Source organism: Mus caroli, unplaced genomic scaffold, assembly GCF_978045245.1.
Source record: "Mus caroli unplaced genomic scaffold, Mus_caroli_1 scaffold_2, whole genome shotgun sequence".
Classification (NCBI taxonomy): Eukaryota; Metazoa; Chordata; class Mammalia; order Rodentia; family Muridae; genus Mus; species Mus caroli.
This window is the reverse complement of record NW_028227257.1, coordinates 76,995,017-77,283,374: the sequence shown is the minus strand read 5'-3', so window position 1 is coordinate 77,283,374 and position 288,358 is coordinate 76,995,017. Positions and strand designations below refer to the sequence as shown.

General features: G+C 45.0%; 3 protein-coding genes and 1 long non-coding RNA gene across 6 annotated transcripts; 1 reads left to right on the top strand and 3 right to left on the bottom strand.

Annotated features, from left to right (window-relative positions):
• The first annotated feature begins 48,088 nt into the window (after positions 1 to 48,088).
• Abtb2 (ankyrin repeat and BTB domain containing 2) lies at positions 48,089 to 199,729 on the top strand. Its single transcript, XM_021179050.3, has 17 exons — positions 48,089 to 49,397; positions 160,283 to 160,429; positions 164,886 to 165,099; positions 182,158 to 182,310; positions 183,666 to 183,831; positions 186,429 to 186,518; positions 186,985 to 187,086; positions 188,903 to 188,999; positions 189,403 to 189,538; positions 190,593 to 190,819; positions 191,952 to 192,130; positions 192,424 to 192,529; positions 192,721 to 192,823; positions 193,664 to 193,751; positions 196,821 to 196,889; positions 197,339 to 197,452; positions 198,462 to 199,729. Exons 1-17 carry the CDS (start codon positions 48,515 to 48,517, stop codon positions 198,657 to 198,659), a joined length of 3,072 nt encoding a protein of 1,023 aa, XP_021034709.1. The 5' UTR covers positions 48,089 to 48,514; the 3' UTR covers positions 198,660 to 199,729.
• Positions 74,082 to 76,850, bottom strand: LOC115030061 (uncharacterized). Its single transcript, XR_003835649.1, has 3 exons — positions 76,791 to 76,850; positions 75,956 to 76,067; positions 74,082 to 74,126 (listed from the first exon to the last, which is right to left on the bottom strand). It is a non-coding gene; the product is annotated as an uncharacterized LOC115030061 (long non-coding RNA).
• A 2,535-nt stretch (positions 199,730 to 202,264) lies between the features above and the next one.
• Nat10 (N-acetyltransferase 10) lies at positions 202,265 to 242,601 on the bottom strand. 2 transcript variants are annotated; one of them, XM_021156192.3, is made up of 29 exons: positions 242,405 to 242,601; positions 239,210 to 239,332; positions 238,705 to 238,796; positions 235,539 to 235,710; positions 234,189 to 234,311; positions 231,749 to 231,810; positions 229,732 to 229,846; positions 229,544 to 229,651; positions 225,522 to 225,655; positions 224,289 to 224,382; positions 224,069 to 224,167; positions 220,811 to 220,947; positions 216,151 to 216,275; positions 215,678 to 215,828; positions 215,050 to 215,146; positions 214,216 to 214,332; positions 213,446 to 213,547; positions 213,293 to 213,367; positions 212,579 to 212,695; positions 211,783 to 211,916; positions 211,521 to 211,569; positions 209,270 to 209,366; positions 209,073 to 209,183; positions 207,974 to 208,146; positions 207,374 to 207,493; positions 206,884 to 206,982; positions 206,315 to 206,388; positions 205,419 to 205,502; positions 202,265 to 203,150 (listed from the first exon to the last, which is right to left on the bottom strand). In XM_021156192.3, the coding sequence occupies exons 2-29, from the start codon at positions 239,315 to 239,317 to the stop codon at positions 203,045 to 203,047; spliced, it is 3,075 nt and encodes a 1,024-aa protein (XP_021011851.1). In that variant the 5' UTR covers positions 239,318 to 239,332; positions 242,405 to 242,601; the 3' UTR covers positions 202,265 to 203,044. The 2 variants fall into 2 exon arrangements, with proteins under 2 accessions (XP_021011851.1, XP_029330046.1); XM_029474186.2 differs by lacking the exon at positions 242,405 to 242,601 and adding an exon at positions 242,146 to 242,392.
• Positions 242,602 to 246,384: 3,783 nt separating this feature from the next.
• Caprin1 (cell cycle associated protein 1) lies at positions 246,385 to 277,791 on the bottom strand. Of its 2 annotated transcripts, XM_021156477.2 has the most exons (19): positions 277,604 to 277,791; positions 276,880 to 277,089; positions 264,615 to 264,677; positions 264,428 to 264,514; positions 261,105 to 261,343; positions 260,936 to 261,018; positions 259,753 to 259,890; positions 257,779 to 257,831; positions 257,608 to 257,694; positions 257,264 to 257,419; positions 257,071 to 257,179; positions 255,611 to 255,672; positions 254,860 to 254,970; positions 254,555 to 254,704; positions 253,571 to 253,721; positions 250,960 to 251,154; positions 250,182 to 250,282; positions 249,790 to 249,853; positions 246,385 to 248,244 (listed from the first exon to the last, which is right to left on the bottom strand). In XM_021156477.2, exons 2-19 carry the CDS (start codon positions 277,087 to 277,089, stop codon positions 248,180 to 248,182), a joined length of 2,124 nt encoding a protein of 707 aa, XP_021012136.1. In that variant the 5' UTR covers positions 277,604 to 277,791; the 3' UTR covers positions 246,385 to 248,179. The 2 variants fall into 2 exon arrangements, with proteins under 2 accessions (XP_021012136.1, XP_021012137.1); XM_021156478.3 differs by lacking the exon at positions 277,604 to 277,791 and having other exon boundaries at positions 276,880 to 277,194.
• Positions 277,792 to 288,358: the final 10,567 nt, after the last annotated feature.

The window sequence follows — 288,358 nt, the reverse complement described above, 5'->3', positions numbered from 1 at the left end:
GGCACTGCATTTATTCAGTGATCTCAAGGCTAAGAATGTGTAAGAGCCACCAGTGTTACTCATTAAAAACTGCCAGTTCTAGAGCCCCACAGTGACAAGCTCCCCTTTTATAAATAACTACCACGGCTAGCTCTGCCATAGGTGTTCTGTGGGACATTCAAACACTGAACAAGTTTGGGGCTTCTCAAAATAAGCCTCATGGACACATATCAGTCATGAGCTCTTTACTACAGCTCTCTGCTGAGGTAAGGGACTTACTCGCTCCAAAACGCAAGTCAGCTAAAACTTGGAGCAGAGTAGTGCAGCTAATTATCTTTATGCAAGATGTTCTTGGTGAAAGGCATGGTGTACTGGTGGGTGGTGATGGGAATTTTGTTTTATGGTAGTTACCGAAGACAATTGTTTATCCCCAGAGACAACCAGTCACTAATGAGGATGGGATGGGTCACAGTGAGACAGGCAGGAATCTGACTGACAAGGGTCCACAAGTGTCTCAAATGTCCCTGGGAGTCTTTCACTCTGAAGATGCCATAGTTACCAAGCAAATAATAGGCCAACTTGCTCAAGGTGAAGCCCTGTGGTTAGGCAGCTATTTACAGTAGCATTGTATTCAGAAATGGCTCAGTGCCACTGCAGGCTGAGCAACAGGCAAGTTGATACCAAATCCTTGTTTTTGCTAGCTCCCTGCATTGACAACTTTTATGTAACAAACCATATTTCCTTCTACTTGTGTGTTCTCCTGGATTATGTCAAAGAACTAAAGCATTATTCAGGGATAATAATTCTGAAATTTTGTTGGCATAAAATAAAGGGATTTAAATAAAGGGAATAGAGTACTGATTTCAGTATTCTTGTATTTTAGAGTTGGATGACTAGAAAAGCAGGGTTGGGTAATAGAATGTACCCAGACGCTGGACATAAATAGATTTGGGTTCCAGGTCTTTCTGTCACCTGCGTTACTTGGGCATTATCTGACAAGCTTTGGTCATGTCCCACATACTGGGGGAGGGGGGGCTTTTATTAAAACTACAGAGTAGACCAATCACAGCGCTGACAACGTCTAGCATTTCACAAGTAAAATCTGCACAATAATACTGACCTGAGTCCAGGCACAGTGGCACACACCAACAATGCAAACATTGGTGAGGCTGAGACAGGAGGATTGCTGCGCATTTAGGAGCAGCCTGAGGTACATAGCAAGTTCAAGGCAAACCATACTACACTACACAGAAAGACCCTGGGGTGGGGGTGGGTGGGAGAAAGAGAGAGAGAGAGAGAGAGAGAGAGAGAGAAATCTGGTTACTTAAGAGTCAAGTTAGTGTAAGAAAGACAAACTTTATTTTCCTGCTGGAAACCAAACTTCAGTTTTTCTCTTAGCCTCCTACCCCTCCGCCACTCTCCACACAGGTACTCAGGATGAGTTAATGCTACTATCTCAGCTCAATAGTGGACACATGACTAAATTCTGTCCAAATAGAGCATGATATTTTCCTGATCCAGTACCAGCATTAAGAGTGGAAATATGGCTGAACATCAGGCATTAGATTGGAAGGACAGGTCTTCAGGGAACAATGATTTAAAAAGAAATCTAACTTTACACTGTTGAGTTTGATGCTTGAGCGCCGTGCCTGTGACTATGGGAAGTCATCTTGCCCCACATAAGACAACAGGGAGTCAGAGCACAGGGTTAAAGAGAAGTGGCCCCAGGGACACAATGTGATGCCTAAATTCACCGGCACTGCGTTACAGCTAAATGAGACAATGGGTCCCTTTTTTCATTATCAAAGCAGGCTAAACTGATATTACCGTGGTGTGTGCTTTTAAACCACTGACTCGGTAACAGTTCTGGAAACTCAACTCACATCTTAAGTCCATTTCTGTAGGTGCAAAACAGAGACTCTAAGTTGATATGCATTAATCTCTTTTTTAAAGAACTTTTTTTCCAAACTAGGAGCAGAAGAAACCCCAATCTGATAAGAGATATCTGGAAAAATAAAACCACAAAGAATCATTCATTTGGTAGTTGGCCATTGAGAGCTTTCCATTTCTGAGTGTAATAAGTTGAAAAGGACTAGGAAAACAACCTTTGCTTAATACTGCTATCTATGTGGGGGACAGTGTTTGATGTAAATAAATAAGTTAATTAAAAATATGCAAATTTTAAAATACATAATAAATATAATAAAAAGTGATATTTAAAATGTAAAAAAAGTGTTGTCTATAGTGGAAAAGTGTGTGTGTAAGCATTGAAAAAGCAGAAACAATGTTATTTCTAGATTATCTAATTATGAACATAGTAAATTTGAAAATCTGTCCATATATTATGGGAGTGAAAAGAGATCTTAGGAAAGTTGTTGGATATAAAAGCAATATACAGATATAAACAGCCTTGCCATAGCAAAAAAGCAATTATTAAATGAAGAATTTGAGCTGAAACTACAAACAATAACATTAAGTACCTAGAAATAAATTTCCCTAAGAGATTCAAGTCTAGCCATGCATGGTGGTGCACACCTTTGATCTCAGTGCTCAAGACACAGAGGCAGGTGGATCTCTCTGAGACACAGAGGCAGGTGGATCTCTCTGAGTTTGAGGCCAGTCTGGTTTACACAGAGAGTTATAGTATAGCCAGAACTACAGAGTGAGATGCTGTCTCAAAATAAATAAGTAATTTCCTACAAGTGGGATTGAAGTAATCTATAGGGAAATATCAGATAACTACGATTGTTTTAAAGTTGCTAAATGGGACAATATATAATATTAATTGACTAAAAGACTCAGTAGGATTAATATTCTATGTGATTTTGTCTTTTGTTTTAGAACTTATCCAACTGACAATGCAAAAGATTAAAAATAAAAGATTTATTTGTTTTTATTTATATGGGTACACTGTAGTTGTCTTCAGACACACACTAGAAGAGGACATCAGATCCCATTACAGACGGTTGTGAGCCACCATGTGGTTGCTGGGAATTGAACTCAGGACCTCTGGAAAAGCAGTCAGTGCTCTTAACCACTGAGCCATCTCTCCAGACCCAAGGCAACAACATTTTTAATAATGATGCTGAGACACTTGGTAATAGAAATTGGACTTGAAAAGGTAATAACTTCATTGGTAAATATTAAAGTACAATTTTAAAATTTACAATGAGATGCTACCACTCACTCCTTAGGATTATATTAGAATTATATCATAAACTTCTAAAATAATAAGTGTTATTAAAGCAACCAACAGACACTGTTAGAGTGACCTTGAATGTTGACAACAGTACAAATCAGTCCAATCACTTCAGAAAACTCCACTCCAGGTACATTACCACAAAAATGTCTGCCTGTGTGTGCAAGAATACACACAAGAGCAGAGACATGGCATATGAAATTAGACACAGTCCAAGCTTCTAACAGCAGTAGAGTTGATTTGTGTATGTGTGTGAGAGTTATCAGTAAGATACCACATCTGCAATGGAAATGGAAATTAATAAGCAATATATATGCAAATGTTTGAAGCAGCTGAGAAGCAAGACAATAATAAATATGTAGCATAGGATTGCAGTGTAGCCGATGCACACCTGTAACCTCAGCACCGGAGAGGCCCCGGGAAGGAGGAGGATGGCTATCGGTTGTGAATTCGGAACCAGCCTGCGGTAAATAATGTGGGATCCTGTCTCAACAAAACCAAACCACATTTTAGAGCTGGAAATGGGCAAAATTTAAGTTGCTTTAACTAGGATATTTACCCAAGTGATAAAATAATAAAGAATAAAAGCAAGGATGTCATCAGTTACTGTAAGAAAAACAGCTGGCATGGGAACTCCAGCTATGGGAAGCCAGGAAGATTGTGAGTTCAAGGCTAGCCTGCGGTATTTCCCAAAACCCCCATCTTGGCTTAGGAAAAGTAAGGGAGACAAAACACAAAGGAGACAGGTGACACGGTGGGTCTTGGGACTGTGTAATTCTAACTGCACTGTCCTGTGGGACTCGCTGTGCTGATGGAAACATCCTAGACCTAGGCTGTTAAGTCCTGAGGCCACTTAACCCTCATGACTATCGAGCACTTGAAATGTGATCAATGGGACTGAATTTTAATTGTATTTCATTTTAGTTCATTGAAGTATAAATTTAATACATGAGATAAAACACTTAAGTGGCCACATTGAACCAGTGGCAACTGTTTTTGCCCAGTGCAGTATCTATTATATCAACCAAGATTCCAATAGAAAGCATCTCACTCAGTAATTTGAGGAAGAATCATGGACACAGCAGCTAATCACTGAGCACTGAGGTAGTGGGTGGGGAGGCATGCTGGGAATAATATCAGACTCACTGTTGCCAGCCCCATACCTGAAGAGATGAGAGGAAAGCTGGAAAAATCGAGAAAGAAGGAGATTCTGCTGTGTCAACAGAAGTGTAGCTAGTCTAAGGTGACTGTTTTAGTGGCTGTTACTAGAAGGCACCTTAGACTAGCTACACTTCTGCTGACACAGCAGAATCTCCTTCTTTCTCACTGTTCTCGTCTTGGATCTCTGCAGTTATCATTTTAACTACACTGGCCATTTCTTTCTTGGCATAAAAATGTAGCTTATGGTTTCAAAACAGGAGACTGCTGGGAATATGGCTTAGTAGTAGAGCAGTTACCCAGCCCGTACAAGACTCTGGGTTGCACCTAGGCTGTAGTTGAACTCTAAAGTGGCCCCACAGGCTCGTGTGTTTGAATGTCTTGCTCCTAGCTGGTGGTGGTGTTAGTTGGGGAGGAAGCAGAACCTTTGGAATGTGGGGTACAAATGGATTACAGGGGTTTCCTTTGAAGGCTATAGCCCTGCTACTGGTCACCTGTGCTCTGCTTCCTGCCTGCCACAAACGGGAACAAGCCACTGCCATGCCACACTGCTGCTGCCAGGAACAGAGCTGTTTCCGCATCTTGCCTCCTCCTCCACCATGGGAAAAGGAGTTAAAGCAAACCTCTCCTCCTTCAAGTTATTCTGTCAGATGTCTTTTATCACAATGTTGAGAAAAGTAACTCACACACGTACCACACTCACACACACACATAGAAAGCATCTCAAATATAAATACACACAAATATAAACACAAACTCATATACACCACAACCACACCACACAAAAGGAGAGACTGAGAGGGAGAGAGAGTCCAAATTAAAAAAAAAAAAAAAAAGATTAAAAAGGGAGGGAGGGCCGGGTGTAGTGGTGCAGGCCTTTAATCCCAGCACTTGGGAGGCAGAGGCAGGTGGATTTCTGAGTTCGAGGCCAGCCTGGTCTACAAAGTGAACTCCAGGACAACCAGGGCTATACAGAGAAACCCTGTCTTGAAGAAAAAAAAAATGGAGGGAGGAAAAAGAAAAGGGAAAAAACATATACCAGACCAGGGTGGTTCTACATTACATACATACCGGTTAAAAAAATCTGATAAATTTATTAATATTATATAAGTCACCAAAAATCTGCCTATATAAATGTTCATACATGTTTTTGTCAAGTCAATAAAATGAAAATTTAAAAGTTCACACACACACACATAAGTATGGCATTTATTTACCTGGGTTAAGATTTGATGGCCCCTTTTCTTTTAATCTAATATTTTTCTTTTTAAAAGCAATCGAAAGTGAAGACACAGTGCTCAGAGATGAAGTAACTGAACACAGAAGTGTGGGATTTTGATTCTGTTTGCCTTCTTGTGGTGTTGGAACCACAATTCAGCCTTCTGAACAAATCCAGAGCCAGGACTATGAACTGTGGTTTGTTTTGAAAAGTGTGTGCATTGGTTAGGAATGCCTTAACTGAAAGTGTAAGATGATCTGGCTTAACACAGGGGTTATTCTTCAAGTGTTTTGTTTTGTTTTGTTTTGTTTTGTTTTGTTTTGTTTTGTTTTAATGTGGATGATAGAGATTGATCTTATTGACTTGGTGACTCCACAGTTTCCGGGTTGGCAACTCTGTGGTTCTTCTGGCCAAATCCTCCATCCACAAATGACCAAGACAGAACCAGATATCAAGTTGAAGTCACCTAGAGGCGGGAAGAGAAGAGATTACAGAACAAAAGCATCCGTGTTTTGCTTTTAGCAGAAAAGCAACGCTTTTCCCCTCACATCAACAGGCTTGGGCTGGAACTGTACCATGCAGCCACACTAGCTGCCAAGGGACTGTGTGTGTGTGTGTGTGTGTGTGTGTGTGTGTGTGTGTGTGTGTGTGTGTGTGTGTAGCTTTCTCAGCCTTCCTAGCTGTACTGGCTATTTTTGTGTCAACTTGACACAGCTGAGTTATCACAGAGAAAGGAGCTTCAGTTGAGGAAATGCCTCCATGAGATCCAACTGTAAGGCATTTTCTCAATTAGTGATCAAGGGGGAAAGGCCCCTTGTGGGTGGGACCATCCCTGGGCTGGTAGTCTTGGGTTCTATAAGAGAGTAGGCTGAGCAAGCCAGGGGAGGCAAGCCAGTAAAGAACATTCCTCCATGGCCTCTGCATCAGCTCCTGCTTTCTGACCTGCTTGAGTTCCAGTCCTGACTTCCTTTGGTGATGAACAGCAGTATGGAAGTGTAAGCCGAATAAACCCTTTCCTCCCCAACTTGCTTCTTGGTCATGATGTTTGTGCAGGAATAGAAACCCTGACTAAAACAAATTGATACCAGCAGAGTGGGGTATTCCTGTGACAACCTGACCATGTTTTGGGGAGGACTGTGGAAGGACTTTGGAACTTTGGGCTTGAAGATCCATTCGTTGTTAAGAGCTCTGTCAGATGTTGTGTAGGAGCTTGGAAGATAATGTTGAGAACAGTGCAGAAGATGGAGGTCTGGTTTGTGAAATTTCAGAGGGAAAATTAAAGACTCTTTTCAGGGCCGTTGCTGTTTTGATTGTGAAGATTTTGTAGTTCTGGTTAGCTGGGGCTGAAGAATCAGCTGTGATTAACAAGATACCAGAACTAGTAAAGCAAAAACTTTGCATTACTGGGACTATTGATGCTGGTTAGCTGGAGCTAAGAAATTAGCGGTGATTAAGAAGAGACCAGCATCGTTGAGGTGACATCTTCTGGGAAGTGTTTTCTGAAAGCACAAAGAGGCTGTGTTCCAGAGATAGGCAAGGTTGTACTCCTTCTGCAGCGGGACTTGGTAATGTGTAAGGGTCACCCAGGTGGTACTGGTTTTGAAGGCATGAAGGGATCATGCAGAGCAGCTGAGGCTCAGCACTGTGAGAGGCCATGGAAGGCCATTGGTGAAAGTGCAGCCTCAGTTGTAATTGAAGGCCCAGGACTGAAGGGGTCATGCAGTGTTTTGGAGATGCCAGTACCATGAGATGACCACCAAGAGCAGCAGCAGCAGTGGAGTACAGGCATCTGGAGCCCAGAGGACGATGTGTGTGCTACAAAGGGCATGGCTGGAGAAGTGACCCAAGCCCTTGGAGGAGCCCAGAAGATCGTGAGTTGGATCCCAGACGTTGGACAGTTGGAGATTGATTTTTGCTTTGATTGTGACTGTGCCCTGATATTTTCCCTCTTGAAGGAAGAAACTGTTTTAGTGGAGCCCACAGTTAAGAGACTTTTAATTATAAAAAAGACTTTGGATTTTAAAAGAGATGGATATTTTAAAGAGATTGAAATTTTAAGAATATGTAAAGACTGTGGGACTTTTAAAGTTATTTAGATCTTGGGGATGAATAAGAATGTAAGGGTTGAGGCTTACTAGTGATGTGTTTGTGTGTCAAGTTGACAAGGGGTCAATTGTACTGGCTATTTTTGTGTCAACTTGACACAGCTGAGTTATCACAGAGAAAGGAGCTTCAGTTGAGGAAATGCCTCCATGAGATCCAACTGTAAGGCATTTTCTCAATTAGTGATCAAGGGGGAAAGGCCCCTTGTGGGTGGGACCATCCCTGGGCTGGTAGTCTTGGGTTCTATAAGAGAGTAGGCTGAGCAAGCCAGGGGAGGCAAGCCAGTAAAGAACATTCCTCCATGGCCTCTGCATCAGCTCCTGCTTTCTGACCTGCTTGAGTTCCAGTCCTGACTTCCTTTGGTGATGAACAGCAGTATGGAAGTGTAAGCCGAATAAACCCTTTCCTCCCCAACTTGCTTCTTGGTCATGATGTTTGTGCAGGAATAGAAACCCTGACTAAAACACTAGCTCATCATCAGCATGGGATGAGAATATCTGACGCCACTGTGAGCTAAGCCAGCCGAGCTTTTATAATACATAACCACTTCCCTATAATGTCCAAGAGTGAATTCTGTGGCTTTAGGAATCGTTTTCTTTTTTTTTTTTTTCTTTTCTTTTAAAAGAATATTTTTATTGGTCACTCAGTGAGAATAAAATTATGTCCTGCCACTTGGTGCCTCCCTGCCCAACCCACCTAGGGAAGTTTGTGTTCCACTGTGGCTGTTGTCCTTCAAGGGGGTGTAGACACAGGGACTGTGCTGCCTGGCCACGGAGAGGCAATGGCAGTCCTCATCCTGGAAGTCAGTGATGAGCATGGGGCAGCCACGGGGCAGAGGCTTCCTGCCTTACCCAGATCAAGGCCCTTGAGTGTCCTGGTGTGTAGACCACAGGAGGTTCTGAGTCTTCCTCTTTTGGTTGGAGTGAGAGCTGTCTGGAAGAGGCTATGCTGGCCCATCAGTACTTCAGCATACCACCATTCACACTTCACTTTGGACCTTGGTTATTATCCTGAGTGAGGATAGAGTGTGTGCAGCCACAGACCCTCCCTTTGGCCTTGTTCACGTGCACACGCTGCACAGCAGGGCAACATAACAACACCCGTGTGTGTTGACGTGTTTGTGAACAGTTACCTGGAATAAAACCAAATGTTAAGAGAACATGTTTTACCATAGGAGAACTATGTCAGGGAAGCTCCAGACCCTGATGATAAACAGTGGACCTGAGGTAGGGAGTAGGCGGGGCAGAAGATGCTTGGAGCTAACTCTCACCCGGTGCCTTTGCAATTGATCGCAGGCAGATTGCAGGCATTTGCCTGTGATCAATTGCAAAGTCACAGATATTACAGATTTTCAATATGTAATATGTTAAAAACTGACCTAATTACCCCACCCCCAACACACCCAGAATTAAGAAGGCATGAACATCAGAGAGATGGTGACAGCCAGATGGAGCCTTAAAACCCTTGGGAGCTACTGATTCATTGGCCCAAATCAAGGCTCTACTAGCTTGTGCCCTGACACAATTTTGGAACTTCCCAGTGTTCCAGTTTCTTCCCAACAGGCAACATCTTTGAGATGCTAATGAGAACTGAGCACGTTAACACACACGGCTTACTTGAAAACATGCCTACTATGTACATATACAGAGTGAGTGCTGTATAAGAGCTGACTTCAAGGACAACAACATTTTTCTATGATTATATTGGTTTTACCTTTTATATGTGTATGGATTTTCTTTTAGAAACTCTTCCTTTTCTTTTTTTTTTTATTTTATTCTAATGAGAGAAAAATACTTAGTCAACTGTTTAGCTGAGCAAGGTTTAACATATAAAATACATATGCAATTAAACACATTTAACAAAAAAGCATTCCCAGGTTAGATGAATAACCTAGGCTTACCAGCTCTTGGCTACTGCATGGTGATATGGTTTATGTTGTTTTGGTTTTTTGGTTTGTTTTTAGCACTAGAGACAACACTGTGGTGAACGTTCTTGGGGAAAATTTCCTGTGCACTTCCATGGTTCCTTTAGTATAAATTCTCAACGTAAAATTGCTAGATCAAAAATCACACCCAAGAGGCTATAAAGTTGTCTCAACAGTTACGAGCACCTGCTGCTCTTTCAGAGGATCTGGGTTCGATTCCCAGCACCCACAGAGCAGCTCACATATCTATGATCTCTATGTAATGCAGTCCCAGGAGATACAATGCTATCATCTTGGCTTCCACAGGCACTCAGGAGGTGCACATATGTACATACCAGCAAAACATTTATACACAAAAGTAACAAGAAATAATCTTTTGAAAAATAATAAAGCATACATAAAAATGAAAAGCAAAAAAATGAACAAACAAACAAACAAAATCCCAAACTAACCAGCTGGCAGGAGGACACCAGAGTGTGTCAGGGGAAAGGGATGAGGGAGAAGAAAGTCCGATGTGGGTATGAAGATGTCATATAAAACACTTTTTAAAATCATCACACATAAGCACTTAGGAAGTGGAGGCAAAAGATCCTGAGTTTCAACTCAGCTAGGCTTCCATGTTCACCAGGGTTACATAGCAAGACCCTGTCTCAAAACTCAAAACAAAAATCCTGTATAAAGAGCTGTCAAGTGTGTTTCAATTAATCTCCCAAGGATTGGGGTATATTGAGGTACCCGCCTGGGAAGCACTGGCTCCCTGATGCTTACCAACCCCCGCAAAGATGATAGTCTCTGTTAACAGAACCTCCAGCATGTGTGTCTGTCATTCCTGTGAATTATTTGCGCACAATCTGTAGCGCCTGACCTTTTACCTCAATTTAGCCTCGAGGACGGTCTCTTACGTATTGGATTGTTGCCATGGTGTTTTTTATGGCTAGAGACTCTTTATCTCAGACTCTGATGTGGTTGTTTTGCAGTCGAGGTCACAGACAGTGTTGACCATGAGCTAGGTTTGAGAACTTTTGTTTTGTTTAATAGAAAGGGGTCTCTTGGTACCTTGGTTAAGGCACAATGGATCCTGATTGCCACCACATATCTTGAAGCAAAAACCTCTTTCAACTTTCCCCTGTGTGCTGTTTATTCAATACTTTACCATTTATCCATCTCCCACTGAACTGTGAACTGTATTCAGGAGATAAAGATGAATAATAACGATCTTTGAGGTGGGGGAGCTTGTGATTGAGTGGGGCCACACCTGTGCCAAAATGTTTACCATGTGTGCATGTGTACATGCATGCACAGAGAGAGAGAGAGAGAGAGAGAGAGAGAGAGAGAGAGACAGAGACAGAGACAGAGACAGAGTCATATATAGGGCTTGTGAGATGGCTTCACAGGTAAAAGTGTGCTTACTACACAAGCCTGAAAAACAGAGCTGAGCTCTCCAGAAAAAGGTGAGACTCATGGGAAGCTGTCCTCTGAGCTCCACATGTGCTCTCTCTCTCTCTCTCTCTCTCTCTCTCTCACACACACACACACACACACACACACACACGAGTAATAAATTAGTTCCTATACCAACACATACATACACACACACACACACATACACACACACACACACATACACACACACACACACACACACACAAGTAATAAATTAAAGAAAAACATTAAAGTTCCTACACCGACAGACAACAATGTGGTAGAGTAGGAGGCCTGTGTCCCCTCATTTAAAAAAGAAATCTGATAAAATCCATGGGTAAAAACTTCGTTCCAAAACCGATGATGGCTCAGCCGTTGAGAGTACTGACCGCCCAGAAGACCCGTATTTGATTCCCAGAACCCACAAGGAGGCTCTCAACTGTCTATAATTCTAGTCCCAGGGGATCTTGTGTCACCTTCTGGCTTCTGTGGGCACCGACACACACATGTGATGCACATATCTAACCTATACACAGGCAAAACCAGACATACTCTAAAGTTTACTTTTCAGACAAATAGGTCTGGAGTCTGAGTGAAAACAGAGCAACTGAATAAAGCACAAAGGGGAGGGTATCCTTGCAGGAAAGGCTAGGAAGCATTCTATCTGCATTTACCTCATCGCTGTGACCACCAAGGACTCACAACATCAACAGGACCCCAACTGCCAAGGCCACTGGAAGACCACACTGCTACCCATGCCATCCTAGAGCAAGGCTCACCCCAGACAGCTGGTTCTCTCACAGGGGCCTGCAGATAAGGTCTTTCCCTATAAAATGAAGCCTGTGCCTTTGGAAGAGGTGACTCCTTCCTCAAACACAGAGACATCAACACAAGACTACAAGAACATGAGACATGAGGGGACCATAACAAAGATGTAGACATTATGTCGGTTCTTCCTCCCAGTCTCATGCTCCCAGAAATAAGACTCAGACTCAAAATATATTTACAAATACCTTGGCCATATTGTTAGGCTTTTCTCTTATTGGATCATAACTTAAATGATCATTTATATCTGTTTTATATAACCTGCATTCTACCATGTGGCTGGTTACCTGTGCTCTGATATCATGTGCCAGTCTGGAAATACATCTTCCTGGCAAACCTCCCACCTGGCTCTATCCCAAAATTCTTTCTTACCCCCCCCCCATAGTCCACCTTCTAGTCTAACCTTTCCTATAGGCCATAGGTTTTTTAACTGACAGGTAATGTACCCATACAATACACAAGATATTCTCTCTACACAAAGAAACACAAATTTCCAGTAACCAAAGAAATGAAGATCTTTTCATTGTCCAATGAAGAATTCAAAATAAATGCTTCAGTACTGGATGTAGTTGGAACATCCTAAGGCAGGAGAAATGAGAGTTTTAAAACAATCTGGGTTACACAGTGAATTCTCAGTCACCCCAGGCTACATAGCAATATCTTGAACCAAAACCAATGAAACCAAACAAGTTCTTTTAAAGAGGTTTAGTAAGCTACTAGAAAACAGAGAACTGAGTGTGACCAGGAAAACAAGAGAATTTCATTCAGGGTCTGGGGAGATGGGTCCATGTGCTCATACACAGATGCATGCAGAGGCACACTGTGCGCATTCACCACACACATAAACACAACATAAATGTTTTAAAAAGAAGAACGTTCAACAAAGAGAAAAATAATTCATTAAAACATATACAAACAAATGTAGTACCTGGAGAATACCATGAATGAAATGAACTAAAGAAGAGACTGTTTAAAATAGTCCAGTCAGTGGAGAAAAGAAGAATGAAAAGCTCTGGAAAACCTTTAGTGTTTGTGGATAGACTGCGTCTCCTCCCTTAATCCTTCCCTACCTATAACCTCTAGCCCTTCCCAAAGACCCAAGGCCATATGTGTAATTAGGGCAGAATTGCGTACAACTGGTTAAGAGATGGCATTCGAGGATCCTCCCTGACTCCTCCTTCTAACAGTGAACAAGCCCAGCTGTCATGGCCTTTGTCGAGTAAACCCAGCTGAACTCCTGAAGATGTCAACCATTTGACTGGGAGAATAATCCTATAGAGTACTCACCAAAAACCGTGGGCCTGTTTCCTCCACAAAGGTGAGCCTGATCTTAGTCAGCTCCAAGCTGGCTGTTAACGAGTTCAAACAAGGAGGGGATTGATTCCTCTCAAACACCCAGAGTTCTCTCCAAAGAAAACGAGAAACAGTGAAATAAAATAGCAGATTCCTTCTGTGACCGCTGGCTGAATGGGAGTTCCTAACCAGAGCCTGCTACACATACTGGGGTAGCGATTCCAACACAATCTGTCTACTCCTGGTTTTCAGGGTTCCTGGGGGCATTACTGGATGTAATCCAATATCCCAGTTACCAACGTATAAAAAGATCCTGAAACCATGGTATCAGAGAACTAAAAGAATGCACTAAAAGAACTAAAAGAGTTACACTAGAGACTCCTACTGGGACCCTTTAGCCACCAGTTTACAGACCAAGTCTGAGCAAGGACCAATTTTATCTGTCTTTGGTAGTTTGAAAGGGTAGAAGAATGGGAAAAGAGTTGTTCAATTACTACTCAGTGGTCCCTCAGGAATGTCAAAAAGCAGACTCTAATGCCACAGGACTTCAGATAGATTGATGTATTTATTCTTGTCATTGAAATTCCAGATAATCACTGTGACGGCCACTGGCTGAGTCATCACTTTATAGACTATAACACTAGACATAAATAATAAGTACCAGAGACTCTGCTTTATGCTTCCTGAAAAATTCAGTCTCTATCCTGAGGTTACAAGGCTCATGGGAGGAGCTACTTTTTGGTTGTGGGGCAAATGTTTTAGGTTCCTTTGCCCTGTTGCTGGCCTAAGATAGCGTGCATTACAATTTTGTCTTGTAGGTTTTCTAGCTAATATACCCGATCTTGTTCCTTCATTTGTTTTGAAAAGAGAAAGACTATGCCAAATAGTAGAGAGATTTATATTTACAGATTTTTTTATCTTACAATTTTCATAAGCAAAAATAATAAAACCTACCCAAAACACCAGGTTTGACCTTCAGTCAATGAGTATTGCATAATTCATTTAATGGAACATAATTGGATCCAGGATTTTTGGGAATGCCTATTGGGTGCCTAGTTTTAATTGTCAGGTTGACACAACCTAAATCCTCTAAGGAGAGGGTCTCAGTAATGGACTGTCTAGATCATGTTAGTCTGTAATCGTGTCCTTAAAGGATTGTGTTAATTGTTGTGGGAAGATCAGGCCCACTGTATGTAGCATCATTCCCTAGGTTTGTGTCCTCAATAGTATAAAAGCGGAGAAATTATCCAAGGATGAGCAGTAAGCAAACATGTGTTCCTTTTCTCTCTGCTCTTGACTCTGGGTCTGACTAGTTTCTTCTTGCCTTGATGCCCCTGTAAGGATAGACTGCAATCGGGAATTTGGGACTAAAATAAACTCTTTCTCCCATAAGTTGCTTTTTATCATGCTTTTTATTATTGAAAATATATTTTTCCATATAAAATATATTCTGATTATAGTTTTTCCTCTCCCAACTCCTCCCAGATCTCTCCTACCTCTTTACCTACCCAAATTCACACTTTCTTTCTCTCTCTCTTTGTCTGTCTCCCTCTCTCTCATTGGAAAATAGGCATCTAAAATTAATAATAAAATAAAATAAAAAAAACCAAAATAGAACAAAACAAAAAATAATAAATAAATAAATAAATAAAGCCAGCAAGCCAAAGAAAAAGTTCAAAAAACACATATATAGACACAGAGACACACATATTCACACAGAGAAAAAACGCACAGAAACAAAATTGGAAACTATAGTATATAAACAAAAGATCCAAAAGACTTGAAAAAAATTCCCAAAGCATTATGAGACAATAAAGTTCTCCAAATATACCACTTTTTGTTCCTTTTTTGTTGGTCATCTACTGCTGGGCATGGGGCAAGATTTCACTGGAGAAAACTCATTCTCCCTTTGTGAGTGGTTATCAACAGGAAAGAGCTTCAGGGTGAGAGTCAGGGCCTTGTGGCCCCTCTTTCTCTGGGCACTGGGACCCTGGATTAGTTAGGATTAATATTGCTGTGATAAAACACAATTTATCACAATTTAAAGAGGAAAGGGTTTATTTTGTTCACAGGTGCATATAATTAAAAGCAGTGAGGACAGGAACTCACACAGGGCAGGAACCTGAAGTCAGGAGCTAATGCTGAAGCCGTGGAGGAATTCTGGCTTGCTTAGCCTGCCTTCTCATAGAACCTAGGACCACCAGCCCAGGTGCTGCCTCATCTACAATGGGATGAGTCCTCCCCATCAATCTATTTATAAAAATGCCCTACAGGCTTGCCTACAGCCCACTTTTTTCCCTTTTTAATCTGGTTTGTGTTTTTATTGGTGTTGTATCATGGGTAGGAGCTGTCACTTTAAGGGATGCCCCTCCCACCAAGTATGTTCATTCTACTGCCCATTCTTGCAGATGCATTTTCCTGGCTGAGGTTTCATCCTCTCAGATGACTTTAGATTGTTTCAATTTGACATAAATTTGGCCTTGAGACGAGGTCTGACTTGTGCAGACCCTGTGCATACTGCCACAGTCTCTGTGAGTTTATGTGTGTCGGTCCTGTTGTGTCTAGACAGCCTTGTTTCCTTGGTGTCCTCCATCCCCTCTGGATCTTATGATCTTTCTGCCTCCTCTTCCACTGAGTTCCCTAAGCCGAGGGGAGGGATTTGATAGAGACACCCCTTTTAGGACTGAATGTTTGAAGATCTTCATTTTTTTGTGCTTTGTGGGTTTCTGTATTTGTTCCCATCTACTTCAGGAGTCATTTTACTTTATTGCTATGTTCCTTTAGCAGAATAATAGTATTTGGGTTTCCCCTAGGTCCATGGTCCATCTAGTCTCAGGTTCTTGGCCACCTGAGCAATGTTAGGCAAACATTTCATCTCATCATCTCATGGAATGAGCCTTAAAGCCAGATACTGGTTGGTTACTCCTACAACTTTTGTGCCACTACTGCACCAGCATATCTGGCAGGCAAGACACCATTGTAGATTGAGGTATCTGGGTCAGTGTTTAGCTTTCTCCTTTGGTAATATGCAGAGTGCCTTCCAACACCGTGAACGCTAGTCAGTAGGAGTGAAGGCTATAGTTAGGCACCAGCTTGACTTCTCCATGTTTAGTGAGTCATGTGTTATGTTTGCATTTTACTACAGCAACAGGAGTGAAACTAGGACAGTGCCTACTCTAGATGCTAGACTCTGGAGAGACAAGAATGTGAAGTAAGGGCCTTGAGACGAGGTTCCTAGCTTCAAGGAATATGAGTGGGAGAGAGCAAACATCCATGAATGATTCGATTATTGGATATTCACGACAGTGTCATCTCTTCATTCAACAAAATATTAAATGTTTTAAACAAGTCAGGGCATATACTCGGTGGCTACTGTAGCTATGCAATTAGGTGATATCAAACCTCAGGCTTCACTGTGCCTACATCAAAGTGGGGTTAGACGTGTCATGAGCATTTGTATGGGAATGTGATGAGGGGTTATAGTAGCAGGAGAAGAGAGTGGGTGACACCTGAGAGGCAATAGAAAGCTCTAGAGAGGAATAACTCCCGGAGCCACCTAGGAATGAAATAGTTTAGGAACCCGAGCACCTTAATCCTGAGGTAGTAGTATTCAGATTCACTTCTGGAGCCCCCCATCTGCTACTCACCACCATAGAACCCCAGAAGTCAGAAGTGAAGCTTCAAGGAGCCACCTGTCACCCACAGCTGCATCCTTCCAGCATGGTTGACTAATACTTAAGAGGTCTTGAGAATACCAAGTTAGGTCCTCTATTTGTCCAGATTTCACTGTTTGGCTGCTTCTCACATTCCTGGTTATTGAAAGAGTTTCTTCCCTGGGTGTAGAAGTCAGGTGAGACATAAGCAATGCCTACATATAGCGTCTAAGGTCCCAATGATGAATCAAAGTTAGATTCCACCAGTTTTCCCAGGGGAACAATGGTTCATTAGGCTCACTTACAGTGCGCAGGTGATCTTAAAGGTCTGCCCCTGCATGGATGATGGCACCCTATGGCTTCGTAGACGGAGCCCCCTTCTCTTAGGATTCCCCAGGCTATAGAATATAATCCCTGCCTGAGACCCTGTGACCATATTCAATTAGGGCAGAATTGTTTTATAACTGATAGGAAAGTGAGCCCAAATACTCAGATAAGAATTCAAGACTGTCCCCACTGACTCCTTCAAAGGAAATGTCTACAGAGAACAAGCTCATCTGTGACGACGCTTTGCTGGTCTTAGGAGAATCCTCAGAGCAGTTTTTCCTGCTAGCCCATGGGTTGCAAAGCTAACTATAGCTAATGGAGGCTACAAGTATACAAAGAGAGCAAGCTACCAAAATGAAGAGAGCAAAGGCAGTGGACACTTGTCCAGTACGTACTCAACACTGTCATAAAACACAAGAAAGGCAAGATCCCCCATTTCAGCCACTTCCTCACTCCCAGGCAGTCACCTGCCTGGCTCTATTTTCTAAAGACCCCAAAAAGCTAGTCCCAGATTTTATCTTTTTTAATTTAAAAAAGCTCTTTTTTTCCACTTACTTTTCCGTTTGACTACACTTTTGGCAATATTGTTATTTATTTTGTGGCATTTCTAGAATTATGAGGGTTTTTTCATTCTTCATACACATGTGGTTTTGTTTTTGTTTTGTTTTGTTTTGAGACAGTGTTTATCTCCACAGCTCTGGCTGTCCTGGAATTCACCATATAGACCAGACTAGAGTTCCGAACTCAGAGTTCCATCTACCTCTGCCTCCAGAGGGCTGGGTTCAAAGGCATGCACCATCAAGCCTAGAATGTATCTAAGTTGTTTATACTTTTTATTAGACAATTTTTTCCTGTTTTTAAAAAAAATCTGTGTTTATGCCTTATTTTTCTACTATACTTTTATTTGTTTGTTTGTTTGTTTGGAGACAGGTCTTGCTAGGTAGCTCTGGCTAACCTTGAACTCTCCGTTTACTTTAGACTGGCCTTGAATTCATAGCAATCTGTCCATTTCTTGTCTCCTGGATGTTGCGATTAAGACTTGTGCTCAGCCATTCTTCTATATTTTTATACTATTTTGACTTAAAACTGTCGTTTGTATTTTTTTATTCCACTCTTTACATTTATTTTTGTGTTTTGTTTCTGAACTCAATTCTTAGAAGCCCTTCCCGTCACTTCTTTCTATTTGTCTCTAATTGCTTGCTCTTTTTTTTATCTACAATGCTCATCTCTTTCCTCTTCTTCCTCTTTTCCCCTCCCCATGCCTTCTTTTTTTGTTGTTGTTTGTTTGTCTGTCTGTTTGTTTGTTTGTTTGTTTGTTTGTTTGTTTGAAACAGGGTTTGTCTGTATAGCCCTAGCTGTCCTGGAACTCACTCTGTAGACCAGGCTGGCCTCAAACTCAGAGCCCATGCCTTCTTCTTTAGCTTGTTCAGTTCCTATCTCTATATTTGCTGAAATAGTGCTAACTTCCCAGCACATTCCACACTGAGTTTTTTGTTTTCTGTTTTATGGTGATTGGTGATGCATCAATAGGCCTTCATTACTTTTAACTGTATTTCTACATCTTGTAGATTTGATGATGTTGCTGTCCCAGTGTAGAAATAATATGCCTTCCTAATAAGGAGTCACATCATGTATTAGAGATGAAGCAAGAACTTCTTTATATGTTATCTAGTTCTTGGTTAATGCCCAGGAAAGAGCCAGTGTTCAAGAGGAGATTTTACTAACTTATATACTTTGGGCTTATGGATTTTATATACACTGCTATCTTTTTTTTAAAGATTTATTTATTTTATGTATGTGACTACACTGTAGCTGTACAGATGGTTGTGAGCCTTCATATGGTTGTTAGGAATTGAATTTTTAGGACTTCTGCTCACTCTGGTCAACCCCACTCGCTTTGGTCAGCTCCACTCGCTCTGGCCCAAAGATTTATTTATTATTATACATAAGTACACTGTAGCTGACTTCTGACGCACCAGAAGATAGTGTCAGATCTCATTACGGTGGTGTGAGCCACCATGTGGTTGCTGGGATTTGAACTTAAGACCTTTGGAAGAGTAGTCAGTGCTTTTACCTGCTGAGCCATCTCACCAGCCCCCTCTGCTAAATCTCTTTTGGGTTCTAGCCCCAGGTTACTGTGGTGGCTTGAATAGGTTTGGCCTCCAAAGACTCGTGGTTGAATGCTTAGCCCACAGGGAATGGCATTATTAGGAGGTATGGCCTTGTTCAAGTGAGGAAGTGTGTCGCTGTGGGGGTGGGTTTTGAGGTCTCCTATGTCTAAGCTCCACCCAGTGTGAAATCAGAGCCTCCTCCTTGCTGCCTGTGCATCAAGATATAGAACTCTTAGCTCCTCCAGCACCATGTCTGCCATGTTTCCCACCATGATGATAATGGACTAAACCTCTAAACTGTAAGTCAGCACCAATGAAATGTTTTCCTTTATAAGAGTTGCCTTGGTCATGGTGTCGCTTCATAGCAATAGAAACCCTAACTAAGACAATTAAACTTTGAATAATTTAAACAGAGACAGGAGACAGCAAGTCCAGCCATTTAGACAGATAGACATCTACACATCGAAGACATCACATTATTTCCAGAATTGTTTTTAAAACACCAGTATTGTTCTTTTTCTAATAGTTACTACCCAGGCTCACCTTGTCCACCAGGCAAAATTTGTTTTTCCTGATAAGAGCAAAGGGGACTTAATGGCAAACCTGGATTCAGTAATAACTGTGGCCCCATGCTGTCCCCCTGCCCTGAGCTGCCCAGTTAGAGGTATGTTTTCAGGTAAGAATAGGCCTGATGGCTGGGAGTCAGTCAGTTCTCTCTCCTTTGTCACAGGAATGGTGCCTGATGCCTGGCAAATCCTGGTGAATAACATTTATATCCTAGCATCCTAAATTTAGGTTATCTCTAACAGGCCTGGTCAGCATATTTCTTATCTTTGGAGAATTTTGGAGGCAGTGCTCGCTCCTTTAGCTAAATTCTACTAGTGTAGCCTAATGTCTCCTAAGCAGACCTATTAGTAAGTCATTTATAATATCAATTTTATTACTTTGAGTTTCTTCTATATCAGCAGCAGCTTGCTTTCTCTCTGTGAGTGGTACTGAGAATGAGCCTCCAAGCGAAGGCAGCTTAATATGGAGATCTACAAATAGTTAAGGTTTTAGATGGCCCATGTGTCTGAATATCTGTTTCTTTCTCTAGATTTGAGAGCTCTTCTGATATAATTTCCTTGACTAGATGGATATCCAAGCACAAGAGACATTTAGAATCCCAGTGCACTCTGAGGATAACCTCTTCATGGCATATCATAGTCATGATGTCAAAAGTACAAAGAAATGATGGAGGAGGGCAGGGAGTCTATGGGGATGATTCTAGTGGAGACTCCTAGCAGTGGGGGAGATGGATCCTGAAGTGGCCACTTCCTGTATCCAGGCAGGACTCCCAACAGAGAGATAAGGACAGCAACCCACCCACAAAACCATCAACCCCAAATGTGTCCTGCCTACAAGATGTGCAAAGACAAAGATAGAGCAGAGACAGAGGGAACAGCCAACCAATGACTGCCCCAAGTTGAGACCCATCCCATAGGTCTCAGCAAGAAGTAATTCCCCGACACTATTAATGATGTTCCACTATGCTTGCAGACAGGAACCTACCATAACTGTCCTCTGAGAAGCTCCATCCAACAGCCAATAGAAAGAGATGCAGAGACCCACACCCAAATATTAGTGGAGCTTGTGGAGTCTTATGGAAGAGTTGGGAGAAAGGTTGAGGGACCCAAAGATGGTTTTACAATCCCACTCTCATCTTTAGATAGCTCAATCAAACAACAAAATCAAAACAAAACAAACAAACAAAACACAAAGAAACTTCAGAGTTAAACTATCCTTAGATTCAGTCAATGGACCAAACAGATATATACAGAATATTCCATCCAACAGAAGTGGGATATACATTCTTCTCAGCATCTCATAGAACCCTTTCTAAAATAGATTATGTTCTACGTCACAAAACAATGCTTAACAAATAGAAAAGTGTTCGGACCGGAGGAAACCCTGAGTGAGTTAAGTCCTGAGCAAATGTGTACTGTGGATATAAGCTTGATGATGTCAAAAACCAATGCCTTGGTCCTGTGGGAGTATCAGGGCCTTCTCTGGGTAAGGTTTGCAGGGATGGAAAAGTCCAGAGTGAATGTCGATAGTGTGTGCAGAAAATATCCACCATAGCTTTCTCCACTGCTAAGTAAGCATAGCTTACTGCTCCCCTACACAGCCTGTGCCTACTGAGATTAGTCAAATTTGCATCCTTGTCCAGCTATATGCAATAACCCTTGCCTTTCTGGTCAGGTATAAATAAATACACCAAGCTTCCAGGGTGCTGGGCTTCTTCATCTGAAAGCCCAGTCCACTCATCCCAGCTTTTCTTTGTATTTGTGTCTGTCAGTTCCTTGTATTTCCTTGTCACACCAGTTAGCTCAGTCCCTGGAGCTGTCTTGAGTGCAGCATTAAAAAAAATGGGATAATTTTTCTGTCAAATCATAGCAAAGTGAAATTAGAAAGCAGTAGTAAAAGAAGTCACATGAATCCTTGAAGACTAAAAAATTCACTCGTGAATGAACAGTAATGCATTGAAGAAAATTGGGAGAACATTTTAAAATCCTAAAATCAAGCCAGGTGGGGTGGTGCATACCTACAATCCCAGCATTTAAGAGGTAGAAGCAGGAGGATTAGAAGCCGAAGTTCATCTTCAGCTTACACAGTTAGTTCAAGGTCAGCTACAGGAGACTTTGTCAAAAAAAAAAAAACCACAATACAAAACCCAATGGGCTGCCAAGATGGCTCAGTGGGTAAAAGTACTTTCTATAGAGCTGTACTTTATATATGAGCTGAGTTTGATGCCCAGAACACATGGGAAGGTAGAAGGAGAATACCGACCCTTCACACACCATGAAGCACACACCTACATGAACACATCACACACATACACTCACACAAACAACAATAAATAAATAAATAAATAAATAAATAAATAAATAAATTAAATAAAATAAAACAAAAGTCCTATAGTCAAGAGAAAATGAAAGTAGAACTTATCAGAACTTTTGGGATACAGCTAAGGCATTTCTGAGAGAGAGGAAAGTTTATGACTATATGTTTACATTTGAAAATCAAAGAGGCACGCATGTTGGTACATGCCTTTAGTCCTAGTACTTTAGAGGCAGAGTAGGCAGATCTCTGGATTTGAGGCCAACCTGCTTTATAGAGTGAGTCTTGGGTCAGCCAGGGCCACACAGAGAAACCCTGTCTCAAAAACAAAACAAAACAAAACAAAACAAAACAAAACAAAACAAAACAAAACAAAACAAAAGAAAGAGCAGAGCATCCTAGCTACCCCACCAACCCACCAACCTTCTGGACTAGACAACCTGAAGGGTTACCTTCTTTTCCATCATGCCAGCTGGTGTGCAGCACCGCCTGGTGGCTGAGATCATCAAGTGATTCTAACAGAAAGGGTTCCACCTGGTGGCCTGGACGTTCCTTCTGGCCAAGGAAGAACATCTGAAGCAGTATGAAACTTTGACCTAAGAGACTCCTTTCTTCAGTCCTGGTGAAGGGCATGAGCTCAGGGCCAGTGGAGCCATGGACTAAGACAGCCTCCATGTGGAGAAGCCAGGCTAAGGGATGCTGGGGACACCAGCCCAGTTTCTTCTAGGCAGTCTTCGCTTGAGGGGATCTCTGCATTCAAGCTGACTGGAGCAGCGTTCCCTGCAGTGATTTAGTACAAAGTGCCTAAGGTTTAAGACTCAAGGGCTCAGTGACTACATGTCTCATGCCCATGGCTGGATCAGTGGACAAAACAGGGTCCTTATCAGCAGTACCAGACGGCTCCCTTGGACACAGCTCTTCATCCACTGACCAGAAGTGATGAAATAGGCCATCTTTTCTTTTCCAAAGTATATTTACAAATGAAGCCTTCAGACTGAAAGGAAACAAAAACAAAAACAGAGTCCTCAAATAAATAACCTACTGATGGAACTCAAGGTCTTACAAAAGCAAGAACATGACAAATCTAAAAGCGGTGGGTAAGAAATACTAGTCATCGGGGGAAGAAATTAATATGAGAGAAATGAAAAGAACAATATAGACTCAATCAAAACAAGTTAGTTCTGATGGGGCTGATGAGGTGGCTCAATGAGTAAAGGTGCTGGCTTCCCAACTATGTGAACCTGATTAACCGAGTTTGATCCGTAGAGGCCATCTAAAACTGGTAAGAGAAAATCAAATACACACAGTTCTCTTCTGACCTCCACACGTACACCATGGCATGCTCTACTCTGATAGTAAATATTGTTGAAAATAAAAGTCAGTTCTTGGACTATGGAGATGGCTTGGTGGAATAAAGTACTTACTATACAAACATGAGGACCTGAGTTTCCACTTCTGGCACCCATATAAAAAACAGCCATAGTGGGGCTGGTGAGATGACTCAGCAGTTAAGAGCAATTATGGCTCTTCCAGAGGTCCTGAGGCCTCCACATGGAGGCTCACAACCATCTGTAATGGGATCTGATGCCCTCTTTTGGTGTGTCTGAAAACAGTAACAGTGTATTCAAATACACAAATAAATCTTAGAAAACAAACCAAACAAAAACAAAAACCAGCCATAGTGGTGTGCATCTGTAGCCCTAGCACCCTGGAGGTAGGGGTGAGGCATACTCTGAAGTCAGCTGGCCAGCCAAATTAGAGCCAAGACAGATGAGCTCCATAGTCAGTGAAAATCCCTGTCTCAAAAAGTAAAGTGGAAAGCAATAGAAGAAGACACCTCAAGAGGATCAGAGGTGAGGAGGACACAACATCTGTCCCCAACACCGAGAGTAACTGGGACCAGCAGGACTCAGGCACACAGGAACTCTGCCAGATCAGTGGCACAGGTTTCTTCCAGTCTGTCTGAGCAGACCTTGGGCACAAACTCCACAGCCAGCCCCGAAACACCCAGAGGCAGCTCCACTCCCAGGCACTCTAAAGTGCCCAGGATCCCAGGATCCCAGGATCCCAGGATCCCAGGATCCCAGGATCCCAGGATCCCAGGAGCTTGGTCACACCAGGATCTCAAGGTCCCAAAGTCAGCTTGACTCCCAGGAGCTCTGACACACCCAGGATCTCAGGATCACAGGATCACATAATCACAGGATCACAAAGACAGCTTGACACGGAGGAGTTCTGACACAACCAGGATCACAGGAAGAACAGGCTCCAGTCAGACATAGCCAGGGCAGGTAGCAATAGAGATAACCAGATGGTGGGAGGCAAGCATAAGAACATAGTCAACAGAGACCAAGGTTACTTGGCATCATCAGAACCCAATTCTCCCACCATAGCAAATCCTGGATACCCCAACACGCTGGAAAAGCAAGATTCAGATCTAAAATCACTTTTCATGATGATGATAGAGGACATTAAGAAGGATATAACTCCCTTAAAGAAATACAGGAGAACAACAGGTAAACAGCTAGAGGCCCTTAAAGAGGAAACACAAAAATCCCTTAAAGAGTTACAGGAAAACACAATCAAACAGGTGAAGGAAAGGAACAAAACCACCCAGGATCTAAAAATGGAACTAGAAACAATAAAGAAATCACAAAGGGAGACAACCCTGGAGTTAGAAAACCTAGGAAAGCGGCCAGGAGTCATAGATGCAAGCATCACCAATAGAATACAAGAGATAGAAGAGAGAATCTCAGGTGCAGAAGACTCCATAGAAAACACTGACACAACATTGAAAGAAAATGCAAAAAGCTAAAAGCTCCTAACCCAAAACATCCAGGAAATCCAGGACACAATGAAAAGACCAAACCTAAGGATAATAGGTATAGAAGAGAGCAAAGATTCCCATCTTAAAGGCCAGCAAATATCTTCAACAAAACTATAGAAGAAAACTTCCCTAACCTAAAGAAAGAGATGCCCATGAACATACAAGAAGCCTAAAGAACTCCAAATAGACTTCACCAGAAAAGAAATTCCTCCTGTCACATAATAATCAAATCTTTCATCAAACCCACACAAACATAATTCTACCTCTAACAAGAAAATTAACAGGAAGTAACAATCACTTTCCCTTAATATCTCTTAATATGAAAATTAATATTGGACCACAGGCCTCATCCGGCCGGATCAGCGCCGGGGTAGCGGGAGCGCAGGGTTGCCTGACACCCGCCAGCTACCCACGACCCCCGCCGCAGGATTTTGGGACTGCTGGTGAGTGGAACACAGCTTCTGCTCCAATCCAATTGCGCGGGACCTGAGACTGCATTAGTTAGGGAAGCAGAAACCGGCCTGAGTAGGGCCACAGGCCTCATCCAGCCGGATCAGCGCTGGGGTAGCTGGAGCGCAGGGTTGCCTGACACCCGCCAGCTACCCACGACCCCCCCGCCACAGGATTTTGGGACTGCTGGATCTTAAGACTTCTGGAGAGTGGAACACAGCTTCTGCTCCAATCCAATTGCACACGGGACCAGAGACTGCATTAGTTAGGGAAGCAGAAAACCAGCCTGAGTAGGACCACAGGCCTCTTCCGGCTGGACCAGCACCGGGGTACCGTCAGCTACCCACGACCCCCGCCGCAGGATTTAGAGACTGCTGGTGAGTGGAACACAGCTTCTGCTCCAATCTTTAAACAGTGACAACGATAACAACTAACCCCAGAGATTACCAGATGGCGAAAGGTAAACGTAATAATCTTACTAACAGAAACCAAGACCACTCACCATCATCAGAACCCAGCACCCCCACTTCGCCCAGTCCAGGGCACCCCAACACACCGGAAAAGCTAGACACGGATTTAAAAGCATATCTCCTGATGATGATAGAGGACTTCAAGAAGGACTTTAATAACACACTTAAAGAAATACAGGAGAACACTGCTAAACAGGCAGAAGACCATAAAGAGGAAGCACAAAAATCCCTTAAAGAATTGCAGGAGAACAATGCTAAAGAGTTACAAATCCTTAAAGAAAAACAGGATAACATAATCAAACAGGTAGAAGTCCTTACAGAAAAACAGGAAAACACATCCAAACAGATGATGGAAATGAACAAAACCATACTAGACCTAAAAAGGGAAGTAGACACAATAAAGAAAACCCAAAATGAGGCAACACTGGAGATAGAAACCCTAGGAAAGAAATCTGGAACCATAGATACGAGCATCAGCAACAGAATACAAGAGATGGAAGAGAGAATCTCAGGTGCAGAAGATTCCATAGAGAACATCGGCACAACAATCAAGGAAAATGTAAAATGCAAAAAGATCCTAACTCAAAACATCCAAGAAATACAGGACACAATGAGAAGACCAAACCTACGGATAATAGGAGTGGATGAGAATGAAGATTTTTCAACTCAAAGGACCAGCAAACATCTTCAACAAAATTATAGAAGAAAACTTCCCAAATCTAAAGAAAGAGATGCCCATGAACATACAAGAAGCCTACAGAACTCCAAATAGACTGGACCAGAAAAGAAATACCTCCAGACACATAATAATCAGAACAACAAATGCTCTAAATAAAGATAGAATACTAAAAGCAGTAAGAGAAAAAGGCCAAGTAACATATAAAGGCAAGCCTATCAGAATTACACCAGATTTTTCACCAGAGACTACGAAAGCCAGAAGATCCTGGACGAATGTTATACAGACACTAAAAGAACACAAATTCCAGCCCAGGCTACTATACCCATCCAAACTCTCAATTAACATAGATGGAGAAACCAAAGTATTCCACGACAAAACCAAATTCACACATTATCTCTCCACGAATCCAGCCCTTCAAAGGATAATAACAGAAAAAAACCAATACAAGGACAGGAACCACGCCCTAGAAACAACAAGAAGGTAATCCCTCAACAAACCTAAAAGAAGACAGCCACAAGAACAAAATGCCAAGTTTAACAACAAAAATAACAGGAAACAACAATTACTTTTCCTTAATATCTCTTAATATCAATGGACTCAACTCCCCGATAAAAAGACATAGACTAACAAACTGGCTACACAAACAAGACCCAACATTTTGCTGCTTACAGGAAACTCATCTCAGAGAAAAGGATAGACACTACCTCAGAATGAAAGGCTGGAAAACAATTTTCCAAGCAAATGGCATGAAGAAACAAGCTGGAGTAGCCATTCTAATATCTGATAAGATTGACTTCCAACCCAAAGTCATTAAAAAAGACAGGGAGGGACACTTCATACTCATCAAAGGTAAAATCCTCCAAGAGGAACTATCAATCCTGAATATCTATGCTCCAAATACAAAGGCAGCCACATTCATTAAAGAAACTTTAGTAAATCTCAAAGCACACATTGCACCTCATACAATAATAGTGGGAGACTTCAACACACCACTTTCACCAATGGACAGATCATGGAAACAGAAACTAAACAGGGACACAGTGAAACTAAGAGAAATTATGAATCAAATGGATCTGGCAGATATCTACAGAACATTCTATCCTAAAACAAAAGGATATACCTTCTTCTCAGCACCTCATGGTACCTTCTCCAAAATTGACCACATAATTGGTCACAAAGCAGGCCTCAACAGATATAAAAATATTGAAATTGTCCCATGCATCCTATCAGATCACCATGGACTAAGGCTGATCTTCAATAACAAAATAAATAATAGAAAGCCAACCTTCACGTGGAAACTGAACAACACTCTTCTCAATGATACCTTGGTCAAGGAAGGAATAAAGAAAGAAATTAAGGACTTTTTAGAGTTCAATGAAAATGAAGCCACAACATACCCAAACTTATGGGACGCAATGAAAGCATTTCTAAGAGGAAAACTCATAGCTCTGAGTGCCTCCAAAAGGAAACTAGAGAGAGCACACATTAGCAGCTTGACAACACACCTAAAAGCACTAGAACAAAAGGAAGCAAATTCACCCAAGAGGAGTAGACAGCAGGAAATAATCAAACTCAGGGGTGAAATCAACCAAGTGGAAACAAGAAAAACTATTCAAAGAATCAACCAATCAAGGAGCTGGTTCTTTGAGAAAATCAACAAGATAGATAAACCCTTAGCCAGACTCACTAGAGGGCACAGGGAAAGCATCCTAATTAACAAAATCAGAAATGAAAAAGGAGACATAACAACAGATCCTGAAGACATCCAAAACACCATCAGATCCTTCTACCAAAGGCTATACTCAACAAAACTGGAGAACCTGGATGAAATGGAGAAGTTCCTAGACAGATACCAGGTACCAAAGTTGAATCAAGATCAGGTTAATGATCTAAACAGCCCTATATCCCCCAAAGAAATAGAAGCAGTCATTAATAGTCTCCCAACTAAAAAAAGCCCAGGACCAGATGGGTTTAGTGCAGAGTTCTACCAGACCTTCAAAGAAGATCTAATCCCAGTTCTTCACAAACTATTCCACAAAATAGAAACAGAAGGTACTCTACCCAACTCATTCTATGAAGCCACAAATACTCTGATACCTAAACCACAAAAAGACCCAACAAAGATAGAAAACTTCAGACCAATATCCCTTATGAATATTGATGCAAAAATCCTCAATAAAGTTCTTGCTAACCGAATCCAAGAACACATCAAAACAATCATCCATCCTGACCAAGTAGGTTTCATCCCAGGGATGCAGGGATGGTTCAATATACGGAAATCCATCAACGTAATCCAGTATATAAACAAACTCAAAGACAAAAACCACATGGTCATCTCGTTAGATGCGGAAAAAGCATTTGACAAGATCCAACACCCATTCATGATAAAAGTCTTGGAAAGATCAGGAATTCAAGGCCCATACCTAAACATGATAAAAGCAATCTACAGCAAACCAGTAGCCAACATCAAAGTAAATGGTCAGAAGCTTGAAGCAATCCCTCTAAAATCAGGGACTAGACAAGGCTGTCCACTTTCTCCATACCTATTCAACATTGTACTTGAAGTCCTAGCCAGAGCAATTCGACAACAAAAGGAGATCAAAGGGATACAAATTGGAAAAGATGAAGTCAAAATATCACTTTTTGCAGATGATATGATAGTATATATAAGTGACCCTAAAAATTCCACCAGAGAACTCCTAAGCCTGATAAACAGCTTCGGTGAAGTAGCTGGATATAAAATTAACTCAAACAAATCAATGGCCTTTCTCTACACAAAGAATAAACAGGCTGAGAAAGAAATTAGGGAAACAACACCCTTCTCAATAGTCACAAATAATATAAAATATCTTGGCGTGACTCCAACTAAGGAAGTGAAAGATCTGTATAATAAAAACTTCAAGTCTCTGAAGAAAGAAATTATAGAAGATCTCAGAAGATGGAAAGATCTCCCATGCTCATGGATTGGCAGGATCAACATTGTAAAAATGGCTATCTTGCCAAAAGCAATCTACAGATTCAATGCAATCCCCATCAAAATTCCAACTCAATTCTTCAACGAATTAGAAAGTGCAATCTGCAAATTCATCTGGAATAACAAAAAACCTAGGATAGCAAAAACTCTTCTCAAGGATAAAAGAACCTCTGGTGGAATCACCATGCCGGACCTAAAGCTCTACTACAGAGCAATTGTGATAAAAACTGCATGGTACTGGTATAGTGACAGACAAATAGACCAATGGAATAGAATTGAAGACCCAGAAATGAACCCACACACCTATGGTCACTTGATCTTCGACAAGGGAGCTAAAACCATCCAGTGGAAGAAAGACAGCATTTTCAACAAATGGTGCTGGCACAACTGGTTGTTAACATGTAGAAGAATGCGAATCGATCCATTCCTATCTCCTTGTACTAAGGTCAAGTCTAAGTGGATCAAGGAACTTCACATAAAACCAGAGACACTGAAACTTATAGAGGAGAAAGTGGGGAAAAGCCTTGAAGATATGGGCACAGGGGAAAAATTCCTGAATAGAACAGTAATGGCTTGTGCTGTAAGATCGAGAATTGACAAGTGGGACCTCATGAAACTACAAAGCTTCTGCAAGGCTAAAGACACCATCAATAAGACAAAAAAAACACCAACAGATTGGGAAAGGATCTTCACCTATCCTAAATCAGATAAGGGACTAATATCCAATATATATAAAGAACTCAAGAAGGTGGACTCCAGAAAGTCAAATAACCCCATTAAAAAATGGGGCTCAGAACTGAACAAAGAATTCTCACCTGAGGAATACCGAATGGCAGAGAAACACCTGAAAAAATGTTCAACATCCTTAATCATCAGGGAAATGCAAATCAAAACAACCCTGAGATTCCACCTCACACCAGTCAGAATGGCTAAGATCAAAAATTCAGGTGACAGCAGATGCTGGCGAGGATGTGGAGAAAGAGGAACACTCCTCCATTCATTGTTGGTGGGATTGCAAGCTTGTACAACCACTCTGGAAATCAGTCTGGCGGTTCCTCAGAAAATTGGACATAGTACTACCGGAGGATCCAGCAATACCTCTCCTGGGCATATATCCAGAAGATGTCCCAACCGGTAAAAAGGACACATGCTCCACTATGTTCATAGCAGCCCTATTTATAATAGCCAGAAGCTGGAAAGAACCCAGATGTCCCTCAACAGAGGAATGGATACAGAAATTATGGTACATTTACACAATGGAGTACTACTCAGCTATTAAAAAGAATGAATTTATGAAATTCCTAGCCAAATGGATGGACCTGGAGGGCATCATCTTGAGTGAAGTAACACAATCACAAAAGAACTCATACAATATGTATTCATTGATAAGTGGATATTAGCCCAAAACTTAGGATACCCAAGATATAAGATACAATTTGATAAACGCATGAAACTCAAGAAGAATGAAGACCAAAGTGTGGACACTGTGCACCTTCATAGAATTGGGAACAAAACACCCAGGGAAGGAGTTACAGAGACAAAGTTCGTAGCTGTGATGAAAGGATGGACCATTTAGAGACTGCTGTATCCAGGGATACGTCCCATAATCAGCTTCTAAACGCTGACACCATTGCATACACTAGCAAGATTTTGCTGAAAGGACCCAAATATAGCTGTCTCTTGTGAGACGATGCCGGGGCCTAGCAAACACAGGAGTGGATGTTCACAGTCAGCTATTGGATGTATCACAGGGCTCCCAATGGAGAAGCTAGAGAAAGTACCCAAGGAGCTAAAGGGATCTGCAACCCTATTGTTGGAACAACATGATGTACTAACCAGAACCCCGGAGCTCTTGTCTCTAGCTGCATATGTATCGAAAGATGGCCTAGTCGGCCATCATTGGAAAGAGAGGCCCATTGGACTTGCAAACTTTATATGCCCCAATATAGGGGAATGCCAGGGCCAAAAGAATGGGAATGGGTGGGTAGGGAAGTGGGGGGCGCTATGGGGGACTTTTGGGATAGCATTGGAAATGTAATTGAGGAAAATATGTAATAAAAATATTAAAAATCAAAAAAAAAAGATTTAAAAAAAAAAAGAAAATTAATATTACCAACATATCCTAATTGATTGAAATTCAAAGACATGAGGAATTAGAAATTTGTCAGCTGTCATTCCATGTTCTCTCTAATTTGGTAATGGGAGAAATAGGTCCAATATTGTACAATCCATATACACTTTCTTTTTATTAGATATTTTCCTTATTTACATTTCAAATGTTATCCTATTTCCTAGTTTTCCCTCTTAAAATCTCCTATCCCCTCCCCTATCCACCTGCTCCCCAACCAATCCACTCCCATTCCTGGTCCTGGCATTCCCCTATACTGGGGCATAGAGCCTTCACAGGACCAACGGCCTCTCCTCCCAGTGATGACCGACTAGGCCATCCTCTATTACATATACAGCTAGAGCCACAAGTTCCACCATGTGTTTTCTTTGATTGGTGGTATAGTTCCAAGGAGCTCTGGGGGTACTGGTTAGTTCATATTGTTGCTCCTCCTATGGGGCTTCAGTCCCCTTCAGCTCCCTGGTTATTTCTCTAGCTCCTTCATTGGGGACCTTGTACTTCATCCAATGGATGACTGTGAACATCCATTTCAGTATTTGCCAGGCACTGGCAGAGCCTCACAAGAGACAGCTATATCAGGCTCCTGTCAGCAGGCTCTTGTTGGCATCTACCTAGTGTCTGGGATTGGTGGTTGTTTATGGGATGGATCCCCAAGTGAGGCAGTCTCTGGATAGTCTCTGTCGTTCCTTCAGTCCCATATACAGTTTCATACACAATCCATACACACTTGTTTGTACATGACAGGGTCTTGCTGTGTGCCACATAATGGTCTTGCAATCATGCTTCTCCTATCTCAGCCTCTCTATTACTAGGATTGTTTATTTGATGTTTTTACACTATACTATGGTTTTCAGAACAGCTTACATATTTCAAAATTATTTATACAGCCAAAAGAAATGTAGACAATTAATTTGGGAGGTGGCTTTTAAGAGAACAGCAAAGAGTGAGACTGAAGGCTTTGCTTGATATTTATAATTATTTTAATCAATTTTGAAGAAGAGGACTTTATAAGTTACTCTTATTCTGAGATGAATGCTTTTCAAAATCATCACAGCCAATGAACCAGAATCTTACCTTCACCTAATGTCTGTGCCACCCTCCAAGCAGAACCATTGTTCATTGAAACAGTTGATGAATGACTTCATGGATAGACCATCTTAATTCACACACCATTTCTTAAATGAATGTAACCTGTTCCCTGAGGGCTGAGAATGACGACAATCACTCAAGTCAAATAGCTTGGACTATAGCAGGAAATCTGCATCCAAAAATCGTGCCTACAATTCATTCCTTGGCACAGCAGAACTGTCAACTCTTAGTTTATCTACTATGGAGGTAAAATCCTTTGGTGATGTGCGGGACATTCAAGTACAGCCTTATTACAATGAACTCCAATGTCCAAAATCTTTTCTTATTTTGTGTTTGTACCATAGTAAGAGCCAAGATTTTAAGCTCTACTAAAAACAAAACAAACAAAAATACTTTATCTATTTATGTTCATTTAAAAAACAAATAATGATATATTATTTTAAAATATCATACAGTTAATATAATTGAAGTTATTTGAAATTTATATTGAGAAAAATGTATGTATTTTCAGTATTACTATAGACGAACATCTACATAAGACTGTTCAATTGATTGTTGTTTTATATCAAACAACTTTTATAATACTCATTTTTATTGTTACAATATTTTATAAATTTTAAAGAATATGATAAAACCAAAAGGTATTGAAGGTTTTGAAGTGGGGGGGCTCTCCGGGAGGAGTTGGGGTACAAAAGGGAAAGAAGAATGTGATGTAAGTCTATTTACTCAAAATATGTTTTTAAATGTTAACAAATTCAGATAAATTGAAATTATGTATCTTTTCTCATCATAATGCAATGAATCTTAAATTTAAAAAAAAAAGAAGAAGAAGAAGAAGAAGAAGAAGAAGAAGAAGACACCTAACATCAACCTCTAGCTTCCACACACACAGACAGGCACGCCTGAACACCCTGACTTATAAAAGAAAGCGTTCAGCTGGAAGCTTACTTATGGTTTCAGAGGGTTAATCCATATTTGGAAGCAGATGGATGTGGTGCTGGAGAAAAAGCTAAGAGCTTTACACACTGATCCACAGGTAATAGGCGACAATGGAGGGGGGGGCGAGGGGGGAGAGGAAAGGGAGAGACTGAGACTGGACCTGGTGTGGGAACCTCAAAGCCCACCATCAGTGACATACCTTCTCCAACAAGGTCACTCCTCCTAATCTTTCCCAAGCAGTTCCATTACCTGGGGACCAAGAATTCAAGCATGTGAGGGTATAGAGGCCATTCTCATTTGGAACACCCAAGGGGCTTTTACAGTAGACCTCAGTAAGATCCAGAGGAGCTAGGAAGACGTGGTATAAACAAGGAGGCTGTGAGCTAATAATTATGAAAGCTGACTGATGGAATTCACTATGGAATTCTGGTTTTAAATGTGTGACTTTTTCAGGAAGAAAAAGCTATAGGTTTTATGACTAAAATATTTGACTGGAAATCAACTCTGCTAATTAACCAGGTATCTGATCTTCCTTTGCTGATTAAATTTGTTTTACAACCCCAAACCAGAAGTCTCTTGTGTACCAGTATTCATTTGTGCATTAGGATGATCACTAAAGTCTTTTAATAGAGTCAATGGCCTCTTGATCCCTTACTTTAATTTGAAGTGTTTAAAAACAGACTGAAATGCGGTTAAAATTTTAACCTGTCACTGCTAAGTTAAAATACATCATCAAAATGTGTTCCTTATTCTCGAACCAATTCTACATTAGCAGTCTGAAAAGGCGGAAGTCTGAACTGACAGTCATTTCCTCTGATCCCATCTGCAATCCCTCCATCTCTGTGCCAAGACTGTGTATAATCATTCTAGACGCTGAACTTCCTTAATCAAGGTCAAAGTTATCCTCAAACATGGGGGAGAATTCATTCATAGGAAGAGTGATTTGGTCATAGATCCATCATCTGGGGTGATTGAAAATGGTTGTACTTTCAGATCATGTGCAAATAACTTGACTTTCTAGGTGAGAGTTTTTAGCACCACATGCTGGGGAGTACCTGATATACCCAAACATGTTTGTTAGAAATGACCTGGACCTGTTGTTAGCATTCCTTCTAGGCTCTGCCCAGCAGTTACCTGGCAACAGCTATGTAGGCCTGGCTTACTATAAAAGGAGCTGTTTGACCCCTCCTCGCTTACTCTCTTCTGTCCTTGAGTTCTTCTCCCCCTCTCCTTTCCCCTCCCCTCTTTCTCCACATGTTCTTGGCTGACCTCTCCCTCTCTATCCCTCTACTCCCTTCTCAGCTCCCTTTCCCATGCCCAAAATAAAGTCTATTTACACTATACAAGTCATTACCTCAGGGGAGGGGATGCCTCAGCATGGGCGGGCCATGGCACCCTCCCACCTCACCATACTGAAGTTCTACAAAACATCTCCTTGGCTCCTCTCTTTCTTTTTCTTTTTTCTTTTCTCTTATCTTCTATTTGTTTGTTTGTTTGTTTGTTTGTTTGTTTATAAAACACAACACCAGTGGTGTAAGCCTTGCTGGCTAAAAGGATTCGTAGGTCCTAGGAGAGCCGTTGATGGAAGCTCTGCAGGTAGGGCTTTAGGACTAGCATGTTAAGATTTTAGGTGCTCTGCAACTTGGGGTACAAATGCCTTTCTCAACTTATCTAATAAGAGTCAATGGGGAACTCTGTTCAAAACAGTTACGGGGTTCATATTACAGACTTATGGAAACAAGACCTCCAAGATGGGAAGCCCAGGACTCATGATCTGCAATAAGAGTGGAGTCACCAAAGATGAGCATCTGGCAAATCCTACAGAGCTGGAGTGAACACCATTCTTTACCCTGGAGACTGTCTAGATAGTGATGCATAATTGATGAACATTGGACACAATCAACAACTATTAATGAGACATCTACACATTGGAACGGGGCCACAGTATCACAACCAGGATATCCCAGGTACTTCTGACAGGTCTTGTCCTTTGGTACTGTGATCCAGTTTATTACCTAAACTTCAAGCTCCAGTGGACTGATGAAGCTATAATGTTAACTTCCTACTGGGTGGAATGTTTCTTTTCAGCAACCCAAGGTCCTCTTTGCTCTGTGAATCTTTAAATGCTTGCTGTAGCATTACCCACCCACTCCCCACATCCTTCTATCAACCTCCTGTCCTTCTAGGGGGTGGAAGTTGTTCCCTTGGAGTCCTAGGTTTGCCCTCTCCCCCACATGGAATTTGCCACCAGCAAATTCCATTCCTCTCTCTCCAATCCCGCCCACTCAGAAAACCTCCCAAACAGAAAAGGCACCAAAAAGTCCAGTCCTACATTCCTGACAGCTGCCCCAAACCTCCTCTCACATGAAGTCACCAGCCACCCAACTCCCCTCAGCTGCCCCCCTCACAAGCCCAGCATTCGGCAGACACATCATATTCCTTCACCAATCTCCAATGGCTGAGAGGCACTTAATGAAATGTTCAACATCTTTAGTCATAAGGGAAATGCAAATCAAAACAACCCTGAGATTTCACCTTAAACCAATTAGAATGGCTAAGATAAAAAATTCAGGTGACACCACATGCTGGCAAGAATGTGGAGAAAGAGGAACACTCCTCCACTGCTGGTGGGATTGCAAGCTTGTACAACCACTCTGGAAATCAGTCTGGTGGTTCCTCAGAAAACTGGAAATAGTTTTACCTTAAGACCCAGCTATACCACTCCTGGGCATATACCCAAAAGATGTTGCATCGTATCACAAGGACATATGCTCCATTATGTTCATAGCAGCCTTATTTATAATAGCCAGAAGTTGGAAGCAACCAACATGTCCCTCAACAGAGGAATGGATACAGAAAATGTGGTTCATTTACACAATGGAATACTACTCAGCTATTAAAAATGAGGGCATCATGAACTTTGCAGGCAAATGGATAGAACCAGAAAATATCATCCTGAGTGAGGTAACCCTCCTGAAAGAACACACATGGTATGCACTCACTGATAAGTGGATATTAGCTCAGAATACCCATGATACAATTCACAGACCATATGAAGCTGAACAAGAAGGAAGGCCCAAGTGCAGATCCCAATTCAATCCCACTTATAAGTGAGAGCAAAATAATCATGGAAGGCAGAGGGAGGGAGGGACCTGGGTGAGAGAGGGGAAGGTGAGGGAAATAAAGGGAGGCAGGATCAGGTATGAGGGGAGACAGGAGAGAAGTCCAGAGTGCCAGGAGAATGAATAGAAATATGCAGAACTGTGAGGTGGGGAATGGGGAGAACCTCTAAAAAGTCCCAGTCACCAGGGATGTGGGAGGCTCCCAGGACCTAACAGGGATGACATTAGTGGAAATACCCAACAGAGAGGAGATAGAACCTGAAGAGACCACTTCCAGTAGATAGACATGGCCACCAGTTGAGGGATGGGGCCACCTGCCCACCTTAAAATTTTTAACCTAGAATTGCTCCTGTCTAAAGAAAATGCAGGGGCAAAAAATGGAGCAGAGATTGAAGGGAAGGCCATACAGAGACCACCCCATCGTGGAATCTATCCCAGGCATAGACACCAACCCCCAACACTATTGCTGATGCCAAGATGTGCTTGCAGACAGGAGTCTGGCATGGCTGTCCTCTGAGAGGCTCTGCCAGCACCTGACTGAGACAGGTGCAGATACTCATAGCCAACCATTTTCTCTGAGCTCAGGGAACCCAACGGAAGTTAGGGGAAGGACTGAAGGAGCTGAAGGGGATTGCAACCCCATAGGAAGAACAATAGTTATCAACTAATTGGACCCCTCAGAGATCCTAGGGACTAAGCCACCAACCAAACTAAGCCACAACCATGGGCTGGTCTGTGGCTCCCACTACATATGTAGCAGAGGACTGCCTTGTCTGGCCTCAGTGGGAGGGGAGGTGCTTGGCCCTGTGGAGAGGTTTGATGACCCAGAGAAGGGGGATACTAGAGGCACCGGTGAGGTGGGAGTGGGGGAAGCACACTCTTAGAGGTGAAGGATAAGGGGATGGAGTCAGAGGGCTTGTAGGGGGGGACAAGAAAGGGGGACAACATTTGAAATGTAAATAAATAAAAGAATATTTTTGAAAAATGCAATCCCCCACAAAACCCCCAAAACTTCCATGCTATAATCTGCCTGTGGATTTTTCCAGTCTCATCCCCTTCAGCCCATTCCCAAATAAACCTGCTGGTGGCCTGGGTCCTTTCTGACCACGTGGAAACTGCTTCTCTCCCCTTATTTTTGGATCATCTTTGGACTGGGTGAGTGACCCATTCCCAGCTGCTGCCTAATCCTCTGGGTCCAGGACATCGGCATGGGCTCTCTGCCAAGTTACAGCCTCACCAGGGCTAGCCCATTCCAGAACAAAGGCTAGCTTTTTCTTCTGGGTAGCCGTCTGTGTAGTTTCTTTTGATACAGAGACACTGATCTGAGGCTAATCCCTAGAACCTTTTGACCCCAAGTTCTGGGAAAGGCTAGGAAGATAAGCACTGCCAAGTCTAAAATCGATCCCCAGACGCTCTTGGGATATCTGCTGCAAAATGTATCCAAATCGGGTTTGTTTTGGAACTTGTGTCCCAAGCGCCTGGTTCTACTTTGCTCTGTGGCCTGGCCTCAGAACACTCTAGGTAACCGATATAAATGGCCACCAGGAGGCACTCTAGACTTTAACATTCTCCATGACCTTCCGATTTTCTGCCGGTTTATAGGCAAGGTGACTGAGCTCCCTTAAGTTCAGGCTTTTTGGAAACTGCACTCCTGCCCCTCCTTCTGCAGTCAATACTCAACAGCCCAAGTCTTGTTGGCCATAGTTACAGCACCCCAAAATGGCCTTTTATTGGGGGAGACTTGGACACTGAGTCATCTGCCATGAGTGAGCTGCCTGAGTCACTGGCTCCCCGCCTTTTCCATTCCCACCTGCTCCTTCTGCTACACCACTGCGTGCTTCACCTAGTGGTCAGTCCTCTTTCCTTTACCCAGTCCTTCCTCCCCCAGCCCCGATTCCTTCCCCCTCCGATATAGGCCAAGGACCAGCCTCTTCCCCCTTACCCACCTCCTCCCTCCTCTGTCTCTTTTCTCACTGCCCCCCCCCTCCTCACCACCACAATCTCCATCTCCACTGGAAGCCAGAAAGCCCCATACGGGTTCGTCTTCTGCGCCCAGCCCGGAAGCCCAGCCCCACTAACACAGGCACCGCAGACCCTTCCAGCCTTTGAGCTTCTTGGCCTGACAGAGAACTGATGGCTCTCAGACTTTGGGACTTCCATCACCCTTCCAAGCCCAGGGTAATGCTGCAGGTAGCAGGTAAGTCCATTTCACTCCTGATGGATACAGGGGCTACATTCTTTTCACACTCCGTCCCACAGTCCCATCACCAATTTCTGTCACGGGGGTGGATGGAACTTCCTCCTTCCACCACTTAAGTCCCTGCCGCTCTCCTGCATTCTTGCAGGACAATTCTTCTCACGCTCTGTTCTAGTCATGCTGGTCCCGTGATATCCTCAGCCGCTTTAGAGCCACCGGCTCCCTGACCTCCATAACCTCCCCTGACTCCCATCTTCTTTCTCTAGTTGCCTCACAGATCCCTACCCTAGACTTCTCTGGCCATATCCTACAGAATCTACCCCCAACCCCAACCTCTACCCCTACCCCCACCCCCAAGTGTGGGCTATCTCCACACCGGAAATTGCTATCCACCACCAGCTGATCCTCATCCACCTTAAGGATCCCTCTTCCTTCCCCTCCAGACCTGTTTCCCATCTCTGAAACCCACTGCCGTAATAATTGAAAACCTATCGTTACCTGCCTCTTATCTCAGGGACTCCTAATTCTACTGACTCGCCTTGCAACGGTTCCATTCTCCGGGTGCCTAAGCGCTCTGGTGCTTACTGCTTAGTGCAGAACCTCCACCTCATTAATCCCACCCCACCTGTGGGTACCAAGCTTTACACACTTCTTTCTAACATTCCTCCCACAACTTCCCACCATACCATCCTGGACCTGAATGACACCTTTACTGTCCCCTACACCCTGACTTGTATTTTGTTTTTGCCTTCACTTGGGAGGACCCTGATACACGGACTTTGAGATAGTTCACATGGACAGGTCTTCCTCAGGGCTTCCAGATAGTCCTCACATTTTTGGACAAGCTTTGTCTTGGGACCTTTCGTTGTACACCTTAATCCTAACACACTCCTTTATAATGTAGATGGCACTTTACTGTGTATCCCTACCCTGTCTCCTTCCCAACAAAGCACTGCTTCACTCCTGAACTATCTTGGTTCCCTGGGTTACCAGCCTTTCCTTCTCCTCAGCTTGCTCTTCAGCTGTTGTGTACTTGGGTGTCAGACTCAGCCCAGGATCTAAGATCCTCACCTCTGACTGAGTTCAAGCCTTGTGAGACTTGCAGCCCCCATCACAGCAGAACAGTCCTTTGGAACTCTTATATGGGAGGCCATTCCTCCTCAGCCATCACCTCCTGGCCCAAACCCCTTGCAGGCCCAGTACCTGCTCTACCTCCTTCCTATGGTCTCTTCTCTGTATGATGACAGCTACCTGCCTGCTCCCAAGCCAGAGAACCCAGCTGCTCCTGAGTCTGCCCCACTCTCCCTGGGGGACCAAGTACTCCTCAGGCAGCTATCTCCTAAGTCTCTAGAGCACTAGTGGAAAGGACCCTTCACTGTGACAAACTCCTGGGACACCAGTGTTGGTACCACCTCTTCAAACTAAGAAGGTACCTACCCAAGATGAATGGTCTGTACAACAACTAGGATGTTCTAGCCTCCAGTTCTCCAGAAAGTCCCAATGAGGGGCCAGAAGGGCCAAACCATGCTCCTTCTTCCCGCAGTTGGTGGCAGTCCCCCCTTTCCAATAATAGTACCCCTTATTCTTATTTGCCTTTTTTTTCTCTTTTTACCCCCTGCCTCCTCTGCCTTCTCCAGAAAGAGTCTCAAGGTTTCTCAGGTAATGGTCAACGAGATGTTTCTTCACCCAAACTTCCTGCTGAGCACCAACCCATCAACTCTTGACTCCCTCACCCAGTGAGGTCCCTTTTTAGCAGGAAGTAGTCAGACGTGAACTGGCACCCATACATCCAAAGAGATAGGGATGTCCAGTTGGAGTTCCCCACTTGCACCCCTCCTCAACATGGTCCAGAAAATTCCATGCCTCCCTCTCTCTCCAGCCCCACCCGCTCAGAAACCTCCCAAACAGAAAAGGTGCCAAAATAGTCCATCCTGCATTGCTGACATTCCTGTCCCACCCCCCTTCACCTGAAGTCACCATCCCCTCCGAACACAGGACACACACAAGCCCAGTGTGTGGCAGACACATTTTCTTTCGCCTACAATCTATCAAAAACTTCCATACCAGAGTGCCTAGGATTTTTTCCTTCTGGTCCCCTGAGTCTGGTGAACTCTCCTGGAACCCATTTCCAGATAAACCAGCCTTTTTTTTATATTTAATTCGGCTAAATTCGCTTATTTCTTTGGTGGAGAAAACCTATTAGAAGTATCTTCAGAACCTTAGTTATATACAGCACATAATAAAACACCAGTGTTGTCAGTGATCAGATGGTGAGTGAGCCTAACCTGTTCTAATCCAGGTAGGTTATCTGAATTTCTGCCACAACTACCTAAGTAGACACATGGAAGAGGATGGGGCCTATCTTCTGTCCTTAAAATTAATTTGGAAGTATCCATTACTTTAGAGCATCCATAGAGGGCTTGAAAAGATAGGGTTCTTAGGCTGAGGAGGTGATGGTTCAGCTGATAAAGTGGTCACATGACATGCATGAGAGCTAAAAGTTGGACCTCCAAAACTTAACATAAAAAAGCTAGGTAGGCATGTTGGCTCACTTGTAATCCTGGCTTGGGGGAGGTGGTGATAAGGACATCTTGCCACCACTGGCTGACCAGACTAGCCAAAAAGCAAACCTTAATATATGTGATGGAAAGTCAAACAAACAAACAAACAAACAAAAACAGTAACAACAAATTTTAACCTCAGGATTCTGTTGTGAAACAGTTTCCTCCTAGATTGAAACATTTTATTCTGTAGGAAGCACCTTAAAGGAAAGGGTAAACAACTCAAAACAGATTCAGGAAGTTACTGAAATTGACCAGACTTACTAACCCCTCCCTGCCAGAGTAAGCAATAAAAGCTGAGAGTGCCGTTTAGCTGAGTGAAGGCAAGCCACAAAGAAGATTCTCAGAGAAGCACAGCTGTGAAGAAGACCCTGAACCAGACCATGTGCCTGGGAAGAGCAGAAACCAGCTGTGCTGCCTAGAATCAGCCTAGAAGAAGTTTAGACTAACAGAAGAGCCGGGAAAAGACACTCTCCAAACTGCTGCGGTGCCTGCAGGCTGTGTATTGTCTCCAGGTTCCCAGTTTTATGAACTGTGATCTATGCTGGATAGGCTTTGGTGATGTAGCTATTTGAATTATTTCTGCTCTTGTAAGCAACCCCTTACCCATATTCCTATAAATAACCCAAATAAAGCTCATGATTTACCAAGCTGGACTTTGGTGGCATCTGTACTTTGGTCTATTGTGGGCTCCTTACCTGGGGTGAGTAAACATGTATGGCATCTCCCTGTATTTTGTTATACAACAGCCTCTCTGCATATAGGCATACGTACAGTCAAGCAGGGTCCAGAGGTGGGGAATCTCTTTCCATTTAAACCTGGGCTAGAGTAAGTTAGATAAAAGTCTTAAATGAAATATTAGTTTGTCAAGAACATACTAGAAAGATAATACAAAATTTCCCAAACCTATTATTATTTTTGCATGGGATATCTCATGAGCATAAGCAGAACATGCATTGAGGAAAAGAATTTTTTTCCTTCCCCATAGTCACCTAGGAGGCTTTTTTAAAATTATAGTAATCATTACATATCTAAGGAACTGGTTCTAGAATACTTTTCCATACCCAAACATGTTAAAAACTCTTTTATAAAATGACAAGGTTAAAGGTCTGAAGGTGTTCAATACATGGCCAATTTTGGGTGTGTACGTGCACTTAACTGTTTGGTTGGAACCCCTGCTCACCCCTGCAAAAGCTGGGAAACCCTGTCTGCTCTCCTCTCAACTCTCAACACTTGCACAGAGAAAGTTTTGGGCTAACGAGTCATCACTCCTCAGCTCTGAGTTTCTGGCAGCCCACCCAAGAGTACCAGGGCCTCAGCTTTTGACCATATATGGTCATAATCCCACCTCCTAGGTGACACGTCATCATTCCTTGCCTCTGCTCTATAAAATCTCTTGCTTTAGCCCAGGTGCAAGACTCTACTGACCTCCTCCTATGAGATTGGTGAACCCTCCTGAGAGCCGACTCTCAGTAAACCTCTTTATATTCTTTAGATTCGGCTTGAGTTGGCTTATTACCTTGGCAGAGAAACCTATTATTAACTAAGTGGCATATTCATAAATACATGTTCATGTGTCTGTGCAGGTGTCTGTGCATATACATTTATGTGGGGGTGAGAGATCATGTATATTTCTCTTTAGCTTTTTTTTTTTTTTTTTTTTTTAAGACAAACTCTCGCTGAACTTGGATTTCACTGACCTAACTAAACACTGGCTGACCAGCAAGTACCAGAGCTCCTTCTGTCTCCATCCTTCCAGTGCTGGGATTATAAACAAGACCCACAATGCCTGCAGAGGACGGAAGACGGTATTGGATCCCCTAGAATTGGAGTTATAGACAGTTATGGGCTGCTATGTGATTCCTGGGAATCAAACCTAGGTCCTTTTGAAGAGCAGCCAGTGATTGTAACTGCTTTTTGGTAGTTTTATGTAGGTTGTGGGGATTGAACTCAGGTCTTCATGTATGTAAGTGCTTTACTGCCCAAGCTATCTTCCCAGACACAAAAATATTATTTTCTATATGCAATTCGTTGAACCCAAGATTCAGAACCTGCAAATACAGGGGACCATTTTTCTTTAACTGTGAAGGTCAGAAAAAAATGTCTGTGTCAAGACTAGGCATAAGATAAGAGCAGTTTACACACCACTGGTTCCCCTATCAACAACAAAACTTCTATGCTGATGTAGCCTGTCCACCTACTGCCCTTCCCAGCTCTCCTTGCTTCCGCACGAGATGTTTTTCTCTGTTCATCATCTCTCCCCTAGCTGTGCTAACCTGGGTGGTGAATCAGAGCAGAGATGGGGGCCCTCTGTTAATCATTTTTCTAGTTGTGGGCAAAGCTCCGACAAGGTTGCTCAAAGGCTGCCTAAAAGTGGAGTAGGCATGACTCTACATTTGCCCCTTTATCCCACCCCGACAGCAAACCTTCTATTTTCTGTTACTCATACCATGTTTTGTGTAAAACTGGAAAAAATAATTTCTCAGCTAAGCAGTTTGAGGAGCATGCATTTAAATGGCCATCCCTCTTCAGGCATGTAGTGGTAGGCAACCATGGTGGAATGAGGGCAGGACAAGCAAACCTTCCATGCTTCTAGGTTCCCTCTCACCGAGTCTCTGGCCTCACCAACTAACATCATAAGCCCCAGTTCATCTCATAGTCTAGGACCAAGCCTGCCACCGGTCAAAAGACAGGCAGGGAGATTCAGCTCCGCCCCTCGGAGATTTGAGGTCACATTGCTTGCTACTTTTTTCCTCACTCTCAAAACTGCTATCCAGCTCTGTCATGGATCCTCCAGTAACCATAACTAGAGCCCTGATTTGACTTTACAATGTCCTCCTCCTGTTCTTCCCCTCATCCCAGAGTTTTATGACCTGACATCATAACAGCCATTCTGAAAGTGACTTGTATCAGATGCCTGATCACAGCACTGTCAAGTCCTGTGTGTGTGATTTCTGGAATCCAAGCCGTTTCTGGCTTATACATTCACTGCCTCTTCTTTTCCTGAGCCTGTGTGTGTGTGTGTGTGTGTGTGTGTGTGTGTGTGTGTGTGTGTGCAGGAGCTGCTCCTCTGTCCTCAAGGTCTTACAGTGTCTTTAACTTTAATTGATTTAGTTTTAACCTTGAATTCAGCAATGAGTGCACAGGTCTATGGTCTTTGCCAAAATCTCTAAAAGGCAAACGGACCTAAGAGGTGAACTAAGTCAATTAAAGTTAAATTAATGTAGTTAGTGACTCTTGCATTGAACAGGGTGGACAGAACATTTTCATTATCACAGAAAGTTCTATCATACAGCACTACATCCACCCACTTTATTCAGAACAATTTCAACTGGTACCACATTAAAGTGTTTTAGGCAATTTTAGGTAGTTTGCAAACCCTCTCTCTGCTTCCCGATACCACCTATAACCCTCACGTCATTGGTTAGGAATCCCTTTCCAATGTAGGCAGGGAATATGTAGCCATCCTGAACTCTTCAGCAGAAAAGAGGGTCAGAGAAATCTCAGCTCAAATATCAGTTACACTTTCCTCGACACAAATTCTTAAGTACATGAGAGCACGCAAATTCAAAAAGTTTCCTGAAAACTTAAGCAGCCTGGCTTTGTGTTAAATTGTCCTATTCTGGGCTGGAGAGATGGTTCAGCAGTTACAATCACTGGCTGCTCTTCAAAAGGACCTAGGTTTGATTCCCAGGAATCACATAGCAGCCCATAACTGTCTATAACTCCAATTCTAGGGGATCCAATACCGTCTTCCGTCCTCTGCAGGCAACAGACACACATGGTGCACAGATAAAACACTTACAAAATTAAAATAAGTTTTAAAAAGGAGGTAGAGAGATGGCTCAGCAGTTTCTGAGTCCAGAGGTCCTGAGTTCAAATCCCATCAACCACATGGTGGCTCTCAACCATCAAAAATGGGATGCCCTCTTCTGGCATGCAGGCTCTATATGCAGAGAGAGCACTCATATACATAAACAAATAACTCATTAAATCGCGCCATGCAGCCTTATATATTCGCCCACTAGCCTAAAGTTTATCATACTCCAACTTTACCTTCAAAGTGACCTAGTCAAGAGGACACAGGAGCTAAGATAACTGCTAAATTTGTCAATGATGATCCACAAACTTACCTAAATCTTTGCCATTCTTCAATGCTCCGACTGTAATCTACCTTTCTCATAAACAGTTTGATTTATATTTAGATAGCTCAGATTATAAGCCCTCACTTTCAAGATAAATTTTAGGGCATTTTGTACTCTAATTTTCAGATTTTTTTTTTAATTTATGTTTTAAATAACAAAATAGGGGATTTCACCCAAGGTAAAATTTTCCAATTTTAACCGTAAAGCTACTTCCTTTGTATGATTATTGGCATGAACAATCCTAGATCTAGGTGGTGTGTGTGTGTGTGTGTGTGTGTGTGTGTGAGTGAAGGGGTTTATGAAGGCCAAAGGTGCTGGAGCTACAGACTATCCAATGTGGGTGTTAGAAGTTGAACTTGGGTCTTCTGCAAAGGCAGTATGGACTCTTAATCATGGACCTATTTTCTGGCCCAATGCTTTAAATTAACTTCTAAATTAAAAACCTAAGTATGTTCTATAGCTTGTGATTGGTTGATGTATCTTCTAAGTATCGTTTAATGTACAGAGCTGCTCTTTCTTCCCTTGATTTTCTTGCTATCTCTTAAAGAAATCCAGTTATTTGTCTAGGACCCTTGTGGGGCAGTTTAACATCCATGAAACTCCAGGATTTTATTCTTGGTGTGTTTCTCTTTTTATCCTCTTTTTGGGGTTTTGTCAAAACCCAGGCTGGCTTCAAGTCAGTCCTCCTGCTTATCTCCTCGGTCCTGGGGTTACAGATATGAATAACCACATTAATATCCAAATTGGGCATGTTTATCTTTACATTTTAAGTCATCATGTGATTTAAATACATCAATACAAACATCCCATATTTTGTGTAAGAAGCACTCCAAATCACCTTTTTAGTTAATGTACCTTCCCAGTCAAGCCTTTATTTTTGAAGAAAATGAACAAAGAAAAAAAAATTATTTCCTCTAGATATCCACTAGAGGACGGTATTTCCTTTATTATATTTCTCATAATGGGTATTAAATCCATCAAACGTTTTTTCGTGTTTTCTGACAAGTTGAACCTCTAATTTAACTTTTAATTTCGCCTCTATAAAATGTGACTCTGTTAATTTGATGGCTTATGCCTTGCACAGTACTTCCGTCCTTGACTCTGTTTCCAATTCTAACCATCAGGAGGCAACGTCTCATGTACCCCAGGAAAGGAAAAATTAAGTAAAACTGCCAAATAAAAAAATCGCTTTATGGGGAAAGGGATCATTAATTTAAGGAAAGAGACAAACCAGACTTTTCTAGTTCGTATCCAACTCACGGCCCAAGGTCAGAACTGTAAAGTACAGCACAAAGGAGCTATTCAGAAGCTGGCGAAGAGGACTTGGGACGAACGTTGTGCACAATCCGCGCTTTGATTTTGCAGTCCTGCTGGAGGGGGGCTGGTGCACGCTTGTGCACGTGCGTGTGAATAGTTATGGGGGAGCAGCTGGTCCTCCGAGAGCTGGGCGTGGATCTATGCAATCAGTAGCTCTCTAGCGAGCCGCTTGGGGTGCACCTGGGCGCTACTGGAAGGACAGCAATTCACTGTACACAGGAGGCACCGAGTCCCGAGTGGGGAAAAGACCTGCGGACCCGCACATCACGCCAGCAAGTCCTTAAAAGGGAACACCGGCATGCACGAGGTGTTCAGCGCAGGTCCTCGTTTTTCATCTGGTTCCTTTTCAGGCATCCCCTCCCACCTCGGACAAAAAGGATCCGCCTGAAAGTACACCGGTAAGAGGAAAGCCGTTCATTCTTTAGATTTGGACTCCCACCTTCTAGGTAATCCTTGGAAAACAGTGGACCTATACAGGGGTGTGATCACAGGCCTCTGAGTGCTGGGCCATTTTCAGGTCCCAGTTTAAGATAGTCTGTTCCGATTGGAGCCTAAAGTCAATATAAACAAAACTAGATAGATCTGAGAAGAGAAGCAGAGGTGCTCCCCTTCCCTCCAAACATAAATAGCTTTTCATTTCTCAAAAGAGAAGGAGGAGGGGCTTGGTAGAAAGTCGACAAGAAAGGTGAGTCGGGTCTCCTCCCAGTTTTCTTTTCCTACTTCCCTGGGCTGGGTGCTCACAGCTTTACAAGGAGCTGCCTGCCTAAGTCTAAAGCCTAGAAGGCGGGAAAGGGACAGCACATAGGGGCTTTTCCTTTTCGTTTATCTTTTAGTCCTCAGCGCTGGAGCCTGTTTTCTGGTTCCCCCAGCTTTCTGGGTCTCTGCGCCCCACCTCCTTGCCAGCTTGCTCGCTTGTTCTCTCCCCCCACCCTCCTCAGCCACACCCACCCGCTACACCCCATTCTCAGTGATTTGCATATTTCCCGCCCCTCTCGGAAACCATTGGCATAGCTCTTGCCCGGCGTGGCTGATGATTGGTGAACCGCCCGGGTGTATTTGCATGCGGGCCGCTCCAGAGGACCTATCTGTGTCTGTAACCCGCGCCCCGTAGAAGTTTGTGGAGCGCTTTCCCAGCGGCTGGTCCCGGACGGACCTCGGGCGCCTCGCTCTTCGGTGGCCGCCCCGTTTTCTCGGGATGCTTTCTGTGGTGACGGACTCTCCGGACGCTCTGTAAGGGAAGCTGAGAGCTGGCGGCCGGAGTTCAGAGGAGGAGGGCGGGGAAGCCCGCTCGCTGACAGCGGGGCGACTGGACGCGGACGGCGTCGGGCTCCGGCCGGCTGAGAGCTTCGCCTACCTTCCCGCGGCCTGTGCGCGGGCGATGCTGCGGCCCCGAGACGCGGCGCGGCGAGCACGGAGGGCGCCTCCGAGAGCCTAGAGCTGGTTTCCGCCCCCTTCCCCCGGGGCAAGTGGGCATGGAACAGTGAGAGCCCCTCGCTCGGCGAGGCCGCGCGCGGAGGCTCCCCATGGCCGGGACGTACAGCTCCACATTGAAGACTCTGGAGGACTTGACCTTGGACTCCGGGTATGGGGCCGGCGACTCCTGCCGCTCGCTCAGCCTTTCGTCTTCCAAGTCCAACTCGCAGGCGCTCAACTCTTCGGCGCAGCAGCACCGCGGGGCGGCCTGGTGGTGCTACTCCGGCTCCATGAACAGCCGCCACAACAGCTGGGACACGGTGAACACAGTGCTGCCCGAGGATCCCGAAGTGGCCGACCTCTTCTCCCGCTGCCCGCGGCTCCCGGAGCTGGAGGAGTTCCCTTGGACCGAGGGAGACGTGGCCCGGGTGCTCCGCAAAAGCGTCGGCGGCCGGAGGCTGCCCTCGTTCTCCGCCGAGGCTGTGAGGCGTTTGGCCGGACTCCTCCGCCGGGCGCTCATCCGCGTGGCCCGGGAGGCGCAGCGCCTTAGCGTGCTGCACGCTAAGTGCACCCGCTTCGAGGTGCAGAGTGCGGTGCGCCTGGTGCACAGCTGGGCGCTGGCCGAGAGCTGCGCACTGGCAGCGGTCAAGGCGTTGTCCCTCTACAGCATGAGCGCTGGGGATGGGCTGCGCCGCGGCAAGTCGGCGCGCTGCGGCCTCACTTTCTCCGTGGGCCGCTTCTTCCGTTGGATGGTGGACACTCGCATCTCCGTGCGCATCCATGAGTACGCGGCCATCTCGCTAACGGCTTGCATGGAGAACCTGGTGGAGGAGATCCGGGCCAGGGTGCTGGCGAGCCAGAGCCCAGATGGAGGAGGGGCAGGAGGTGGAGAGGTATCCGCTGAGGCCTTGGAGATGGTCATCAACAACGACGCCGAGCTCTGGGGAGTCCTGCAACCCTATGAGCATCTCATCTGTGGCAAGAACGCCAATGGTAAGCACGAGGGGGTGTGGGTGAAGGGAACTTTGACCTACAGGCTGGGTGGGCCACCCCAGGAGTGGATTTTCTTAGGAGCAAGCTGTGAAGTGAATCACGCACGTCTCTGAGAGAAATGGAATTCTGGGAGAATTCTTAAGTGGAAATCTTGTCAAAGGTTGTTTTAGGTGTCTAACTTTTGAGGATAAAGTCGTGGTTAGTGTTCTGTTGACTGTACACTAATTGAGTGAGAATGAGTGCGTGGACCAAACTACTCCTGAACCCTCTAAAGTGAGGCTTGCTGCCCTGCTACGGTTTGCCCTGTTAGTTGGATCTCTAGGAGTCTATTTTTCACCCCACCATAGGTAGATTACTGTGGTTCTTCTGGTGTTGTCTCAGCACGGTGGCAGCAAGCAGCCCAGGGGTCTGTACTCTCAACATCCGAGCCTTGGATAAATGGGATGGGTAGATTAGAATGGAGAGCCCAGGTTCTGGTGCTGCATGCACCCTGGGCTTAATGGTGCTCATAGTCAGGCCTCTTGACGGGAGGTGGAGGGAGAGCTCCCAGCTCTTAATACTATGTGCCCAGAGGTGAGGGAAACCAGAGACTCTTGAGTCTGCTTCCCAGAAAGAGCCACACGCTGGCTTCTGGGGCTGAATTTTCCAGCTGTCATTAGCCAAGTAAGCATTTGATTAAAACCTCATGTTAAATTAAATGCACAACCTTTTAGGCTTTCCTGAAAGGAAAGATGACAGGCTCAGTAAACCGCATTATGGGAATGGAGTGTGGGGGATGGGCAGCTGCACGGTGTGGAGTCTAGAAAACTAAGCACTGGGTAGCTGCACCCCAACTGAAGGCATTGCAAGGCTTCAGAGCCAAGGGTGAAAACAAACCACTTGCCGTTTGCTGTGGCAGTTTAGAGCACGACATGCATTCAACAGCAGACTGCTTATCTGACACCAGCTTCAGGGGTGGCCACCATGTATTATTTAAGATGGACCAACCTTATGGTCCAATTAGAAGGGTCACTTTGTGTGCAGCTTTCAGTGGTAAATACGCAGGTAATGGAGGAGACCAGGTGGATCCTGGAAAGGGAGAAAAGTCAAATTAGACGTGGCTTAACATACTCATGGTAGCTAAGCTTTAGAACAATGTGGCTTAACATACTCAGGATAGCAAAATTTAGAACGATAAAATGTAGAATACCAGTAATAGTCACTGTACTTAGCACTCTGTATATGATGACCACTTTTATAAACTAGCCAGTGTCTATTGGCAGTGTGAAACTGTGAACTGTATGTTTAGGTTTTTGTCCCCATTTTCTGCATACAACCCCTAAAATTCCTGGAAACTCCAAAATGAAAATATATTCTTGTATGGCAATGACTAAGTAAGAGCTTGCCACCTGTAGGTAGTTTCAGGGTGGGGATTAGTCACCAGAAAGAATAAAGCAGTCTTTAAAGGGTTAGTACCTTCTGACTTCTATCCCCAGCCTCCCACAAGAGGGGTGAGGCAAGACAGAAGGTTAAACTGATGATCAATCAGTGGCCAAGATTCTAATCAATCATGCATGTATAATAACGTCTTCATAAACAAACAAACAAACACAAATCTCAAGAGAAGGTTCCTGGTGCTTCTGGGTAGCTGAACACCGGAAGGACAAGGGACTCACCCTCCTCATGCTGTCCTATGGGGGTCTTCACCTGAGGCCTTGTAACCTTTATAAACAAGCCAGGAAATGGGTAAGTGCCTCCCTAAAGTCTGTGAGCCTCTCTAGCATACTAAATCAGAAGAGAGTATTTACAGCCAATTGGTCGGACTTGTGGCCGGACTGACCTTAAGAGTAAGACCTGGGGTTATCTCCTCATAGTGTCAGGGTTTAATTGAGTTGAACTAGAGGACACCCAGCTGTGTGTGCTTTGACATGTTTGCGTGTCCGTGGAGGAGTCTCCACACTTTGGGAGATAGAAAAAAAATACACGCTCTGTGTTGATTGTGGTGTGAGAACAGATAAATGCTTTGTCTTTTCAAGATATAAATTGCCTATAGTGTTATCCCCGTTATACAAAGGGGCTCAACCTTTTAGTCCCTTGCTTAGATTGCACAGATATTAAATAATAAAACTGGACTTTGAATCTGGCATGCTACACAGCGTTGTTTCGTCAGCCTTCAATGAGAGCAGCTGACCTGCTAGGCCCAGTGTGGAAGACACTGTATTTACTCGGTGTAGCTTATTTTGATATTCCTTGTCTTGGGTTTCATTTCTGGCACTACCACAGGACATTCTTGGAATGAGAATATTTGTCTTTCAGTGTTCCTGCTCTTAGGTCAGAGTTGAGGTCAATCCAAGAGTTGATGATGTCACCACTGATAATCATGCTTCATACTTTAAATTTGTGGCTTCAGCACTGGGAACACCAGTTCCAGGAGAGGAAGTGGAGGGCAAGGGGATTTCCATCCAGTTGTCATTGCCCAGGGGAAAGAGTTCTGTACTGAGGGAGGCCCTCAGTATAGTGGGGCCTGGACCAAACTTGGGGAATAAAGCCTCTTGGGGAAAGGCAGGTAAACCCTAACCCCATAAGCCAAATTATACTAATGATGGGCACAAAACAAAGCCCTGCATGTCCTCATGCTCAGCCAGAGCCCAGCATGCTGAATGCCTTTTTCTGACTGCAATCCAAGGCTTAGAAGAGTAGCTGCCTGTTGGAGTACCTGCAAGTTCGAAGTGGTCAGAGATCGGTTCTTCTAAGTTCCCGCTAGCAAAGAGCATTGCTTACAAAACCGCTTGGGACTTCTTTACTGGATAGTGAGGTTTTGCTGCCCCCATGACTTGACCTTTACCTCACACAGGCAGGAATACTTCCTTTCCCTAGGATGCTCAGCACCCAAGAGTCCTCCCTCTGAGTTTGCTGGTCTCTAAGGCGAGGCAACTGTTGTCGTCCCCTTCGTAACTTCGATGCCCACTTCTCGTACATAAAAACTAGGGGGTGGTCTCACTAACCAGCGACTAGGCTGATTTATTAAATCCCCTCAGACAGTGAAATGAATGTTTGCTAGAGAAGCAATGAATTGCATATGTTGGAAAGCTGTCTTCAGAGAGAAGCCTAAACCACTTAGCAAAGAAATGAAGAGTTCCAAACATTTTTTATATTAAAGTGGCCCCCAAGCCAGCAAGGTTACAGTTTATACAGCTGAAGACTGAGTGGGGAATGCCTACATATGGGAAGGGAGAGTGCTGGTTGGTATTCTTGTCCTGCTGGGTCTTCCCTTTAAATTATATATGTATTGTTGTTATGCTTGCTAATTACACAGCATGGGCACATGCATTTGACTCAGCTATAGAGAGCTCTTAAACCTTTAATGTCTTCCAACAAGGAGCTTAAGAGCTCTAGTCCATCTATTCTAGTCCATTACTCAGGATGCCAGACAAATATGGTTTTGTTCAGCCTGAGATGGATGATAAAAGTTCTGTAGTGTTTATAAAATAGGATCCCAGCTCCACGGAGCAGCAGGAGTTATACGTTGTTGATCATTTGGTATTGATGTCTTGGATCCCAGGGCGGAGTCATTAAACCCTGAGATCTTCATGACTTCCTTATGGGAAGCAGAGAAACCTCTTTAACAGAGTGGTATTCATAAACAGGGGACTGGCAGAAAATAGAATCATCTCTCTTCCACTCCCTCCCTCAGTCCTCTCTTTCTCAAGGAACTCTTATGTGCAGGTTTGATTCAGAACAGCCTTTCTAGGTTCCTTCCTGACCACTTTTCATACTAAGATTTCCTGAGTGATCGTGGTCTTTGAGAGAATTCAATTTCTTCTTTTTTTTTTTTCAGTTAAATGATGGGTTAGTGCTGAGAACACTCTTATTCCAGAGCAGTATGTGGAGTGTGTACATGCTCTGTCACGGTGGCAAATGTAAGAGTTTAAAGCCTACCTCTATGATGGACTTGGGGGCAAAATTCTTAATAGTTCAAGGCCTCTGTTTTGTAATCTGTAAAATGAAGGATAATAATACCTAGCTCATGAGATTGGCATGAGGATAGAAATCAAAAAGATCTTAGCATGCAGTAAAGGCTCAATAAATAGTAGCAATGCAATCAACAAACACGCACTCGTCACTGACGGCACCCCACTGCTACCACTGCGGTGGATTCAGTGCTGATGTACTGATCCTCAAAGTGTGTGATCCAGTGGAGGAACAAGAAAACGGAAACAAAGATTTACTCATAATAATGGTGGTGGTGGTGTTCAGGTCTACATTTTTTAAATTATATTTATTTATTGTGTTGAGGGGGCATTTGCGTTCAATGGCACATGTAGATGTCATAGGACATCTTGGAGTGAGTGCTTTCCACTGTGTAGGTTTGGGATTGACCTTGGCTTGGCGGTATTTGCCTTCACCTACTGAGCCGTTTTACTCTGTGTGTGTGTGTGTGGGGGGGTGTTCTTCTTCTTCTTCTTTTTGTTTTTCTTTTTCTTTTCTTTAACACATTTATAAAACCCAGGCTGGCTCTTTCTGCTCCTCCTACCAAGTGGCATTTTCAATTTTTTTTTTTTAATGGGATAGGTGGGGACAGTTTGAGTGGCAATTAAGGAAGGCCTCTCTGAAATTTCATTACTAGTAATTGATAATATGAACACTACTGTTTAAGGAGCATTTTGGTTGCAAACAATGACTAAGGAGTTTTCTGAATTATTCACTTATTTACCATCCGAGACAAGTGTCAACATCTCATTTTCAGCCAAGAAATAAAGAGGCTGTGTTTAAAGCAGGAATGGAAATTCTGGCTGTAGCCTTCATTTGTCAAAGAGATTGTAGGATGGATTTCCACTGGGATAATTAGCCAAAGGAGCAAGGGTTAATGGAGTTGTGAGTTGCTGTTTAATCAGTTTTAACACCTGGGTAGACTGAGCAAGGAGGGCTCCTCCCTTCTTTCTGACTGTTGTGTTATAGCCAAGGGAGCTTGTAGAACTAAAACAAAGCAAGCTTTGGAAATGAAAACTAATTTATCCTCCCCCCTCCCCCGGTTGCCCAGAAATACAGCCCCTGCCTTAGGTAGCATGAGTAACAAGCTGGGATTGTTAGGCCCCTTCTACAAAGCTTTACCTGACTTCCCCACTCTGAGCTGGAAGAGCCAAGTATCTTTGACATGTCTACAGCACTCAGGGTATGTTCTTGAATCCTTTCCTGCTCTTGCCTCTCCATCCGATTGTGACCTCAGAGGCTTCACTGTCTCCCCTGAACCTGCACAATATCTAACTTTCAGGTATTCTGCTAGTGTAGGGCTGCCTATAGGTTTTTGCCACACAGTGTGCGTCACTCCAAAATTTGCATTTAAATTCTTTTTACATGTTAGAAGAACCCTTCCCCATAAGTCCAAGCTCTTGATGAACAGAAGCATCATTTGACGGTGGGCAGGTCATGAGGAGGACATCATTCAGTTGGTGGCTATCCTAATTCCTAGGTGCTTCCCAAGCCCTGAGATAGGATGAGTGGGAAGTGAGTTGGAGGGCTTCAGGTTAGAGAGACGCCTTTCATGTGGGATACCCAGTGTGGTGGAGTTTTATAGCAGATATCCAGCAGGCAGCAGAGCAGTCAATGGGAGGACTGAGTTGAAAGTTCTTCTGATTAGTAATCTTGCTGCGTTCCCATCAACTCGATGTGCATAGGATGCTTTTCACAGAGAGATCCTCAACAGCTCATGTCTTGAAGCTCAGTGATGGTGGCAGGGCCAGGGCTAACCCCTATTTTGCTCAAACCCCAAGTCTGCACTTTTTCTATAAAGAATCATAGAATCCGAAGTAGCAAGGAACAGGTCAGTGTTTGACTCTTCAGATGTCAGGTTGGGTCAAACGCACAGCAACAATGTTACTTCTTATAGATCTTAATTGTAAATGGCCTACCATGGCTAGGCATCTTAAACTTCTCAGACCAGCCAATGCTTTCCAGGCTCAGAGAGTGAACAATGGAGATGCCATTAACTTGAAGGCACCATTATTCCTACTTTGAAGAGGCAGGGAGGGTGGCTGCCCCAGAGGGGAGTTCTTTACCAAGTTGCAGCTGCTAGACGATCAATATGTTCAGCTGTATGGAAAAGCTGAAGGGTTGCCAGAGTGATGCTCTTCGGTTAAGAGGGGTGAAGGAGCTTGGGATGCATGGACATGCAAGGGCGGGAAAGCTGCAAAAGCTACTTCAACAATAGGCCAATGGTCCTCCAATGGGGGAGAGGTGCAGAAGAATCAACCAATCCCGTCTCTTTCTTTCTGGGTGTGCATACATGAGTCTGTATATGTGGGTGGGTGTGCATGTGGAAGCCCGAAGTCTTAAACCTCTGGTGTTACTCTTCAGGTGCTGTCCACCTTGTCTGTTTTGAGACAGTCTCTCTGTGACCTGGCTAGAGCTTGTTGAATAGGCTGTACTGGCTTCAGTGAGCCCCAGTGACCCAGCCTGAGTGAGCCATCTTCCAGGCCCAGAAGAGCCTTTCTGAAGGGTACATTGATTCCCTTAGAGTGCAACAATGTGTCCAGCTGCCCACTGTATTTTGTATTCAGAGCATAGGACAAAAACTAATCAGCACAGCACTGTGCCAAGGTGATACGGCTTTTAGACCACAGGTTGCACCTCCCAAGCTGCTTTGCCTATCAGTGAACCCATGTCCTCGAGCAAATCACCCCAAGTTTCTTTTTTCTCCTACCCAAAGAGAGGCCCATTCGTCTGCTCAGGGTGCTTGCACCTGATGAGTATCAATGACCCAGGGATGTTAAGGATTCTGAGGGTTTAGAGAGAGCACAGCCTGGGGTGAGGCTGCTGAGTATGATTTCTCCTCGCCTCACCTGTGGGATGTAGGGCAAATTCTTTAACTTCTGTGACTTAGCTTCTTTCTCGGTAACAAAGTTGGCACTGTTGGCGTTTGGTACTGAATGATGTTTGTCATGAGGCTGTCCTGTGCATTGCAAGATGCTTCATAACACCCTCTTGCCACCAGTTGTTGGGACAACCCAAAGTATCTCCCAACATTTCCAGATGTTCCATGGGGAACAAATTCACCCTTGATTGGAAAGCACGGCTCTGCAAGGTAGGACTGTAATAGCCAACTCATGAGATGACTGTGAATATTTAATAAGCATCTCTATAAGAGACTTAAAAAAAATACAAACTCTAATTGAATGCATTAATTTTCTTCCCTTCTGCTAAAGACTCATGCTACTTGAGTTTCTCATGTAGGGTGGAGCATGACCCAGATCCCGGGTTGCAAGTGTTAGTCACAAGGCTCTCCTTGATGACTAATAATTGGTTTCCGGAGGTAGGAAGAAGTTATGGAGTCTGGAAAAATCACCTTCTTGCTCTGCTCAAGGTGGACTGTCCCTAGGACATGCAGTCTGGCAGTGAGGTTAGCTTTCTCCCACTGAGTACTTGCCCACCTCTGTCAAGATAACAAGAGCAATCCCTGTTTACTGCTCCAGACTCTGCGGGAGCAGTTTTGTTGTGGATATTGGATTTGGCTGATTGGACCCGATTTTCGAGCCATGCGAATGGCAGGTGATTCCTGTTTTACTCATCTGTGATACGAGCACCTTGTTGATTGTTCTTTTTTGTTTTCAGGCAGAGTCTTAGTAGACTGGACATGCCTAGAAACTACTGTGTGGCTGAAGATGACTTCAAGGTCCTGACCCTCCTTTTTTTTTTTTTTTACTCCCTGACTGAGGGGCTTACAGGCTTATAGCACCGTGCCTGGCTTTGCCTGTTTTTAAAAACAACCAAAATGGGTTTTCAGCTTTGTTTGTTTGGAGTTGCTTGTTGAGTTGGAAGGGAGGAGATGGAGAAACATAGCCCAAGTTTAGCCTGAGAAATGCCCCAGTACCCTCTGTGATCTACTTTGCGGACAGTGGCTGTGTGCAAGGCAAACAAGAAGGATTGGAGGACAAGCAGCGTTGTTTGAGGAGTTTGTGATCTAAGAGGGACAGCATAGCATGCATATGGTTAGCGGCAAAGAAGCTTGGCATCTTGTTTAAAGCAATATGGAAACAGTGCTGATAGCCCCCACTAATTGCACAATGTTACCCATCTTTGGACTTTTCATGGGCTAATTTCTTTCAGCTTCTCTGCAAGGGAGCTATAGTTTCCAGTCCATAGATGAAGGTTTTGAAGCTATACAAAGGTGGTAAGGTGGGCACCCTAGTGGTTGGAAGGGAGTGGGGCTCCTTGTAGGAGATGGAGCCTGTGAGCCAATGCAGACGTGGACAACAGAGCCTCGACCAAGAAAGAGAAAGAAGAGACTGTGTGGGAAAGACCTACAAGCCAATGCATGCATTTTTGAATGACAGCAAGTGAACCTGGTTGGCTGGGAGACTCAGCTACATAACAAGGGAGAGTAGAGGAGATAACACAGGAAAAAGTTAAAAAAAAAAAAAACACCAACAACTCACATCTTTTATCCAGATGTGAAGAAGGCTGCCAAAGTGTTGGATGAGAGTTTTCCAAAACTTATTTTTATAATTCAGAAATGGAGTGTGTCTGCTCTGCTGCTCAGCCTAACCACAACCCAGACCTCCTGTTACCCTTCTTGTTGATTGAAAGTTTGACCTCAAAAATGCACCCGTCTGCTGTTGTAGCTGTGAAAGTAATACAAGACTTTTAAATGAGCAAACTTGAACTAAAGGGAGAACCTCATTTCTCTTGTTGAACTTGACTTCCGACTTGATTAGTTCTCTGGGCTAAAGTGATCCCTGTACGTAATAAAGGTTGGGAGTGGTAAACTTTTTAAAGTAGACTACAGTGTTTATTTTTGCAGAATTCTACACTATGGAAGTAAGGAACAGCCTCAAACAAGATGAGCTAAAAGGGTCTTACTCCTCTTTGTTGACTTCAACTTTAGACAACTTGGTGTGCTCAATTTCCAGTATAGGCTTAGCAGCTGACAGCTCATTTTTGATGTGGAGTTGTTTTCTAGCTCTTGTTGATGTGTTTCTAGAATATTAGTAGAGATTTCTGTGTTACATGCTTGAGATCATAGAAGCATTTTATAATTCATCTTAATCAGGGTTGGACTCCCTAGAGTTCAGTAGAGCCCTGACAGCAAAATGCAGAGATCATACTGGGTTGGCTAATACCTTAGGTAGGTTGTGTGTGTGTGTGTGTGTCCTTTTCCTGACCCCAGTGTACTGAAGAAATTTTCTTGTCACTTGAAAACAATAAATTTCATGAGGATATTGCAGAACTACAGATAGACTCATATGTAGTAAATGATTTGAAAGTCTTTCTTTCTAAATGTTAGCTAAGAAGAGTTTCATGAGGACAAAATTTAAGTAGGGAGACTGAACTTGGAAGTCCTGGCAATAGAAACCTGAGTCCAGGGAGAGATGAAACTGAACCTCTGGGAGTGTGAGACAGGATAACCATCCCAACAAAAGCTTTTGTTGAAAGCTTGTTTTTCAAGCACTGGGTCCAGCCCAGGGCCTGTGCTCTTCCACCAAGCTACACCCTAGCCCTTTTTGTGGACAACTTTTTGGTATAACCCTTCTAAAGTATGAGATCAGTATTTTCTGATCTCATTATGAGGAAAGTTATAAGTTGACGTTTACATACTAAGCAAACTGTATACAACAGTGTCTAGAACAATCCAGCACAGAGAACTATAGACTTGGATCGAGAAAGTTCTGGGCAGGAACTTGCCTTCTCTGTGACTGGAGTGAATCACCCCAGTTTTTTTGGATCTCTGTGGTATGAGAAGGTTGGACTAGAGTCTCTGGGGGCCATTCTGTCTCTGGAAATTTTCTGGACCCCACAGGAACTCTGTGAAATCAGTTCCCTGGGATTGACCCCTGTAGTTAGTATCCTGAGGAAAGAAAAGGGCCTGGCTGAAGCAAGCTGTCCGCTGGTGAGACTAGACGCCATCTTTTTAACATTAGCATTTGCTATGATTGTTACACTTAGGTTTTGCTTTGCCTTCTCCCAGAAGGATGAGTTCTATGTACTTCTGGCTGACATAAACTGCTCGACAGCTGTGTCCAGGCCCTGGCAGGCCAGCACTGTGGTGAGGTCCAGCCCCGAGGTGACTTCATACAGCTGGTGTTTGAAGCCTGCCTACCCAGACTAGGGTATTTATAGTAGGGGAGAAGCTAGAAAAAAATACTCTACACCCTTCTCTGTCCTACTTGGGACACAGATAGGCATTGTGAGGAATGTAGAGGCAGTGCTGCCCAAGCCAGCACGATATTTTTAAATGCTGTTTGTTGGGGTTGGCATGCCTGGTTTTTCAAAAAGGAGGGGAAATGAGAGTCACTGAGGATGACAGGAGGCCAGGAGTTCTAAAAAGCCAAGATGCAGAGCTTGTTGTCCTGAGGTGTGCAGGCTTTAACTTCTCTCCTCAGTCCCAGAGTTTGAGCAGGACTTGGGAGGTTAGGATGAGAGGCGAGATTAAATAAGCTTGTGCCCTTCTCCTCCCTATCCACCTCTCAAATCCTAAGGAAAATCAATGAAGTGTTCCAGATAAGGCAGGGGTCCCTTTGTATGAACTGGGGACCTGGTGGTTTCTTCTTCATCTCAGAGCTGGGTAGATCAAGTTATACACGGAGACAAAATTGGAAAGCAAATTGCTCACAGCTGTTCTTTTGGACTTAATCCTCCCAGGGCAAGCAGGACAAGCCAGAACTGTGCTGGGATTCAATACAGGAGTGTAATACAAGGCCCCGGGGTAGAGCTGCCCTGAGAATCATCAGAATATCCCCCTCTCATGGGACCTTTGTAAAGTCTCACAGATGATATTGTCTATTTAGCTACTCTCTGGGGAGATTACAGTGCGTAGGGACTCTGGGTTAGGAGCTAGGAGGAAAGTTCAGTTTGCGGTGCATCATTTGTTCAGCAAATATTTACTGAAGACTTTTGGTGGACTGGGCAGTGTTCTGGGGAGCATGGCTGAAAGCGAGGACAGGAGGCACAATGGAGGAGCCACAGTAAGGGCCCTCATGGCTGGAGAAAGCAGCTCCCAGTAGAGGGAATAACAAGGAAGTGTTCCTGGTTGCTGTAGATGAGTGTGGTTGGGTTCCTCATGGAGCAGAAGGAGGGAGAAGAGGAAACAACACAGTGTTATTGCATAACAGTGCCATGTCTTTAAGGCTGAGTGTGCTGTGATGAACTTGAGCTGATTGACACAATTCGATTTGCAGTTTAAGAAGGTTATTCTCTCTGCCCTGTTGGGAATGGACTTTTAGTATCAAGTGTAGAAATGAGATGATCAGGGGAGAGGGGTTTGCAATCACTGAGGTAAAAGAGGGGCAAAGTGAGGGTGGGACTTGGACAGGTTGGTCATGGATGTGTGTATGGTCAGAGCCAATGGTATTTACCTACAGTCTGATATGTGAGTTAAGAGAGGAAAAACTGAGTGACAGTAAGGCTTATGGGCCAGGCTTCACTGAAGTATTGAAGGGGCAGGATTAAGCCAGAGACTAAGTGTAGATTTGGATGTTTGTCCCAGATGTAATCTACAGAGATAGTAAGTAAGAAGCTGGGGAGGAGGCAAGGCCACCTTATACTTTCTCAGTCGTGTAATAGATTGAATAGCTGTACTCAGAGCTATTTTTCCAGAGGCATAGCCCAACAAGACTGGTCAGGACTTGGGCAAGAGAGGGTTAATGTCTATTTAACATCTTCCATTGTTAGCCTAAAGAAGCCCCTTTGTAGATGGCCAATAGCCTACACCAAGGTGATCAGCTCTACTGTTTTCAGTCATTAACACGTGATCTGTTTAATTAGGTCCACTTGTCCTGTGAACTACTTGTAACTTTACGTACATGTTCTTCACTTCTGGAAAAACTAGAACCCATGTTCAGGCAGCTTTGGATTCTTGCAAATCAGTCATGAGTGAGTCAGGAATTGATATTGAAAGGGTGTTCATAGGATACTGTGTATATCCAAGGGCCTGCTCCTCAGAAGGTGGGGGCATAGGGTAGCTATGGATGGGATCTTATGGTTGCCACTGCCTGACCATCTGGTGTCTCAATTTTCCTCTGCTATTAATGGGGATATCACAGTTCTCATCAAGTAGCTCTTTCATTAATTCCCAGCAGTAGATTCATGTTATCATCACCTGGAGAGCTTAAAAATATGTGTGTCTGTGACTAATATAAGGGCCTTCCTTCAGAAACTCCGAAGGAAATGGTGTGGAAAAGGGCTCAGATGGTGTGGGGAGAGTGCTTGGGACCGTCTGGTACACGGCTAGCACTCAGACATTAGCTGTTATTAGTGGGCAGAGCATCACTGTTCTGGAGTGCTTGTTCCTGCCCCACCCAGGCTGATGGCTTTCCTTCACTCCTTAGCTATGATGCTTGGATCGCTCCTCATCCACAGAGCTCCCCGGAGAGCTCCAAGAGAAGCCTGGAGTGCTGGGCTTACCTGGGAAGGGCAAAGTTAGATCTGGAACGGCAGTGCTGCTGTGAGGTCATGATGCTTAATCAACTGGTAAAGCTGTTAATTTCATCTCTAGGATGCAGAAACTGTCTAAAGAGCTTAAGTAACCGGCTCAGGTCTCTCTCACAAGTCATATAATGAAACCGAGGCAGCCTTCCTTCAGATTCTTGAGTTCCCAACTACGCATGTGTCCTCCTTCACCAGAGAAGCCAGCAGACCATAGTGTCAACTCCCATGTCCAGCACTTAAACTACCAAGTGCTGAGCCTTACAGTGTGTACCTGGGCTGTGTGCTTCCCATGTCTTGGGCCATGTGGTTCTGCCATTGTGTGTATTCTGCATGTAGTCTTGCTGAAGAGCTTGAAGCTCAGAGAAACCCCCTGAATATCATTGATCAAAACAGGATGGCCTAGCTTGAGTCCTCCTTCACCGTGCTGCCTCCCTTCCCCTGTCCTCAGAAGTGTCTGGGTGGAGAGAAGCACAGGGTGATTTTATTAGCAAAGAAATGATGGGGTTGGTAAGGAGGGTGAGAGAGAAACTGCAGCAAGGCCCAGGTGCCCCTTATGCTTAGAACAGGGAGCCATTTAGGTGCCTTAAAATAGCCTGCTGTGGCGGGGTGCTGGCTGCCACAGGGCCTGTTCTGGAGGTGCTCCTCTGCCTATTTAAAGCCGGACCCTTCTCTCCGGTGAAGTGAATGAAATGACCTCTGAGAAACTGAGTGCTTGCCTAAAATAGTTCAAGAGGAAGAATGTTTGGAGGCGTCTGCCTCCTTGAGCCCATTTCCTCTGGATTTATGTCACCTCAGAGAACGCCTGGCCTCCTCTTGTTTACTCTTCTGGCTCGTCCCTTTCTACCTTACTTGAGTCCTGTGTCATCCTAAGCCAAAGCATCCATCCTCACAGAAGGTAGCAGCCTTTCCCGAGTAACTAAGTTGGGGCCTTTTCTGCATTTAATTTGTCTCTTATGGGGGTGGGGGTGGTGAGAGGCCATTTGTTTAGGACTTGGCCGTTTCTCTCCTCTGGCTGCAGAGTTTCCAAGATTAGAGCTCTGAAGTGAATTTTATTTTTCTTTTTTTCCCCCACTCACACAAGGGCTGCCCCAGGGAAGCCAGGGGTTTCTCACAACCTTCCTCTTGTGGTGCCTAGGAACATGTATGAAGAGCTTTAAAGTCACTCCTCAATAATGCGGCCATAGCCACATGTGGGCCATTAAGTTTTAAACATAATAAAATTCGATACTGTTAAACATCTCACACAAGCCTCCTTTCCAGTACTCCATCAGCACGCATGCCCAGTGGCTGCTGGACAAGGCAGATATAGAACACGTCCATCATCACAGACAGCTCTACGAGACAACATGCCATTAGACTGCAGGTCACCAGCTGGTCACTTGGGCCAGCTTTCTGGGTTTTCACGGATCTAAAATCTTAACTATTCCCCAGCTTCTCAGAGACCCCTCTGTTTGCAGAAGTAGGAAGATTCATGGGAGGAGAGATTAAGGGCATTGATTTTTGTGGCTCTAACCTTTGGACCCCTCGCACAAGGTTATATTTTATGGTTTCAAAGCTGTGTAGCCTAGGGCAAGTCACTTAACTTCTCTGAAAAAGTTCCCTTGTCAGTGAAATGGTTTTAGAAATACCTCATGGGGATTCCACCAGGGTTAAACAAAATGGTTAAATGTGCATAAAACAATGCCTGTTACACAGTGTTGACAAAGCTTGTGACACATTCCTTCAGTGGAGGCCAGGGTATCCGTGAAGGCACTTTATTCAGTCAAAGGTAGTCGTTTGTAAGTAACCCTTAAACACTCTAAATGGATGGAGTTGATACTATTGCTGCTGCCTTCACCAGGATGTGTGTCCTCAGGTTTAGACTCTGCTTCTTTCAGATTCTGGGCTATCCTCTCTGGTTTATTGAATGACTTCCTGGTCACGTCAGACAATGCAGAGCTCCCTTTCTCTGTGGAACTGTCTGCTCCTTTCATGCTCTGGGTGTGTTCCTTTTGAGGGCCTCTTGCCCAAAGCCAGCCTGGCAGCACTACCTGGGAAGCTACCACCAAGACAGCGGGTGATCATCAGAGACTCTTGAAACTACCCCAGAGTTGCAGGGTTTGAGTGTCTCTCATGCCCTGTGCATCTTCTGTATCCTGAGCTGTGAGAATTGAGACAAAAAGAGCCCTGGTTGGGCTCTTGGCTGAGGGGAAATTTGGAAGGAACATCTTTGGAATCAAGAGAGGTTTCTCTTGAGCTGTAGAGAGCAGAGTATCTGTTCACACTTGGGGCCTGGGTTCCACCCATGACCATTCACTCTTACCTAGATAACATAGCTGATGATTTAACTTTTCTGTACTTCAGTCCTCCCATCTGTAGAAAGGGAGTGATCCAGAGAAGCTACCTGGTCGTGTGCTTTTAAGGACTCAGTGAGATAGGACACAATAAAGTCTCCTAGTCCAGTCTCACCGTCCTCTGATGGAACTGACACAGTACTAACAGGAGTGAGCTGCAGTTCCCACCTTCCTCCTTTGTGTTCCCCAGAAACGACATTGGGGATTATTACTCTGCCATGGGCTGTTTGTACTTTCTATTTGCTGATCCAGTGTTTAAATCAGAGACGTGACCTGGAGGGGAGCTAGCACGCAAAGCCATGTGTAAATTACATGTGCATAACATGAGCTCCGTGTGCTCTTTTTCCTCTTCGTCCTTCTCTCCCTGGATGGCAGAGATAAAAAGTACACCACAGTTGTCATTCCAGACGCTCACAGGTGACCACCAGCCTGCTTTCTTCCTGCTGTGTTAGGCTGTGTGAGCAGCACTGCCCAGCAGTGCAGTGTAATCAGAGCTGGCTTCTTTCTATAGGATTCATTTGTGGTGTGGAACAGCCATGTGTTTATGCAGTTGCCACTCATTTGTCCACAGTTAGATGTGCCAAATCTGACACTTGGGGTAAACTCCAAATAACTTGGAACTATGTGCAGGCTATACAGGCGTCTTAGTCAAACTTATTACAAGGCATATATCTAAATTGGAGGAATCCAGCTGCCACTCCGCCTCTCCTCTCTTTCTATGCCTGGCTCTAGAGGGAGGAACCATTCACAAAGAGAACTTCTAAGAAAAGGAAGGACACAAGGCCAGGATATTGCATCACTGTGTTGTCACCGTTTGTGAAACATGACCAATGCTGACAAGCTGTTGTCCTATGTGGCTTCCCTGGAGACCTACAAATCACTCCTGGTTGGTTAAAGGACAACGCTGATTTCTTCTTGCCAGTTGTTTTGGCTGTGACCTGTGTTGAGGTCCACTGTCAGCACAGTCTCTATTCTTCATAGGAGGGAAGGAGGGAGGGAGGGAGGGAGGGAGGGAGGGAGGGAGGGAGGGAGGGAGAGAGAGAGAGAGAGAGAGAGAGAGAGAGAGAGAGAGAGAATGAATATGCGTGTGTGTTGATTTGAGCCCATACATATCTTCCTCTTTCCAAAAATACAAATACATATTGACCATCCATATGACTGGCTGATTGCTGGAACATCCTTGAGGCACTTAAAAATGGTACTTAACTGGCTATATTCATTTTAAACCTCCCAAATTGGGTCTGAGTTATCTGGGTGACAATTTTTACCTTCAAGACTAACTCTTTTTAATGCCTGGTAGTGACTGTATTTTCTGTTCACATTTTCTGTGTGTAGTAATTCTACAAAGCACTGTGTTTCGCCATGGCATTTTCACATATTTGTAGGGTACTTGCCATATATAACCATGTTTACCCCCTTACCATCTCTTGTTTCCTTCCCTGTCCCATTGGTACCTCCCATATCCCCCCTTCTAATTTCATGCATTTTAAGTTTAGACAGTATTCTTCAGTGTTCCTCAAGTGGTTGCGATGAGTAGGCAAATGGAAGACTGTCTGGCTTTACTGGTTATCAGTGGGGTTCTGTGCCAGGAACCTCTGAGTGTGTATCAGTCTGGCAAAGTCTAGGCTGAGAGAGACTGATTAGAGGTAGTATCTGAGGCTAGCCTGTGTCTTCTTCTCTCCTGAGTAATGAATGGAGGCTATGATCAGACCTACTCAAGGAGGAGCTTGGAGTGCCTTGGAAAAAAGAATAGAAGTCGGCAGTCTTGTGCGGTTCACTCAGCCACACCCAATGAGTGGATGGTCATATCTGTCCAGTGCCTTCTGGGAGATGAGAAAGATTCCAATGATTTTTGTTGATTGTCTCGTGGAATCCTCATTGTAGACTATGAGCTAAAGAGCCTGTTACTAATCGTGTTTCATAGATGAAAATATGAGGGCTAGGCACAGTTAAAGTGGGTAGTCCAAGGTCACTCACTCATAAGCAGGTGAAAGAACCGTTTGAGTTTTATTGCCACCAGACTTCACGCTCTACTTTCTATCCTGAAGGCTTGAATCAAAGTCAGTATACAGGGCGGCTGAGACAGCTCAGCATGTAAAGACATCTGCTAAGCCTGATGATCTGAATGCAATCCCTGAGAACCTGTGTGGTAAAAGGAGAAACCAACTCTTGTACGTTATTCCCTGACCTGCACTCATGTGCCTTGACACAGATGCATGCATACGTATACACACACATACTAAGTAAATAAAAATGAAAAAAAAAAAAAAAACCAAACCAGCAGGCTACTTAGAATAGGTCAAATAATTCCTGTCCTGTAAGAGAAATGTCAGAGTTTTCCACAAAGTATGTTTTGTGCTTTCTCTCCTCAAGGCATTGCTAATTCCCTTCTAGTCTCCTATTTCAATTGCCTCCAGACCCAGCTAAAACTGGTTTGCTCTTTTTCAGTGAGTTGTTCATGTTTTGATCTGCTGTCCTTCTTTCTTACCCCTGCTCCTTCCCCTACTCACCCCCTACACACAGATATACTTGCTAGATGGGCCTAGTGTATGTATGGGTCAGGTTCTGAGAATGCTACCATCACCTGGGGCATAAACACAGGCCCATTTTTAGTTGGTATGTGTCTTAGTCTGATAACTGACACACTCAGAGGAGCATCCTCTAAAGGGCTGAAGGGTGGGACTATGTACACTGATTGCCTGCATTCAGATTCTGGGTCTATTTCTTGCTTAATGAGTAACTGCTTAATTACACTACTACCCAGTCTACACTGTAAGACAGAGCTACTACTACTGACTTTGGAGGATAGTTACAGGAATTGAATAATACTTTCAAAAATATTTGATGTAATCTTAGCCTATAGGTAACCAGGATATTAGCCATTATGGTGGTAGAGTAGGCCCAGTGCTGATATATGCCCATGTATATCTCATATACACCATGAGCATTAAGGGAGAGGTCTGGGCTTTGCCAGTCCAGTTTAGGTTCCTTTCTTTGTGTAATTCTGGGCAGGTTTCTATGCTTTGTTTATTTTTTCTTCTGCCCCGAGGGCCAGAATCAGTGTCTTATGTATGGCTGACAAACACTTTACTATTGAACTATGATACCCTAGTCCCACTTGTATTTTAATTTGTAATATTAGACCAAAAGCTGTACCTACTGTCTGGTTTGTAAAGCTAAAATTTGGAGTTGGAGGTGCAGTTCAGCAGTCGATCCCTCACCTGACAAATGATGGGTCCATGATTCAAAGGGTGAAATTAAAAGTCAATGGCTTTATGACACGCTTCGGGTGGGTTCACTTGGCAGTGAATGGATAGATTAAAAAAAAAGAAGAAGAAGAAGAAATGGGATGAACCTTAGCAAAACTATAGTGAGAAATGTAAGCTCAGTCTTTATAAAGTTAAAAGAAAAAGGTCTTGAGGAATATATTACAGGTCAGATCAATCAAGACAGCAGAAAAGGGAAGATGAGGGCCAAACACAGATAACGGCTGTCTATATCTTATGGGGAGGGAAAAGGAGATGGGGAGGGAGACTCATGTGGTTTAGATGTCTGTGCTTGCCACAGCTCTAGCTTTGTCTTGGGGGGTGATTTCACATTATTATAGCTAATTAAAAGTGGTCATGGATGAAGGATTGTGGTAAATCAAATTAATGCACCTGAGGTTAAAAATGACTGGGTTCCCATTTGGTGGTGGCTACTTATTATTAGCATGCTATGGACCACCTGGGTTATGCTGGGAGCTTCCCTTGGTGCTCTCTGTGATTGCCTGTGATTTTGGGTAAAATACCTGAGTACCAAGGCTTTCCTCTTCCAGCCACAGTGGCCTTCTTTTATAGAGAGCCCAGAACAGTCTGGATATTCAGGTCGCCTTGCTTCTCAGGTTTGGGCCAACACGTGGGCATAAGTGCCTGTGTGAGTCTAAACTCACTGAACAAAGACAGGGTTGTTTTGTCCTTGCTGGGCCAGATGGAAGGCTTTCATTAGTCACTTTGGGAGCATTCATATTAGCTGGGAGATTTTCTTTCCAAGGGTTGGAGCTGACAGTGTTTGCCTTGGGATGGTCTTAGTCCTCTCTGCTTTCATTGCTACTGCCAAGTATCACAACCCTTGCCTACGGCTTTGCTCTACCCATGGTTCCTTTTCCTTAACACGGGGAAGCATGGAGGATATTTGAGATGGCCCAATCACATGCTCCCAGGTCAGTGGCATCTGGGTACAAGTAATTCTCAGGCCTAGCTCCTCTTCTCTGGCTGTGGTAAAGCGACAGAGACAAGAGCCCCGGTTTTGGAGCCAGGGAGACCTGAATTCCATTTCAGACTCAGCCATGTAATCTGAGGTAACAGTATTGTTTTTTCCTGTATGTTGAACTGGGACCAGTGAATTGTCACATAGGTACATGTGTGCAACTTACCTAGGTCATGATTAAACTCCAAGGAGGGGCTGGGGATGTAGCGCAGTTGTAGAGTGCCTACCTAGTATGCATAAACCCCTGGCTTCAGTGCCCAGCCCTACCCAAACTAGGGCTGAGAGTAGGAGGACAAGAAATCGAGCCCATCCTATACTATATCACAAGTTTGTGGTCAGGAGGCCTCAAAACCAAAACCACACGGTAACAACAAAAGGATCTTAGGCCCTCAATGGCCCTTCCTGTCAGCAACTCCCCACATACACCTCAAGTACCCAAAGAGGTCTGGTTTTTGTTGCTATCAACTGTTCTGAACTTTTAGGGCTGAGGCATTATTAAAACCCTTCTGAGCTTCAGTTTCTTTTGTGGAAAGTGAAAATGTAGGGCTGTGTTACTGCATTGATTTGGGAAAATCTAACAGGACAGGGTACATGAAGTCCACAATAAGAGAATTATCCAGCAGGTATCACTAGGTTAGGCAGAGCTGTGTTGTTTCTGATGGCAGTGTTGGCTCTAGAGAGTCAGGCTCCTGCTGACGTTATGGCATTTGTTTTCTGTGCCCTCTGTGTTCTACTACTGTCTTGAACCTGCTTCAGGTTGTTCACACAGTGGCTTGCAGGACTTCTGCTAGAAACCAATACTTGATGCTTCAGTTGATAGAAGAATGAGCAGTAAAGAAAGCATTCTGCAGCCTCCCTCTCCAAACCTGTGATTCAGAGTCGGTCTGTTTTCTGTATTAGCAAAATCGATAGCTATATCACAAAGCACAAGCTTGGGTCAGACCTGTTTCTCTAAACTGAGAGTTGGTGGTTAGTGTGCCCTGGGTGCCATGTTTGTTGACGTGCAAGGATGCTAAATTTTTTGTTTTAAAACTAAACAAAAACCACCCCATATGATGGCCCAAAATTTCTACAATGGTAAATATTTCCTTGAGTCAAAGAGAAGAAAAAACAGGATACCCATGTTGAGGGGTTTTTGTTTTTGTTTTTTCTGAGGTGGGGGGCACTTTGTGATGCTTGTTTTACATTAGGCCTTAATCTGTGTGGTATTTACGCTCTTTCCTGACTTTAGGCCTTCATGAAGAAGGCAGGACTGCAGGAGATAGGGCATCCAAGGAACTTATAAAGACAAATTCCCCGAGTCAGAGATGGAGTCTGAAGCTGGGATCTGTCCTTAGAACCTTCTCCCTACACTCACAGAACACTGACAATATGTCAAGGACAGTGTGAAGAGAGCAGTGACTGTGAGCAGCTTTGAGCCAAAGGCATGCATTCAGCAGATTGTTACAATGCAGACTGTGTACTACATGTGGAAGACCTTAGTTAGTAAGCCAGGTTGGGCCCAGGGGTTGACGTGGTCCTGGAAGCTGAAAAAACTACAAGAATAAATCTCAGACATCTCATGTCATATGTGACTCGTGTCAGAGTGTCCCTGAGACCCCTCATCTAAGGAGACATTTCCCAGGGTAACTTCTGCCCACCCCTAAATGAGGTTGTGCTTTTGCTAAACCTCTGGATGTGTCTGCAGCTGGCATTCCCTTGCTGTTTCTGATCGCTTTGCAGCGCCCCTGCTCCATGCTGCGATGTTTTAAAGACAGGGGCCTTCTCACTCTGGAAAAGGGTTTCACTTTCTTCCCAGGTAAGTAAGAGAGGTTAGGCAGGAGATCTGCATGGAAAAGAAGTACTTTATTAGCAAGAGTTTGTGAGAAAGAACACCGCTCTAGTATGGAGCTGGAAGAGAAACATGTTTGCTGAGAAGGAGATACCCACTTGGCATCCCCTGTGTGGCCAGCCATTGCATAGGGAGCCAGCACTCCAAATTTCTCCAGTTACCATGGGACCCAGACTTTGACAGGAAATCATGGTAGGGTGGGAAGGAATCCAAAATACACATGGCTGGCATACAGGATGCAGTTAGGAAAGAGAAGAGAACAGTCCATCTATTTTCCTGCGCCGAGTTCTCTAGCTTCAAATGGGGCTGTTCTCTAAGCCTCCCTCTGAAGTAGGTCCATTTTATGGACCTGATTTTCAGGCATGAACTTTTTCCATATTAAGCAATACTTCTGTGATTAAAGTGGCCCCTTTATATGTTTGTGGAGGGTATTTCTTAGCCGTGTGTGTGTGTGTGTGTGTGTGTGTGTGTGTGTGTGTGTGTGATTTGTGTGTTTTAAGTCTACAAACTAAAAAAGGAAAAAAATTCTCTTCAGTCAAGGAGACACTTTTCTGGTCTTTCGGATTTTTCCTGAGCTATCTCTCTGCTGAAGCAGCCTGCTGGAAGCCCAGCACCCTTCATTGACTGAGTTGTGCCAGTAGTAACAGGAGGACTTTTGTGGCTAAATTTTCTGGAAATTTCAGCCGCCATGTTAAGAAGGTGAAATGTCTCATCCACAAAGAAGCACATTTGCATCCTGTCAGTGAAGTCCGTTAAACTGGGAAGCTAGGAGAGGGATCTTGCTTGGGCCTTTTTGCAAACGGAACTCTGGAAAAGTTCAGCAGGACCTGACTGTGCATAGCCTGGGACCAGTTCCAGACCTCCAGAACATTTAACAGGTTGCTATTGATAGCATTTTCCATGAACCACGCAGTCTAGCAGTGTCTTTGAAACCCTCCCATATTTCTTGGGAAATGTCCTCGACTGTTGATGGAAACGGCAACTCTGCCACAGGGTTTTCATCACTGTGCCTCCTTAATACCCCTCTTTCTTCTTTCCTCTTCCTCTCTCTTTTCCCTCTCCCTTTCTTCTCCCTCTCTCCACCTCTTTCCTTCCAGACTGAGTGTAATTTGTCAGGCACCTTAACGTCACCAAGCTTCTTGCTCTTGTCCCTCATGATGACGCTAACTATAGTTGGTTTAGAAGAGGTGACTAGACCAGCCCTAATAGCAGTAGAGTACCTTATGGTTTTTGCAGATGTCTTTGATATTCTTTCTCCTCTGAGATAACAACCTCTGTAACTCACCATTTAACTGTGACTTTATTTAAAGTCCCTTGCTACACGTTGTGCAGACTACCTTATGTGAGCCTCAGAACCCACCCTGTGCTGTATTGCTATGATTTATTTCCAGTTTACGGATCAGCTATGACTCAGAAGAGCTGGTGCTAATTGAGGATGAGATAGACTGGTGATGTGCAGCTTCACCTGACTCAGAGACCATATTCCTGACCACCATGCAGTACTGCCTTCTCTATATGCTGTGCTGCTTTTCAAGAAAATAAAACCACAGAGTAACCCATCCAGGGCCAAAAGTACCTTGAGGAACTAGAGGGTTTTTTTCTTACCCAGAACTTTCTTCTCTGAGCAGTGGCCCCAACGGAGGTCCCTGACATCCAAGTTAGCAGCAGTGGGTCAGAGACAATCAGTCTTAGGTTCATATTCAAGGTAGGTGAGGTGTTCTGGGAGGCCAGTACACTGTCTTTATATTCCAGGTAATTTGCCTGAAGCTGAGAAGCTGTAAAGTTTCAGCTTTTTAAGTGCACTTCTGTTCAAATTTTATGTTTCAGGACTCTGCAGGTTGCAGATGCAGATCAAACCAATTTAAGCAAAGTGAATTTACTGCCTTAAGGTCCTGAGTAGGGCTGGCTTCCAATGTGCTTTGATTCAGAGGTTCGGAGACCCTGGATATCTCCTCTAAATTTTGCTCTAGGTATGCTTATAAACTGGCTGCAACAACCTTGCCTTTGAGGAAGAACAAGGGCCAAGCTGGCTTCCCTAATAGCTCAAACAAAAACTGTGTCTGTGAGGTTGCTTAGATGTGATAAGCCTAGTCAGAGTCATGTGTCTGTCATTGAACCAGTTACTTTAGTCTAGGGCCACATGCTTTTTCTCTTGATGCAGAGAGAGGGTAAGGGACCCGTGGGTCTGAGAATGGTAGGTGGGCTATGGAAAGAAGATGGAGAGATGGAGCTGCTGGTTGAACTAGATAGAAAAGTAGAATAGAAAAAGTAACCATAGGGAATGCAGCCAACACCCACAGTAGGCTAGACAAGAGTAGTTTTTTTTATTTTAAGGGTTTCAACTTGCCATTATTAATAAGTATCCCTTCTTGTTGTTGCAGTTTGGGCATTTATTTTGTGTGTATGTGTACAGAGCCTGTGTTCCTATGGGTATACATACACATGGATGTCCTTGTATGCGGAAGCCAGAGGACAACTTCAGATGTTGTTTCTTAGGAGCTGTTGATCTCATATTTGTAATCAAGGTCTTTGACCAGGATCCAGGGCTCAGTGGTTAAGCTAGGCTGGATGGCTCTCTGTTCAGAGATCTACCCTTCTCTGCCTCCCTAGCTCTGAGATTATTCGTGTGTGCCACCATGCCCAGCTTTGTATTAGTTGCTGAAGAATGAGCTCATGTCTTCATGCTTGGGCAGCAGGCACTTTACTAACTGAGCTGTCTCCTCATCCCCAAGTCAAAGAGCAATGTCATTTATTTATTTATTTATTTAGTCATTCTTTCTGGCTTCAGTGTCTATTTGTTCTAATGGAACTTTTCCCTCTGGAAGGAAAGCACTTCTTTAGATGAGTACCACTTAAATATTCAGATTGCAGGTTTTAGTGAGAGCCATTTAGACTGTCAATAGCTCAAAGACTGGTTTTATTTCTGACTTAATGGCATCTTAAATTATGTCAGATGAATTAAAGTGCCACTTCTTTCTTCCAGTCTAAGTCCAAGTCATTGCTATCTTGATACACTTGAAGTTTGAGTGAGACTGCTGCCCACTGTTACAGAAAAGTCCATCTCACTGATCCTCATGATTAATCAGTTGCAGATGCAAGTGGAAGGTGCGACCGTATTAGGGACCATGTGTTTTCAGGATCCTGATGGCTGTGTGGCTAATGTGCTTTCCATTGCAGAACTAAACCAGCCAAGGAAGGGTGTTATTAAATGTTCCTTTTGAAGTACCTACAGTTAAACAGATCCAGATAGAACGACTGTTGAGCCAACCAGGCTACCATGAGTGGTGCCCTGTACAGGGCCAGCATCATGTAGGACACAAAGCAGTGGTTTTTGCTGGGGATATGAATGATGCCTGCCTACTTGCAATATCCAAGGAAAGTCTGTTCAGCAGTTACTGTGTACACTGTGCTGCTAAAGACCCTGCTTACAGTCTCGTGTAATCCTCACACTAACAGCAGGAGGCAGCGACTAGTGTCCTCATTTTTGGCAGAGGAAGTAACAGAGGCTTAAAGACGAAATCTCCAGTCACCAGGGACAAGATCGTCACATCCAGCCTTGCACCAGTCTCCCTCCAGCTGCAGAAGCCCCTGTTGCTCAGTCCCTCACCACAGTGCTGAGGACGGAGACTGTCATTGCAGGATTTCTCACAGGCACAAAAGCACACTCTCACCTGATAACAGATTTCATCACTCTTGAAACTGGAAGCCTGGGAAGAAAGAAGATTGCTGACTGCTGGAGCCTGCCTTTCCAGAAGGAGGCTAGTTGCAGGGAGAGGAGGGACTGCCAGCCTCTTTGACTCACGTGATCTTACCATCTGTCTGGCTTCTGACTCTCAGCACCGACTCAGTCTGTCTGCAACCCGGACAGCAAGACCAGGCCAAGGACGAACCAAATCTTGACCCTGGAACTTCTTGACCCTGGAATTGGATAGATGGAAAGTTGCTTAGGGCTGCTGAGGCCACCTTGATCTCAGTATCTCTATACACGGTTAGCTGACTCATTTGAGAAGGCAGGCAGATGGAGCTGGAAGTGTGAAGCAGGCTGTGAGGAGTCTGATCTGGGTCTCCATGGCGAGACAGCGACAGTACATGCTAGCCATGTATGTGCCACTGCTGTGTGCACTTGTTAAACCAGACCCAACCACAATGGGAGAAGCAAAAACCTAATCCAGGACTTTGTCCTGGGCATGACTATTGGATTTTAGACAAAGGTTTTATTTTTCCCCACATAATTCTTCTTGGAAGAAATCTATACGGGTTAGGGGCAGAGTAACTGTATGGATATTTTCCTTCATACCTTTAGACATGAGACAGGAGACTCCCTATGAGCTCACAGGTAATCTAGACTAGGACACACAGCAGCAGACAGCAGAGAGGCCTGTCTCAGACAAGGTAGAAGATGAAGATAGACAGCCTCTGTTGTCCTCTGACCCCCACTTGTGTACTATGACACATGAGTGCCTATACACGAGAACACTCTCAGATACAATAATACACACAGAAAGATCTTTAATGTAGGTGTAGAGTCCTGTGTACAGCATGATATGGAGGAATTGGGAATTTATATATGCTGGGCTGATAGCTTTTCAGCAAGATCCTGACTCCTGTCACTTTGGGGGTTACTTTATAAGCTAATTAAAATTGGGGGGGGGTTGGGAGAAGATAACTAAAAATGCCAAAGGCCTGGGAATGTCCTCCAGGCCCTTGCCTGCCTGCCCCGCTAAGCAGCAGGGAACAGACTCGTGGAGTAGGATGGAGAGCAAGGGATCTTCTTGCATTGCTCTACCCATCTCACTGGAAACAGCACCTTAGAGGGTGTGATGCATGACACTTGACCGTGTGATAGCCTCTTTATCCTGTGTAATTTTCTCTGCTCTGAAGTGTGCTCTATCTAAGTATAGCCACTCCAGCTTTCTTATGCTTGCACAATGCATTTTTCCCTACATTTAATTTTAACTACTCCACATTGTATTTTGAGTGAGTTGCTTGTAGACAGCATATAGCCACATTTCGTTTATCTGATTTCACTCCATGATCTAGCTGTTGGAGAATGCTTGGGTTTAGCTTTCTTTCTGATTTGCTCAAAGCCAAATTCTACCAGTTTAGACGTATTCTCTTTTTCTCTTCTCTTTCCTCTTCCTTTCTTCTAGGTTATTTGAATATTTTAAAATTAATATTTATTTTTATTTTATCTGTCTGTCTAATGTGTGAGTGTTTTATCTGTACATATATCTATGTACCAGGTGCATGCTTGGTGACCTTGGAGACCAGAAAAGGACATTCGCTCTCTTGGAACTGAAGTTATAGATAGTTGTAAGCCACTACATGGTTCCTGGGATTCAAACCCATGTCCTTTGCAAGAGCAACAAGTACTTAATCAGTGAGACATCCACTCAGTCCCTATTTGAATACTTTAAATAGTCCACTTAATTTTATCTATTGTGTTTGGGTCCTATCTTTTGGAATTTTTTTTCAAATGGGTGCTGTAAGGATTAAACATGTACATGTGTACATAATACTTACACACATGCTTATTTCCTCAGCGAACTTAGATTTAATATGGTCCTACTAGAAGTAGAATGTATAAGAGTCTCACCACCTCTTACCCTCTGTATAAAATCTAACTTAGAAGGATGCTAGGCTAGCCTACCAATCAAAATGTATCAAGGGGAGATAGATTTTAGAAGGAATAAAAAGTTGGGTCTCCCTCATTCATTCACTTAGTAAGCATTTATCCAACATTTTACCTGGTAACATCCTGAGTTGTATGATCTCTAGGTCGGTGGTACTAATAGCTATCGCTGAGTACTCACGGCATGCATGCTGTCTTCTCAGTTCTTCGCAGTTCTGTTACTAATCCTGTAATTATTCACATTCAGTAAGTAAAGAACTGCAGGCACAGTGAGCTTAACTTACCAAGAGGACAAAGGTTAACTTAGCTAGCGAGCAGCAGATCTTTGGGTCTGTTGCTCACATCTCTGCATTGTCACAGGGTTACTGCTGTGGGGAGAAGCACACCAGAAGCTCATGGGGAGCTTGCACACCCCACAGAATCCAGTTTACCACCCCTAGAGCCACTGATGGTCCATTTAGGAGGCCCTTTCTTCTGTCTGATCCTTTTTCCTGTCTTCTGTAAACATTTGTAGGAGACCTTGTCTATGCCTGAGATTACGCCAAAGCTCTGAAAGGGGACCTTGAACCTGAGGTCAGAACAGGAAGGCCCTCAGAGGGCTGTCCGAGCACCTTTCAGATAGGGAGACTGAGGTGGGTAGGAGGGAAAACAACCTGTCCAGTGGTACACAGTAGGGCTAGGCTTGGACTAGGATCCTGATTCCTGTTTTGTGTCTATGTTGCTTAAGCTATCCCAGCAAAAGGGTGCAGGCAGCTGAGGAGTAACAGGCTGGAAATTCTGATCTGTGGTTGAATAGAGACAGCCAGAGGGCCCCTCAAGGGAGTCCCCTCACCCTTGCATGCCAAACCTCAGAAGATGCTGGCAACAGGCAGTGCTATTTAAGTAACCTTCAGGGGCTCGAGGCTTCAGTGGTCTGGCAATACTGTTTACCGTAGCCAAGGTTTGTTTACCATTAGGTTTTTCATTTCCTAAAGAGGCAGACGTAAGCCCTGGGAGTACTGATGCTTAACAGTTAAAACTGATACCTGTGAAGTAAGAATGTCAGCTAGCCAGCACAGACAGACCTAATCTAATCGAGTGATAGTTGTCTGGAGCACTGTGTTGAATATGGACTCAGGAGGAAGAGTTCAGGGATCCATTGGTTATGCCTGCCACGGGCCCAGGACTAGTGACTGGAACTGTGTCTGTGGGTTTATTTACCATTAGCAAAAGGTTACAATAAGCCTTGGATTTTAATTACAGTGCAGTAATAATACCTGTCGTCATAAGATTGTTGTGAGGATTAAATAAGAATGTAGTTACGTGCTCATTAAATGCTAGTCACTCTGCTTAGTGCTGGTAAGAGATTTTAAAAGGAGAAAAAACTCCAGTGCCTGATGCTGATGTTGGCACTGGAGAGATAAACTGACACACTCTCTGTGGAGGTTGGTTTAAGTGGAGGGAAATAGGCAGTCACTAGTAATATAGTAATGTAACTTCAGTTGTAATAAGAGTACTGAGCACATACAGAAGCAGTCTAATGAGATGAGGAAGAGTTGGGGAGAGGACAGCTTCTTCGAGAGGGTGAGGTTGGAGCAGAGGCAGGATACAAACATCTGGGAGACCGCTGAAGAAGGGAGGGTGAAAAGGCTCCAGGGCCTTGTGAGGAGCAGGCGTGTGGCACCATTAGCCTTTGGGAGGTACAGTAAAAGATAGCATGCTTTACTTTGTAAACACTTTTGGAAACTATGGTATAAATTTTTGAAATATTAAAAAATTAATAGAGCATCGCCCTTGCATGTGCAAGGCCCTGGATTTGGTCCCCAGAGCTATCTCCCCTCACTAAAAATCATCCTGATTGTACTTGGGGTGTGTTTTTCTGACTGGTGTTGCTTCTGCTTTTCCCGGTTGAGCCCCTGCTGCACATGGCACACTGCTATAATTCATCTGGAAGCATCTGGGGAGGCTTGGCTTCTGGGAAATGTGAAATTGTTCCTTCCCTTCCTGCAAGGACTCAGCTGAGGGTAAGACATCTCCAAACAGTAGTGCTCTGTGAAGTCCCATCCACTTTGGTGCCTGTGGCTGGAAGAAAGGTACAGGTGGTGCTAGGGAGTCTGGGGAGCTTGCATTTGAGGCTGGCGAGCAGGAGCGCTGTATTCCCAGGGTTAGGGTTGGGGAGAGCAAGCTGGGCTTGCTTAAAGGAGAAGGTCTTAAATATTTTGGAGAACTGCAAACTCCCCTTGTGTGGACCTACATTATCTGTCAGCATCCCTGAGGAGTTAGCATTCAGTGTTGTCTGAGTGAGAGAATACTTTTATCTTTTCAACCTACCCGATGGTCCCTTGAGCTTCGGATCCTTCTTTTCTTTGGAGGAAAAGAAATCTGCTATAATGAGTCATATCCATTAAAGTGACTTTCTGTAATTCTCTACATCTGTAGACCTGGGGTTGAAACAGCCTATAATATTTCAAACTGAGGATGGTCCAGGGACATGTGTTCACTACCAGTGGAACTTCTCCCGTCTAATGACCTTAAAGAAATATGCTCCTTCTCAAAAGCCACACTACTTCACAGAGCCAGAATGGAATTCCTATTTGGATCACCAATGCATATGGTGAGAGAGGCAGACATAAAACATGTCCGACTCCACTCATAGGGAACTCGGGGAGTGAGCGGTGTTGGTAGGAATGAAAATAAAATGAGATAACATGTATTGGGGATTAGTGTGCTCCTGGTACCAGGCTCTCTGTTTTATATCCTTCAGTTTGTGTCAGTGTCTCAGAAATGATACTGTCTAGCTTCCCAATGGAACACTGAGGTGTGATTTGTAGCTGTTCTGAACCTAGGCCCCCTTTCCCCTGCCAGCTGGAGACCAGCCAGCCCTAGCTGGTCATAGATGGACCTATGCTTCCATGACAAAGTCAGAGAAAAAGCCAGAATGACTTTGCTGAGGGCTCAGTGACCCCCAGCTGGTGGTATATGACACATACAGTGAATGAGAGATGGGAGAGGAGGTAAGAGCCAAGACTGCTTTGTAAGCCAGATCCATAGTAAAGCCCTGTGGTTCATGGCTTTGTCCCTGGCTCTTCTGAAGTTTAGGATAGTCTCCAATCTGGTGTTGCTGTTGTTACTTGGTGGGGGCTGATAAGATGCTGTCCCTTAACTGCAGGACCCTTTGCTGTGAGCCTTGCAAAGATAAGGCTGGACTCTGGCACCAACATTCCAGGCTAGGAAGAAGTGCCTTTGGCAATGCTGCTGGCTGAAGCTGCAGAATGAGCAATTCCTCAGAGGGTATATAAGCTATCTTCCTTAGCTGTGGGATGGTACTTAATACTTCTCTATCAAACATCTTTGTTTATCAAAGCAGTGGTATTTACAAGGTACCTTTGACTGCCAGTTAAGCTGCCCAATGAAGATCTGTGAGCAACAAGTTGTTTCTTATCATGTCATGGGTCACTGCTAACGCTGAACCCTGCATTCTGATTCCCCCTCTGGAACTGAATAGAAAATAATCCCCTGGGATTTTGGACTCTGTACTTAATGAGTGATTCACAACAGCAAAATCACCTTCTTTCAGACAGACCAGAAATCTATATTGAAATCTTGATGACTACAACATTGTGTATTTAGTACCTAAAATTTAGTATCATTTCCTGGCTCTGCCACAAGCTCACAGTGACTTCATGCTAGTCCCTTGGCTCTTCAGCCTCCAGTTTTTCCTCCTTGAGAAGATGTCAAGACATGCTTTTCTAGGATTACCTTTCAAATGAGTGATCTTAATCATGCTGACCAACAGGATCTTCTTCTTCTTTTTCTCTTAAATGCTGTGACCCTAAAGACTGGTTAATTTATAAAGCATAGAGGTTTATTTGGCTTTTGGTAGGCTAAAAAAAAAAAAAAGTCCAAGAGTATGGGCCTGGCATCTGTGCAACATCTGGTAAAGACCTTGTTTGTTGCTTCATGACTTGGTAGAAAGTATCACATGGCAAGGCAGAGCAAGCATGCCAGAGAGCTGGGTGAGAATCTGAAGAGAGGGTGGTGGTATCAGGGGGCAGGTATGGTACCTAAGCCAGGGTTTATCAAGCAAGCATGGAGTATACACTGGTGGCCTGAGTGACAGGTTGAATCCACTCAAGAAAAAGGCGGTATTTGTATTAACCACGTGGAGGTAGATGCTGGAAAGTACTGCATGAATTTCTGATCTTCATTGCTCTGGCCTTGTGCTCTGTGGCTGCGTGCTGATAGAGAAAACCAAACCACCTTTGGAGTCCCTTTCAACCTGAATCTCTCTTACATAGGAACTTGGAATTTGAGACCAGAGGGGCCCAAGTGTTTGCCAACCTTTTCATTCTTTCCTGTGTATGATTTAGGTTTCCCCATTAGCATGAAAGGACACGAACTGTACCCAAAATGCACCCTCAGTGTGCTGATGCCATGTGTGCACAGGTCCTTTGTAGATCTTAGATAAGTTAACTAGTGTACAGACCCAGGTGAGCTCTGTTTATTCTTAGGAGCTTGGTGGGCAGCCTTTTATCTATAGCTTTATCACAATTTGGGTTACGTGAAGATTTTTTAAATATATTTTTTGTACTTACAGGTTATCTGTAAAATTTGGGCTCCAGTAAGACCAATGGGAACAGTATCTTGGCATTGCTATTTTCACAGCTCAGCCTGAGACTTAGTGATGAAATATTTGGAGCAAACATGTTTGTACTCCACTTAGGGGTAGGTTGGGGGTAGGGTGGGAGAATAGAGAGAGAGGCAAATTCACAGCACTAGCTGCATGCTGGTAGGGAGAACGAAGCCACCTTTGGAGTCCCTTTCCACCTGAATCTCTCATACATACACAAGTGCTCCCACGTGGATCAGAAGACTCAAAGTGGATTCTAAAATGAAATTGTTGCTAGAAAGAGAGTCACTTTGCTGTGAGTTTTTGCCTATACCAAAAGGTCACAATTTGCTGATGATTTGAGACAAAAGGTGAAGAGGGAACAGTTTCTTTTCAAATACCGATGCCATGCATGCTAATATGGTGGCCCTGAGTGTGGTAAGATTACATGCTGCCTAGGGTTGGGTGCCCTCAGCTGAGAGCTGTTCTTCCTGCTGCCTGTCCCGTGGCTTCTCCCCCTCATCCAAGGAGCAACTGGAGGCTAGAGGTCAGGTTCCATAGTGCCACCTGGTTGAAGCAGAGGCCTCTTGAGTCTTTTGCCCTGGTCTAACTAGTCTGATCACTTGGTTCCAAAGTTAATTTCTGTCATGTCAGGTGTTGGGTCAAAGGGTAACTTTTTTTTTCTTACCTCTAAATTTTAATTACAGACATGTAATAAGCAGCTTGATGCTGGTTATTTGAAATTGCTGTGTAAGCTTGCTGAGATAAATTATTCTAAACCACTGTGGTCCTTCTCCTCGAAGGGAAGGCTCTTGCCAGCTTGATGGCTCTAGAGGCTATCGAGTTCTGCAGTACGTCAGACGCACTAGGAAGTGCCAAACACTAGGAAGTGCAAAACACAGAGGGTGGCAGCTTCCATCTTCCCTGATAGAAAAAAGGAAGTCAGGTTGGAGGGGACCTAGGCATAAGAGACATTGCAGAAAGAACCCTCAGGGCTGTGCCAGCCAGACTATATCCTTCCCTCTCTGCTGAGGTTGAAGGAAAGCTGTGAGTGCAGGAGGAAGAGGAATGAAAAATGGGAGCCCAGAGCATCTCCAGAGCCCTTCTAATTGTTTCCATTCCTCCTCCAAATGCCTGTATTCCCCTAGGTTTTTTGGGCTCCCAAACATGGCTTTGTATTGTCTCAGGGAGCTCCCAAAGATGACTCTTAAACCCCCAGAGAGCCAGACTCCAGTTCCCAGCCTCTCAGAGCTCAGGCCAGGAGGGCCCTGGACACAGGTGATTTCAGGGACTCATCTCTCCTCACTGGCAGCAACCAGTCAGCCTGAACTGGGCATGTAGCCAGTGAAACCCAGGAAGCTCAGCATGCTGGTTTTAATCAGGAGGCTTGCTCTGTGGTAATTGGGGCTCCTCAAGCACAGATCTGGTCTCACTTAGGTTTCCAAATGCCAGGCGTGCTTGTTTCCACAGATAGAGTGTCTGCAGCTCACGTGGCTGCATGCAAATGCAGACTATCCAGAAGGCAACCCCACTCGCTCCCTGGTGTGCAGGCTTTTCTTTAATGTGGAATTTTGAGCTCTTCTGGAAGGGATTTTTCCAGTCTTTGTATTTTGCAAGGAGCGTAAGATAATACGTGGCAGTCTTTCTGGAGAAGTCGTTTAGAGATGGACTGAACTTGCAAAATGAAAACTGTTGGAACCATCATGTGGCTGACTACACACCCTATAAGCTGGGTGTCTCCCTTGGCTTCTCAGAGCAGGGCGGGCCCTGTGGTCAGGCAACCTGTGCAGTCTCGTAGATCCTCAGAATGAGTGAGCTGCAGCTGCAGCCACAGCCTTGATATTCTCAATAGTTTCTGACCCTCATTACTCCCATGTTCATCTTGCCTAGGCATTGCCAATTCTACCTAAATAAATAAGTAAATGAATAAATGTGTGTGTGTGTGTGTGTGTGTGTGTGTGTATTTATTTATTTATTTCAGGCACTAATGGTAGATACGAGGGGTGGCAGTTAGATCTAACAACATATCAGCCATATATACTCTAGGTTGAAAGGGGCGCTCAAAGGAGACCTATCAGACCCAAAGCTGTGGTGCAGGAAAAGATCAGGCCCCCGAAGCACTGAGTGCAATGTATGCCCTGCAGCAGGCCCTTAAAGCACACCTCTGAGTGACCTTATAGTCACTTCTCCTTCATGCAACAAATACCACTGAATGCCTGCCACCACCAGCAGCCTTCTTCATTTCCCTGAGGGTTTGGGGACACTGGATATTAAAGAATGTGCCAAGTAGTATTTCTCTTTGCTGTTGCACAAGACCTTCCCCTTTGTTTTTGTAAATGGGACCTTGAACTCTCAGCCTCCAGAGCATGTTTACTTATTCACCCTACTTCAGATAATACCCAGTGCCAGGCACAAACCAGGTCATACCCTGGTGACCTGTCCCTAAGATCTGGGTATTACCATGTGCTAACTCATTCCTCCATAAAGTTTCAAAGGCCAGTTGTTGCTCTGTTTAACAGATGAAGGAACTGAGGTAGATGAACCCTCCCAGTGGCATCTCTCTTGCTCATATGGCCTGGCTGATATCATCTTTGTGAAGTGTGTACATGGTAACAACTCATTCATCTCCTGAGATGTTTTGAGTTGTTGTTCCCAAGTGGCCTGGAGGCAGACACAATTCATGCTATAAACTGCTGTTCCTCTGAGATTAGCCTCCCTTTTGAACCAGGTGGCTTTCAAGAAGCTACCAGCCACTTTAAAGAATGTGGTCAGACCATATCTTACCCTGGAGACCACTGAGGTGCATAGGAGCTAGCCAATAGGAGGGCCCATCTGCAAGCCAGCCCTGGAGCCAGCACCTCCAATTTGAAGGTATCTGATCACCCTCTTACTGTCTTCCCACTGCCAGCCACTCTCTAGCTGCTGGCCTCATTCTAGAGAAGGTTCCAGAACCCCTTGAGCAAGAAAATGTACACAAGCTCCTGTATTAATTGTTCCACCAACAATAAGTTATCATTAATCCTTTCAGTCTTTAAGCCATCCCCAAATCAAGAATCATGTGTCCATTTTAGTGTATATAGTTTCACATGTTGAGAAATGGCCTTAAGAATGTGGGTTTGGCAATGCTTAGGTCTGTATAAGATGCCCAGCTCTGGTAGCTTTAGAAACTACCACAAATTTCTCTTAGGCTGTTTCCCCCTGTAAAAATAATGGTAGAACCTATTATACATAGTTCATGGGAAGACTAAATATTGGGTTGCATGAAATAGTTCATAGTATCTTTTAAGTGCTCAATAAGCAGTAAGTTGCTGCTAGATATCCTCAGATAACAGAGTAGCCTTTGGGAGGGGAATTGTTTTTAAATGGGAATTGTGAGGACAGCAAACTCATTTGATGGTAGACTATTTGATTGTTTTAGATACAGTGTTGCCAGACTGCCCTTAGACTCCCAAGTGCTGGTATCACAGGTATCTGCCACTGCTCTAGGCTAGAGTGTGGTCCAACACAGAAGCAGTGACTACCAAACTCCCTCTTCCCCAGGGGAGAAAAGCAGCTCTTTGTGAACTCTTTTGATGTGTTCATAGAGTTCCTCTCAGTCCTCCAGGCAAACCCTGAAGCTGATCACCACCCTGACTGCCACACAGAAAATAGCCAGTTTTGCCAGTTCCAGCCCAGATCTTCTATCACAAAGCCTAGTGTCCCTTACTTTTTGAAGACATTTTAAAAGTGAGCAGACAAAAGGGTTTTCTCAGGGATTACAGTGTAAAGGAATCAAACGGTCTAGTGGCTCATGGACATTTGCAACCAATTTGGAATTCCCTTTACAGGCAAAGCCACTTGCCATTCACAGAATTCCTATGAGCCCCTTTTCTGAATGGAGGGACATAAAGGTCCCACCCAAACACAGTAGCTGTTTGATTGCTTTTTCTGTAATGCTTGCTCCCCACTTTATAGTATGACTCCTTCTCAGAAGAGAAATGTGTAATAATTACCCTCGTGTAGAATGTGAGAACCAGGGCTGCACCTAAATAATGTGCTTTTTGGTTTTGTTTGCTTTGTAGAACGCTGTCAGTTGCTGTTCCTGAAGCGTGTTCCTCCTCAGTTACTGAGAGGGTGGCAGCTCTAGCCTTCTACGCCTGGCCTTGGGGAGGCTGAGGGTTAGTTACAGCATCATTTGAATTCCAGGATAAGCCTTTCTTTTGGAGGAAATATGTTTGGATAAGTTTGGAGAGTCCTCTGAGGGAAACTATGACAGCTGAGGCCTTGTCCTGGCCACTGGGCTGACCTAGGGAGTAAACCCCACCTTCAGAGTTTTTAGACTTCTTGGCGGCAGATAAATTTAGAAGCACTTGCAATGTGCCTTTCTGGGTTTGTAGCACAGAAGTGCTGTGCTCCTGTCAGCTTTCCTCATGGGTCAGGTCCCTGCAGCCTTTCTGGTGCCTGACAAGCTTGGGTGTGTGTGAGACCTGCCAGGATAAGAACCAGAGGAAGCAAGAAGCCCAGTGAGGTGAAGGGGCTCAGGAGAGAGGCTAGCCCTTGGAGAGAGAGAAATGGCCACTGCCATGTTTTTCCCAAGCGAGTAAGACCAAGTGGTACCCTCCTTTGGGACCTTGGCCAAAGAGAGGCCACAGCCAATTGCCTCTCTCCTAGAAATATTATGCAGTGGGTGCTGCTCGTTCCAACACTGTTTCTGAGATAGGAAGAGACCTGTGTGGAGTCCGGTGAGTAGTCACGGGTGAGGCAAGACAAGCCTAGGGAAGGTCCCGACTATTGGAGAGAAACAGCGTGACGGATGTGGAAGTTGTCTTGAGATCGGAAGAGTCGGCTTAGGTTGTCATGCCTAAGCAAGAGGCATGTCAGCAGGCAAGAGGTTGGGAGGGAGGGAGGGAGAGGAGAAGGGAGGTGGGACCATGTTTGGAAGGAGAAACTGAGTGTAGGATAGCCAGTGAAGTAGTAGGTTAAAGGTTGGCTGGTGGATCTAAAAGAGAGGACTCACAAGTCATCAGTCCCCAAGTGCAAGAACAGTACTCAAAGGTGCTGCATCTCCAGCCCTTCCTGGCTGTCAGCCCTCTCCTGCCTTATCTCAGGGTCAAGCACAGAGGATGCCCTACTCTGTGTTTAGCCCCCTTTAGAAACAAGATACAGTCCCCATGGTTGCTTGTACCTGATAGGGTACTGCAGTAAGGCTCCTCCCCCATACTCTGTCTCAGTCTCAGGGGCAGCAGTCAGCTCACAGGATACCACAGTTAGGTTTGTTAAGTTCTGCCTCCATTCAAGAATAATCTAAAACTATGAATGCAAATTGAACAAAAGTGAATTTGTAAGTAAAGAGAAATACCACTAAAGACTTGACTCCAGACAGATCATTAACACACACACACAGAGCACACATTTTAACAATACTTCCTCTCTACATTCATTGACCCTGATGGCATAATCACGTTCCACTGGGCAGAGACCACGCCCCATGCATGAACATGCAGAGGATAGAGGATGATGTCAGGTGGCCTCTTTTACCAATTTCTGCATTATTGCCTTGACACAGAATCTCACCCAACTGAAAGCTCACTGCACTGGGCTAGGCAGCCAGCAGGCTCCTGAGATCCACCTGTCTCTGTCCCTACCATGCCCAGTTGTCTATGTGGGTCACAAGGATTTGAATGCAGATCCTTATGATGGCACAGGATACAGCCATTTAGACATCTCTCTAGTCCACTCTGTGATGCTGCTTAAAGGAGTAGTTTAATCTTCCTTTTATAAGAGGTAACCAAGAGTTCTTATTTTTCTTTTGTCACTGTTTAAAAAACTATATTTGATCTTCATAACTCATTATAGGTGATTTTTTTTAAAAAGCATTGTCAATTTTTGGGAAACCGTATCACCCTTTCACTGCTGAGCTGTCAAATTTGGTTCTACATATTAGCTTCTGACTCTGTGCACTCACATCTCCTCCATTCCTCATCTGTTTCTTAGGTTGAGCTCAAGTATATGTTATGATTTGAGCTCTGGCCCTGTATCCATGCATCATAACACATTTGGCAAGTGGGGTTATGGATGCCATTGATACATCCAGGTGTTGTGGATGAGGGTTGATGACATTAACTCTATTTGGAAGTGACCTTCTCCCAGCCAACCCAGCATGACTGTGACCTCAAGTTCAGTTTCCCTTCCCTCTCGGTCCCAGAACTGCTCACCTGACTCATGGGTTCAAGTAGTTGTGATAGGAACAGCAGTCTTCTCGGCCTGTAGTTAGTCTTACCCATATTCAGTGTGAACACACAGCTTGGTGTCTTCTGATGGTTTGGAAGGATCCTGTACAAGACAGAGTTACCTGAAGTTCAGGCTCCCTCAACTGCACGATAGCTTGGTCTCCACTACAATCTCAACCCCTCAGACCACAGGGGCTGTTTCCAGAGTCCTGTAAGTGCCCAAACTTTGTGTGTACAACAAAACTTTAACTCTTGAGGACAGAGGCTTTTGAAGTGTAATGCAGATTTCCCTGTTTTCATGTGAATGTGTCTCTGATAATTCAAGGTCATAGTGTGAATATTCCTATATTGCTGTGTGGTCCCCAGATGTTGACCCTGGTGCTAAATGGCCTACATTGTAGTCTTAAGTCTTAATGCCTATTTTCTATTTTTTGTGAAGTTTTAATCTTGAATGGTGGTAGTTCTCATTTTTTGCTGTTTAAAAAAAGCTGTGGTCAAGAAACAAAACCAGCCAGCTTTCTTCCTTCCACTAGTACACTCTTTTGAATAGTTGATAAGTGTAAAATGAGGGTCCAGGAGATGTACAAATAGTTATAATCTTGCTGTACATCTGGAGCTGTAAGATCATCACATGTGTCCACTCATGACTGTGCCAGTGACCTATAAGGTAGGCACCAATGTTATTATTCGCATCCTGAAGGTGAGAAGGCCAAGAAAGAGGCATTAAGTAACGTGCCCAAGGTCAAGAGATGACAGGGTTCTGTTGTAGGCTGGGTCTTACAGCGCCCTGGGTTTTTCAGTATGTAATCTCCTGTTTCACAATATCTTTGGAGGAAGTGTGAACAGAGCTGTATTTAACAACGAGGAAGTTAAGGCTCAGAGAGATGCTCTGCCTGAGACCTGATTCCAAAGCACTATAGCCTTAACTCCACCATATTGAGACTTAGAGACTCATCCAACTGTAGGACCAGGTCAAATTCATTACACAGTGAGAAGGGAGCCAGGCCAGTAGAGCACAGTCCCTGTCTCCAAGGAAAACAACCATCTTAAAGTGTATAGGAATTGTGTGCAAAGAGGGAACTGTGGTGTGAGATGAGGCACCCCCTCCCCCCGCAGAGTTGTGATTAGTGTCATGGCAATCCTGCTGACTGCTCACTCTTTTGTCATTTCCTGGTGAGTTCTGGACAATAGAAATTACTCAAGAGAAGGGTACTGGGATGTGGCATTGCATTCTTCACAATGATAGTCGTAACCCAGGCTGTGCACATAAGGAGATGGGAAGGACTGGACCCAGACTGTGCACATAAGAAGACAGAGATGGGAAAGGACTGGATAAATATGTATCTAGTTGAGAACATCACTGTTTCTCAATTATGATCATATGAGTTTTTTAAAAAGTGACCTAGTTCTTGGTGACTGGTTTCTGAGCCAGTGTGGTGTTGTCCATGAACAGTGGGTAATACTGAATGACTCTCCGTGTTAGAGGGAGGGCTGACAATAGAACAGTACACCCAGGAGACTCCACACATCTTTCTGAATTTCTTAGGACACCAAATTCTGAGGACTCCATCCAGTGACTCATGTAGGGAAGTCTGTTCCACACAACCCCACACAGACTCTTCTTGGAAATTCCTTTGTTTTTTCTCTTTCCTTTTCTCTTTTGGAAGCCCCCTCCTATGCTTCTGGCTGTTGATTGATTGCTGTGTGGCTGAAAAATAAAGTAACCAAGTATCAATTCAATCTATAAACACTTTAACTACTGGCTATATAGTGAACTCATCAGAACTCTCACTATAAAATTTTCCTTAAAATCTTTGAAAATTACAGAAAGCAATAACCCCTTATATAAAATAAAGAAATGACTACAAAGAAAATGGCTCAGCCTTCAGTCTTCATTTTCCCAAAGCAGAAATACCTTTATATGAAAAACAAAACAAAACAAGCCCGTAGCGTCTTGACTTCTCCAAGGCAACCTGTCAGATCACAGTGAGCTCTGCATGCTTTGAGCATCAGTGGTCCTGTTGAGTTGGCAGTGTTGTACACCCATGACAACACCCATGACATCAGGGTTTTTTTGTTTTTGTCCAAACAGCATTAAATTTAATTGTTACCTACAATTAACAATGGGTGAATCTGGGAACAAAATATTTGAAAATGCATGATTTACAGAATGCTGCCAATGCTTTGAGTAAATTAGCATTAATAGTGAAAAGTGGTATTCAGGGTCAAACATTTCGAAAGGGGACAATGGGGACTTGGTATCGGGTTGATTATCTTTAGAACTAAGTATCTAATGGAGTCAAGGCTCATAATAATTGGAAATGTGGTTAATTACTGCACTTTGGGGCAAGTGCCCTTCTTATTCTTCTTGAGGATACACTGCCAATTATAAATAATATAATCCCAGGAACTTTTTCACTCGGCAACTGGAAGGCTGGTTTGTAGCATCTACACATCAGCTGAGAAACAACACTGAGCAACAGTTCCTTCTTTCTTTTTTAAGGCAGATCTGTTCAGCATTGTGTTCTAACCGGGGTGGTGCAGAAGGTGATGATAAACTAACCACATCAACTGTAGTGATAACAACATACACTGTCGGGGACAGTCAGAAACAGAGTCTCTCTCGCTCTTCTGTCACCATTTAAATGACCTCAGTTTAAAGTCAAAGTTCAGACCCCTTGCAAATACTTCATTGTTGTATGAAACCTAGTTTCATTTGGAAACTCAGTTCTGTGTACTATTATTTTTCTTGTAACTTAGTTGAATCATCTCTTTTCATTGAGATTTGGCTGGCTCTTAATATTGTTGAAAATATAATGGTGTGAGTTGATATTAGATAACTTTGCTGTCAGTGACACTGCCATTACTCGTGAGAACTGGACATGCTGTAAGGCAAGGTCACCTTGTGCTTCAGGTGAGACCACATGCCTACAGCTTTCATATAGCACAGCAAAAGGAAAGGAGAATACACATGCGGCAACAAATGGATTTCTCATTTTGTGTTGTTTGTTTTTGAGGCAGGGTCTTGTGTTGCCTAAGGCTGACCTCAGATGCCCACCCTCTTGCCTTGGCCCTCCAGTTACGGATGCCAGCCACCACACCTGGCTCAGTGCGAGTAGTTTCAAAGGAAAACGGTAAGGGGAAGGAGGAAAACCTCTCCGTTCCTCTCTCCTCTGGCTCTGGAGATAGAAATCATCTTGATACGACAGACACATGGATCCAACGTCTTTTGTTTTCTCTCCTTATATTTCACATGTTTCTAGTCGAGGCCTGAGCCACCAGTGCAGGATTTTTACCAAATGAAAGATTATTTTCTGTCACAAAGGCAGGACTCGAATAACTGCTCCGTAGACTGGATTTTTGCTCGCAGGAAAGAGCTCCGTATGGAGTCACTGCCACCCTGCTGGTACCTCCACGACCATGGACCGTTTCCAACTGCAAGAGCTTCCTGTCGGGAGGAAGAGATGGAGTGTGACTGTGTGTACGTGTAGAAGCATGCCTGTCTGGTAAAGACTTCACCATGTGCACACTCGGGAAGACACTGCCAGAGTTACCGTGTGGCCCATGCACTACAGTCTCTTGGGCCTGTGCTGGCATATGCACTACAGAGACCCAGCTTAGTGTGTTGATTTCCTGCCAGAGCATTCGAGGGCCTCTTCAACTCAAGTGCACCTGCAGGCCACTCTTCCCCATCCTGAGCTGTACACACTGAGATGGAAGGCTGTTGTCTGAACCGTATACTCTTCTAAACTGACACTGTTCCAGATGCCTCTCCAAGTAGACGTGACTCAAGTGCAAGGCCCGGTGTCAGCATTTGTGGCAGAGATTGCACCTAGCCAGAATGCCTTCTGGAATCCTCTTAAAGGTCCTGAGAACTGAGGCTGGCCGAGCAAAGCAGAGCCACATTCCCTCCCTACCATGTAGGATCTTCTACCTTTGAGGGGCATGCTGGCTGAAATCACTGCACTGTAGCTCTCAGGCTGGGTGGTATTTAAGAGCCCTTTGCAGCCGGATTACCTGGGCTCAACTCCTGATCCATCACTTCTGCCTCTGTCCACCGACAGGTGCCTTGACCTCTCAGTGTCGGTTTTCTCACCCGTGGAAGGAGAGTGACACATTGTAAGTCACTAGTGTGCCCTCTGTAGTGCTTGCCCCTAGTTTCATGTGAATGTTGGTACTGCTTTATCCACCCAGGTTAAATGCAGCTAAACTGCTCCACTGCAGTGAAGTGTAGAGCGCACATTAGAGTTCACAGTTAACACAAATGCATTTGATCCTCCTCTGGGCCGGAAGCTTCCACATGGTGCCACTCATGGATTCTTTGCAATTGATTAAGATCACTTTGGATGTGAGGAAGCTGTCTCTGACGTTAATACCAGAGTGTAAAGTAGAACAAGCTTGACTGGTTAATAAAAGCAGAATGGAGTTAGAAAACATTGTGAGCTCTGTGATGGGGTTGCCTAGACCAGCAGTTAATGGTTGGCTAGCCAGTTGGGGGCTGCTGCTCCTTGGAAAGGAGGGTTTCTGGGCCTTCCTGTGACTGTCTGTCCTGACCAATGAGGTAAGATCACCATGGCTATCTGCCTTAGTTCTATAAATAGCACCAAGGAGAGAAGAAATGCTAATGGTTCCAACTTAAGAACGTGCCCTTTGGCTTCTGCTGGAGTTGACAGGAATGTAGAAAATGAAACACACCAGGAACAAATCTACCAAGGCCAGGAAGTTGATTTGAGATGTCTTATCAGGGGCTGATCTTAACTCTGCCCTGCCAGAGAGGCGCAAACAAGTGAGATGCAGATATGGCTGCTATTTAGGACCAGAACCTGAGTAGCCTATACCATAAAACAGGAATTTCCCTGCTGTCTTCCTGACTGGACCTTTGGGCATGTCACCAGAGTTTAATTCCCCACAAGAGTAAGGAGGCCATGGCTCTAAGGATGTAGGCTCCAAGTATCAGCTGGTCACCGGGACATCATGCTTTTCCTGCTGCTGATATATTTCCCTAAACCCAGAATCACTCAAGGGCCCCAGGCTCAACAGCCAACTCAAATTGCCAAGAGAAACAGCAGGCTCAGGCCAACTCTTGGCTGCCTTTCTGCCTGTGATCTGAACCCTTCTGGCTTCTTAGCCTAGGGATGAGCGAGCCTTCCCATGCCAGAGTCCTTCACAGCAGGAACGCCTGCTCTCAGGTTTCCTAAGGAAAGTATTCCTCGATGGATCTGCACCTGCTAATTCTGGGTTTCAGATAGGCAGGCAAGAGTTTAATTTTAGTAAAGAAGCCAGGGAAAGAATAAAATCCTGTCTCTATGTCATCTGAGAAGACTTAAATACATCATAAACCCTATTAAAAGCTATTTTTGAAGGGCACAAAATGGCACAGAAAATGAACACACACACGTTATACCCACACATACATGTACCTACACACACATGTGTATATAGTTTGGCTCTATAGAAACATATGCTAGTAAATGCAATTGCACCAGCTTACTTAGCCACATTGTTTATACGGCCTTTGTTAAGAAAGGCATCCACACATTCGCTGATTAGATTTTTTGACTGTTTGTTTTTTTGATGTTGATACCGTCAAGTGACCACTTGGAAAATCTAGTTCTGATTCCCAAATCTTTGTCTGTAATCACAGTTTCTGAAAACATAGTTTGTTCCTGCTCCCATTCTTCGTCAAGGACGTGCCCTTTGAGCAGCACTGAGTGCCAGGAAGAAGAGGTCTGTAGACGGGCACACAGGCTGCTCTCTGACCCAGGGAAGAAGCAGTCATGTCAGAGCCTTTCAGGGACGGGAGTCTGTTTTCAATACCAGCTTTGGAAAGGTTTGAAAACCCAGAAACACCACATGGGCATTTCTAGTCTCCTCCTCCCTGTACCCCTTTACTGGCAAGGACACAAGGGTTAAGTATAGTCTCCCACTCTGGGTCCCAGTAAATTGTGTGAGTGGATATTTCAAGTTCACCCAACTAGAATGGAGTTTATGATTCACACTCCTTAAAACAATCATACAAGAGACAGAACAAAAGAAGGAAGATAAAAAAGGTGGAGGTAGTTACTGTATTTAACAAGTTGCCCCAGCTTAGAACCTCTTAAATTTTCTTTTTCTTTTTTTATAGTGTTGGGGACCAAACCCAGGGCCTTGCTCCTGTCAGGCAAGTGCTTGGACACAGAACTACATCCCAGCCTACTAACACTCCTCTCACTGGTTGTCTTTATTGAGTATCAAGACTGTTAGTTCATCCCCATCCACCCCACCCCCAATTTTTTTCCATAAGCATAGAAGATGAAAAAGCTACAAGGAGATGTATGAGTTCTTATTATGCCCAATTACACTTGGCAAGCCCAGGACAAAAATTAATGAGACCAGATTATTCTTCTGTATGAGATGCTGTCTTGCCCAGCCTATTTTAGCTCTTGCCATGCTGTAGATCGTCAAACAAATTAATAGCACAGTAATGGGTGCCTTTCAGGCTTCTCGTTTGTATTAATGAATTCTACTTCATCCGATAACCAGTGATTTATAGCATTGGAACTCATGACTTGGCTGTAAAAATTATCTTTTGTCATTCTTTCTGGGGTGGAGCAGCCAGCCTAACAAGCTAAATGGTAGGGTTTCATAATTGAATTCTAAAATGTGAAGCGCCTGGTGTGAGAACATTTCATTCTGATCATGGCTTTGGAAATTGAAAGGCCTTCAGTGTGTCTCCCACTATCCAAGGCTGAATGCTGTCTGATTTGGGTTTTCACGACTTGCGAAGGAAGAGTGTGACATGATTCTTAATGGAGGGTATTCATGCTGAGCTGGCATGGCAGCCTGCATGCAGCAGGCTGTAAAATAGCTCCTCCAAAAGAAAACAGTGTTATTTTAAGAACCATACGAGATGTGTTCCTCACCTTGAGATATTCCTGCCCTTCACCCTGATTCCATCATGTGCAGAACTCTGATCATGTGTCATCAGCCATGCCACCTGCCTTATTTTATTCTTCATGGTGGCTCCATGAGATAGGGAGCCAACAGAATTCCCGTTATACAGGTACAGAACTGGAGCACAAAGAGGGTGCATATCTGATGGCCATTCCCAAAGCCAGGATGAACCCCATTCTCCTCATGTTGTCTCCCACGGCATCTACCTCTCCTGCGTTTGTAGCTTTCATATTTCAAGTTCAAGGGCAATGCAGAATGGGAACCCCAGATGAACAAGCTTCAAATGTCCTTTGATATGAGGGCTCTGAGTATAATTCTTGTCAGTTTGAAGCTAGAAAAAGGAAAGCTGGTTAACACATGGCAAGGTCCATTTGCTCAAAAGTTATCATTCAGAATTCATTTGCTGGGTTAAAATGCTCATTGGGAGTGGTAGAGTGGCCTGTCTCAGATGTAGCAAGATGGGCTGGATCGGCCTGCAAAGAAAAAGCCTTCACTGGATTTCCTAACAACTTCCTTCATTGTTGCCCATGAGAAGTAAGCATACTGCAGGAGTCCTGAAGCAGGCCCTCCAAACAAGGCAATCGGATACCCTTGGAGATCTTGGCTTGAACATCAGAGAAATGTCTTGTTTAAATGATTTTTTAAAAAAACAAAAAACAAAAAAACATTAATTTAGGTTCATTTTCTCTGGTCCATGACCACCATGCATAGCTGTATCCAAGAAACCATCCAAAGACAGCTTATTTTTCATAAGCGACAGTCTGGAAATTTAATTGTTATGCCATTCCAACCTCCAGTCTAACCCCTGCCCAATTCAGCCTTTTTTTTTTTTTTTTAAGGACTTTGACTTTGGTTCTTTTAGTCCTTCCTATTTTACAGTCAACAGCCATTCCAGAAAAACATCTGTTAGAAAGATCCATCCCCTGTAGTGGGAATTAAGTACATATTTTAACTTCAGACACTCTTGCTTAATGTTTTCTACATTGCATAAAGCAGAGGATTAATGCAGAAGTCCCTGAAAAGCTCCTATGAAACCTTAAGCTGTCTCTTCAATCACTCAAGCATTCACCAACCAGAATTTTGAAAGAGGCCAAGGAAGTACCAAGGACAAAATTAAAACAGGGATCTCTATTAATTTAAGCATTCGTGCAGTTGCACATAGGAAGGACTAACCTCGTTTGCTTTGCTTTTTTCCAAGCCAGACACAGCCCCTTTTATTTTTCCCCAAATGAAAAGGGAAAATGACTTTTAAAAATAATTGGTTTAGAAAAATAGAAAATAAATGATCCACCCCCCTCCCCCATCTCACAGCACATACCCAATTTCTTTTCTGTAATTCTTATGCTAATTTAAAGGTAAAAATTCAGGAGTGACTTTTTATGCTGAGTGAAGTTATATATGTGACTGAGTTTGGGTGGTGGTCTGTAATGACTTGTGGGCACACATTTTGTGGTATGGTATGTTCTGGAGAAATTGGAGCCAATGGCCCTGGGTTCTGGTTCTGTTTTATGCTCACCATGTGTAATGTTGAACATGAGTGTAATGACTGTCTTAGTCAGTTGGTACTGCTGTAATAGAACACTGGAAATTGGATAATTTATGACAAACAGATTGATTTTTCATAGTTAGGAGGCTAAGACATTCAAGATTTAAGGTGCCACAGATTCAGTTGTCTTCATAGGACAGAAGGCAAATGGGAGGCCTCTTAAATGGAGACCTTAACCACCTTGTGTGCTAGTCACCTCAAGACCACCCTCTCTTAATGCTGTCATATATGCAACACCTGAAGATGGATAAAACAGTGTAGAACATAGCATAGAGTGCAAGGGATGCCATGAAAATGAATATATTGTCCATTCACTCGCACCGTGAAGACTGCCTCACCTTGTATGCGTTCATTCTGATACTCTATTCTAAAGCACTTGAGAAAATGTTGGCTGGGGTTTGGTTGACATGCTTCAAGCTCTAACCACTCAGCAAGGCTAGGGACCTGTGAGGAAAAGCAGAATTGATTCATAAACTCATGTAACAAACAGCCATGCTCCAGGCAGGAGCCAGGAAGTGGGGATGTAAAATGAATGTGTGCATGAATGACCAAGATGAAATCCACATTCCTGAGTGAAGTGTGTTTTGAAGACGGTTTACAGGCTGTGGATGTCTGTCCATATGTGTTAGTGGATGTATGTGGTAATGTACCTGCCTCCTATGCACAAGGGCCTGTGCTCATCTCTAGTATGTAAGGAAGTAGGTAAATATTGATGGCAGGGCCTGGTGGCTAGTGAGGCTTAGTTCTTTAGAGTCTTTGAATTGGCCCTTTTATGTTTATTTACTCTGTTTTACCATACCTGAAACCTCCCTGTTTTCTCTGTAGGGTATTGGTGTTCTAAGGCATTCTCAAGTGCTATCTCTCCAGAGGCAGGTAGGGTCAGGACACTCCTTATTTCCATCTCCTCATCTTTCTCTATTTTACTATTTTTGGATATAAGCATTTCCTTTGAAGCAGACTGCTTCAGATTGTGCCACCTGCTGTCCTTCCTTGTTCCAGTCACACACAGATTTTAGTTTCTAATCCTTGCATCTTTTCATGAAGATACTGGTCCTCCCTCCTTGCCTGTCCCACCATCACAGCTCCTCCCTTGTTATTCAACATCAGGATCCATAGTATTCCCGAGCCTCGTGGCACCTGGGCCTGTGGCTGACATTGGCTCCCTGCTCTCATGTCTTCCCTGGACTGTGTCGTGACCGTCTGTGGAATAGCCTAAAGCTCCCCTCCCCCTAACCGCCACTCCACAGCTCTCCAGCTCACTTCTTTTGGTCCTGACACTTTTAAGTGTTTTGCCATTCAAGAAGCCCTCCTCATTTCCTTCTTGCTTCTCCCCTCACTTAAGAGATCTCAGCCCATCATTTGCCCTCACTTTCCACTACATTCCTTTCTTGAAAATCCTAAACTCAGTTTATCCCAATTCTGCTGGTCTTTTGCTGACACTTCCACACCGCAGCATGGCTGGAGAGGAGCATTCACACAGCCTGATTGGAATCACTTAGCATAAATGCCATAGATGGAATAGTTGTGGTCCCCTAAGAGTCGAAGGTTTGAATCTTGCTTTCATTCCAGTGTGAAGGTATTGAGAGGTGGGACTTTCAGACAGAAATTTGGCCATAAATATGGAGTCCTTAGGGCCATGATGCCCTTATAAAAGAGACTCCCTGGGAGTACAAGAGGGAGTTCTCACCAGACCCCAATCAATTGGCATTGTAATTCAAACCTCCAGCCTCCAGAACTGCTAGCCATAAATTTGTTATTTATAAACTACTCGGTCTTTATTATATGATGAGCCTTTTGATAGTAGCCTGGGATCACACATTGCCCCGTTCCTTGACGTAACTTTCTGTTTTGCTCAACAATTCTGCTCATTCCGTAGCTAGTTGGCTTGTTTTCCTTCACTTCCTTCTCTTTCTGAAGCCTTAACCACCTATCATGCCCTTTGTTTTCAACTTCTGACCTGTTTTATACATCACAGAGGAAAAAGTCATCCGAAGGATATCTCCTTGGGTTTCCTTAGTGAGTTGAAAGACCTTGCACTGCTTCCTTGTGTTCTGCGTCCCTCCAGAGGAGCACCTGTTCCAACCCCTATCTGTGGTCAGCCTCACTGGTGGGACTCCACCTCTAGCCTGTGGGAGGCCACTGTTCCTCTTTTCCTCTCATCTCCGACTGTTCTGCTGTCTGATGTAAGTAGCACCCAAAATTCTTCCCAATCAACCTCATGCCCACCCTGCCCTCACATCTCGGTGTGCCGGCTCACAGGGAAGCCCAGGGAAAGCATGGTTAGAAGTTAGTGGCATCATTGTCTCATTACCCTTCGTAGCTAAATCTAATCATCGAGACAGTGCCCTCCATATTACACTGACATCACCCTTGTGGAGGTGCAGGCTGAGAAGGTTTCTTTCTTGTCTGAGATGCTTGGGATCAGAAGTATGCAGAGTCCTTGCAAATTTTGGAATATGTTGTATATTCATAAGAACATATCTTAGAGAGGGATCTGTGATGGTTTGAAAGAAAATGTCCCCCATAGACTCATAGGGAATGACACTATTAGGAGGTGGCTTTGCTGGAGTAGGTGTGGCTTTGTTGGAAGATGTGTGTCTCAGTCTCTTCGTACTGCCTATGGATAAGTTGTAGAACTCTCATCTTCTCCAGCACCACATCTGCCTGTGTGCCACCATGTTTTTCTCCGTGATGATAGTGAACTAAACCTATACACTGTAAGCCAGCCCTAATTAGATGCTTTCCTTTATAAGAATTGCTATGGATATGCTGTCTCTTCACAGCAATAGAAACCCTAAAGGAGCCGAGCCTAAATATGAAACCCATTTATGTCTCTTAGACTCATAGCCTGAAGGCATTTCTGAACACATTTCTCAAGTCTGCACTTTGACTGCCATCCGTCTCATGACATTGCATGTGGGATTTTACATGTTGACACTCAAACTTGGATTTTGGAGGATCTCAGGTTTCTGTTTTGGGATTTAGGATGTTCAGTCTGCATCAGCAAATTCTGTGCTATCCAATTCTAGTCCTTTCATTTTACTTGACCCCCCCAAAAAAAAAACAACAACAAACAAACAGTATTTCCTTTTCTTTTGACATTTAGTTTTACATAATTTCAGATGTAGAGAAAGTTGCAAAAATAGAAAAAGGACAAGGAATTTCTATGTGTCCTTCCTATAGAGTCCCAAGTGTTAGTCTTACCCCCCTACCCTGCTTCTCCCGCTGCATGTGGGCCCACGCCTGTACATGCCTATCTGAACTTTGTGAGGTGTCTCCTCCCCCTCAGTCCTCTTTGTAAGGTCTTCCTTCTCTCCTAAGGGCTAGTGGGCCCCTCCTGGCAGGTTGACTCCCTGAGGGGCCTCCTCTTTGCCTAGGTCTAGCCCAGGGTGATTTTCTCAGTTCTGGGACTCCAGTGTCACAGGCCCAAGGTGCTCCCAATGCTGGGATTGCTTCCTTGCCCCTCTCTCAGTGTTCCTTCCCTCTGTCCCCATGTCTGTAAACAGCACATTTAACCTACACTGCCACACACCGAGCCCTTGCCCTCACCCTTCTCTCCTCCACCCACACCTGATTAAAGCCTGCCAGGAGACCCTGTCCTCAGAAACTCCACTGTCTCCCCTGCTGCGTGCTGGTCTGAGGCACTCACTGTCCTCGCTCCTCTGCTGCTTCCTAACCTGTATTCCTGCTCCAGCTCTGTGGTTCGCTGGACACTGGAACCAAGTGCTTTTTGTTTTGCTTTGGGCTGTAAGTTCTACCATGCTCCCCTAGCCAAAGAACTCCTGTCTCACTTAGCATAAAATTCCAACTCTTTGTGATCTGACCTCTGCTTTCCTAGGGATGCACTCTTACTGTAACTTCCCATCAACCCATGGCAGCCACCTCCTCTTAGTACAGGAGCACCTTTACCACCACCTCCACCTCCAAACCTGTTCTCTTTCCTTGTATTTCTTCCTTGCTCATTTTCCCCCTACTAACAACAACTACTTTATGGGGCACATGGATGTGTGACTCTCTCTCTCTCTCTCTCTCTCTCTCTCTCTCTCTCTCTCTCTCTCTCTCTCTCTCTGTGTGTGTGTGTGTGTGTGTGTGTGTGTGTGTGTTTCTATTTGCTTATAGTAAGACTCTTTTAGGGAGGACTTTTGTTTTGAATCATATGTCCCAGCATTATAAGAAGTACTCTTTAAGGACTTGTTGATTAGTAGACAGGCTAGTGAGGAAAGGCAAAATGACTGACTTCTGCCCAGAGTAAAAACCAGAGGTCCTGGGTGTGGGGAGTTTGGGTAATGTCTTCATAGACTCTACTCAAAGTTTCCAAGGGCTGTTTGGATGTTTAACCAATTTGCAAAGGAGAGGGGGGGGAGATTATCTTTGTGCCACAAAATGTATAGCTCTAAAGCTGTTCCAGTTTCCAAGTGAGTCCATGCTAAATGATTCTCAATCCTACCAACAGCACTGTGGCTTCTTTTCCCTCCTTTGTTAATGAGGAGGAAGGAATGTAGCCTGGGATGCAGCAGACTCGGGCCAGGGTCAAGAGCGGAATGAAGAGCAGAATGAAATATGTATCTCTTTAGGTTTGACCAATAGATCCAGATAGTATATTGAGTCAGCCTAGGGCTGGGCCAAAGTAGTATATGAGTATGCTTTAGACATGCAAATCAAGTGAGTTCTGATTCCTTATATACTCATTAAATGGCACTGTTGTGTCATTAGTGTAGGCTATTGTACAAGCTTTGAACAAGCAAGAACTCTATTAACCATAAACACAGACTCTGCTTTTGGGACTGCTTCGCTCAACTAAAAGCAGCCCATTTGTGTTAATAATAAAAAGACTTACAACAACAACAACAAAAAAAAACAAACAAACAAACCACACAAGTGCGATCAATTCCCGGAAGAACCAAGCCACATAAAGCCCCATCTCTGCCCATCTGTGTGATATTCCAGATTCGAGCTGTCCTGGCTGACCATGTAGGTGCTCTACTGACAGGGCCTCCAGGCTGGGAACATGTTTACCCCAGTGTGAGGCTGGCCAGGATGCAGAGCTGGTCCACATGGGATGAAGACATCAAAGCTGATTCTGAACCAATTAGAAGAAGATACCATTGTCCTCTAATTCCCAAAGTTCTTAGGCTGTTACAAACACTTATCATGTTTCCTGGGGGATGGCTGTGGCATTGCCTCAGATCTAAAGCTCATTGATATGCACACATAATGACTAGGCTCCAGTCTCTCATAACACTTAGAGCCAGGGAAGCTTGGAAACCACTGACTGCATCTCCACTCAGCAAAAGGGCTTTTCCAGGATTTGCACAGTGGCTGTAAATGCTATTTTTTTTCCTCAGTTGGTCTTAAATGACTGTTAGTCTCTTGTGTCTTAGAAAAAAGAATGTGAACACTTTATTGGGAAAAAAATTTATAACAGTTTCCATTTATAGTACTTCAGAGAGTGAACATGGGAAATAGCTTAAGATGGTAATTTTAGCTATTAGTCCTGGCTGAGGAATTCCCAGAGACACTTATCTGTCTGTGTTCAAGTCACATTATTCTGCCCTCCCCAGCACATACTTCTATCGTTCCATGATATTTCTTCATCCAATGCTGTTCCTAAAGTCCACCTGCCCTTGATGTGTGAAGACAGTTGTCACAGTTGCCATCTGAGGCTGATGAGATTTTCTTTATACTACCTCCCAGGCCTTACTTCTTCCCCTATCAGATAGAAGAATCTCATTTGTAAAATTTAAAAAGTCTTTTCCTGAAGTAAAGTGAACTGGCATAGTCTGAAGGAATTAGATGTCATCTTGGCAGCAGACATATTTGCCTTCACTGCTCTGTGGCAAGGGAAATGATAGCTCTGGCTGCCATCTTGAAAATGCAAATTATTCATGGAATTGTGAGAGGAAGGATCACCTACCTCTTGAGTGGGGATCCAGCCCCAGTCTAGAAGGACACGTGTCCTCACTCATTGTCTTCCTCTCCTCAAGCATTGGCTGACTGAAGTTTAAGTGTCACTAAGTTTTTCTTAATACTTATCTTTAATGGTTTTTAAACTCCATTCTTGTTCTTAGCAAGATCATCCCTAAAGTTATGAGCTTGTGGACTTGTTATATCTTTATTACTTAGATGTTAATCTAAATAATTCTAAGTTTCCAGCACTATACAGAGTCATATTTCTTCAGTAATTTCATGCAAGTGCTTTTACAAAAACAATAAATTTAAAATAACTTTGAAAGAATAAGGTCTTCATTTAGTATCATCACAGACTATAAACCCCATTCTGATTCCAGAAGTGCAGGAATATGCAGGAGTCTCTTGGGGTAATAGCACACTTAGAAGCACTTTTGAAGTTAGAACTAAATAAAGGCCAGAATGGAATTGTTAGAATACTTATACTGAGGCTGGAGAGCTGGCTCATTGACTAAGAGCACTAGCTGCTCTCAGAGGATTCAGATTCTATGTCCAGTGCTCACAGTCTGTAGCTCCAGTTCCAGGGGACCAGACACTGTCTTCTGGCCCCCGTGGTCTCTAGATGCATGTGGTGTGCATACACATACATGAAGACAAAACACCCACATACATAAAATAAACTTTAAGAAGAACATTCATATTACTTAAGCTGTTGGGATGAGATGGAAGGTTTGTTTTCTGGTAGTGCAGGAGGGGGAACCCAGAGCTGTGTGCATGCTAGACGGACACTCTGCCGCTGAGCTAGAGATTTGTTGAGTTCAGTAATCTGTCTTCCACTTCCACTGTTCTACTAAATGTGCTTGGCTCTCTCTTGTTCTCACCCTTTTTTAAAATGCAAGTAAATTTAATAGCCAACACTTTAGCCCAGATAGCTTTGATGGTACCTTTTATAACCTGCTACCTCAAGCAGAGACTAGAATCTCGCCTTGCCAATTGGTGTAAATGTATGAGCCTAATCCTATCTTTAGGGCTATATTAAACATGACTTCCTTATGTCTCTATTGATTTTTGTGATAATATTCTCACTATAAAACATCAAAACAACAATGGGAGAGAAAATATGAGCCTACTACCAGAGCGGCACCCAAATTTTAGCAGTATTTGACCTTCCTATCTTTAAAATAAAATTTTAAGATAATAATAATTAAAAAAATAAGCATGACCTAAAATTTAGCAGTGTGGACCAGTCAAGGAGGAACCTCAGTAATGTCCAGCATCCCTACACTGTAGTGAAGTAGCTATCCAGAACTCCACCTTACAGATCTCAACCTCTGACTATTAATGGATAATGACTCCCCTCCACCTTGTCCTGATAGCCATGGTTCTGCTCTTTGATACTTTGTGTTTTACTACTTTGGACACCTAATAGAAGTGGACTTATGTAGAACCTGTCTTCTATGCCTGGCTGATGTTACTTGGCATAATGACCTCAAGGTTCGTTATTATGTTGTGTTGTTATGTTCAAGTCATGTTGTAGCATGTGACAAGTGTTCCTTCCTTTCTGTAGCCGTGCCGTGTTGCGCTGAGTGTGCAGACTGTTCTGCTGTGCTTGCACTCATGAGTGTTTGGATCACTTCTACCTCTTGGCTATGGCAAATAATCCTATACACGGGTATCCAATACCCGTGCTTTCAGGTTTTGGATATGTACCCAGTGGGTTTGCTAAGTCCTAGGGTGTTTATATTTTGAATGTTTTAAGGATTTGCCATTCTGATTCTCAGGCAGTTGTTTCCAGTCCCAGTAAGTCACCAACGTTCCCACATCCCTTTCAACATTTTAGTTTCTCTTTTGTTTGCTTATAGTAGCCATCCTGATGGTTTGCTGTGATAGCTCATTGAATATCCTATAGAACCTTATATTGATGATTTTGACCTATGATGACTCATGTTTATTTTAAGTTGAAATATAATAAATTAACAAATACAAGGGTTACACCTAATCCACTGGTAATCCTGGCTTAGCATAGTGCACTAAGTGTCTCGTCGTTCAGCTTTGTGGTTGCCTGGCTGCCTGGGGAGCTATGGACAGCTGACACTGTATCGTATCATAAGACAGCTAGCCTGGGCCTGGGGAACACAAAAGAGGTATTTGTGAATATGTATTGCTTTGCTCTGCTGTGAACTCCAAGAACCGGTAAATGAGCTGTTGTAAGTCAAAGACCGCCTGAGTTAGCCGAGAAAGGTGAAGGTCACCCACATCCTTAGTTCTTAATCTTTCCCTCGTTCTAGGAAATTGACACAAGACAGACAAGAAAAATCATTTAAATGTTGTTTCATGTGACCCTGGGGACCTTCATAATGGAGTGAAAACTCAAAAGCAAAGTATAAAGCTTCCATACCACTTGGACGAGGAGCAATCAAACTTGGGTAGAAATGGTGAGCCCTCTGATTTGGGTGAGGGGCAGACAGGTGTAGGAAAGGAAGAGACTGGAAGGACATGAAGCTGGGAGGAGGAGGAGGAGGAGGTGGTGGTGGGGGCTATGTTAGAAGGGTTGTTTTATTTATATGGCCTCATTGCACACCAACTCACAGTCCCTGGTGGCAAGAATTGCTTTTTCTCACGGGTGCCAGAGAAGTAGCTTCCTCATGGACGTGTTTGCAGCTTGGGGCAGGAGAGCAAGGGCAGTTCTGAGTTCTTTCTACACCTGGCCTTTACAAGCTCCCTCAGCTCGCATTGCTCCACCTGCCACATTAAGCACATTTTAGGAGAGTGTCCTGATTCCTTCCTTCCCTGTATAGCACATGCTTTTAAAATACAGACACACCTTGTCCTGTGTGCCTTTGTTTTTTTTTTCTTTTTTAGTAGTAAAATGGCCTTTCTCCACGGTTTCATTTTACAAAAGGTCGATAGATATTGTAACTTTCACAGATATTGTAACTCTTAGAAGGAACAATAAGATAGGTTGTAGCAGAAGATTAGGTTGGTGGCTGGTTTTTGGTTTTTGGTTTTTGGTTTTTGGGTTTGTTTGGTTTTTTTTTTTTTTTTTTTTTGCTTACCGGGTTAAGACCTGGTACTTTTTAACCACTTGTATCTTGGCTCCATTTGGGATTATTTTTAAACTTTTCTTGTTTTAATAATGAGAAATTTGTATCACCTCAGTAATTTTTTTTCTAATTTCCTTTTTCTCTCTCTGACTTTACAAAGACAGAAACAACCATTAACATCCAGCTGCTCGTTTGATGGTCCTTTTTAGATATATTTAGTGTTAGCTTGTCTAGTAAGGAAAGGACATTCTAAGATGTTCATGGCAGCAGAGAGATCATCTGGGATACAGAATCAGCGTCCAGTGTATAGTTCGAAGGATTAATTCCCTGCCGTTGGGGAGTGTCTTCAGGGGTGGGCCATTTATCTCAGTTTATTGTGAGGAAGCTGTTCCATGTCAAATAATTGGGATTAGTGTAAGACTGGAAATAGTGGGGTCTATAGTCAACTCTAAGCACCACCTGGAAGCTCCTTGGATTTCAATTTAAAATGGGGCAGGAGAACTCTTCTGTTCTGTTGCAACCCATCTCCCCAACTCCTGCACTAAGGGAGTGGTTTCTGCCACCACGCAGGAGCCTGGATGTAATGAGAAGGGCTTTAGAAATGCGGCAGAGGGCCATTCTTCATTGTCATCTCCCTGTGGGCTTATGAGTGCCCCAACCACCTCCTCCCCCTCGCTGAAAACATGACCATGAAGACTAATGAGGCACTGGAAGAGCAGCATACTGACTGGGCTCTGTTTGTCCGTCTGATGCAGTGTTTTCAGGCCTGACTTAAAATATTCAGAAAACATGGGAGGAACACCACGATTGCAAATCTTCTATTATTCTTGCACTGAAGAAAATCTTGAAGAGTGTCTCTATCTCTGATTTATTTTCCTTAAGTAAAGGGGTCTCTTCAGGTATTGGAGTTGATACTGGTGGAGAGGCTGAAAAATAGATAATAAAACAGTACCAAAATGAAAGTGACTCTAGTCTAGATGATGACTAGACATGATAAAGTAAATGTTGTCGTTTGTTTGAAAATTGTAATAATATAATGTTAGGATAAATGAACTGAAGTATTTGCACGTAAAGTTTTTGGAAGTTAATAAAAGACTTCTAATGGACCTGGAGTTCCATACACCACCCTCGACTCCATTGCTTCTTCATTTTGTTCAAGCTCTGTCTTCTTTATGGCTTACTCATTCCATTTTGAGCACTTCTGCAGGACATATTTTAGGTGATAGCGATTTACTAATGAACAAGGAGGCCCCTCTGTAGAGTACAGATTTGTCTTCTCTTATAGGGAAACTGGGGACAAAGAAAGGATAGCAAGATGTTTCATAGAAGGGAAGGGATCATGGAAGGAAGGAAGAAATGATGTATAAAGACCTCTCTAAGGAAGGGACGTTTGAGCCAAGAGCTGCTGTAGAGGAAGCAGCCAAGCCAACATGGAAGGAGGGAGATTACAGGTGGAGCCAGCTGCTGTGTTTGAGGAAGGGAAGAAGACTGAAAGAGAGAGAGGGAGAAAATGGTTTGAAGAGAGGTGAGGGAGATAACCTGATGCTCGCATGGTGGGCTCTGGAAAGCTCCTGCAGTTGTAAGAGATTTCGTGGGGCAGATTTGTGAGTTCGCTCATATTGCAAGCGATGGAAAGGATCCCAATGTCAGGTAGTGCTTCGAAGCTCTGGCTTGCAAAGAGAAGCTGGGTAGATTGTATAGAAAGCTGTCTCCAGAAAATTTTAGGAAAGAACTCCACTGGTTGATGAGGATCCGTTGATCATTGCTAGTTAACAAATCTCCTCACCTCCATTGTATTGCTGCATACATTTTTAAAAATTGCCTTTTGTTAAAACCGGATGATATGAATACACACCACACTTATCAGAAGACAGATCAATGCCACCATCACTCCAAAAAGCTCTCTCTAAGCTTTCTAGTCATGCTCTCCCCAACCCCTGGTAATCATGGGTCTGTCTCCATCATGACAGATCTGCCTTTCAGAAATATCATATAAATGGAATTAAGCTACATTTAAGGTTTTGAGCTTTCTCTCAGAATAATGTCTTTGAATATAGTTTTTGGCCTCCAAGGGGACATGGAGAGAGTGATAGTTAAAAGGCTTCTGTTTTGCTGGAAGTGAGTAGAAAGGGATAAAAGTGTCCAAATGGTTAGGGATGGGGAGAACCAAGAACAGGCAGAGAGGCCCTAGAAGTGGGCCCTGGAAGGAGCATGTGTGTGTGAAGCAGGGTGAGGCCCTGATAGTACTTTCTGCCTTAAGTGTGCAGCATAAATCTCCTTTATTTTTCTCCCAAGAAACCTTCAGTGCAGTAGGTTGTGATGTTGAATTTATTTGGCAGGTGTGTTGATTTTGCTCCAAGGAGCATGGAGGATAGATACAGAAGCTACCAGTGGACCCAGGTACAAAAGCAAACTGCAGGGAGATAACTTTTAGCTTAGCAGCAGAAGAAACAATAGCATAAGAGGAGCCTAGATGCCTCCCAGGGCTGGAGCTTAGGACCCAGCCAAGCAACAAGAGGTACAGGACCCATGAGATAAAGTCCATCCCTGTGCCAAGATAAAGCAGAGAGCTCTGCCGAGCTCTCTGAAAGAAAGGGAGGAATTCCTGGAAGAAAGGGAGGAATCCCTGCAAGTCTGGCATCTTGTGCACGTGTGACAGCATCAAAGGGCAAGGCAGTAAGCCTTTATCTATCAATTGTCACCAGCTTCCCTGTGACCAAAAATGTGCAGAATAGCTCTGTAAGCTCAGAGCCTGGTGTGGTGTTTTCATAATGACTGCCCATTCCTGCATCTTCACTAGTAAAAGGCCTGCAGGATAATGGAAACGGGGAAAAGGAAGAGCCACCTTGCATTCCTGCCAGCAAGGCTACATGGCCATGTTGCACTGTCACAGAAGCAAAGCACACACTGGGTCCTGCTGCATAATGATGAATCCCCAGAGTCCCCAGATAGTGATCGATAGTGACGCCCAGCTCAGGATCTCGCATAATGAGCTACTCAGTCCTGCTAGAGTCACCAGCCAGCCTCTGGGAAAGCTCCCCTCCCCCACTGTCCACTCATACAACAGACACTCCCCTCCCCAACCTCCCCCTCAGTTGGATTTCACTTTGATTGGCAGAGGCCCTGTTATTTCCGCCTGGATTGCCTGACAACCCCCCTCCTCCTGGTCTAATTATTCTGGGTCTATTCTTGGTCCACTATGACCCCAGGAAGGCTTTATCAGATTGTCCAACTGACCGTGACCAGATCTCCAGCACCTGCCTCCTTTGCTGATTGAGAGTGGAAGGTGTTTATACACAGAGAACTGGTATCTGATTGACAGGCCTAGGTCCTGGGCTGAGGACTACCCGTCTGAGTGTCAGTGATGAAAAATGGAGTGTGCCTCTCTACCGAGCCTCATTAACACCCCTCTGGGTCCAGACAGTATCAAGTGGGGTGTGCGCAAACACAGAGCCTGCTGCCATTGTTCAGGACCTCTGGGGACAGGCTTTCAGCTGCAGCAGCGTGGCCTGGGTCCTTCACACCATTTCATTGTCCTCCCTCTGCTCTCTCCACCTTTGTTGTTTATTACCCATGACTCTTTCCAAGTTGCTTCTTTCTGAGTGGGACTTCTACCTGTTCTCCGCCCTCACATTTCCTCCCATTTGCTAGTTTACATGGAAGCAAATCAATAATTACTGTCTGGGTGTGGGTTACAAATATCCTTCCCATTCCGTTTCTGAATAGAATCTTTGGTACTGCCTACCTTTTCTGGGTACCTAATGGTGATTCTGGTTATCTATGCAAGTGTTCTATAAGGCAGCTCAGGTGCTGGAGCCGATCTCCTAGTCACTGTGTCAAATGGTTGATTTTGATAGGAGTATTAAATCGTCCATGCTCTTACAGGCTCTGTTTAGGTCCCTTATTAATTGATCACTAGTGTCCTGAGATGCTGAGTCTCTCAATGCTCTCCTAGAGAGTAGTGGCAGTGTCCCAGGTTTTGTTGTTTTGTGTTTGTTAGTTTAACCTCAGCATTGATGAGCTGAACCCAGATGTCCTTTCTGTCTAAGAAGTTGTAGCTTAGATCTGACATCTCAGAACATGGACTCTGTTCTGAAGCATCAGTGTTAGCTGGGAGTTTGTTGGAAGTACAGACCCTTAACCCTTGCCCGACTCCCCATAGCAGAACCTACACTGAGACAACAGCACATGGATTCAAGTGTGTGGTGCTGTTTGAGAGGGTCTGTCAGACTGTAAATCCAGGCAAGGAAGGTCCTTGTCGAATTACTAAGAAGTAGAACTTACCAGCTTATTTGAACAGACCTGGCCAGTGAAGGGTTCTCCCTCCTGGCTTCTGAAGGGACCTTAGAGACAAAGAAACTAGTTGGTAATATGGCTGAGCAGGAACCAAGTGTGTTCTCCAGCCTTTGGGGCTATCTTTCCCAACAGCTGCTCCTCATTTTTGAAGATTTTTTTTTCTGTTGAAAACTACCTGGCATGGAAAAAAGAAAAAGACTTTATTCTCAGTGGCCATCTTGTGGTGATGCCTTCTAGGTTAGCTGCCTCTGTTAAAATTTTTTGTCTTGACCTGTGTTCTAAATTACTGCTATATGCCTTTGAAGCTTTTATGAATGAGATGGTTTTTACACACACACACACACACCATTGGTTCTATATATGTTAAATGAGCATGTGCTCTGCTTTAACCAAATGAACAGTATGGGGGCTGTAGTGAGGTCTCAGTAGTTAAGAGCACTAGCTGCTGTTCCTGAGGATCTAGGTTCAAATCCCAGCACCCACAGGACTGCTCATAGCCATCTGTCATTTTGTCCCAGGGGATCTGACACCCTCTTCTACATGTGTTCCTCTTTCATGTCATTTCCTCTGTGCTCACTGCACACATGGTGCACAGACATACAGGCGAGCAAAACACCCACACACATAAAACAGAAGTAAAAATTTAAAAAAAATAGGAAAAATAGAAAAGTAACAGTGGTTAGAGGAATGGCACCTCCCACCTCCTACCCCAAAGGAAACGGTTTTATATATTTTTACTATCCAGCCAATCTTTCCAGTGCAGACAAACTTTAAAACTGGAGCACAGCAGAAATGTTAAGATTATCTGTAAGCTGGGCGTGGTGGCGCACGCCTTTAATCCCAGCACTTGGGAGGCAGAGGCAGGCGGATTTCTGAGTTCGAGGCCAGCCTGGTCTACAAAGTGAGTACCAGGACAGCCAGGGCTACACAGAGAAACCCTGTCTCGAAAGACCAAAAAAAAAAAAAAAAGATTATCTGTAATCCCCTTGCTTAGTGTTTGTGTCTTCAAGATGTGGAGATTGTCTTTACAAGAATGTCAAACTTTGAATGCTGTTTTCACTGAACACACCTTTTTAACTCAACAAATACAGGTTTCAAAGTCATTAAAATTTTCACATTTAAGTGTGCCTGTGCTTGTGTGTTTATGTGCACACATTTAAGTGTGCCTGTGCTTGTGTGTTTATGTGCACACATTTAAGTGTGCCTGTGCTTGTGTGTTTATGTGCACATGTGTGGAGGTCAGAGTTTGGTTTTTGCCTTTCACTGTGTGGATTCCAGGTCTTGAACTCACTGTCATCTTGGCAGCAAGCACACTTGCCTTCTGAACTATCTTGCCCACCACTCCATACTCACGTTTAATGTCTTGCAAGGTGTTTCATTATACAAGATGTCCTGTACTGCTGTGGACTTAATATGTCCTCCCAAATTCATATGCTGAAATGTTATCATGCCATGTGACTCCACTATAGTGGTTCATATCTGTAATCCAGTATATATGAAGCTGAGGATTATGTAATTACTGTGAATTTGGGGCAAGCCTGGCCTACCTAGTAATTAGTTTCAACTCAGCCCAGAATAAAGAGTGAGAATCTGACTCAAAAGCAAAAAAAAAAAAAAAAAAAAAAAAAAGAAAGAAAAACCTAAGTACCAGCCAGACATTGTAGAGCATACTTATAATCCCAGCACTTGGGAGAATGAGGCAAGAGCATCATAAGTTCAAGGCCAACCTGGGCTACATAGCAAGGTCCTGTTGCTACCTATTTCTCCCTACAAAAATAAGCAAACCACTAACTTTCTACTTGCTGCGATTAGAAATTACTAGTCTTAGGAACCCAGTCATCCGAGTATTAGCCTCAGACTGGGATACGAAGTAGAGTCCTAATACTAAGAGACTCCAGAGGGCTAGTTGGCACCACCTCTTTGGCCAAGCAAGGTCACAGCTACAAAGAGAGTGGGTCAAGAGAATAGGCCCACCCTGCATACCAAGTTTGCCTTGGTCTTGTACTTCCAGCCTTCAGAACAGTGACAAAGAATTTTCTATCAGCTTATAAGTCATGCAGTTTATGGTATTTTGCAATGGCAGCTCCAAGATACAAAGATAAACTTATGTAGCATCACTTTTCTTGGACACTGTGGTTTGCAGTCTTTTTCTCTTATCATTATTGCTATGGACTACAGCTGTACCCAAATATTGCACAGGGTCTTATGCATTTACTCAGGATACTCTTCCTCCACATAGTCTAAAAATGCACCATTTGGCAAGAAGGAAAGAAACGGTGTTGCTTTTTCTTTTTCTTTTCTTTTCTTTTCTTTTCTTTTCTTTTCTTTTCTTTTCTTTTCTTTTTCAGGCAGGAACAGTGTTTCAAGAGCTAGGAAGAGAGTTGGCTCGATCCTGGAGTGCAGTTCTATGTCCTCCCCATCAGCTTCTTCACATGAATAAGCTGTCAGCAACCTGGACTCATTGGTGCCACTTCATTGTAGCAAATAGCTCTTGTTACTCATTAGTTCTTTTGAAGAAAACAAACGATTTGGGCTTTGGAACTCACTGACCTATATGCCCACCAGGAGGGCACAAAAGGTTACGCAGAGAGAGTATTGATGGTTTCAGGTCCAGAGGCTTTGCAGTGGGTTGAAAGCATGGTGGTGTAAATTCTGTTAGGAGACACAGGTCTGAGGCTTGAGCCGGTGTGCTAGCCAGAGAAGTCAGAGAGTTTCTTGGCACTGCACAGGTTAGGAGCCATCATGATAGAGTAGAGCAGCCTCAACTCAGCTCAGCAGCAGCTGACTCGAGAGCCAGCCTGAGGGGAAGCAGAATGAACTGAGTAAGAGGGTTAGAGGATGTTCCAAGTGCTTGTGGAAAGCACCTGAACGTCTTCTAGAAGGAGGTACATTCTGAATTGGCAGAAAGAGAGAAAAAAAAAAGTGGCCTCAGGCAGTTCTCAAAGATGAGAAGATGGGTGATGACTGCAGACTACAGGAAAGGCTATGCTGAGTGGGCACAGGGAGAGCTGTGTGATATCCTCCCTAGTGTGCCTGTTGGAGCTCACCCAGCAGGCAGGGAGCAGAGCAGACAGGAGCATAGCTAGGGTGCTCAGCTCCCTAGTCGCCCTCCTTCCTTTTTGGTAATGTGAAGCCTACAGATCTGAAATCTCATCCCAACTAATTCCGTTCTTTCTGCCTATGATTCCTTGTGTCCTCTGTTCAAAGAGAACCTCTTGCATGGGAGTCTCCTGTTACACAAAGCATATGGAATACTGGCTGGCTTTAGCTTGCACCTTCCAGTGTTTAGATCCAAATGTTCCAAGCCCCGCATCTTAACATCTTACTTCTTCTTGAGAGCAGAACGCTTCTGATCCATTGATGCCCCCCGCCCCACTTCCTCACTACACATGGTGCAAGGTAAGGATCACAGATATTTGTTGGATGGAGAAAGGGGGAGGCCAGGCAGTGGTCACAGATTTGGCTGGCTCTGCCTCTTTCTCCAGGCCTCACTTCCCTCTCTGTGAAGGGAAATGAAGTCTTGACTTCTCATGGAGTTACAGGGGGAATGAAAGATTGTGTTGCAAAGTGTGGCAGTTGCCGACGCCCAGGAAACAGCAGTGCTGACTTTGGTGAAGAAAGCAGAATCAGTTCTCAATTACACTCATTCAGCCACACTAACCAGGGACTTCATGCACCCGTTCAGGTTTCATTTCACAGGAGGACAATGGTTTCTGGTTTCTGTTTAGCTTTCATTGGTGACAGTTAGGATGTGAAGGGGATAGCAGACGGCCTTTACATACACACTCTACCTCAGAGCTGTGTTCCTGTGAGCTTTTCACAAACCATTAGACATTAGACCACCTAGGGGTTAATCATGGTCTGCCGCCACTGTGCCTCTATAGAGGCGGGCATCTTTGGACATCTTCCCAGACTGCTTGATGGTCACCTGACTTGGGGAACCTCTCTCTGTGTTTCAACTGGGCATTTCATCTCCAGCTTGGAAATGCCAGCACACAGCAGCGCATGTACATTGACTTACCTTTCCCTCCTGCAGAACGGTGATTCCGACAAGCTCAGACCCTATTGAGCCTATAGGAAATCACTGTACTGGCTTTCATGCATCAAAGTAGAGCCTTATCAGTGGACTGGGAATGCTGATGGTTTACTAAGAACCTAAGCATCAATTAATCCCCAACGTGTTCTCAGAATGCACCTTGAGAGAGAAGGCTCCATAAAAGATTCCATAGCTAAATGTGTTTAGGAAATATATGATACTGTCTTTGTCTTTTTGTCATTTTATTGCACATTTGCATATCCAAGGGCCTGAGAAGTCAGGCAGTAGAGAAATAAATAACACTGTTTAGCCCAGTAATATTCAAGGCATGAACTATGGACATTATTTTCACATAACATTTATCAGCAACTCTAGGGGTTGCTAGGAAAAAAACACTGAAGAGAGTCTGTGCTACTTGGTGGTCTCCAATGTTTATAACAAGCATTACATGAATATTAACAAAAGACAATGTTTTTTGTTTGTTTTTGCTTTGTTTATGGTACAGGAAAATGAAATTCAGACAACCCTTTCTTTTTCACTTTTTGCAGCTACTTGCTTTTAGGTTTGATCACAAAGCACTCAGGGTACCCTTACAAATCCACTGCCCTCCTGAAACCCTCAGGGTCATGACACATTGTAAAGCTGGATCAACTGGTAAAGACATAAATGTGACTAATAAAAGTAAAATGTAAACCTTCAAAGATGTTCTTTGGACCATAGACTCACCAGGGTTATACCCAAGTAGATTAATTTTAACCTTTAAATGTATTCTTCTCAGCAGTGGGCATCTGCTGAGCTGGCTCCTCACCCAGTCATCCCAGCTTTTACATTGTATTTGGCAAGCAGCATAAAGCCCCAGGGTGATGGATTTACCCTAGAAACAATCTTTCATATTCTTTATGTCTTTGGGAGTGGCACTCATCCGAGAAGCTGCCTTGAAAGTGGAATTGCTTTGACGAGACACATTTAAGAATGCAGGCGTCTTTGCCTGACCGTGCAGTGGAAATCAGGAGGCATTAGCAGACCCCAGCCAGCCACACTGCTCACCTCCTCACACCATCTGGGAAGGGTGGAGATGTGAGCCTGCAGGTCAACGCTGTTTTGAACCTGAGAGTCCATTAGGTTACCTCTGAGCCTCTATGCAGTTGAACAAGAATGGCGGGGTCAGCTGCAAGCCCTTGTTTATTATTATAGTCTCCTTGCACATCCTCCCTACCCGTTCTCTTCTGTGACTGGTCAGAGTGATTTGATTTGACATCCCAGCATTTGAGACTTGTCAAGTACCGTAACCCTAAGCAGTACTAATATTGAAAACTATACTTGAGATTTATGCGATCCAGATGTGTATGCCAGTAAAGCCAAGATGAAATGGCAGGCTTGGGGCGTGGGAGGGGCTGAGTTGGGGAAGTGTGTATGGAAGGAGTCACGTGGTATGTATAGCCAAATAGAAGTTTGTGTATTAATATTTTCCCTTAAGAATAGTAACTGGATTATGAAGTGTAACTTCAAGTAAGCACCAGCATTGGTTTTATTTGCAGCCAAAAATAACTGATTAAATCCAGGGGAGAAGAAAGACAATCTATTTTAAACGTTTTTTGAAAACTTAAAATTGGTCAGGACCCTTCGACTGTGTGGTCTTGGGAATCATTAGTCACCTTCGGTCAGGGGTTTGACATGGCCCTGCAATGCTGCATTTCTCCTGTCTGAAAGTGGCATTTCTAGTTGGTATCATTCAGGAGCCTCCCATAAGAAATAAAATCCCACTTCCAGGTCACCAGGGCAAAGCCCTCCCACACTGGTGACACCTGGGTAACACCTGGGTGTTGTTTCTAGTTCTTAGAAGTTGGTGAGCTGATGAATTAAAGGGGCAAAGGTCTCTTCAGATACTAGGTGTTAGCATTGCGTGGAGGGGTGGGCACTGGCTCTGCTAGTGTCACTTCCAGCAAGATCATGACCTTCTTGAGCCAGGGCCTCCCCTAACTCAGATGTCAAGGCCATGCCCAGCTGTCCTGATGAGAGGAATGCAGGTGCCCTGTCTAACAGGGAGCCAGAGTTTAGAGATGTGCTTGGCATGAAAGGCAGGCAGTGTGTGATTATCCCTTAGCATACAGTGCGCAATTAACTCTGCCTAACGATTCCAGGGAAACTAGTCATACCACTGCAAACGCAGATGAAAGGGGATCCCAAAAGGGAGGTGTGGAGCTAGGGGCCACCTAAGTGGAGGTGACTTGGGGTAGACAGGGTGTTGATGGGAGCTGTGATTGTGGTTCATAGCTTTTCATCTATGACTGGTTCTAGGCAGGAAATCGAAGATCGGGTTGCTATGTCAGCCCCTCTTAGGGCAGGGTAAAAAGGAAATGACACTGTGTTCAAGGGAAGCCTGTGGTAGTTTTGTCCCCAGAGTTGTTTCTGGAGAAAATCTAGTGTGCTGTGTGTCATCTCCACAGAGAATGCGGTGTTGTGTGTCAGGGTGGGAGGGATTTTAGTAGCTTTTCTTCATCTTTATTTACAGCCCCAAGTCAATGAGGCGAGGGCATGCTGGTAACTCAGACTCTCCTCCATCCAGCTTTAGCCTGGGGCTTACAGCCCCGTTCTGAGTCAGGTCTTGAGTAAGAATGCTGTCTCGGACCCAAGCCAAATGTATTCCAAATGATGGAATCTGATTTTTCCTGTTGGGTTTTGAGTCAAGAGAATTGGAGTGATGTACAATTAGGCCCCCATGGTCTACCACACAGAAAACCAAGGTGCAATCAGGGAACGAGGGTTTGGCAGGGTTTGCCTTCAGCCCAGGTGAGTCATTACCACCTGGGAAGCATCCTGGCCCTCTGGGAGGCTGGGAGGGTCCCAGGTAGGAGTCAGCAGTCAGGGCGGCCAGTCCAGTTCTTCATTGCCGTCATCACCTTCCGTAAGCCGGAATGACTGGCAACCTGTGCCTAAGGAGTTGAGCTGGCTGGAAGCAGAGAAGCAGAAAACGTTTCCAGGTTGAGAGCTCATTGTGGATTTCCAAGGCACATTAGTGTTAGCATATTGTTATGCTGAGCCAAGTCTGTGTATCTCACTCTTACATCACATAGGGAGGGTCCCAGGACTGTGAGGATTTCTTCAGATCTGTTCTCTGACTTTGAACTTACTAAGATACAGTGAGAGCTGTCTGGCCAAAATTCATTCATTCATTCATACCTACCCCCCCCCTTGTGTGGTGCTATGAGTCAAATTCAGAACTTTTGTGCGCCATAGACAAGCCTCTACCACTGAGACACATGCCCAGATTTTTTCTCTTAATGTTATCCCGCAGAGGTTCTTTTCAAAAATAAAAATTATGTATATAGCCAGGTGGTGTTGGCATAGGACAATCAGGACTAAACACAGAAACCCTGTCTTTGGGGATGTGTGTGTGTGTGTGTGTGTGTGTGTATCCCATTGCAACCCACCATTTCATACATAAGGACTTACTGGAAACGCAATAAGCAGAATAAGCCAGCTAAATGACTGCAGCATTATTAATAAAAGGCAAAGCAAGAATCTGGGTGAGAGGCACGTGGGTATCGGGGAAGGAAGGCAGGCTGGTGGTTAAGAGTCTCATGTGGGTGTCTAACAGTCTGAGTTTGAATCCTAGCTCTGTGGCTTACCAACTGCGACCTTGGCTCTGACTTTCTCTTTTCTTACTGTAAGATGAGGTGATAGTACCACGCCATAAATTAGTCTGAGAACTGAGTGCCTTTCCCACAAAGTACTTAGCAAGTGAAGGCTGTTCGCATACCTATTATCCTTTCTCCCATAGCAACCGATTGAGTGATGTCCTCCATACCACTCAGAGTGTCAGATTGCCTTTCTCTTTCCTATATTGCTGTCCCAATGCTACTGCAGAAGAACATGTAAGTTCTTAGGAAGTTTGATCTTGAAGCTAGACCTGCAGCCAGTTCTCCTCTAGAGGACGCTTTGTCAGGAGGGGTCCTGCTTCTTCCATCTACTCTCACAGTGTTGCTCAGATGGGAAAACCATCAAGGGGCCCATCATTTGCATAGAGTGTGTATGAGAGAGAGACAGACAGACAGACAGAGACAGAGAGAGACAAAGAGAAAGAAACACACAGAGAGACAGAGTTATCTAGGGTGATGGAGAGGCCAGAAGAGCCATCTTGCGGTCTCCCTTCCATGTCCCTTGCTGGCTTAGTCTCCAAAGCAGTGAGCTAGAAGCAGCTGATTATCTAGCAGAGACCCCAAGCCTTCTAATGACAGACTCAGCCCTGGGTAGGCTCACTTTTCTTTCCAAGTTGAAATAAGGGCATATTCTAAGCAAAACAATTAAAGCAGACTCCTGGTGTCTCCTTGGCCAGTTTTCATAGAACATCACAGCCAGTAATGAAAGGAAAGTAAGCCCTGTGACAGAAGTCAGGCGGATACTTTCCCCACCCTTCCATTCCTGGGACCCAGGAATAATAACAATAGTAAGCATGAGAAAAGTTAAACGCGTGGAATGTTTACGTGTTACAGTATGACTTAAACACTATACATGTGAGTTACTTAGCCCCCCCCAACAATCTTTTGAAGGATATTCTATTATTATTCTTTTTACAGATACGGAAATTAGAGCAGAGGAATCAAGCAAGCTGCTAAAGGTCACACAGCTAGGGCTGGGTGGTCAGCTCAGTTTTAGAACCCAGACAGTCTGGAATTTAAGGCTGCATTCTTAACCACAACCTTGCACTGCCTCTCAGGGTAGTTATAAGTGAGAAAAATGGTATAAAAATAAGCCACACACATCTATGATAAAATACCACAGACCAATACCAATGCCATTGTTTTGCTATTATAATTAAGTAAACTAAGATGTAAATATCGGGGGAAACTGGGTAAAGGCACACAGAACATTTCACACTTTTTAAAGACCAATTTTCTATGAGTCTATATTTACTTAAAAATATATCTAAACAGAAACGCACTACAGCAACTGTTTGTTTGTCTGTTTGTTTGTTTGTTTTTAGCAGTCTTCTTCTGTTCTTTTCAGTCTTTATTATATTAAGGTCTCCTGGCAACCCAGTGGACAGATGTGAGTTCTAGGCTCTGCACAGTGAAGGCCGTTAACATCAACTAGAGGCAGTGAAGCCACTGGGTAGTACCCATCTCCTTGTTTCCTTATAAATACCAATTTTGAGAAGACCCAGTACACATTGCTCCAGTGGTACTGATTCCCATGTGAGTTTGTTCAGCAACAGTTAAGCTCCATGAGGGATGACATAGTTGTGAACTCTCTAGTCAAATCCTCTGCTGAAGTTTGGCTCATGGGATGTTGGTGATATGAAGACAAGTACAGTATGGTGCCCTCTCGAGGAGCAGGAGTGGAGGGAGGTATCTTCTGTGGGAGCAAGACATGTTATATGTACATTCACATATAAGTACCTGGTATAGGATCTGAGCAGTATGCCCTTTAGATTTTATCTATGACATATGAACACCAGAGCATACTTGCCAAAACTAAGATGCTGTGGTGTCACCAGGAAATGGTATCTTATGCACCATTGTTGTACATGTGGTTCATAGTTGACCACAAGGGTTGTTCATGGCTCATGGCTGGTATTCAGAATCTTAACACAGAGGAAGTAATTGCCTATCCTTGAGCTCCTTCCCCTGTAACCAGTCTGGATGCTTGGCCCGAAGCCAAGCACCTTACTGATATTCAAGGACACAGTCAAGGTTTGGGAGAAGGAACGTTATCAATCACCATGTTGGATGGCATCGGCAATTATCATCTTCATTTCCATCAAAGGTGTCTTGTGACAAGGTATTGTCAAGTTCAATTTAGTCAGAATCAGGACACAGCAAGGACTTATTTTCTATTTCTGCCCTGGGCTGAACCTGTCTTGAATAATTCAGTGTTCATCTACTTCCTAGCTCCATGCTTTATCCCCCACCTCTGTGGGTCTATTCAGGATCACATGGTTGCTTGTTACCACTTCATCAAAAACCCTCTCTTTTAATGAGAGTTTTTAAAAAAGAGCATCGACTTCATGTAGCTAACTACCAGGCACTGTCAGCTGCATACATCTAGAGACAAGCCTAAGGGCAGAGGCAACGCATGGTGCAGTGTGGACAACTTTTGACACAATACTCACTTAACCTCCTATTATTTAAAACTTGCGATAATTCCAGATCTGGTAACAGCTGCTGGAGGGAGCTGAGTTCCCAGTTTACTGTAGTTGACTCTGTTTCTAAACTTCTCTTGCTTTGCATACCTGGCCTCCACAGCATGTAGTTGTTACCCCTGATAGAGATGGAAGAACGCTACGTGCAAGGATGGGGACACAGTAGAGAGCTTATGAACTTGCCAGGCCTGGTGACCCAGAACCCCTGCTGTTTACTTAGAGTGAAATCTACAAAGCACCAGGGAGCTTCTCTCTAGCCAGAACTATGGCTGGTTGTCTTGATTGGGGGTCAGGAATTCTCTGGGGGGACAATTCTCAGTTCTGTACCTACACCCCAATTGCTTCAGAATTCCTGGGACAGTCACTGGGGTAGGGAATGACAAAAGATGTTGTGAAGGGGTGGGTGTTTGACTTTGTCTGTGGAGAAGTTAGTTTGGGCTGTATCTGGGCATTATGGCCTCTTATCTGGCTTACCAGATGTCTTAGTTAGTGTTTCTGTTGCTGTGAAAAGACACCACAGCCAAGGCAACTCTTATAAAGGACGACATTTAATTGGGGCTGCCTTAAAGGTTCTGAGGTTCAGTCCATTATCATCATGGCAGGAAGCATGGTAGTATCTAGGCAGGCATGGCACTGGAGTTGCTGAGAGTTCTACATCTTGTTCCAAAGGCAAACAGAGGAAGACTGCCCAGCATGCAGCTAGGAGGAGGGTCTCAAAGCCCATCCCCACAGCAACACACTTCCTCTAGAAAGGCCACAACCCCTAACAGTGCCACTCCCCGTGGGCCAAGCATATTCAAACCACCATACTAGATAAGGAGCAGAAAGATATATATTCCAGCCTGGCTAGACTATTTATTAAATAAGAAATTGGATTTTGATCTTAGTTTTCTAAATCTTAGTTTTCTCATCTGCAAAATAGAGGCAGCTTATCCTGTTGTGATTAGAAATGGGGTACAAGAGGACTGACACATACAAAAATGTGTTTCCAGCTGTGCAGTTGAGAGGGAGATTCGTTGCCATGACAGCAGTGCTGTGCTGTCAAAGAACAACTCTTGATGTTCAGTAGTGTGCTGTTAAGGGGGTCTAGAAGCTGAGAGCCCATGGGCTACATCCTGCTCACTAAGAGTGACCTTAACATTATGGCATAGTTGAAAAACAATCAAAAGACAGCTCATGACTCATGGCACATAGAATTCATATGATATTCACTTTCAGCACCCAAAAGTAGAGGTCCACAGAGCCATGCCCACTTGTTTCCCTGTGTCTCTGGCTACTTGTGAGCTACAACAGAGGTAGTGACAAGGACCTTAAGGTACACAAAGTATAAAGCACTACTTGAATCTTTGGAGAGAAACTCTTCTAGACCAATGCCCATGTTCTCTTCAGATAAATACACACGCACACACACACACGCACACGTGCACGCACGCATGCGCGAACTATGAGCTTGAGGAATATCTCCAGATCCATTATAGGCAAATGTGTCCTTTGCGGCAAAGCCAGCAATTCTCCATTTAGCTCTCATTGAACAGAGCTCTCACGCTTCGGGCTCTGGCTGGGGGCACTTCCTGAGGAAAACCACAGTACTTTTTGTAAAACCAATGTCCCTTTTAGCATTAACCACAAAAAGAGAAGAGCCTGTTCCTGTCACAGTGGGCATTTCTCCAGTGGATGAACCACCCAACAGACTTGGACTCTCCCAGCTGGAAATACATAGCGGCTTCTGTGATCGGCCTGGGTGAGGGGGACAGGAGACTCAGTTGTTTCTGAGTCCTGCGTACTTGAGAATGTGCTGTTATTTGGAGACAGGGTCCATGGAGATAGGGTTAGTTGGATGAGACTAGGTTATACTGGTGTACTGTGAGCCTTTCGTCTGACATGACTAGTATTAAAATCAAACCGAGGGCCAGTGAGATAAAGGCTCTTGCCATCAAGGTTAACAAGCTGAGTTCAATCCCAAGAAATGACGTAAAGATTGAAGTGGAGAACTGACTACACACAGTTGACCTCTGACCTACACACACACACACACACATGCATACACACACAAAATGAAGTTTAAGGAAAACATGAGGCTCAGCAGAAACTGACAAGAGGGAGCTGTCATCTTCTTAGCTACCTGCCACACATCTGAGGATTGCATCTGAGATCCCTGCACATGAAACCCATCATGGAAGGCGATTTGTAAGGACAGTCTCCAGGGGCTTCCTGGACAGCCTGAGTCACCGATGATTTCCTTCCCAGGTGCACTGTGCAAGCTCTTGTGCACAGAGAACACAGAGGTGCCACGCTCCTTCCTGCTAGGCTCTTAATCAGGCTCACCCCTTACCCTCTGGTTGGAGGTAGAATCTTACTACTGAGGAGTCTGAGTCTTCTTTTCAGATTGTCTTTTTCTATATCACAAATGTTTTCAAACATCCAGACAAGTGTAAGAACTGTCTGGAACACACCTGTGTAGTCACCACGCCAACTCGCCAACTGTCAGGAGCTTGTCTCACCTGTCACTTTGCTGTTGTAGCTCAACTATTCGTGTTTCCCATTTCATGTCATTGTCTTCATATTACATTACATATCTTTTTACCACGATGTCAGTACCAGTCTGAGTGAGGCTCAGAGTTGCCTAGCAAGAGCCAGAGCATCATTATCACACGGAAAAACACTGTAATTCTTAGCTGTCTGTCCACCCGAGCATGTTCAGGAACCAAGGTTATTTCTGCTGGGGTAGAAGTGTGAAAGAGAGTCAGGTAGTAATCAAAGTAGGATGGGAGAGTGGCTGGGGGCAGGGAGCAGAGGTCCAGCAAGAGAAGTTAAGGAAATTGTCTCTTGTTGTGAGGGGCTTTTGGAAAGTCAACAAGACTGAGTCCCAGTGGGGTGTTCCTGGATCGTTACATTGCCCACCTCTGACATAGTGATCTAGATTTCTCTGGGGAATTAGGTCAGAAATTGGGGGCTGCTGTTTCCCAGGAACTCATGAGCTAGAAATCCAGCTTTAGCCATGAAAGATGTTGCATTTGTGACATGGTTGACAGTGTCTGATAGTTGTCCATACAATAGTTTCTGTGCCCTCAACAATGTTAGCATCTATCTAAAAGACCCTGCCTCCTCTTGATATGTCCCTTATCACCCCTCCCCCACTCACCAAAATAGAGAAAATGGCTTTGGGGGAGTTTGGTTTTGGTGGGCTTGCTCAAAAGGGCTTTATGTTTATTTTCCGAGTAGCCCTCTGAATGTTGTGTCCATTTATCATGCCTGGCCACCAGCACCGTCCCCCTCCACCCTGAAAACCTAAACTTGATCAAACTGTTCCTAACGACTACCACATGTCCTTGCAGGGTGCAGGGATGGGGGTGGGGGCTGGGAAATGAAGGCGTCCTCCCAGGAGCACAGTAGCATATTAAAATTCAATGGCTTAGTCATCAGAGTGTTCAGCCCCAGCACCAAAGAAAAATAAATGAATGTTCTGTAACAGTCTTGTGGGTCTCAGAGGAAGGAGGAGTAGTGGGAGGGGAGGGGAGAAGAGAGGTTGTGGATTTTAGATAGAGGAGTTCAGGGCTGTTGAGAACAATTAGGGCCTTTGCTTAGAAATAACAAGACACACCACTGTTTTCCTGCAGGCTAAAGGAGTACACAGCACCAGTGCTAGAAGGGCTCAGTCTCATACGCCAACTCAGCTCACAGAAGAGGAAATGAAGGCCAGGAAGGAGAGGGCTACTCTGAAATCCCATGATGAATGAGTGGTAGAAAGGAGACCAGACTGCTCTATGCTCTTTCTTACCTGCCCCCACAGAGACTTTCTGTTTGCTAGAAAGTTCACCGAGGGTATCCAGGGGAAGGGACTCTGTGAGACACCTCTGAGAAAATCCATTTGTGGACTGAGAACTTTTCTTGGTATCTCCCAGTGGTTGAAAGCTTCACTGTGCTGCAGGTATCTGCTTTAGCATTCCCTCCCCTGGTGACTAGAAGGCCGTAGGGCCTGCTGCATTGTTGCCTCTCTCAGGAAGGTAAAGAGCCCAACCAGGATGCCTGGGAACCACTGCCCATGACTCCTTTTCTAAGGACAATTAAAAGCCTGCTTCTAAGAGTGTTCCAGGTGGTGGTGGTGGTCTCTTCTCCCAGCATCTTCCTTGGCAAGAATAGGCCAGGTACCCTTTCTTCTGTTTGCTTTTAGGTGAAGCCACTGAGTCATAAGAAAGTAAGGTCACTTGGAAAGCCCTGAGCTGGTTGTGGAAGAACCAGCTTTGTATACACATCTTCTCACTCCTCACCCTCTAGGCTGAATTAAATTCTTTGGTGGCCAAGGACTTTGAATAGGGGCATAAAAAATCTTTAGGCCAGAGCAGTCTTAGATGAAAAGGAAACCAGGCCCTCCACCCAGGATAAGGGGGCAGAGCCACAGTGGGGAGGGGTGTGACTGGGGCTGCAGGCAGTATTGCCCAGCTGCAGGAATGTCATATCCACCCTGGACCTACCTCGCACAGTTCAGTGCTCTAGAAATGACTGGTCCAGAACAAAGAGGGCCTTGTAGTTGACCAGTGTATTGGTTTTTGAGCTTCTCTGTGGGTTTCTTTGGTCAGATTAAGGAGAAAAGGCTAAAGATATATAGAGAGTAACCACCCAACCAGCCGGATGCTGACAGTCAGATTTTTCTAAGCAAGTTTGAAAGGTCTCCATAGAGCATCTGGGCAAATTCCTATGGATGTGGGCCTTAAGTATAACATGCAAAGGCATGGGCTCACTCCTACATGTTCTGCTTTGGAGCAGAAATGCTGACTGCACCGACCTGATGGCCTCTCTTCTTATCCAGAGCACAGGAAAGGACCCATGATCTCACTTCAGCATAGACCTGAGAGGCCATTTAATCATGGAGGTAGAGCAATTTACAGATCTCTTCTGAGAAGAAAGATCTAAGGCTGCGAGTGCTAGAGAGAGCCAGACCCATGGTAGACTCACAGCCTGAGCCCCATGCCCTGTGCTTCCTCATCCAGGTCCTCCTCCAAGCTGACTCTTGAAGATTGGGTGTGGGCGAACCCTGATGGCACCAGGACTCCCTCCACACTTTCTGGAGAAACCTGGTGAGGCCAGTGTCGCCTTCCTTAGAGAAGGTATGGGAGCCTTTCTCTTGCAGACTGATAGAGCAAAGCCAGTCAGGTGCCAGCCCCTGGGGAGGAAGTCATCATGGAGAACTGTCCTCAGCCTCCTAACAGAGATGGTGGCAAGAGACTGGGGGATAGACTGATGGTTTTAATAGGCATAAAGGCCAACTGCCCCTTGCTCTGAGGCAAGTCTAGCTCACCCAACTTTGTCTCCTTCTGCATCTAGACTTGAGCTGTGTTCTCAGAAGCAGAGACATGTCAGTCCTGTGGGGGGCAGGGGACCCTTAACTCATTCCTACAGCTGTCCAGCTGCCAACCCCCTCCCCCTTCTACTTAAAGAAACTTTGGCTAAGAGTAGCAGGTGATGGAAAAAGCAAAGCCTGCCCAGGTGAGTTGTTTATCAGTGTGGAGGGAAGGGAGACTCAGCCATTAAGATGAATTAACATAGACCTGAGAACCTAGAACATAAAATAGTCACATTCATCCATAGAGGACACTTTCTAAGACCCCAGTGGGTACCTCAGAATGCCATGGACGGACACACACACAGAGCCTTTTCCATTTTAAGTAAGCACTTATGCACTGTCACTTTAACTTTTACAGTTTGGGTGTGAGAGCAAAACCACACAAATTTCTTTTTCCTTCTTTACAAATTCACAGAGTATGTTTTTACAAACGACCTTCAGCTCAGCATGCTTGTTTTCTTTCCTTATTGAGAACTTCCACTTTTCTCCTTAAGGCCCCTTTACTGTTTGCCTCTGCTGTTTTCTCATTGCCAACATTACTAATCTTGTACTTCAGACCATTACTAAGTAAAATCAGGGTTATTCGAGCACAAGCCATCAATGCTGAGACAGTTAACCTGATGACTGAGACATTGCTTAGTGACTAGAGGCCAGGTGGCATTTACAGTGTGAACAAACTGCACAAAGGGGTGGCTCCCATCTGAGGTGGAGTGGGTTAGATTACTTAGAATAGGGCACAATTTAAAACTTGTGAATTGTTTTCAGAAATTTCCACTTACTATTTTCAGACTGCAGTTGACTGTGATATCAAACTGTGAAAAGAGAAATTCAAATGGGGACTAAGATATATTTAAAACCTACTTCATATCCATATTTGCCCTGCCCTATCACACTGATTGCTTTTCGTTTTTGTTTTATTTTAGACAGGATCTCACTATGTAGCCCAGGCTGAACTCCAGCTCACAATCCTCCTGCCTCAGGCACTAGGGTTCTATAGTATACTACCATGCTAAGCTATGCTGTCTTCTGCAATAAAAGGGGGAAAAAAAGAACAATTTTAGGGATTGAGGATGGAGTTTAGTTGGCACAGTGCTCACATTGCATGCACAAAGCCCTGGGTTTAATCTCTAGCATCACATAAAACTAGGCATTGTGGTGCACACCCTTAGTCCCACCACTCGGGGATAGAGGCAGGTAGAGCAGAAGTTCAAGTTCATTCTCAACTACACAGCGGGGCCAACCTGGGCTCTATGAGAAGCTGCCTTCCCCAAATTAGTTAAAGTTAAAATCAATTTTACTTTATCCACTGCTCCTTTCTTAATAGTTAGAACCCAGTTCATGGATATGAAGAATGAGTCTGGCTCTCCTATGAACAATGATACAAATGTGTGCCCCCTCCCACATGTGAGTCTAATCATGTTATAGCTCCCGTGTCCTCTCTGCCCACCACAAACAGCTCAGGACGTGATTCCTAACCTTCAAGGCACTCACAGCTTCAAAGACACTGCAACGTTCTGATGCTACAGCAGTCTTGCAAGGCATTTAGCATTCAGGCCTCAAACTGGGAGTATCCTCAGCTCTAAATATATCTGGAACCCATTGCCCTGGGCCTGGGGTGCCTCCTGTGTGGCCTGGTTAGTCCTTTCATGGCTCTCTGGCATGGTCTATTGGTTCCTCTCAGTCCGATTTTCAGGGCTGTAAAGGGCTATAGAGGTTGTAATAAAAGTGTCAATGACTGGATACAGAGGACAGGGTGCCATCCTCTGGACAGCTGGCTTTAGCAGATGAAAACTACCAGCAAGAGGCAGCAGCAAGTTGCCAGCGCTGACCTGGCAGGCCCTGGTGGAGGCCCTTGAGAAAACAGTATCGCATTATTGTCACCATTAATAATAGCCCTTTATTTGAGCCCTGCTGGGACAATGCTCCAAACAAAGCTGAGAGGAAGAAACAGTCCCTGCTGTGGGGCCATGTAATTTATCAAGGCTAATGGAGGAAGAAAAGTCCAACCAGAAAGGATGGTGGGGGTGGGCTAGGAGTGGGCTTATTGGTTGTTGGAGGTGTAATTGGAAGATGCCCGCAGCTTCACTCTGCATCCCTGTTAGCTTTGCTGTAGGAGGACCCTCCTTTGTCTTGTCTAGCCACTGACTCAAGGGCTCTGCTCTGCCAGGCAAATGGAGAAGTAATTCTTGGATCTGGCAGTGCAGTGTGACCTTGGGCACATTCTTTCCCTTGTAAAATTTTCCATCTTTAGAGGAGGTGCCCAGATTATAGACTCTGGGAGTAAAACACAGACAAGAGTGTTGATAATAGAGAACTTTCTGAAATCGTCTTTGTATCCCTTAGAGAACAGAATGCTATTCCTAACCAACAGATGGCCCTAACTAATGCTACCAGTGTATTAAAGAGCCTACTGTGCAAGCCTTGAACCTGCTGCATGTCTGGATAGCAGTTTTTCTTTTTTCTTTTTTCAACATAATGGGTGCAGTAATCCCTGATTTCACCATTCCATATACGAGGATGTGAGTTGGTGGGGACCAGGGGTCTGCTGGTGTTTGAGGGGCTGGAAGGACTCTGTAAAAATCAGCAGCCTTCCCTGCCAAGTAGGAAGTTGTTCTGGCCTCCCAAATGTTGGCAGCCGGGAACTGCAGCTGTGTCACAACAAGTCTTATTTAATTTGAGGGGTGGGACAGACAGCACTGTATGGTGCTTGTTAAAAGCCAGAAGAATATAGCTTATTCACCAAATCATGAAAATGGCTGTGCCTTGGATAGGGGGGAGCCAAAGGAGGATGTGTAGTAGCATTTCCAAAGAGAGAAAATGCAGACAATTACAAATTTATCCTAATACCCATTATCCACAAGTCTACCTGCATTAGCTCATCACAACATCAGGTGCTCTTGCAGCCCCTTCCCTCCTGGGCTTGTAATTCATGTGCTCTATATTAATCTACAGAACAGAAATCCAATTACTGTCCTTCTTAATAGTTTTCATTATCACTACCCTAGATCTGCAGAAATAAAAATAAAGTGAGAGTCGGGTGTGGTGGTACAAGCCAGTAATCCTGCGGTAGGAGGTAGAGGCAAGAGGATCCCATGTTCAAGGTTATCCTAGGGTACATAGTGAAGTCAGGGCCAGCCCAGGCTACATGAGACTTTGTATCAAATACATAAAGTACATGTTTTATATAATGCAATTATATAAATCCAAAAACTTGGAAGATGCAGGTTTTTATGAGCTAAGTCTTCCAAATGAGAGAGGAATGAAGGCCTTTACAGGAACCCCAAATAAAGAATATCGTAAAGTGGAGGCATTTATACAGCTCTATCTTCCATGCAAACCTTGATCTTGGTCCTAACTGTTGCTAGGTTACCTAAAATTGATACATGGACTGTTGAGCAGTTTTTGGTTTTGTTTGTTTTTTATTTTTACAATAACTTACACGCTTTGCAGAAAATCTTGTAGGTTACTCGACCTAACTGAGTGATAAAAACAGAAGATGAAAGTGTTTTGCAAAGTCTTATTTAGATAAAAGGATATACCAACCCACACAGGGTAGGAAAGGCTATTGGAGGAAGGGGAAGATGGGAGGGACTTGATGTGGAACTGAATCTCAGACCCCCTCCACACTGCCCTTACCCTTTCCTAGCTCTGGGCAGGATACTGGGTGTCTTTGGGTTTCCAGCTTTATATTTCCAAAATGTGGTCTCAAATAGATTGCTTGAAGTAAATCCACAAAATAAGTAACTGTTAGTAAATTCTTTCAAAGAAGCTGTTCTGAACCAAATGTCCATTTAAGCACAGCTGCAAATACCAATTACCAGTATAGACTGATCCCTGGAAGGAGGAAGGTGTGTGTTTCTAGAGTGTTGTAGAAGTAGCTCTCCCTGGGCAGTGTGCCGGGCATGTGCTAATGTGTACTCTTCAGGGACCCCTCATGGAATTACACCATAATCGGCAGTTGGGAGCTTGAGTATTTATTACTTAAGAGCTACTGCTCATTTCTGCAGAGTGCAGGTATGGGATCTGCCAGGACCACGAGTTATTGAATTCAGAAACCCTGTCTTTTACATTTAGCATGCTTTTCTCTTTACTCCACCACACTCATCAACTCTTCAGGCCTTTGGGTATTGGGAGCAGGAAGTATCTCAGCACAGGATGGTGCGTCTCATTCTGACCTTCTGGGAAGGTGGTACCTGGGAAGGAATACCAAAAGAAAGATGTCCCAAAGTTTACCTGACATGTAGTGGAGCCTCTTTTGTTTGCTTTCTTGTTTCATTTCCATTTGCTTGAGGGAAGGTCTCTGGAGATTTATTAGCCTCTAGAGTTGCCAACCTCTAAAGATGATCCCATAACCAGGCCAATTCTGAAAAGTACTGATAGCCTATGCATTCAGGTATCTATAAGGCTGCAGGGCAGACAAGGATGGAAGGATGGAAAAGAAGGTACCACATAGAACCAATACTGCCCAAGGTTTCCTAGGTGCTAGACACCGGTCTGTATACATTTGTACTCACAACAGTGCTCAGAGTCACGTATTTACTCCCATCATTCCATTTTATGACACTGAAGTACTAAGAGGTTGACACACAATCATCTTTAGGCTTCTGACATTTCTGTAAATCTTTGACAAATGTGTTTCCTATGTAAAACACAGAGGCAACACATAATAAAAGAGTGCCACCTTCTTTCTCTCTGTCATTAAAAGGAAAGTGGATGAAAATAACTAGGTGGGTTAAGAGTCTGCAAATTGCCCTAACACACTCCTGTGAGTTAGGCTCCACAACATTGGAGCTGGAATGAGTAAAATGAAGTTGAGAGCCAAAGCAGAGCTACAGTGAGTTTGACATGGGCCACAATCTTGATGGTTTTATAGTGAAAGCAGATGGGGCTCCTGAGAGGCTCCCACAGTAATCTCTAGAGCCATTTGGAGAACTCTGGAGGTTCCAGAAGAGCCAGCTGGCTGGGGACACTGAGGTAGCACTGAGACCAAGATCATTTGGAGCATGCATTGGCGGTGGTGCTCAGATGGTTGTGTGTGGTTATTAGAAATCCTTGGGAAACTTGGGGACTAGAATATAGCTGTTGACATTTTGGGGCTTTGTAGACTTTGTCACAGGGTATTCAGGTGTGTTCTTGGCTGAACGAGGCCAAAGACCTGGGATCCTAGCTACTCTAAAATAGAGGAAAAGGCAGGTCACAGTATCTCACACCAGTAATTTGAGCACTCTTGAAGCGGAGACAGAGAATGTTGTCGCAGATATTTAAAGGACTCAATAACCATTAGTGATTATCATGTTGAAGAAAGAGTAAGTTCCAAAGGCCACAGAGATGGCTCATCAGGTAGAAGCAGTTGACCACAAAGCCTGAGTGAGTGAGTTCAATCTCCAGAACCCACGGAAAGGTAGAAGGAGAAAACAGACGCCACACATGTGTCCTCTGAGCTCCACAGCATCATCAGCATCATCATAATAACAATAATAATAATAAATATAATAAATAATAATAGTAGTAGAAGCAGCAATAATTAATAATACTCACACTAGACATTATCAAGTTCTTCTGAGTGTATCACAGCAAGTTTGCCCTTTCCTGGACTGGGTTCTGAGACATCTTCTAGCCTAAATACTCCCTTTACCTCTTTGTGTCCCTCCCAGAAGACGCCTGGAGATTGAGTTGCTTTGATAAATATTTTGTCCATGATTTTTCTTCTCTGTTGTTCTATCCACAAAGAACTCTCCATGTGTGCTGAGAATGGACTTATTCATGTCCGAATAGACAAGTCAGGATTCAGAGGTCAGTCTTGAGACGCATCTCTGTAACAAGCCAACCTAGCAGGACCATGACAATTTCTCTTCATCCTGATTCATGGGACCATTTTATATGTGAGGAATAATGAGGTGGTTCTGTGTGTTTAAATCCTTTAAACTTACTAAACAAGTGTGCCTTTAGTGGCTAAACTGCTAAGAGGGCATTTTACTGCTATGAGGGGCTCTCTGTCTGGGTAAGCCATGATGTGGGAGTGACTCGGAGCCTCCCAGGCATCTTGCACCAAAACAGGGCAGCCTCTGTTTTGCTCCTGCAGCCGTACAGCTATGAGAGTCCATGAAACAGAGACCCCCACTAGTGAGCCGTCTCAGGATATAATTTCCCTACTACTCTCCCTGAAGAAAAAGAGAGAAAGAGGGCAGGGCTAAAATAAATTAGATTTCAGGAACCATTTCAAGAAAAAAGTTTTCAAGAACCATTTAACTTGAAATAGAAAAACATCATTGGCAGTTTTGCCTTGAGTGTTTAGAACCTGACACCAGCTCAGATTCCCCCCATCCCCATGATCCCTGAATGTCACACTGCACAGGTCGCTGACACTCAGTCTTATTCCTGGCTTGATTCTCCCACAACCCTGCCTCCTTTCCCCAGACAACCCGCTTTAGCTTGAAGGTCAAAACCCCGGACAGCTTTCTACACCACCACCATCTGGTGTTTGCTTTAGTGTAGATCCACAAATGATGTGTTATTATAGCAGAAGCTCAGAAAGTCATGACAAACCTGGGTTTGTTTCTCATTGGGAACCTGAATCTGAAATACAGCAGTATTCAGCTTGATGAAGGGGAACCTCTCCCAGAATCAGAGACCCTCACCCGGAGCCAGAGTTGGGAACAAAAAAAGTCAATAGCATTGCACTGGTCGCTAGTGGCTGGCAGTGATTTATTTCCTATCTGTGCTTTATTGAATTCGCGTTTTCTGGGTGTCTGTTCCTGGTGTGATTTATTTCTGTCTTGAGTTGTCCCTCCCTTCAGTAGATTATAAGCTGACCCTAGTGTAGGTATCCCAGCTGAAATCAGAAACTGGCAGTGGTTAGAGCCAGAGAGAGTGAGGCCTTAATACCTACCCTAACACTTCTACTCTGTTTTAGGGAGTAGTGCTATCCTGATGTTAGGCTGGAGTAGTTATGTCAGGAAAAAAATAACCAGGAATTAGGTTTCATTTAAGCAGGTTTCGGAATGTCCTCAGAGCCACTGTGGAATCATGGCTACTCCCTCTGGTTATGGTTCCTGGAATAGATGAGAGAATTAATGACTTTAACTTCTGCCCCATTCCCCTTATGTGTAGAACAGCAACTTGAGTTTGAGCTTTGTCTAAGGAGGAAGAAAGAAAGGATATTAGGCAGGCAGGCAGGGAGAGAAAGAGTCAGGCATGGTGGCATATACTGCAGCCAGTATAGGACTTACTCAGTACTTGCTCTAAGACTAGGTGCCATGTTAGGGTAAAGCTCTTCTAATGGGAATAGCTAGGGACTTTAGAGAGCAAAGTGTTTACTCCATTTCAACTTGAGCAAATCTCTGATCTCAATGTCTTGCATGTTAATGTTTTATTTGCCTCCGTTGCTCTGTTGTGGAAAGGGATAGGGAGTGGTTAGGAATATTCCATACTAACTATAGCTATAGCTCATATGATGGTCATATGTACTTATATAAATTTAAACAAATCACAATGGCAAGACAGACATGAAGGCACGTTCCTATAATCTCACATTGAGAAGCTGAAGCAGGAAAACTAAGGAGGCTAGGGAGCTGGAGATAGGTCTCAGTAGGTAAAGTGCTTGCCTTAAAAGCATGGAGATCTGAGTTTGTTCTCCATGCTCGTAATCCCACTGTGGGCTGGACCCTTGGCACTTTCAAATAGCCTAGCCTCCTTGGTGAGTTCCAAGCCACCAAAAGAATATCTAATGTTGTGTTCTGGCCTCACACCCATATATACACATGTGCCCAGAGATAAATATGCATAGGCATGCTATATCTAGTGGCCTTCATTTTGGCTCACTTCCATGACCCCTAGAGCTTGAGTTCAGAGCCACCATCTTGGGCTTTCCTCTGGCACTGAGTGTTGCATGCAAGTCCCCTCTTCCCAGCTGGACTATGAGCCTTTTGTGGCAGAAGATGCTTGAGACTTCCTGGATCCCTGAGCACCTTGCACACAGTGAGCACTCACAGTGGTAACAAGAGAGGATAATATTTCATCTCCAGGCTCCCACATCCTCACTAGCACAAACAGAATTACCCTAGCCTACAGTATGTTCATCTTCCAAATGTTTATTTTTCTTCAGTCTGCAATGTCTCACATCTTATTTTACTATAGAGATCTTTCTATTGTTACATAGTAGTTTCCTGAGAGACAATTGTGTTCCTGACTCCATTTCAACTTCCTTTGGCATAACGCCTTTTATCTGTGTGCTGCTGCAATCTAAAGAACACAATGACCTGTTTCCATCATTCTTACTCCCAGAAAAAGCATTAGGAAGTGACACCACTGTTTACATTTATGAGACAACATAAGTGCTTTGACCCCTTCCAAAAGACTGTGCTTTTTTTTATCACAGCATAGAGAGGGTATGAGAGGATGTAGCTTTTCCCAGTATACCTGATGCCTGTTGGTAAGAATTGGGCCCTAGTCAATAGTGACAAAGAGGGAAGTAGAGAATAGTATCCACGCAACAAAGCCACCCACTGATGTTCTCTTGCTTCATGGAGGAAGAGGGTTGTAGTTCTGGCCATGGTTCTCCATGCAGTCTCCCTCCCAACATAAGCCTTTCTTCTCCCACTGAGAGTGGCACATCAGAAAGCTAGCCATGCTGTCTGAGCAGGCCTCTCACCTGCATGGAGGCATGAGTCAGTGATGCCCTCTGAAGTTAAATTGCCACACCCAGGGCAGCCTCATTTTCTCTATTTTGGTTGTTATATTAATAGAAGAGAGAGGTGTTTTGCTTGCCTCTATGAAGAATCTCATACCTTCCCTCAACAGCTAGGCTCTCTGAAACCGGAATATAGAATGCTCATGTCTTAACCTACCTATCAACTCTATGGATATAGCCTCTGAGTTCAGAAGCATACAATACAGGCAAGTGCATGTTTGATTTATACTAAGCTGGGTCTAAGCTCTGCTCTGCCTTTAGCCCTGTGATCTTGCACAAGCTCCTTCGCCTCAGTGCTCTCATCTGAATACTGGGATGAGGACTTCTACCTCAGTGTTATCCTGAAGATAAAATGGACAAAACATCCCCCCTGTACATAGGAAAATCTTTACAACAGCAGCTGCAGATTACTAGGGGAGGCCCAGGATGTGTTGCACAAAGTGGCATACATAGTCTTAGAGCGCTCCCTCTCAGTCTCAGGCAAGGCTTCTTTCTGTGCCTGGCAATCTCTGCTTCCCATCTTCGCTCCTCCCTAGAATCTCTCCTTTGCTCTCTCTGCCTCAGATTTCCAGTTCTTCTTCTGGGAACTCCTTAAGTTGTCACTAAATTCCCAGGGAGGGCTTCATGGTCACTGAACACCATAGTCATGAATTCTGCCAGGACCATGAGAGGTCTCATGCTCATGGCTACATGTACAGGGATAGAAGCTATGGACACCTTGATTCTCATGTGGCCTTTTTTTGTTATTGTGTTGGGTGTGGGGTGTGTGTGTGTGTGTGTGTATGTGTGTGTGTGTGTGTGTGTGTAAGGCTAGAAGTTGACATCAAGTATCTTCCTCTTCTATTGCTCTCCACCTTATTTTTTGAAACAAGAGTCACAGAACTCAGAGCTCAGTATGTCAGCTAGACTGGCTAGCTAGCCAGTCTCCAGGAGCCACCTATCTCTGTCTTCCCTTCCCACCCATGCTTATGTTATAGACACATGCCATCATGACTGGCTTTTCTATGGGTACTGACAACCCAAGCTCAAGTCTTCATACATATGAAGCAAGCACTCTGCCTACTAAGCCATCACCACCAGCCTCACAAGTACTTTTATATTATGCAGCGTATTCCCAGACTCAATGTATCTCTCTTTCAAAAGTTGTATATTTACATTCACTTATGAAAACCACACTTGTGAGTTAATTTGCATGTGTGTGTGTTTACAGAATTGGGGAAGAGATTGAATTTAGGGCCTCTCACATGGTAGAAAAATTGTCTACACTAAGCTACACCCCCACCCCTTTTGTGGTTTTGAGACACATCTCAGACAGCTGAATTCTGCAAATTACAGGAGTGTGCCACCATGTTATCTCTTGTTTTTTATTCACAAAGGAAGTCGGGGGTGGGGTGGGAGAGAGTTTTGATCACATCAGAGGCTAAAACAAGGCCTTGATGTCCCCTCAGTAAATATAGCCATCTCTGAAATGGATCAGGCTACAGTTCTGCCCCCTGCCCACCCCTCTTTTAGATACAGCTTAGTATAGCCCAAGGTGGCCTCAACACACTGTGTAGCCTGATTTTCCTACCTTGGTCTCTTAAGTGTGAGTCCTAGGATTATAAGCACAATGGAGTCATAACCAATAGTAATGAGGGTGTTTCCATTTTATAGGAAACCTGCATTTAAATCTATAAGAAGTGATCCATTTGTCCTTGGGAGATGTGGGCTTCCACAGTGCATTCATGGTTGAGCAAGAGCTGCTGCTGCTTACGTTCAGCTGGTCTTCTCTGCTTGTGTCAGACTCAGCACATGCAGCGAGTCCTCCACATCTGTAGGCTCTGCATCTGTAGATGCAGCCAGTGACACATAGAAAACATTGTTTTAGATTAAAGATGTACCTGTGCTGAACATGGTCTTTCATTTTTCTTGTCATTAGTGTCTAAACAATATAGTGTAATAATTGTTTACAAAGCATTTACTGTGTCTCAGGTATTGTAAGTCATCTACAGATAACTAGTATGACACAGGAGAATGCAAGTAGATGACACACATCTGTTATAAAGGGGACTTGAGCATCCAGATACTAAAGGTGACTGTGTGTGCCTTCTGCCTAGCAGAAAATCCTGAAAACTCAACACATTTCTCTTGTGCTCCCCTGAACTCCTGACCTTTCTTCACACACAGAACAATGACAATAACAGCTTCACTCAAGTTTTGAGAGGCTTGTGTCAAGTGGTGTGCTAAATTCCTTAGTGTCCTGGTCTGTAGTTAAGTGCAGTCATCATAAGGAATTGTGTTGGTTTCCAGTGAGAGTTCCTAGTTGGCTGGAGTTTCAGGGCCTTTTTTGTTCACCTTCAGTAAAGTCTTGGGGAACAGAAGGGTGGTGTGAAAAGCAAGCCAGCCACCTTGGGACAGCAGGGACCAGAACCCCAAACTGAGTCACATTATTAAGAAATTGAACTGGCAAAAAGTAATTTGTTGCCAGTGTTGGGGTACACATCCAAGAATGAGATGGGAGGATTGTAATTTCAAGATCAGTCTAGGAGATATAAAGAGACCTTATCTGGGAATGGATGGGGGCTAGAGATATGGTTTGGGGGGTTCAGAGCACTTTTTGCTATCACAGAGGGCCTAGGTTCAGTTCTTGGCACCCACATGGTGGCTGACAACCATCAGCAATTCCAAATTCCAGAGGATCTAATACCTCTTCTGACCTCTACACATACATACATGCAGGCAAAACAGTCGTACACAGAAAATAAGTAAATCTAAAAGTGATTTTTTTTAAAAAAGTGATCTGTTGAGCATCCCAGGCTCATTTCAAAGAAACACATTTATATGTTAGAGATATGAGGCTTTTTGTTGTAATAGGACTCAAACAAGCGTCTTTTAAAGAAGTAACATTTGTCTCTTAAAAGCCAAACCACAAGGAGATGAGGGTGTAGTTCAGTAGGTAGAGTGCCTTACCTAGCTAGCACGAAGCCCAAGGATTGGTTGGGAGATCTCCATCACCACAAAAACCAGCTGTAGCGACATGCTTGTAGTCCTAACACTCAGAGAGACATAGACCAGAGGGTTGCCACAAACTGGAAACCAACAGGGCTACATTTCAAATAAGAAGCATGCATACAAAAAGGAAGAAAGGCATGAACGACCTTTATTGCAATTTAGATTTAAACCTCCGCACACTGGGCCCCTCTCCTGGAGCTTGCTTAAGGAGCCCACGGTTGCTTGTGTCTGCAGCTTTGTTGTCTTCTTTATCTGGGGTCTCCACTGAGTGGAAGAGTTATAAGGACTAAGGAGGACCTGGCAGCACCTGCAGTTGAGGCCCTAAAACTTTTAGCACTCCCCACAGACACCCCTCAAATCCTCACAGAGGTCTGTGTAGTCACTGAGCCTGCCCTTGAGATGGGCCCTGCATAGGCCCTGGCTTGTAGTCAGCCAGATGGAGAGTCTGACCCTCAGAGGCCTGTGTACCAAGTCCAAGCGTAATGCTGAGACCTGGGTCTGACCAAGGCAGCCATGTCTTCAAGAATCTGTGAAGCCTGTGAGGCATAGAGGCATTCTGGGAAGAAGGTAGTGTTCAATTCAGCATGTTAGGTAAGAGACGGCCTGGGTCCCTGTCAGCCTGCTGTCCTTACACTGCCATTTGTAGAGGTAGGCTGCTGGTTTATACGTATTGCAAGAGCCAGCAGCAAAGGCTGGCCCTAAGTTCTCCCAGCTGTAGAGTGCTGCCTTCTTCTGGGACCCATGTTTCTGTGACTACAGCATCAGGCTGGGCTATTCCCCAATTTACTATTCAGTCTATAATAGCTCTGGGGTACAGCTCTGAGGGGACTGGTAGGACATGGGCGTTAGTTTAACAGTGCTAAGGAGGAGAAGCAGCCCACATAAAAGCTTCCATTGCCTTCCATAATAAGACATTGCACTGCAGGAAGGAGCCCAGGTGTGTCCAAGTGTCTGAGGAGACACAGGCAGAAGCAGGTGTTTCTGGACACTAGTATACCTATGAGTCACCTGTCCCCTCCCTGTCTCCCATATGAGAGAGAGAAGGCAAGCAGACAGAATCATGACCACTGGAGACAAACAGCTGCTCCAGACTCAGGTGTCTCAGCACCTCAGTCAGCTTAGAGTCAGGCCTCCCGTCTTTCTGCCCAGGAATTTTGGTGGCTGGGTACCTGGCTCTGGACAGTTTGCTGCAGGGAAAGATCCCAGCATGGATGAGAGCAAATTCCACAGTACTCTGAGGAAGGAGAACTGGTCTAAAGGTGACTGTTGAGTCCCTCAGGTCCACCAGGAAGGCAGTGCAATGGATGGGCACCAGCCTAAGAGGAAACAGCCCAGGGCCAGCAGGTCATGACCTTAGGAAGTGTGTTTCAGCTTTAAGACAGATGAGATAGGTTGGGCTTAACAATACCTGGTATTTATTGAGGATCAGTCTCCATCTTTAACTGTGGTTTCATGCAGACTCACTTACCATGGACAACAGTTTTATGAGGTAGGCCCAAGCATTCCAGTTTTACAGATGACAAAGTCGAGCCTGAAGAGGTAAAGCCGAGGTCACGTAGCAGATAAACTGGAGGAAGTTATATAGAATAATCCTGGCTGAGAGTCTACAAGCCCAGCTCTCCTCTATCTGGTAAAGAGAAAATGATGATGATTATGTGAGAGAGATGATGCAGGGAAGGCTGCTGGTGGCCCAGGGTGCTGTGACACGGTCACCCCGCTTTTGTGCTGAGGTGCCGCTGTGGATTATTCTAGTCACATATTGAAAATGTGCAGGACTTTCAGTCTCTTTGTGCTGGTGAAACTGCTGCCTCTCTGCTTTTCCACTGCCCGCCCTGACCTGCTTCCCTTTTCACTGTGAGTTCTGAAAGGTCAGAGAAGCCTGACAAACTGTCCTGTGTCACGTAAAAACTGGAAGCAGCTTTAAAACTACAAGAGAAAAATCCCACTTCTTGTGGTGAGCTAGGGGCATCTCCAAAGGTTTGGTGTCCCTTTCCTGGAACACGTGTGGCCTACAGTCAGGATGGGACTCCATGGGATGACTGCTGACATGGGGGGTGAGCTTCCTTTCTGTGTACTCAGGACCAGTGCACTGGGTTGGGACTGGAAGAAACTCTTAGATTTCAGTGCTGGACTTGAGAGCCAAGTTATAGGTTGGGTCCTTTCTCTAGAAGCACTCTTGGTTGTCTAGGGAACAGGGAATGGCAAACACACAGACAAGGTGGGATTTTCCCTACACAGCCCTTTCTAGGCCCTGCTAATGCCCCCTGATGAGTCACTGTCCTGATACTTGAGACTGGGGCGTGTCTCAAGAAAACCCTGCTCTAGCCTTATCAGGGCTAGGTTTTGCTGTCTGCCCACAGGCTTCAAGTTTTCCCCTCCCAAATACCAAGTCTCTGCCAAGGACTTTCCATAACTGATTTCAGTAGCTATAGAAGGCCTATAAGAAAATCAATACTGCTCTTCCCTTTTCACAGATGGATAATAAATCAATAAACTAGTGACAAGATTGGGACATATTCCTTTGGGCTGATTCTGTAGGTTGATAGAAAATGGATTCTAGGAGGGTGTGAGAACTGTAAGAGCTCTTTGCTGGCGGTGATGGCCTCTGTTAGAGGAGAAGGGTTGCGGATGGGCAAGGTGAGCTTCAGAAGAGGTGTCCTGTCTTGGCTAAGGCAGAATCTAGAATGGGTTGAACTGCTCATTCCTCTCCTGTAAGCTGGTGATGGGAGGATGGTCACCCCAAATGTGATGGGCCAAAGGGACGACTGCCCTTCTCTGACATATTAGCAGTCACTGACTGCTTTGTTATAAAGTTGACTTGACAATTGGCATTTGAAAAGATTTTGTTTATATACATATGTCTAAGCATATGTATGTGTACCAAGTATGTACAAGTACCCATGGAAATGAAAATACTTCAGAGCCCCTGGAACTGCAGTTATAGGCAGTTTTGAGTGTGATAGGTCCTGGGATCTGAACCTGGGTCCCTTGCAAGAGCAGCAAGCACTCTTAACCATGGAGCCATCTCTCCAGCCCCAAGAGAGTCTCTTCCTTTCTCTCTTATTTTCATTGCAAACCTTACTACAGATTAGGCTGTCTATAAGAAACCAAGATGACAATGGATGTAATCTCTCTTAGAAAGGAGGAAGGTTCCACCCCATGTACTTCTGCCATTTCTGTATGGGGCTCCAGATGCAGGTAACCAGTGAGCTGGGACATGGGGCAGCACTGTAGCAGGGCAGAGGCTCCTGGCTTGAAGAGCAGCCCGACATCCTTATTACATGACCTCAGTCCTCCACTTTATGTCCAGGACCTCTGTGAGCTCTGGTTCTTCTTCTGGAAGACAAAGATACTGTGCCTCCCAAACCTTGAGGATTAGCAAGACAGTGCCCAGGTGAACCATTGACTGGGTGCAAGAGCTCAGTAGTCATCAGTTTGTGGTGACTAGATGTTACCATGACTTTATGTCAGGGAGAAGTCCTAAATGGTCATTACAACCATGTGTGTATGTGTGTGTGTTGCCCCTGTTTTCCCAGCACCTCAAAATCTCTGGTTACTAGAGAACTCACACAGTATCCCGCCCTTTCTTACCACCCCACTTCTCCAAAAAGAAACACTAGAGCCCAGAAATACTGCTACTCACTGAGCATCTATGGGCCAAATGATGAGAGTGATGCAAGTGTCTGTTGTCACTACTTCAGCCTCACTGTTACTACCACTCCTGTGTGTTATATATACACTATGTCCTGAGTACCCAACAGCTGGCCATGCACAGACTAGGATTCACAATTCCACAAATCACAAAGCAGTCTGATGTTCGCTGTGACAAAAACAAACAAAACCTATTCTCCTTGAAGCCAGCTCCAGGCCCCTCTTGTCCCTCTGCCCTCTAGATTCAGAACTCTAGCACTTTGGGTCAGGAGGGTGTGGTCAGCTGTGACTCAGGGTGACAAAGAGGTACTTCACAGAGCTACACTCATAACAAGAAAGCCGAAAGCATCACCCATGCAGCAACGAGTCCTGATCTCATTTATAAGGGGAGACTTTTTATAAGCCTAGCGACTCTCTAGAGTCATCCCCCAGCCTTAGGAGGAAGGTGACCCAGGGAGCACAGTTGCAGTACATAGTGACCAGGAGTTGAGATGCACAGCCACAGTGCCTCTTTGTACCAGATGTATGCTAAAGCAAGTGTGGGATGGGAAACAAGACATCCTGTGGACCTGTCACAAGCCACTTCTCAGTGCCCAGCCCTTCCCATACCCTTTTTAAGGCCATGACAGTTTCCAATTTTATAAACACAGCCATGGACTTTAAGACCCTGGCCTCATTCGGTGATGATAAATGGGACGATGTTTATATATTAGAGTAAGAGAAAACATGAGGAAACTAAAGCAAAGAAATGAAGTTTTTGCCCAAACCATACAGAGCCATCTGGTTCCCAAGTTGTTTTCACCAGTAGGCTGTAATACAGCCCTTCAAGAAAGGGAGCAGTCTGACTAAACTCCTCCTTGTGTGCATGAGCAGGATCCTGGGAGGAGCTGGGGACAGGCAGTAGAATATCTTTTAATTTCACGTTAGAAATCTCTGCTGATGTGTCTTTTGAGTGTGGGCAGAGAAGGTCTATGATGAAGGAAGCAAAGTTGTCACTCATGGGTTCCCTTCTAGTGGGTCGAGTCACATCCTACTCATGGATAGGACAGATATTAGAGATTCCTTATAACTATGACCCAGGCTTTGGAGCCACTCCTGCCAGCAAACCCTGCTCCATAGACAGAAAATGTGCTCAGTTTATCACATGGAAAAGTTAGTGAAGCTGTGGGACAGGAGGGTGTCATTTGTGGGTGTTGTTGTCATTTGTGGGTGTTGTCAGTTTTGAGCTTTAAAGAAAGAGCAGGGCTGAGTGTGATAGTACCTGTAATAGCAGTACTCAGAATGAGACAGAAGGGCACAGGAGGGTCACTGGGATTAGGGGGCCTGCCTAATCTACATAACAGGACTCCCCACCTATCCTGGCCTTGCCACAAAAAAAAAAGTAAGACGGAAAGCCCCGGCAGGCAGGCAGGACAAAAGGGCTACGATGAGCAGCATTTGCAGTTATGATTTTCCTGTGATCTGTCGATTCTACATCCATTGACCATCTTTGTGGAGAAGGAAATAAGCTCTACCTAACTGTTAAACAGAACCTCTGTGCTGCTGGGTCTTGAGCAACTTTGATTCTCTGGGACAAGGTCCCATTCATACTGAGATATATTTCTGTCCTTGGGCTATGGGTCTCTAGTGGGTCTTGGTCAGAAATGAGAAGGGGTTGTAAAGAATTTCAGCAGAGATGAGCCCCTTCTCCGAGGACTTAACCTTATATTACAAAGTAAGTCAGGATGCCACAGGAAGGGCACTTGTTCTTTTTGGCTGGTAGCCCAGGGTAAAGGCAGAAGGAGATAAAGACAGAAACTCAGTGTAGTCTTGGCCGGCTCAGCCTTGAGGTGTCTGAGAAGGTCGCCCCGTAGGTGAGCACACAGCCCCAGAAGCTGGGGGAAGGTGAGGTCTCAGGTAGAGCACACTGCTCCCCCCAGCCCTGGCCACCACATGGACTGGACCAGGTTGTAGCAGGTAAAATGGAAATCGGCGTTCCGGGAAGACCACAGGTTCCTGGGTAGAAGTAGCCTGCCCTGCTCAAGCCTGACCTCTACCCACTTCAGAAGAGGAGGAAATTAATGTCAACTATAGCACCAATGTCTCACTCACACAAAGTCCCTTCAGCCTCCCACATGGAAAGAGGGGATGCAGAAGTGTATGTGAGTTGGGTGTGATGTGGTCTGGCAAGGAGCCTTCTTCTCATCCACGTCCCAAGGCTTCATCTTCAGGAAGAACTTCCAGCCTTTGAGGTTGTTTGCATTATAGTGATTTCCTCACCACATTAGTACTTTAGAGGAAGTAGAGCACTTCACTCACCTCTGTGCTTCCTCAATGTGTATCCCAGGACCCCAGTGAAGCCAGCGTGAACCACAAGTTCAGAGCTACACAGATGACATTCAGTGTGTGAGCATATGTTCAAACGTGGTGTTTTCTTATCATAGTCATAAATAACCCGGCAGTAACAGGAAACTGCTGGGCATCTAGGATTATAGTGAGGTCCAGTCCTGGAGAGCCTTAGAGGGCAACAGCAGCAATGGCTCTTCCTAGTCCATTAGCGGGGCATCTCTTCATGGCACTCTGATGGAGGTGGTGTTTCCATGTAGGTGGAAACCTCTCATGATCACAAGGGTCGACGTGACCGGCACCCAGCAAGGCACTGAACCACAAGAGGAGACTCTGCAGCTCACATGAGCTGAGCTGTTATTCCCACTCCTCCAGTCTTTGTCTCTTTATCTGCCTTTTTCCAGCCGGCCCAACACGCCTGATTTATCGGCATCTCAATCACTTCTGCCTTCCCTGGAGACCCCAGCCTGGCCTTGAGCCCTGAGGCCTTCCTGGGCAAATCAGTAAACCAGGGGGAAGGTGCAGGGCAAAGAAATGGAGTTCTCTGGCAGCTGATTGCCAGTGATGTGTTGCTTAAAATGCTGTGAGAAAAGCCACAGCTCCCTTTTCAAGCCAGGAACAAGCTCTCACAACCCTTCAGATGAAGCCAGCACAAATCAAAGAGCGCTGTAACAAAACCCATTGTCTATATGCTAACCAAAAAATATATAATTTTAAAAGTACATTAAAATGAGTTCTTTGTTTTCCACCTGTCACACAAGCCAGAGGAGGAAGACAAATGTGATTTCTCTTAACATCTACAAGAGCAAAGGAAGGAGAAAATGTCCATACCTCTCAGCTCTTTCAAAATGCACATTTTGCTTTTCAAATGAATAGACTGTTCCCAGTGACCTCTTCTTTCAAGGGAAATAAAGCCCCTGCATTCTCTCTTTATTCCCACCCCTCCCTTCTAGCTATGTCTCTTTGTCCATTTTTAATCTTCCCCTGAGAAGAATCTTCAGGAACTTCCATGGGCCTCTTTCTCTTCCTCACAGAGCTGTCTGTCCCCAGAAGCCCTACAGGGAGGTCAGTCCATCCTCATCTCTGTTTTATCCTGGTAGTCATTGCTTCTCTGGGCGTAGGCATCAGGGAAGCCCAGTAGGTCCTTGCCTTGCCTGCAGCCCTCTGGGTTTAGGACTCTGCTACCTGGAAGCACTGTTTCCAGGAAGGGCAGCCTCCCTTAGCCTTGCCAGCCTTATCTCCTTACCTGAGGGCACAAAGAGTGTTCATTTAGCTAAGACTGGCTAATTAGACCCTTTAACAGGGATTCATCATTCTAGATCAAGAAAAGCATGGCAAATGACAATTAGTGATGAATTGCTGCAACTGCCTCCTAGAAGTGGAATCAGCAGGACCCCTGCTTTGTGGCTGAGAAACAAGGGGATCCCTCTCAAGCCTGGATGGCTCTAATAGATAAATCCTCTTAGGATGGTGGGTTTCTTTTGATCTCTCCCATTCCTTCCCCTTTGGTACTCCTCAAACAAAAGCTAATTCATCAAGTTTTTGGGATGTGGTAGGCTACTGTTTAGTGCTTTATTGAACTCTTACTCTGCTTCAGCATTGGGATTAGGGCTTTATATAATCTGAGTATAAACACAGGAGAGAAGCTATGCCCATTTAGCAGATATAAAAACAGGTGCAGACATTAAGGGTGGTGGTCGGCCAGCTGGCTGGTGGCATTCAGCTATTTCACAAGGTATTTCCTGAGCCTCTGTTCACGTAGTCGTTGCTGTGAGGAGTCGCAGTCTTGGTTTAGAGAAGGGAGAAAACATTAAACTTGTAAGCTAATTAATGAAGCAATCTCTAAGTGTTCCTGTGGAGCCAGGGCAGAACCAGGATTCCCAGAACCTCTGAGACTAACAGGAGCAGAAAGCATTGCCCTGTCACGTTGGGAAGGATCTCATTGAGCAATCTCACCTGAACATCCCTAAGGCTCACCACAGCCTGACAGCTAACCATGCAAATTTGTAGCACTGTGCCCATGTGCTATGAGATGCAGAGTGGAGCTGGCATCTAAGAGGTTCCTAGGAGGTTAGATTCCCGGCACTGGAACTGTATCCCTCCTACCAGGGGCAGGAGCAGCCCTGGTACCACCCTTGCCAGCCTCAGATGGATGTAATGCAGTCTTATTGTCAGTGAAAGTAACCTGGGGTCTCTAGTTGGGGAGGTCCTAGGTAATTTAACAAGAAAGACTCTGAGGTTCTGATTATCGCCTCTGTTCTCAGAAGTCCAGGGAGGGGACCCTAACAGTTTTCCATAGCCACTATAGCAGGTTTCTGTTTGAGTACCTGCCACCCAGCCCCCGCCTCACTGAGTCAGTCAGCTGTCAGCTGTCTCAGCCAAGGTGTCCACAAATAGCTTCTCTATGTGATCTCACCGGAAGCTCATCTGAGTGACTCATGATTCCTTTTGAGAGATTGCCTCCTTGGGGAGGGTGGGAAATACTCCTACCTCTGTCTCTAACTTCAGCCAGGAGGAGCCAGGAGTGGGGGAAATCCCTTACTAGGCCACAGGCAATTTTAAACAAAGGAAAAAGTTGCCAAGTGTGTAGTAAGATTTGTAATGAAAATAAGAAAGGACTAGCCTCTCTTGGGGCCAGAGAGATGACTCCATGGTTAAGAGTGCTTGCTGCTCTTGCAAGGGACCCAGGTTCAGTTCTAGAGCCCACATCAACCAGCTCAAAATGGCCTATAACTGCAGTTCCAGGGACTCTGAAGTCTTTTCATTTCCATGGGTACTTGTACACACTTGGTGCACATACATATGCTTAGACGTATGTATACAAACAAAATCTTTTCAAATGCCCATTGTCAAGTCAACTTTATAACAAAGCAGTCAGTGACTGATGATATGTCAGAGAAGGGCAGTCGTCCCTCTGGTCCATCACATTTGGGGTGACCATTCTCCCATCACCAGCTTACAAGAGCCTTCTGTGTCCACTCCCTGGCCAGAGGTACCTTTTTTTTGTTTTTTTGTTTTTTTTTTTTTCCTTTTGAGCCATCTTGTATTCCAGGTACCATGTAGGTATTACATGCTCTTCGAGACGCCTTAGGTATTTGGAGCCTCATTTTGCTTGATAAGTGTGTGTTTTCCACAGTTCTGTGTCACTCCATAGCATGGTTTGTAAAACCACTCTTGGATGATGTGAGTGTGGAGGTGGGTTTTAGGCTCACTTATACCTGTTCTGCTTTCTCAAAAATAATTGTGACAAGGATGCAAAGGCAAAGCATGCACATGTCCATGTTAGTCATGTGTCTGTCCACACCCCGGCACTCAAGGGCTTCTCCTGGGAACTCTGTTCCCTTCCTGGTGGGTTCTAACCAGGAGCCCTGCCACCACCTCCTGAACAGTGTGAGCTTCAGAAGAGAGGAGGGTAGACCGTATGGAGAAGCATAATGGGAGGCAGGTAGCAGTGACCCTCAGAGACATTTAAAGACAGGAAATGCCTGTTGTGTAATAAGTAAAATAGAACAATGTGGTAATCAGGCATGGTCGTACACATCTATAAGCCCATCACTCAGAAGATTGAGGCAGGAGGATCATGAATTGGAAGCCAGTTTCAGCTACAGCATGAGAACCTCATCCTTATCCCCTCCCCCCACCAAAAAAAAACCCTAAAGACAGTCACAAAAGGCCATATGTTGTGTGGTTTCATGTATGTGAAATATCTGAAATTAGCTATTTGGTTTCTGGGGTGAAAGAGGTAGAAAAGGGGGGCTTCGCTGTTATTGGGTCCAAGTTCCTTTGAACAGTGACAAACACATTTGAATTAATAGTTATGGTTACAACTGTGGCTATACGAAAATGTCACTCGAGTGTTTCTTTGCAAGAGTGAGTTTTATAATTCAGTGTTTAAAAAATGGCCAACTTGGAATGCTTACAAACTGTGTCATCTCCTGCAGGCTCTTTAGCCCCTTGCAGTGTGGATTCTTAATGTTAAAGTTAGGGTTCTGTTACCTACAGGGTGCTCAAAAGTGTGTTCTGACCATGTTGCTTAGATCCCGGCCTCCTCCACAGTAGACAGTATGTACTCTCTAGGGAAGCAGCCTTGTCATTGTCTGAGGGTTCTGGGTTTGGTCTCTCTTTCATAGAGGACAGCATCCATGAGTGAGGATGGGGTCAAGCATTAGACAGGATGGCCCATCCTCCCTGACTGATTCCAGTGTTTATCTGAGTCTGTGTCCTCCCACCAGCCTTGAGCGGGCTAAACCATACCTTGTTTTTGCCACCATAGGTTAGCCCACCTAGGGTAGAGTGTTCTGACCTAGGTAAAGTCTATTGATCTGCCATGTCTGCAGCTTTCTGCAAGAAGCCATTATCTGCTGAGCAGCTGAGCTTGTTTTCCCGAGGAGATCCTGACACAGTGGGTGATGGGTTTCCCCCCTTTAATATTTAGACTCAAAATTAAACATTGGGCCTTTATCAGAAATTTTGTCTGGGTCTCAATCCTCTCTCGTCCGTCCACCCCATAGAGCCCCAGCTTTGCTTTCAGGAACCCAGTTCTCTGTGGCCACTGGTGGCTGCATGAGTCAGGAAAAGTGAAACCGAGTGATTCCTACTATGGAAGTGTCCCAGGTGTCACACGTGTTTGTTTGTCAAGCAGGGCCTTTGTTCTCTGCCCCACCCCCATACCCCTGTTTCTTTTCAAGGCAGAAGTGTAAAGACTGAGGGTGGGCCCTGCAGTCTGCAAGCCTTGTGTGGACGCAGAGTTGCTGTAAACATCGGGTCACACCAGCCATAACAGTGTGGGCACTGTATACTGACACTTCAGTGCTCTGGTCCATCTGTGGCTCGAATTGGAGCTGGGAGACCAGACTGCCACGTCTGGTTCTTTCCCTTCTTTGCTGAAGGAGTCCCACCTTGTCCCCCAGTGTCTGCCTTCTTGTTGGCCACCTACAGAATAGCCATGCCACCTCAAGAGTCTGAAGCCTTCTCTTATCCTATAATTCCACCTGAAGCAAGGCTTGCTTTACTATTTAAGAATATCTCCATTCCTGGCGAGGATGTGGAGAAAGAGGAACACTCCTCCATTGCTGGTGGGATTGCAAGCTTGTACAACCACTCTGGAAGTCGGTCTGGAGGTTCCTCAGAAAATTGGACATAATACTACCGGAAGATCCAGCAATACCTCTCCTGGGCATATACCCAGAAGAAGTTCTAACTGGTAATAAGAACACATGCTCCACTATGTTAATAATAGTCTTATTTATAATAGCCAGAAGCTGGAAAGAACCCAGATGTCCCTCAACAGAAGAATGGATACAGAAAATGTGGTATATTTACACAACGGAGTACTACTCAGCTATTAAAAACAATGAATTTATGAAATTCTTGGACAAATGGATGTATCTGGAGAATATCATCATTAGTGAGGTAGCCCAATCACAAAAGAAGTCATTAAATATGCACTCACTGATAAGTAGATATTAGCCCAGAAACATAGAACACCCAAGATACAATTTGTAAAACACAAGAAAATCAAGAAGAGGAAAGACCAATGGGTGGATACTTCATTCCTCCTTAGAACAGGGAACAAAATACCCATGAAAGGAGTCACAAAGTTTGGAGCTAAGACGAAAGACCAGACTATCCAGAGACTACCCCACCCAGGGATCCATCCCATAATCAGCCACCAAACCCAGACACTATTCCATATGCCAGCAACATTTTGATGAAGGGACCCTGGTATAGCTGTCTTGTATGAGGCTATGCCAGTGCCTGACAAATACAGAAGTGGATGCTCACAGTCATCTATAAGATGGAACACAAGGCCCCCAATGGAGAAGCTAGAGAAAGTACCCAAGGAGCTGAAGGGGTCTGCAACCCTATAGGTGGAACAACAATATGAACTAACCAGTACCCCCAGAGCTCATGTCTCTAGCTGCATATGTAGCAGAAGATGGCCTAGTCAGCCATCACTGGGAAGAGAGGCCCCAAACTTTATATGCCCCAGTACAGGGGAATGCCAGGGCCAAGAGCAGGAGTTGGTGGGTAGGGGAGCAGGGAGGGGGGAGGGTATAGGGAACTTTTGGGATAGCATTTGAAATTTGAAATGTATATAGAGAAAATACCTAATTAAAAAAAAGGAATATCTCCATTCTTTTTTTTTTTCATCTATTTTTGTGGTGTGCCTAGGGTGAGAGACACAGCATGTTTGTAGAGATCAGTGGACATCATGTTATCACAGTCCTCTCTCTTTAATAATGTTGTCGTTCCCATTCCACAGACAAGTAAGCTGAGGCTCAGAGAAAACATTGCTTGTCTCGGGCTGCCTAACTCGTGAGGGGTACATTGCTGTGGGGAGGGCTCTGGGAAGAGGAAGCACTGGGTAGAAGGGGAGGGCAGCAGAGATTAGGAACATTCAGTGAGAATTTGTTGGTGGTCTGAGGCAAAGATGAGCTTGCTGGAGAGAGTTCTGGGTCAAGGACTGGACCCTTACATGGCCATGTGGGGAACTAAAGGGAAGACACACAGCAAGGCAGGCATGGGATGGGTGTTCTTATGAAGTATAGCTAACTCACTGCGACACAGGAATCAGCAGTAAGCAGCCTGGGTAAGATCTGAAACCCATGTCTTCTGTGGTCCCTTCCAGCCCTGGATATTGTTTTTGCTGTTTTACAGGAGTATTAATTGTGTGCTTGTCAGTGAAGCCACAGTGCAAAGAATGTTTTTGGAATTTAGTCAAAAAGGTAAAAAGATTCTGAGTGTTTCTTCTGCCAAGTAGCAGTGACCTGGAATGTACACGGTATGGTGTGCAGGCCAGCAGAGCACTTCAGTCTTTGTGAGACTTGAGATATGCTGACTAGCAGTGATTCAGGTAATAGAGTCAACCCCGGTAGCAGGAGGCCACCAGCAAGAGATGCAGAATATGACCCAGGCCAGGGAAATGCACCTGGAAAGAGAAGATCACGCTCAAAGTATGAGAGAGTCAGGCAGCACCCGTGCTGTGATAAAAGTCACAGTGAAGGCATAGAACGAAAGGGCTTCACATCTAGATGTAGGAGGTGAAGGCCTCCCTACAAATCCCCAGACTATCCTGGAAATCACGATGGAGGCCAGGCCAGGCTGAGGCCTGCAGCCTACAGAACTGCAGGCGGCCCAGCATCCGGTGACCTGGACTGGAAGTTACATTCATAGTGAGCCTCATGCTAATAATGTCCTAGAATTGCACACCAGCAGATTTGGACTGCCCTCCCTCACACAGCACAAATTACATACCTGGGAGCTACACATCCTCCATTAACATAGGAAGACCTTCCATCTCCTTGGTTCATGTGGCCCATTTATTTAACCTGTGGATGGTACTCTGTCTGCAGTCTAGCCCATTTTCCCTCTTCCAGGGTACTCAGTGGGGAAATAAAAAGTTTCCATTTAAAAACAAACAAAAAAAGAAAGAAAGGAAGGAAGGAAGGAAGGAAAAATAAGAAGCTGAAAGGAGTAGAAGAAAGATTCCATTTGTTGTGAGAATTCTTCCTTGGTAGATATAAACAGATGTAAACAGTATCTACCCCTCTTGATAAGGCCCCAACAACAAACCAGTTCCCCAGTAGCTCACCCTGGGGACCACTGAGCATCGTGGACTTCCTTGCAGAGCATGGGTACTAGAACACAGGTGTGTGGTTACTTTTCTATTGCTGTGATTAAAACACCATGACCAAGGCAACTTACAGAAGAAAGGTCTCATTTAGGATTATGGCTCCAGAGAGAGAAGGGTCAGTCATGGTAGGGCGGAAGCAGCAGTCAGGCTTGGTGGCTGTAGCAAGAACTGAGAGCTCACACCTTAAACCACAAGCAGTAAGCCAAAAGAGTGAACCAGGAATGCCCCAAGTTTTTAAACTCTCAAAGCCAATCCCCAGTGACATACTTCCTCCTGCAAGGCCACACCTCCTAAATCTACTCAGACAGCACTACCTGGGGGATAATTGTTTAAATACCTTACACTACGAGGGACATGTAACTCAAACCACCACAGTGAGTGACTCCAAGGTAGCTGCGCTGGGAAGTCTTCACCCAGCATAGACAATGGCTCCCCATGGCTGCGGAGATGGAACTGTCTTTCCCAGGCTATATGCTGTACCCCTCCCCAAGACCTGAGGTCTCACAGTTAGGACAAAATTGCATACAAATGGCTAGGGAGAGTAGTTGGATACTCAGGTAATGGGGCCAGTGGTCCTCCCCACCCCTTCCTGTGAGGAAATCAACAGTCCACAAGCCCAATACTCGATCAGTCATGAGTGCCACTTGCAGGCAGGTACAGAGAACCTGGTGAAGATGGCATCTGTTTGCTTAGAGGACCACACTCCACAAGACATACAGGTTGCCTCATTCAAAGCCGGAAGCCAAAGCAAGCTGTGGGAGGGGCTTGCAGGCTGCCTTTGCTTTGGCAAGTTGCCAGCCTGGTTCCAGCCAGGAGGCTTTGATTCACTGTTTCCATTAGGTCCTCTTCAGTGTTGGTGGGCAGATCCTAGGCAGTTTCCCAAGCTCACTCTCCGCTCCTCCATGTGCATTTATGGCCCCACAGGGAGCAGCTTTTTAATGAGCCTAATGTGAGGCTACAAATAGGAGCTTGTAAAACTGACAGCAAGGGGCTTCAGGCCAAAGCCCAAAGTTGCAGCAGAAGTAGACAACGATCACTCACACTGTGTAGTCAGACCAGAGCTCCTCTGTGCCAGTACAGCAGGACAAAGGCACTCTCCAGGGAAGGCTTGCCCTTCCAAGAGGCCTGCTCCCCTTCCAAGATCTCTTCCCCTACCACGAACTTTCCCATGCAGGCTGTGTGTGCAAAGCATCCTAATCTTGGCTTTCCCAGAAGGACGGGGCAGCACAGGCCTGTGTGCATGACCAGAAGCCAGAAAGCTGAAGGCACCTGGGGCTCCTCTCAGAACCCAGGCCTGCTTCCAGTCTAAGCAGCCTCATGAAAGAAAAGTAAGCTGGTTGCATTAAAATCCCAAACTTTGCGGGGCTAGGGGGATGATTTAGTCAATGAAGGAACCCGCATGCACTGCTGCTGGGAGTGCACAGTGGATCCGTGAGAATTTCCTTGAAAATCTAAATATATGCTTAGCAGATGGTTCCGTGATTACACTCCTTGGTATTTCCCCTAGAGAAATTGAAAACTTCTGCCCACGGCTGTTTGTAGACACTTTCTCCACAACTGCTCGACCATGAGAGCGGCGGAGTGAGTGAGTAAACAAACGATGGCACATCCAGCCAGATGAGATGCCATCCATAGCTAAGAAGAGTTGGCCTAGCCATGCATGAAATACGTGGAGGAGACTGAAGTGAGCCGGATGTGGTCTTACACAGCGATAATCCCAGCGCTTGAGAGGAAGAGGGAAGGAGGGTTGAATGTTCTCCACCAGCCTGGGGTTCTTAGTTAGAGCCTGTCTCAGAAAGGAAAGCGAGGGCTGCGAGATGGCTCAGCAGTGTAAGCATCCGCCGTGCAGGCATGCGGAGCAGTGTTCAGATCCTCAGAATTCACGGACAGGGCAGGTACGAGTGGCAGCCACCTGTGAGGGCAAAGATAAGGGAACCCCACAACCTGGTCAGCAAGATCTGATTCTTCCTCCAAGCAGCTGAGGTTTTGCCACCTCTGGGAAGCCTTCCTTAGCCCCCGCACCTGGGTACCTCAGCTCAGAGCTTGTTTCCCTTCTCTGAGGACTCCATGCAGCCCGCTGGACACAGTGCTGACTCAGCAGATATACAGTCTACCTCCTTCATTAGGCTGCATGCTCCTGAGGGCAAATGACCCGCCTTCTCCTTTATGTCTGTTCCTAGAATACAACAGCTTCTGACAGGCAGGTCATCACTAGTAATTTTGAGTACAAGAAATGAATGAATGTAGAATAAATGATCCATCTTGTGTAATTGTGATGCATAGACCCAAGATTATTTATGAATAAGAATTGTCATGGTCTGTACAAAATAACAGAGTATTGTGGGTTCAGGCCCTTTCTCTGCTGGTGTTAATCTCATGACCTTTGAAGTTATTGAAGCCATTCATTACAAATATTCCTACTTACAACACGCTGTGTGCTAGGCCTTTCACTACGTGCTTAGCTCTTTCAGTCCTCAAACTCAGCCATTGTTAGGCTCCAGATACCGATGAACAGACTGGGGATCAGAAAGGTGAAGTGACTCCTTCAGAATTACACAGCTAGTAAGTGGCCAGGCTGGGCTCAGAACCCTGATCTCTGTGACTCACGCCTCTAAATTACCTAAGGAGATGAGTGGTCAGACTCCTTTGGAAGTAGAAGGAAAGCTCACAGCAGCGGGTATGTTTCCTAAGCAGGGCTCCAGTGTACAGCATTTCTGACTAACACATTCATGTTCTATGAATAGCTGCCTTGGCCGCCTGCCCCAGACCTTGTGATAATTGGTGCTTTTCACTCCCCAAGAAATGAATGACTTGTACTTGATCTAGGTGCACAGCCACCTTGCATCCTTCTCTTTCTATACCAGCTGACACTGGGAGGCCCCACCTACTCCCCTCTTAGGCTCGGCAGCACCACTCCCCACCCAAGCAGGGGATGTCTTCCTGTAAGAGGATGGAAAGTCCTGCCTGCCGGTAGACAGTGTAGGGCTGTGGCCAGGGTCCTTGTCCCCAGCTGTAAGCCTGGCTGAGTGCTGTGAGGATTGCTCCAGATCCCAGTGTACTGTAGCTTGCACAGGTCACGGAGAAGGACTGTGACTGATACCCCGTCTCCAGCATAGACACAGCAGGCAGAGGCTGAGGATGGTGCATACAGGTTGGATCTCCTTCTAGAGTAGTGACATAGAGCTGACCCCCCTCTGCAAACCTGCAATGGTTGAGCTAATAATGGTTTTGTCTAAAAACACCTTGAACAATGGGGGAAAAAAAACCTAAAATCTACAGTCCAATCAGAACTATCTTTAATGTTAGATGACTTCACTCCTGAGAAAGAAATCATCTTTGCCCTCAAGAGAAATTTTCACCCAGAGTGAGAGCCAGATCATTTGGTTCATGTAAATTTGCCATCAGTGCATATATCAAGTAGTCCTATTTGAGGAAGCTGAGAAAAAGTCTTCCACCCAGAATTGCTTGGAGAAATTAGAAAGGTGAAAAAGAACATTGAAATCTGTGTTCTCAAAGAACATGAAAACATAGGTGGGTTTCTCAGCCACTGAAGGATGGCATCTTCATGAAGATAAGGGCATAGCCTGTACTATGAAATAATATTTCCCCAGTGTCCAGAAAGTGTCAAAAATATACTAGGACCCAGAGAAATGACTCCAAGGTTCAGAACAGTTGCAGAGGACCTGGGTTCAGTTCTCAGCACCTACATCAGGTGGCTCACAACAGAGTTTAACCCCAGCTCCAGACATTCAAGGCCATCTTCTGGCCTCCAGAGATACCCATACTCACTTGTACAAGCCCACACATACATATAATTAAAAATAATAAAAAATAATAGCAACTTCCAGCACTAGGGAGGCAAAGGCAGGCGGATTTCTGAGTTCAAGGCCAGCCTGGTCTACAGAGTGAGTTCCAGGACAACCAGAGCTATACAGAGAAACCCTGTCTCAAAAAAAAAAAAAGAAAGAAAGAAAGAAAGAAAAGAAAAGAAGGAAAGAAAGAAAGAAAGAAAAGAAAAAAATAATAGCAACATAAACATTTGTTTTGAATATAAATTATTACTTAAGAATGTCTTTTAGCAAGCCTGATCACATTTTATTGCCATAAAATCTTAAAGAATCAACTTTGAATTTTTTTGTTGCAAATGATATACATAGATGTCCTGTTCTACAACTTAGACAGATTTCATTTTAATTCTTTTTATACAAGAATCATTAATCAGTATAAGAATAATATATGATACACTCTTTATTCATGTATTAATAAATTCCTAATATATCCCTTGCTGGCCTGGAACTCACTAAATAGTTCTCAGACTCACAGAGATTCTCCTATGTGTGTCTTTTTGGTTGCTTATTTTTGGTTTTGAGACAATAAGTTGCCCACGTTGGCCTGGAACTCATGCAGCAGAGGCTAACTTAAAACCCACAACCCTGCCACTGCCTCCAAAGCACAGAGATGACAGGCGTGTGCACTATACCTGCTTCCTGTGTGTGTGTTTTGAATGTGTTGTTTATAAAAGTAGTCCACAGGAATAAGTGTGCTTTCCCTCCATGGGGCAAGGACAGAATGTGGTAAAGGCACCGTGGTTATGAGATAGTGTTCGTTTTTTAAGAGGTCATTCCAAGCCTTGTGCTTCTTGGCACACTTGAGTTCTTGCTCTGTTACATTAATCCTTTGGAGAGAGGCCACCTAGAATCTCTTAAAGTATTCAAAGTAACACAGAGCCTTTTTCCAAGGAAGAAGCTCAGTAATGCACAGTTGGTTTTTTGTCCCAAGCTGCCCTGGTTGTGATTCTTGCTGGGTTTTCGGAGTTCACCTGTAGGTGTAACTTTTTGAATTGATGCATAGACTGAAACCGCTTCCTCTTAATCACTTGCAAAGAAGCCAGCATCAGTAAAGAGACTGTATTTGAATTGAGTTTGTGCTTCAGACAACTTGAGCTACATCCCATGGTCTCCTCTGGCTGACTTCCTCATGTTGTTGTCTCAGTATGTTGTCTGTGACCAAGTGATGTCTACCCAGATGGAAGGAAGTGTCAGAATGCTCCAGGGGACTTTCAAAATCACTAGCACTGTTTTGTGGGACATTCTAGTGTTCCTTTCGCCCTTTCTTCCTCTCCAGACCCTTGCCCTGTCTGGGCTTCACTGAGAGACTGAGGGAGAGAAGAACAGCCACATCAGCAGTTTCTGGCAGAACAAGGCTCTCAGGGCTTTCAGCCCCTAGCTAAGTGAGCCTGGCATTTGACTGTTCTTTTCCTCAGGAGCAAGTGAGACACTCGGACAGTTGTAACTGTGCGTTTTTATTTTATTGCTTAGTTCCCCCACAAAACCTGACAGGAAGACCGTCCTCCAGTGATTTAGCTAGAGTGAGGTATCCACCAGGCAGTGATGATTATTTGGTTTTAATTTCTGCCCTTAAAAGAGAAAGTGGGAGGAGTGACATGGTTTGGTGGGTAAAGCTCTTGCCTACAAGTCTGAGGACCTACACAGTTCCGAGTTCCATCCCTGAGACCCTCATGGTGGAAGGGAGAACTCACAGTTTTCCTCTGACCTCCATGTGCACATGTGGCGAGGAAATATCAGTCCCACTGCCCCCCCCCCATACATATATACTCACAGGAAATAAATAAATGTAATAAAAATAAAATTTTGAAGAGAAGCATGAGCTATGCCTGGTGGCAGGGGCCCATAATCCCAGCTTCTTTGGAGGCTGAGGCAGGAGAAATCACAAGTTCAAGGCCAGTCTAGGAAAGTTAATGAGACTCTTATCTCAAAAAGTAGAGCAACTTGCCTATCATTTAGGTGGTTCAGTCTCCTGTACTGAGAGGGAGGGAGGGTGGGAGAGATTGGGAGAGATGGGGAGAGACAGAGTGGTTGCTGCTCAGTTTGCATTCCACTTTGCCATTTGCTAACAAGGCTTTAGCCAAGTGGCCCAGCCCATGTTGACCTGTGTCCCACAGGAGAATGAGACACGACAGTCATAACTTACCAGTAGAGCTTAGTAGGGTGAGCCCTACTAAGTTTGTTTGGGCATAGAGTATAGAAAATATACAAGCCTGCTTCCATTTGGTATTCACTGCTGGTCAGCATTTGGTTCTTCTAAGTTTGGACACCCTGCTCCATGTGCATGCACACACAGACTCCTCCCTCCCTGTCTCAGAATGTTGTCCTCGTTTGAACTCCTGGTTGTCACAGAGCTCAGTGAGATAGATTGACCCAGGCATTAGCTGTGCGTTTGATAATTCTTGATGAGCCATCTGAATTATATGAATGATTGACAGTTTTCCAGGCATATTTCAAGCTACTTTCAACTTCGTCTTCTTATTTTGTTCCTCTTCCCTTTGCTTCAGGAGGCACCCATGCCTTCACCTCCCAGCTGGAACTGTCAGGATAAATAGCATTCAGTAAGCCTTTAGTTTCCACTGTCTTGTGCTCCACTTGAATCTCTTTGAATAATATCCATGCTTTTGCGTCTTAGTGCTTTATCCCAGGATGACTAATATACAACAACTGGGTATTAAATTTCTATATATAAAATTTCATCTCAAGCGAAACGTAGTGGCATAGCTTATAATCCCAGCACTTGGGACATAGAGGCAGGAGTTCAAGGTCATCCTCAGCTACATAGGGAGTTTGCAGCCAGCTTAGAATACATGAGACCTTGTCTCAAAACACAAAACAAAACAAAACAACAACAACAACAACAACAAAAACCAACCACATCAACTCCTTACCCATTCCTTCCATGGAAAAATCCAAATCAAAGAGTAGAAACAGTTTCTCCAAGGGAATAGAGTTCTACAGGCCTTTTGGATACCATTTGGGGGTGGTATCAGTTGTGCTTTAAGAAGCTTATAGAGCTCTACCTAAGCCCCCAGCTCCTCATATGTCCTCACAACAGCAGAAAAAAAAAAAAGGAACCCTGTGTGTCTTTAACTTCATTTGAAGGATGTGGGGTAGGTGGTGAGGGTCCTGAGCAGGGAAAGGGTGCGTCAGTCACAGACCCCACAGGAGTCATTTGCAAGTCTAGGGAGAATGCTGTAATGGGTTATTAGGTTTGAAGGGAAGCTATGTTACAGCCTTGCTGGCTTTGGGATGAAGTATCTGAAAAATCTAAACGGCATTCAGGCCCACACAGAAAAGACATTTTTATATTTAATATTGTCAAAGTGGTAGGTTGAGGGATGGTGCCACACAGAGAGACACACAGAGACTCATATTTGCACACACATGCACACCCAAGCACACACATGCTCTTATGACTGTGAGTGAAATGAACAGAGAGAAATCAGCAGTCACCAGTTCTGTTTCTTTCCACTGCTGACCATTTAGAATACCACTTAAAGTACTAGAACGGTAAATGGGGGGAGGTCTCGAGGGGCTTCCTCAAGTGCTAGAGAGGACTTGCGGTGCCTTCATATTAGCCCTGTATTTCAGAGAAGCAGATGAAATCGTCTTCTTTTCCTTTGAACTGAAATTCTGGTTTGTCAACATGGTGTGCTGCCCTTCTGCTCCTGGGATGGCATGTAACTGAGAGAGACTGCGCCTCTGCAAGCAGAAACCAGGCTTAATTCCTGGGTGGCACCTCCTTGTGAGAAGGCAGGTTCCCAGGCTTCAGGGTGGAGTTTCCCTCCTAACTCAACACCACCCTCTCTGGGCACTAGTGAAGAATCACTGGGAAGAAAATGGGTTGTCTCCACCCCACCGGTGATCTAGAGTCAGCCGAGAGAACAGCACTGGAATGTAGCTCAGAGAAGTAACACTCCTGTGTGCTGGGCTTCCCAACTCCTGACATGCTGGGGACATGCTGAGGGTTTTGCCACTTTACCAGCAGAAAATCACTTCTTACCCCTATGTTTCTGAGAAGGAAAGAAAGATACTGTATAGTTTTACCTGGAAAAGGCAGTTGGATTTCTTCATACAGACAGCAAGGAAGTATGAGAGAGTTACAGAGAACAGGGAGGCCAGGATGAGAAGCAGTAAGGCCTGGTGGCTGATTGGTGGAGTGGGCAGAGGAGAGAAGGGAGAAGAATGACTCAGAGCTGGGCAGAGAGAGGCCTGGAAGCTTACTGGCCGCCTGGCCATCTACAGAGTTCAAGCCAAAGAGAGAACCTGACTCAGACCAAAGGTTGTTCTTTGGCCTCCACACACATGCTGTACACACACACACACACACACACACACACACAGAGAGAGAGAGAGAGAGAGAGAGAGAGAGAGACTGAGAGAGAGACAGAGAGAGACAGAGACAGAAACAGAATACATCATATCTTGTTCTTACCTCGAGTTTCTTTCCTAGAAACGTTAGACCCATACAGACCCCTCTCCTTCCAGGTACCCTAAATGGCCAAGATGGCCAAGATTAAAATATCATTTCATTTCCGCAGCTCCGAGTCTCTTTGGTGATGAGTTTCACACCGGGTACCCCATGTTCAGTTTCTGGTGATCTCTGTAAGAAGGGTGAGCATAGCACTCCATGAAGTCCAAGGGACTAAGTGAAATAATGTGTGTGAGCTGCTGTCACAGTGCCCGACACATACAAAATCAATAAATCAGGAACTAGAGAGCCGACTCCATGAGTGAGAGAGAGAGCGCTTGCTGTGCATCACGAGGATCTATGCTTGAAACCTCAGAATCCATACTAAACCGGATGTGGCTGCAAATGTGCCTGTAACCCAAGAGGTCACTGGGACTCTGTACAGGTTAGGTAAGAGACCCTGTCTCAAGAGAATAAGTCTGAAAGTGATAGCCCAGGACACAGGATGGCTCCTCTGACCTCCAAGTATGAAAGAGCACTCAAACCTATGTGTACATGTGTACAGGTACTATACATACCTATGCCCTATACACACATTCTACATACACATTTTAAAGTGGGATAGAGAGATGGCTCAGCAGTTGGGGGCATTGACTGTCCTTCAAGAGGACCCTGTTTCAATTCTCAGTACCCACATGGTAGCTCACAACTGTCTGTAACTCCAAGATATGATACCCTCACACAGACATGCATATAGGCAAAACACCAGCGCACATAAAAATAAAAATAAATGATGAAAAAAATTTTAAGTCAGCTTTAATCCTGACTGCATTATTTTCCTTGCTGGAAGAAGAAAGAAAGCGAAGAGAGAGAACAGTTTCTTAAAAGCAAAAGATATTCATGCCGAAGCTGTGATTCTATCTGATTATTAATATCAGGCTCATAATTACTTTTGCCACAATATTAAGGGAGAGCTCCTTTGAATGGCAGACAACTGACAAACTAGGAAGCTATTAACAGAGTTGCCTGCTCCTGTTACCAGATCTAGTGACATAATAGTCCTCACTGGGAATCCTTTGACAAGTCAGCTGAATTTCCTGTGCCCTTCCTTGCCTTAAGCACTGCAAATGTGATCCACATGTCCCAGTGCTGTTTCTGTCAATGAAAAGGGAGAAAGGAGGAGATGCTGGTCTGCACTTGGGCTGCCGCAGGAACCCTACCCCCCACCTGGCTATTAGGACTGAGGCTCTTCTTCTGTTTAACTCATTTTAATGCTTAAAGCGTTAAACACTTCGTCCTGATGTGTTGGTTACTCAGCTGTTAGGATGTGTGCTGCAGGGAACCCAGCGAGGTTTAGAGAATGGCCCAGTTCTTTCTCCTCCCATGGAAAGAAACATTTGAGGAAGTGCTTTGGTTTAGGCCTTGTGGAGCCAATACTGGCTGTGATGTGGATGGGGGAGGCGTAGTGGGGCTAGCCTTAGCTACTCTGGCACCAAGGAGGATGGCTAGACAGAACTATCACTGCACCTGCAGGGTGATCTAGACAGACACAACCAGGAAGGGCCCCAGGTTAGGGGAGGACTGCCCCGATGCCTTTGCCCCTCAAGAGGGAAATGTCACAGGCTCAGACGGGAGCATGCATAAGTGAAAGGGCCTTGAGTTATACAGCTGTGTGCTCACACACACAGGAGCCACAGAACAGGGGCAGCGTGAGTTTTGGTGGTGTATCCACTGACTAGACTCCTAGAGGGTCAAGGCTACACATTCTAGGACTGTCTCAACTGAACCTGACTCCTACTCCTACTGTGTGCCTGAGAAAGTGATTTACGTTCCTCCTCCAGTGTCTCTAGTTAGCCGAAAGCCCAAGTCACCCACCCAAGTTCATGTAGCTGATCACATGTCAGCACAGTGTTTATAAATGTCAGAGGACTGTCCTAAAATCCCTTGCTGCTGCGTGTCCTTGACACATCCCTGCATGCCAGAGAGGAGACTCTTAGTCTTGCCACATTCTACAAACCCTCCCAGTTTCTCAAGAAATTTTATAGTTTTCCCTGAAAATGACTGGCAGGATTTTTCTATTTTTGTAAACAACACATAAGCAAAGGCTAGGCAGAGACTTGAACAGTCCATCAGAGAAGTAGCAACTCCCCAGAATTTGGGAATTCCTGCTGGAGGCTCTGACTGCAGTGAGCGTTCCCCTGCCACGGGTTCTGATTTCCTGGTGTATGCTGGAAGACTGCACAGTGAGCTGGAGAGATTTCCAAGCTGGCATTCCCTGGGATGGATTCTGAAGCTCCCTTCTCTGCTGTTGAAGTGCTAATGAGAAACACTAATTGCACTTGGCCAGGGGCTGGGACCGTCCCATTCATGAAGTAGAGAGGGCAGTATCCCTTTCCAGTGATGTCTCCTGGCCTTCTGAGCTTAGAGAAGAAGTGGGAAGGGGGAAGATGCTGCAGGCAGCTGGCCTTTGAAGGAGCAGGATTGTGATCATCAAAACCGAGCAAGCATAAGTGCTATAGAGACAAAGCCATGTCTCCACATCGCCCCAGAACCCTGAAAGCAGCACTCTGGCCCAATTAAGCATGTTGAAGGGCCCCGGAGCCTATAGGCCAGTTTCTTGGCAAATCCGATTTCTGTCTACATATCAGTAAAATCCCAGGAGAACTGGTCCACTTTATGACCTCTGAGGCACTAGGCAGAGCAAAGACCCACATTCCCAAGGCTCAGTCGGGCGGGTCCTGTGACTCCGTCAGGACAGGGGATGAGCACTGAGCCCTGGACACAGTAGCTGCGAACGGCCTGCGGAGTTTCTTCTCCCAGTGTGACTCCTCCATCTTGTTCCCTCACAGGTGTCCTCTCTCTCCCTGCCTACTTCAGTCCCTACAATGGTGGGTCCCTGGGCCACGATGAGCGAGCAGATGCCTATGCTCAGCTGGAGCTTCGGACACTGGAGCAGTCACTCCTGGCCACGTGTGTGGGCAGCATCTCGGAGCTCAGTAAGTATGGTGCTTGGGGGAGAAAGTGAGACAGAACGCTCTGACTGGGGCCTGGCACTTAGACAGGTCTTCCCAAGCCTGCCGTGTACCTGACCTCCCATCTGTTTCCTCGAGTTCTTGTCTGTGGCTTCAGTTCTAGTCAAAGCACTAGCCACCACTTGAAACTTACATATCTACTCATAAATAATTTAGTTTTCCATTCCAACTAGAAAATATTAGAGTCATAGGACAGAGTCTTGCTTCCTTTTGCCTGCAGCTTTCCCAGTGCATAGAACTTCCCCCAACACCAATACCAGCTCCTGGTGCTCAATATGTGTGTGAGAACATAAGTGTAAAGCCATGTGTGCATTAGAAGGGGTGAGTTCTGTCCCACCCAGTTTGGCTCCTGAAACTCTCCTGAGTTTGGTCTCTATTTTGGCCTGGAGCTCCTCAGGACACTGAAAAAAGACATCTCCGTTGCATTTTCCCAGAGACAACACAATGTCATATGCCACATTGCCTGGTTCCTCCCTCTGAAACCAAAGGTTTTGCTAACCTACTCTGCAGGGGAGGGGACAGAGGTGGAGGCAGATATTTTAATTTTTGTTCCAGAGACTAAAGACTTTAATGAGCCTAGTGATACTTGGCACTGAGCACCGTGGACCTAGAATTCACCCTAGGCTTCCCGTGCATTAAACTCTCTCTGCCTAGCCAGGGCCAGCCTGCCTGGTAGGTTAGGAAGCTGCATTCTTCTAACAGGTCTAGCTGCATGGGGAGCTCTGGTCCTTGGGCTTGCTCTGTCCTTCCATACCCATGAAAAGTTAAAGAGAAAGAACCAACAGAAAGCAAACTTCTCTCGGAGGGTGGCCAGATGTTGGAAGGCTTATTTTGAAGACAGTGCTATGATCCAGACTCTCGCCCGCTGTTTTTATTTGATGGCTCATAATGAGGGCTGGAATAACCTGCGTGAAAGCTGTAGCACCTCTAATCAAGTCTTTTGTGGCTAGTAAGGGGTGAGGGCTTGCTTTCCCATGCCTGGTAGGTGGCTGTGGGCATCTGTCCAAGGTTTCCTTGAGCTCTGGATCAGTTGATTCTCAAGTAAGATACAGGGATGTCCCAAAAGCATCAAGCATCCACCTGTGTAACAGCCCAGCCCAGCCAGCTCACAGTTTTATGAACAAGCTGTACCAAGGGACCGTGGAATCCCTGAGCTCAATCATTGATTAAAACATTGCAAAATAGATTCAAAATGAGTATCTAGAAAAATGAGATAAGATATGTAAAATGAAAGCCAAATCTTTAAAACTTATTCTTAAACAGCGTCAAATGGCTGTAGATGTCATTTTGGGTTTTTTTTTTTTTTTTTTTTTTTGGTTTTTTTTTTTTCTTCTTCTTCTTCTTCTTCCTCTGAGACAAGGTCTCAGGTATCCCAGGCTGGCTCCAGACTCTCTAGCATAGCTGAAAATTACCTTGACCTTCTGATCCTGCTACCCCCCCCCCCCACTCCTCTAAGAGCTGGTATTATAGACATGTACCATCATGCCCCAGGTTTATTCCACGGTGAAGATCAAACCCTGGGTTTCATGCATGCTAGGCAGTACTCTACCAAATGAGCTACATCCCCAGCCCCTATGGGAATCTCCTTAAAAATTCACTCTTCCTATTTAGAATTAAACTGTGAACTACTAACAGGTTCGTGGCTGGTACCAGCGAGTGGCCTGTCTCAGTTCACAGAGCATGGGAGGGGAGGGGAGGCCCCAGGCCCAGTTCTAACTAACTTTCATGCTAGTTTGCAGCTGTGACCCATTCTTAAACTCCTGGTAGCGTAGTTCCTCTTTTTCTATAATGGAAATAAGTACCTACTTCCAAGGTGAGTCTAAAGATTAGATGAAATTTTTGCCTGTGGGGTTTGTTTGTTGTTTTCGTTACTGTTGGGTTTTTTTTTTTTTTCCTGTCTATCATAAAGCCTAAATAGAAAATGGCAGGGGTTAAAATTTTCCCTAGGAGAGAATCCAAGGCAAGCTGTGGTTTTGGCCATAGATGGGTTGTGGAGATGACTAGGCTTTTACACAAGTCCTGTCCGAGTTGTCTCCAGGCATCTGTCCCTTGGTCTTGGAGAAAAGCTGCCCTTAGTAAGGATCAGATTGAGGAAGCCAGACCTCTCCTCTGCCACCTTGGTGGGTTTTCTGAACCTCTGAGCCCCTGTGTCCTGTTTGCCGTTAGAGGAAGCTCCAGGAGCAGCTACTTCTCTGGCTGCCTACATTCTGCCTACATTCTGGCTGGAAGTGAGCTACTGAAGGGAGCTCCACCAATAACCATGAAAGGTTAACAATCATCCGCGCTGATGGCTTTCACCCTGTCCAGCTCTTGGAGCAGTATCTCAGCACAGCATCTCTTTGATGCTATCTCAGACACTTTGATTTCTCTTTCTTGTAGTCCTGTGTTTCGCCAACTGTTATGACATTTAGACCCAGAGAAAAGGGAGCCAGGTTTCGGCTTTCTGCCACCAACTCAGCTGGTGCTGGCTGCTGGACAAAGCACAGCCTCCTGCTGCTTTTGCTGCCAGTTTCTGCCACCCAGGAGCCCCAGGGCAGGGCTGGGATCTGGCATTGCAGCACCAGACTCCTCTTGTCTTGGAAACTGTGGGGCAGTGTGTGGCTGTAGGTAGTGGTCCTGAGGACTTCAGGAGGCTCAGGAAGGATGGAGGGATGTTGATAACAGGATGTCAATGATGCTGGTGTTCTCCTCAGCTTTAATAAATAAGGGTTGGTTCCAAAGCGGTTAAGTGCATCTCAATTATTACTCCTTTGACTCCTCTAAATTGATTATGTGCTAGCATCTCCATTTCACAGACAAGGAAACTGAGGCTCTGATCATTATTTAAGGTACACAGACTAGAAGTAGCTGACCTTCGATCTGAAGCCACAGGTATTGGACTCTGGAGTATCAGCTCTGATCAGGTTTCTCAGTGATGGTTTTTAAGGCTGAGTATTCAAGTCACCAAATGATATTACATATTAAAGGTGTCAGATCCTGCCCCAGATTAATGAAATCAAGAGTCTGTGGACATGGGTCAGTATCGGGACCCCACTCTCACCAGCACTTTTGGCCCTGGAATTGGCAAGAGTCCCCAGGCAACTAACTGTGATTTGGGGAATGAGAATCAGCAGGGAAGAGACAGTGTCCACCTTGGTTGGGGATAGTACCTGAAGGACTCTTTCTGGGTGAGGTGTTCCAGTTGTGGTCATTCGTCCCTGCTTGTAGCTAGTTGCTATCTGTGACTGTACTGGGAGAATTTGGCAGTCAATAGGCTTAAGTCAGTCCTTAGCTGTTGTAGTATATGAAAATGAAATGCATGCACAGTACCACTTCCTTTATTCATCAGGCATTTCTGAGCAGCTTGTGTGAGGGAGACTCTGCAGGGCTCTGGAACACAAGAAATACAGAATCAGACACCCATAAGCTGAGAGGTGGAAGCTGACTGGTTAAAGTAATGAATTGTCTCGCTGATTGAGTTATGCCACATGCACAGTTAGACCCTGATGCTTGCTGCTATTCTGTAGAGTTAGCTGGGTCCCTAAGGCTTCCTGTGGGTAGGGCCATCTGTGAGAGACTTCTGTGAATTCAGGGAGGCTAGCCCACAGCAGAGACACCCTGAGTTCTCAGGCTTGGAGAACACAAAGGCAGCACTTGTTCTAGAACAGAGGTGCCTGCAGGTGCGTGGGGCGGTTTTAGACCATCCTTTCTCAGCATTGTGGCCTCACACAATGATGGGACATTTCCTGTCAGGGGCTGCTAGGATGTTGAAAAGACTAAGACAGAAACACAACACAGGATATGGGGCCCTATGACCCCACAGATTCCAGTAAGTCAGGGTAGAGCCCTTATCACAATGAAGTTCATGGGCTTTGGAGTCACCTAGCCGACAGCCCACATACTTCACTGCAGCTTTCTTGTGACCAGAACACATGGAGTCAGGATATGTTCAGCAAATAAGTCTCAGTGCCTCTGACATGTGCGGATATACTTGACCCTTAGCGCTGTAAGGATTGAGTTGGGTTTATAATGAATTGTTGAGTGTCCAATGGATGGTGGTAGCCATTATCTTCCAAAGTCCCAGGGTTTGCACAAGAGAGCATAAGGGAGACTCTCCACAGGGCCTGTGCTTTGGCTGGTTCCCATGGTCAGAGAACTGAGGGAAGGCCCCTAGGGCGGTGGAGAGAGTGGAGATGTTGAAAAGGAAACCACATTAGCATAAGTTCTGGAGGAAGACAGCCCTGCCAAGTGTTTGTAATTCAGCTGTTAAGGCAAGACTGGAAATGAAAGGGAAACCAAATTGCTATTGTGTATCTAGGTGACAGTCTCCTCCTCAGCCTGTTGACTCTGGGGTAAACAGTAATTATACTAAGTGAAGGGAACTGCTACCCTAGAAGAATGTAGGCTGGGCGCTCAGACTTGTCCTTTTCCTCCTTCCCAGGTGATCTGGTCTCTCGAGCCATGCACCACATGCAGGGGCGCCACCCCCTGTGCCCAGGCACCAGCCCTGCTCGCCAGGCCCGCCAGCCACCACAGCCCATCACGTGGTCCCCCGATGCTCTCCACACACTCTACTACTTCCTGAGGTGTCCACAGATGGAGTCCATGGAGAACCCCAACCTGGATCCCCCAAGAATGACTCTGAATAATGAACGGTAGGTATCATTTTTGCCTGGACACCAAGTAGGAAATGCTCACAACACCCATGTATCTTCTAACAGTGCAAGCAGTCTCCTGGAGCTGGCTAGCTGGTCTCAAAGGTGGCCTGGGTGCTCAGACAGATGAAGGCTCATGTGCAATATGATATTTCGAGTCCCATGTGTAATATATTTCTTTACCCAGGGCAGATGTGTTATGGGGTCACCAAGGCTGGGGAAGTGGGCTTTAGTCTCAGCCTGGAGTTGGTCAGCTTAGCATGCACCAGCTAGATCAGCTCTTTGAAAGTTCAGTTTCCTCTACAAAACGAGACATCCTTGCAGATCTGGAAAGGTGGCAGTGTGGCTGAGTGAGCACACACTTTGAGAAAAAGCCATAAGGACAGTGGTAACTGGCCCTCTATCTGTGGTAGCTGTCACCACACACTCTCTTTGGATGTCATCTTTGGATGACAGTGACACTGTCATTATAAGAGGGATCTTGGGCATGTTTGGTCCCATCAGCTTGTTTCTTAGGTGAGAACACTGGGGCCAAGGCAGGTTTTTGTTGTCTTCAGGGCTCCAGCCCTTTGAAGCTGAACATATGTGCACGTGTGGGCTTCCCAAGGGTGATCCAATGAGCAGCTTGAGAAGGGGTGCCTGACTGGCATGTCAATCTGAGGACAGGACTGCAGCTCTAGGTCTCAGCGGTCTAAAGGGGTTTGAAAGCACCAGGCATGCATGTAGGCAAAATATTCACACACTTAAAATAACAAAACAGCCTTAAAAATTTAATAAATATTTAAAAAAAAATACACTCCATATAATCTGGGCATGGTAGTATATGTCTTTAATCTCAGCACTCAGGAGGCAAAGGCAGACAGATCTCTGAGTTCAAGGCCAGCTTGTTCTACATAGTGAGTTCTAAGATAGCCATGGAGAGAAACCTGCCCCCCACCAACCACCAAATATGTGTGTATTTGAGATATATATGTGTGTGTAGATATGCGTGTGTGTGTGTGTATGCATGTGTGTATGTGTGTGTGTGTATGCGTGTGTGTGTGTGTGTATGTGTGTGTGCGTGTGTGTGCGTGTGTGTGTTTACATATTGGTGCTGCATGTACTTACCCTGTGAGCTTGAAGTTGTGTTCTTCTACATGGGAAAACCCCTCAATACAGGGCTTCACCTGACAGAAGGGTGGTCTGAGGCCTTCCCCAGCTGACTGCTGTCTTCAGGCACATCAGCCTGCTCCTCAGCGAAGCCCCCTTCTCCTGGGCCTCTACAGTCTCCTAGTCTACCCACTGAGGTACAGTTCCATGCCCTGGTTGGTTACAGACAGCTTCCAGGCAGCATTGGTACTCCTGAGAACATACAGCAATGTTTGGAGCAGAGCATGTAGTGCTGTGAACGGATGGCTTGTATACAAATAACAACACTGACATTCGTGAACCTTGAGACCTTTGTGCAAGGTTCTAAACCTCACGGTGCTTCATTTCCTTAGCTGTAAATATAGAGTGGTGAAGAAGCCTGTGTAAGGATTCCAGGAAGGCCGCCAGTGCTCAGGGAGTATTTACTATGTATCAGACACAATGCTGAGCACACTATGGGTGTGTACCTATCTTTCACATTCTACCAGGAAGGAGGTGTTCATTTTATACATGAGTACATAGAGGCACAGAAAGATTCAGTAACTAGCCAAGACCACAGAGGCTGTGCTCATAACCACTGCACCATATAGCCTGTAACTGGAAGAAACATAAAACGACAGTGGCCTGGCACTCACACAGGAGTAATGCCAGCAGTAAATGCTATCATCATTGTTGCTATTACTGTTATCACTATGATGTCAGCATCATTTTATCTCTCTGGATGACTGAGGAGGCCCATCTGGGCCTGACCCAAACAAGGCTGCAGCTGGAACCCAAGGCATTCTGAAAGTCAAGCCCATACAGTGGGAGGCGGGGCCAGATCTCAGGCCCTGCTCCCCAGCTGTTTCTGCTTTGTGGAGAAAGTGTTGCGGTTGCAAAAGTTGGCTGGGAAGGGCTAGGCAGACTGAGTTAGAGAGAGGAGAGAGGAGACCTGCTTGCTGTTTAGTAAGGTTCCGGAGAGGTGTGAGGCCCAGCGCAGCCCCCCAGCAAAGCCAGCTTGGATAAACTGAACAAGGAGCAGAGCCTGTTGCCCCGGGCTGGGGCTACTAGGTCCTCAGGCCGTGACCCCCACCCCAACCCAAGCATTTATGTGCCAACACCCTCTGGCTTTGCCCATAGGGGTATACAGTGCCCTCTCCCCCATGATCTTAACAGGCAGCATCAGGCTCCTCTGTGGCAGGAGTCCATTATCTGCATGTGGTGGTAGCCACTGAGTTTGAATAGTAACAGGCACATGTGTATGTGTTTAGAAACCAATTATCTAGAAACCACACTCTGCAGCCTGAGTCTACTGGTCACAAAGGTATTTTTCCATGAATCATTTCAAACAAGTATTAGATTGGTAGGAAATTGGAACCACCACTGTGGGAGAAGTGAAATTCAAAATTTTCAAATCTTAATACAGACAAGCAGATGCTTCCGCGATCCCAGGTACACAGTGCTTCGTGAACTGGTCCCCCCTGCTGATGTAGGCCCTGCTGTGCCTCAGACCTTCTTGGACACGACAGACCCTAGAGGCTGTGGAGACAGTGCTGGGCTGGGCCTCAGAGCCCCTTGAGTCTCTGCTACCCCAACACCCTTACCAAATAGCTGAGAAAATGTGCCTCCGTGCAGTAACTGGAGTTTGCCGGGATCCTAGGGCTTTGTTTTTGTGAGCTCACAATACTCCCCTGACTTGGCCTGCTTCCTCCCCTGAGGCCCTGCCCCTCGCTCATCTCAGAAGCATGCAACCCAGACTGCTCAGAGACTGTGATTCCAGGTGTGGCAGTGAAGGTCTGGCCTGAAGTCCTTTCATGGGGACTGATGTCTGGGTCTCTTTGGGACTCTTAAGTGATCGCATTCACCTTATTCCAAGGGGACTCATTTTGGCGGTGTGGCTATTCAAGTCTTCTCTATTTTTGTTATAAGAAATATACTATGATTTCGTCTAGGGAGGGACCTTGAGTGACCATAGCTCTGCAGATAAAGAGCAGCAACATGCTAGCATCCCTTTTGTGTGGAGCACATTGTTACATTCCCTATGAAGCCTATACTGTTCAGTGGGACCTCAGTACCTCTCTGCAAGGCAACCTTCCCCTAGACCTGTGAGCTCTGTGCTTGGGAAGGGAGTTAAAAAAGAAAAAACAGTAGGAAATTGGAGTCACATGCAGGGCAGGGCTTGTAAACACGAGTGGGAAAGCCTTCTACTGACCTGAATCAGGCAGCATCCAGGAATAGTGTGCACACACTCTGTGGCAGAGTCCTGAGTTCATCCACATATCTCTCATGACGGGGAACATAACTCTACACTAGAGTGTGTGTGTGTGTGTGTGTGTGTGTGTGTGTGTGTGTGAGAGAGAGAGAGAGAGAGAGAGAGAGAGAGAGAGAGAGAGAGATGTAAGATGTATCATGATGGCCCTTTTAAAGAGCATTCTACCCATTTCTGTTTCTTATGATCACATTTTTCAGAAGGGTGGTGTATGAGGCCTGGGCCTAACTGGTGAATGACTAGAAGAGACTAGAACTATATACTCCTGAGCCCTGGGCCCTTGGCTTTTTACAGTGTTTCAGATCTCTCTTCTCCCTGACCCCAAGGCTCTCAGACATCATGAGTGCGCCCCAGCTTTCAGGTCTACCCCCTCAAGGCCCCTCTAGCCTTACCTGCCTCTTCTCTACCAGGACCCCACTTGTTACCCTTGAGAGCTCTGCCCTCCCAGGATGCCTTGCTCTCTGGCAGCTCAGTGTCGCAGCACCAGCCAGACACACAAGGCAGGGCCTAGAACACAGGATTAGTCACAGCTGCTCCCCTGTGGGGTGTGTCACCAAGAGATTAAGCTTAGAAAGTGAAAGAAGCTCCTGTCAGGGATCCAGGAGTCTGTGGCTCCCTCCCCTGAGGCCTGGAAGAGGATGGGCAACCATCTGGCCATGTGGTCCTTGATGGTGGTAATGCCTGGAGGCAGAGGGTTGGCCAGCTGGGGTGGTAGCCTAGACTATAACCATCCTGAGGAATGAGGAGAAGGAGGACTGTATAGACATGCATGGGAGGCAAGAGACCTGTTCTCTTGCCAGCAAATTGCTGGAAGATGTCATCAGTCATTAAGAATGGAAGGAGAGACAGAGTTAAATGTTCAGGGTCAGATTGGGGTAAGGTGACCAGACCTGTGCATCAGAGCCCAGGACCCTGAAAAAGTAAGGCCAGGGAGAAAGAGTGGCAGTTACAGTGGGTGGCTACCAGGCTATTTGCTCAAAACTTGGGCCCTAGCTGCAGTTCCTGACCTCCCTCCCTCAGCTCTACATAGTGCCTCTTTGTAGAGGGAGACCTCCTCCAGAGGCTTTTGCCAGTATCTCAGACCCTAAACCAAGAGTGTCTGTACTGGGATGGAACCTTGATGGACATTGAGTCTTCATTCAGTTGGTGTAGTCTTATCTAAAGAATAAAGTTGTGTTCAAAGATACACTTTTTGAACTCAGCCTTGCTGCATTTCAGAACCTTCAGCCATCAGTGTGAGAGGAAGCTTGAATTTTGTGGCAGTGTGTTAGGTTGGCTCTCTGGATCAAAGCCTGCCTAGCTTCAAATCCCCAAACCAGATGGCCTCATGCCTGTCATTTCAGCTTTACGTCTCAATTCTGTTTAGCATAGGAACAATAGTAGCAACTTCAGGATGCTCTAAGATTAATATATAAATATATATAACAGTGTCTGGCATGTGGTATATGTGAAGTCTTCATTACCACATTAAGGATAATCTCTGAGAAGGCTAGAATTGTTGAAAGACCCTGGCAGATCAGACCAAGGACTTTAAATAGCTCTCACAACACAACCAGAGAAAACGATGACTTAAGCATGGCTTAAACAACAAAACATAGGGCTTCTGGTATTCCCAGATGCAAATATCATGGCAAATGAGTTCACACTTTAAAAGAACAAAACTTTGGTAGGGCACCTCCACCTAACCCCCAGTCATTACCAGTTCCTATTTAGCAAATGTTTCAATGTCAGGCTGTGGGTTAGTAGTTTGCCATTGGTGAGCATATCCTCGGAGGTGTGTTCTAAGAGTCCAGTTCAGCGTTTCTTCCTCTGATTCCCAGAGACTGTTCCTTCTTGGTAATATGAAATTCCAGGCCTGCTTCTTTAGATGGCGCCCCAAGTTCTGGGGACATGACCCTTACTTACACAGATGAGCCCCACAGTGAGGTCAGGCATCTATTTTCCTTTGTTCTGTTCCAGATGCAGAAGGGTGATGTTCGGAGGCACCCACCGGTTGGTGTTCGTTGAGTCTAAGTGGCTCGTTAATCTTTTGCTCAGCTTGCGAAAGTGTTTTCTTATCACATAATAGAGATGATGGTGATGGGAGCTTCATGCTACTGACTTGTGATTCCCTTAAATACCACTTCAAGAAGATTTGCAATGTTAAGCTCTTTTCTCCCTGCCTCTTCCCCGCTTTTTGTGCATTAAATCTCCATCTGTTTACCCAAAATGGAAGTAAATGAAATAATAGCTATTGAGTGATTTAAGTATTGCTTCCATGTTCCCCACTTTGCATTGCCAGTAACCTCCAAAAGGACTGGTATGTAGTTTTCATATCACATGGAGAGCTGTCTCTCCCATCCAACACACATTCCCTGTCATCTCTCCCTCTTTTTTCTTTTTGAAATGATCTTGTTTAAGTGTTAATCTACTTGTTTGGCCATTTCTCACCCCTTGAAAATGTAAACATCATGAGTCTTCCTTGTTTCTGACATAGATCAGTTCCTGAAATACAAATTATTAAATATTGTCTTCAGCTAGCAAAATAGCCAATGGCATCTAATGGTTGGGGTCTGTGAAGTTAGGGCAAAGGGGTTCCTGATTTATCATTTACCAGATATGTGACTGCAAGCATTTAATTTCCTAAACCTCTTACTTGAAGTAGAAATGACTTGACCTATTTCCAACTGACTTCATGGAGATCAAATAAGGTAATACACAGTATAAGCTCCCCATATGTGGTAGCTGCTAATGAACTGTGCAGATGTTATTATCATAAACTTATGGAAGGACTAAAATAGTCATGTTTAGTTCACAGATAATCCCAAAACATTGGTAAGCTTAAAAATCATATCTACTCAAAGTGCGTATTTTTCCCCTTTGCTAGTATACCTCCCTCTTCAGTGTCTGTCTTTACTTTCTTATAACTCAGCAGTAGGTAAGGAACCTGGTGAGGAGCAAAGAGGATGGAGGTAGACCAGGTGTCCCAAGTTGAGACCTAAGGTGAGGTGAGAATTGTTTGAAACTAAAGTGTTTGTAGATGTATTAGAGTTTAGACTACTATCCAGGGATTCAGAATATTCAACAGCCTTGATTTTCTCTGGCCAGGCAAACTATCAGTCATTTCCCAACATTCATTTGTATTGTGTTCCTGGCCTCCTGCTCATTAAGGTTCAGCTACCATGGTACCTGTGTGTGACCTGCTGCCAATGCATACCTAGGAGCTATGATCTGATTTGATTATCTTTGTTGTTTCGGTAAGAAGCAAGAATTCATCTCAGTAGAATATATTACTCTATCTTACCCACACTCCAGAGGGGAGGGGAGTCAGTAGTCACTTCTGATGGCACTTCAGGATGGCAGTCCAGGATGCATCATTCTTAGAGAACATTAAGGGATTTTGTGTAGACTCTCAACATTAAGTTCATGCCTGACAGTCTCTGAAGCACTTTACACAGCTCCCTAACAGTTCCTTGCCCATAGCTCTTGGAGGAAACTTTTCTTGTTCCCATTTACGGCAGACTGTAGGTCTGAGCAGGACCTGGGGGCCCGAGGAGGACCCAGACGTGCCAAGGTCTCAGCTAGAAAGAAAGAGGCAGAGTAGAGTTCAGGCCGGGAATTCTGATTATAACAAACCAGGGACTTCTTACTCTGCACTATCTCTTGCCTTCCCCAGACTGAGAGGGCAAATCTCGGACCTCTCCACCAGCTCCCTCCCCTCCACTGTGACATGGGTGGCTGGCTCTCAACTGCTTCCCATCAGACTTAGTTTGCTAGCTCTGGGTGGCCAGCCTGAATGTGGGCATCTGCCAACATCCGAGAAGGAGCGAGCCAGGAATTTGGAGCAGACAAAGAAAGTGGCAGTGCCAGATAATAGAGTATGGAGACAGAACAGGATCCTGGCCAGGCCTCTGACAAGTGCCCCTGCGGGCTGCCCGTTGCCTGGGACTTCCTGTCCCATTGTTGCAACCGCCAGTCTTCACACACACAAAAAAAGAAGACTGGGAACTGCCCAGCCCAGGCTTCATTCATTTGGAGTTACATGACAGCAACAATCCCTTTTGTCTGTAGTGTGGCTGTGTTTCTGAGAGTGCCTCGTATGGGGAAGTCCTCCCTCTCAAGGGAACTGATCCTGCATTTTGAGGTGCTTCCGAGGCCCTTCTGGAGATGGTTCAGACCCTGACAGTGAGAGCAGCTAGGAGCTTTGGCAGATCAAGAGCCAGACCAGGCTCGTTTTCTGGCCTGCCCTCACCTGCCTTCCAGGCATCTCCTTAGATTTATTCCTTCCCACACAACCCAGACAAGCAGCCTCTCAGCTGGCTGTGGCTTGCCCTGCCCCCTCCCTTTCCCATGTTTAGTATATGCAGTTTTGGAATGGGGTTTTTAATACTTTGAGTGCACTCTTTGAGGCGCTGGTGTCCAGCTTCCAGTTCAGAGTCTGTCGAGGTTGTGAGTACAAAGATGGAGTCTGGGCAGCATGGGTACATGGCCCACGGAGGTGTCCCATTACACCTCCTACTTCTCTATTGGCCAGCAGGTTCAATGTGCCCAGTACATTTGTCATGTTTTCTAAGGGCCAGTCTAGTTATGGTTTGACTACTATATGACCTGAGTGATGTGCCTTGGCTTTCACACTGGTAAGACACGAACTCATGACAAACCTCTCTAGCAAGCAGCTGAAGGGTCAAAGGTGATATGCAAATGGCCTCAGGCTTGCTTGGCATAAGTTGGTGCCCAGATCCTAGCAATATAGTATGCAAGTCAGAAGTCTGTGCCGAGTATTCACAAGGCTGCAGTTGGGCTATTGGTGTAGAAAGCAGAGTTAAATCCAGCACGGGAGCCTGTCTTTCCTTCCTCATTTCTGACTGTGGTAGAACACATGCTGCCTCCCATCCACATCCCCACCCCATCCAAGGGTCACTATTTACCTATCAGGAATTCCTCTCTACATGAGGTCATCTCTGTCTACCCTAAGTTCAACATAGGTTGTTTCCCAGAAATTTTTAGAAGCTCCATATGTGTCACCTTTTTTCCCTAGACCGTGGGTGACTGGGGAAGCAGATATAATATGTTTTCACTCAGCTACATTTGAATAGAAATACCCATTTCCAGGGCCTAGCTCAAAAACTCCACGATGTTCCCCGGCCCATCAGGTAGATGTCTGTGGGATAAATATGAAGTTGTCTTGAGAACAACTGAGCCCTGGGATCCTGATTAGGCTACCTTCCTGGCAGAGTCCAATGAGCTGTGGCAAGTGCCCACAAGAGAAAAGAGTATTTTCATAGGTTGGAAGTCCTTGCCTATCTGACTTTTAGATGGTGAGAGAATGTATGGTCCGTAGTCAGCTGTGTCATGCAAGTGTGGAAAGAGAAATTGGGTCTCTGGCATATGGCAGCACTGGGCCCTGTGGATGACGTGTGACCTATCGTCCAAGAAAGCTACACCTCCCAGGAGTTGAGAAAGGTTTGCTGTCACAGTCCTACCACCCCATGTGTGTGGGTAGCAGTGATACCCTGGCCTGCTGGATCAGTCCAGCAACAATGCCAAGACATGCTAGCCTGAGAATGGATCTGATAGCCTCAACTATGAAGGCTTAAGGCCCTCCCTGCTGCGTGGAAAAGGGTGTGGTGGCGGCCTGCATGTAGTCTCCATTGGCACCTAGACCTCCTCACCCACATAAGATACCCCCAGGAGTCGAGGCCGGGTGTGCTCTTTCCATCATAACTCAAGGCTGCATGTTAGCACAACCACATCACCACATCTGCCTCTCCCTTTCCTGCCTTATCCCAGTTTTCCAGCTACTTTCCTAGAGCTACCAGTCTGCCTGGTTCTGGGAAGTCCTCATGGGACATTCCCAGATTTTTATCTAGGAATTAACTGTTTTTATCCAAAACGAATATTCAAGTTACCTGAAGCCTTCAGGAACAAAAGACTAGGAAGTCTCTCTTTACCTTCAGGGTGCAGCTCAGGAGAGAATGGACCCCTGAGAACATGACCCAAGGGCTGAATAAGAAATATGCCCTTTCAGCCGGGCGTGGTGGCGCACGCCTTTAATCCCAGCACTTGGGAGGCAGAGGCAGGCAGATTTCTGAGTTCGAGGCCAGCCTGGTCTACAAAGTGAGTTCCAGGACAGCCAGGGCTATACAGAGAAACCCTGTCTCAAAAAAAAAAAAAAAAAAAAAAAAAAAAGAAATATGCCCTTTGTTATAAACTCAGTAGATGGCTCCTAATGGAGTTTCTTTGCTGAAAGATGGCAGGAGATGACAGTTAGCCTTAGAAAAATTGTACTCAAGGGAAAAGCCCACAAAATCCCACACAAATAAAAGAATACAAACCTGGTAAGCCCTGTATGTCATAGGGCATGTTGCTGAAGGGGAGCATGGAGGTATGCCAAGCTGGTGGGTGGGAGGAAATGCCCTTGCGCAACAGGTAGTGTGGATCAGGCAGAGGGACCTCTGTGGACAAAGATTCTCTAGTCAAGTGCCCTAACACTGTGAGGATGAAGTGCCTCTTTATCCCTGGCCATCCCTGTGTTGGCAACAGCACTTCCCTTCTCTCTCAAAAGTGGTCCAGAGTGGGAGACATATTACAGATGCCCCTCTCATTGTGAGATGGGTCACATCTTGGTAGAATCAAGGAATAATTTGTAAAATTAAACCAAAATAAAAACAGAGCTACAGGACAAACTGAGTGGTCATGAAATGCATTCTGAGAAGGGCCTTGGAGGATGTACACTTCCTGGTTCACAGCCCATCTCTGCCGCTGCTTCATGAATAGCACTGGGTCCTCTGTTTGCCCATGTGCAAGAGTACACACTTTAAGCCGGGCGTGGTGGCGCACGCCTTTAATCCCAGCACTTGGGAGGCAGAAGCAGGTGGATTTCTGAGTTCGAGACCAGCCTGGTCTACAAAGTAAGTTCCAGGACAGCCAGAGCTACACAGAGAAACCCTGTCTCGAAAAACAAAAAAAAAACAAAACAAAACAAAAAGAGTACACACTTTAAAGAGTACCTGCTTTATAAAGTGATGATTAATTAGTAGGACGTAAGGGACTTAAAATTACCTGTTCTATAAACACTATTCATTAGTGATTGTCTTTTCATCCTTATGTCCCAGTTGTCATACAGTTGACTGCACATTCCATTGCTGACAGATTCCTTGGAGACCTCTAGAGCCACCACTAGCAAGAGGCCAGAGAAGGATCATATCTCGCTGTGACTAGGCCATGTTTGAAATTCAAATATCATATTAGTTTTAGTCTGGTAAGGCTATCCACCCCAATCCTGGTGCGCTGATACAAGGACTCACTTGAACTCCAGCATTCAAGGCCAGCCTGGACAACAAAATAGCAAAGTGGAGGGAAGCCAGCCATGGCATATACACCTGTAATCCCAGGACTAGAGAGTCAGAGTCAGAAGGATCAAGTATGAAGCAGCCTGTTCACCTGACCTACAAAGTGAGCTCTGGGCCGGTTAGGGCTACATAAAAAGACTTCATCTCAAAAACAAGCAAACAAACAAACAGTACCCTAGAAGCCTGGGTTATAACTCTGTGGTAGAGCACTTGCTTAACATGCACAAGGACCTGAGTTCAATCCCAAGCACTCACAAAACAACAAAAACCTAGAAATCATCACATGTGTAGCATATCTGGCAAGCGGTTTCTAGTTCCTCTAATCTGTACCAGATGAGTTTTCATAAGAAACCGTATCGGCCCCACCCCCAGAAAGCCAAAGCCCCACCTTCAACAGAAGTCACCTGATTCCAAACAGGGATTCTGCTAAGATCAGCCCAGTTGTTCTGAGGCAGTGAGGCTCAGCCAGGGGGACACAGGCCTGGGGGTCCAGGGAGAGAAACGTGCTTAGCTCCTACTCTAAGCTAAGCCAAACCATCCTGGTTTACCAAGCAATTCTAGGAAAATAATTAGTCCAAGATGTGAGGCAAACTAGAATCCCTTCCTTTGTGCTGGGTTGGAATCTGACTTCAGTAAGACAATATTGGCTTTATTCTACATGGGCGTTTGGCTTGGTTTGGGGCCACAGCAGCTCTGGAAGTCTTAGGGAAACCATGAAGAAGGCCTCAGGCTGGCATTTCAGAGCCAACCCCAACACTTCTAGAGAAGTTTCTGTCTGTGGAATCTTCACTTGGTGGAAAAATCTGGCAATCTTCACAACATTTCTCTCCTGCTCCGTGCCTGCCCATGGTGGGATGGAAGGCAAGAGTGTACAGCATGCTTCACAGTGAGGTCTGTGGAAAGAGGAACTCATCCAAGCAGCCCCATAGCTCTACTGTGCCTCCTGCTGAAGGTGGAGCAAAACTGGAGAAACTGAGATCTGAGGCCAAAAAGAAAAAGCACAGTAGCAGCCCCCTGTCTCAGCCTGCAAGCTCCCTGGCTCCTCCTTTCTTAGGCTTCAAATGCTCTCAGGCTGAGTGAGGTATTACTTAAAGATGATGGAGAAATATCCATGGGAGTAAATCTTAAACTGATGTCCAGTCCCTACCCTCCAGCCTATGAGTTGCCATGCTCCTACACCCAGGCAAGCAAACCTTCCCACAGTGAAGCTGGTGCCCGCTCTCATAGCCTTGGTCAGTAGGCATCTCCTGTTCTTCTCCCCCGTTCTTCCTGTACGAGATTCAAAGAGGTACAGACCTCAGCACGCCAGGTTGGGGACAGAGGCATAAGACTTTCTTCTGCCCAGGGTTTGGACTACATAGCCCATAGGTACAGGCCAGTGCCCATCTATCAACCTGACTCTTGTTCCAAGGCCCCTTTCTACCTCAAGAAGGAACAGAGCTTGCTTTGAACTAGAAATTGGAGGCGTTTCCTGTTCCATGTTAAGACATTGCTTACAGAACTGTTGTCCTAATAAATCATACATGTGCAGGGGCAGGCCTTTCCAGGCTGCAGGAACCTTGCAAAAGCAAGACATTAAAAAGCTTTGTGTGTGTGTGTGTGTGTGTGAGAGAGAGAGAGAGAGAGAGAGAGAGAGAGAGAGAGAGAGAGAAAAGACAGACAGACAGACAGACAGAGAGACAGAGGCAGAGACTGATTAGGCACAAATAGCACCAGTGTGTTTTAGGAGCTTCTGGTCCCTTAAAATTGTACCCTACCACCACATGTTAGTGACCCACAACCCTCTATGACTATGTTTCTTGTAGTCACCTCCTGTGTAAGTTTCTTTATTGCCAAGGCAAGAGATTGTGCCTCCAGAAACTTTGTAGCTCACTCTCAACATAGTGGTTGCATTTGTTTTCTCTTTTTATGAGCTGGGCTTGAGTGGATAGTGGGCAGCCTGCCTGCAGGCTTACGTGTTTATGCTTGCTGGCAGGGAGAAGGCAGGGAGTCAGCTGACCTGTAAGAAGGCTGGAGCTGAGGCAGCCAGATTCCTATGGCCTATTTTTTTCTATTATGTGTTTTCCCTATCAACAGATACTAAAGCAGTAAGAATACTTAACGTTTATGGAGAACATTACCACGTCCCCAATGTTCTTCTGCTAAGCACTTTGTGTATATACTTACAGCTGTCTTGGGAGGTACTCCTATAATTTAGACCCATTTTATTCATATAGAAATTGTGACTAGAAGAAGTGAAGCTACTGGTACAGTCACAGGGTTTTGACCAGTGAGAAACACCTGATCCCAGCCAGCCAGCCAGTCAGTCTTCCTCCAGAACTGTCCCCTCTTTCTCAGGTCCGTAGGTACGGTTACTGCAGTGAAGATTCTACATGTAAGGAAGAGTTCTGACCGTGGAAGAAAATGTATGAGCACTAACCTGACCTCTCTCTTAATAGAAAGCTGGGTCCACAGAGGTCAGTGGCCTGCCTGAGGTTCCATAACTGGTTCAGTGGTACTGAAGCCACTAGAACTTTCTTCCAGGGAGGATGCTGCCCATGAGGATCCTGGGTCTTCAGGACCCTGATCGATGGGTGGATGTGAAAGCCCTATGCTATGTCAGGGTTCACAGAGACTGTGTGCTATCAGGACAGAGTTCCAGCCCCGGGCAGTGTCATCCTTACACACTATGCTTGCTGTCTTTTCTGATGCTATGATGACACACCCTGACCAAAGGAAAGGTTTATTTCATCTTGCAAGTTACAGTTTGTCATTGAGGGAAGCCAGGACAGAAACTCACACAAAACCCATGGAGGAGCATGGCTTACCGCCTCGTACTCAGCTGGCTTTCTTGGTAGGGTGTCCAGACTTATCTGCCTAGGGATGGTGTTGTCCACAGTGAGCTAGGACCCCCTCGTCAGTCTTTGATCGAGACAGTCTCTCACAGACATGGGCACAGGCAAGTCTGACCTGGACAGTTCCCCAGTTGAGAGTCTCTCTTCCCTACTGAGTCTAGACAGTGAACTAGTCCGGCACAGTGCTAGGTGTGGTAGCACATGCTTTTAAGCCATCCCTCAAGAGGCAGAGGGAGGCAGACTTCTGTGAGTTTAGGGCCAACCTGGTCTATATAGTGAGTTCTGACCCAGCCTGGATTTTAGGGCTTCATAGTGACACACACACACACAACTCCCACCGCCCTCTCACAAAGAAAGAAAAATAAAAAATAAAAAGACTTGTAACCAGCAGCACCAGTACCTGGTGCCTGGTGTGATGTTTTGAAGCAGAAGTCCTCAAATTATGGCCACCTCTGGAACCCTGAAGACACTTGCCAGGAGAGTACATGGTCAAATTTGTTTTAAAAGAATGTGATGTTTGATTTTCAATTTCATTTTTTGCACAATGTCCAAGGGAGTTTTCCAGAGGCTTTTCAACATGATATTGTCGCTGTGATAGCTTGTGGAAAGTATTTGTGTGTTTCCGCATTTTCTCTGTTTTACTTCTTGTTGGTATCGTAGAAGATCAGGGCAAGCCCTTTGAGGGTTTCAGTAACTTTTTGGAGTATAACAAGGGACTTGAGACCAAAAATATGTAAGAATGGCTACTCTAAGGTATCAGGTCCCACATTGTCTCAGCAGGCAGATGGCTGCGCAGAGGGGCTTTCCTCGGCCTGACTGGGGCTCCCGGCCCTGGGCCTGGCCCTGCAGCCAACTGCATTTCAGCACAAAGGGGCTCTCAGCCAACCTCAGCTTTGGGAAGCAGCAAAAACTTGGCAGGGAAAACCGAGACACTGAGGAAGCCATCAGTTACCCTCAGTCCTACTCCCCCAGGCCCTTCCAGTAGGAAGCTGCAGCATAGGGATTGTCCAGAGGATCACATAATGCAGGCCTGCCCTTCTCACTGTGCCCAGTGGGCAGGATGAACTAGTAGAAAGGAAATAGTATTCTGGAAACCCTAGCCCAGACCAGGATGTTACCAAGAAAGCCCGTGGCTTGCTTATCATTTTACCTGCCTAAGCGCCACAGGTGGAGAGTGAGGGTGAGTAAGCCATCCTTGGCCTGAAGAGCTTGGCTGTTGGCAAGGTCAGCTTTGTTTGGAGACAAGGTATTCACTAGACACCACCTGAGAGACAGAGGGATAATTCAGATTTCTAGAGTATTAATCAGTGTTCAATTCCAGAAACAGACATCACTTTAGGTATTTTAAAACAGGATAGGACTTAATAGAGAATTAAATACTGACTACATCACAGAAAGGACTTAGGAAGGCTTCCAGGAACAGCTCCCCAGACGATGTGGAGTTCATCTGTTAGGACCACGTTCATAGCATCAGGCACTGGGTTTGAGCATTTATGTCCATGGAGAAGTGAGTTAGGACTGAGACTAGGATCATGAATCTCTTTGGAGATAGATTGTTTCCACTATGCGGTCTCAGCCTCTAGCACACAAGGGAAAGAGAGTCTAGATACAAGCATGCTCTATGAAGAGAGAAGAACTCTATCCCTACTGCATTCTCTACCTAGTAAGCTGATGGGGCACCAAGGGGGAAGGAGGATGAGTAAGGATACCACCCAACAAGGACGTGTGCTTCCTGAACATCCACTTGGAGCTTAGAGCAGCGGTTCCCCTCCTGTGGGTCACAACCTTCTGGCAACCCTCTATCTCCAAAAATATTTATATTACAATTCATAACAGTAGCAAAATCACAGTTATGAAGTAGCAACAAAAATAACTTAATGGTTGGGAGTCACCTGTATTAAAGGGAGGCAGTGTTAAGAAGATTGAGAGTCACTGCTTTAGAGGAACTGGGAAATGCCCAGTTAGAGGTTTCATACCATAGCAGGGCTTGGCAATGCCTGCAGTCCCAGAATTCAGGAGGCTGAGGCAGGAGAAACACAAGTTAGGCCACCTGGGATACACATAGTGAGATACACACACACACACACACACATGGGTTAATGGCCACACTCTGCTCTTTGCTGTGCAAATAGAAAATCATGAACAACCAGTTTTCAGTGTAATGATTTAAACAAAACCTTCTCTGTGGGCTAAGGGCTAAGGACATCTGTGGAAGTCCCTCTATACTGCCCTCCAGCCTTGTAAGAGTCGGAAATTTTACAGGTATTTGAGGGGGTTTCAAATGGATAATAATCAGGGTGGATCTTGCAGAAAGTGATAATTCATGAATGGTTATTTTTTTTCTTTCTAGATCACACAAGTTTCCCCAAATAGTCCCACTTCCTATATGAATCAACACCATGCCCTTGAAAACGAGACACATCATCATTATTATTATTTTTTGAGACAAGACTCCTGTAGCCTAGGCTAGCCTCAAACCCGATTTATAGTCAAAGGTGGCCTTGAACTCCTGCCTTCATCTCTCAAGTACAGGGCTTACAGATGTATGCCAGCACCCTTGGCTTCAGGTGTCATAGATTGATGTTATTCTTTTCTCAGCAGAAACCTTGACTTGGTCCGTGTAAAAGCCTGCATATGTAAATGCTAAGTAACAGGTGCTAATTCATGGTTTTAGTCTGTCAACAAACATTTATCAAAAACTGTAGTGGTGAATTAGTTAACTGCTTTGACTCCGGTGGGTCGAGTGCATGCTGCACCTGCCCAGGAGCCCTCTGGATTCATGAATGGAAGAACACCTGCCAGCTGACTTTGATAAGCCTTGACTAGCTCTGTGGCTGGGCACTTCTAATCCTCCCTGCGGCTAGCATACACTTCCCTCCTATGTTCTTGACTTAACATCTTCTAGATCTATGTTTTATCTTTGCTGCCCTGTTACCTTCTGGGCAGTGTCCCCCGACCCCCAATAAGGTCTCTTTCCCTTTCCACCTACATTGCTGGATGGTTTTCTTCTGCAGCTCTTAAATCTGACCCCTCTCCCTCTAAGTCATGAGGATTCTCCTCTTTGGTCCCTTTCCTGCACAATCTAAAAGTCCTGCCTCAGTCTTTATGCCCAGCCGTTGGCTGTGTGGCAATTCTTTATTATCAATCAAAGCCAGCTGGGGGCAGGGCCCTCAGGTCCAGAAGCACAGCTTTTAGGAGCTGACATAAGACAAAGCATCAGAACCCATTCTCAACAGAAAACCTGTTGGGTCAGGCCCTGGGCTAAGAAATGAGAAAGCATCGTTCCTGGCCTTAGCCATTCGGGATGATGGGACACCTGTCATGCTGGAATAGAGTTCTAGGGGCTGTTATAGTAGGCCTGAGAGGTTGGGTGGAGAGAGGTAGCATTGGCACTGTCCTTTAATGGATAAAGCAGCGCGTCCTGCAAGGCTACTTTCTGAGACTGTGTGCTAAGGCGCCCCCTTCTGTGTGCAGGGAGCACTGCACCCAGACCTGACCTCTCTCTGCTGCCCCACAGGCCCTTCATGCTGCTGCCACCGCTGATGGAGTGGATGCGGGTGGCAATCACCTACGCAGAACACCGTCGCAGCCCCACTGTGGACAGTGGCGATATCCGGCAGGCAGCCCGGCTACTGTTGCCAGGCCTGGACTGCGAGCCCCGGCAACTCAAGTATGGAGCCCAAAAGAAGTGGGGAGGGGTACAACTTCTCTGTCCCATCACCTATAACACCTCTCTGCTATCTGCTTCTTCTAGTGGCTGGGTGGACATCAGAGCAAGGCTGTAGGGTACCTGAGTTACACTAAGTATCATTCAAAAGTGCCATAGCCAAGTGGGGAAAGAAGTTTGTTCTAGGCTTTGTCTGTAATTGCTATAGTGCTACCCAGCACATACACACCTTTGATGATCTGGGGCTGGAGTGCACATGGAGTGCGAGTTTGGGGTCCTGGCTGGGAAGGCTCTTTCATTCACTGTGGTTTTCTTGTATCAAACCCTGTGCTGAGCTCTTCTGCCTTGTGCCTGTATCTCAGCCATCATGGCAACTTTAAAGAGGGTTCTAGAGCCCTGTAACAAATGAAGAGGCTGCAGGTCAGAGAGGAACAGCAGCTTGTCTGCAGAGGTGCCTAAATTTAAGATCATCATATTCCTTCCCACAGTAACCCCTCCTGTAGACAGGACTGCTGCAGACGCTGTTCAGGGGTCAGGCTCCTGCTGGCCAGCCCCAGCCTGGCCTGGCCTGAGGGGTGCTTGAATTTCTGTTTTCTGACGGTGCCCAAACCATACTATAGACATGAATTTTACAAACTTTGACCTAATTCAAAGATTCAGGTAGGAGCTTTTAGAATGCTGTGGTGTGCCCTGCATAGGTACAGATTTTGTCTATCATGGTCCTTAGTAAGTTGAGTTGATTGTTCATCGGATTCTGAGTCTCTTCCTGCCTTGTCCTTGGTACTTTGGGGTCTTACTAGGCAACCTGAAGAAACAAAGGGAAAACCTAGACATTGGTGGCAATGCCTACTTCACCAGCTGATGGTCAGCCTGCTTATGCAAGCACTATGCAGTGGCCAAATGCTAAGGCCCAGGCCCGGGCACCAGCCCTGGTTGGCTTTCTCCTCCTCAAGGGAGTCCGAGAATTTGTTCCAACAGTTGACAGGTCTCAAGCGCTCAGTCCACTGCATTAGCCCATGTGTAGGAGGCCGAGCTTTGTCCTCTCTATGACAGAGGTTCTCCACCTAACCCCTTTGCTATTTCCAAAAAATTTACATTATGACTCATAACAGTAAGCCAAATTACACTTAGAAAGTAGCAGTGAAAGTAATTTTATGGTTGGGGTCGGTCACCACAACATGAGAGTCTGTATTAAAGGGCCGCAGCATCAGGAAGGTTGAAAATCACTGCCCCAGGGCAAGGCCAGAGCAAGGCCAGTCATAGCTGACCCCTTCACAATTCAGTCCTCTCACCCAGCCAGACCCACTGTGTTGTGTGTCACAGTCACACTCATATACCTCTTGGTCTCTCCTGTGCAGACCCGAGTGCTGCTTCAGTTCCTTCCGGAGGCTGGATGCTCGAGCTGCTACTGAACGCTTCAACCAGGACCTGGGCTTCCGCATGCTCAACTGTGGAAGAACAGACCTCATCAGCCAGGCCATCGAGGCCCTGGGCCCGGATGGGGTGAACACAATGGATGACCAGGTACCTTCTGCGGACTCTTCTAGGCCAGGCATAGAGAACTATGCTAGGGTGGAAGAAACAGTCACACTCCCTGCATCCTGAGCCTTACTGGGGCTTGCTCAGTCAGCTCTGGGCCTCAAGATCCTGACAGGTGGCCAGTCTGGGTCCCCACAAACCTCCTGGACAACTATGGTCGTGTGGGCTCTGTTTCCCTGGTTGGAAGGCCAGCAGCTGTCCTAGATGAGGCCAGGCTAAGGAAGAATCCAGTGAAGGCTTGGACTGTAGACTCGGCAGCAAGCCGTGGGACATAATCACTGGCATGTGAGCGGGACTGTGTGCCAGCCACTCACAAGCTCCAGAGAAACCAGGACTCGGGGTGACACTGGTAAAGCGAGAGTACGAAGCGAGCACCTAAGCCTATCTACCACCTAAGGTCAAGTGCAACTGGAGTCAACAGCACACGGCAGCTGTAGCAGGATGATCACGAGTTCAAGGCCAGCTTAGGCTACGTAGTGAATTCAGGGCCAGTCTGGACTACAAAGTGAGCTCCTGTCACAATAAAACTGAATGCTAACCATCTAGTTCATCAGTAGAGTATTTGCCTAACATGTGCAAGGCCCCTGGTTCAGTCTCCAGCACCAAAAGAAAGAGGAGGAGGAGGAGGAGGAGGAGGGTAAACACAGAAAACAAAGAGCACATTGATGAGAAGTACCAAGGAGCAAATGAGGGGGAAGAGGGCAGGAAATACTGGGGGCTCTGATTTACAGCAGAAACTATGAAGGTACCTGCAGAGTCAGGAGACTGCAGCTCACACCCACTGTGGAGTGTTCAGGTGACTCTGTTTGGGGATCACTTACTGTGTCCCAAATGATACTGTGTGGTTTGGAAGCCTATCCAAAAGCCTGGGAACAGCCAGGCTGCCATGGAGGGTCACGGCCTGTGTCTTATGCCATGAAAGTGCAGCCCAGAGACTGGAGCAGCAGATGAAGCGTGAGGCCGGGAGTGCTTTGTGGGGCTGAAACTGAGCCTGAGGGAGGGTGGGGTTGAGTGCAGCAGAACAGGAAAGAGGGTGAGGCAGCTGCCAGCGAGTGTGGCCAGGCCAGGCTAGGCCAAGGAGCCACAGAGCAAGGAGTGCCTCCACAGTGGAGAACCTCAGGCTGGTGTTGGTCGCATGCAGGCACAGATGCAAGGCCTCTGCGGGAGCCTTCTTCCCGGTGTTCGCTTCCTCAGGGCCTGCAGTGTTGAAGCCCAGGCACTTACGGTTCACACTGTTGAAGGCTTTAGTCTACCACATCACAGCTGAGGTATCTTGACAAGATACCCTGCCACCAGAGGGACCTTGCTTTCCTTTCCTCAGTGCCTGCGTGTAGAGCAGTTGGTGGGCTCTTCCATCAATGGCAGTACATGTTCACTGTGGTTCTTGTTGATATGATTATTACTGCTGTTGTGTTACTGTCAAAACGATGATGATTAGCCCTGAAATCTGGGCTTCAGCCCTCCATATGTGCCTAAGGGACAGCATAAAAACGTGGCTTCCTTTCTCCTGCTCAGAGCCTGGTGTGTGCTCTGAGTGTATACAGGTGTGTGGAGAAAAACTCATTACATACCTGGTGTGTGTGTGTGTGTGTGTGTGTGTGTGTGTGTGTGTGTGGAGTGTGGAACAAAGCCAAGTTTCCATCATGCTGCCACTGGCTTCTCTGTAGCTGCTCAGCATTGCTGCTCTATGAACGCTGGTATTTAGAAACAGATGCATAGGTAAACAGGCTGCTCGCCCCATGATTAGTCTCAAGCCATTTCCTTATCTCCAGGAACTAGACAAGGATTTATGAGCTGAGAAGATCTTCTCTCCACACAGATAACCTAATAAATAATATCACAGAGCACCAGACAAATGCTTGCCAGGATCCAGCTGTGGCGTGCACTTTACGCCATTGCCTTTACCGTCAGACTCCCAGTCAGGGAGACAACCCTGCTAGCTGCCTCTGTAGATACAGTGAGGGAGTAGACACCTCTTACAGTCTGCTCTGTACTGCTCATTAGCACAAGATATGGTCAGACACATCTCCTCAGAGACACTGCTGAGCACAAGCTTCAACAACTCAGACCGGGGTTCCAGCCTAGGACCTTGGACAGTTAACTCCCCTTCTCTGTCCCACGTGCATACAATGAGGATAACAATAGAAGCCACACACACATAGTAATAGTACAGTGATTAAATGAAACACTGCGTATAAGTCACTTCCTACAGTGAATCCAGGCACTGTGTGCAGTGTAATGTGTTACTGTTAATTACCTCTCACTTGGGGTTGTAAGCTTATCATGTATGTACTGAGCACTGTGTACACTAATACCCTTCTACTACCAACTGAGACACACATTGTTTCTATCTCTAAGATGAAGAAACAGGCCGAGAAGAGACATTGGGTCTGGGATCTGGCTGCCACGTAGGCCATATATTTCTCACCCCTATGCTGATGAGCCTGATTAGCCTTCCAGTTCCTTGACCCTGGGAGTTTAAGACACAGGACAGCTCCTGAGGAGCAGATGGGCAGAGACCTGTGGGATGTGGGATGCTCTGTTCCATGCCTGACGATTTAGCATCTACCTTTGATTCACAGGGTATGACGCCGCTTATGTATGCCTGTGCTGCTGGGGACGAAGCCATGGTCCAGATGCTGATTGATGCTGGAGCTAACTTAGACATCCAGGTAAAAGGAAACTCCTGTCCTAGGCCCTAAACCCAGGGAGAGGCTACTCCACGATCTCCAGCCAGGCTCTGTCTAAAACAAGCCAAGAGAAAGAAAGATGGTGGTCCGAGCAAAGACCACTTTCCTCTGAATTTTGACTGAAGAGGGAGATGTGAAGAGAGTGGCTATAACTCTGTTTTCATAGCTCTTGTCCTCTATTGATAGGCCAATCCCTAGTTGTCCCTGTCTCTGCCTCCTTCAGATGCATAAAGTGCTCCCCTTCTGTCTTCTCTTGCTCAGGACGACATCACTTGTTGGCTTTGAACCTTGCCCACACAAATGCTCTCAGAAGACATTAGCCAGCAAATGTAGATAAACTTCTGTTAACTTCGCCACCCTTGCAATGTGTCCCTTTAGCTAAAGTACCTGTGTCATCTGCTCTGGAAAGTCACCTTCCAGGAAATAGTGAGGATTTGTTGTATTGTAGGTTCCAAGCCACTCTCCCAGGCATCCCTCTGTCCACCCCGACAGCAGGCATTGGACCTCCCTGACATTCGCGGTGCTGCATGGACACATCTCTGTGGTGCAGGTGAGCTTCCGAGGGTGCACCATGTGCCTCAGCTTCCAAAGTGGGCTTTCAAAGTGTGTCCAGCCCCAGCCAGACACTGCTCCAGGCCAGGGTCCACCTGACTCACCTCAGGAGTGAAGTTAGTGTAGAGTTGGAAGAGGAGAGCCAGGCCTAACCAGGACTCTCTCCCGGTGAGTCCTGGACGACTGGACTTCGGTCTGCTCCATTTCACACTTGCAACCCTCATCTAGCCAGGTGCTCTTCCCTCAGACCTGGCTCTGCGTCACAGTGTCCCTCCACTCCTGTCCCTCCCTGTCTCACAATTCCTGAGGAAGGACAGATGGCACAGCTCACATGTAAAGCTAAGCCTCGTTGTTGCCCACCTTGGGTTGGGCTGCTATGGCTGGCATCACAGTGAGGAGATGATGGCTCTAGAAGCAGAAGCTGTGGGCAGAAGAGGCACCAGTGACATGGCACTCAGTTCAGGAGTCCTGTAGGACTCCACCGACCTGCACCCTGGAGTGGGCCTCACTTCCTCCCCCTCTTCTAGGACGCAAGGCCTCTGTGAGTAGTAAAATCGGTCCTGCCTGTGGTAGTCAGCACAGCCTGGCGTGCAGTCAACCCTCTGTAGGTGGTTGTTGCCCAGTTGGCCACTGCACATAGTCTGCTTTGTAGTCACTGCCTTCCCAGGCCTGAGCAGAGTTACTGCCTCCGTCCAGGCTGGGCCTGTGGGCTGTGCCCTGCGCTGGCCTGGTGCCCAGTTTCATCCAACAGGCAAGTCTCCACCCCCACTGCCTCGTCCCAGCAGGGAGCACATCTGGTTTCTGACTGACAAGTCGCCAGCAGATACGGACCTTCTCTGTGCCCCACACCCTGCAGGGAAGCTTGGAACTCACCTGGGATTTTTTTGTATCTGGTTGCCAGGGAGGGGTGGTCAGAGATTTGAGGTGTGTCTTCAGAAGCCTGGGAGTGTGCAAAGCAAGCCCCCTCAACAGCAGAATGCAGGCAACACCCTTGCCTCCTCTGACTCCTGGCAAAGCTGTCCTTGATGGAATGGGGCCACTTGCACTCCTGGCTAGCCTACAACAATCTGCTTCTCCCCACCCCTTGCCACCCCGGGTAGCAGCTGAGCCTCTCCAATGAGGAGTTCCTCCATGTGTTGGGCATCATATCGTTTAATCTCAGTGATGCTTCAAGGCAGGCCTCTTCCCCCACCTTGTAGCTAGGGAAGCCTAAAGTTCAAGCCACTCCAGTCAGTGGCCAGCACTGTAGCCCATACTTCTACACCTGCTACTGCTCAGGGCCTTGTTTCCCTCTAGAGCAGTGGTTCTCAACCTTCCTAATGCTGTGACCCTTTAACACAGTTCCTCACGTTGTGGTGACCCCCAGCTATTTTCATTGCTCCTTCATAACTGTAATTTTGTTATGGATCACAGTGAAAAATGTCTGTTGTGCAGGACATCTGGTAGACCCAAAGGTAGAGAACTGCTGCTCTAGGTGACAGTTGATTGTAGGTGACACTTCCTGTTCTGCTCATCTGTGTGAGTTCTCCAGAAGGTCTCTGAAGCTGATTGGTGGGAAAGTATTGAGAAGAGAAAAATAGTTCCAAAGTGGCCACAGTTTAGAGCATAGTGCATGGTGGGATGAAGGGGAAGGATACAGAAGTGCAGATCCCGAGGGTAACTAGGTGTCCTCAGACGCTAGTGCCTCAGCTGCCAGTGGGAGCTTTTTCATGGTCACATGTTTAGAGAGACTTGTAAGTCTTGCCCCCTAGAGTACTCCACCCCTCTCCAGGCACCCTGTTATGCTGAGTATGTCTTCTTCCTGTGCCTGACAGCTGCTACTTGATGCCGGTGCCCATGTGGAGGGCTCAGCTGTGAACAGTGGGGAGGACAGCTACGCAGAGACACCCCTGCAGCTGGCCTCTGCAGCTGGTAGGTACACTGCTTCCGTCTCTCATGTTCTCACATCATGATCACATTTTAGCCTTGTCACCCAGGCTGGTCACTGAGCTACGTGCTAACTTTAGAAACCCTTAAGGTTCCTTCTAGGCTACTAGGAGCGGGTTCCTTCCCTCTTCCCCCAGCGCTTTTGCTGAGCAAAGTGTCCAGAGAGGGCCTTGTAGGGCAATGAGCCTTCCCCTCCTGAGGACCTAGTCAGGGTAGGACACAGCCACCTTCTTTGACCTCCCATTTATACCCACGTTATCATTGCCTGATTGTGATTGTAGGTCTCCCCCACTTATTCCAAGAATCAGATCTTGGAGACCCCATCTGCCCCACCTTGGTTCCCCTCCTCAGCTCTCATGAACCCTGGTACTTCCACCTTGTCTTTCAGGGAACTATGAGCTGGTCAGCTTGCTGCTGAGCCGGGGTGCTGACCCCCTCCTCAGCATGCTGGAAGCCAATGGCATGGCATCTTCCCTCCATGAGGAGATGAACTGCTTCAGCCACTCCGCTGCCCATGGCCACAGGTACAAACCCTAAGGTGCCGGCCCTGGGTGACCAGGCACACTGAGATGCACTCTCATGAGCCTGGGCTTCCGAGGCAGGAGAAGAGCCAGGCGTGGTGATGGTTCCTGAAGCCAGAGCTAGGGTGCAAGTTCTCCAGGATGATGTAGGTTCTTGGTCAGCATGGAGGCCCAAGACTTTGGAGACCTGGAGACACTGGATGAGCTCTGGCTTCCGACACGCTGGCACTGACTGGGACCTAAACCTCAAGCCCACCCCTTTATAGCAAAACTGTTATTCGTGTAGCTGCCAAGACTCCAGTCCTCTGTGAAGTTGGTGGTAATTTTCCAGTGCCTGTGGTGCTCCCAGAGTATCCCCAGGGCTTCACTCAGCACACGGGCCAGCTATGAAGAGGTTGCTAGTAGCTCCAGGAGCAGATGGCAGGCCTGTCTGGCCCTGTGACTGGCAACAGCAGGCTGAAACCAGAGTCGTTAGGCAGTGCTAGAGGTGGAACGTGGAGGGGAACAAGAGAAGGGGTTACTAGAGAGCAGGAAAGGAGACAGAAAGGAAAGACTGGTAGGGCAAGACACCAGCGTGCAGTTCAGGGCTGTCTCCTCAACACTACTAGACTTGTGCTCCTGCTGTGACCCCCCTGACAGTGCCACCCCATGCCTTTTTCCAGACCCCCAAAACCCTTCCCATCAATGCATAGGAGGAAAGCAGGATGGGCTGGTGGGCTTATCCACTGTGGAGTAGGTTGCTGGTACCTTTGCATCAGACTGGCACCAGCCCCAAGAGAGGGTGATCCTGGCACCGTGTGTTAAGGTGGCAAAGCAGCTATGGCTCAGAGAGGTAGAAGAGCCTGAGATCACACAGCCAAGTGCAGAGCTATGACTCCTCAGTCATACTAACACAGAAGAAAGGTAGGGTCCTTGGCTCCTCCACACGTCTGCAATGGGGGATGCTGAGAGCCCTCTGCTGCCCTGAGGCATGGCATGGGCTCTAGAATATAGCTCACTTGGGCACTGTCCACCCATCTTGGGGATCCAGGGCTCATTTTGCTATCTCGGCTTACAGAAATGTCCTAAGGAAGCTCCTGACTCAGCCACAGCAGGCTAAAGCAGATGTGCTGTCCCTAGAAGAGATCCTGGCTGAGGGTGTGGAGGAAAGCGACACATCGAGCCAGGGCAGCAGCGAGGGGCCTGTGAGGCTAAGTCGAACCCGAACGAAGGCCCTGCAGGAAGCCATGTACTACAGCGCTGAGCACGGTTACCTGGACATCACCATGGAGCTGAGGGCACTGGGTGAGGCTGCTCAGGTGTAAACAGTTGCACAGAAACATATGCACGGACATGTGGGAACAGTCACTGCACAGAAACACACAGTGCATGGGCACATGGGAACAGTCATTGCTCTCAGGGTCCCAGCCTTCTGCTTGCAGGCCAACTCTCCCTTCTGATGGCACACCAGGAGTCTGTATAGGACCCTGAAGATTACAAAGATGTCAGTGTGCCTGGTTGCTCAGCTGGCTTTCTACTCCTGGGGTCTGTGAATCTGTGGATTTCTGCATCATCCAGGGAAACTAGTCAGCCTGGCAGACTTGAACCAGATCCTACGTTAGCTGTATAGTGTTACATGATCTGAGCCTCACTTCCCACCTTTTGGTGGGTTTGGTTCTGATTATCTTCGTTCGACTAGGAGCAGGATGCTGTCCGCTAGAGCACAAGGCATGGTGGTGTAATTGTGGGGCCAAATGCACAAACCCAATAATGGCAGCAGTTCTCAACCTTCCTAATGCTGTGACCTTTAATTCAGTCCCTCATGCTGTGCGACTCCCAACATAACATTATTCTTGTTAGTGCCTCACAACTAATTTTTACTGCTATTATGAATCATGATGTGAATACCTGTGTTTTCTGATGGTCTTAGGTGACTTTTGTGAAAGGGTCATTTGTCCTCAAAGGGGGTCACAACCCACAGATTGAGAGCCACTGCCCTAAGGCCTGGTCATCAAAGCCCAGGCAGCCCCATTGGGATATAACTGGATTTTGACATAAATTTCACATCCTAGCCTAGTCCCCAGACTCAGGCCAAGGGACTTCAGTAAACCCCTACATGTCCTGCTGTGCACAGATACACCAGGGAGCTGGATGCTTCAGCTCTTCCATAATGGAGCCACTTCAGGCTTCTGTTCTTGAGTGCCCTGCGTCCTTTCTAGGTGCATCTGGTCATCCCTCCCCAATGGGTTTTCTCGCAAATAGTTGTAGGGCCAATGAGCACTAGGCCCTTAGCTTGGCTGAAGGCCTTCCTCCATGTCATCTGATGAACAGGCAAAGCATCCTGTGCCCTGTCAGCTGAGCAGCACTCGGCACTCAGTGGGGCATCAAGGCTGTGCTTTCCTGGGAGGGAGTGACAGCTGCCCTTCTCTCTGGCCAGGTGTTCCCTGGAAGCTGCACATCTGGATAGAGTCGCTGCGGACCTCCTTCTCACAGTCACGGTACTCAGTGGTGCAGAGCCTCCTGAAGGATTTCAGCTCCATCAAGGAGGAGGAGTACAATGAGGAGCTGGTGACAGAAGGCTTGCAGCTCATGTTTGAAATCCTCAAAACCAGCAAAGTGAGTGGGGCCCCGCAGCCCTGACCTGGGTTCCACATCCTAGGGTGGCCGTGTAAATTTACATGCACAGCCATCCCACACACACGAACATACATCACCCCAACACCCAGAGTTGGACTGCATGGCTGCCAGAGGGCAGAGGCCAAGGCAGTCCAGGCTAGAGCCCAGCCAAAACAGCCATTTGGGAAATCACAGATGAAGTGACAGTCTGTTCTGGCCAACAAGCCTGATGTAGCTGCAGCTACAGCCAGCCACGCACATGAGCTGAAGGTCCTTCCTGCCTCTCCCTACAGAACGACTCCGTCCTCCAGCAGCTGGCCACCATCTTCACACACTGCTATGGCACCAGCCCCATCCCCAGCATCCCGGAGATCCGGAAGACCCTGCCAGCCAGGCTAGGTGTGTATCCATGCCCGCTAGGGCTTGTTCCCACACTCTTCTTTCTCCCCATCACTCTTGCCTGCCTTTCTGTTCCCAAGTGCCAAGGCCCTAGCTTCAGTATCCCTCATTTTGTATCCTCTGCTCCATTCCACCCCAGCCCTCTTATAGAGGGTGGACACCCTGACACTATCTTGTCTTCCTACCCACAGATCCTCACTTTCTGAACAACAAGGAGATGTCTGATGTAACCTTCCTAGTGGAAGGAAAGCTGTTTTATGCACACAAAGTCCTTTTGGTGACAGCATCTAACAGGTAGGCCCCCTGGGTATCAGCCCTGGCCCCAGGAACACCTCTAGTTCTTTTAGCATTGAGGTGTGCTGTGAGTCTTTCTGAGGAGATGGAAGCAAGCATGTGTCCACCCCAGACAGGACACTAATGAATGATTCCACCTAGGTCTAGCTTAGGAAACCGGTGAGTTTGGGGGTCAGGTTACTTATAGGAACATGATGTCCCAGAGGCAATCCCAGCATGGGTGCATGAAGCCTGCATCTCTGAAGTTCCTGACGGACTTGCCTATCTGCCCAGTCTTTTCTTCCCAGCAGTCATTGCTGCTTATATAGCTTTATAGGGAGAGATGATGTGAATTTTTCTAAGTTTCAGGAACTTCCTCTGAACTGTATTATTTACTTCTAGACCTTGTTTCATCTACCTTAGAAGAAAGAGCTATATAAGGTGACCATAGTGCTAGAGAAAAGGGACCAAGAGGACCTTATAACTTCTGTCCCTGGAGTACAAAGTGTGTCAGACTGGGTGCAGCAGGAGCAGAGTCCAGCGTGCAAGGAGAAGTTCTCAAGGCCTCCTTCTGCTGAGTTACTGCAGCTGACTATTAGAACACAGAAGTATTGTAGAATAAAGAGCTAGCGTTCCCACCATAGGCTCCTGGTCATCGTGCAAGGGGAGAGTGGGGGAACAGAACAGAGCTGGGCCCAGCAGCCCAGGATGATGTAAAATGACACCTGCCAAACATTAGTTTGAGAACAGGACAGTCATTTTTAGTGTTCCATCTCCCAGAAGCAGCTCAAATGGCAGTGCCATTGGCACAGCAATGGATCTCAGGCCATGTTCAAACCTCACCTTGTCTCCTTGTTCCAGGTTCAAGACCTTAATGACCAACAAATCAGAAGATGGGGACAGCAGCAAAACCATTGAGATCAGCGACATCAAATACCACATCTTTCAGGTGTGTGGGCCTCAGAGTTGCTCGCTCCTTGAAAGTCCCTCTGTACAGCCTTTCCTGGGCCTTATGCCAGGGTCACTCTGTCCCTGAGGGCCTGTGTGATCTACCAAGTCAGTGACCACAAGGGAGCCACCCAGTCCTCCCCTCATGCAGACTGATCCTCTGTGAGGCTGTGCCTTCAGAGCTACCTCAGGAATCCAGGCAGCCTGGACACAGATAGAAAGGATGAACACTGCTACCCACAGGTGTGCGGGCGGGACTCATTCTGTAGTGAGCTGCTGAAAGTTTACTGGAAAGGCAATGGCTGGGCCATTAGGCAACCATGGTGTAGGCTGCCCCTCTTCTCAGCAGTCCAGGGCTTTGCACAAGGTTCAGGCTGAGCAAAAGACACTCTGTGGCAGCAGATGAGGAGGGTTGGAGTCTCAGCTGAGAGAGATTTTCCAGAAAGTCCCAGGTGTCTTTGTGTTAGGGGGTTGGTGCTTGGCCTGTAGATCTGACCCCCTTTAGGGCTATGACCGCACAGAGGCCCAGCAGCAGCAGGTAGTGCTAGGCCCTGTCTGGCCCTGTATAGTAAAGATCCCATGGGAGACCACAGAATCCCCAGCCCCACCACTCAGGAGTACAGAGAGCCACCATGGAACACTCCTGGTCCGCTGTGCCACCACACTAAAGGCCAGGTGTGGTGACAAGCACTTTCAGAGGCTAAGGCTGAAGGCTCATGTGCGTGAAGCCAGAGAGGACGAGAGCGTGAGACCTTCAGGAAGTCCAAAGCATGCCTGCCCCCTTGGCCTCCTCTTTAGTCACATTAGCTACTCTGGGACAGAGGAATTAAGAGGATGGGGCCACCCTCAGTGAGACAGGGCTGTGACTCTTACGGGTATAGAACAGGAGAAGGCACTTCCTGGGAAAGTGGCCGCCAGGCTGGGGTAGCAACAGCCAGGTAACAAGACTGCAGACTACAGACTGCGCACAGAAGCCCGAGTGAAAAGACTTAGCCTCTGCACCCAGGAAGCTCCCAGGGGGCGAGGGGGCGGAGGGTCGCTGGTCACTGACACTTCACTTCTAGCATTTTTAAGTTATGTGTTGTGGGGTGCAGGGGGAGGCATGCCAGTGTGTACAGATTTGCTCCTTCTAGTGTGAGTCCTGGGCTTTACCCTCGGGTCACTGGGCATGAGAGCAGCTCACCAGACATTTCTTAGACACGCTAAATTCAGGCTTCCACCTGCTCCTCACTTAAGCCTCACAGCGGTCCGAGGTCCGCCCCGCTCTTGACAGGTGTGGGGTCAGAGGTTGAGTAGCTTGTTCAAGGTAACACCGATGGGAAGCGACACGTAAGGCAAGGAAGGACTTGGATTTGACTGATAGCTTGGCGACGAGATGGAAAAGTCATGGGACATGGAGGGAGAACAGGTGGGATCGGGAACACGGTAACTAAGGGACAAGACAGGGAGGGCAGACCCGGGCTCTGGCCTTCTCTCCCTCCACACTGGGGAGACATGTTTGCTCAAGAAGCCCAAAGTCCAGGTGACTGCAGCTGTGTTTAGATGTAGGATGGTCCTGGAGAGCAGCAGGGATTGGTGGAAAGGTAGAGAGAGGTGTGGGCTCAGCCTTGGGGCAGAAGAAGGTCACCTGTGCCAGGCCAGGCTGGCAGCTCCTGTGGAGGGTAAATGGGGACAATAGCCTACTGGGGCAGCACACACAGGCCTTGTAAATGCTACCCTCAGCTCCCACCCAGGGTTAGCCACTTAGCCAGATCAGGACATCGACCTGCCTTATTCCGTGGATCCCCTGGGCCCATCTAACTTTATTCACTCCAGCATTTCCACAGTATTTTAATGTATGTACTCCAACACATCCATAGTATAAGAAATTGAGATGTTTCTTCTTTTAGTTCTGGAGACTACGTTTAGGGTCTCCTGCTTGCTGGAGAAGCACTCTACTGCCCAGCTACATCCTGGGAGAGCTGACCCACCACTGTCCCAAACTGAGTGAGGGTATCCCAGGGCTAAGACTTTGTCCTGGTGGCTAAGGAGACACCGAGTACTCACAGGGACAGACTACTGAGCCACTGTGTGATGGCTGTGCAGGCTCCGGCTGGGCCGCAGAAGCCTTGGGAGTCTGGCTTCTTGATGGGAGTCTGCCAGTACCCGGCTGAGCTGCCGTCCTGCTGTCAGGTTTTCTCCTAGACCCTCTGGTGCCTCTGCAGCCTGAGGGCCGGTCCTAACAGAGACTGGCTGTGCCTGCTGGAGCCTTGTTTACTCTTGCGCCTGCCAGCACCTTGCTGGGGCTGCTGCTTCAGCCAACCAGAGAGAATTGTTTTCCTTCTTCTAGCTGGGAACCTCACCAGGTTCCAGTGTAATGGCAATATTAGTGATGTGAACCTCAAACTCCAGAGAGCTGCCCATTCCTGGGCTCTCCCATGGAATCACTTCCTGAGCGCTCGAGGCACAGATCTCAGCCAGGCAGCAGAGCAAGCGCTTCCTCTCCTGAGGAGGTCTGCCAAGGTCTCAGAATCTGGCCTGCTTAGACGGCTGTCCCTCTACTCACCCCTCAGGTCCATATAGACTTATTTGCTTCCGAGACAGGGTCTCACTATGTAGACCAGACTAGCCTTGAACTTGCTACCCTCCTTCTTCAGTGTTGGATTACAGATCTGTACCAACGTGCCTGGCCATTCATAGAATTTATTTTATACTTTTGTTTTGCTCTGAGGGTGTCCCTGGCTGCCCTGGTGATGTTTGGTCCAAGCTGGGCCTCAAACTTGGGCAATCCTCCCATCTAACTTTCCTGAATGCTGGGATTGTAGGCATGTACCAGCACACTGGGTTCATACATACACTTTGGACAAAAGCAGTGAGCACGTGGTGGGAGTGGGGAGGTAGAGCGGGTAGCAGCCCTGCTTTGGAATAACAAACCAGAGTGACTTGAGGCAAGACATCTTCCCTCCTGGGCTACAGAGCTCTCACAGGGAAAGGCTCCTTGTCGTGGCAAGGGGTCAGAGGGTCACGGAGCTGGCAGTATAGCTGTGCGGCACCACACGGGTGGTGTTTACGCAGTCCGTTCCCACTGCAGATGCTGATGCAGTACCTGTACTATGGAGGAACAGAGTCCATGGAGATCCCCACTGCTGACATCCTGCAGGTAAGAGCAGGCCATGTAGCCCAGTGTCCTCCAGACCGTCATCTCTCAGCCCCGATCTCAGATCCATGTGGAGGGGCCTGTCATCCACATGGGGCATGATACTTGTGTCATGTGTAAGGGCACTTCTGCAGACAGAACCCAGCGTTCTTGGCATGCCTGTGGGGTTCAGCCCAGGAGCAACAGACAGTGGCTGAGTCTGCTCGCCAGTGGTACATGGCCCAGAGGCTCACTCTATCTTACAGCCCAAGGTCTCTTTGGAGGTCAGAAATCTCAGCCCACACCCATGCCTATCCTGTATCTCTCAAATCCCAGCTACTACCAAGATGATCTAGAACAGAACCATTTCAGGGGAACCATCTCTTCTCAGACTAATTTGGCAGGAGGGCTGGGTCCTGGGACTTAAAGAGGAAGCTTTCATTTCTAAGAGGCCTGCTTTACCCCCTGACTAGCTGCTGTCAGCTGCCAACCTGTTCCAGCTCGATGCCCTGCAGAGACACTGTGAGATCCTGTGCTCCCAGACCCTTAGCGTGGAAAGTGCTGTCAACACCTACAAATATGCCAAGGTAAGTGCTGGGGACAGTCAGCCACTTCCCACCACTCTCTGTAGGGCCCCGTCACAGCACTGACAACAGGCGGGAGATGAAGTGCATGTGTCCAGACCACATGAGGGCAGAGGAGTGGCCACCGGAACTTAAAGCTTCACCTGGAGCTGTGGCTCCTGCTGCCAGCAGGGGCCCTGACATTGGTTTAGAGCCACCTTACATCTCAGCAAGCTGCCTCTGAAGCCCACTTTCCTCACATCCCACTCAGCTATCCTCAGTTCTGCTTTGGGAATAGCATCCTCATGGTCTCTCCACATCCTGTCTTCCCCATGTGTGAACCTCATGTTTCTTTCAAAAGTATGAAACCATGCTATCCTGCAAACTAAGTCGCCAGCCCATAGCACGCTTGACAAGACTCACAGCATCCCACTCTCCTGGGACAACCCTTCCCCCCTTTCTGTAAAGCACTTCCCAGGACCAACCAGTCCCATGTCTTCATCAGATCATGTCCCCAGGCCTCAGGCATTCCCAGCTTTTACTGTCCATCTGTAGTCACCTGGCTCGTCTCATTAATTTCTCAGGTTTTATCCTCCTGCATGTTAGCTCCAAGAGAGTCTGAGAGGGACTTCCATACCCTGCTCAGAGGCAGACTGGAAGTGAATGCTTGATACTTTCTGCATTAGCATGGCTTTGGAGCATCGCCCACGATGCTCGTGAGCCTTGTGCTGGGCCGTGTGTAGTCACTGCCCTTAGGAAAAGAGCTGTTCAATAAAGCGATCATGTAACATAGGGGAGGGGAAGGAAAGGGGCCAGGGTCTCGTTAGTGTTCTTCTTGGTGACACAACTGAGACTTGAACCTGGTACTCCCAGGAGGTACTCACACAGGGGAGGTGGCTTCAAGCGGCAGACTGGGACAGCTCCCCAGGTTTAAGCTGAGCCCTATTGTGAATGGGTGAGTAGGTTAGGGCAGGTTTGGGGATGGAGAAGGCTATAGGAAGGCCACGGGCCTCACTTCTCTCTCTACCTGCAGATCCATAATGCCCCGGAGCTGGCCCTCTTCTGTGAAGGCTTCTTCCTCAAGCACATGAAGGCCCTGCTGGAGCAGGATGCCTTCCGGCAGCTCATCTATGGCCGAAGCAGCAAAGTCCAGGGCCTGGACCCACTGCAGGATCTGCAGAGCACCCTAGCAGAGCGAGTGCATTCTGTCTACGTCACCTCCCGGGTGTGAGGCAGGGTGGAGGGGGACTGTTATCTGAGGGCGTGCAAAGGTCTGTTAAGGCCAGAAACCACCAGTGACACCCCCAGTGGAGGGAGGCTTGTAGGCTTTAGGGGTACTCCCTGCTCTTCTCCTAGATAACCAACCATCTGTGGTGTTGACTGACCCTTGGGTGAACAGAGTCCACTTCACTGTTGCTCAACCAGTAACTGGCAAGGGGGTGTAACATAGTTGCACCTTGAGGGCCACCCTGTGCCCTCTCCCCTCCAGTGGCTCAGCAGCAAGCTCACCTCAGCTCCAACTCTCGCCATCCTGGCTGGGCTGTTAGGGGCATGGGCATTCTTATGAATGTAGAAAATGGATCCTGAGCCCCAGGCCACTGGCTGCAGTAGCTGGTATGCTTTGTTTTCCTAAACAGAGAGGAAAGGCTTTCCAAATCCTGTCCTCCAAGCTGTGCCTTTGAAAGGGCTGGTGGGGTGGCCCCTGTCTGTGAAGACTGGACCTCTAATGGCCCTCCCCACAAGACTACTAAGTTAGGAGTCTGAGCTCAGAGCTTCCGAGCTGAGGGTATGATGGGCTACAGTACAGGAACTCAAGGACTTCCGCTCTTGCTGCTACAGCTGGCAGCCAAAGTGAAGAGGTTGGTTCTAGGTCTGGCCTAGCTCTAATGTGTCTGCAGGCTGAGGCAGCAGAGTGCCTTCCACTCAGGACAGGAGTGCAAGAGCACACTTGTCACCTGGGATCTGTGACTCTGGGGCATGAAGGACAAGGCCTCGGTGGAAGAGAAGCTGTCCCCTACCATCCTGTCCTCAGTCTTGGCTCCCCATCATCTGGCCTGTTTGTGGACAGATGCTGGGACAGCATCAAGAACAGCTACCTTAGGAACTATTTATTCATCAGAAGCCTCCAGGGCTTGCAATCCTGGAAAGATATTTTCAACTTGCTGCTTGTGCGGGATGTACAAAGGAATGAATGGTATTTTATTGCTGTAATATTGTATGATACTGTAACTATACCTTAATGTTGTTACTTACTGTAAATGTGCTATGGTTTTATCAACAATAAACACTCATTAACATCGACATTGGCGTCTGCTCCTGGTAAAAGAAGATTGCCTAGGAGTTCAGAGTTGCAGAGGAGCCCCGCTGGACCCAGAGCTGAGTCTGTCCCACTGGGCAGGAAAACCCCGCAGCAGAGCTACCATATACCTTGCCACTCGCCTGTCTGGTATCACTCTGACTGCCCTCAGATTGGCCAATGTCTTCACCTGGGAAATGAGGCGCATGAAGATTTGATGTGCCAATGGGCTAGACAGAACAGGACTCACAGTGGGGAGGCCCGCCTATGGCTTTCCATAAGGCTGAGATGAGGAGGCTGCTGAGGTTTACAGGAGTGCCAGCTCTACACTGCGTGCTCTGCCGAGAAGCACCAGGGAGATGCAGGAGCAGGCACTGAAGGGCAGCCTGGGCTACGAATCTGGTAAATATACCACCCTCCTACCCCTAGTTCTTGTTAAGATCAGTGGGAGTGGCTACCATTTAAGTAGCATCCTGGAAAAGAATGTAGACTCCAGAAACCAGAGAGGCCTGTTTCCTAGCTCTTTTTGGGTAGAGGGGCAGGCAGATGGCTTGAACTTTACTCTGTGGCTCTGGACTCAGCAGTGAGGACATCCTGTGCATATGCTCTTCCACCGAGGCCCTGTGCTTCGTGCCCCACAGTGCCCTCTGGGGGCCACAGGAAGGAGATGCAGTCCTCAGGTCCACCCTGTGAAGCAGCAGAGTGTCTGCCCTTTAAGGGTTTGTATCTGACCACTCCACCTCCAGCAGAGCTGTTCCTAGCTGAAAAGGCAAGTCAGTTTACAACTGGCTCCAACCTGTTCCTCTGCAGGTGTTAGGATTAGATGAGGAGTTAGCCCCCTAGGCTCATATTAAACAGGTACTTAAATATTTAATCATTTTTAAAAATGCGCTGGAGATAGGAGAGACGGGTAAGAGCACACGGGTGTGGAACCATATAAGGGTACTTATGTGAAAAACTCCGGTGTAAGCACATGCGGCCCTGTGGCCCCAGCCAGGACTGTGAGGGCCAGAGACAGGGTCACTGGGGCTTACTGGCTGCCAGCCTGGCTTCAGTTCAGTAAGAGACCCTCTCTCAAGGGAATAAAGTGGAGAATGACAGGAGCAGGAGACCTGGTGCCCTCTGTCGCGCGCACACGCGCGCGCACACACACACACACACACACACTTGGGGTGGGGGGTGGGGTAAGCTAACTCTCCCTAGGACCTAACACTTATAGCAACAGGGGTGTTAGATCAGTTAGCCCAGGGCAGCAACTCAAGATCATGAGAGCCACTTCTAAGCTGTCAGGCTGTTGCTACTAGCAGCTAGACAAGAAAGAACAAAGTTGACTTTTTTTTTATTATTTTATTAGTATTTTCTTTATTTACATTTCAAATGCTATCCCAAAAGTTCCCTATACCCTCCCCACTGCCCCGCTCCCCTACCCACCCACTCCCACGTCTTGGCCCTGGTGTTTCCCCTGTACTGGGACATATAGTTTGCAAGACCTAGGGGCCTCTCTTCCCAATGATGGCCTTGGCCATCTTCTGCTACATACGCAGCTAGAGACACAAGCTCTGGAAGACCAACGTGTGGATACTTCATTCCTCCTTAGAATAGGGAACAAAATACCCATGAAAGGAGTTACAGAGACAAAGTTTGGAGCTAAGACAAAAGGATGGACTATCTAGAGACTACCCATCTGGGGGTCCACCCCATAATCAGCCACCAAACCCAGACACTATTGCATATGCCAGCAAGGTTTTGCTCAAAGTTGACTTCTTATAGGAGTCCTTGGGTCACAAAGGCTGGATGTATTAGCAATGAACCCAGGGACAGCAGACAAGGCAGTTATATACCAGGGCTAAGGTCTGAGACCCCTGTACCAACTTGGAAGCCACCAGGGTTAATCTAGGGCCACCAAGGCAAACACTAGGCACTCAAGGCTTCTGGCCTTCCCTGGTTCCAGCCTCTCCTGATGCTGTGCTCTCTACACTAAACGGGGTTCCTTTCTTCATAAGAGTCCCCTGTGTAGACAAAGGATTGGCAAACCAGAAAGTTCCCAAAGATTGTGCCCCCTTCTCCTAGCCTCGGTGCACACACGCAGTTGCTTGGTCACTCCAGCATCCTCTGGGATTGTCAAGACCAGATGAGCAGTGAGAACAGGCTGACACTAGCCCCTTATAGCTTAGGGGTGAGGAGACCATGAAGGAACCCTCTCTGTTCCCCATCCTGGTAGCCTATGCAGAGCTGGCCCATCGGACTTCACTTTGAATGTGACTTCTCCTGAGACAGAAGAGCTTTACAGATGTCATTCTGTGGGGGCCAGATGGTGAGGTCTGAAGGAGGCATGCCCTTTCAGGTTTGAAGGAGAGACAACACACTGAGACCTGTTCAGGACATGGTTTGAAAAGGACCTTGACTGCACACAGTGGCCATCCTGGTCAGGTTGAGAAGCCCAAAGGCAGTTATTACTTTATGAGCACCTCCAGCTGCAAAGCACAGGCTGTGTAACCCACGTGAGTCTGGCCAGCTCCGGCTTATTCTAGAATATGGCCAGACCCGCATCATTCCATCCTCCTGGAGCCACTATCACTGAGCAGCACCACAGACTGGGTCCACTGTTGTAAGTCAGGCACTGGTCTAAGCAGCACCTGTTCTTTTTCACCCTCTGTTCCTCATGGCTGGGGGATGTGGGTGCCTTCACTACTACTTGTGGTCCCCCAAGGTAAAGCCACGTTACTTTGTTATAACAGGTTTTATAAGCACTGCAGGCAAATGGTCCTTCCAAGACATCATTTATTCAAAATATTCTCTCTCCCCTCCTTTCTGTAGTTAAGAGTCTTTCTCGATAGTCTCTCCCAAATGAAGAGGCAACCAAAAGACACCTGAGGCTCAGATGTTGCAGCCTACCTAAGCCTTTCCTGGGACGCTGAGGACAGCAGACCTGCCGCAGGCAGATATAGAACGGAGGAGCAGGAGAGGTCCTGCTGACCCAGCCTCAGTGTCGGGACAAGTCTGCAGTGAGGCAGCGTGCGCCTCCAGAAAGCCATGTGCTGGAGCATAGGGAGGCCAGGAGCCAGCGCAGCAGCCACAGTGGGAGCAAGCCAGTGAGATTGACCTGGGTGGAACGACAGCCCTGACAATGCCAGAGCTTTGCCCACACCAACCTCTAAGCAGCCTGTCCAAGAATGACTTTGTCTTCAGTCACCGCGAGCATACAAATGGAACGATGGTGCCTGCCTTTGCTGAAGGCCCTTGTCATTGTCACTGTCCACACTGCTGCCTGGCCTGGCCCAGCAGAGCACAGCTCAGAAGTCTGGCATCTCCTCACCTCACTATTTCTTTCGCTTCAGTTTCATATCCTTTCTGTTGTTATCTCTCTTCTTCAACTTCTTGCTCTGTTTGGGTTCTTGTTTTGTTTCCAGTTCCCTTTTCTTGTCACTGGAGGCAAAAAAAAAACATACCAAGGATAGAAACAGAAAGCATTAAACATCACAGGTCTGAAACACTGCAAGCTGCTATTTGAAAACCCACCCTCACCTGACAGACACCCAGACATGTTCTCTGTGGCCCTTTAGAGACAGCTTCATGCAGGCCTGGGACCATATCACACAGGCCCACCCTGACCACCTGTGGAGTAGCCCAGGCTCTCTTTCAGAATACTGAATGGTCTCCTGTCCCAATACCTCAAGCAGCTACCTAAATGCCAGACAGAGATCATGCCCACTGCATGGAGCCCCTAGATATCACCCCAGAGGCAGTTGGCCCCAGAGGCAGTTTTTAGCACAAACATGGGATCTTCAAGGAAAGCCAGAGTTCTTCCTAATTCACTGCTATGAACTGAATTTTCCTAAACCAGTGGCCAAACTCCCAGTAGTCGTGACTCGGGAGTCCCTGGTAAGCCTCATGCCAGGGCAGCACGGGGATTGAGCAGGCAGCCTGCCTGTTAGAAGCTCTTGGAGATAAGAGTCTCTTAACAGCCTTTTCCCTGGAAACAGACCCCCTGTGGAGACCACTAACATCGTTACATCAAGTACCTCATGGAGGAACCACTGAGACAGATGGGCAGGGGCTGGACAGACGGCTCAGCGACTGAGGGAGCAAATGCCGTTCTCTTTCCTCCCCGAGCCAGGGTCTTTGGGGTCTTTCTACATAGCTCTCACTGACCTAGAGCTCACAGGTGGCCTCAAACTCAGAGACCTGCCTGTCTCTGCCTTCTGCGAGTCAGGACTACAGATGCTGCTCCATGGACCCAATGCCCTCTTCTGGCCTCCTCAGATACCAGGTATACACATGGTACACACATGCACACATACATGCAGGCAAAACACTCATAAAAAATCTTAAAACAAAACAAAACAAAAGGCAAGCCTCAGGAAAGGGCAGGCTTACCTCACGCACTTCACTTCATCTGAGCCCCTGGGATGACTCACGAGGCTCCCAGCAGCAGTGGCTATGGGAGCTGAGCTCAGGCTCACTCTGCAGAGCTCAGAGACAGGATTCTCACAGTAGGCTTATCCTCGGGCCTTGTGATAGTCAAAACCACTGGCATAGCTAGAGCCTGGGGGAGCCTAATGCATTTGTCACACTGTTCAAACCAGAGGACACACTGACAGCAGGCCAGAAGGCCCCTGGAAGGTGTGGCTGCCATCAGCACTAGAACCCTCCAAGTCCTGGAGTGACGTAAGGAGATGGAGGGGCAATACCTGACTTTGAGATTCATTACAGGCAATGTTCCTGAACACTCCACGTTATAAACTCTTTAGGAGCTGCATTGGTAATTATGACGGTGCCAACAAATCAGCCTTCCCACAAGCCCGAAGCGGCCATGCTAGCCTCATATGTACAGGCTCTGGGCACAGGGTGTCTCCTGCTAGTCCTGAAGGAGCGCTGGCATTTGCTACATGAAAACGCACCACTTTGCAGATGAGACACTGGAGAAACGGTGTTCAGTGACCTCAGGATGCCGAGGTGGCCGAGGAAGTGAAAACCATTTCAATACTGATCCTTTCCTTGCCTGTTCCATTCTCTGTCTCTTCCTTACATTGTCTCATTGTGGTAAGTGGGTACCACAAGACCAGAGGCAGACACCGGAAGCCGGCTGGGGTCCAGTATGCCAGAGATGAATGAGACTGGCCAAAGTAAAACTGGGTCTTTCTCAAGACTTAGCTGGATGGTGAAAGACTTGCCTAGCATATATAAAGCCCTGTACTTGATCACCATCAAGGAAAAAAGAAAAAAGAAAAGAAAAAAGGAAACAAACAAACAAACAAACACACCAAACCCACAACCAAAAACTTAAATGCAAACCCATACTATTATTTATTTCAAACAAATGGTTTTCAGTTTCTATGCGAAGTAGCTACAAAAAAGACCTGCATAAAGAAAGGTCCCATCTTTTAAGGCATAAAAGAGCCCTAAGACCAAGGATTTTGAGAACTGCTGGCCTTGAAGGAAGGACAAGGTGACTCACATGACAGACTCTGCAGTGGACATACCTGGCCCAACTCTGGCCCTGTCATCCCTGGCGCTGAGTACAGGAAGGAAGAGATCCAAGCCTAGGACACTGTCTGCTTTAGGTGTGCTACCGAGGTGGCCCCAGAGAACTCAAGAGAGAACCATGACCCCTCCCTCAGCATTCGCTCCTGCCTCCTGCTTCCCAGGAACAGCCACACAGCCCAGCTGTGTGGGACACCAGGCCCTCCTTACCTTTTCAAACTAACAATGGAGGCATTCTGCCCTGCTTTGCTCAAAACTTCATTCCACTCTTCATCATCCCCACGAATTACATATCTGTAAGAAGAGGGGAATGTCAAAGCCTGTTAGAAGAGAGACTGCTCAAAAGAAAATAAGAAAGTGATAAGATGCCCACCCCAGGAGACACCAGAGCTGCACTAGCATGTAAGCTGCAGAGGGGGTGACAGGCATACAGCCAGGTGTAGTCCCACTGGACAGAAGAGTCACACCAAGAGTGGAGGAAAGGGGGTCACCAGGGACCAATGGCAAGGCAGTGTGCCACAGCTACCTTTACCACCCCCTGTCATCACTGTCCTCACTGGGACAGCCCCTGTCCTACCAGCCTCCGACAACCAACTCTGAAACCTCTCACTTCTTTCAGATAAAGCAGTCTTGGCACATCAAAGAAAAACCAGCTTGATACCCTGAAATGGCCTTATGGTATTGCTCAAACTGATCAACCAATGGCCTGGCTGCGGACAAGTTCTGTGGCTCCTAGCCTAGAGTAGTTACGGGCAAAAGGCCTGAAGCAGCACGACTGTCAGATCTGTCACCCTGGGGTGGCTAGAAAGGAAACATCACAAGTAACACTCAACAGGGACAAAAGGAAAACGACAAGCATGAGGAAGGGACTACTCCAGGTGGGAGGTGTCCTGCTCAGCATCCCCTTCCTGGAGGGGCCAGGCAGTAACACAAACCCAAAGTGACAAGAACTCTGCGATCCTGGGAATGAGACAGATTGCAGATCTCAGCTGTGGTACTTCTGAAACAGTTATGAGCCTGTGGGGTGTGTGGTAGGACACCTTTAGCAAAGTCTGCAGGCCGTGGAGACTGGAAAAAACTGATTCCCTGAGATGGGAGGGGCTTACTGGGAGAGGTCCATGTCCTTCAGCTTCCCGACTTCCTTCTTGTGTTTCTCCTGGAATTCCTTTGCTGCTTCATCCTGTGGTCCACAGCCAGAGAGAGCAGCGGTCAGGGAGGAGGAGAAGCGGGGGCAGGGAGGAAACACTTCCTCCTGAGGTACACTCCCCACACTAAGAGCAGCTAATACAGTTTTACACTATGCCCACCTATAAAATACACATTTGGAAAAGCATCAAAGGGGTAACCAACATTTGCATCAACAGCCTCGAGGTTCCCACACTCACACACTCAGGGAGAACCACACTGGCTTTGGACCTACAGAGTGCCACTTAGTTAAGTTAGTGCAGAGGACCCAATCCTTCAGTTGTTCTGTATCCCAGGCTGACCTGCAATTCTCTAAACAGCAGCTGGTGAACAACTCTCCTACCTCTCAGCCTGAGGATACAGAAATGCAAGCCATGTATCAGCACCTCCAGCCTGCAGGACAGCTCCGAAGCAGAGGAGGAGGGTGGTCTACATCTACAGGCTAACAGTGGCCAAGGGGAACACTGGGACCTCTACAGCAGGGACATACCAGGTCATCACTCAGGGTCTTCATAGTGGGCTCCATGACCACATCCTTCACTGCCACCATCTGCTCCTCAATAGCCTTTTCCTGCACATCATTGAACAGCTACAAGGACAACACAACAGGAGGAAAGAAAAGATGCAGGAGCAGCAGGGGTCTGTCACTCACTCTTCAGTGTCTTAAAGAAAAGTACTCAAAGCGATGCTTCAGACATTAGAACATAGCTGATCACAGCACAAGCATAGACACAGGCAGAGTATATACAAATCCCAGCAGTGGGGCCTCTAAGAAGAAATCCAGTTCACAGACACTGGCGGACACTCCACCCACCCACTCCCACCGTGTGTGTGTGTGTGTGTGTGTGTGTGTGTGTGTGTGTGTGTGTGTGTGTGTAGATCTGTGCAAATACATCTAAGTTTTAGTACTTATTATAAACAAAGAGTGGATGTGTTATGTTACTGGAAAGACCAAAATCCTGCCCATGGACCAAGGTTACCTTCACAACTTTGCGGATGATGCGGTTGAAAAGCCCCATCAACTGGCCTGAGGGTAGCTCGATCTCCTTCTCCAGCTGATCCACAGACTTGTGCTGTAGGCCAATTCCCAAGAGAAGAGCCTGAAGGAAGGAGAATCAGCTGGACTGGTTTCCAAGATAACCTTGCACATTACAATAGCCTAGAATGGAGCTGCCTCATTTGATGAAGCAGAAACCAGAGAGCAGCAGTGGGGTTTGGCATCTTCTCTTCCTTCCTGCAACTAAGGCAGGAACACTTCTTCCTTCCTAAAATGCACTTTAGCTCACATTGTCCCAAAAAACATCGACTTCACAAAAAAACCACATACATCCGGAGTGCAGGATAGCCTGGCCTTCTGGTAGGGCGGCAAGGTGGCAGGGAGAGTGTGGGTTCAAAGTGTAGCAGTCTGCTTGCTAACAATACAGCCACATTGCTCACCTCGGCCTGCAGTGTGAGGAGGGGCCACCATCAGCTCTGCCAGGGCTAAAGGCACAAAGCTCCTTCCAAGCACTCATCTAAGGGCCCAGCACCAACAGCTCCACTGTCCTCCCTTGTCCCCCGTGGAGTCCCAGGTGACCTACCGACTGGGCAGCCGACAGGGCCAGGTCTCCTAGCTGGTTCAGGAAGTACAAGCGGGCAATGGCTGGGATCAGATCCATGATGAGGTGGTAATCGACCATGTTCCGAGAGTACATCTCTAGACGCTTGAGGTCATAGGGAAGGAAAAGTGCCTCCAGATGCTCCCGGCCTAGGGCTGTGCATGCAACAAGAGCCCACCAGTCAGGGCAGTCTGCAGCCCTCGCAGGATAGGACGCAGCACACAAGGCCATCCAGGAAGGGGCTGGACGGCTCAGCAGTTACGTGCACTCGCTGCTCTTGCAGAAAACCCAGAACCCACATGTGGTAATTCACAACCAACAATAACTCAACTTCCAGAGACTCTGACGCCCTCTGACCGCCACAGGCACCAGGTACAAATGCACACATGCAGGCAAAATAAGGCACACTAAGTCTCTAAGTAAATGTGGTAAGATGCCTTGCTACCAATAACATAATCCTAGGCTGGTAGTTCAGACAACCACCAATATGCTGGGTCCAAGAAAGATCCTCTCGCCCTAACGTTCTAAGGACACACCTCCACTCTCCCCATTTGTCACTCTTTCTCCAGGGTCACCTGACATGCTCTGCCCAGGTCAAAGAACCCAGATTTTCCCATCAAAATACAACCCACAAGACATAATATACACATAAGAATGTGTGCATAGCCACAGATATACACATAAAAATATATATAAATGTAACTGTTAATAGAACAAAATGACTGCTTATGACCTCTTATGCAATTTTTAAAATTTTCATCCAACTAAACAATGATTTCTATGCTTTCTAGATTTATAAAGCTATATAGCTTTATAGTTATATAGCTCTTCTATATACCAGTCAGAAGGCTGAGACATATTCTTGGTGCTATTTCATAAATACGCAAACACAGAGCCCCAGAGACTGAGCTAGTTCCCCTCAGAACCCAGGTTTCAATCAGGTTCCACAGCTAACCACTGTGTGAACCTGTCTTACAACTGAAATCCAGGCACAGCCTGGGCAGGAGAGAGGCTTGGGGAACAGCAGGCAGCATGGAGACTGTGGACTAGAGCAGCCCTCAGCTCCTGGGTGACAGCTCACCTGGCTGGGCTGACTTGGCTACATTCCTGTTCTGAATGATGTTCAGAGACAGGGCAGGAGAGAAGGTGCTGAACTGATATGACAGCAAGGCCAGGAACCGTCTTCGGAAATCTGCAGGGCACAGAAAGGCAGTTAGCAATCTGCAGGTGCCCTGGTCTATCACCTCACTGTCCCCTCTCCACTCGTCTGGCATTTACCTTTCCAAAATGCTGCCAGCCAAACTCCCTGCTCAGCCTCATCCTCATCGGCCAGTGTCTTCAGCATAATGCATGAGTGTTCCCCAGTCAGGTCGTTCTAGGGGACACACATTATTGCTTGGTACCAGTGTCATGGTGCTCCCACCCTGCCCCCATGGGCTTGCATGGTAGGCAGTCTCCTAAGAGGCCATGGGATTGGAGCAGGTCCAGCAGGACTTTAGGTCAGGCCTGACTTCTGCTCCGCACCCACTCCTTTCACTGAAGTCAAGGCCATGAAGGCAGGCTTCAATCCCTCACCCTGTCAGTGAACTTTGTTCCTTATAAAGCAGAAACTTCCCAGCAAACTCAGCCGCCCAGCTGGCAGCCGGTATGTTTATACATGCTTTGTGTAAGAGACAGTCTTGCTATGTAGCCCATGCTGGCCTCAGACTCTGGATGCTTCAAGCTTCACTAGGGGTTGACATGGTGCAAGGTTACAGAGTTTTGGACCCTTTACTACATAAGTTCTCAGGCCTGCATGGCAGCATCTAACGGCAACAACAGGTCAGAGCAAGCAGGTCAAGGGACAAGGACAAAGGTCAAAGGGACAAGGTCAAAGGATGCCTATGGCCTGTCTGTGGCTCGCAAATTTACGTCCTCCCTGCAAGCAACTGCTGAGCGCATCTGTCTATCTAGGCAAGTATGCCGACAGGCACGAGCCCATCTATCTAGACAAGTATGCCGACAGGCACGGGCCCATCTCCGCTCCCTGCCAGCCGCACGGAAGTCTCCATGTCACATGCCAGACTTCAAATGGGCATTCACCACCAAAATTGAATACCAGATTTGCATTCTCCAAGACACATGTGCTTGCCCGCTTCAGCACTGTGGGCCTTGAAAACAGAAGTGACTGGACATCTTCACTCTCTTACTGCTGCACTCACACTCCCCATGACCCTCCTGGAGTGAGGGATGAGTTGGTAGCAAACCTCTAAGTCCTGGGTTTCAGTGTCCTGACCCCACAAGGCCTGCACCCCTGCAGTCAGCCCTCTCTACCTACATTCCCTGTAAATAGTGTCTACAGTGAACGAAGGTCAAGAATCTTCTACCCAACATGTCCTCCCTCATGCACATGCCACAGCTACCCTGCTCTCCACTCCCTTCCCCTCTGGGAAATAATGTCTACTCATGCCTATATCCCCACCTCCCATTATCACCAATTGTAACAAGCCCTACTCCACTCTGAGCACCAGTCCTGGCAAATCCAGTAGCCACCTGTCCTCGTGCTCTACGTGATGTCAGCAGCGTCTAAGTCCATACAACCTGGAGATGCCAAGTGCCGCAGAGCAGGAGTGAGCGTCAGTAGCAGCTACGCTGAGTACCCAGGGCGACCATCACTGGACTACTCGGGTCCTGTTTGAAACCCACCAAGAAACATCTCCTATGTTTTGTTATGTGGTGAACTAGACAACTTGAAAGTTCCATTTAAGAATGAAAATGTTAAGAGCACTGTTTGCTCTTCCAGAGGTCCTGAGTTCAAATCCCAGCAATCACATGGTGGCTATCTGTAACAGGAGCTGATGTCCAGGCATAAATGCAGGCAGAACACTGTATACATAATAAATAAATATATCTTTAAAAATATTTTTAAAAAATGAGAATGCTGTGGCATTCTCTCCAAGCTCCATCTGTCTCTATCCCTGACCACTTTCTTCAGTTCTGGCCCCTTCCAGTCATCTGGTTTAGGTTTAAGCTGCAGGCTAGGCCACTATGCTACAACAAGCATTTGCCACCATGAGGAGCACCAGTGTTCCTCACTGCTTGCTGCTTTTACCTGTTAGAAAACAAGCTTCAGGCTTCCCCATGCACTGGCTGTTTCCCACAGACACAAACTGCATTCCAGGAACTCACCGCTGTTTCTCACCCTCCCAATCATCTGCTGCCCACCTCTCTCCTTCAGAACCCATTAATACTCAGTTCTGTTATACACACTTAGGGAACTCCAGCCTGCAGGACTGAATCTACAATCTGACAAATCAGTCCGTGTGTACCCCTGCCACGTGAAAATGGAGCACAAAGCCACAGATGCACCAGACCTTCCAAGGGTCAGGAAGGAATCACTCTGTACCAACCCGCCTCTGAACAAGCAACACCTTAACAAATATAGAAACACCTGCCCAGGGCACATCAAGGAGGAGCCAAGGCAACTGGAGGAGGAGGTGCCAACTGCAAACACAAACCCAACCCCTCCTCTACCCCAAGCCTCACTTACTGGGGTCTGTCTCAAATAGACAGGAACAAATCCAGCTCGTTTCCAGAACCTACAAAAGGGGGGTGGAGGGGGGTGTCACCATTTATGACTCGTGGAAGTTGAGAAATAAAGGCAGAAGGGACAGGAGGAGGGACAGGAGGAGGGACAGATGGAGGAGGCAGCAGACAACGACACAGACCCCAGCTGCAAAGGAAGATACCACCCACAGAACTGTCGTCTTCCACTGAAGGGGGCTGGCTCCAGAGGACAGGCAGGCACTTACTTGAGAAGTCTGGGGGTCAGCCCATAGGAAACCCCCAGGTAATCCAGGCGCTCTGCAGGCCTCTCATTCAACTTGAGGAGCAAGGGAGGCAGATCCTTCCGGGGAGTAATAACTTCTTCCAACAAGCTGACAGCCTAAGAAGACATTACTCCCTTAGCAAAGCAAGAGGCTAGCGGTGTTCTCAAGCCATCCAGTATACTACACAACAACAGACTTCTTCTGTGTCCCTATGGCTCCCAAATAGGACTCAAGAGTCCCGAGATCTCTATCCCACAGGTATAGGCCGAAGCATATGTGCAATCACCGAGTTCTGAAGACCAAAAGCAGGGAAAGGCCACGGTTTAGCAGTGCCTACTACACTTTAGAAGGGACAGGGGCAGGGCTCTGAAAATGCAGCATGCAGTTGTGGTTCTGTCACCTGACACCCGTGACCTTGGAGAGTCACCCTCCCGAGTCTGGTGTAAGTCAAGGCCCACAAGCACGGGCGTTACACAAACCACCAAGCACGTGAGTGTGAAAGCTAGTCACTAGTGCAGGCAGCCTCAAGCAAGGCAAAGTGGGCTAATGCTGACAGAGGCTGGTGGGGAGACGTTCTCCAGCTTGCAATGCAGCACACTTGCAGACTAGGAAGCACGTTTACTCCCGGGGTGTCTGCTGCAGCAGCAGATGACACTGGTGAGTAGGCTGAGACTCGACAGTGTTAAGCTGAGGAAAGTGGCTAGCTGCCCAAATGCAGAAGAGCCCAGAGAACCATCCTCTCAGACCCAGGACTCTGGCTTTGCCAGAACATTGTTACCTCACTGCTCACGGTGCGGATTTCTTGTGGTGTCTCCAAGACTTTTTCCTCCAGACAAGGGAACTTGCCTTCATAATACATCTGCAGCAGCTGCAGTGCTCGGCTGCCATATCCCATCTATGAGCACACACAAGAATACAGCAGAGGGAAGACTCTCAGTCTGTTTAAGCTACTTGTGCCTTGCTTCTAAAGCATTTATTCCTGGTCAAACTGCATTTGGAAAAAAGCTACCAATAAAACCCACTGTAGTCAAAGCTGGCTCTGGGCCAAACACGGCGGGGTTCTTAGGTTAGCCTAACCCTCCAACCACAACCCACAAACACGGCGGGGTTCTTAGGTTAGCCTAACCCTCCAACCACAGCCCACTTGCAACCTGGACCTAACGGTAGCTGGTGTGCCACTGCCAGAAAGGGACGCTCTACAGCTCACTCCTCAGTGTGCCTTTCAAAGCGACAGAAGGCAGTTATAGAAAAACAACCTGGTTCAACAAGTCCTACGTTCTAACACAGGTAGGGAAAGGAAGGAGTCTACACCAACAACCTTGTCCCCGGCCCACCCTCAAGCTCTAGCTATATTCTCCTGAGCAGAGTACACCTAAAATGTCACCGGTGTATCCATCTTTTTATTCCAACAGTTAGGCACACTGCCCAAAGGGCTGCCAGGAGCCCACTAAAGAGCAGCACACAAGGTTTAAAAGAAGAGAGGCCATGTTACCCCTTGATAATCTGGGTGAACAGCAATTCGAACAACCCGTCCACCAGAAAGGCCTCCAAAGTCTGGATCTTGAAACTGTGGGAGACACAAACCAGTGACTTAGCAACACAAACAACCTGACACTCAGACACGCAGGGGCAGCCGCTCCCTCACCTGTTCCGACACTGTCCATGGAATCAGGTCCCCAGAAGCCTTCTTGCCTCGAGAAAGGCTATTCAAAATGGACTGACGAGAAATCTCTCCCTCAAGGCACACCTAGGGAAACCAAGGCAGGGAAGGCATGCTCTAGCTCCGGATCCCAAGCATCATCTGAGACAGACCCCAAACCAAGTTTTCTAAGCACTGTTTCTTATCCTGGGTTCCAGCTCCACACTGACCACACGACCTCATTAGGATGTGGCAGGTTACTATGAACTTACTGACATCCTCCAGCCCCAAGACCAAAAGACCGAGAACAAGAGGTCAAGTGGAATGTATCACTTAGACGCACATCAGTTAAGACACAGGATACACACAGCTCTGTATGGGGCAGAACAAATTCCAAGACAGAAAAGTGGCGAGACAGATACTGTGTAAACGTGAAATAGAGCACTGTGCAGTACATCGTGGACACTGACACACTGCAAGTGTGACATCTATAATCCCAAGTTTAGGGAAAGGAAAAAATGACATAGACACACACACACCCCAGGTGATAAACATCTTTCTCCATGTAGCCTTTAAGTTTACACTACTCATGTGTACAAGAAAGAGAAATAAGCCAGTGCTGCCTATATCCAGCTTTCTTTCCAGTGCATACCATCACCTGCCTCAATGGACCTACCCACCTAGATCCATGTCAGGACCCAACAGCTTCCCTGGCCACACTGATGCCCAATAGTTCCCCAAACCAGTGCCACGCCATGTTTCTCTCTGCTCTGTACCTGGACAACTGCAAGCACTTCGGGCAGGGCATTCTGGGTGGGGGGCACAGGTGGCAGGAGGCAGAAGAGGTGGTGTGCAGGAGCGTCTGAGAGCATCTGCAGGTCGTTGGGAGAGTTCTGTGGGGCACACACATGGTCAGTGGGATGCACGCCTACAGTCCTTCACTCACAGGCCTGACTGGGAATTGATGGTGACTGCAGTTCTGCCCTTCCCAAAGCCAAGTGCGACTTGGACACCTAGCAAAGTGCTTATTGTCCCTGTGACAAGGTGACTCTTCACGATGGCTGCAGAGAGACTGTGCCTCCAATACCTACTGCCTTGTCTTCTCAGGCTCAACACTGGCTGAGTTACATGGAGCAGTAGTTGCTTGACAGTATTGACTTCCCACCTGAGAAGTGAGCTTGCTCCAGAGAAGAGGCTGACGGCTATTTCAGGAGAGCATGCCACCGTTTTAACCCCACGCTTCAGCCTCCCATCACGGGCGCTGGTGAACACGTTACCATACCCACACCCCCAGGAAGCAGCCGCGCAGCCTGCCCGATTCTCTTGGGTTTCAGTACTCGAGGCTCAGGTTCCCTGCTCCTTAGTTCAGCAGGACAAGCTGCCCTTAGAGACAGGCAACACTGCCCCACCCCTCCAGCTCTCACCCCTGAGCTCCCACACAGTCCAAGCACACAAGCTGACAGGGAACCTCTCCAGTAAGGTCACTGGACCTGCCAGCTTCAACACTCAAGTCCCAGTGGAATGGCCACCTGGATCCCTGAGTAGCAGGAGGGGTGGGAAGCCCTGGGGACTGCTCCCTGCGGAAGGGCATGTCAGAGCAGGTTACTTACCTTGTAATGAGAAGCCACATAGAGAGCCATGAGCCGCTGGAGGAAAACTTCAGAGGCCTTGTGGTAGCAAAAGAGGGTATCTCTGTTAACATAGTAGCTGGCCTGGAGTTAAGCCACGAAAATACACCACAGGGAACTCAAAAGAAGATACACCAGAAAAAATACAGATTTCCCCCAGCTTGGGAATAGAATTCCAGTGTTCTAAGCAGAAACTACCATGGAGAAACCTGAGAAACAAAACTGAAAATGTTCCTCAAACCAACCAACCAACAACAAAAGAACCTTTTTTTAAAGGCAAGATCTTGCCAGGTAGTGGTGGTGAATGCCTTTTATCCCAACACTTGGAGGCAGAACCAATCATATCTCTGTGAGTTCGAGGTCAGCCTGGTCTACAGAGTGAGTTCCAGGACTGCCAGGGCTACATAGAGAAACCCTGTCTCAAAAAGGCAGGGATTTCATTGCTGACTGTTTTACTTGAGCTGGACCTAAATGGTGGGTCCATGGTGTCCTCCTGCCTCAGTTTCCCAAATCCGGGAGAGGACTCCAGGTATATGCCACTGTACCCAGCTCAAACCAAACCCATTCTCTAACTGCTTCAGCCCCGCAGGGCTGGTGAGACAGAGGATACAGCTCACAGGCCTCAGGCAAGGGGCAGCCGGAAATGATGCGGGTGATGTTGAGGCAATCCAGGCACAGCAGGTCATTCAGCCACTTCTCTACTGCATCCCCAGGGGCGTATCGGATTGACTCTTGGAGGGAAACCTCATGCAATGTCCGAGCTGTCAGCCACAACACACACGATTAGAAACAATTACTCAACACACAGCATCTAACAATAGAAATACTGCACTTTATCTGTGACATGATGTCCAAATATCTGTGGCTCAAGAATGTCAAGTTGGTGATTTAACATGTTTTGGGTTGAATATTTACCAAGTCAACATACCCTACCCATGTTTTAGAGTAAGGACCAAAAAGGCCCCAGGGATCCAAAGACCCAAGCCATGTTTCCACTGGCCTCTCAGGATTGCTGTCGCCTCCTAGCACTCTCAGACAGCATCAAGCTTCAGTACTGCATGAGGTCCTGGGACAGGACGGTACCTGAGGCCAGTCTGGCTGTCGTTGTGGTCTTGTTCTCAGCAGTGGTGCTGACCTGGCTCTGGGCACTCTGCTGACGGAGTTGCTGAATGAGCTTGAGGGACAGTGACCGGCCAGTGCCCTCGTAGCTAGGAGAAAGACAAAGGCAGATGAAACCAAGACGGCCTCTCTAATCTGAACTTCCAGCATGCATAGCACACAAATGTCCCATGGAAGAGCCCTAGGAGATGAACCAAGATACAACTTGGCTAGGAAGCATACAGGCTCAGATTCAAGCACTGGTGTGAATTTAGTAGCTTTGGATAGAAAACTTGATCTCTTTAAGCCTCATCCCCAAAGGATTGTGCTACACACTTCAGAGAACTATGATCTGAAAATAAGGCCTGAAAGATGATGTCAACGAAGCATTTAGCCAGTGAGGCTGGAGCAATGCTACACAGTCTAATGGTCGGTGCTAACAGAAGTTATATGAAGACATGGACAGAGACTTTTTCCCATGTGGGAAATCAAAATCAAACAAACCCACCACTCAAGTGATTCTTTTGTCAGGTTTATCTGCTTTTATTTTATGGATATAAGTATTTTGCTTACATGTAAACACATGTGTACCACTGCATACTTGGTGCCAACTGAAGCTAGAAAAGGGCATATATCCTCTGAAAATGGAATTACAAATAGTTTTGAGCAACCATGTGGATGTTGGAAATGAGTCCTCTGTAAAAGAGGCCAGGGTACTTTCCAATGTCCCAAGTGATTCTTTTTATTATTTTCACCTAAGAGGTGAGATAGGGATAGGCAGATGATTCAATGAGTAAAGTGCTTGCCACAAAAACATAAGGATTGAGTTTGGAAGTCCAGAATTCACATGAAGACAGGCTTGGCATCTTCATGTAGTATATGTCCAGAATCCCATGTTCCTACAAGATAGGAGGCAAAGGAAGGAGAATCCTTGGAAGCTTAAAGGGCAGCTAGCCTGGTGTACAGCAAACAAGAGACGATCTCAAACAAGGCAGAAGGCTAGACTAATACCTGAGGTGGTACTCTGACCTAATCCACAGCTGCTCATGCCGCACATACACACACGCACCCACAGATAAAAAACAAATAAAAAATAGGGCTGTAGAGTCAGCTCAGAGATTAAGAATGCTTGTTCGTCTTGTAGAGGGTCTGGGTTCAGTTCAGTACCCACATGTAGCTCACAGCCATCTATAACTCCAATTCCAGGGTGTCTGACACCATCTTCTGACCTCTGAAGGCACTAGGCGTGTGCATGATGCACAGACATATATGCAGGCAAAATACATGTAAGATAAAATAAATCTAAAAAATTCAAGTTAGTTAATTAATTAATTAAATGAAAAGGTGATTGATGTAAGGCAAGAGTGACAGCATAGACCTGAGCCTCTGATCTGGGGCCAGTGCAATGGCTCAGTGGGGAAAGTACTTGCTATCAAGCCTAGTGTCCTAGGATTAAACCCTGGGACCCACATGGTAGAAAACACTGACTCCTAAAAGCTGACCTCTGACCTCTAGACAGAACCATCAAGTAAACAAGCACACCAGGAGGCACCTGTATACGTGCAAGCACAAAATAGAATTTTAAAACGTAAACCAGATGCCAGGGCATGGTGGCGCATGCCTTTAATCCCAGCACTTGGGAGGCAAAGGCAGGTGGATTTCTGAGTTCAAGGCCAACCTGGTCTACAGACAGAGTGAGTTCCAGGACAGCCAAGGCTACACAGTGAAACCCTGTCTCAGGGAGAGAAAAAAAAAAAAAAAACTTAAACCATTATAATCTGCTCATTGAGCCAGCTTTCCATCTTTGAGCATCTCCTCCTTGTTGGTAGTCACAGGCACAAATGGTCCCAGGGCACACACTGCTGGGGGTTCAACTACATCACTTCATAGTGCTCATCAACTGCATTCCACGGCTAAGCATTTAGTCAGATACTACTTATATAAAATGAACAAGAGCTACAAGGTTGAAGTATTTCATTCCTCTTTATCACCCCACAGAACAAATTCCTCCAAAGGAATCCTTTTTATTAAATTAATTAATTAATTCAGGCCAGCAATGTAATGACACTGCCAAACCTGACAACCAGAAGCTAGTCCCCAGAGCTAGCATACAGGAGAGAACTGACTTTGGCAAGTTGTCCTCTGACCTCCACTCATATACTACAACACACATAAGCATACACACGCAATAAATAAATGCAAAAAAGTTTGTTTAATACATGAATAAATATAAGCAGTAACACTTACACTTTAATGTCTGAAAAGATGGTTGTCCAGAGTGAAAAACCAACAAGATGAAAGAGAATGTTTGCAAATACTGTACAAGATAAGGGTCTTGTGCCTAGAATATAAACCTTGAGCCTCATATATAATAAAAAAATGACTAACCCAATCGAAAAAATAAGCAGAGCAGCCTAGCCTAAGTTGGTGGTGGAGAGCCCACCCAGCATGTTAGGGCCTAGGTTCAATCCACAGTCCTCACACAGTACACCCCTGTCAGCAGAGAACATTCCATAGCTCCAACTGAATCCCATATGCATGCCATGCTTTTCCTATATATGCATCAATGATAAAGTTTAACTTACAAACTTTGGTATAGTAACCAAATAGTAATTTGTAGTAAATTTTTTAACAGTAGAGTCTCATACAAGTTATATAAAACATGAATTATTTCCTCACTTTCCCATTTAGCTTTTTTGGATCACTCTTGTCCACAAGTTATTGAAACACTGGGAATTAGAGTGCGTGGCTGCTCTGGAAAACAATCCAGTCACATGTCACATGGTTACAGTCTCTACTTGACCCAGTAACACTGCTCAGCCACCTATCCAAAAGGAGTGAAAACAAATCCACACAGAAATCTCTCTTTAAATGTACACACCAGCTTCACAGCCAAACAGAAAGAATCCGAATGCTCCCACAGGAGAATTAGCAGGGCACCTCAGACAGCAGAGCATCATGGAGCCCAAAAGGGAAAGAAATACTGGCACAGCTCCATGGGCGAGCCCCAAGAAAGAGAGAGCACTAGAGACCGTGAAAAGGCCAATCACAGAAGACCACACTGAGTCTGATCCCTGGAACACACAGGGTAAGAGAATGCAGCAGACTCCCACAAGCTGCCCTCCGACCTTTACATGCTTGCCATGGCTTACGTATGCACACACATGTAAAACAAATCAATGTAATATTCAAAGTGTCTTTTAGAGACCACACACTGTACAATTCCATTTTATCTGGAACCCTGGAGCAAGTCACCCTGCAGAAATACACAGTGGGCTGTGTACACTCCAGGCTATGGAGTATGGAAGCCCAACTGAATATCATGAACATGGTGGTATAACTGTCAATTATAGACTTAACATGTGTTAGCAATATAAAATGCAAAGCTTATCTCAATAAAGCTGTCTTTAAAGGTAAAAATCAGTTTTATCTAAGTACTTTTGATGTTAAGTTATCATAGTAATAAATCTGAAACACAGAGTTCTTTTGTGAAGATGTGACTTCTGTATAGGAATCTTTTCACTGAGTACACATATTTATTGACCTAAGCAGATTTCACAATACATACAGTCTACTAACAACAATATGTAAACTTTGGTTTTGTTCAAAATGAAAAAGAAGGTCAGGCGTGGAGACACAATTCTCACCCCAGCACTTGGGAGCAGAGACAGGCAGATCTCTGAGTTCAATGCCAGCCTATTCTATAGAGTTAAGACCCTGTCTCAGAACAACAAACAGAATAAGTAAATAAATGGAAAGAAAAGTAAGTGTATAGAACACATACACAATACACCTACAGAGCTGGCTGACAGCACTTTTCTTTCCGTTTATTTCCATCTACGTATGTGGTCTGTTTGTGGAGCATGCACACAGAGTATACACGTGCGTGAGATCATGTGTACACGTGTGAAAACCAGAGCAGTTCTTGGGAGTTCTCTTCCTTCCTTCTCTCAGCTTATCATCTTGACAGGTTCTCACTAACTAGAAGCTCCCACCCCACCACCCAGTCAGGATGAGCACTGAGCTCTCCTGACCCACCTGGCTGCCCCCCCCCCCCCCCGAGCCCGACCACCTGCCCCAGTGCTGGGTTACTGCATGTCCAGCTCCTTATGCGGATGCTGGGGCTCACAAAGCAAACACTCTTACACACTCCGTCATCTCCCCACACCTACCTTTTGAAACTTCTTTTCTAGGTGCTAGGGTTGTAGGCGCGACACTAAGCCTGCATTCTATAACCGACACTTTCCCTTGTGTTTGCTACCTATTTTCTGCGATCTTTCCATACCAAGATGAACTCTATTTTAAAGTTTTAAGAATAGTATAAGCCTGTTTTAATGCTAACTATATCTATTTTAATATTACATTTCTATATCCTAAGATATAGGAGGTACATTCTAAGATATAGGACATTGCTTATAGCTGGCACTTTTTAAGCAAAATTCTTCAGTTTTTCGGGACATTTAACCAGAGGGGAGTGACAGTTTATGAGGTAGCTCCCAGTGAAGAAACCCTAGAAAGAGCAAGAGTTTCCCAAAGACTTAGTGATGCTGAACTGTTTTTTCGTGGCCAGGTCACATTCTTTACATTCCTATTAATCTGCAGGATCACAGAGAAGAGTGACAAACAGCTCCACCAGGCACCTTACCCATTGATAGTAGATGCCATGAAAACCAGGTAGGGCCCAAGCAGGCTCTTCACCAGGGGGAGGGGAATAGCAGCAGCTTCATCTACCACAACCAGCTCAGCCTGGCCCAGTTTCACAGCATCTGCAGGGTGGATGTACTGTGGGGAAAAGATACAGATTGTAAATGTAGCCATCTAAATCCACAGTACCGGGTGAGGACCAATGACTCATTGAGAAGCCCCATCTGTCCACTGCACTGTCCCCTTCCTCTCTTCCCACAACTCCCCACTTTCTACTTTTGGCAGCTCAAGAATGAAATGAGCTTCAGGTTGGACACCTGGAACCAGACACTGCAATCACTGATTACATGACCATGAGGAAGGAGGTCACTCCATCTCACAGAGCCTCATATTCTTTTTTCTACAAAAACAGAGAAGAGGGTAAGGAGATGGCTCAGTCAATAAAGCATTTGCTGCACAAACATGAGGGTATGAGTTCAGATCCTGCCCAACACATAAAAGCACAGCACACAGACCTGCAACCCCCATGCTTAGGAGACAGAGGTGAGCTGCCTGGGGCTTGCTGGCCAGTCCATCTAGCCAAACCTGGGAACTCAAGCTCAGTGAGTGAGAGATCCTACTTCACAAACTAAGCGGAGAACAAACAAGGAGGACACCCTATGCAGACCTTCAGCCTCCTCAACACACTCATCTGTACACACACATTCATAAATATACATAACACAACACACACACACACACACACACTAGGAAAACCCGCTCAATGGCTGCCTAAGGAAGAAGCAAGATTACTGTGTAAACAGTAAGGTGAATAACAAGGGTAAGGTCATATTGTCCACAGCTTGGCTTACAGAGTTGACTGACAGTGGCTGCATTCCTTTCCCTCTTTTCCATCTCCCGTTTTTCTTCAGCCTCCGATTAGGTGGCTCACCTCTTACTGCACGTGGTACTGGGTCTCTGATTTGTCCTCTCTGCCCTAACATCACCAACCTCTGGGATGGTAGGCAACCTCCAACTACTCTTTTTCCTTCTGATGAGGGAAGCAAGGGGGTTGCCATGTAGCCCGAGCTCGCCTCAAGCTTCCTATGTAGCCAAAAGTAACCCTGGACTGCAGCTGCTCTCTCCTAAATCCATTGTCTTCCCACCGCTCCTCTCCCCCACCTCTCTCATCCTTAAATACACAAACAATCCATCAGTTGCTTTAGGGCTTTCTGCTGTTTTTAAATGGCCACAGAGGCAATATAAATAACCAATTAAAATAATTCAAGATAATCCAATTTCAAAAGTCTGTAAACTGCAAAAGCCAAATTCCCAGAGAGGCTGGACAAGGTTGCACAGCTCTTACAGCAGCTGTAGGGGTTGAAGCAGGAGGATCGGACGCTGGCCTGGGGCTATACAGTGAATTAAATTAAGGCCAGTCTGGGTTACACAGGGAGACTGGCTCAAACCAAACCAAACAACAGCAACAAAAACAGCTGTGATGGTTCATACCTGTAACCAGTACACTTAGGGAGCTGAGACAGGAGGACAGTGAACTGGAAGACAAAGAAAACTAAAACTCGGGAGTTTGCTGCACTGTACCCAGCATGAGTGAGACTTAAAAACCCAAACCAAAAAGTGATATGAAGGTAGCAAATTTTGTAAAGGAGAATTTGGGAAAATCCCAGGAAACTAGACAGCTACACAGCTAGGTCTAAAGCTCAGCAATTCTCTACTTGTCCTAGAAAACCAACACAAATTTTAGCACCTCATTTGACACTTGAAAGTCCATCAACCTGCCCTGCAAGCCTCAGTCTAGAGATGTGGCAAGCAGATGCAGACTGGAAAGGCAGGCAGCTGGAGGGCAGTACGGCATGTCTGCTCATGGGCACAAACACAGCCAGAGCACAGCCTCAGTACTGCTGGTTCCAGCGGGAACACTGGCCACGCACGGTGGCCACGCACAGTCTGGTCTCGGGGCTTTCCCAAGAAAGCAAGACTGGGCTGATCTGGAGGTGACCTGGGGGGTGGGGGGTGGGGGGCGGAATCTGCCTTACTTGCTTCTGGTCACAAATCTTTCATGGGACCCCACAACTTGATTCTTAACTAAATAAGCATTTCAGAAAATTACAGAAAGCAGCCACCAGGAAGCAGGCAGGCTTTAACTCAATACCTCTTCTTCTCAATTTCCAGGCTAGGAAGATGCACTTTCTCAGAGCCAATGCCGGCCCTAGCCCCAATCCCGTCCCACACTAGCTGCAGTCCCCCCTGCCCCGAGCTCAGAGAATCAGGCAGCAGTGAGCTGAAAGGGCAGAAGGAAGAGACTAGAAAAAGACCCGGGGGCTTCAGAGATGGCTCAGCGGTGAGGAACACTGACTGTTCCTCCATGGGACCCAGGTTCACTTCAAGCATCCACATTGGTGGCTCACAACTATTTCTAACTCCAGTTCCAGGGATCCCGTGCCTTCTTCTGATCTTAAAGGGCATCAGACATGTATGTGGTACAAAGACACACATGCAGTCAAATACCCACACACAGAATTTTTAAAGGGGGGGGGGAGGTATCTAATAAAACTAACAGAGACTCCAGGGTAAAGGTGAAAGGCATAAACAGTGGTGTCACCATCTGCCTTGGTATGCCGTGACAGAGCCACCCAGTGCCACTGCAGGCATAAGATTCAAGGATCATAAACTGCCAAGTTTACTTGGCTCGCTCACTTCCCATTCCAATCTAATGTCAAAAGCAATCAATGAATCTGTCCAGCAAGAGCCAGTGAGCCTTGTGCCTCTGCAATCCTGTCGCATGAGCCTCACAGAGACTGAGCAACACCGAGGCCTTCAGAAACTGGGCTTACAGAGATCTGTGGAGCTTTCCAGGAAATGCTGTTTAAAAGAGCAAGAGGACATCGGCAAAACACAACGCTCCCAGCACATTCTGCAAAGCTCTTTTCCTTTGAAATGGTGATGTGATTGTTCCAGCTGCAGATGTAGGTCTCAAAACCTCAACTGATGAGAAGCACCTTTCCCACTCTTGGGCATCCTCTCAGTCCCACTCCTTTCACAGTCAGAGACAAACTCAACTTTTCAATCCAACAACATCACTTCCCCCACAGCTGACCTGAATGCCATCCTCACTTGGTGCTGATAATCTGCAACAGCCTTCTCACGCACCACTGCTGGGCAGGGCAAACCAATCACACAAATGGGCAAACCCCACACAGCTAGGTCCACACAGCACGACCCTTGCTGGCCTGCAGAACAGGTCTGAGATGAGCCTCACCTGAATAGTCTGTCTGTGCTCTCGGAACACATTGACCCTGATCACCGCTTTATTAAACTCGGGGTTCAGCGACTGTACAATCTCATAATCCAGGTGCTCCTGGTGAAGAAAGAGTCAAACCCATGACAAGTTTCAGAGTCACTACTGAGAAAGCAAGCATTCCACAGACCACTGGGCAGAACTCTAGCACTAAAGCAAACAGTCTACACGATTTTCTTACCTGATACTGCAGAGCATCAAATCCTTTAAATACAAATTCAAACAACGTGTGGAGGTTATCCGGGCTTGGGGAGGTAACAAAAATATTGGAATACCTGCAGAACAAAAGAAAAATGGGGGAGGTGGTTTAGAAATTAAGAGACTTAGAACATTCTAAAGAAGCAAATAAAATTAAGGAATCATTTTTGGCTGCTTCTGTCAACATAAGTGATAACCAGAGACAACAGCAGGGTAAGGGAGGAACAATTTGTGGGAGAAGATTAAAGCAACCAAGACCTGAGTACACACCTCTGCAAAACTGAGACAAACGGGTTATCGATGTGCTAGTAGCAAGCCCTGACACAGGGCTACTTCATCAGTGCCAAGGCATACTACAAGAATAGCTATCCACGGGGGCTGGTGAGATGGCTCAGTGGGTAAGAGCACCCGACTGTTCTCCTGAAGGTCCAGAGTTCAAATCCCAGCAACCACATGGTGGCTCACAACCATCCGTAAGGAGATCTGACGCCCTCTTCTGGAGTGTCTGAAGACAACTACAGTGTACTTATATATAATAAATAAATCTTTAAAAAAAAAAAAAAAAGAATAGCTATCCACATGCAGAACCCACACACTGCTGCCAATCCGGTATCCTGACAGGAAGGGCAGCCTCACACTCATCACTAGCTAGGCTGAGGTTTCCAAAGTCATGGAGCTATGTGGTGCTGGGCCCAAGGTCAAATCTCTACCAGCAGCAACCTGCTGGAGGATCTTGGGTAATGAGAATCCCCTGGGCCCTGGTTCATCCACATACAAAGTACCCACAGCCTCTGTAAGCATCACCAGGGAAGACGGCACATGGAGGACAAAGTTGTAGGTCCATCATCTGAGTTGGCAAAGCACACACAGGCCAAGGACAGAAAATAATACCTTACTGAAAACAAATAAGACCCATCACCAACCAAGGTCATAACGTATTTCACCTGTATTTGTGCAATCACCAAAGCTAGTCAGACACTCTCACCATGAGAGGTTTTCTTTGCATTTGTGTCTGTTCAACTTAAGTAGCAAACAAAAGAGCTCTGGTACTGCCTAGAGTGCCTCCTAGTGGCCCAGGGGAGCAGTGCTGCAGCTTCCAAACAAATACCCATGACCTTGACAGAAGTTACATGGTGGACAGCCCTGATGAGGAACCAGAGACAACTCCACCAGGTGCCTGACTCAAATCCTGCACACTCCCATGTGGAAGCCTTACCCGAATGCCACTGCTCCAGCGATAGCCAGGCCCAGGGCCGCAGACTTGCCCCTTCCTCGGGCAGCGGTGAGGGCAACAGTACTCCTTAGAGTCTTCTCCGAGATCCCCTCAATGAATTTCAAGACAGCCTTGGCCTGTGCAAAGATAGCATTATGTGAATGTCCAGAAAGGCTACGGGGTCGGCTCTTATCACCAGTCGTGGAGAGGTTAGGCTGACATTGAGGATAACAAAAAGGGTATCAGTTCCTACAGGCCAGAAAGCCCTGCTCAGTGCCTATGTTTCTCATGCCTTGGTCGGCTCCTCAGCTTTGTCAAGACCCAAAGTACCCTCAAGGCTCTCAAGTTTCTATCTCCACTGCAGACCTCTCCCCACCTGTCATACCCTTAGGTACGATTCCTATACAGATCCATTTACACACAGACATCTCAGACGTTACGCTGATGTAAAACAGTTCTACTAGCCTCCCCACCAGAGTTTAACTGTCCAGCTCTGTGTTAAACATACCCTCCATTTTCTCACCCAACCCTGACTTTCTAGTACTTCCTTTTGGTGACACCTTCAAAACAGTCCAGCCATTCCTCACAGCCCTCCAATTCTGCTCCCAGCCACACTCTCCTGCTCCAGCTGACTCCACCATAACAGCAAGCAGCTTCAGGGTTACTCTTCCTGCTTCAACCCATATCCCAGCACAGCCTGCAGTGAGCTCGGCAGCTAGAGATCCTTCTATAAGCTTGGGATGCTACCACAGTGTGCTAAAAGCACACAAAGCTTTCGCTCCACTGTCACGAGCTCTCCTAGTGGCATTTAGTAACGTCTATCCCCACGCCTACCTCCTTCTTGCTGCTAGCCCTACTGGCCTCCCTGTTGATCCCTAACCTTAACCCAACCCACACTCCTGCCTTCAGCCTATGCAGCTGCTAACCATTCTGCCCAGGGACTCATCTCAGAGCTCCTTGAAGGCTTTGCTCTACAATCTTCCACCCTTCCCTTACCCGTGCCTCTGGAAGCATCATTGTGATGTGCCCACACCTCCAGACTATCTGTCCTTTTTCTCTGCTCTGCGCAGCTCTTTCCACTAAACCAAATGACTTAGTGGAAGAACCTACTAATTTCCCCCACCCAGAATTTGCCTCATCCTATAAAGCAGAGGGGATTATGTAATACACTTGCTCGTGTTGTGGTGACCTCCAACCATAACACTGTACTTTTGCTACTGTTATGAACCGTAATGTAATATCTGATATGCAGGATATCTGCATGTAGGGGACCCACAGGTTAAGACTGCTCTACAGCATGAGCTCTGAAGCAGGAAACTTGCTCACTGCCAAGCTTGGCACGCAGCCAAGTGCATGGCACCAAATGGGAACAACTTCTACATGGGAGCCACACTAGCAATCAGGCCAAACCTGGGTCCCCGATGAGATCTAAGGAGGGAAGGAAGCTGTGCCTGTCGTCCTGAGGAGCCAGTCTGGGTCTCAGGGCAGAAGCACTAAGATGAAGACCCAGCAGTCAGGAAGGCACTTCAGGACACCAAGCTCCTCAGATGAAACACCCAAGGGATCAAGTGGGATAACTCGTCAGTCTTTGCTGAATGATATTTTACTTTTTAAATTTTAGGGAGAAGTTCCAAATGCTAATTAAAAATAACTAGACTGAAATATATCCTAAATTATTTATCTAAAGTGAAAGGGTAACATGAAAAAGACAAATATACAAGTAATACAGACATAAGCAGACCTCATAACCAAAAGGGAAAACAAAACAGGAATAATCGATAATCATTTGCCTGCCTCTTTCATGATGATGCCAATTAAAAACAATCAGCTGCCCCCATGGCTGATTAGTAATGACTCAAATGTAACTGTAGAGAAACCCAGAAAGGAGACCCCCTCCTGCACTGTCAGTAGCACTAGCAGCTGGTGGCACACCCTTTCTAATGCCCACGCTCTGATCCAGCAGCTCCTGGATACAACAGCCACAGCTCTCTCTGAGAGACTGAGACAGCGACAGCTGGAATCGACCTGGATGCACTTCCTATTCTGCTGGCATGTATGCTTTCATCCTGTACTAGCTGGCTGCTTTGCATGGCTTCCTTCACCTTTCCCTAAAGACAGGGTCTTATGTATCCCAAGGTAGCCTGCAACTTACGATAGCCCAGCATGACCTTGAACTTCTAAACCTCCTGTCTCCACCTCTGGAGCAGAAGGATTTCAGGCAGGCACCACCATGCCCAGTTTATGCATTGCTGGGAATTGATCCCAGGACTTTATGCACACTATGCAAGCACTATACTAACTGAGCCTCCTTCCCTGTTTTGGAGAAATGATTTTACTATACAGCCCAGCCTGGCCTAAACTACTGGCAACCTTCCTGCTTCGGTCTCCTGAGTAAGCTGCCTTTATGTGATAATGCTGTTTCAAGAAATACAGTTTCTCTCAAATCCTGACACTCCCTCTCTTTCACTAGACCAGAAGTGGTTCAAAACAACCTGGGGGCTGCAACTAGCCAGCACAAAGAGCTTATAATTAATTGTGCTTCCAGAATTAAAAGGGAAGACGGCCTATTGGGACTTCATCCTGACTGGTGGAAGTTATCACTAAAGCTGTTATCTATCAGGAGGGAAGAGCCCAGTGCTCTTCATGTGACCAAGGCTGGGTGGACCTCTGCACGTATAGCAGCTTAGAGGCCTCAGGCAGTGCTAACCAGCAAACCATCATGGCCCAGAAGCTACATAAACCACCAGCTGGCCACATTAGCCAGCACAGAAATACACCTTGGTGTTTCCACTCAAACTATTAGCATCCTCACAAGTCAGTCTCACACTAGATGGGGCTTTAGTAAAAACAAACCTAAAGCTCCCCGCACTCTTCTATAGAAGTCATAAGCAAAAACCTTTTTAATCAGTCGGATGGTGGTAGCACATGCCCTTAATCCCAGAACTCGGGAGGCAGAGGCAGATGAATATTGGAGTTCAAGGTCACCATGGTCTACAGTGTGAGTTCCAGGACAGCCAGGGCTACAGAGAAAAACCCTGTCTTGAAAACAACAAACAGGGCTGGTGAGATGGCTCAGTGGGTAAGAGCACCCGACTGCTCTTCCGAAGGTCTGGAGTTCAAATCCCAGCAACCACATGGTGGCTCACAACCATCCGTAACAAGATCTGACTCCCTCTTCTGGAGTGTCTGAGGACAGCTACAGTGTACTTACATATAATTAAAAAAAAAAAAAAGAAAGAAAAGAAAACAACAAACAGGGCTGGCAAGATGGCTTGGTGGGTAAGAGCACTGACTGCTCTTCCAGAGGACCTGATTTCAAATCCCAGGAACCACATGGTGGCTCGCAACCACCCATAATAAGATCTGATGCCCTCTTCTGGCGCATCTGAAGACAGCAACAGTGCTTATGTATAATAATAAATAAATCTTAAAAAAAAAAAGAAAAAGAAAAGAGAAGAAAACAACAAACAACAGGCAGTGGCGCACGCTTTTAATCCCAGCACTTGGGAGGCAGAGGCAGGCGGATTTCTGAGTTCGAGGACAGACCAGGCTGGTCTACATCAAGTTCCAGGACAGCCAGGGCTACACAGCCAGGGCTGTCTTGGAAAAAAAAAAAAAAAAAAAGAGAGAGAGAGAGAGAGAAAACAACAGAGAGAGAGAGAGAGAGAGAGAGAAACAACAAACAATACAAACAACTGAAATGAAAGGACACAAGGCTATCATCCTCTATGCATACAATCCCTCTCTTCACCTCAGCTCACTGGCTGGTTCTTTATGGTTCTACACAGCACAGCCCTGATACTGCAGAGCCAACATGTCCTAATATGGTCCATGCTGTAGTCACTCACTCTGTAGTCCAGGCTGACCTCAAACTCAGAAATCCGCCTACCTCTGCCTCCCAAGTGCTGGGATAAAAGATGTGCGCCACCACCGCCCACTTCCAAGAAGATTCCTTAGCCTAATATGGTCTTACTCTTGTGCCACCAGCATCAGGGTAGGGAAGGCCTTAACCCACCCACATGTACCTGGTCCAGGGTCTTGCAGCAGTCCACCAGAACACCCACGGGCTGAGTGTCCTGCAAGCTCTCTTTCAATTCCAGCAGCTCCAGAGCAGCAGGACTGAGATTCTCATCCTGTCAGAGAAGAGAAGGCAGTTCGCCCCAATCCAGGAGCCCACGCCCAACAGATCCCTGCTCCTCTCACCCAGCCTTACCGGGGCCTGAGGAGGTAAGGCTTCAATGCTGGCCACGTGGGAGGAGATGGGCAGGATGTCGAGCTGATCATCAATGACCAGACACTTCTTACAAGACGCCAGAGAGAGAATAAACCTGAGGGACAAGGCAGCTGCGATGAGGTGGCAGGGAAGGCAGGCACTGTCTAAGCAAGAACTCAAAAGATTTCTTCGGGAATATCACATCAGAACCCAGGTGGGGCACAATGAGATGACTCAGCTGGCTCTGCAAGTTACCTCAGGAAAACCAAGACCCCAGCAAGCCAGGAGCTCCACTTTGAGCAAGCGCCACTACAAGGGAGCTCTACCGTGAGCAAGCGCCACTGTTCCTGGATCAATTGGCCCACCCCTCATCCAAGGCATTAAAGAAAAGAGGCTTCTCTCTATGTTCACTGGCTTCTATTATAGTTACCAGCACAATTCTCCTCCCGCCCTCACCACACTCAAAGGGCCACAGGCTGAAGTCAGAAAGGCCCTGAGCTCATCCAGGCCAGGAGGATTTCTTTTTTTTTTTTTTTTTTTTTTTTCGAGACAGGGTTTCTCTGTGTAGCCCTGGCTGTCCTGGAACTCACTCTGTAGTCCAGGCTGACCTCAAACTCAGAAATCCGCCTACCTCTGCCTCCCAAGTGCTGGGATAAAAGGTGTGCGCCACCACCACCCACTTCCAAGAAGATTCCTTAGCCTCAGTAGAGCATGCATCTTGGAGCTGATAGGCCTTTTTCATGATGACTTTTTTGTCCACTGAGAGTTCTGTGTACTCAGAGTCAATGGCACTCTAAGAGTCATGATGGTCAAATGTCTCCTGACATTGCCAAACGTCCTAAAGGGCAAAGTCACCTCCAAAGCTTAAAGCAATGAGAGGTTCTCAACATTCCTAATGCTGAGAGTCTTTTATACAGTTCCTCATGCTGTGGCCACCCACAACCACAGAATTATTCTGTTGCTACTTCATAACTGTAATTTTGCTACTGTTGTGAATCATAATGTAAATATCTGACATGCAAGATATCTGATACACAACCCCTGTGAAAGGATCGGTTAGCCTCCAAGGGGTCGTGATCCACAGGCTTAAAATGTTTTACTAGCTACTAAGATCCTGTAAAAATGAGACTGCATAGTAAAATAAACTCAGTTGAACAAACAGATCTAGCTCAGTGCTTCTCAACAGCCCTAATGCTCACAGGCAATCCCTTGAAAGGGTCAACCCCTAAAGGGGCTGTGACCCACAGGTTGAGAAACAATGATCTGGATCACTCTCCCGCACGACTCTCACAGAGCACTCGTCTTTAAGAGGTAGCATATGGTAAGAGGGATTTTAGACACTTAAGTCTAGGAAATGTTGATTATTTTTCCTTAGTGAAGACTCACACACATTTGTTAGAGCCTCTGAAATGTTTTGCAACAGCTAGAAGAGCGGTTCTCAACCCATGGGTCACAAGATCCCCACGGGGTGGCATATCAGATATTTACATCACAATTCATGATAGTAGCAAAATTACTGTTATAAGGAGCAATGAAATAATTTTATGACGGGGAGAGGGTCTCTACAACCTGAGGAACTGTATACTAAGGGGTTGCAACATTAAGACGGTTGAAACATCCCTTGGACAGAAGAGTAAACTAAGAGCCAAAGAGAAGAGCGAAGCCAACAAAGCTAGTCAATCCAGCAGCAAGGTTAAGTACAAGATCCCCAGTCCCAGCCTGCAGCCCTCTCTCTTCACCCAGTTGGTGTCAGAGGCTGCTGCTAGCAGGATCTCACTGCTAGCTGGATGCAGTCTTGCTATTCTAGCACTCGGGAAGCAGAGGCGGGTAAGTTGTAAGTTTGAGGCTAGTTGGAACAACACAGTAAAAATCTGTCTCAAAACAAAGCAAACCTTGCTAGATTTTAAAAGCCTGAACTACAGCCTTCTGATACAAGAGCAAACTTGTTGGATCCAAGATAAAAACATTTTTCCCTTTCTGATTCCCTGCAACTTCAGGAACCAGCCTGTAGACCTACCTCTCGTTAAATCTTCCTACCACATCCTGATGGGCTTCAGTCCTGTACCTGGAATGCACATCCTAAGAAAACAAGACAACATCCATTGACAAAATCTTCTAAAAGCAACGTAAAACATTACACTAGAAGACATCAGCAAACCCTAGAGAAATAAGATCAACTCTTCCGTGTGTGCTGCATCAGACACCATGTGCAAGATTTCCACCCCATGAACTGCCTCTCACCTTCCACTCATTTTTTCCACAGCTCATCCAGCACCGTAACTCAGCTAAATGTATGTGCCAACTAGTGTGCCGGACACAACTGTGGTTCACTGGTTAACTCACAAGAATTCTGTTCTCACAAAACTTATGGTCTAACACCGAAAGATAAATAAGTGTTACAAACGAAACATGCAGTGTGGTGCCAGCAAATGAGGAGATGCGTGTACTTGAGGTGGCCAGGGAAGGCCTTTCAGAGATGAACAGCAGACTGGAAGGATGAGCAAGCAGCAAGTTCAGGAGATGGGATGAGTAAATAAACTAACACGGGCTCAATGCCATCTAGCCATTCACTCACATGCACCTAATAAGTGCTTCATACATGCCAGGGGAACACAACTAGGCCCTGTTCTACAACTAGCAGAGGCCACACAAAATACAAGTAATGTCAGGGGGCTGTTAAGAGCTTTGAAAACCACAACTATGGTCTGAAGAAGAATGGCTCCCATAGGCCCATGTATCTGAATGCTTAGTTGTCCCAGGCTAGCTTTATGTCAACTTGACCCAAGCGAGGGTATTCAGAGAGGAGGGAGCCTCAGTTGAAAATATGCCTCAATAAGATGGAGCTGTAAGCAAGCCTGTGTGGTGCTTTCTTAATTAGTGATTAATGTGGGAGGGCCCAGCCCACTGTGGGTGGAGCCACCTCCGGATTGGCAGTCCTGGGTTCTTTAAGAACACAGACTGAACAAACCAGGAGAAGTCCCTCCATGGCCTCTGCATCAGCTCCTGCTACTAGGTTCCTGTCCTGTATGAGCTCTTGCCCTGACTTCCTTTGACAATCAACAGTGATGTGGAAATGTAAGCCAAATAAACTCTTTTCTCCCCAACTTGCTTTTGGTCGTGGAGTTTTTTCACAGCAACACAGCGACAGTAACCCTGACTAGGACATTTGTCACCAGGCAGTGACACTTATAAGAAGGATTAGGAGGTGTAGAAGAAGTATGCTACTTTGAGGCTTCAAAAGCCCACCATAGGCCCGCCCTCTGTCTCTGCCCACAGGATGTAAGCTCTCAGGTATTTCTCCTGCACCATGGATGCTCCCTTGTTAGCATGCTCTCCTTCATAATGGACTAACCCCTGAAACTGTGAGCAAGCCCCGAGTTAGAGGCTTTTATAAGAGTTGCCTAGGTCATGGTGTCTCCTCACAGCAATACAACAGTGACTAAGACAATGATGGAAATGAAGGAGTGACAGATGGACCTGCCTAGTCTTAAAAGGGTATGGTGGCCCACCACTGTGGCCCATACCTGTAACCTTACGACTTGAAAAAGGAAAGATAACGAGTTGAAGGTCATTCCCATGCAGAGATTCCTGGGAAGCACATTCCAGAAGGAGCAGCCAGTGCAAAGGTCCTGGGGTAGTGGTGCCAGCCATGCCTGAAGGTATCAGAGCGGCTTTAGCAGCAAGGAGCGTGGGTGTGGGAATGACAGAAGGCAGCCTCAGGATCTGAAGAGTTCACCTCGCCAGGAACACCGCTCATCAGATGCCAGGGCCGATGCAGCCCATGCCTGAGCCACGAGGCCTTGGGGATGGAACACTGACCTGGCAGTCCCTATGGAGTTGGTGGGTCAGTAGAGCCCTACTTCTTACTGTCTTGTTTGGGAAGGGCGCTACCTACCTCTCTTCATAGTTTAAATTCTTCCAGCTTTAAAGTAGAACTAGAAGCTATTGGTTTTCCCCCAGAAGATGAGGGCCAGTAAGTAAATCTGCACACAGTCCCTATAAATAACACAATAGTTTAAATTCTTCCAGCTTTAAAGTAGAACTAGAAGCTATTGGTTTTCCCCCAGAAGATGAGGGCCAGTAAGGAAATCTGCACACAGTCCATATAAATAACACACGAACTCAGTCCCAGGCTTGTGGTGGTACACACCTACAATTCTAGCACTGAGGGGGCTAGGACCTGGGGAGCAAGAGTTCAAAGCCAGCCCTGGCTGTAAAGTAAGGTCCTGCACCACAAAACAAACACAGAAAGGCTGCATGGCATCTCCACCTCACCAGCGTGGAACTGTAACTGCCTGAAAGCAACCATGGCTCTCAGAAGCAACTCCTCACACGTGGGGAGGATCCGTCTGTGGTGATGGGGACTTTCTGCCGTGCAGCCCACACATTGAAGGTGCTTACACGCTCCAGCCAAAGCAGCTGGCTTTGTGTTAGGGTTGAGACGCGCTCGCTCTTACCATAGTCATCGTGTACAGCTGCTTAAGCGAGTTCATGGTCCGCAGGAGGATGACCACCAGCCCACCACCTTCTACTGTTTCTACAGTTCTGGCCAACAAGTTCGGAGTTAATGCTTCAAAATCCTAGAAGGAATCAGACCTCAGAAAGGCTTATGACACCAGCAGCACCTCCAGGCTGCCCGACCAGAGACAGAGGGACAGCAACCAGAGAGCATCAGAGCACAAGCCCAACCTGCATCCCTCACACCTGCCCACCAGCAAACATGGGACCACAGGGAGCAGCCCGCCCACCCCTGGGATGCAAGAAGATCGGGTACTATAATCAAGAAATGATTTAGATGCGAAGCAAGTCTTCTAAATGTCACTGATCCATATGCAATCTCAGAAGTATCTTCCTTGCCTTTTCTGGACATTTCTATACAACCCGAAAAAACTAAACTGTACATCATGGGGCAATGGCACCCAAAGGCACCAGCACCCGAATGACTGGTAAGAGCTGGTACAGGACACCAGCAAAATGTTCTTTCCAACTCCCGAGGTGTGCTAGAAGTCAGCCAGTGGAGCTACTTGCTAGAGATGCAGAAAGAAAAACTAAAAAATCCTTTTCTTGAGGCCCAGTCTCGTGAGATATGTTTTCTAATTTACACAGTTATGGTCCAGTACATATGTGAATATAACAAGTACATTTAAGAATGTATGAATTTGTGCAAACATCTTGTCATTTTGGGGTGGGATGGAGTGAAAGGAATGTCACAGATATCAAATAAAGTCAGATATCATATAACATCCACCAGAACTGAGAAACATGTTTGACTAAGTTGTCTGACAAGAAAATAAGTATCAGAGGAGAATTTCACCAAGCTGTACTGAGGAAAGTATATGGTTCTTGAAAACCAGAATGGGGGTCACTTATCTACTTAGAAGAGGGTAAGAGCGGATACGGAGGTCACAGCTGCATAATTGCCACCACGGCTCACAGGCTGGGAGACTTAGTTCCAGCAAGGACTAGGATTCTATGGTGACTCCCAAGTCCACAGTGCATGTGGAATATAGTTGAGTTTGATGAAGACTAGGCTGGTCTCAAACAATTCTCCTGTGTCAGCACCCCAAGGCACATAGCACTGGCCCAGACCTTACTACATCAGGCATGGTGGGCAGGAGCCTGTGCTGGGGCAGCCCTCTACTTTCTGCCATCTCTAGTCAAGTGCAGGAAAAATCGTTTCTATCTAGGGTGAGTAACCCAGTTTCCTTTTCAAAGTGGCCAAGTCTTCCTGATAGTGCTTGGGGTGGGGTACTTCCATGCATCTTCTCCCCTCACTGTAGTCACTCTGTAGGGAAGGGGACACCCACCTGGAGGACACACATGCCGAAAGTATTGCCCAGAATCTTGTGGGTTTCATTGTAGTAGCAGTAGCGAATGTTTGTGGCTGCTACAAAAAGCTCAAAGGGGTCATCTTGCTTTAGGTTCAAGGTCCCACTCTTTATTTTCTTCTGTAGCTGCCGCATCCTCTTCTTCCGGTGACTATAATACCATCATCCCAAGAAAGGCAATTAACAGGGGCAGAAGAAGCCCAGTGATCCTCAGCCCTGCAGAGCTAGTGGGGACTTAGAAGGGGACGTGTGACAGTGGCTGTCTCCTTCCCTTTAAGGACTAAGGAAAGTGGAGTTAAGAAGACAGGCTTTGCCAGCATGGCAACCTGAGTCAAAACCCTAGCCCCCTTAAAAAGGGGGAAAGAAAGAACCAACCCCACGAATTGTCCTTTGACCTACACCTGCACACAACTACACACACACACACACACTACTCACTATTGGCTGTGGCCTTCAGCAGACCACTTTAAAGATGGGAAACAGGAGCAGGGCTACAAGTGAAGCTTAAAACTAAACTTAGATGCTTCATTACCTAAAGTCTGGAACCAAAGATCCCACTACTGTGCTGCTCCCCAAAGGGTTGGGGAAGCAGGGCCGCTGGCAGGCTACTATACTCATGGTTCCTAGTCATGAGTGCATCCCCTCGGCACTTGCTGATGAAAAGTGAACCACTGTTTCCAAATATAATAGGTAGAACTGAGGCATTCCTCTGTGGGCCTCTACTTCCTGTGTGAACTGGCTCCTCCCTTAAGTCCTTTTTCCTTCAAGGTGGTGGTGTGAGAATCAAGACTTGGGGCAGGCAGGGAGAAGAGGTACAGATAGATAGATTCCCTACCTTCCTACAGGTTTTGAGACAGTGTCTCGACTTTATGCCACCCAAACTTGTCAATCCTCCCATCCCAGGCTCCTGCGTGCCTGAACTGTATTACACACAAGAGTCACTACCATGAAGACCGTGGCCACAGAACAATTTTCAAAAGATGAAACCAGGTGGGCTAAACTTGAAAAGAAAACCTCTTCCCAGAATACCAAGAGTTATCTGACTCCACACAATCTCATACGTACCAAGCCAAAAACCAGAGTCAAGGTGCCTCAAACAAAATTCTAACCCACCTAGCTGATCTGACAATCAATCTTCTGAAAATGCATGGAGGGCCTGAAAGATGATCCAATAACTAAGAGCAGCCATGCTCGTGTGGAGGGACATGAGAGAGATTCCACAGAGGAAGCAAAGAAACAACTCCAGAAGGTTGTCATCTGTCTTCCACACACATGGGGTGGCACTGCATGCCCATACTCACAAATACCTCTATCTTCCTCTCCCCTCCCCCACCCCACACTCACATACACAATACACTTTTAAACAAAAATATAGGGTCAGGAAGTTGTAGTGCAGTCTTTAATCCCAGCACTCAAGAGGTAGAGGCAGGTAGATCTTGAGTTCAAAGCCAGCCTGATCTATAGAGTAAGTTCCAGGACAGCCAGAACTACCCAGAAAACCCCTGTCGATAGATAGATAGATAGATAGATAGATAGATAGATAGATAGATAGATAAGATTAGATTAGATTGATAGAAAAATAGATAATGAAAGAAAACATCTAATAAAGCAGGCGTATTGCCCTGACAGGGAAAGAAAAGGTAGTCAGTCCCACTACATTAGAACAAGTATGACTGAGAAGTGCTGGAGACAACTTCAGGGAGACAGACACGGAAACAAGTGACCTCAGCAGCTGAAGTCAGGACAGGAACGGCAGCCACAGCACAGGAGCCAGCGGGGAGACTTGGCACAGCACAGGCCTAATGAGCGAGATGAGGCCCATCAAGAGAACATTAGGTACGAGGCAGCTAGGGGAAGGAGTGGACTGAGTAACCGCACAGGAGCCATGAAAAAAGGTTTCCAGAGCGGTCCACAGAGTGGATTATCTGCCAAGGAGTACTGTCTACCTCATCTCAAACTCCTTCAGAGTTAGAGGTTTCTGCATGACTGTGACTAACTATATTAATATGTGATGCCCCATTTGGGAGCATCTATGCACAAGAATTTTGGGAGAAAGCCTGACTTTCATATGGTTGGCCTTACACATAAAACTCAGTATGTTTCTGCCAGAGAGACAGGGGAAAAAAAAAAGAGCTAGTGAGCTAGTTCACCACGTGGAAGCATAGAGCAGATCTGCAGAGATGAGAGGTGACCAAGAAACAGATGCACTCTGGCTCCCGACCACCCACCCTTAAGCAGAGCTGAAACCTTAACTCCTTTGGCCCTGATTTGTCCTTTATATTACCAAGCATTTACATGGTACCTATAGGTGTTTGCTTTGGAGTTCTCCTGCAAATCTTCCCCCAAGATTTATGTGCCTGCATCTGTGCCTATGTGAGCACATGTGCACAGGCACACATTTATGGAGCATGGGGCGTGCATATGCAGGGCGTGCATTTATCAAGTCCGAGAGTACTGGACTCCTTGGAACTCAAACTGCAGGCTATCTGCAGGCAGCCCGGCTTAAGGTGTGGTGGTTGGGATCTAAAACTACAGTCCTCATAATTGCACAGCAAGTACTTTTAATCACTGAACCATCTCTCCAGCCCTGCCAACAGAAGTCTTGACCATTATAGCTTCAGAAAATAAGAGGCTAGCTATATAACTCAGTAGTAAGGCAGACATGATGTCTGTACTGTGGTCAATACCCAGAACCACAAACCAAAGGGGGGGAGGGGGAGAGAGGAAAAGAGGAAAGAGGGAGAGAGGGAGAGGGAGAGGGAGAGGGAGAGGGAGAGGGAGAGGGAGAGGGAGAGGGAGAGGGAGAGGGAGAGGGAGAGGGAGAGGGAGAGGGAGAGAGAGAGAGAGAGAGAGAAGTAAAAATCACCAACTGTCTAGTAATGGTGAACTGGTGTAAGAAGCTCTCTAAAGAGGAGAAAGGGAGAAACGCTGTGCCTGGAGGGATCAAATCTCTAGGAGTGTCTATGAGCTCAAGGTCAGCATGATCTCAGAAGCAGAAGCCAGACAGGAAAAGGGTGGCTAGGAATTACAAAGGCTTCCGAGGGTAAACAGTGGTCTGAAAGCAGACGCAATCCTCAAGCACAGTCGAGGGATTTAACTAAGTATGCACTGAAAGGTGGATGTGGCATCCAAAGCCCAAGCTTACCTGCTAAATCCCAGCTCTTTCTTATAACACCACAGGACTGAGGGCCGAGCCTTCACAGTTGCTTTGGACAACATATGATGAAGAATAACCACCTGACAAGAAGGACAAAAAAATAAATAAATAAAAAATCACAAAACCTAAGAGTCAAAGACAAAACAACGTAAGGACTGCCAGGCCAAGACCTCATTTGAAGCATAGAAACTAACCTGCAAGGACAACACCTAAGGTCACTGTCATAACCAAACGGAAACTAGAAGCTAGGTCACATACACTCAGCCTTGAGGCCAAGCCATTTCAGGGTTCTAAAGATACTGGTTTGTCCACTCATGAATCTAAATATACAGAATTTAGCATTTCCAGGTTCTGAACAAATGTCCCCACTATATATTCCACCAGCAAAGAGATCACAATGACTCTGTGTACGGAAACCTTAAAAGGCCAAGATAACCAGCCAACTCGTTGGGACACAAAACAACTGAGGAATCATTTAGCAGGTCTTTCTTACCTGATCTTTTCCTCGATCCCCAACTACAACAAAAAGAGACCTCTGCCGCTCAGCTACACCATTCTCAATGAGAATTCGAATTCGGTTATCCACCTTCTTCCGATTCATGGTGAAAAGCTATCACTAACACAGAAATAAAGGAGATACAGATGAACCAAATACTAGAAAGGTTTCTGTATTACATCCAAGTAAGTGGCACTGGCTGGCTGCCCTATGTGGAAGCTGTGCTAGAACGTTTGTAAACCTAATTACAAAATCTGAATCTTCAAACGCCGCCACAGGAAAGACATAGATCTGTTTTATAATCTGCAGACTAGAGAGGTGAAGTTTTCTGAAGCAGGAGGTCAGCAGAGAAGTGTACTTAGTGTCTCCATCAAGGAGCTTAAGAAAAATTAGGAGAGGCACAAGCAGGATGACTTCAGTGAGTTGGAGGCCAGCCTGGCGTACCTAGTGAGTTCCAGGACAGCCAGGGCTACAGAGAGAGACCTTGTCTCGAGAAGAAGAAAAAAAGAAAAAGAAAATCAGAACAACATAGTAAAATTAAGTAAATAAAACTAAGAATGATTAAAACATATAATGGTATCTCTATAGACCCCAAAGAGTAGCAAGATAAGAGACTTTAACAGAGTTTGATGTATCCCAGGCTGGCCTTGAACTCATTATATAGCCCAAGATGACCCTAAACTTCAGATCCTCCACTTCCCAACTACTAGGATTACAGGGAACTACTCAAATTACAGGTGTATATCACCACAACAAGGTTTTATGGTATTCTGAGAATCAAACTTAGGGCCTCATGCATGCTAGGCAAGCAAGCAGTTTACTCTCTGAGTAACATTCCCGACCGACCCTGTAAATACCATTTTGTATACATACATAACACATTGGGGGGGGGGGCGTAAAAAAAAAGTAATTTCTGAATAGTGATTTTTATTTTGACGTTTGTCTTTTATGATTTGGTTCCTGTAAAATTCACATGTGTGGTTAAAGGGCTCAGCAGGGAAAGGTTCTTGTTGCCAAGCCTAAGGACCTGAATTTGATCCTCAGAATCCACATGGCAAAAGGAAAGACTTGCCAGGCAGTGGTCATACATACAAGCAGACCCTTCCCAGGACGGGGATCCATGGGAGAACAGATCCCTAAAAGTTCTTCTCTGGGGCTGGAGAGATGGCTCAGCAGTTAAGAGCACTGACTGCTCTTCCAGAGGTCCTGAGTTCAAATCCCAGCAACCATATGGTGGCTCACAACTACTCTTAATGAGATCTGCCCCACCCTCTTCTGGTGTGTCTGAAGTCAACTACAGTGTACTTACATAAAAATAATATATCTTAAAAAAAAAAAAAAAAAAGGTCTTCTATGACCCCACACAACACACACAATTAAAACATAATAATAATAATAATTTAAAAAGCTTAAATTCATATGTTACGTATAAAATGAGAGTAAACAAATATTTCTGATTCAATGTGTTTCTTTGGGTGAGAAGTCACACTAATGGCTCTATACAGGTGATTTTAAAAAGTACCATATGGGTTATTCGGTGTACAGTAGTACAGTATTTGCCTAGCTGGGGGTGGGGACCTAAACTCAATTTCTCCAGCATTTAGTAAAATGCAAATGTTATCAAATTACCTATAACAAATAGGCCAAAAAAAAAAAAAAATCAAGAAAATCAATCACACTCCCCCGGTATTAGAGTGTCATGCTATGTGATTTTACAATTCAGGAACCTGTTGCGCTTTAAACAAAACCTCCTTCCCTAAACATAAGCTTTAATAGGTCTTAACACACAAAAAAATCTAGTATCCCAGGCTGGAGAGATGGCTCAGCGGTTAAGAGCACTGACTGCTCTTCCAAAGGTCCTTGAGTTCAAATCCCAGCAACCACATGGTGGCTCACAGCCATCCTTAATGAGATCTGACACCCTCTTCTGGTGCATCAGAAGACAACTACAGTGTATTTAGATAAAATAAATATATCTTAAAAAAAAAAAATCTAGTATCCCAAGGCACTGATGTAACAAATAGGCTTTACACTGGAATCTACCCAAGTCCAAAGCAACTCAGTTTGTAAGCTTTATGTTGCCAGCCACATAAACACCTACAAAAAATGAATGGGCACCTAATTGTTAAAGAGTCCAGCTTAATTGTTAAAAGTCTTATCTTGCCGGGTGGTGGTGGCGCACGCCTTTAATCCCAGCGCTTGGGAGGCAGAGGCAGGCGGATTTCTGAGCTCAAGGCCAGCCTAGTCTACAGAGTGAGTTCCAGGACAGCCGGGGCTATACAGAGAAACCCTGTCTTGAAAAAACAAAAACCAAAAAGTCTTATCTTTTGTTATAATAGGAGAGTCTTAGAATTAACAGGTAAAGGCCCCTGAGTACAAGCTTTAATTCTAAAAAGTACTTTTAAAAGTAGATGAAATACAACTACCCACAAACAAAATTAATGTAAAATTAATGGTCAGAGTGAGGGATCTGATAATGATCTAAAATTACTGGTTCCAAGAAACGCCTAATACATAAGGAAAGCATTATTGGAAATAGAAAATAAGATGAATCGCATTAGGGTTTTTTGTTGTTGTTGTTTGCTTTGCTTTGTTTTTTCAAACAGTCTCACTATGCAGACGCGGCTGGCCTCGAGCTCCAAAAAATACTCCAGGCTCCGCCTTCCAAGCGCTAGAATTAAAGGCATGCGCCACCACAACCAGGTCGACAAGTCATTTTCATTCGGCTGTATCCATTCTTGTACACACAGCACCGGGTACCAAGCATCACGAGGTGCACTGTCAAATGTCCTGAATGAGACAGTTAAATAGTGCAAATAAAGGGGCATACTGCAGTATTTAAGAGCAGAATATCCGGGACTAAACCGCATTAGTTCAAAGCCTACCACTGCTACGAGGAGCGGAGTTTCTCCGAAAATAGTTTTGACACCCACCCATTCTCTCAAAGAGAGAGAAGAAACCCGAGTGTGGGAAGGAGCCACACTCCCGGAAAGCGCTCGAGAAGCCAGCCCCGCACGTCAGAATATCCCGGACCAGGAATGTCTGTCTGTAGGGCAGTCCAACCGAAGAGGAGTCCGAAGATACGGGCACCAGCCGGATCAGAAGCTTCCCTACCGGCCAGTGAAAGACCCAAAAGCACATCTCAACATCCGACCCAGCCCCTTGCAAAGAGTACTGCGCCCCGGCTCCTACCGACACCAGGCAGCTGCACAACGGAAGCACGTGAAGACACGAAGTTGCTATGCAGGCTGACCAATTTGCTGGAGAAAATTCTACACGGCTGAACTACGCGGGGGCCGCCGCTGCACGTGAATCCGCTTAAGTGGCAGACAGCACGTGGGCAAGTGCTCAGAAGGGAGGGGACCACTACAGCTATGGGACCTTCCATAGCTTCGACGCTTAGTGATGACGTAAGAAAACGCCGCAGATCTCCGCTGCGCTTGCGCACTAACACCCGGCCGCCATTGAAATGGAGCATTGCGCCATTTGCAGCCGGTAACCTATGACTGGCGGAAGTAATCGTTTAGATATCCGGGTGTCTCGCATCTGGTGTTGCCACTGGTACAGGAACTCGTCCACTGTTGCTGTGTTAAAGAGCACCTCTATAGCAGGATTGTACAAGGCAATAGCTGTTGCTAGCGTAGGTGCTGTTTTATCGACCTCCCCACTTCTAATACGAAACTAGGCCAGTAACTGTTTTAATTCATCTTACTTGAACCTCCATCCCGCAGCAGTCTGGGAATATCTGTAGACTTTGTACCCACGATCGTGGCCGCTGTACTTTGCAGGCTTTTCTTAGACTCATGCCAAGTGTACTAAAAGCCCAACATTGGGTCTCAAGGCTCATCCAACCACATCCACAAGGATACCCGTAAGTAAGTCTGCTTTCCTTTTAGCATGAGGCACGTGAAATCGGTTTATCCTATATTTGGGGGCATAAGTTCCGATATCTAAAACAGTATTCCTTCCCCAAATTTACGCACCAACTTCAATATCTAAATTTCAATGCACTTTAAAGACTTTGTGATGCCTAGCCATATTCTGTTTTAAGTCACCAACACAGCCCTAGACTTAATACTAAGGTTCTAAATGCACTTAAGAAAATAAAACTACCAGTACTTTGTTATAATGGACAGACAAGTCCTATAAGGTGGTGACACAAGCAAAACACAAAACTTAGAAATAATGATCCTTGAGAGTACTCGACTTTTTTTTTTTAAAGGAAGCAATATAGAAAGAGGACAAATGTGGGCAAATAAGGCTAGTCAATTCTGCATAGGTAGCCCAGATATGGTACACTTCGGTTGTAATGAAAACAAAAAACTGGAATTTTGTGAACAAAGATGATGGCTATGATTACCTTAGTCACTGCAAAATCTGAAACCACCACCATGTCAGGGTGCAAACAGGGGCAACTGCCATAAGATAGATTTAGAACGATAAAGAAGTAGGGCGGGGGAAGGGTAGCCAGTGCTAGATGGCTGAGCTGTCTATGCTGTGGAAGCATGTGATTTTACTGAAGGCCTGAAGTATATAAAGACAACAAAGATAGCTTCCAACTTACTGCCAACTGCCTCTATCAAGTAGTTGGACTGAAAGTCGTTGGTGTAGAATATTCTCAGTGTAGAATATCAAATGTGCTTGAGAGAAGATGGGAATGGAAGAGCACACCTGCAGGTTTAGAGGGTTTTGGAGGCAATTCTCTTCCTCCACCTTTGTCCCAAGAGTCAAAAAAAAGAGTCAAAAAAAAGTCTGGGTTGACCTCAAATGATGATAGCTGTGGAGCCATTTCACTAGCCATTTAATATTCAAGTACTTTAGTGTGAGTTTTGAATATGAGAGGCTTGGGACTTAGGTATTTATAGACAAAATAACTATAAAGAAATAATATTCAGGACAGTGAGGCTGGATTTGGTCACCTGGATTAAGTAAAACCAGAGATGAAACCATCCTTGAAGGCACAAGATACTCAGTGGTGACAGGGAATCTGTAATCCTTTCACCACTTCCAACTTAAACCTCAATTTCTGCTGAAGAATGATGCACTTTCTGGATTACATTTGCCCATTAACTTTTCTTCTAAACACTGCAGTGAAGGTCTTTTAAATGGCAGTTTTATTAGATGGCCCACTATTCTGACCCCCCACCCCCAAAACAATACACACCATTTTAAAACCTTCAATAGCTTCCAAATGTTGAGACAAAAACTAAACATGGAAGAAAACTGCCCTATCCAGTTTCCCCAGACAGATCTTGCTAATGCTTAAACAAAACAGGAGTCACTGGAATACAGGTCTCTTGACTCTTTTATCCAGTTTGCCACTCCTCATCCTTATGTCAGCTGAATTATCTTTCAATCAAGTCTTTCCAGATCATACCGACTAAGTCATATATTTATCATTAGCCACACAGTTGAACCATGCCACTTACTACACATATCTGGGGTCACTCCAGTGTCTTGAGGGGTAATTTTTTCACCACTGAATAGTTAACACTGACCATAATGCCTGGCAAGAGATACCCAAATGTGCTAATAAATTTCAGGTTGTCTCCCTAAAGAGATACAGTATTTAGAGGAAATTAATACTTACAAATAAACATACCAAAACCTGACTTTAAGTTTTAAGTACATCAGGGATACTGCTACTTTCAATGCCAACGGTGAAGGATCAGGGCTATGCAGGAAACTGTTCAAGCTTCACAACAGTATATTAATGTACAGTGCTTCTAGTATCAAGACTGAGAACATACAGTAGTCTAGCTTTGTTCTTAAAAAGACCAGACCCAGAATTGTTTCTTCTCTCTTCAAGGAGCACTTAAGTTTTTCTTAGGGTGTATGCAACTCACAGGCATACACATTATCAACAATCACATTTTCATATAATGAAATATACAACAGTAGATTTCTAAGTTTTTCCAGAATGTATATAAATTCAAAATAGTAACGGCAAAGCTTATGTTAGCTTATACTCAATAAAACTAAAGTACTTAATAACTTAAGTGGGATGCAGGTTGAGAGCTTAAGGTTGAAATGAAGGGTATGATCAGCCTAAGCTACATTACCCTATTTCCTTAAGTAGATGTACCACTGAAAATTTAACAAAACAAATTGCCTGGCACATATATGAAGCTGCTTAACTATATTCTGCACTTAGAAACTGGTTGTCTGCCAAGCACCTTAGTGAATGAACCTGAGAATAAGCATACATTTTCATGTCTCCTTGAAGTCTCTATACAACAGCATCATAAGTGCATATAAATGAATACATATAGAGACAAAAGAACTATAGAAGTTAATTTACTACAATCATTGGAAGGTCATGTTTTTAATATCAAGATACAATGATCAAAAGAAGAGAAAGGATGAAAAAAAAATCATCTCTTTTTAGGAATATTAAGGCCTTGGTAATAAAATGGCCCTAAGCAAAAAGTCATCAGTGGCATGCTACCTGGGGGGAGGGGTGTCATTATACATGTGGTATCTAAACATACTGTTAATTGTGCATGTACAAAATATTTTATAGTCTTACTACACTGAGAGACATGTAGGACCATCAGTTCCCTGTACTCTGGTAAACTACACACTTGACCAAACAAAAGGTCTTCTGCCTCTAGACAAGCATTTGCATATTACACAAGATACTGAGTAACAAAGACTCAGATCTTAAGAAAAAGACTTTAGCAGTTCTCTGTCCAGTGAGATTGCTTTTAAAATAGTCTTGAATTCAGACATTAACAAGTCACTAGAACTGCAATGGTAGAATAATAGCTAATTAGATGTTGCTGTTGAAAGGAATAAGCAAATTAAAAAATAAAGAGGTCAAACTACAAACACCTTTTACACCTTCTGCCCTACACTTTGGGTAGAAGCCTGAAACGTGAGACATTCTCTGCATTCACTTCAGAACTCAAATTCAATACTAAACTAATTTTCTTCCATTTTGCTTTCTTAATATCATAAAATTATATTTTACACACATAACACACCATCTAGGGATTATCCAATAAACCACAAACATTTTATCCATCCCAATCAAATACAATTAACATATGGTTGTGGTACATCCCAGGCAGTTGTCTTTTAAAGCACACAAGTGTAGGTGCTGGCAAAATAGTCTTGGCAAAAGTAAACAGATAACCCTTCCAATATGATGTACCATAACCACACATGAGAAAAGTCAAGAACTTATTTTATTTATTTTAAAATAAACATTGAAGCTTCCCCATTATCCACCACCCTACAAAACTTTTGAATGTGGAATGTTCAACAGCCTCAGCAGTTTTAGTAGGCTACAAAACCAGCAAAAACTCCAGTTGTCTAATGATGAATATCTGAGGATAATTGTTGTTTTGAGTAGCTGATTACTGGCTTGGAAAAAAAAAAAGTTTACAAAAGGCTAAAAGTAAAATTTAATTTCTGTACAGAAAATAACATTAACTTAGCCTTTGTGTTACCAAGTGGAATTATTTCTCCATGACATAAAATGGAATGGGACAAGCAGCATTCAGTTCATAGGCACGCAGAGCTAGTGCTCAAACTGCTAGCACAAATTCCAACACAGAACATATGGCTAAGTCACTGCTAACCTTTCCATCTCCAAACTGTATACTCTCTATGCAACTAGGGCAAAGAATCAACACTTTGAACATAAGTGTCTCCTTGAGAAAAGGAGAGAATTCAATCAGGGTTAAATTAGACAAAAGATAAATGAAAATACTTCAGAAACCGCTACTAAGACATAACCAAAGTCTGTGACACTAGCAATGCATGGGTTGAATTACTTTAGCTGCTAGCTGTTGAACACCAGTGTTTCAAGATACAACTTTTAGAAACAGGTTTTATTTGTTTTGCTTATACCATCAGAACTGAAACTACTGCCTGTCATTTCCCTAAAACAGGGAAATGAATCTAAAACACATACTGGTGCTTTTCTAAAGATAGCAATTTAAAAGGGTGGTAGCAGCAGGCATTTGATATTTTTCTTTAAGAACTTTCAGGCTGCAGGAGAAAACATGTGACCAAAAGTGTTATGATTATCCATCCATTAGCGATTTCCATCAGTACCTATTACCAATTTGAGTAACAATACAGCAAGATCCAAGGATTAGTGATGACAATGCAATTATGGTGAGGAATGACAAACAGGACCAATCCCCATGTAAGTCATTGTTCAGAGAAACTGTTAAAGTGTTCCAAAGGTATCTAAATAGTTCACATTGAGCACAGCAGCAGCCCATCCAGATTATCCCCCATATTTGATGCAGATTTTCCAGAAGAGCCAATCAAAGCCTGATTTGCAATTTGGCTTTGTCTTACACAGTATCCACTACTAAAGAGCAATTTACGTGTGTTTTAATCACAGTCGTTTGGCCAGAAGACTAGTGAGTGCTATGTCAAGGCTGGTAGCCAGCCTCAGTTGTGTGAGTAAGGACCCATGCATAATTTGGTATGCTATTAATCTGTCGTTGCTCCAATTTAATGGGAAAAGCTATGAAATGCAGTTTTGCTAAACCACACTCCACTCCTTCCATCTTCCTTTCAAAGAAAATGCTTTAACTTTGTCAATTACCACTGAATAATTCTAGGGCTGATTGTAGATTTTATCCAAGGTCAAAAAGTCAGTCTTGCATTTTTTTTTCCAAGCCACTTCAACTAACTATGGAGATATTATCACCCCATAAGTATATAATGTTTTACTCCTAAGCAAGGGTGAGGAATCTGAGTATTGTATTGTGTGCAAGGCTCAAGATGACGCTTAGGACAGAACATGCAGAATAAAAATAGTTTCCTTCCATATCCAGGTAATGTAAAGCTGACAATTGCAGTCCTGTCTTTATGGGATGAAAACAGTCCCTTTACAATAAGTTTCCTGAAGGGAGAACAAATAGATAATAACTCTTCTGGTAACATATTATGGTACACTGGCCAGTGTGTTTTTGGCGATTAAACATAATCCTGTGTATCACATTAATTCACTTGCTGAGTGTTCATTTGCGGCATCCCTCTGTTGGGTCTTGGGGGCCCTCCACGACCTAGAAGACAAAAATGGCATTTGATTTTTCTTTCAAGTATTATTTGTTTTGCCTTCAAGCAGACTTTCATCTGAAGTCAAGAAGCATGTGGGCAGCTTGTCAGCACATTATTAGGCTTAAGAGGCCAATTCTTCAGTGTTCAAGTTTCACCTGTCCTTGGAGTTGTCATGTGCAAATTTGCTCATGTTCTCTAGGCTAAAAGAAGAGTAGAGCTAATGGAGTATTCCACCAGTACTCATTCATTCATTCATTCAACAAGTATTTATTGAGTGCCTACTATGTGCCAGGCACTGTCATGAGGCATTGGGAATAGATACAGCAGTGAAGACAAACAAGGTACCTGCTCTCATGGAGCTCACATTCTAATGTACACGCTAGCTTACATTTCAATAGGAAGTGACATCATACTATCAAAATTAATAAAAAGCACCAGAATGAAAACAGACCTTTTTACCTAAACTGTTAAAAAGAAACTACATAACATTCAAAATTGTATAATGACTTGTAACAGTTAAAATAACTTTTTACATGCTGTTAGAACAGATATTTTAGCTATCATTTAACTCAACTCTCATAGAATATGCTACAAGGTGGGGTAGAAGAACATAACCCACGTTCACATGCAAATACCTTTGATACTTCAGTGTTTTCCCAGATGACCCATTAACCTTTTGTTTTAAAGTACTTTCTTAATCATCAATTGCCACTAGCATTCAAATTAAAGTACTTTATAATTCCTCCTTAATATACATTTTATACATGTCATGGCCAGCCAAAAACTATAAGAAACCTAATTCTTTAACCTCCTTCAAGAAGAGAACCATTTAGAACGTTAGATTACATGAAATGCTACCTGTAATTGTTCAACAAATTAACTATATCTGCCCATGTAAGAAATTATTTTTCATTACTTGAAAAACAAATGAAACTAAAGCCTCTTAAGCTTGTCATTCTAAATTTTAATGACATCAAGGTGCTAAGAATTTGGGAGATCTGTTTAAACATCAGAAATATGTTGGTATTTAGAACACTAACACTGGTCCTAAAAGTGTTCAAGTTTCAAGTAGTTATGTCAATTCTAAATGGTTCTCTAGCTGTAACTGTGGCTTATCTGGCCATTTGAAGGGCTTCTCAGCCTAAAATATAATATGCATGTTTCAAAAATTAAAGAGGGGGTAATAAATTTATATAAATGTTCAAGCTCATTCCAAAAATGTCTTACAAAAAGTTTCAGTAGGTACTTCCTAAAAACATTTAGCAGGTTTTAAGACCTGAAAAATAAATTTCCAGTTGGAAAAACACTTTTCTGAGGCAGAGAAAATGTTCTGATTTTGAAGACAACAGCAGGGAAAGTCATTCAAAAATTAAAATTTGGATTCAAGATGAAATTTTAGAAACAGAGCATTTCATTTAATCTTTAGCAACAAGTCTGGAAAAGATAAATGTATTCCTAACATGTAACCTACATGCGGACTATGAACAGTTCTTCCAAGGCCAGAACAGAAGCTCCACATAGGAGCTAGGATCACCACCACAAAATATTACCTCGTGGGGCTCCCCGTGGTCCACTCTGCCCAGAGCCTCGCTTGAAATTCTGCTGATATCCATCCTGAAAGACAAGCTAGTTAGTTGTGAAAGGAAAGGTAGTTTTGGTTAACTAGTCTGACAGCTTAGCACTAGCAGAATAGGTAACTCCTAGACACCAGTATTACAGCTAAATTATTCTTACTGAGCTTCCCTTAAGCTTAAGAATATATACAACACAGTTCCATTTTGAAGGTCACTTTAAGCAAACTACATTAAGTGGCTGTCTATAATAAATGTTTAACAACAAAAACAAGCAAACAAACAAAAAGTCAAAGTCATATTTTATAACAATGCATGTTGGACACCACAAAATTAACCCCAAATGAATTAGTTAACCTCTATTTACGTACCCGCTGGTACCCAGAGTAGTCCCGGGGAGCACTGAACTGAGACTGTGTATAACCACTGTTTGGAGTGTTCGAGAATGAAGGGCGGTAACCATCATATCCTCCTAGAATTTAGAATGAGAAAATAAAGGGAAGAGTAAAAAACCAGCCACACTAGTAATTCAAACTACTGTTAATTCCCTGCCTTGATCCAACCTGTTCATCAGCACCATCTGTCTTAGAGGATGACACTTCCTGTCCACCTCGGAGCTCAGGGGTGTACACACAAAAAAATCTTAAAACAAACTCTTAACTCAGACAAACCAATCCATGTATGGCAACTCAGACTTTTCTCTCCCAGTTTTGTCATTTAAAAAACTGTTAAAATAAGTCAGGCGCCGGGCGTGGTGGCGCACGCCTTTAATCCCAGCACTCGGGAGGCAGAGGCAGGCGGATTTCTGAGTTCGAGGCCAGCCTGGTCTACAAAGTGAGTGCCAGGACAGCCAGGGCTACACAGAGAAACCCTGTCTCGAAAAACCAAAAAAAAAAAAAAAAAAAAAAGGTCAGGCAATAAGGTGGCCCAGGCCTTTGATCCCAGAACTCAGGATACAGACAGAAGCATCTCAGTCTTGGGAGACATGCATCCAGCACACACTTCAAATGTTTAAATATATATATATATATATATATATATATATATTAATGCAAAAGTAATTCTTTCCCAAAATACTTCTCATTTTACAAGTCAGGAAAGACTTGAAACTGCAAAACTTCCTCAGAAGTTGCCTTATTATTTGCTTACCTCTAAATCCATTGGCAGGGCCCCTGTATCCATTCATCAAGCCTCTGGCACCACGAGACCCTCCTCGAGATACCCCACGACTGTTGTAATAAGGCTGACTGCTACGTGGAAAGCCAGTGTTCTGCTGTGGGGGTTGCTGGTGGTTACCAGGCACTTGATGAGGCTGGTCCTGGGATCCATGGTAAGTGCCAACCACTGTTAAAAGAAAAGTTTACATATACATAAACAAAGAATTCATTACCATTCCTTCTCCCACATGCTTCCTGAACTATACGAAATGTTCTGCACTCTATTCTTTCTTTCTTTCCGTTTGTTTTTCAAGACAGTTTCTGTGTAGCCCTGACTGTCCTCAAACTCAGAGATCCACCTGCCTCTGCCTCCTGAATGCTGGGATTAAAGACATGTGCCACCACTGCCTAGCTTCTGCACCCTATTCTTAAAGTTCAGTTATTTGAATAAATTTGCATGGTAATAGGAAATTATAACAAAGTCCCTATTCCTCCCTTACCCACCTATAAGGTTGGGCTAGAGGGTCATTTCCCGAATAGTAATTCTAAACCTTTCAAAGACGAGCATACAATTCTCCCATACAGATAATCTGAAAAGGCCAACACCTAGCAAAAGTACATCCCATAATTCACAAGAGTGATATAGCCAAACAATGTATATATGTCATTTTTCAGTATAAACGACCTTAATAATTAAGTTTTCTTACAGTTATTTCACTATCTGAAATATGGAATCATACTCATAGGTAAAGTGATTTCATATCTGAAACATTAGAGGCTTTCAGCTTAGCAGTCTTCGGTGCCTATGTAAAATGACAAGTATAGCCAACTTAGAAGATGCTAGAAGTACTCACACTGACATTCAACCTACTGAAAGGGCTAGTTCTAAGAAGGCACACATTAGGCATGCCTTCAGACCCAGAATTAAGACCAGTGTATTGCAGGCCAGCCCGTTTTACACAGCAAGGACCAGGCATGGTCAGACCCTGTCTCAAACGAGTGAAAGAATGGCACAGGAAAGGGAAAGAAAAAAGGATTCTTTTCCCAGATTCTTTGTTGTTTCCACGTAGAAACAAGTTATTAATTAGATTTTATTCAAATTAATGCAAAGCTGCAACACACCAAGCAGTTTGCTAAAACAAATTACCTGTCTTTTCCACTTTACTACTCTAAAAAAAGATGAGGCATAGAATGAGTGGCCATGAGTAAGCTATATTTGGAGTGATGAAAATAAATATTAATGAGGTGACATTTGCATATAGATATGAAAGTCAAAAAGCAACAAGTACAAATGAATAAATCAAGAAACTGCAAGCCTGTGACCCTCACTGATGTACAAGTAGAGAACTGACTGCAAAGCACCCTCTGGATGTCACATACTTGCTGCAGAACAAATGTGTACATCAACAAATTAAAGGGTTACTTTTTTTTACAAGGCCTTTAATTTTTTATGAGTATGAGGGTTTTGCACATGCGTATTAGTGTGGAATGTGTGTATGAAAACATTTTAAATTATGACCTACAGGCCAAAAAGGATTTCAACTTGGTCTAACCAATTATAATCCGTGTATGTGTTTTCCCCAACATTACTGCACCGTTAAGAATCAACCCAACCTCCTACTGGCAGTATCATGGCAGTAAGCCTTATAAACAATGAAGAGTTAAAATTTTGTTTCTATAATTCAGTAACAAATTCAATTCCAGAAAAATTGTAACATTAACTGGTATACTACAAAAAAAAAAAAAAAAAAAAAAAAAAAAAACTCTTGGAGACAGCCACTCTACATAAAATGTAAACTGCCCTAATGCTGTCAAAAAAAAAAAAAAAAAAAAAAAAAGTAAGAGATGGTTGAGCAGATAAAAGAACTTGGTACAGAAGCATAGCTGTGGCATGCATACCCGGCACAACTCCCTCTCCCTCTCTCTTTCACACATACACACACACAACATAGTAACTAAAATTTTAAAAAGACTGAAAATCTCCTTTCTCAGGGTCTAGCCAGACAAGTTAGTCCTCACCCTTAACAAAGGAAACTTCTCTTCCCAATGGAGACCATTAAAGAAAACCACAACCAATGAAAATGTAGAACAGTCCCAACGAATTCATCTACAAAACAACTCCCCTGGCTGCTAAGGTTCAGGATCATACAGAAGGGGAGGGAAGATTGCTGAGACAGAAGAACATGCACTTTGCTGTAATATTCTGTCTCCTAGAAGCATCAGAAGCTACAAGTATGAAGTCTCACCAACATGAATGCCTAAATATGACCTGAGCAAAGGTATCATAAAGAGATATCATAAGGAGAAGGGGGGGCACCCATAAGGCCTCAACCTAGCCAAGAGCTGGAGGGAACCAAGGGATAGTGAGAGCAGGAGAAGTCTTCCTCAGCAAAGAGCACAGCAATGAACCATCCAAGACCAAATGGTCATCCCTAAAACATACACACAATCACCATGATACAGGCTAATGAGGTTGTAATATGTATTTAGGAATGAATACACATTTAACAACAATTCAAACGAAAAAACAGGCAACGAATTTGAAAGTAGGGCATACATGGGAAGTTTAAGGACTAAAAAGACAGTTACCCTGGCCTTCTTACCCGTTTGCAGCTGGTCTTGTTGAAGCTCTGTTTGTTCCACTTGGTGAGGCTGACTGGAAAAACTCTGGTTATAACTGGCCTGGTACTGACTCTGTTGTTTTAAAGTTTCTGGTTCATTAACAGGAGGAACTGGAGCATTCATATTGAACACCTGTAGCAAGCCAAGTAAATGAATGATTGGTTCATGCCTTTATTTTGGGTTTAGACTTCAATATCTCAGTTCAGCCTTCCCTTCAAATATAACTTAACCCCCCCCCTCCAAATCAAAACACACACATCACAAACAAAAGGCTTTCATGTCTATCACTGACTTCTTGATGTTACCATGTTAACTCACTTAAATTTTACTCTTATTAATATATTAATGAAAGTCTTAAGTGCTTAATCCTTCAGGCATTCTTTTGTGTACTAATTCAACTGTATTCTAAGTTATAATAATTTTTCTAGAAATTATACTATTTAAAGATAATTACTGATAAACCAGTGAAGTATATAACATCTAAATCTTATTTTCAAACATTTCAGTAAAATAAAGATTAAGCTAAAAGAGCAGAATGTCAACAATTATATAACTAGGTTATAACTCCACAAGTACTATATTATACTTTTTGTTTTCGTTTTAAAGATGTAGTGTGTGTTTTATGTGCATACACTGCACATGTGGAAGTCAGAGGACAACTTTCAGAATTCAGATTTCTTCTACCACGTGAGTTGCAAGGATTAAATTTATGATATCAGACTTGGTAGCAGACCCCTTTCCACTGATCTCCCTCTCTGGCTCTCTTTTGTCTTGATTATACTTTGTTAAATATTCTAACCTTTGGAGTAAAGCTAAAAAAATATAAATGAGTGACTCAAAAGGCTCAAATACACCACTAAAAAGCCTAAGAAACATAGTTTAGTGATCAATAAAAATAGCACATAAGTTCTAGCTCAGCTCCGTTTAGTGTGATTTATACACACTAGAAAATGCTAAGTGCTCACCGTTTGCATGGATTGGAATGGAGCTGCATTTACATTGATTCCACTGCTGTGCAAAGGTTTACTTGTCCCAGCCTGGAACACTTGAGGCTGAGAAGCAGCAGGAAGGGATGAGGATGCTGTAGTCTGGTCTGTATTTAAAGATATTGTTGCCTAAACACAAAGCAAACAAACAAATGTACTTTAGTGGTACACTACTTCTAACTTATATACGTTAATAAATATAACTTTTATGAAAGTAAAATAGGTACAAAAAGATTCACATTTATAAAGTACCATGCCAACTGCTGCTTGGTAACAGAACTTACCTGAATCTGATCCATTGGCTCTTTCTGCGGCCGCTGCTCTGTAGCATGAGACGGCTGGTACAAGGGCTGCGATGCTGTATACCCCTCACTTGTAGATGAAACCAAAGGAACCTATACAGAAATAAAGACCTCAAACCTTATTTTCTTCTAACAAAATTAAAGATAAATTATACCAACCCTAATACAGATGCAAAGAAAAGACATGTTTGTTAAGGGAAAGAGACTTTCTCTTTTCATTTTGAAACTGTAAGATTGTATACATTACTTGCTGGATAGGTGGCACACACCTTCAATCCCAGCACAAGGGAGAGGGCGGGGGGGGGGGGCAAGGGGTGGCAGGTTGCTGTGACTTCAAGTTCTATATAGCAAATTCTAGGCCAATAAGGTGAGGGCTACATGTTTACGCTTTTTCTCAAAACAAAATACTTAACAATTGCAAACTATATTGACATTTAAATCTCAAAATTAAATTAAACCTTTGTCTAATAAGTATTAAGCCCTAATTTGAAAAATAACTGTTTTAAATACAGACAATTGTTTTGTTTTAATACAAGACTGTTGGGGGAAAAAAGTTCCTAGACAAGGTCTAAGCATGAAAAATTTTAGTTACCAAAGAAAAAGCAAATACAAGCATGGAAATATAAGTGCTATTGCAAATGAGTTTGTATCTGAACAAAGTGATCAAATGCATCACTGACTAAGAAAAGAATCTTAACTAACAAACCTATTGAATACTCTTATTCATTCTTACCTGTGTGGCTTCTGGTTGTACAGGAACTTGATTAGATTGGGCAAGTCTAGATTCAGAATGAACTACAATATTAAGAAAACTGTTACACAACATGAAATTTCTTCAGAGAAAATCCAATTTCTTAAATATTATCTAAATTATACATAAGTGTAATAGGCAAATTTCTATAAGTGATTAATGAACATTTTCATAGCAGGAAAATAGTTTAATGGCAGAGATTACAGTTGACTCTCATAGCTGCTTTATTGTGTGATTGGAAGATAGAATACGGTGCCACTAACAAAAGTAATCAATAAGAATAACAGGTAATAATAACCAGTGCCAGTTGCCTTTGAGAAATTCTATCTCTGAAAGTAACACAATCTCCCATGGTCTGGAAGTTGGGATTTCCTGGTTGTTATAGCCAGACTTCAAATACCTAGAAACCTCAAACTCTGGTCCTGGAAGGATGCTAATGGTCCTATAGAGTGCCACTCATACAACACACTCAGGCTTCAATTGATAAAGAACTGAATGTCGTGTTCATCTCTTCCTCTCAGGCATCCCCTGCATAGGAGGATCAGAAATTCTCCCTCAAGCTGCAAGCGACCACACAAGCAACATCTAATATTTTTATTCTTCAGATTTTTTAAATTGAGGCTCAGCATTTAAGAGCACATGGGCAGCTCACAACACTTAAAACTCCAGGGCTAAGGGATCATCCTATAACCTCCAATACTGGAACTCGCATGCACAGACCCACAGACTCATACACATAATCAAACTTTTAAAAAAGAATGTTGAGGGTTGGAGAGATGGCTCAGCAGTTAAGATGCTCCTCAATTAGTCCTGAGTTCAATTCCTAACAACTGTCTGTAATGGGATCCAGTGCCCTCTGTTGTGTCTGAAGACAGTGTATTTATATAAAATAAATAAATCTTTTTTTTAAAAAAGTATCAGAAGAGAGTGGTTGTTACATGGAGGTGAAGAGGGTAATTCATAACTGAAAAAAAAAACATATAGTGTATAGATCTCTGCAGCACTGGTAACTTTACATTTAGATGCTGCTGTGTTCAGCTTGAGAAGTCATCAATTCTATTTATCTATGCCAATAAAAATGTTACAAGAAATGATAAAACTAGACAAGATTTCACATCAAGTTAAAGGACTCAAAGCATTAAAAATGAGCAAAATTTCAAAACCTCTGAAGATTATACTGCGTCTTCTATTTCCTCTCATAAAAAAATTTTTGCTGAGCTAGGAGGGGCTAAAAGACTGTGGAAGGTGGTAAGGTGGTCCAGAATGTACAAAAAAGCAGCATGCCCCACCAAGCCTAATGACCCAAGTTTGCTCCTCAGAAACCACATAGGAGGAGACCAGGTACCAAGTTGTTCAGACAACATACATATGCCAAATATGAAAATACATGCACATACATTTTTTTTCCTAAAAAATTAACTTTTAAAATCATCATTACTAACCCTGAGGGCAAACCAGCTGAGGCATATCCATGTTCTGGGTAGGGTTCATAGGTTGTGCTGATACAATGGCAGGATCAAGCGTCTGATTTTCAAAATCCAACATTGAATCCTACAAGTCAGGATATAACTGAATTACATCAAACAACATACATTTAAATTTACTATTAATGGTGCTTTACTAAAATATACCTACCTGTATGAAATTATAGGGCCCTTGCATTTGTGCCATAAGATCTTGTACACGCTGCCTTCTCACAAGTGGATCTGACTGAGCCACTGGAGTCAAAGAGTGGGGCTCTGGTACTGAAGGGGACGCAGCCTGAGGTTGCTGCTGGAGTGAGTTTACAACCTAAAATAGAATAGAGAGAAAAGAAAATACTATTTTCATGGCTGTTTCCCAAACATTAAATATTAATTATGTGATATGTATTTATTATAATGAATGTGTCAATAAAAAAGACTAACCACCTATTTTTCCCCCTCACGACAGGTAGAAATCAGACAAGACATTAACCTCATGATACAAAGAACTTTTACCTCAACGGTTTCAACTGCCCACTCATCCACTTGCTCCTTCTCACCACTGCTGAACTGTGTTTCTGCCATGAACTGCCTATTGACATACTAAAAAGAAAAGTCACTCTCTGTGGTACCTGCTGGGAAGGCAGAGAGGGAAAGGCAGTACTAAACGTTTCTAAGAAATCATACCTCTGTTGATTCAACCTCACTTTGCTCTGTGTATTCTTCCACTGGCTCAGGTTCTAAAGTTAAAAGGGAAATAGACCAGAAAAGATTTACTTAGGTCAGGGAAACTATAACCGTAGAAAATCTACAGAATGTACAAGAAACCAAAGGGGAAACACACACATACACACTTAGGTGAAAATATATTAGGCTTATCAACTGTAACAAATGTACCTCTAACAGGAATGCTGCAATAAGAAAGTTATACAATTGAAAAGGAATGACAGGTAGCAATTAAAAAGCTTTGTTATATAAATAGATGTTATGCATATATGCATGCCTGTGTACCAGGCATACGTAGTGTGTACACACAGGCCAGAAGAGGGTGACAAATACCCTTGCAGACAATTGAGGGCCATTCTGTGGATTGCTAAAATCAAACCCTGGTCCTCAGAAGGAGTAACCAGTGTTCTTAACCCCTCTTATGTTCATTTAACTATGAACCTAAAACTGCTTTTTAAGAAAAAAAAGTCTGCAACCAGACTGATGGTGGCACAAGCCTTGAATCACAGCACTTGGGAGGCAGAAGTAGGAGGTATCTCTGTGAGTTTGAGGCCAGGCTAGTCTTCAAGGTGAGTTCTAAAACAGCCAGGGCTATTACACAGAGAAACCCTGTCTTGAAAACAAACAACAGAAAAAGGAAATTCTGCTTGTAAATGATATCCACATATAAGTGACTGTTTTAATGGTACCAATTCTACTTAAACTCTAAAGTAACATCATTATACAATCACGTAATCAGAATATATTACTGATAAATTCTTCTCCTTTCCCATTTTTATAGTCAGTAACTACACTTCTAAGTTTCTTTACTTCGTTCCAGAATGCAGGAGTCATTTCAGCATTAACAGTAGTTTCCTATGGCAGGCATGATGAAAATAAAAACCTTCTAACTTGGAGAAACTCACTCTGTAGAGCAGACAGGCCACACACTCAGGAGCTCTTCCTACCTCTGCCTCCTGTATACTGGGACTGTAAAGGCATGTGCCACTATGCCCAACTTGATGCACACCTTTAAACTTAACTAACACTTAGTAAGCAGAGGCAGGCAGATTTCTAGGAGTTCTAAGTCACAGGGAGCTAAGACTGTCTAAAGGAAGGAAAAAACAACAATAAACTCACCTATTAGTAAAAAGTAAAACCAGAAAAATGTTTTACCTATATTCCACCAATAAGCAGTCTTCCCTTCTGGCTTCAGCATAGCAGCACTCAGATAGCAGTGTGTGCCATGTGCCTTACTGAATACACCCCTCACACACTAAATGGAAACTTGGGCTTTAAAAGTTTGCAGTAATTACCCCAAGTTAGATAGCTGGTGTTGTATGTTTTTACCTTAAGCAACCCAGCTCTGAACTTATACTTTATGAAATATCACAAAATTTTTGTAGTATCTAGCTGTTTTCAATTTTATTCATCAACTTAATAATTATCATGAAAGTACTCAGGCTGTGTAGTCACACTTGTGTTTCATTAAGATGCTGAACGTGAACTGCAAAACTCCCTAGCGGACAAGGAGTTAACAGCTCAAGCCCTAGAGTTCTATACACAGCCTTAAAGAAATGATGACTTAACACTCTGTAGGCAGAGGCTGACAGATCTCTACAAGTTCCATATATATGCTTCCAATATACTTATCATACTATATGTTGGTATGGTGAGAAGTAAAACAAGTCAGACAAAAATCCTTAGAACTGCCCCTAACCCATATTCCTTATCCAACAATACTAAGTAGGCAAGAGAGTTACCAATTTACCTGTGATCAAGGCCTGTAAGATACATGATGGGTTCTGAATAGTTCAGATTGCTGAATGTACTTTGCCATGTTCAAAGGATATTTGAGTATACAGATTTTACATACATACATACACATGAATGAGAAAGGAAAAGGAAATTAAGGCCAGAACCAAAACTAATGCTTATATCCACCCAAATACTCACCAGCTTCAGCTACCTGGTCCTCCACTGTGGGTGCTGAAGCCGCCTCTTCCTCCTCACACAACCCATTTTGATGATTGTGAGTGCTATCAAAGTAGTTTGACTGAAAAACACGCTCAACAATTTCCTTTAGAGCTTTATCTAAAAAATAGAGAATACAATGTTACACTGACAATTTGATTTGAAAAAAATTTTTGAATAAAAATTTGAAAAAAATTAATATTCTACAAAAGCAGTTAAGAAAACGTAATTATGTTAGTAAAACAACCACACACACATGCATAAAACAAATTACAATATGATAGGAATGAAAAAGGAATCTATCTAAACTACTAAGCAAATAAAGAGGGAATAAAGCTAAGATTATTCACTCAATAAAAACTTCTGTTGAACACACTATATGTGTTAGGCACGTGGTGGGCACTAGAGAAAAGGTTCAGGGATTAAGAGGACTTGCAAGAAGACCAAAGTTCACATGGGTTGGCTCCATCTAACTGCCAGATCCAAGGGATCTGATGCTCTCTTATGGTCTTCTCAGATACGTGTACTCACATGTATATTCATATAGATACATACACATCACACACACTCACTCACACACACATACACACAAATAATTAGAAATAAATCTCTCTCTCTCTCTAGTTTTTAGGACGGTGTTTCTGTGTAGTTCTGGCTTTACTCCAACTGACTGTAGACCAGGCTGGCCTCAAACAGAGATCCTCTGCCTTTGCCTCCCAAGTGCTGGGATTAAAGGTGCATACCACCACACCTAGCTTATAAATAATCTTTAAAAAAAATCAATTAAAACAATATAAAAAGGCAATACATGCTCACTAATTTTAGTCTACCAGAAGGGGTATCAAGATAAAAAATTAACAAAATTACACAATAAAATGTAACAGACTGGACTTAGGCTGAGACCTCTATAACTTCCCTGGTATAACTGCTGTACAAGCTGACAGGATAAGCAATAAGTATTTCATGGCAGAAGAAAAGCCATCTACAAATCTTGTCCCAAGAAGGTATCAAGTATAAAAAGAAACAAAGAATGTCACTGAGGCATGCCAAAAAAGAATGCATAAAAATAAATGCAAACTGTATTTATATACTTGCAAAATGCCTTAAACAGAAAAGTATTTTAAAGATTCCTAGCTATAAACTCAGAATTATCTGTGATACTCACAGGTTGTTCCACACACAGGCTTTTCTTTCCCTTCCAGCAAATCCCACAAGTGAATTGAGGCATGTTCATACTGCTCATTTAACCTTGCAATAACAAAGAAAACATTAACTACCTTCCAACTGCCAATGAGCAATATTTCTTAAGATTCTGTTCCCAGACACCATCATACCTTAAACTCATGTCACGCTCAGGATCTACAAGCTTGTAGAACTCATCCAACAATGACAACTCCTCCTCAGACAATATTGGCACTCCACTCAAACCTTGTTTCAGATCTGTTCTCACATCATCATCTCCCAGCTTATCCAATACATACTGTAACTCAAGTACAGTTTTTAAGCGCTTCTGTTCTGCTTCTTCTCTCATAAGCTGTTCCCGACGTGCTGTCTTCTTTATTGTTTTCTGAATCTGTCAAAGAACATAAACCCAAGACAGAGTCCAACTTAAGTACATTCTATGCAAGAACAAGCCAAACATCCACCACTTACTCCTTGCGGCAAACAATCACTCATGACATCAGAAAGGAGTTCAGAACTTGAAAATTAATAAATAAAATTGTCTTCATGAGCCGGGCGTGGTGGCACACACCTTTAATCCCAGCACTCGGAAGGCATAGGCAGGCGGATTTCTGAGTTCGAGGCTAGCCTGGTCTACAAAGTGAGTTCCAGGGCAGCCAAGACTACACAGAGAAACCCTGTCTCGAAAAACCAAAAAAAAAAAAAAAAAAAAGAAAAGGCGACCATGTAAGTTCAATGAAGGATGTCTCCCTCCCCCCCCCCAGTTCCCCCATCTTTTCAAAGGCTGAAAGGACAGCATCAAAGTCAAGTATTTCTTTCCTTCTCTTCCATGTTAGCATCAGCTTAAGGATAGAGAAGGGTCTTTTTAAGAATCATGGCACTGTTTTCTTTCATCCTTTCCAACCATCTCAAGCTTAATTAAGATAAACTGACACAAAAAACAAAATGGAGATAAGACATACAAAACCTATAATTTGGGGATTGCAGAGTTGGCTCAGGGTTCAAAGAGCAGTGGCTGCTCTTCAAGAGGACCCAGGTTCAATTCCCAGCATCCATAGTATGTATTCCCAACAGTACAATTAATTCCAGTTCCAGGGAATCTGAGCCTTTTTTCTGGTCTCCAAAGATATGCACACATGTGGTACATAGACAAACATGTAGGAAAAATACCCATAAAACAGAAATCTTTTTTAAAATTTTTAAAACTTAAAGAGAGGAATTAAGAAATAATGAACATTTTAATAAGTTTATATTGGCAGCAGAGGAGGTAAATGGTATTACAGCAATAAACATATAAACAGGGCTAAAGTCTAATTTAGGACGGGCAAGTAAGCTTACAAGGTGGAAATGTCGTCTACTGAAATGGATGAGCTTTTCAATGTTGGGAGAAGCAGTTTAAATGAGGAAGGTCTTTCATAGGTAGCTGGAGGCACAAACAGGAAGAGAAGTAGGAATGTGAAGAAAAAACAAAAACAAAAATACCTATCCAAAAGAAGTAACTGCATGTGCTTCAGTGTGCATACAACATGTACACATGTGGACACATGCACACACATACATCTGGAGGCAGGAAGATCTCAGGCATCCTTCCTTAGATACCATACACCTCAGGTACCTTTGTGAGACAGGGTCTCTCCCTGGCCCCAGAAATCTGCCTTTCTTCATCTCCTTAGAGCTGAGATTACAACCAAGTGCCTCCACACCTGGCTTGCATATAGGTTCTTGGGATCTAATTCAGGTCCTCACTTTAACCAACTCAGCAATCTCCCTAGCCCAAAGTCTTCTTTTTTTAATAAATGTGAGAGACATATCAACTTAAGTAGAGAAGGTATGAATAAGGTAGATTAGAACTAGGCTAAAGCTACTATTTGATACAAAATAAAAAAAGATATCTACTTATTGTGAAAAATATATCAAAGGATCAGAGTAAATTAACTGTATAACATTTCTTTAAAAGTAAACTGTATTTATAAAGCATAGGAAGTGTGAAGGAGAAAGAAGGGTCCATCAAGCTTAAAGTACTGACCTAAACCAAGAATCTCCCACTTGGTTAGTATGGTGTAACCTCATACCTAGTATTCCTGTATTGGCAATTTAAAGACCTAAATTTAAGTGTTGAGAGATAAAGTCTTTAACCAATTACTTGGGTCCAAAGAGCACCACCCTGATGAACTAGTTATCATTGCTATGGCAACCGTTTGTGGAAGTAGGATCACAGTCTTTGTTCTTCCCTCTTCTATCTTGTGATAGAAGACCCACACCAAATGCCAATGCCTTGGTCTTGAACTTCCAGTGTCTCAGAGAAATACATTTTTCTTCATTACAGATTGTCCAATCTCTGATATTCTATTACAGAGGCACTGTGGCAGCTCCCATCGGCTCATATATTTGAATGCTTACTTAGTTATCAAGGAATGGCACTATGTGCGAAGGATAAAGGCGTATGGCCATAATGGAGTTAAGTGTAGCCTTTGAGGTTTCAAATGGCCAAGCCAGGCCCAGTTCTCTCTCTGACCCTGTGGAGCCAGATGTAGAACCATGGTAATTGACTAAATCCCTAAAACTTTAAACAAGCTTCAATTATTAAATACTGTCTTTGATGAGTTGCCTTGGTCATGGTGCCTCATCACAACTGAACAGTGACTAAAGCATAAAACAACTAAAGCACTGGTTAAAAACCCAATTATCAAACTATACCTTCTACACTCAATTATAAGATGTGATAATAAAAACAAAGTGCTAGAAATATGTATCAAATAAGCATAACTTTATAAAAAGAAAACATTATTATTTTGTAGATTACAAAACTAAGGTGCTGTGATGGTCTTGTGTCCTCCCGCTTTTTAATTTTCATGTGAAAATTTAATATAAGAACAGCAGGGGGCTGGAGAGATGGCTCAGAGGTTAAGAGCACTGACTGCTCTTCTGAAGGTCCTGAGTTCAATTCCCAGCAACCACATGGTGGCTCACAACCATTCATAATGAGATCTCACTCCTTCTTCTGGAGTGCCTGAAGACAGTTACAGTGTACTTACATATAATAAAAGAACAGCAAACCTAGGTAACTTGGCCAAGGTTACACAATTCCTTAAGTAATAGTCAATCACTGAACCCAAGTGAATCAATTCCATTCCTGAATCAGTTATCAGAGCTTAGTCTCCTAATTCCTCTTGGAATTGTCTCTCATCACGTAAAAAGGGTTTTTTACTGTACCAAATCAAAGCTAACCTGGTATTTCCCGCATGTATTATTTTTAAATTATCATACAAGATGACAGGTCTCCTTCTGGTATTTTATTTTAACTCAGTCCTTCCCAAAACCAGTGTTTTCAGTTACACAGAATTGGCAAATTAATGAAATAATTTAATCCAATTTCCACACCTGGCAGAGAACTCATCAACAGTAATGAGTAACTCCAAATAATAGTTTCCACTAACTTAATTTTTAATATTTTACACAGTATTTTTTAACTTACATCTTGACTTAATGCCATAAAACTCCTCTGTAATTCCTTTGCAAACTCCAAATTATTTGTGACTTCCTGGTACTTAGATACGGCATCCTGAAATGACAAATCAGAGCACACTTTTATTAGAAACACAACCACAAAAAAACTTTTAAAATAACAAGCACTGAGCCTTTATTAAATGTAACATCATTACCAGCTGGTCTTGATTGAGCCTTTCCCCTTTATTCATTCGTTCCTGGTAATCATCAAGTTTACCCTACATAAAAGAAAAGAGAATAATTACATTTATCAATTTAACCAGGACAAATAAGAAAACCTAAAATAAATATTTAAAGTCTACGTCAAATTTTGCCTTAATTTTCAGATGTACTCCAGCTTAATATATTCATCTAGCTCAAGTTTACTAGTAAACTTGAGACACTGACCATTGCTGGATCACAGACATCAAATACTAGTATGTAAGTCAACAAAATATTGCTTACTCTTTAGGATACTCAAAAACAGACGCCGTCATATAAGCAAGACATGAGTGAGGGTCACTGTACGGTTGAAATACTTTTCTACTCAACCGTACACACTGGACATTTGTAAAGCTAAATATATGTGTTTCTGTCTATACTCCCATCCTTCAAAGAACTGATGTAAATAGATGGCATAATTTCCTAATGAACTCACTACTAAGTTTGTCCCATTTTACCTTAAACACCTTGAAACTATATGGTCACACTCCTCCACTGCTTCTATGCAACTGAGCAGGGTTTCAACAACCCTATCAAGTCATCCTTTTTTGGTTAAGATGAAAACTTAGTGAGGCATAGTGGCACATGCCTTTAAACCCAACACTTGGGAGACAGGTATCTATGAGCCTGAGGCCAACCTCGTGTACATACTGAGTTCTAAAACAGCCCGAGCTACATAAAGAGGGACTGTCTAGAATAAAGAAAAGAAAAGAAAAGAAAAGAAAAGAAAAGAAAAGAAATCTAGCTAGCTAGCTTAAAAGGTTTCCAGGTTTTTACTATTAAAGATCACCTCACAAAAGATATTCAGACAATGATACAGTGTCAAGAACTCAATCACTACTGTAAAGAACTAGAGGATTTTTTTAAAAATCCAACTTAAAGGAAAAATAGTTCAAATAATTATCGCATACAGTTCCTTGACAATAAAATTAAATCAAGTAAAAAGCCAAGCCCAGGTAAAGAGCAATAAGAGCATCAGAAACCATGTGGGAACTCCGTAAGGTTCAAGTCCAAATCCACAGATCGACTTCAGCTCATTCACACCTTAATACAGGAAGTAGCTAAATGAAGACAATCATTACACTATAAAAGTCTAACAAAAAGAACTTTTAGATGAGCCATTCCACAATATAAGCCTATATTATGGCAAAAGACATCCCCTCAGAACACCTGTCAAACGATGCTAGTTAGTTACCTCTGGCCCATCCATCTTTTTCAATTTGGGGGGTGGGGGCTTGACCCAGATAGATGCTTTTGCACGTGGCAAATTCAACTCTGGCACTGATTTTAGCCTCAGCCCCAGTTCGTTCTCCTTTAAGTAAAAAACCAGGTTTGATTTGCTTTTAATTGTAACTTAAAGCTATTTCTAACGGTCTAAAATATTTCCACCTCATCCTCTTAATTTAGAAATGTAGAAGATACCGAAATATCAGGTCCAGTATATAATAAAAAGTTCTGAACTGAGGATACTTGATTAGCTTATATCTGGTAATTCCTTCTTTTTCTGTTATACATATTTTTCATTGTTACTTTTATTTTGTGTATGGGTGTGTCTTATGTGTATGCAGTGTCCACAGAGGCCAGTAGAGGGCATCAATCCCTGGTGTAGCCCTAGCTGTCCTGGAACTCACCCTGTAGACCAGGCTGGCCTCGAACTCAGAAATCCACCTGCCTCTGCCTCCCACGTGCGAGATTAAAGGTGTGCGTGGGCCACCACTGCCCAGCTTTTTTGTTCGTTGTGTGTGCCTTTATGTGGGTGCTTGGAATTGAGCTATTATTACTAACATGAGTATAACTGCCCAAGCCGTAGTAACCTGAGAACCCAGCATCTTATAAGGTGAGAAGGAGCTACAGTAAGAAATGTGTTCCCTGTGAGGAAGAGGAGCATGAGCTATCCAACAACCTCAAAAGCCAGGCCAGTTCTTTGGTCAGAAGTTCCTGAAAGAGGGGGGAGGGAGGGAGGGAGGGAGGAAGAATATAAAGCAAATGAAGGCACTGTAATAGTCTCTTTACACTTTCTACATTGAAACACAGAACTACCCCCCAGGCTCTACTTGTTTAATCAGCATATACACTACAGGATCACTGCGCTAAGACAAAACTATCACCAAGAAAAGATGAGGCAGAAAGAAACTCTGTTCACTAGTACATAAAATCAAATATCTACAAAGACTTAGCTATTCTAAGTCAGTGATTCCTGAAGTGTAACCCTCAAGCCAGCAACATTAGCTAGAGAAACTTTAAGGAACAACGACAACAAAAACCCATAGCACCACCTTATAGCTGCTAACCTAGAAGCACCTGGAAGCTCTATGCTGGGGTCCATATGCTGGGATTCCTTACACAGCTAAAACTGAGAACCATGTAGGTCGGACCATGGAACTTCCTTTTAACAATCCAGTAGAATCTGGAAACTTTTTTAATTATTCTGAATCAAATATATATTTTCCTGAACTGACAGTCATCACAAGGTAGTTTAAACTTAGAAACAAGTTGCTTAAAGGTTCACCTATAAACAATTTAGAAAACGTGGTTTACTTTCTAGACCAACTTATAATTTAACCCAGTAACTACTTTGTAAGAAAAAAAAAAATCCACTTATGAATGCTTGTGATTTGCATCAAACTAAGGAAGTGGGACCTGTTGGGTCCCCAATTCCTTCCTCTTTTCTTCTTTCCAACTACTCTAAGCAGCTGTTTCATACACATTTCATGTCATAGTACACCACACTATAGCCACATGAACAAACTGAGCCAAAGTAAAGCTTTCTTCCTTTAAGTTCATTTTCTTCAGTTTGATTTTTTTTTAATTTTATCATAGCCATGGAAAGCTAACTCACTCAATAATTACCACCTTTTACTGTGCTTCTGTTAAACCTTGGTAACAAACTAAAGTACCAGAAGTTAAAAATGGTTTATGATTTAATTCAGTAATGAATGTGAAAAACTTGTACTAGACAAAAAACCCTCAACTGTGTTCCCTGTTATTTTAGAAAATAAAAATAGCTTGCCCTGCAAGTAAAATACTAAGTAGCCTGCAGTGGTAAGGAAAAAGATACAATTAACTCACTACCCAACACCACCTTATCTTTGAAACAGACTAGAAAGAAATGACACTACCTTAATGCTTTTGCTCCCATTTTCACTTCCAATTCAAAAATCAATTAGAAATCTGATGCCCTCTTCTGGTGTGTATGAAGAAAGAGCACTCATATACACTAGGTTTTATATTTTGCAGTATAAAATAAGCTACAAGGACTGGCTACACGAACAGATCAAACAAAATAAAAAAACAAAAAGGCAAAGATTAGGGAAATAAAAAGGTCAGAAGGTAGAGTTCTTCCCTGAAGCCACAACATAACCGTCTAAAATAGTGATTAAAACAAATAGTTTTTAAACACACGCAGGTAAGTAAGCCTTTTTTCCCTATAAAATGAAGCTACACTGGTAGAATAAAAAAGATAAAGCGTACCATGATACTAATTAACACTAATCTGTCCTTGCTGCCTTGAAACACTGATTGTGGAAGTCAAATTATGGTTTATTTTTCAGCTACTACATATTCTGAACTGTATTAAAGTTTTTCATTTATAGTACCATAAAGGAAATAAAATTTAAGCATTTCCCAAAATAACAAATCTATGAAGAGAAACCCTATAACAGAAGTACAACTATAAGTCAAGCTTGTGTTACAGAGAACTACACCAAGTGCTATTCTGTCCTATTCTAACTCCAGTTTCTTCTTTCTAGAGCCAGCAGGACTATGAAATACAAGTGAGGCACTATTGTCAATCATGTTTCACCTAATTATAAACAAAAGAGTAGCAAAAATAACTTGCCGTAATATATCCCAGAAAAATCACGTTATCTCAATATCCATCTTTTAGGTCACCGAATCCCAGCTGTTAACAAGATTCACTTCAGCCTCTGCCTAATACTGCTGTTTCCTTTTTCCAACCTGAGATGATGGTGAGGAGGAGGAGGAGGAGCAGCAGCAGTGTATCTTAAGGTTCCATCCTTCCCAAAGTCATCACCTTCAAATTCAAAGCCTCTTTACTGACATAGGTTTTTAAAATCAATACAGCAAGATGGGTAGCTATGACAGATGTGTTCCCAAACTTTACTATTACAGCTAAAATCCCACTATAGAACCATCCTTAATTTTTTATCTGCTTCTTCACGTGTGTGAGTATTCACACACATGTATGTATACACACACATATGCACACCTGGTGCCCAATGAGAGCATTAGAGGGGCTCAGATACCCTGAACAGGTAGAACAGGAGTTAGAAATGATAGTAAACCACCATTTGTGCACTGGAAACTAAACACAATATGTTCCTCAGGAAGAGCAACACATGCTCTAAACTGCTGAACCATCCCAAAAGAAAACACTTTCAATTACACATTTTAAAAGACTACAAAAATAAAATTATTCAATTGTAACTAGTCCCAAGAAAGAGAAAGATATCATCTGAAAAACCATGCTACCCAGGGAAACCCAGTTAAAGTCTGTTCTTAAAATTAATGAGACCTAACCTGAGACAGATTATAAAGCAAAGCCAAAAAAAAAACACCTGGCTATACTTTCTGTACCCAAGCCAAATAAATCCAGTAATACTTTAAAAACCATAAATCCAGACACAGCAAGGTAAAGATTTTTTTTTTCAACTTTCCACATTCATTTGTGACTTCTCTCTCCAGATAAATCAAATTATTAATGCCTCGCTCCCTACACATCATCTGGAGAAACACCACTTCTGACTGTAAGCAGTAAACAGCTACTTCCTAGTCACTCTCCACTGAGACTTAGTAGCTGGTAAAATTCATAAAAGCAGCAAAAATTGTCAGTTTTTTCAGAGAATAGTGGAGAAAACACGTACAACTCAGAAGATCTGTAACAGTTCTCTTCAAATGCTGAAGGCCTGTTCATGTAGCATTAGTCTGCCCTAAACAAAAAAGTATTAAGAGTGTAAGACGAAGGGACTTCTGGGTATTTACTTGATGTTATCTAGTTATCATTCTAATTTTTTTCAAAGTTAATATACAGCAAAGTTAACATACTTAAAAAGATAATCCTGCAAACCCCTTACTGTCCATGCAGGAATGGAAGCAATTGACCCTGATAAGAAAAAGAAAATGTCAAAGACCTCTAACACCATCAACTTTGAATCACATTCTTACAAAATCTGAAGGTTGGGGCCAGACATAGCTTAGTGTGCTTTGCCTGGTTTGTCAAAGGCCCTGAATGTGATCCTCAGTATACCACCTAAAAAAAAAAGGTTAAAAGTTGAAAAAGTAACAATCACAAGGCTTAGAACTATTAGTTGCTCTGTTTAATAAAGCTAATCAAAAAGATAAGTCTGTAGACTTATCTTTGTGTACAACTGAAGAACACACACATGCACAAATTCATAATCATTCTCTTCCCCTCCTGGAGTCATGTAAATTAGAGACAGACTATTTTTGGGTTTTGGTTTTTTTGATTTTTCGAGACAGGGTTTCTCTGTATGCCCTGGCTGTCCTGGAACTCACTCTGTAGACCAGGCTGGCCTTGAACTCAGAAATCCATCTGCCTCTGCCTGAATGCTGGGGTTAAGCCTAGCAAATCTTTTAAATTTCTATGTTGGCGTAAGAATATTACAAGGAAGCCATTGCCTAAAACTAAAAGTATTGACAAATCCTGCTTACACTACCAGAATTGTTCTATTTGTCTGCCCACCTGAAAAATATTCAAGTTTAAAAAAAAAAAAAAAACAAGTTTTCCTTTCATGGATTAATCCATTAAGGATTGTTGGTGGTGCTACAAATATTTCTAGGTAATGTTTTAGGCAGAGTATGAAATATTCCTTGTTAGTACAATGTGTAAGGGAAGAACAGCAAGCAGAATGGTTTACTAGTGAGCCTTAACTCCAATGATAATCACCAACTTTAAAGAGCCCTTAAGGTGAAGAACCTACAGCAGTATATAAACATCCCATGACTGCAGACAAGTAACAAACCTAAAGCAGGTTTCTTTAGCAGACCGATCAAATAGCACACCTTACCCTTTTCCTCACAGAGTATAACTTTTAAATGATTTGTTTTTATTTTGTATTCATTGGTTTTTTAACCTGTAAATGTCTGTATGAGGGTATCAGAGTCCCTGGAACTAGAGTTACAGACAGTTGTGAGCTACCATGTGGGTACTGGAAATTGAGCCTGGGTCCTCTGGAAGAACAGCTAGTGCTCTTAACCGCTACTCTTAGTTCTCCCGCACAAGAAAGTATGAATTTAATTCTACACAGGAAAGTCTTTCTCTCCCATGTTTTTCTACACATCCTCAGTAAGAGCCCTCCAATAGCTGGTGGGAAATTTGGGGCTCAATTTTGCTTCTGCTACTCCTCCTCACTCCTTTACTGCACACCCACTGTGTACGGGTGGGGCTGGGACAGGGGTGGGGTGGGGGCAGGGGTGGAGTTGGGGGCAGACCAACATTACTAAAACACCAGGAGCCAAGCCTCTAAGAATCTAGTCTGTTACTCAAATATTCCTGGTTTACAACATTTCAAGATTGAGACTGGCAAATATATATATATATATATATATATATATATATATATATATATATATATATATATATGCCAAAAAGAAAAATGCAACATTTAAAAGTTTTGAAGTTTTATCTGGGCATGTGATACATCTGTATCCCTAGCACTGGAAAAGCAGACACAGGAGGAGCAAGAGTTCAAGGTCATCCTCCTACACTGTAAATTTGCCGCCAGCCGTGACTAGTATTATTATTTGTAAAGGTATAGCAAGAAGGCTGAGGCAATAAAGGCTCATGCCGTCAAGACAGGTGACCTGAGTTCAGTCAGAGGAGCCAAGGTGAGAACCCCAAAAATTGTTCTCTGACCTCAAAAGGTACACTGCAATCTGTGCTCTAGAACACACACACACAATTTAAATTTTTTGAAGTTTCATTTAATTATGTCCTAATACCTGACATTGGTATGTTAATTACCTAGACAATTTATAAAACTCAGCAATGTAATTAATAAATGTCTAACAAAGTTTTTTTTCCCATGCATATTGAACTTTTCACCTTTTGAGGTTGTTTTTTGAGACAAGGCCTATGTAGCCAACTGTTCTAGAGCTCGCTATCTAAACCAGGCTAGCTAAGAACTTACAGAGCTCTACCTACCTCTACCCTATAAAATGCTAGGATTAAAGGAATATGCCAGTACACCTAGCTGCCTGCTAGATTTTTAAAAGAGTAACTAGGGACTAGAGAAACAGCTCAGCAATTGAGAAAGCTTCCTACTCTACTCTTGCAGAAGACCCAGATTTGGTCCCAACACTAACAGCTACTCACAACCACATGCACTCACATACATACACCCAGGCATGAACATTAAATAAACTACAAAAAGAATCTAAACACAATTCCTGTTGGCTGTGCAGACTACCAAGACAGACAACATCAAAATAAACAAACAAGCTGGACAGTGGTGGCACACGCCTTTAATCCCAGCACTTGGGAGGCAGAGGCAGGCGGATTTCTGAGTTCGAGGCCAGCCTGGTCTACAAAGTGAGTTCCAGGACAACCAGGGCTATACAGAGAAACCCTGTCTCAAAAACACCAAAAAAAACAAAAAACAAAAAAAAAAAAAACCTGTCTCGAAAAACAAAAATAAATAAACAAACAACCCACAAGTAGTACAGACCTGTGGTACAGACCTTTAATTCCAGCACTTGGGAGGTAGAGGCAGGCAGATCTGAGAGGCCAACTTGGTCTATACACAGCAAGTTTCTGATCCATATAGCAAGTTCCAAGAGAGCCAGGGTAACAGAAAAATCATAACATATCACAACAATACTCATGATTCTATTCTCACCCAAGAAAAGGAGTTCACAACTTAACCTTTTTAAATATCATACACCATGGGGGTGGAGGGTTGCACAGAGAGCTGAGAACCAATTACATGTCAGTTTTTCCCTTTGGCAAGGTGAATTCAAAACAAAGTAAACTTGTGTAGTGGCACACTCCTTTAACACCAGCACTCAGAAAACAGGGGCAGGTGATGTGTGAGTTCCAGACCAGGCTTGTCTAAATAACAAATTCCAGAATGACCAGAGCTACATATAGACCCTTGAAAAATAAAATACAACCTTGTTCTTAAATTAAGCATCGTAGTTTTTTGTTTTCTTTTGTTTTGTTTTTCTAAGACAAGAAAATAAAACCAAGTAACTTTATCCTCTGCACTGGGAATGAATGGATCTTGCAAACCAAATAAGAAGCTAACTCACCCCAAAACCTGAAATGTAAAAAAAAAAAAAAAAAAAAAAAAACCAAACCAACCAACCTATATTAGCACAAGAGAAGTTTTGTTTTTATCTATTAAATTGTTTTAAGAATGAGTATTTATTAAAGCATTTAACACAAGCCCTGTACAACAGTTGCATCAAAAATTCTAAGAAACACACTGCAGGCCTAGCAAGGTTACTCTCACTATCTAATGAGTATCAATTACAAAGACCAAGTACATAGCCTTTAGCAATGGTTCTCAACCTCCCTAATGCTAGGACCTGTTAAGTTAGTTCCTTATGTTGTCGTGACTCCCAATCACAAAATTATTTTGTTACTACTTCATTTAATAATTGTAAAGTAAATATCTGTATTTTCAAATGGTCTTAGGTGACCCCACCCACCCTCTAGAGGAGTCATGACCCACAGGTTGAGAGCCATGCTTTAGGGTCTGGATAAAAATATATATACATTTCCCAATCAGTTTGTTTCAGTTAAGCTTTTTTAAAGCAAAGAGAACACTAGCTAACCTTTCATCTAGTAGAGTTGTCAGTCATCTTAAATGCCACTTATTAAAAACATCCTTTACATCAAAACTGATTATATCTTGCACTATCAAATAAGTATCTCTTAAAATGCAGACTGTTTCCAAGTATCATCTTATATGGCCTAAAGTCCTTTTCTGTACTGAAAGTACTGCTGAAAAAAACTAGGTAATAAGTCCTTCAACTCAGTATTATTTGTATTTTAATTGCTAAGTAAGGTGCTAACATTTACAATTGATTTTCTTTAGCCTAAACTTCAAAAAACAACCAAGCCATATATTTCTGTTGCAGGACATTTGATCATTCTGTGAACCCCACCAATGGGAAGTTTGCATTCTCACTGCAGAAATTAACAAATGAATAAAAAACTGTTTTCTTAAATGAAATACAATTGTATTGGGTCTCTGCCTTAAAGTGGTATACTACATTAGCTACTAGTAACTTTTGTTAGAATGCCTTCTTGGTCTAGCAGGCTGTAGTATGAAAAGGTAAGAATCAAATATGACCATTACATTGGAGTTTCTAAAGTAGTATTAGAACTGATTCATAGAGCAAATCCTCTTTTAGGATCTTTACAAATGCTCAGTCCTACTGAAAACCTCTTACAGGGCAAATCATCCAGTCATAGAGAAATAAATGAAAGCCAGATGTACTCGTATTAATGCAAAGTCCAATGCCTTGAGCATCTTCAAAGTAACTGTAGCTTTAGCAGTCATTAAGATCCAATATAATCACTGGTCAATGGTGGCGCACACACCTTTAATCCCAGCACTTGGGAGACAGAGGCAGGTGGATTTCTGAGTTCAAGGCCAGCCTGGTCTACAGAGTGAGTTCCAGGACAGCCAGAGCTACACAGAGAAACCCTGTCTCAGAAAAAAAAAAAAAAAAAAAGAAAAGAAAAAAGAAACAAAACAAACAAACAAAAAAAGATCCATTATCAGCAGTCTAGTGAGGGTGCAGCTCAGCCCAGCCTGTGTTTATAACCTCATCTTCTCACTGTTCTTCAGCAACCAAAACACTGACAACAGAAATGATGAAAACATTTTCATGTAACTGTGTTACATCATAATATACTATTATCTGAGTCAATCTTCATATCAATCATATGAATCTTGGGGAAAAAACGTATCTCTGAGAAGTCCTGGCTGTCCTTAACTGACTCTGTAAACCAGGCTGGCCTCACACTTGAGATCCACCTGAATGCAGGGACTAAAGGAGTGTACCACCACGGCCCAGGTGATGACATTACTCTTACCTATAGCTAGAGAGAACAAGTGGCCAGTTATGGTTCAAGTCTCCATAGGGATAACCTCATTTTCTGTGTCTTGTTTTAAAATGCCCTTAAACACTTCAATCTGTTACCTCACAAACATAATGACTGCTACTCAACATTGTTCTTTAATAAACATATTTGAAGATTTTGCAACCACTAACATTGATACCTCAAATCATTAAAGCTCATGTTGGATCCTATTCTACGAGAAACTGAGTTCCCAGAAATTCCAAAAACTAAACCGTTTGGAGCAACAGCCTAACAACACTGCTAATTGCAATCGAAAAATTTTAAGATACCCAAGTTAAACTCAATTTCACACAGGGTACCAAACACACATCAAGTATCAGAAAATGCTAGCACGGCGTGGTGGTGCACGCCTTTAATCCCAGCACTTGGAAGGCAGAGGCAGGAGGATTTCTGAGTTAGAGGCGCCAGCCTGGTCTTCAAAGTGAGTTCCAGGACAGCCAGAGCTACACAGAGAAACCCTGTCTGGAAAAACCAAAAAAAAAAAAAAAAAAAAGAATAAAGAAAAAAAAAGAGAAAATGCTGGCATGAAATTCCATATTTGAATGTAGCTTACAGTGCTTTCACTATTTTAATATTTCTTATTTTCACTATTTAATAATTTAATACATTAAAATTTCTTATCAAAATAACTAAAGCTTCATATCTTGTTCATGTATATTCTCAATTTCAAATAAAGTCTGGAAAGTTATAGTAATATGGCCACTCTTCAACACTGAAACAGAAAAGTACAAAGGTGAATGTTTCAAATTCACTAAAAATGGGAAATCAGTAGATAAACCACCAAGATTAAGATGTAAATAGCTTGGATTTTTCCAACTTACCTCCTACAGCTCAGATTTTTAGCCAATATCCTATCTCACTAATCTCCTCTAACTAGTTAAACAACTAACTAGTTAAACAAACATCTTCATGGGAATTTTTCAAAATTGTAAAATATGCCCCGCAGGCATAAGTTATCAAAAGTTACATTATACTTAATGTAAAAGGACAAGTTAGAATAACAGTTCCAGGTAAATTGCCTCCATTTTCATTCTACCACCCCATGTTTGTCCCTTTCCACTACTTTTCTTAATCAAGGTAGAAATTTACTTCTACTCAGACTCTTCCTCTAAACTGTGTTGGTATACGGTCCTACACTAAATGCATAAAACAAAAAAGCCGGTTTAAGCAATCTAACAGTATGGTCCAGAATGGCTAAATATTAAAGCCAAAAACAGTGTGGGTGTGGCTCGACTTTTTTTGGGAGGGGGGGCTAGGCGGGGCTGCTGCCTAGTCTCTGCCCTCCCCCTCTGCTTTCGCTTTGTGCTCACAATGCAGCTCCTGTACAGCGCTTCCCTCTCCCGCAGCCGCCGCCATGTTAGACACTCCATGTGCCCAGAGACCCAGAGGCAGTCTCCAGTCTAAACTAGATCCATCTCCGAAGGATCGAGGAAATCTCCCTGACCCTTTAGAATGCTGAAGCGGTAAAAAATAATAAATTAAGAAGAAAAGGTCATGGCAAAAAACAACAACAAAAACCACTCATTTAAAAACTACCTCGTGACTAGGCTGGGCGTGAGGTTCCAAGCACCCAGACAATCGAAACAAAGGGGGAAACGTAGGGAGCCCATCGGAAGGGGGCGGGGGTACCCAAGCAAAGGCCCGCTTAACTAGGACCTGACGGGACTGCAACCCTAGTTCAGGTCTAGACACATATCTTTTCTTGGGAAGAGAGCCATTCCACCAGCCCCCAGCCTAGGTACCAGAGGCAAACGCCACAGTTACAAGGCATGGGCCGCTCAAGTCCACAAGCAATCGGGCCAAGCACACTGTTTCTGCCCCTTGGCCTCCTTCAAAAGTCGGGTCTCAGTTTGGGAGCATATCCAGCAGCAACGGGCCCCACCAACCCAAGCAACCGGTCACCAGGCGGAAAGGCCCTGCTCAGCCTGATGTGAGTAACCGAGGCCTAGAGGCAGCGCCGCGTTGGGGTCAGGTGACAGGCACCTCCCCGAGGCGCCCGTTTTCTGGACAAGGAGCTCCATCCACCGCCGGGGCCGGAGTAGGGCTGGAGCCACGAGCCCTCCCTCTCCACTATCTCCTCGCACCTTTTTCTTCTCCAGGTTCCGAAGTTTCTTGTCGATTACGCCGAGAATCTGCTTCATGGCCTCAGTCTGGACGGCGCCGGTGCCGGTTGCCGGATGCTGAGAAGCCGGCGCAGCTGCCCCGGCCGCCGCCTCACTCCCGGAGGGACCGGACGGCGGCGGCGGTCCGGACGATTTGCTGCCGCTTCCGCTGTGGCTGGTGGCCGAGGGCATCTTTAGACCGAGAAGAGAGGAGAGGAAAAAAGCGGGAGGGAAGGACAAGAGCAGCAAGTCAGGAGACGGACGGGGAGAGACGCGGGACAAAACGCGCAGCGGGCGGGCGGGCGGGCGGCTGCGCGCGCGCGGTGGGGGGAGGGGGCGGCGCGCGCCGCCGGCAGGAAGGGGCCCGCGGGCACGCGCGCGACCCGCCAGCGGGGCGCCGGGGCGCCCGCCCCTCCCCCCTCCCCGGGGCACCGAGCTCGCGCTGGGGGCGGGGCCTGGCACGGCCGCCGTCAACCGCCAGGGCAACGGTCCCCATCGGGGCAAGTGGCACCCGTTGCCTTGCGAGAACGAGAGGGACAGAGGTCAGGGCCAGGGGTGTAGAAGGGCACTTGGAGTGACCGGGGTGGGGGTGGGGAGGCCCGGAGCGAGCCCTCCCAGCCGCTCGGACAGCTCCGAAGGTAAAAAGGACACCCAGGTACAGCGGCCTTCTTCCCCTTCGGCGCCTTTGATCCGGGATGGCGCTCACCGTGCGCGCGCGGAGCCGCTGGACGTCTGGAGTGGGCAGCCGAGGGGGGCAAGGGTGGCGCTGCGTTGCGAACAGAGACGTGCGCTCCGTGGGCGCAGACCGCTTCGCCCTGTCCCCGCGGCACTGAGCTGCTCCTAGTGGGACAAGAGCCGGCGCGGGAGGGACTTAGCCAGCCAGCGCTCTGCAACGAGGGGGGGCGGGAGCAATAGGGAGCGAGGGCCTTCAAGCCGGTGAAGCTGTCCGACGGGAATGCCTGTCGAAAAAAGGTCACCGGACCGCGCCTCCCGTCCGGCCATGTCCTCGGCGCCAGGTTCCTGTCCCTTTGCAGATCTGGAAAGTACCCCCACGGAGACCGTTACCCCAGATCCTTGAGTTTTGAGTGAAACCTAAGCTGGGGTCCTTCAGGCGAAATCTCTTGACATCCTAACGGGGACAATGGGTGTCAAGCCTCAGGCTCAGGAACTGAGGACTGCCCCTTGTAGAGCCCTTATTTGGTGGGAGTGGGGGTTGGAGGGGCAAAGGTTTCTGCAAGTAAGGGGTGCGTGGGGTGGGTGGTGCAATCCCAGCTTCTAGAATTCCTTCTGTATGCAGAGCATGCAAACTCACCCTAAAAGGTCTGAGAAAAGACAACTTGCCACATAATAATTATACAATAACCTAGGCATGGAGAATGAACATCCTTCATGACTTTTTGATCTCCTTAATTACCCCAGTCATGTTAAAACCCGTCTTCTCCTACCCTGAGATAGATAAGTACGCCCTATCATGAATTACTTATCTTTACCGGATTTGTTTAAGATTTTACCCAAAACTTTAAAGACTATGCTAGATGCGGGGGGGAGTGCGGGGGGCACTTTTTTTGTCCAGGAGAATTATTCGGGGGGCGGGGAGTGGTCAAAGAGGGTGGATAACGAGTAAAAGGGAAAAAAATGAGTGATCTAGAGAAAGGTACTAAAAGGAATATGATCCGTGGAAAATTCAGCAACATGATGTATGAGAACAGTAAATGACCAATTTATAATTTAAAATCCATGAAAAGGAAATTTAGAAGAGGGTTCTATCAAAGAATTAAAATGAATAATACTGGCTGGCACCAGTATATCCTGAGGGAGCCTGGAGAAACAGCAGCACCCCGTGGCCTTGAGATACTCACTCCAGTTAACTGTAAAGTCTGTAATCTGTGCTTTTAAGTACTTATTGAGCATCTTATGGCATGCTAGGAAATCTGCAGTGCTAGAGATGGTGAACAAAACAGCTTTTTTTTTTTTTTTCATGGAGTTTGTATTGGGTGATATGCACAAAAATAACAAGGAAACCAAAGGAAGAAAAAAAAAGGTGGTGGGGAATGAAAACCTTCCTGGGTACTTCTAAGCCAGGACTGGAGAAAGCAAAGAGAGCTTAGAGGAGGACCTTTCTAGTAAAAGAAACACCATTGAGCAAGATCTGAGAGGAGCTTGGTTAGTGCTCCTGCCTTTAATCCAAGCACTGGAGAGGCAGAGACAGGCAGGCCTCTTAGCTCAAGACTACTAGCCTAGTTACCTAGTAAGTTCCAGACTGAACAAGAGTGACATAGGAGAATATGGCAAAATCTTAATGTGTTTCACAGTGGCTAGAAGGAGTAAGAAAGCCATAAACCGGGCAGTGGTGGAGCACACCTTTAATCCCAGCACTTGAGAGGCAGAGACAGGCAGATTTCTGAGTTCAAGGCCAGCCTGGTCTACAGAGTAAGTTCCAGGACAGCCAGGGCTGCACAGAGAAACCCTGTCTCGAAAAACCAAAAAAAAAAAAAAAAAAGTCATAAAGGGCCCTGGCTTCAATATTTGCTGAGTGACATAGGGAATGTTAATTTCATCAAATGTGGTTTAAATCACTCTTACTGCCATGGCAGTGCAGGCCTTTAATCCCAGCCCTGGGGAGGCAGGTGGATCTCTGAGTTTTAGGCCAGTGTGGTCTACCCAAAGAGTTCCAGGACAGCCAGGGCTATTACACAGAGAAACCCAGTCTCAGAAAGCCAAAAAGTAAATTTTTAAAACCACCCTTATGCTATATAAAGAGTTGTCAAGAAATGTGTACTAGAGATGAGAGGCTAAAGTAAAACCAGAAGCCGAGAGACCAAGGAACGGACTGTGGAAATGAGCCACCCCACTGTAGTACAGTGAAGCAGAAGCAATGCAGGCAGGCGGATTCATTGTACATTGTAACTGTAGAGCAGTGAAAGATGGTAACCAGGGTCAGATTCAGTTTACATTGCAACAAGAGCCAAAAGATTTGCTAGCCAGCTGTGTGTCAGGTATGAGAAGGGTAAAAGTTAACCTAAGAAATGATTTAAGTAAACTATTTAGTGCTATGATAAAAATATTCTGTCTAGAGAGGATTATGATCCTACTTGTAACTTCAAATATGAACCAACCAATGTCATATCACTACCTCTGACGTCCAAGCTAAACCAACTGAATTTGCCTGCATTTTTACCATATCTTGAGAATTTTGGAGAGTTTTGAAAAATTGCTTGATTCAGCACAACTTGACCAATGTCTTTGAGACCAGATAGTATAACCATTGTCTTCTCTATCCTTTGACTTATTGTCTTCTGAGTTATCTCTCCCTGTAAGGGAAACTATTTTGGCTAGGTTGACTGGCCAGAGAGCTTTGAAGATCCTCCTGACTTTGACCCTAATGTTGGGGTCACAGACACAAACAGCCATGCTCAACTTTTTACATGGGTTCTGGGACTCAGCCCAGTCTTCATGCTAACAGAATGTTTCTACCCATTAATCTATCTCCCAGGTCCGTATGTTTTTATAAAGATTTATTGAAACATCTGCCTCCATGGTTTTTGTTGTTTTTGTTTTGTTTTTAAAGACAGGGTTTCTCTGTGCAGCCCTGGCTGTCCTGGAACTCACTCTGTAGACCAGGCTGGCCTCGAACTCAGAAATCCTCCTACCTCTGCCTCCCAAGTGCTGGGATTAAAGGCGTGTGCCACCACCGCCCAGCTCCATGTATTTTCTATGGAGACTTTTATGCCGCAGCAAATCAGAGTTAAGTCACTGTGACACAGAGTACACATCTAAAATGCAAGCCAGTGAGATGTCTCACTAAGAAAAAGCACTTGCACCAAGCCTCACAACCCATGTTTGACCTACATGGTAGACAGAGAAAATGGACTCCAAGTTAATTTCTGGACTTGAGCTATGCTTTCGGTGGAATGTGCATTCCCACAAATGCACTCGCAGCAAAAGTCATCTACATCTAAAATACTATCTCTCCCTCTTCTGTAACACAAGTATTCAAAGCCCCGCCTTAAACAGAAGGCTCTGCTTATAGTCGTGCTCAGTAGACCAGACTGCCAGAAAAGCTGTTGGTTACTATGCTGTGAGACTATCAAAGGTATCCTTAGGCAGTGGTGTCACAGGCCTAGAACTTGGGAGGCAAAGGCATCCTGAACTCTTGAGTATGAGACCAGTCTGGATAGTTCAGGACACCCAGGGCTACACAGAGATACCGTGTTTCCAAAAAATGACAAGACTATCAGAGGTATTTCCAGTAGTGGGAAAGGGGGCTGTTAAGACAGGATCTCACTATGTAGCTCAAGCCATTTTGAACTCACTGTACTACTGCCAAAGCTTCCTAAGGGATGGGGTTACAGGCACATATCTCCACGGCTGGCTCTAGAAGTTAGTCAAATTCTCCAGACATACAACATATGCCAGAGTTACATGACACCGAACGACAGTAAGAGGATCAAGAGACAATATTCTGTCAGGGACCTACTTGGGAAACTGAAACACTGGTGAACACACATAGCTGTTGTGGTTTCACTTTCTACACTATGTCATCTCAATCCCCTCTCTTCTTCCTGCTCTGATCTTCCCAAGAAGTATCAGCAAGTCCAGGAAGACCAATACATTTAAGGGAAAGCTGTGCCTTCAGGCTGACTTCCTGCTTAGCCCAATAAAATGATCTCCATAAACCAGACATGCCTGTTTCCTGTTTGAAAGAAGGGAAATGTTTATGCAAAATCTTAAATCACTGCTGTACTTTAACCTTTTTTTCCTCCATTAGAATCATTGTATTGGTGAAAGGAAAAGTATAAAGGGTATTCTAAGCAAACCCAAGTGAGAGTGCAGAGCAGTGGAAAACACTTGCCAAGTGTCCGTAAACCTCGGAACTATACACAATAGTACATTCTAACAACCCAGATTTCCCAAGCCCACACTCATTTTAATCCTTGAGACCACAGCCTTCTGAGGTTTCCATAGTGACTTTGAATAACAGAAGCACTTAAATAGTAGACTGGCCTTGAATTCACTATGGAGCCCAAGTGGGCTGTGAACTCATGGCAATCCGCCTGCTTCAGCCTCCCAAGTGCTGGGTGATGTCATTCATCAAGTGCATCTTTGCTTCAGCTTAACACTGAGAAACCTGGTGAAAGTATGAACGTCACACACAAGGCTCTTAAAGTCTCTGTTTTCATTTTAATACAAATCAAATATCTCAGGTATACTTTTCTAATACCCCCGTTCCTGTGAATTCAGCTAACTCTAGTCCATTTAACGGAAGCTTTGCCTTTCCACCTCGTTTCAGAAGCAGTATCAGGCCTGCCAAATTTTTTTTGTCCATATATTTCCTCCGTATTAGTACATCAGTTTGACACTGATTACCATAGTTGGTCTATCTCTTTGCTGTCTTACTGGCCTAAACAGTAATTTATATCCTCCTATGTACAGCTTTTCTTGTAATGTTATACCTAGATATAGGACATATTTTATAGAGACAGTATGTTTAAAATAGGGTTTGTTACTTTTCATTTTCCCAAATACTGTTGTTTTTGTTTGCCTACTTGTTTTTGAGTTAGGGACTCAAGTATCCTGGGCTGGCCTCAAACTCACTATGTAGCCAAGGATGACCTTAAGGGGCTCTTTTTGGACGGGACATTTTTATGTGGATGGGTGTGTGTCTGAGTATAAGTATATACATCTTGAGTGTCTATACCATGGAGACCAGAAAGGGGCTGGAGCTGGAGTTACAGGTATTTTAGAGCAGCCCAGTATGAAGGCTGGGTCTAGAGCTTGAGCCCTCTGGAAGAGCAGAGTGCTCTCTTAAACACTGAGCCTTCTCTCCAGCCCTGGCCTGAACTTTTGATCCTCCACCTCCCAAGTGCTGGAATTACAGGCTTGTGCCAGCAATCCTGGTTTATATATTGCTAAAGATCAACTCAGGGTTTCCAGCTGAGCCCCAAAAGCTGCTGTTATTTTATTCTTTAATGGTTCACTTGAAATTAAATTCCAGTTTTCTCTCACACTAACAGTTCTTCACAGACAAAGGTGTGTGGTGATGGCACCAACTCAGCATCATCCAAGTCTAGATTCTGCAGGATCCAGTGATTCTGCATTCTCCCAGTGCGCTCCACTCAAATCTCCCTATCTATACCTTGGCCATGGGCCTGCTTACAGCTCTAACAGCAAAAGGCATTGAACAGACCACCTGGGCTTCCCATACCGGTATTTGTTCCTGGCTGGCTGGCTGACTCTGAAACATAGTTATACACTCACCTCATCATGAGTCACTCACTCTCCATCCATTCCTCACTCCCCTCAGCTTCTTGCTTGAACTTAAGAATGTGAAGTCTAATGGCTGAAAATATGGAGGTGAATCAGGCAGTCTTTGAAACCATACTTTCTGCCATATTTGAAGAAAGGAAAAGGTGGTCAGCTCCTCAGAAAAATTGTAAGACACCCCGAATCTTTCCACTCCTATCATCTCCCTGGGGAGTGGACTCATGAAAGCAGAATAATCGTGTGGTGGTGGCGCACGCCTTTGATCCCAGCACTTGGGAGGCATACTTGGGAGGCAGAGGCAGGCGGATTTCTGAGTTCAAGGCTAGCCTGGTCAACAGAGTGAGTCCCAGGACGGCCAGGGCTATACAGAGAAACCCTGTCTCAAAACACACAAATACACACACACAAAACATATATGCTAACAGATTACATTAAATATCCATTGAAAACCAGAAGACAAGGCAAAAAGCAAGGCAGTGGTGGCCCACGCCTTTAATCCCAGCACTTGGGAGGCAGAGGCAGGCAGATTTCTGAGTTCGAGGCTAGCCTGGTCTACAGAGTGAGTTCCAGGACAGCCAGGGCTACACAGAGAAACTCTGTCTCAAAAAAAAAAAAAAAAAGACAAGGCAAAAGGGGAGACCACACAGGTGGAAAATGTCTGCAAACTCTAGTGTCTGATTCTGGAAAGAAGCAAACAGATTCTAAGGTGGGAGAGAAAACATTGGGAGAAGAATGCACACAGAATGGTGAATGGAAGGAAGTTTAGGGGAAGAAAAGGGGTAACTGAGCAAGTCAGCAAGATGGACTAGTGGTATGAAGCCTGGAAGACCGCCATACTCTTCAGGGTTCCTTGAGAGCACTCCATGTACTGTAGAGATAGATGGCCCACAGGTTAAGGGCTTTGGATGGTCTTCCTAAGGATCTTCGGAACACCCATGATGCAGCTCACAACCACCTCTAATTCCAGTTCCAAGGTAACCAACACCCTCTTCTGGCCTCTTCAAGCACTAGACACACATGCAGACAACGTGAAAATAAAATTAAAGTGCCGCCTATGGACCCACGCCCTGTGTATTTGACTCGAGAGGCTGATCCCGAGCATTAGATACTCTAAGGGCCTCTGGGCCTTATAAAGATGCCGATCCTGAAAGTCTGAAGGCCACAGAGAGCTGGAGGAGCCAAGTGATTCTCAAACTTTTACTAATCTTCATTTTTTTAAAAAAAAAATGTATGAGTATTTTGCCTGCATGGATTTCTATGCACCATGTGTGTACAGTGTTCTTGGAAACCAGAAGAGGATGTTAGATCCCTTGGAACTAGAGTTACAGACAATGGTGAACTGCTGGGAATCTTGGGAAAGCAGCCAGTGCTCTTTTTTTGTTGTTTGTTTGGTTTTTTGTTTTCTCTGTGCAGTCCTGGCTGTCCTGGAACTCACTCTGTAGACCAGGCTGGCCTCAAACTCAGAAATCTGCCTGCCTCTGCCTCCCAAGTGCTGGGATCAAAGGCATGTGCCACCACTGCCTAGCGCAGCCAGCACTCTTAATTGCTAAGCTGTCTCTCCAGTCCTCTCAAGAAATTAAATAACTAAATAAACAAACATAAAAATAAATAAATAAATGTGAAATTATTGGAGCAAGAAAAACACCAACAGGAAGAATAAATGGTTTGCTTGTTTGTTGAGGCAAGGTCCTGCCTGGTCTGGAACTTTCCTTGTAGACTAGGCTTGCCTTGATCTCACAGAGGTCTACCTGCTCTTCCCTCTGCCTCTCGAACACTGGGATTAAAGTTTGGAACTACTGGGCTGGGGAGATGGCTCAGTGGGTAAGAGCACCCGACTGCTCTTCCAAAGGTCCAGAGTTCAAATCCCAGCAACCACATGGTGGCTAACAACCATCCATAACGAGATCTGGCACTCTCTTTTGGAGTGTCTGAAGACAGCTACAGTGTACTTACATATAATAAATAAATAAATCTTAAAAAAAAAAAAACAAAGTTTGGAACTACTACTACCAACAAGAAAGAATTTAAGTAACGAAAGATAACAGTAATATACTATACAACCGTATTTTCTGCTGCTACTCTTTGGTTTCATAGTGGATGAGCTAGACAGAGGACAGGAAGACCCAGCCAGTTCCCTCTAACTCATCAAAACTGAATGCCTCTGGAGGCCCTGCACTACTTCAAGACCAGGTCCCTGAAAAATGAGTAGACCTCTGGTATACTTTACAATGTGGATGAGTCTGCATAGCATTGAATCAAAGGAATGAGGCACATAAATGGACGGAAACGTGGCCCCCTGATGTTCCCTTGAGAACTTTAGATCATCTCTGTGAAATGCACAAAATTCTGCAGATAATTCAGTTTCTGGTAGTTAGCCTTTGATGCTTGGTCCTTGGACCCCAGATTCTAAGCATCCTTCTTTTCAGGGTCAGTGAGACGGCTCAGCTTGTGTGTGTGTGTGTGTGTGTGTGTGTGTTAGGTATTTTCTTCATTTACATTTCAAATGCTATCCCAAAAGTCCCACATACCCCCCATAACCTCCCCCCCCCCGACTCCCCTACCTACCCACTTCCACTTCTTGGCCCTGGCATTCCCCTGTACTGAGGCATATAAAGTTTGCAAGACCAAGGGGCCTCTCTTCCCAATGATGGCTGACTAGGCCATCTTCTGCTACATATGCAGCTAGAGACATAAGCTCCGGGGGTACTGGTTAGTTCAAATTGTTGTTCAGCTTCTGTTTTGTCTGCTTCTTGGTTTTGGTTTGTTTGGGGGCTTTGATTGGTTGGTTGGTTTTGTTTTATTGGGTTTTTTTGTTTGTTTGTATTGGTTTTGGTTTTTTGAGACACATTCTCTCAAAGCCCTGCTTGTCCCTGGTAACTATATAGACCAGGTTGGCCTCAAACTCCCAGAGACCTGTCTCTGCCTCTCAAGAGGTGTGATTAAGGGTGTATGCTACTGAGCTTAGCCCTCTTCTGGGATTCTCAAAGTGTCTAGCTCAACTTAGCAGTCAGGTAAAAAGGCAAACACATAGCCGGGCAGTGGTAGCTCATGCCTTTAATCCCAGCACTTGGGAGGCAGAGGCAGGCAGATTTCTGGGTTTGAGGCCAGACTGGTCTACAAAGTGGGTTCCAGGACAGCCAGGGCTATACAGAGAAACCCTGTCTCGAAAAACCAAAAAAAAAAAAAAAAAAAAGAAAAAGAAAAAAAGAAACAAAAAAAAAAGCAAACACAGAACCTAGACAAGAATTAAGGACACTTTGGTTAAAGATCAACTAAGGTAATATTGCCTCTTAGACAAAACTTGACCACGCACAACAGGCTTCAAATGCCTGGGATGGGGCTAGGCCTCAGCTTTTCCTTCTGTGGCTTGAACCTCTCGTGCAGCAGAGTTGGGCCCTAGCTTACAAAGCCATTAGGGCTTTGTCTCAGAGAACAAAAGCAGGTTCTGAATCTCCTGGAATGACTTCTCCCCTTGTATGAACTAGGAAATGTGTAAGGGAAGAGAATGGGTGTTTGGATCCTAAACCTGTGAGGAAGTCATTAAGTCTGAGTAGCAAACTTGGGAAAATTCTGGGGTTGGTTTCCATTGAGAAGTCAGTACTGTTGGGTCCCTAGATCACCAAAGGTCACTACCTCTCACTGAGTGGACATTAACCTGGACTGGCTGGTCACATCTGACCAAAGCAAATCACCTTGCAAATAAGGTCACTGGTGACAGAGGAACAGGTAGAATCTTGCATTTTACTGGCAGTCACAGCAAGTGAAAAAGAATCCACACAAATTTTCCAGTTTAGTTTATTAAGACAATCTGAAGCTCTGGAATCTGAAATTATCACACAAGGGAGACAAGTTGAAGGCTCAAAGTCATTTGATTGGAGCACTGAGAGGAATGTGACCTCATTTTCAACCCCAGGAGAGTGAAACAGGATATATTGGTCTAATCATTTCTGTATTTTCTAAAGTTCACTCTGGTTGCTTTGCAGAAAATAGATCTGAAAGAGGCAAATGTGGATGTAGAAAAATGAGAAGCTGCTGCTGTTGTAAAAGTGACCGTGGTTTCACCAAGGACTTCCAGGAGACATGGAGAGATTCCAATGGGGAGATAGACATAAATATATTTTATATACAGTACTTCTGTGATGGTTTGACTAGGAATGGCCCCCATAGATTCATGTGTTTGAATGCTTGACCTATAGGGAGTGGCACCATTAGCGGGTGTGGCCTTGTCAGAGGAAGTGTGTAACTGTGGAGGAGGGGTGGGTTTTGAGGTCTTAAATGCTCACCCAGTGTGAAACAAACACAGTCTTCTGGCTGACTTCAGTTCAAGATGTAGAACTCTCAGCTCCTCCAGCACCATGTCTGCCTGCACCCTCCCATACTTCCCACCACGATGATAATGGACTAAATCGATGAAACTGTAATCCAGCCCCAATTATATGTTTTTCTTTATAAGAGTTGGCTTGAAAATAAATAAATAAATAAATAAATAAATCTTTAAAAGAGTTGGCTTGGGCTGGTGAGATGGCTCAGTGGGTAAGAGCACCCGACTGCTCTTCCGAAGGTCCAGAGTTCAAATCCCAGCAACCACATGGTGGCTCACAACCATCCGTAATGAGATCTGGCGCCCTCTTCTGGAGTGTCTGAAGACAGCTACAGTGTACTTACATATAATAAATAAATAAATCTTAAAAAAAAAAGAAATATGTAAAAAAAAAAAAGAGTTGGCTTGGTCATAGTGTCTCTTCACAGCAATAAAACCCATGCTAAGACAACTTCAGAGGTGGAATAAATTGAATGTGGTAATTGATTAAGTGTAGGAAGGAATGAAGGGAGGGAGGGAGGGAGGGAGGGAGGGAGGGAGGGAGGAAGGAAGGAAGGAAGGAAGGAAGGAAGGAAGGAAGGAAGGAAGGAAGGAAGGAAGGAAAAGGGGTCATAGGTGACATGGTTTCTGATTTTTGTATCAGTAAATGCTAAAGCCCTCTCTGTAGAAGGACCAGATGGTGCAATAGGAGTTCGATTTTATACATGGAGTTCAATTTTATACATGTTAAGTTTGTAGAGTTTAAGAGACATTCATGTGAACCTGCTAAGCAGACATTTGAGTCAGTCCTGGAATTCAGAAGCAAGGTCCTGGTTAAACAGTCATTGTGGAGTTCACTCATAATTAGCTAGCAATTGAAGTTGGTGATGAGAATTA

What these genes read in the sequence shown, in the direction of transcription:
- Abtb2 (XM_021179050.3), top strand. Translation starts at nt 48,515, where the DNA reads ATGGCCGGGACGTACAGCTCCACATTGAAGACTCTGGAGGACTTGACC. An exon ending in TGAACACAATGGATGACCAG is followed by an intron (nt 183,832 to 186,428) that starts GTACCTTCTGCG and finishes TTTGATTCACAG; the next exon opens with GGTATGACGCCGCTTATGTA. An exon ending in GCAGCTGGCCTCTGCAGCTG is followed by an intron (nt 189,000 to 189,402) that starts GTAGGTACACTG and finishes CTTGTCTTTCAG; the next exon opens with GGAACTATGAGCTGGTCAGC.
- Nat10 (XM_021156192.3), bottom strand. Translation starts at nt 239,317, where the DNA reads ATGAATCGGAAGAAGGTGGATAACCGAATTCGAATTCTCATTGAGAAT. An exon ending in AGCACAGACAGACTATTCAG is followed by an intron (nt 220,948 to 224,068) that starts GTGAGGCTCATC and finishes TTTTCCCCACAG; the next exon opens with TACATCCACCCTGCAGATGC. An exon ending in TCCATTGTTAGTTTGAAAAG is followed by an intron (nt 203,151 to 205,418) that starts GTAAGGAGGGCC and finishes TTTTGCCTCCAG; the next exon opens with TGACAAGAAAAGGGAACTGG.
- Caprin1 (XM_021156477.2), bottom strand. Translation starts at nt 277,089, where the DNA reads ATGCCCTCGGCCACCAGCCACAGCGGAAGCGGCAGCAAATCGTCCGGA. An exon ending in CCCTGCCAATGGATTTAGAG is followed by an intron (nt 250,283 to 250,959) that starts GTAAGCAAATAA and finishes TCTAAATTCTAG; the next exon opens with GAGGATATGATGGTTACCGC. An exon ending in ACCACGGGGAGCCCCACGAG is followed by an intron (nt 248,245 to 249,789) that starts GTAATATTTTGT and finishes TTTGTCTTCTAG; the next exon opens with GTCGTGGAGGGCCCCCAAGA.